Raw genomic sequence first — 288,358 nt, forward strand, 5'->3', positions numbered from 1 at the left:
CCAGCTCGTTTACTTTGCCCGCTTTTCTGTGTGCGTGTAACTGTAAGCCACGGGCTATTATGTGGTGCTTTTCATTCTGTTTCTCTTCTTCCGGCATGCTTGAAACTGGCTGTTCCAGTTTGGTGCAAGCTTTTGCACACTTTGCGTAGCTCAGACTTTCTTAGTGTTCATAGCGTTGAACCAAGGTAACCAACGACAGCCATTCACTAACTGTGGTGCAGATGCCTCCAATTTGCTCGCATTAGGCAACGAAGCACTGCGTTGATTTGAACAAGCGCCGAAGATGGCAAGCAAGCAAGAAATCGAGCGAACCTGTCACTTTCCGAATACGCGCAAAGAATACGCGTTCGGCTCAGGGGTGATTTTTACGAAGCGATTCGTAAGCTGGTCTGGTTTGTAGAAGCAGACAGCCGGCCAATGACGATAACGAGCATGTTTTTAGTTAGAACAGCAACCCAACCCGAAACAAGTTTTACGAATCCAAATCCTCGTGAATTAGGTCACTAATATTTTGTGGCCAAGTGGTGCAACCATACCGCCTTCCAGATGCGTGTGTTTTGCGAACGCTAAAATGATCAAGAACATCGTCGACGGCAACCTGCGCTGGCTGTTGAGCTTTTTTGAAAGCCTCGTTTTGCTCTGCTGGTGTGGCGTCATCGCGAACACTTTGGCAGCAGACAAGAAACCGTCAAAGAAGTGTGGAAGGGGGCTGAGAGTCGGTTACAGAACGCGGCGTGCCAACAGTAGGTGCACCCTTGCTTCTCCAGCAAACGGGATGCAGCGTCCAACAATCCCGAGAGCACAAAAGCAACAGCCTTCGTGGTGAGAGTGCCTATCAGCTGTCCTCGGCGTGCTTGGCGCATATGCGGTTGAGCAGGATCTCGCTGTAGATGGCGTTGATGTCGCCTTCTACGTGGAACGAAGGCGACGGCGGAGGTTTTCCCGGCGGCCGGTTCTTGGGCGCTTGCACTGGGACCACCTGCGAAGCAAGCAGAATGTTTTGTTTACAGATAGACATATCGGTCACACGGCTGCTCGTATTGCCCGTTCAACTCAAGTTTAGGTAATTTTTCTTGCACCGTTTGATTTTGTAAAAAAGAAAGAAAAGAAAAGACGCAAATGTCATGTAGCTGCCCTTCTCCCAATTTTAGTATCTCGAACTGCGTTTTTAACTCCCTTGATGCCAACATTCTTACGTTTGTTGCTTATCACATAGCTCGATCAACTAAGTTGCTTCCAACGCCGCAGAAGAAACTACCAGTGCCAGTTCTCGCTAAAGCTGAATCTCAAGAGCGAGGGAAGCGAACGTCTTCGTATGGCGTTCTTCAGAAAGAGAAAAGGAGCATTGGAGCTGCTAATACTTTTTGTCTTGCTAACCCTCCTACCAGCGTCGATTGTGCATTTCGCGAGACCACTTTTCCCGTAGTTACAAGTGCGTCCATGCATTCTGCCCTTGAAAAGTAAAAATTTTTCAAGTGGCTTTGCGAAGAGTCTTTTCTTGCAGGCCGCGGGTACCAATGCGACCGTGAGGCACTACACCGTTTAATGTTGACGGCCGTATGTAAAAAAGCGGCCACCTAAGGCACTGAAAATACGTACGTCGTGCTTCCGCGGTCCTTCCCACTTCACGTTTTTTAAAGCACTATTAAGGGAAACCATGACCAGCAGGAGGTGTAGGCACGACTGTCTGCTGTTCAATCTCAACATTGCGCGTCATGCTCGGTTGGCTTCCATGCTAAAACATGCACAGCTTTCCTTTTATGAACTTGTGAAAGTACACCGCGGGAGAGTGCCAGATTGTGCTAGTTTCTAATCTACTTTTTTATAGATGGTTAGAGCGTGAAGCAGATAACAGGATTTATTGGCCGCAAGATCGACCAGAGTTGCATGGCGGACAGTGGTTGATTCACGGATAGCGTGGATGATGCCTCGCGTCATGTGATAGCCACTGCGTGTTCGCATGTACGCGTACGGCGTGCATATCCTCTAAAGACAGTTTGTTCCGTGGTATTGACCTAGTCGTAAATGCGTCTATGCATTTTTGACGATGACCAGGATCATTTGGCCTTGGAGTGCAGTCATTGCTCTGTAGCAAGATGAGTGACTGCACGTGTCTAGATAGAGCGCGATGTGCGATATTCGTACCCTCCATTCACCACAACCATTTCAACTTCGTTGCCACTTTGTGTTCCACGGTCATCACAAAAATAATTCGGAGTCCATTTAAACCCATAAAATGGTCACAGCGTGACGTGAGCCCACAGCGTTCATGCTTTAGGCTTCTGTGTATCGCTCGTAAGCTGCACTCAAGCGCCAGATATGTTGAAGCTTTTGCGTACAGGCAACATAAACTATTTAAAATTGATTATATTTGCATATATAGCGCAACATGAAGTATATGCTTTTGTTCAGACGGTCTCTGGGTCGTCCAACTATCTGTAAATTGAAAGTACACCATTGGTGGCTAGATTGGTGAAGGTTCTCCACTATTCATGCATTATGCGCATTACATAGTAGTAGTAGAAAATTAGCATAAATAAATTATTATATACAGAGAAAAAAACAACAAAAAATATATAAAGGAAGAAGCGCCTCACAGCGTTTCATACCTTGTGGAAATGGCAAGCGCATTTTCCTTGCAGGAAGTCTTTGTAGCGTGCCACCGTAATGTTGAAGGTGTCGATGACGTCAATGTTGTAGTGGCGCGCAAACTCAGCTAACCACAGGTTCTGCATCATCAGCTTCTTTTGTTCCTTCTGCAGGTGAAGAGAAAAGTGAAAAATTTTTTATGAGCTCTCTTTCATTTTTAATTTTTTAACAACCAGTAGAATGCAATACGCTGTCGCATTCAAGATGCAAATTTAGATGTTCTATTGAGCATAATGGGCATAACAAGCCGTCGCAATATTCGTAGCACCAACTCAAAGTTTTTCCAGCCTTGAGGCAGCACGTGTTCCTGGCCTCGGTTTACTTGCAAGATAGTGGGAATAGTATAGGAAATTTTAGTGCTGACTTTCTCATGGCTTTGTAGAAAGATGTAAGCGAGAATTCTTGTATGCTCTGAAGTTAAAAGATAGCAGATCCAAAGCACTTGTTGGAATCTAGGTTATGTGAAGCTTTGTTCAAACATTTCAATTAAATGCTATACAAAAAGACAAGTCTTCCATGCAACCTTATTTTATTTCTAACTACGTGGAGTGAAAGGAAAGTTTCGTTTAAAAATTTATTTCATTATCGAAGCACGGAGTGGCTACTACACAAGTACGAAAATCTTGGAATGGCAATATACATTAATTGCCCCAATGCTCACCATGCTCAGGCAGTGTATCCCTTCAACCGGCTGGTGAAATCCGGCTCCAAGAGTCTTGATAATAAGCTTGATTCCTTGAAGGTGGTCCCTGAACAACATAAATGAGTAAACAGCGAGGGGAGGCAAATGTGAGGATCAAAGCAAATAAAAGGCAAGCAGGCCCACGAAGCGGCCGCCAGGTATTCCCTGTCGGTCCCTACGTGGGAGACGCCCACTACGCCTTAAGCGCGTCCTGTAGGACCCAAATAAAGTTTGTCCAGTCCAGTCCAAGGCTAGCCCAGTGAAATTGATCGGTCACTTACAATCGAATGCCCTCAAGCAAGTAGCTAGCATACGTGCCTATTAGAAAAAAAAATTGACGAGCAACTAGCAGAAGCAAATCCACAACGTCCTATGCCTCATTTCCAAGCTAATAAGTTCGCTTCACCTTAGGGCTCTCCTCTGTGCTATTAGATAAGCCAGTTTATTTTTGACTCGCCGCGGTGGCTATGGTGCTTCGCTCCTATGCACGAGGTCGCGGGATCAAATCCCGGCCGCACCGGCCGCATTTCCATGGGGCGAAATTCAAAAACGCCCGTGTCCCGCAAAAGGGGGGCACGTTAAAAATCCCCTGGTGGTCAAAATTACTCCAGAGTCCCCGGCCTCGTAATAAAATTGTGGTTTTGGCACGTAAAAACCAAAAGTTCAATTCAATTCAGTTTATTTTTGAAACGATTAATATTGCCACGGGGATATGAGTAGCAAAAGGCATAGGAAAATTATATTTACACGATATATACAAAGAGAGACGGCTGCAGGCAAGATGGCAGAACAACAACACGAGCGCTGCCCAGATCGTCGTCTTCACCGTCTTTTTGGCGCATTCTTCCATGCTCGGCATAGCGCGTAACATAGAACCCCCGCCGTCGAGAGCGCCGTCTCGGCGCTTAAGGAGCAGTAGGATCTTGTCCGGCAACATAAGGCTTAAGGCGGGAGACGTGCACGATATCAGTGGCGGAGGCGGCAGATGAGCGACTGTCCAATGGAGTGATCTCGTACGTGACGTCTGTGAGTTGGCGTAGGACCTTGTAAGGCCCGGAGTATCGGGAAAGAAGCTTTGACGACAAGCCAACGTGGCGGCAAGGCGTCCAGAGGAGGACCAAAGAGCCCGGAGAGTAAATAACGACTCTGTGATGGCTATCGTAGCGGGCCTTCTGGGACAGCTGGGAGGCATGAAGACGATCCCTGATAATCTGGCGAGCCGTTGCAGCCCGAGAAGCTGCATCGCGAGCGTAGTCGGTAACAGGGTGCACAGGTGGTGGTAAAAGAGTCTCGAAGGGCAATGTGGGATGGCGGCCAAACAAGAGATAAAAGGGGGAAAAGCCAGCGGTGTCATGGCGTGACGAGTTGTAGGCGAATGTCACATAAGGCAAGGTGCTGTCCCAATCACGGTGGTCTGAGGAAACGTACATGGAGAGCATTGTGGTCAGCGTGCGGTTGAGGCGCTCGGTAAGCCCATTGGTTTGCGGATGGTAGGCAGTGGTTAGCTTGTGACGGATGGAACACGAACGAAGAATGTCGTCGACGACTTTGGACAGAAAGGAGCGACCACGGTCGGTCAGCAGCTGTCGAGGAGCGCCGTGGTGAAGAATAACGTCGTAAAGTAGGAATTCCGCAACGTCAGTGGCACAGCTTGTCGGTAGTGCCCGCGTGATAGCGTATCGTGTCGCGTAGTCCGTAGCGACGGCAATCCACTTGTTCCCAGTCAGAGATGTTGGGAATGGCCCGATGAGATCAAGGCCGACGCGGTAGAACGGGACACCGGGAATGTCGATGGGCTGAAGAGGACCGGCTGGCGACAAGGATGGATGCTTGTGGCGCTGGCAAGACTCGCAAGAAGCAACGTATCGGCGCACAGAGCGGTGGAGGCCTGGCCAGAAGAACCGACGCCGAACGCGATCGTACGTGCGAGTTGCTCCGAGATGTCCAGCTGTTGGGGCATCATGAAGCTGTTCGAGGACAGTGGAACGGAGTGTTTCGGGTACAACTAGTAGAAGCTCTGGGCCATCGGAGCTGGTGTTGCGTCTGTATAAGATGCCGTCACGAAGCACGAATAATTGTAGTGACGGGGCACGGTCATGAGAGCGTAGACGGCGGATAATTGACCGCAAATTGGCATCGCTGAGCTGTTCGCTGCGTATGTCGGATAAATCGGATATCGCGAAGACACAGGCGTCCGAATCGTGAGCTGACAAGTCGGGAGGGTCCACTGGATGACGGGATAGGCAGTCCGCATCCTGGTGCAGTCTGCCAGACTTGTAAGCGACGTCAAAGCTGTATTCTTGCAGTTTCAGTGCCCAGCGACCAAGTCGTCCAGTCGGATCTTTGAGGGAAGACAACCAGCAAAGCGCATGGTGGTCTGTGATGACCGAAAAGGTGCGGCCAAACAAGTATGGTCGAAACTTTCCGACAGCCCAAACCAGTGCGAGGCACTCGCGCTCAGTGATCGAAAATTTGCACTCCGAAGAGGAAAGAAGGCGACTGGCATAGGCGATGACGCGATCGCGTCCTTGTTGCTGCTGGGCGAGAACAGCGCCGATGCCATGTCCACTGGCGTCGGTGCGAAGTTCAGTAGGGGACTGACGGGTCAAAATGGGCCAAGATGGGTGGTGACGTAAGTAACGTCGTGAGCGTGTGAAACGCAGTGGCCTGTTCAGGACCCCAAGAAAATGGCATTTCCTTCTTCAAGAGTTCCGTGAGTGGACGGGCAACGTCGGCGAAGTTCCTGACAAAACGTCGAAAATAGGAGCACAAGCCGACAAAGCTCCGGACGTCTTTAGTGGAACGTGGTATAGGGAAGTCTTTGACAACACGAATTTTTTCTGGGTCAGGTTGCACGCCTTCAGCACTCACAAGGTGGCCAAGCACAGTGATTTCACGGCGGCCAAAACGGCATTTGGAAGAGTTCAGCTGAAGGCCTGCTCGCCTGAAAACTTCAAGAACTGCCGACAATCGGCTAAGGTGACTGTCAAATGTCGGTGCGAACACGATGACATCGTCAAGGTAACATAGGCAAGTTGACCATTTGTATCCACGGAGGAGGGAGTCCATCATCCTTTCAAATGTGGCTGGGGCATTACACAGTCCAAAGGGCATTACCTTAAACTGGTAAAGTCCATCGGGCGTAACAAATGCGGTCTTTTCACGGTCTTGATCATCGACGGAGATCTGCCAGTAGCCTGACCTCAGGTCGATAGAAGAGAAGTATGCAGAGCCGTGTAGACAGTCGAGAGCGTCGTCGATCCGCGGCAAAGGGTAGACGTCCTTGCGCGTTACCTTGTTTAAGTGGCGGTAGTCGACGCAGAAGCGCCAGCTGCCATCTTTCTTCTTCACCAGGACGACCGGTGATGCCCATGGACTGCATGAAGGTTCAATGACGTCCTTGGTGAGCATCTTGTCGACTTCACGCTGTATCACTTCTCGCTCGGCATGGGACACGCGATAGGGACGGCGTCTGATTGGGCTGGCGTCCCCAGTATTGATCTTATGAGTGACCACAGAAGTCTGTCCCAAAGGACGGTCATTGAAGTCGAAGATGTCGCGGTAGGACTTCAATATGCGCCGCATATCGGCTGTCTGTGCAGGAAGGAGGTCAGACGCAATCATCTTGTCAATATCACCGTCGACGAGAATATGTGAGAAAGAGGAAGGGGCAGAGGATAAAGAAGCGTCGGTGACGAATGCAGAAACGGCACACTCGTCGATAGAAGCAATGTGGCCTAGAGTCATGCCGCTTGGGATGAGTTGCGTGCACCAGCTAAAGTTCAGTATGGGTAGCGACGTGTGATTATCTGCAACTCTAATAAGCGTGTGAGGAAGAGCGACGTTTTTGGCGAATACGACGTCAACGATCGGGGTCAAGATGTAATCGCCATCGGGAATGGGCGAACAAGACCGCAAGTTCACATACATAACGGCTTGAGGAGGTAGCCTAACGTAATCCACTGAGCACAAGCGCGGTTGGCGTGTAGTAGGAGCGTCATGGTAGCACGGTAGGTCTAGCTGAAGCAAGCCGGTTCCACAGTCAATAAGGGCAGAATGGGCAGACAGAAAATCCATACCGAGAATGAGGTCATGGGAGCATTTCTCGAGCACGGCAAGGAGTACGCTTGTGGATCGGTCAGCAACACTTATTCGGGCGGAGCACATCCCTAGTACGGGAAACGTTCCGCCATCGGCGACACGAATGAGCGGTACTGTGGGTGGTGTTAGAACCTTCTTAAGGCGGCGACGAAGCTCCGAATTCATCACTGATATCTGAGCCCCAGTGTCCACTAGAGCGACAACATGTGCGTCATCCAGTTTAACGTCTATCAGGTTTCGTCTGGTCTGCAGTGTGGTCAGAGGATTTGGCAGGCGGGTCGTCGATGCAGCATCACCTCTGGGAGCTGCATCGTCTAGTTTTCCCGAGGGAGTCGTTCAATCGGCGACGTAGGGCGGCGAAATTGGGGCGAGCGAGATGATTGGCGACGCGACAACGGCGAACGGGACTGGTGACCACGTGGGGACGGCGAACGACGATACGGCATGGGGGGAGCGTCTTCAGCGGTGGTTTGGGGATGCTCGTGGTAGGGCTGAAATCGGCCATGATCCATGTCGGGGTGACGGTTGTTACGGTTGTTTCCATAGGGAGCCTGATACCAATACCACCGGCTGTTACAATGGCGGGCCACGTGTCCAATACGACGGCAGTTAAAGCAAATTGGACGGTCATCAGCAGTCCTCCATTCGGCTGGGTTGCGAGTACGGAAAGGCGGCCTTTGACCTTGGGCGTACGAAAGTGAGGGACGGCGGTCGATCGGCTGCGAAGGAGCTGCGGCGCACACAGAGTCCAGGCCAGCATTGGAGAGCTCCCGATGAACGATAGCTTGGACTAGTGGCACCATCTGGGAACTATGATCACAAGTACGGCCGCACATAGAAGCAGGAGACGCAGCATCAAGTTCACGTCGAATGATCTTCTTCACGTGTTCCACGGTGAGCGGCGCCGACGGCTCAGGTACGTCTTCGCAGGACCACGTTGCTGCCGTGTTCGGAAGTCGAGCGAAGTTATTGGCAATGCGTCGACTTTTTGCGGCCTCAAAGCGCTTGCACTCTTGGATGATGGCATCGATGGTGTCGCAGTCCTTGCAGATTAGCAGGTTGAAGGCATCATCTGCTATGCCTTTTAACACGTGGCCTACTTTCTCAGACTCCGTCATGCTGTCGTCTGCTTTGCGGCAAAGGGCAAGCACGTCCTGTATATAAGTCAGGTATGACTCTGTCGCTGTCTGCGCACGAGATGCCAGCTCCTTCTTTGCTGCTGCCTTTCTCCCTGTGGACTTGCCGAACAGGGAACGCATCTTTTCCTTGCATGCATCCCAGCTCCCAATTTCCAGTTCATTATTCTGAAACCATACCTTCGCGGTTCCCTCGAGATAAAATAGTATGTTGGCCAACATGATCGTCTCATCCCAGCGATTATTCTTACTTGCACGCTCGTACAGGGATAGCCAGTCCTCGATGTCGACGTTGTCAGTCCCGCAGAATGTGCCTGGGTTCTTTAGCTGAGCCAGGACGACCGTTGTCGTTTGTGCCGCCTCGGTGGGCGCAGACACCTCTTCCGCCATCGTGGATAAAGCCAAGCGTCGGCCGCTGCGGAGCTCCGTTGTACCGTGTGGGTACCCCGCACCTCCCACCAAAATGCCACGGGGATATGAGTAGCAAAAGGGATAGGAAAATTATATTTACACGATATATACAAAGAGAGACGGCTGCAGGCAAGATGGCAGAACAACAACACGAGCGCTGCCCAGATCGTCGTCTTCACCGTCTTTTTGGCGCATTCTTCCATGCTCGGCATAGCGCGTAACAATATTAGCTGTACGCAGGTGTCTTGTCGGGTACACCATAAATATGGTGTCATACATGTCATTATACGGTTATCATGCGTGCAGTAGTGCCATATGGAGAACGCTGTTTTACTCAAACATTTCATAGCTATTGTTAAATAATAATGTAGACAATTCGTAAGTTCTGTAGGATAATGATGGCGCGATAAAGCATATAAACTTGTCTGGACAAACATTGTGCATGTATCTTTGACGTAAGAATAGTATTATTAAATTCCTCCAAGCTATAGGTACTGTCTGCAACTGCTTTACAAAAAAAACTGAAATTGTGGTAAGTGCCGACGTAGCCGGCCGGGAAGCCGCAGCTTCGGCCGAAGAATATGTGTAATTATTTTCCATTTTTCCATCACTTCTATGTTAAAACCCAAATGAAGACAGCAAATAAAAGAGATTGCTTCATGTGTGCTACTTCCGATTCATGTCATAAGCTATACCTACACGCTATCGCTTACAAGAAAGTCGAGAACTAAAAGCCAGTACTGATGTATCTACACATGTATTTTTTCCCCGTACCGAGCATCGCTAACTTGTAAAACTACATGCCTGGTCTGGCAAATCCTCAGCGCGCATGCGCACCTTGTGCGCATGTCGAAGGATGCAGCTCTCACTTACCCACGTAGTGCCTTGACCAGCATGTAAAGGTGCTGAGTCGCGAGCCAGTGGACGCCGCCCACGATGAGGACAGTGTTCGAATTGTTCTGGAGTGGCTTCGACCTAAAACAACGTGCAGGAATAAGACACACAAAAAAGTGAAATGTTAAAGAGGCGCTAAAATTTCGAAAGAGGAGTAGCCGCCACCACTTTAAAAGCTAAACAGTGCGTAAAGTGTGATTCACGAATACAAGGAATACCTTAATATTTCTGCTTAGTGGCCCTGGGCCGCGATATCGCAGCGGTGCTGTTTCCCGGTGTCAATGCCTTTCGGCACCTTTCGCGTTCGTGAGTGGCCAAGTGACGCTCAACTCTGGGCGGAGCTTTGAACTCCCGAATGTGAAAATCGCGCCGAAAGGCATTAACATCGGGAAGCAGCCTCGCGACAAAATACCAGTCCTGGTTTGGTTAAGATCTTCGCGCAGATACGGGGTTATCACTGAAGTCCAAATTGACAGCAATGACTCTTTCATTCCTAAGAAGCAGAAGTATAAACGAGAGCGGCGCGCACACAGCCATTTTACGGCGAGTATAATTAGAACCGGGACATTGGACAGAAAATTGTGTCGGGCTAGTAAAAATTAGATAAACGAAAATAAAGGTTTAAGCCCTGCCAGCTGCGGGCATTGGACAAGTCTTCCAAAAGTATTTAAGCCCGAAGAGCGTTATCAGGAAAGACAACAAACCCATTTCACGAAGAGTTTCACTATACCGCCGGTGCCGCAAAGCATCCCTGTAGTAGTTCTCCTTTGCAGGCTGAAGAACAGCTATGGTAAGAGGCGTGTTGCACTTTTGCCATGACTAACCCGCTTACCCATCGAGATCGAAAGGCAAGAAGGTGCGAATAAAATAATTCTACATGAGAATGCGGGGTTAAGACGACTCGCCCCCAACTTCCCCCTAATATTTCTGAAAGATTACCTGAAAATATTCACTGAAAAAGATCTAGCAACGACACTGCCCTTTCTCAATGTTGCCCTAAACATAAGTTTAGTGCCCGAAACATAAGTTTAGCGGAAAAGCGGTGATAACTTTGTCGTCATAGTACCAGCGTAGGGCCACTGCGCATGTGCTCCGAGCATGACGCAATCGGTTTATTGTGCGACAGCGTGTACGGTAAAAGCCGCAGTTTTAACGGGAGCACGTGGCCTTCGATGCCGTGCACTCCGCTGACAGTACAATAGAAACAATACCGCGATTCATAGACATTGTTAGTGGCAATGCTGCGAAGTGTTTCGTACCTCTCGATAAGCTGGTAGAGCGCCTTGTCGAAGACGGGCCTCTGACTCGTGGGCAGCCAGAACTGCGGGTAGTAGGCGAACGCCACCGCAGTCTCACCGCGGTTCAGGTTGGCGTAGACGCGCAGGTCGTGCGTCTTGTCCCAGTGCTGCAGGGAGCCGTTGAGGCGCTCCATCACGTAGTGCATCATGCCCCGGTTCGTCGAGTCCCCGATGAACAGCAACTGCGTGAGCCGGGTTACGAGCCGTCGCGAAGAAAATATCAGCGTCTAATTAGCAATCGCATGCCTTTTTGAATACAAAAAGACAAAATGTTTTAGCCCTCCTTGCCATGTCAGAGTACTCAGAAAAAAAAAAGAATTTTCATGAAGAACTTCTTTCGAACGCTATAGGATATAGGCACCTTGCACTGGCCAGAGTGCGCTACGACGCTCTCACTTATCACCCCAGTGTCGCCGACGCCGACCTACAAGTGACGCAAAGAAAATGAGACATTTCAAATGGTTGAAGCTCGAAGCAGTCTTTCACGTACTGTCAAATTAATCTCTATCTGAGTCATAGGTAGCGACCACCCCGAAGCAAAGGTTCTGCTAGTGTGCAGTACACTCTAGTTCTGCTTACAGATGTTCGTCATTGAACCAGGCCTACACTACCTTTTTTCCCGCCATGCACCGCGCAAGTGTCCGCTGCGGTAGGTTCACGTATCGGCACTGATAGGGCTGCCAGCGGGCCTCCTTCCAGAAGCAGGACTCCTTGGCGGCGCACTTCTCGCAGGGCACCATCCATCGTCCTGAAAGAAGTCATATCAAGCGCAGCTTACTCCTTCGTTTCTCTTTGAGAATTTCTTTTTCTTTATTCAATACTGAAGGCCGCCTTTTGGTATCCAAGGCAGGAGTGGGTACATGACGTTTACAAGTTCTTGGTCCATCACGAAAAAACAACAATAACAACAACCGCAAAAGAAAAACACAGAGGGTGAGGCTAAGACTCTAAGGCGCGAAGCGCCTGAGTAGTTATAGCCCCCTCGAAGACAAGTCAATAGCAAGTTATGCAGTGTTCGCAAAAGTACATTCACGTCAAAATATAGGTGTGAATAATATAGATACGTCAGTTTCAAGTTAGTTTCTGCTCTAAACATTTATACATAACATTTTGTGACCATGACATGTAAAAATATTTTTAACGTAAACAAAATGTTCTTTCTCGGCATCCTACAAGGACGAGTATTAAATGCACAAGGAAAATTTGAACACCAATGTAAGGCATGTACAGGAAGACCAGCGCATTTATTATATATATATATATATATATATATATATATATATATAGCACTAATAATTGAAACCAAAACCTTCCGTGTGCAAAATGTTTTCACCCTGTTCTTAAAGTGATTTCCTAGTTGTATTTATGTTATGTGCACTAGTTATTTCCCATTGTTCAGCACTTCTGTAGATTGGTATTGAAGTAGTAAAGATAATTTTTGCTTAATAGCCTAGAGCGAGAATGAATCCATTTATAAGAGGAAGCTAAGCCTGTGCTAAACCGCGATTTCTTTCATGATTCTCGCATTAGCATAAGGACACAATGTCAAGGGCACAGAAATCAAACCAGGCTGAACGAGTGAAGGGCTTATTCTTTTATTTATTATTTATTCAATACTGTTAATCTCCAGCGTCAAAACAGGTGGGGGTAAAAAGCTTTGCAGAATACAGATATCCAGTAAAAAATGGTATTACATGGCATTAATACATACAGTAAGAGGAAAGTATAACACCAATTTATTAGCGTTAACAATGGCAGGTAATAAAATAAATGGAACATAGTTAGGTGGAACAACTTAAACAACAGGACTGAGTAAGGGTGAATTGTGTGGGAAGGAATTCCAATCAGCTATAATCCGTAGAAAAAAATTGAAATTTGTACATGTTTGCCCGTGCAAATACAGGTTTAACGCTCAGACCATGTCTATATGACGGGATATTGTAGTTTGCTCCCTAAATATAACATCCTCCGGATGAATAGCCAATTTTGAAAAATAACAGGAATGAAAGAATTTTAATCCGGTAGCATTGCTATGCGCCGGCCAACATTCAAGATTTGCCAATGCCAGCCTAGAGACTGGGGATTCTCAACGTTTAAAAGGGTTATAAATAAACCGACCCGCCAGTCCTTGCACTTATTCAATTTCATCGACATCGGCTGCTGTGCGCGGGTCTTATACAATACTGGCGGATTCAGGAGAAGGTCTAACTATAGATTCGTCGGCCTTTAAACGTAATGTGATGAACTAACTGCGTAACTTGTGTTTTAAGTAGCCCAGTTTATTTGTAGCATTTGAGCAGACATTACTTACAAGCTTTGACCACATTAGTCGTGAGGTTATTGTGACACCTAAATACTTATGCTTGTCGGCTTGTTTGAGAAACGTTCCATCAATTTCATAGCTATGCGTCAGTTAATTTTATTCGTGATGCACTAGTAAACAGTCTTCCCGAAGATTATTACCATATCCCATGTTTTACAGCAATTTACCAGGAGCTGGAGGATATTGTTTTACGTAATCTGGTCCTATGTGGAATTAACCTCATGAAAAATCACGCAGTCAACAACGCATGGCAGGACTAAAAGTGACACTATACTAGAAGAAGTCGTAAACAAGATGCCACGTGACTTTCAGTCTGGTATCTTCGCATTCGAATCCCTGTCCTTGCGTCCTTACGCCAGCGCAGGATTCATGGAACATTACCAAAATGCCCACTTCCAAGAACTGCGGATATGACTTGTTATACTTATGCAAGTGAAACGCAGAAATGCTCGCTTTAGGAAACTACTCAATCGATATGAATTATCAATAAGTCTGCTTTTGAATGAATGGTTAGGCTTGTGTGATTTCGTGTCCACTGAGCCCACGCGCTGAGCAGCAGCAAAGAGATCGCCACCAAGAAAAAAAAAACTAAAGTAGATTGCTAAAGTAGAATGCAAGACTGGCTAAAGTATAGACTACTAAATACAATGTTAAAGTACAATGCTAAAGTAGATTGTAGGACAGGCTAAAGTAGAATGCTAAAGAGGATGCAAAAGTAGGATGTTAAAGTATAGTGCTAAGGTAGAATGCAGGACTAGCTAATGTAGAATGCTAAACTAGAATTGTGAAGTAGAATGAAGGACTGGCTTAAGTAGAATGCTAAACTAGAATTCTCACGTAGAATACATGACTGACTAATGTAGAATGCTTAAGTAAAATGCAGGACTGGACGGTACCAATTAGCTGACATTCTCATACGAGACTCCTCCCACAAGTTATAGTGATATTTGTGAGAGACTTTTTTTAATGTATTCAAGCTATTTTTCCCAATAATGATAAACGTCAGTAAATATACGAATCATCTAATTCACAAGTCGGTAATGCTGCACCAAGAACACATTTCACAATTCCGTAAAGGGCATCTAATAAAGTAAACCTAGTGTATCGCTCTACAGTTTATATGAAGTCATTCTTATGCTTGCGCTAATATTAAAAAATACGTATTCGTAAATTTTCGGCAAAATGTACCCTGTTCAATTCTCCTAATAAATTCCGTTTTACATAAGTGTGGTATCATTTAGTGCGCAGTCAAGGATTTAGAAAGAACGTCCCATTTCCTGCTTCGAACTTGATAATGTTTTACACTTCTGGTGATATTTCTGTCAATTCTTGAGAGAAAACTGAGAGGTTACTAAGTTAACATCTAAAACATCTGCTGGGATAAGACCTTTTCATTTAACCACCACAGATTTAATTATTGTCAGTTCAACATTTGCCACATAAAGGAGTTTTTTTTTTATCGTTTTTCTTTTTTTTTTTACGTACATTTGATCAGTGAAGCTGCGAGTTAAAGCGTCTATCCAGTCGCCGTCCTAGTTTTTCTATTTGACGTTCTTTCAACACCCAAATAATTGCAAAGGCGATAGAACCGACTTTATAACCATCATATAGTTTTTCAGCGTAGTGCTTGAACTCAGCACTTATATTGTTGCTTGATAAGAGGTGCACTCATCAGGGGCCAAATTCCGCAAAATGTTTCCACTGTAAGCGCTGTTTGCCATTTGACTATAACTGCCCGTAAGAGAAGATGCAAGCCAATCGCGATCTTGAACATATTATTAGCAAAGGCTACCCGCCAACGTCAAACAGTTCTTAGGAACAGTTCTTAGGCTTGTTAATTTCGACCTTTATTTTTAGTGCGTTTTCTTTGTAAGCATGCTATTAATTGCTATCAGTCAGTGAGCAGAATGACGAAAGGGTCCGTATAATTTTGCTGTATCATTCCTTCTCCACGACACGATTTCGACTAAGTAAGGGAATGGTTTCTGATAGTACCTTGGGAGCTGCCGTCCTTGCAGACAGGTAATCTGGCCGTCTTTTCAAGGTAACTCGGCCAGTCTACAGAGGTCTCGCTGTACAGACCACACGGCTCCCCGGGTGCGACTTGCATTTCACACTCCTTGAAAGATGAACCAATACGCGTCAGCGTAAAACGAATACACGCACTCAAAAAAGAAAAAAAAAGAAGAAACATTGTTACAATTGTAGTTATTTTCTTTCAACTTAATAATCACACTGGCAAATCAGTTCTGCGGAACTTCGAAAGGTGAAGGAAGATGCATGAAAGAGAAAAAAGATCATGCACTTGACAGCATCATAAAGCGAACAATAAAAACTCATACTAGTTTCTCATGAAGAAAGCTTCTCAGTTGAAGAAGCATTCATCCTGATTAGGGGAACGAACCCGGGACCGATGTCTTTCCGTGGTGGTCACTCGACCATCTGAGCTAACCAGGAGGATAACATACCGCAAAGCGAGTAATTATCAAAGAAATGTAAGAGCGCAAGACAGTAACTACAACTGATTATTATGGTTCGAAATACGTTTTTGCGTTTGAGAAGTGAACGTAAATGCAAATTGCTATCAGCTGCATGGCATGCAAATAAGCGATAAGTGAATGTCCACGATAGAATGTGTGCATGGCTATGACCACTGATGTATTGAGCATGTATACGTTGGAAATAGGAGCTACGACTGATTAATTCAGCGATATCCAGTTTAACTGCTTACTTTGTCACATTCCCACTACTAGCATTCCTCTCGCCGTATCTCACTGCATTACTTTCATTCTTCGAAAGAAAGAAAGAAAGAAAGAAAGAAAGAAAGAAAGAAAGAAAGAAAGAAAGAAAGAAAGAAAGAACACCACGCCGCCCCAAACCGGGTGTCATAATATATTCACCGCTAAAGGCCTCTAATCAAACACACATACAAACTCACAGAATACGTGCGCACGAGTAAAATAAAACAAAATAAAAGCATTATTAGATCAGCGGGAAGATTACCTCAGAGTCAACGAGCAGTAAAATAACTGAGACAAGTTATAACGGCCAATACCTGTATTGCGTTTTTCCTTCACTTCTTTCTCAACAGATGTAAGACAGACGATGTAACACACTGCATTAACACAAACCTATTCTTGCTCCGCAGGCGTAAAGAATATCTTAAACAGACACAACAGGTAAACGGAAGCGTCCTCTGAAAGCAGTTTTGTGAAACTGTTTAGAGAAGCATTTTGCAGGATAACAGTCTCCGCCTACCTGTTTCAGGCTGCACACTTGGTGCTGAGCTGCAGGGCTGAATACCACGGCATCGTCGGCAAGGGGCATGCGCCGGATGAGCAGCGTGTAGGCGTTGACCACCCAGGGGTCCGGCTGGCCGCCATCCATCACGTACAGCACGACCTTGTTCTCACCCACGCCCAGAGTATAGTTCGCCGGCCTGCGACGCACACGCATCATCAGCTTCAGCCTGCCGAAGCACTCAACCGGTAGATTACCTGTTAAAAATATTGAAGGACGCTTAAGCTTCGCCTTTAAGAGCGGAACGCGATAGCGTCCGAATGATACTCGACTGCTTCTCAAGTTTCCCGGCAACTGCAGCTTACGTAACCATAATATTTACAGGGAAACGCTGGCGGCGAACGCTATGCACGAAGGGGAGCGTTCTGGTAGAAACGCAGCCTTTTGCGTAGGCCGATCGCGGAGGTAGAGCACATCTGTGCGAAAAAAAATATTGCATCGTTTTCCGGTTTCTCTTATTGTTTCGCACTTTTTATATTTCACTCTGAGAAAAATTAACATAACAGGCATGCGCTGTGTTTCTTTTTTTTTTTTGTTCCATGACATTTGTTTTTGGGCTGTCATTCTCAAAATTCCGAGGAATAACTTTGTCAAGAATGTAAGACAAGGTATGAGCAACTTTATTGATTGAATGGTGTGGCAACATAATTCGCATATACCGCATGTCATATAGCAAGGCGTGGCACATACATCTACCTAAACATACACTGATTGATTTTCTCTAACGGACAACGCCGCCCACGCCGGACGCCGGCGCCGACAGCGAGATTTTCTGCAACACGGGGCCTTAATCGCGAGCCAGTCCTCGACGTCGTCGCGCGGGAGACCAGAGAATATAGTGGGGTCACGCTGCAGGGCGGTAACGGTCCATGCGGAGGCGGCTGGTTGGGGGGCAGAGGAGGTGATGACGGAGGCTCCGGGTAGCGGTACTTGGGTCATGGCAGTGGACAGGCGGAGCAAACGGCGACCCGAACAAAGCTCCAGTGGAACTCGACATCGTAGAGGTCTAGGGGATCGAAAGCAGCCTCCACCACTTCGTAAGGCATGCAGCACAGCTGTTGTCTCGACGCCTTTATTCGGCTGAGCCACGCGCCGAACGAAGACGACGCGCACAGTGATGATGATTATGTCACAGGTGTAAGAAGATGAAGGATGAATATTGTGCTCACAATATCAATAAGCGTCACATGGACACGCGCAAAACATTATTTTTACACGCACTGATGATCACGAGCATGCGCTCGCAGGCACACGAAAATAGTTCTCCTGCAAGGTGCAGTGAGATTACATCCACATCCGGATGCGAAGCGCCTGTTCGCAGCTTCAAGCAGAAAGAACGTACAGTGAATCGTCAACTTCGGAAGAAGAAGGAAGGAAGAAAAGGGACAGAGCATGCGCAATTACGTTTAGCGAACGCTTGAGTTCTGCTTTTCAAAGAACTTAACAGCCAAACCACTGCAATTGAAGCCATCAGTCGTCACCACTTGAATGCCATTTCACGCGCTTCAACGACCCTCTGCGATGGAACATTGTGCCGCGCAATGACAAAGGAAGTCGCAAAGGTCCGTTCCCGTGTCGCAGCTTAGCTCCCACTACTCCGGCAGCCGCATCCTCGGAATAATCTGCGATTATGGAAGCAGTACCAAATCCATTTCAACGATTGGGGCACACGCATAATCCATAGCTTCCCGCAGGACAAGTTGTAGCGTTGTCCGCGGGGCACGGCGAGAAAGCTTACGTCTAAGGCTTAAGGAAGGGACGAATTACTCGTGAGGGGCACAGGAAAACGCCTTCGAGTTTGAGCTCGGGTGCACCGCTGACAACGATCACGCGGGTCACGTGTTTGAACCATCCATGATTTTGAAAGCGTAAGTTTGAAAGAATGTACCCGAAATTAGGACGAAGCTACAGAGTGTTACACACGTGGGTTCTATTTAAATGGATAAGGTTTTAAAAGAGAGACAGAGAGAGAAACGCGCACGCATCCGAACTTGAGGAAAATCTTACCGGTGCCGAGAATACGGCAACAAAGAACGCGATTCCTACACTACTCTACACTTTGATCCCAGGGAAAAAGACGACGAGAAGAGTGCCTACGATCCATGATTCCACAGTAATAAACTCGTAGAGATCAGCACGAGAACATCCGGTCTACGCGTGGTGCCACATCCGGAAGCCACGTCATCGCGAGTTTGGCACGAGTTTCGGACTCCACCGCCTCCTTACCTGGCTGGGCCGTACTTGTCGTCGACTCGCACTTGGCTGCCGCAGTGCTGGGCCAGCCCCCACACCTTGACCAACACCAGGTCGTACGAGACGTTGGCAAAGTACTCGGTCCGCTGCGGCTTGAAAGCCGGCTGCAGGCGCACCAACGGTTCTGTCACGATTTGCGCCAGGTACGGCATCGTCGAAGGGTCTGCGATGCAGTTGCAGCGAGATCAACGATAAGCGGACGCAAGGCGAGTCACATTGAAACGTTATCTATAACGGTCTTTCAGTATTATCTGAGAAAAATTTTACGCCTCGGTTGCGAGCAGAAATTGCAATCCCCCCCCCCCCCCCCCCCCCCCGAAAGGTGAGGGACAATTGCAGTAAGTGCTGCCAAGAAAAACGAAACTGGTGAGAGGAAAACGGAGAGAGAGAGAGAGAGACAGATAAGATGCCTGAGGAGGAGGTCAAGACTGAAAAAACGTAACACTATAAATCGTACTCTGCACATAATAATGCGCACCGGTTAAGCTAAAAACTGTGCCGAAGCCCGCTTTATTAAACCGTGCGCCAGATTCCTTTAATACTTTTAGTAACAGGGCTACCGCTGAGCCCTGTTTCTAATTCTTTTCATTAGCAAGCTGCGAGAAAGCATGACACAGTAAGGATTCCTGGAAAATATATACAACGGAATCCCCTTTTTAGCATAGTAAATCACACAGCAGATGTCCCCTTGTTGTGCAAGCTTTGCAGGCTACTATGAATATGCTTAAATCGAATTTCCATCCAGTTTACCTGGCGTAATCAAAATGTTTCCCCTAAATTTTCTTCGTAAATTTAACGTCAAACGCACACTTCGGCTGGGAGAAACTACGGGAAGCTTTTTAAATCATGAAAGAAGGAATTCGTTTAGTATATGGCAGCCATTGCTTCGAAGAAAGTGAGGCTATTGAAGGAGTAGCAAGATGAAAAGTAGAATCTCAGCATCTAGCTCTGGGCGGGGTAAAAGCACTGCGATTAAATCACTTGTAAGCAGATGAAGGTAGTTTGACAGGGGTGTCCAATATTTAAAAGTGATCTCAATTAAGAAGTCGATGCGAAGGAAAATCGCGAGACAGTTTAATTTCCGGCTATTGATAGCGAATTTACAGCAAAGGCACTCTTCTTGCTTTCAGCTACCTGTCTGCCCCCCAAAAAAAGGAAAGAAAACAAGAACAAATTGCAAGTAATTATATCTTTACTTGTTCAGCTTCGATGCTCATAAATACTGCGAAACTAATTTTCGAGTAGCATGTGCATCTCTTAACTCCCACTTCGCGCAGCTCTTTATGGCACGTGTTGTTGAAGGATGGTAACGCTTAAAAAGACTCGGCTACACCAAGTTTCGTCCCCATTACACTATTCTTCGCCTGCGCCCCAAACACGGCTAACGGTCCTGCGGACATAACTTATATCAAAGCGTCCTGAAACGTCTTGCACAGGTTCGCGAGGCTGAACAAATGGCGATGCGAGCAATAAAATTTAAAAAAAAAGTGTAGCAATCGAGGCTCCCTACAAAATAAAAAGCAACCAACAAAAAGCGAGCGCGCCTTTTTTTGTTTCTTTTTCTTCACAAAAAGAAACTATTCAAAGCCATTTTACGCTTGAGCGAACAAGGTAAACACGTTTTCACCGTAACGTTTCCCAAATTTCAAGATTAGGGTATACGCGTAACTTTGTCTTTACTTCGCTTCGTAATAACTTTTAGTTTTCTCAAAAACATTACGAATCAGGTGCTTCGGTTGGGGACGGGACCGGCTTCTGCACGTGTCGTACGGAGATGCGCACCGAATTTCCATCTCGGGCACCTTGTGCTCGCTCAAAGAGTGCACCGTCGCGCGTAAGAACATCGGGTCGTACATCCTCGGAGAATATAGGCGCGTCTCCGTTAACAGGAGAATAAATAACGGTATTCTCGCTGGTGCTTACCTTTGCTGCAAGTGACGTTCGCCGAGGTTGCTGAAACGGCAGATGCAAAGAAAGAGAGAGAGGGAGAAAACAAAGTGCAAGCACGTCACTTTGCGAAGCGTGCCCAGGTTATTTCGCGAGGCAAGGCACGCGCGCGGTAATGAATGTTCAGCTGTTCGCTTCACGCTGGAAACTGTGTATACGTTCAACAAGTTATACGTCGCAGATGCTGCGCGCCTCTTTTTTTTAATTTTTGTGCGCGCGGATACAGCCAAATTTTCTACCAATAACACGTTAGAAAGAGGATCGCGTATTCCCTTTCGTTCTAGAGGGAATTTCGGGAAGCTGGCTGACAAGATGTGGCGAACACGTGGACCAGCATGAAAGAAAGCAAGAACGCTAACCCTGGGTGAAGATATAGGATGCGGGGTAAATGAAGATATTACACTCTGCCGTTTTATTTTTTTCTTAGTGGAAACAGACTCATTAAAGATCCTGTACGGCAGATAATGAAATTATGTCGCATCAGCTGGACTGCATGAAGAGGCGGCCATTACTTGGCTCAAGTTCTCAAAGATACGCCCTCAAATTGTGTAGTATAATGCATTCCAGCAATAATTTTAAAGTGTTAACTTGAATAATAATGGCATGTCACCACATCATTTGAGGATGCATTTCTCACAGTTTGTGGCAAGCACAGTACGCAGCACGAAGCAGCTAATGAAACCTAAACGGGTTTCTCGGAAAGAAAGCTTCCAACTCGACAAGAATTTTTTTAAAAATCGTTGTACCCGGCAAACTGCTCAGACTGCCCAGAATTTTATTGCTCACTATCGCACATACTATGGCAATGCACCGCGTTACCAAAGGGCCCTCTCTCCAGTGAGCCCGAATGGGAAGAAGCCCTCAAAAGTCCGGACCTCAAACTCCAACTCAAGGCCGTCCGGAGGGCCCAAGAACTGGCGGGAGCGTCACCACGTTCCCGTCCCGACTTGGGCGTCACCTACGGTTTCGGCCAGAGGAGCTCCCCGCGTGGAATCTCGAACGGCTTAAAACTCCTGAGGACCTCAATAAAGTTATTGACTGACTGAGTGGTCCGGAAAATCATTCTTTAACTGCGAAGCTTTTCTTTCTGAGAAACCCGCACTGGTTTCTTTTGTATGAGATCGTGCTATTGTCGGGTGGATGGCAATTTACCTAATGTCACACTAGTATTCGTCAAGCCAGTAATATCCGCTTCTTTAAGTAATCCAGCTAATGTGATAGAGAGAGAGAGATAAAAGGAAGGCAGGAATGTTAACTAGTCAACATCGGCTAGCCACGCTGGGGGAAGGGAAAAAGAATGTGACAGAATTGCGATATCTGCCTTAGGTGATATTCTATGGGTTGTGCTCCATTAAGCAAAGATAACCTGGTATATGATTAACGCGCCAGACAAGTATACCAAAAAAGAGCATTTGCAGAAGTTCGGGAGATGAACCAGGCTCAGTTCGGGTAGGATACCTCACACAAGGGGAGAGCGTAAATGGAATAGAAAGAGGGAGGGAGAGGAGAAGGATCACATACTCGTAGAACGTAAAGCACGTACACAATTCAGGGGTAGCACGCACCTTTATCGAAGTCTATCATGTAGGCCCTTATAGGCATGAGTAACCGTATAGAGGCTTAATACAGAGGCTCCACACTACAGAGCGTAGGAGGACGCAGAGAAGGCAAGTACAACTGACAAGATAAATATGCGGGAAATAAGAATAGACGGAAACTGGAGGTTCACTGTCCGGAAACAAACGCAGGTTGACTACAAGGTGGCATTCAGTAACATAGATCAAGGAACTTCGGTGTCCTTGTTAGCGCACTAGCTCGCGTACACGGAATCGCGCGGATTGAGTATTAGACCAAAAGGCGCGCTTGGCAGCCGGGACTAACTGTGGGCATTTGTTACACGACGTTATGAACAAATCAGCAACAGTCTCTCAGGAATTTAAACGCGGAACTGTGCGTATAAGCACTGCCTGAGTTAGTCGCGAAAGAATTATACTATTGTGATTTTATAATTCTCGGCATCTGCATGAAGAGTATCTGTTCGGTTATGCAGAGCATATTGTTTTAGTAACGCTGTTTGAGTACTCACGTTGACTCGAGGCGTAGAAATCCTGATTTCCGCTGAGGAAGTCGTCCTCCTGTTTCTCATTGAGCTGCACCGAAGAACTGTTGGTCCCTTTCCTGCGACCAATGCGTCGTTGTTGGATCGACACACAACATTCACCAGCATATATATCTCAACGACGCACTGTGAGTAACATCAATTAAAGAGAAGTAAAAAGAAAACTCCAACCAGAAGTTATTTTTTAAAATACGAAGTTTCGGAGCCTGGCCAGCTACTTCACGGGTCAAATGGCGTGAGGCGTAGCAGTGCTTATATGCGTTTTTGGCGTATTGACAGGCGCTTTTGGCAGGCACGCAGATCGTTTGCGTGAGCCTTGAGAGTAAACGGCGGGAAGTGTTCCTTACGAACGACTGACGCTACCCGGCGTCTTCTGGATGTGCCAGGATTCCGAAAGGAGCCGCCGCTGGTGGTTGTTTTCTCTCTTCTCAAGAAGGAGCAGGTCGAGCTTCAAAAATTCGGGTTCTTTTAAAATAAATTTGGGTTGGAGTTTTTTTTTTTCCTTCTCTTTAATTCAGTTGTCCCCAACCAGGCACATATCCGCCGAATGTTTACCTTTGATGAGAAACATCGTGCGAACTTACGGCTTTTCCACTCATGTGCGTAGCTCATTGTAACATTTCCTCATCGTTCCTCATTATTCTATTCATTTCTCCGTCAAACCCTTTCCGCTATCCGCAAGTGTTCAGTAGAAGCTATGAACTCCCCCCCCCCCTCACCCATCACTTCCCTTTCAATAAACGAACATTCTCTTTTACTACGGCACTTCTTTGTTTTAACAAATGATTGCTGGCAACTCGATTTGCCGCAAGCTACTAACCGGTGCTAATATATGGGGCAGAAACTTGGAGGTTAACAAAGAAGCTCGAGAACAAGTTAAGGACCGCAGAAAGAGCGATGGAACGAAAAATCTTAGGACTAACGTTAAGAGACAGGAAGAGAGCGGTGTGGATCAGAGAACAAATGGGTATAGCCGATATTCTAGTTGACACTAGGCGGAAGAAATGGAGCTGGGCAGGCCATGTAATGCGTAGGATGGATAACTGGTGGTCCATTAGGGTTACAGAATAGATACCAAGAAAAGGGAAGCGCAGTCGAGGTCGGCAGAAAACCAGATGGTATGATGAAGTTAGGAAACTTGCAGGCGCAAGTTGGAATACGCTAGCGCAAGACAGGGGTAATTGGAGATCGCAGGGAGAGTCCTTTGTCCTGCAGTGGACACAAAATATAGGCTGATGATGATGATGACTGTTAAACCCAACAAAAGCGGTTTAAAATATTCCCAGCCGCGCAGCAACACAGGTGAAGAGTTGAGTATCATTCCACATAAGAGAAAGCACGCCCAAGAACGCGCACAGAGACACGGCCTGGCTGATACGCAGGTATTGCAGTAATGCACTGATAGACCTGATTTCACTAAGCCGCAACAAAGTACCCAGACTCACAGGATGAATGTGAAACTATCAGAAGTCACCATGATGAACAAGAAGCAGCACTTGTCAAATACAGGCCCACAGCTAGAATCACAAGTACCCGATTTAGATTCGATGCAGCATACTTGAAATAAGGTCTTATAACGATAATAACAAAATTTGGTCGGGGGCCTCATGCAGATTTAAAATAAACGCTCAGTCGTTATACGTTTTCAATGGCAAGGTAGCTTATCAACACAGCGATGTCAATATGTTTTCTTTTACCTGTAAGCGCGCGCGCGCGCGCGCGTGTGTGTGTGTGTGTGTGTGTGGTGTGTGTGTGTGTGCGTGTGCGTGTGAGTGTGTGTGTGTGTGCGTGTGCGTGTGAGTGTGCGTGTGAGTGTGCGTGTGCGTGTGAGTGTGCGTGTGAGTGTGCGTGTGCGTGTGAGTGTGCGTGTGAGTGTGCGTGTGCGTGTGAGTGTGCGTGTGAGTGTGCGTCTGCGTGTGAGTGTGCGTGCGTGCGTGCGCGTGCGTGCGTGCGCGTGCGTGCGTACGTGCGCGTGCGTGCGTGCGCGTGCGTGCGTGCGTGCGCGTGCGTGCGTGCGCGCGGCGTGCGTGCGTGCGCGTGCGTGCGTGCGCGTGCGTGCGTACGTGTGTGTGCGTACGTGTGTGTGCGTACGTGTGTGTTGTGTGTGTGTGTGTGTGTGTGTGTGTGTGTGTGTGTGTGTGTGTGTGTGTGTGTGTGTGTGTGTGTGTGTGTGTGTGTGTGTGTGTGTGTGTGTGTGTGGTGTGTGTGTGTTGTGTGTGTGTGTGTGTGTGTGTGTGTGTGTGTGTGTGTGTGTGTGTGTGTGTGTGTGTGTGTGTGTGTGTGTGTGTGGTGTGTGTGTGTGTGTGTGTGTGTGTGTGTGTGTGTGTGTGTGTGGGTGTGTGTGTGTGTGTGTGTGTGTGTGTGTGTGTGTGTGTGTGTGTGTGTGTGTGTGTGTGTGTGTGTGTGTGTGTGTGTGTGTGTGTGTGTGTGTGTGTGTGTGTGTGTGTGTGTGGTGTGTGTGTGTGTGTGTGTGTGTGTGTGGTGTGTGTGTGTGTGTGTGTGTGTGTGTGTGTGTGTGTGTGTGTGTGTGTGTGTGTGTGTGTGTGTGTGTGTGTGTGTGTGTGTGTGTGTGTGTGTGTGTGTGCGCGCGTGCGTGCGCGCGCGTGCGTGCGCGCGCGTGCGTGCGTGCGCGTGCGTGTGTGTGTGTGTGTGTGTGTGTGTGTGTGTGTGTGTGTGTGTGGTCGTGTGTGTTTGTGTGTGGTCGTGTGTGTTTGTGTGTGGTCGTGTGTGCGTGCGTGCGTGTGTGTGCGTGTGTTTGTGCTACCCCCTTGCTTGTTTCGTGTCTATGTCCATGTATGTATGTTTTCCAAACAAATAATTCGTGTACTGGTTCCCACTTTCACGTGTACGATATAAGCAAACTCGAACAAATAGAGCATCCGGCTTAAACTCCCATCCGGAAGTAGAAACTATACGTGCAACACGGACAGGGATAGTCGTCGAACTCAAGAAAAAGCGAAGCAGGACATTTCTTTTTTTCTAGAAAATCGAAAGTAAGGCCATGCAGTGAAAGCAACGGGAGAGAACTCGAGTCGAGCCCGGCCAAAATGCTGGCGTTCTATCTTGCCGGAGTTGTCTACACAGGAACGAGCAAACGAACGAACGAACAGATATAGGGCCGCGCGCATGAATTATGCATGGCAGCGAACCTGAGCCTTCAAGAGGCAAACTACGAAAAGCAAGTATGAGCACCGGTCGGAGGGCCTCCACTTTCTCTGCGTAATGATTTCTTCGTCCGGCATTTTACGAATCTCATATAAATAGTTGATGAGCCGAAATGGGAGATCGATGCAGGACCGCGTATATGTGCTCCTGGTCGAACCAGGTATGCAACACTAGAGCTGCGCCCCTGCGCCCCGGACCTTACATTTGTCGTTTTTTTTATCGTTTTTTTTTTCTGAACATCTCGCACTGCTGCCTGCTCTGTTGATGCGCCTGCTCTCATCTGGCAACATCCAGGGCTACCAGAGGCGCGTGTGAGGACTACAAGGATACGATTGCGAAGGCGGTCAAACTGGCCCGCAGCGATAGACCCGCAGAGTGATTAGGGTAAGTATTCCCCTCGCACAATCACGATCGGGCTGTCTTTGGTGAACAGAACGTTGATAAAGAATTCGTTCGTTTTCTGGCGACGAAAGGCGGCAACATCCCAAAGTTACGACCTTGAAGCCTACGTCACAAAACAACGACTATATCTGTTTGAACGCCTCCTAGACCTAATTGCTGCGCATCATCACGTGTGTGGGCGTGACTAGTTCTCTTTCTCTCCCCTTTTTTATTTCTCGTTTGGTCCCTTTGTCGCCTTCCCTCGGTGCAGGATAGCAAACCGCACGCGCTCCTGGTTAACTTCTCTGGCGATTCACTTTAGAGTAGTAAGGTATGCAACCGGGCTAGTTGGTGTTGAATCATGACGTATAACAGCGCGAACTTGTACAATGAATGGCGAAAAAGACAGGCGTAGACAAGCGCTTGTCTACGTCTGTCTATTTCGCCGTCAATAGTCCAAGTTCGCGCTGTTATACGTCAATTTAGAGCACTTAAACGGCCCTAGCACCTACCAACGTAGCAAAGGGATTCTGAGACGAGGGAAGCAGTCTTGTGAAAATCATGACGCCGGTCGACGCCGGTCGACGCCGGTCGGCACCGGTTGAGCTGCCTCTGGTAAGCAATGGAATATGTGTGGTCGTAGGCGTTGGCTGGGAGGCCACGACTGATTCTTGCGGATGAAAGGTACTTTCTTGTTGCATTGTTGCCAATGGCCGCTCTGAACGAGTGTCGAAAAGCGTGCTTCGCAGTTGTAACGCATGACTGACTTTGGGCTGGGAAGATTCTCTCTGAGCTAGGAAGATTTAAATAGTTTCCGAAGAGTTAAATAATTTCCAGGAAGTTATATTTGTCCAGGATTTCGATTACTACAAAGCATGCCTAAAGAAAAACGAGAAGCGTGCCTAAAGAGGTGAGAAGAGCGCTTTCAGTATCTACGAGTATACGTTGTGTTGTATCGTCTTTTGCTAGAGATGCGGTGTGCCTTTAAGAATCGTCATGGTGCACATCGTTTGGATGGAGAGTGTACTGATATCCTTCTGTGTCGATAACAATTCGTGAGTGGGCAACACTTGACGGGTTAACTTATGCAACTTGGTTCTACTAAAGGACAGCCATTGAAGCTATCAATTCAATTCAATTCAATTCAAATTTATTTCCAAAACAAATTTGGTGGTTGACAGGGCTAAAAGCTGCGGTCTGCAGCTTGACAGAGGCCCGGACACCATATTCAAGGCAGGGCTTGACCTCGACGTGCATGTCGAGCCGTTAAACAAAAACATACAAAACAGAAAATACTAGTTCATCAGAATAAGAATACACTATAGGAGTAAGAAGACACAATACTAGATATATGACTATAAAATAAAAAAAATTATTTATATACGAAGAAAAAATATATAAAAGGTCGAATATAATGAAAGGGGAAAATAACACATACATATATATATACACACACATATATACATACACATATACGTGCGATTTCACATATGCATACACACATACACATATAATACATCAGGAAAAGATATTGCAATCTAAAACACCACAGCGTCAAATACAAGCAGACACAGGATGATTTAGCTTCTGTTAAAAAAAAAAGAATTACTAATGTATGTAGCTTCAGGACAATAGTGGTAGGTATGATCTAAGAAAATAGCTGATGTAGTAATGCTAGTGTGGGCTTCGCTATATGTTCGTATTTATTGAGGATTACCGGAAGATTATATTTCAAAGACTGAAGCTTGTAAAAAGTACGGAAACGTGGTATAAGCCAAAAGTCAGGACAACGTGTACGAACATTGGTATATTGCTGAAGCAGTGCTATTGTGGTAATAAAATTTTTAAAAGTAGGTGAAGACAGATAGAATGAACGCAGAACACGAAATTCATACATATGTTGTATTTTCATAATGTTGTACAACTTAAAATAATATTCTGTGGAAGCTAAATAATCGATATTTGCGATATTGCGAACAACTTTCTTTTGTAATAAACAAATCCTTGTAATATTTCTTTGTGTAGTGGTCAACCATACGAGACTACAGTAGTTAATATGAGAAGCGAACAGCGCATAATAAATCTGTTTTTTTGCTTCCACTGGGAGAATTGCACGGCAACGAGATAGAGCTCCTGTGGTCATTGAAAGTTTTTTGCATAAGTTGTCAACATGCGAATCCCATGAGAGATTTGAGCTAAATGTTACTCCGAGAATTTTATATTCATTAACGATTTCTATCCTGTGCCCGTCGCAGTATATATTCTGTTGTAAATTAATTACTTTATTTTTTGCACGGAAGAAAAGTACCTTGGTTTTAGCTGGGTTAATTTTGAGGCAGTTCGAATGTGACCAAAATACGAGTTTCTCAAGAACGTGATTACATCTTGATGCTAGGTCGGCTTCATCAGTTCCGGAGAGTAGAATAGTGCTATCATCGGCATATATGATAAATTTTGAGCTTGCGTCAATACCTACAATATCGTTTATATATACATTAAACAAAAGAGGACCTAAAATACTGCCTTGGGGCACACCACATTTTATATGGAGGGGAGATGAATGGTAATTGCCAATGTACACACACTGAGTCCTGTTGGCCAAGTACGAACGGAGTAGTTCGAGCTGCTTACCACGAACCCCGTAGTCCGAGAGTTTTAGTATCAGTATGTTATGGTTAAGTGAATCAAATGCTTTACTGTAATCAACGAAAAGACCAAGAGTTATATGTTTATTTTCGATGTTTTGTAGCACACTTTCTTTAAGAGTTAATAAAGCTGTTTCAGTAGAGCGTCCTTTCCTAAAGCCAAACTGCGCGTCGGAAAGAAGATTTATTTTGTCAAAGAAGTTAGTCAGTCGAGAAAACAATATCTTTTCTAAGCCTTTAGAAAAAATTGGTACAACAGATATTGGCCTATAATTTGTTGTCTCATTTTTATTGCCCCCTTTGTAAATGACTGTTACCTTGGATCGTTTCAGTGCGTCAGGAATTTGACCTGATTGGATAGCGAGATTGAATATGTGAGTGAGCGCAGGCGCAATGCATTCGATAACATATTTTATGGGCTTTATTTGTAGGTTATCTATATCTAAAGCCTTGCTGTTCCGTAGACCTAGAAATGTTCGATAAACCTCAGCTTCACTTATTTCATGCAGAGCAAAGCTCTCAGCAGGGCAATTGTTGGACGGTCTGATAACCTGTAGGTTACTATCTGGAAGAGCGTGTTTTAGAAACGCTTGGTTAAAATGATCAACAAGCGCCTGACCAACTATTTCACGGTTATTGTGCGTTAACTTCGAGGGCGTTTCCGTTTTACTTTCGCGACCGAGAACCCTATTTAGCACTTTCCATGCGGCGTCAGGTTGCTGTTTCTTTATATCAGAAAACAACCGCTGATAATATCCCAACTTTGCCGACCTAAGCTCGGCGTTCAGTTTATTTCTGAAAGTTTTAAAGTCTTTCAAGTCAGATGGTGCTCTTGTACGTAAAAAGGTGTGAAATAATCGATTTTTCTTATTAATAGCTTTCCTGTGGGAAGGAGTGACCCAAGGTTTTCTTATTCGTTTTGATGGTTTGAAAGTTGTAAAAGGAAAATGTATAGCGTATATTCGCTGAAAATTTTCAATGAACTTAGAATATGCTTCATTCACGTTTTTTATTCCGAATATAAAAGACCAATCCTGAACACTGATGTCACGCTTAAATAAAAGTAAAGCATCGTCTGATACATACTGCACTGTAATTGCGTTCCTTAGACTATTTGTATGAACTTTGGGGGGGAAGAAAATCATAAAGATTGGGCAGTGGTCACTTATGTCAGAGGCTATGGTTCCCGCATCAGTGACTCTAGTTTCCGCGTTGGTAACAAACAAATCCAGTATTGACGAAGTTAGTACAGTGATGCGTGTCGGAGTAGTGATTATATTCACAAAGCCCGAGGACGAAATGGTGTTGTTAAAATCTTGAACGCAGGTGCTGGCTTCAAGGGTATTTATATTAAAGTCTCCACCACAAACGAGTTTCAGACTATTTGTGGAAACAAATTGCAAGAAGTTTTCAAAAAAATTCATAAAGTGCCCAAAATTCCCATTTGGTGGGCGATAAACGACAGTAATGACGTCAGCGTTTCGTTTCAGTGTTAGTACCTCGTAATCGTTTGTAATGCATGTATAATCTGATATTACCTCATATTCTTTAGAAGCCTTAACATAAATAGCGACGCCACCGCCCCTACGACTACTGCGATTGATAAAAAAGTTTTTGTATCCATTAAGATGGAGCATTGCACACCCGTCGTAATACCATGTTTCGGTAAGCATTAAAATACTATACTGAAAAGAGAATTCGCCTAGGAAATAGGCAATCTGGTCATGCTTAGCGAGGGCAGAGCGTGTGTTAATATGCAAAACAGAATCGTACATAGAAGAACATGGAAGAATTTCATGGGGCAATGCAAAATCGTGGTAACGCATTTTGAAAGCTTAAACTGTACGCACAAAGAGGGGGGCTAATTACACCGATGTTATCTTATTGAGGTCGTCTTCACAAGTTATGGATATGGCGCTAGAACTGTCTGACTGCCTTGCAAAAATCCTTCCATTGTGGGTCCAAACGGATCTCCACTGGCAGTCCTTCTTACGCCTAATAGCCATACTGAGAAGTCTCTTTAGTGTAGGACAAAGATGCTCATTTACATAGATAGGACTTGGACTGCCAAGTCCTAGGCTGTTATTAGTAAGCCGGGCTTTTCTCGCTTTCTTTAAAGTCATGTCGCGCTTCGACCGGGACTTGAATTGCACGATAATGTTAGTTTTATCCGGATTACGCGTGGGGACGCGATGACAAGTCTCGATATCACACTCACTGATTGGTTCTTCAATAGCATCTCCGATAGTGGACAGTATGGCAACGACACTTTCATTTTCTGTCTTAACGACTCCTTGGATTTCAAGATTGGCATTCCTAGAATATTGTTCAAGATGAACTATCTGGTTCTCCAGCTCGCCGTTCTTTCTTTCCAAGGAAACGTACTTTGCATTGATTGCCTGGTTCTCTTTCAAAAGCTGAGTGTTTTTTGCCACTTCAGCTTCAAATCTCTTCTTTAAGTCGTCTATTTCTCTATGCGCGAATTCGATGCTCTGTGTCATGTTTCGCTGCTCATTTTTCAGATCACGAATTTCATTGCGCAGGTCTCTCTCGTACGCCTCGCGCGACGATTTCAATTCTATCTTGAGTTCATCTTTTAGTTTCTGAAGGATTTCGTCTTTCGCTTTCGCAAACTCCTTTGACATCGTCACACAAGCAAGGCGAGGCACACACTTGGCAGCAGCGACGAAAAAAAAAGAAGAAAACGAAACAAAAAAGAGAAAACTTAACTAACCTGCACCAAAGGAAATAGCAGGCGTAAGGCGATGCACACCTAGGTCGTCGCCACTGCCAAGTGAATGCAGTAAGCGCAAGAAGGCTCCTTTTGTAGCTCTGGAATGGGTGACGTCAGGCCTTTCTTGCAGATATCAGCGCCGCCGAAGAGTGCCGTGCCGCGCCTCCTGTTGTCGATCCGTGCCGAGAAGCGTGTTAGGTCACGTGGTCTCGGCCGATGCTGACGTGGCGCACAAGTGCGGCTGCGCAGAGACAATCTGCACCAAAGGAAATAGCAGGCGTAAGGCGATGCACACCTAGGTCGTCGCCACTGCCAAGTGAATGCAGTAAGCGCAAGAAGGCTCCTTTTGTAGCTCTGGAATGGGTGACGTCAGGCCTTTCTTGCAGATATCAGCGCCGCCGAAGAGTGCCGTGCCGCGCCTCCTGTTGTCGATCCGTGCCGAGAAGCGTGTTAGGTCACGTGGTCTCGGCCGATGCTGACGTGGCGCACAAGTGCGGCTGCGCAGAGACAATCTGCACCAAAGGAAATAGCAGGCGTAAGGCGATGCACACCTAGGTCGTCGCCACTGCCAAGTGGTGCAGGTCATGCACATGATGCATGACCTGACACCACAAGTTCATTGGCACGAATCATTATCGAACGAATGAATCGTTCGGTAGAAATAAATCAATGATGAAGAGCCTTAATGCTCGGAACTTCTGGGAGTTTTCCTATGACCTCCAGTGTTGCTTTGTGTAACACCCACCGATAATGTGACGTACAATGGTAATGCGCCGTTTCGCAAGTAGAACACAAGCAGAACGAACAGGTGGCGGCCAGCATCGTGTTCTTATTGGCTAAAGCAGCTTTTTCTCAATCGTAGGCTGACAACAGGCGTAGGCACAATGATGCCACTGACGTAGTGAGAGACTCCGGAATAGATTTGACCACCTGGAGTTATTCAACGTGCACGGAATGCACGGTGCAAGGGCGTTCTTAAATTTCCCCCCCATCCAAATGCGGCCGCCGCGGCCGAGATTTGAACTCGCGCCCTCGGGCTTACATAGAAACGCACACCAAAGCCACCACACCACCACGGCGGGTGAGTCTGTACATGAGATAATCCTTTTATTGCGATAGCAATTATATGGACACTCCAAAGCAGATTTCTGCCGTCGGCGTCGCCGTCGCCGTCGCCGTGAGGTTCCGTATGACGTCAATGGAGATGAAATAGTCGCCGCGCGCCGCCGAACGCTGTATGTGCGAGTGAAAGGGGGCGAGGGACGCGCGCTTTCACGGGGAGTGAACGAACGGCAGAGAACAAACGCGCGTTCTGTGCCGTGCTCCCTTAAGGTATGAGGCCAAGTGCTGGGGAAAAACGTTTAAAAAAGGATAAACAATACAAATTATTAGACTACATCATAAAGCACACTTTTTTAGGCCCATGTGAGCGTTATAAAGTTTGCATTATTTTTTCCATATTTTTATTATTTGAAAAATTTCAGTAAATGTGGGTCTCACGCCAACAGTCATAACTCTAATTTAACTCGATAAAAAAACACAATTTTTGGCGGTGATATAGGAGAGGCTTTGATCTGTGCAATGAACTAAAATTATTGAGATCAGATCAATTATCGAAGCATAGTGATGAAATAACCAAAAACATGTGTGCTTCCAATGGGTGCGCCTTGGTGTAAACGGCCTCCATATCAAAACTTGGGGCACGATTTTACTTGCTGAGGTTCATTGCACACCCAATAACGTGAGAAAGAATTGTGCCAAGTTTCACAAAAAATCTTTATTAGGAAAAAAGTTATGAATGTTTGCGTTTGAAGAAATCGTAAAAAGATGAGTTCTGAGAAAATCAACAAAAAGATTTCAAAGCATAGCGCTTACATAAGATGATCAGGAGAGCTAAAATCCCCTATATTTGTAGCCAGTTTTGTCTTGGGTCTTGCCCTTGTCTGATTTTGCTCGTGTTGCACCTCGCCTGCCTTTTTTTTTCTAGCCTGCTATTCAGTATTACAGGTATTTACTGTACGTCTCCAGGTCCGTCGCCTTGTACTGATTGCCAACAAACTTTAATTTTGTGCGTCTTTGCGCTCTAAACTTCCCCATTCTGTGGCTGCCAGTAAGAAAAAGTAAGCGACAGAGAGTAAACACATCCATCACACGATCCGGTTGTCCTTTAGCACGCGTGCAGCCTCCATAACGTAAACAACACGTGCAAAAGATTGCACGTCCACCTGGTGAAGTGTTTATTATTTTAATTGATAAATAAAATGTTGAAAATGCTATTATGGCATTGCTACACTTTTTACGTGATGCGATTCTTAAATAACCAGCAAATAACTGCAAACCAGGGCATTTTTTTTCTGTTCCACAGAAAACTGGCACTTTCAGTTTCGGTTTCGTAGACGCCGGGTGGGTTTACATTTTTTTATGTATCTTTTGAAAGAAACTGCGTAGGAAGATACTTTTTTCCGCAAAATGATGTAGAATAAATTCCTCATCTAACAAAGCAGAAAACAAAAAATTGACATTTTGAAAAAAAATTACAATTTTCACTTGGCCTCACACCTTAAGGGCTGCAGAAGTAGGCGTCTCTTTCCTCCTTTACAATCACCATATATGTAGAGCAAACGCGCCTTCTTCTGACGCACGAAAGGCCGTAGGGGGGAGGGAGAGGGAAGGGAGGCGACGTGTAGCTGCGGCACCAGGTGCCTATTATTGCGATAGCAATTATATGGACACTCCAAAGCAGATTTCTGCCGTCGGCGTCGCCGTCGCCGTCGCCGTGAGGTTCCGTATGACGTCAATGGAGATGAAATAGTCGCCGCGCGGGGGTAAGTGGTTCTTGAGGGAAAGGGAAAGGTTGGCGCTATCTTCTGCAGCCCTTGAGGGAGCACGGCTCAGCGCCAAATTCGCCGCGCGCCGCCGAACGCTGTATGTGCGAGTGAAAGGGGGCGAGGGACGCGCGCTTTCACGGGGAGTGAACGAACGGCAGAGAACAAACGCGCGTTCTGTGCCGTGCTCCCTTAAGGGCTGCAGAAGTAGGCGTCTCTTTCCTCCTTTACAATCACCATATATGTAGAGCAAACGCGCCTTCTTCTGACGCACGAAAGGCCGTAGGGGGGAGGGAGAGGGAAGGGAGGCGACGTGTAGCTGCGGCACCAGGTGCCTATTTATATCAGAGGCTCCGGCAACAGTCATCAACGCCGCACGCATTTTGAGCGAACGCGGGCAAAACGCCGACGGCGTCGACAACAGTTCTGCGTGTTGCCGGTGCTGCTGCATGTCCAAATTTATACAGCTGATAAAGCTACTATCATTACTCCGTATAGCTCTCTACAAATTTGCTATCGCAATTGATGTTTCGCCTTTCAGGTGAAACTGCGACAATTTTTATAGTTCCTTCCTGTCACCTAAATAAGCATTTGCAAGCATTTGTAAATACGGGTGAAGAATTTTTCTCAGGCTGCGAAAAATCGCATGGTGCTTTGTGGCTGCTCCACAGTAGTCAAGTGAACATGACCGCGCTAGTCGGCCGCAGTTTATGGTCTGAAATTGCGGAGGTTGAAAGAATTTTCCTGTTTTTTTTTTCTTTTCTTCTTTTTTGTGTGTTTTTGCTTACAAGAGACTGCGGTGGCAGCGTTGATTCGGACAACTAAAAAATGTTTCCCTGATGTTCTTGAACTCCCACGTTTACTTTCAAATCGTTCGTACGATTATTGGGTGTCCGTCCTGCGCAGCTTAATTGTTTTAAAACCAAGCTTTGCGGACGGGCGAGACGTTAGCGAAGCGTTCATTATTCCTACCTGCGCATTTTCATCACAGTTCTTTTTTTTTTTTGCCTACTTCAGGAACCGGTCGCCAGAGCAAGAAAGACAGAGAGATCTAGAGCCCATTGTGCAAAATTCAGGCATGAGAACATGCTACAAAAACGAAGTTCTCTCAATGAAGCTGCATGTTGATTGTATAAAAAAATGTGATCGCCCTACCATAAGCCGAAGTTGAAAGAACTTTTAGTACTCCGCGTCCACAGTGTATATTCGCGCAGCTGCGCCATAAGCTTCGACGGAGGTGAGGAAGGAGGGAAAGGTAATTGTAGCGAGAGGTACATAGGCCGTATTCTCGCCGTTTCGCTGTGGTCGGTGGCCGCACCGCGAGCTGAGCCGTTGCCTAGCAACCACTGCAGCTGGAAGCGCTGCTCGCCGCGCCATCTGGCATGACGTCAGAGCAGGAGCCGGTGAAACCGCGAGCTGAGCCGTTGCCTAGCAACCGCCGGCGTTGCATCGGCGTTGCCGGCGTTGTATCGCCCTAGGAGCCGGCGTTGCATTGTATATATAGAAGGGGCGGCTTGGTGGGATTCGTCGGCAGATATGGAAAATGAGTCGGGGAGACTGAAAGAAGCCAGGCTTCGTCGTCGGAACGAATCCAAGAGGAGGCAGCGAGCCGAGGAGACGGAGGAAGAACGAGCCGCACGCCTCGAGAAGCGTCGTAAGTACGAAGCGGCCAGGCGAGTGCTTTCAGATGAAGATGGTTCTTCGTGTAGCTCGGCATGTCATGCCAGGGCCGCGGATCAACAACGGAATGAAACACCAAGCTAAACAATAACATTAACCGTACCTCTCGCTACGTACACCCAGGCATAACTGAGCTAAGCCACAGCCAATTTTTTTTCACAGATAAAGGATTATTAAACCTAAACACTGTAATACTCAATCAACATGTTGTAAAACTCCGTTCCAACGAAGTTGACAAGGAAGCCATAATTATTTAGTTATATCCAGCTTCGTTATAACGAGCGGTGTTCTCTGACTGCGGCAATAAATGGTCGTTAAATATAAAATTACAATAACGACCTGCTGATCGCCACCTGTTGTACTCAGGTGAAATCATACCGCCTAGACATTCTGTCTAGAAGAAGCCACATGGCCATTAGGATATTATTCAACGTAGCCCAGCACGCTCTTTCATGCAGTACAGCGCAATGTATGCGGCATTGAATGTGATGGCCACAAATGACATCTAACTATGGGTTGCCTGTGATTATTGCGACATCATGAAGGGACAACATACGATCGACGCCACAGGTGCACCCAACCATATAGCTAAGTTCGCGCATATTCTGTTCACGAGGATTTCATTTCGCGGAAATATGCCCAATGTTTACGCAACTAAAAAAATTAACCGACGATTACTATACTCCAAATTTGAGCGCAGCTCTGTATGCGTTTTCATTCCGCGATATATCGGCTGGCGCGGACAATCTGTATCGTGCGGCACGTTGCAAACGGAGCGAAGTGTGGCACGACTGCCTCGCAAATAGGGAGATCGCGAGTGACAGCGTGTCAGTGACGCGTGGGCGCGATTTACAGCAGCCGCCGCAAACAGACTTACGCTCATCCAGCGCTTTGTTTCCACATATGGTACCGGTGGACGCGGTCGCCACGTGATAACGGTGAACAGACGACGGCACGTTACTGTGGCGCCATCTCCTAGCGGTCGTCGCCGCAGAGCCCATCTTGCACGGCACTACGCTTTTCTTCTCCCGCTTTCGCCATACCCTCCTCCTCCTCCAGATTCTTCCTCATGGTTCCGCTGCCCCAACTTCATCCGCTTTCCGTCTTATGATTCCGCTGCACCCTCCTTTTCCGCTTTCCTCTTCGCTATCGCCGTCATTCATCCCCTGCTTCGCTCCATGTTCGCTTTTTCATCCTTCGGTGAGCTCGTTAACTCAGTTACGCCAAGGGACGACGCCGAAGGACGCCGATGCGAAACGCAGGAACGGGCGCCTAAGAGCTACCCTCTAAAACCAGCACAATATAATTCCAAAAACTGTGCCCAGGCTGCGTCTCAATATGACGTCTCTAAAACTTACTGAGTTATAGTTTTTTTTTATTTCTCTATGCCCGCGATACCGAGCCCAAGGGGTTATAAAAAAATGAAAATGCCTTCGCCGCGTCGTGCCGGCGCTCTTCGTATTGCCATTTCTTTTCCCTTTACCACCCCTCGGATTCACGCTGCTCCCCGGGAGTCCTGGCTATACGTTGCCTACCCATAGCGGTGCTACAACAACAATGAAATCAATTTCTAGGCTGGTTCTTTTATATAGGAAACGCTAGTGACGTTCCTCCCGAAATCGCGATGGCAGCTTGCGCAGCAGTAATCTTTACCGGAAACGTATGCGGGGAATGCTACGTGCTTCGTATTATTAACAGGAGCGCCTGATCATCAATTACGTGGCTTGGATACTTGTTTTGTGCTTGCTCTTTATTGAAACAAACTTATTTTGCCCAATTTTAAAATTGAGCTGACCCACGTTCAAAACCGACCTGGCCCACTCGCAAAATTGACTTAACCTACCCCAAAAATTGACTTTGCCCGAATCGAAAATTGAGTTTACCCACGTTCAAAACCAACCTGGCCCACTCGCAAAATTGACTTGACCTACCCCAAAAAATTGACTTTGCCCGAATCGAAAATTGAGTTTACCCACGTTCAAAACTGACCTGGCCCACTGCCAAAATTAACTTAGCCCACAAGAAAAAATTAGTTGGCCCACACTCAAAATTAACTTGGCCCAATTCGAGCACATCACCAAGTGAAAGGTATCACGTGGAAAACTTGAAATGCTTTAGCATTCAATGCACCAAAGGAGACTTAAGTGCATTTGTAACGTTACGCGCCGCGGTGGCTCAGTTAGCTAAGGCGTTGCGCTGCTTAGCACGAGGTTGCGGGATCGAATCCTGGCCGCGCGGGCCGCATTTCGATGGAGGCGAAATGCAAAAACGCTCGTGTGCTTGCGTTGTAGTACACGTTAAAGAACCCCAGGTGGTCAAAATTAATCCGGAGCCCTCCACTACAGCGTGCCTGATAATCATAACTGGTTTTGGCACGATAAAACTCCAGAAAGAAGAAGAAATCTGTAACCTTCTTTTTCCGTGAGGACAATGCCACGCAAAATCCCGTCCAAATAGAGGTTGACAGCTTTCCTGTAAAATACGAAACGATGTCTACCAAGGCGCAAATACTGAGCCAAGCGGGCGAGAGGCGCGGCAAACGCGTGGCAAGCGTACGTGTTAACAACACAACTGCGCTTCTTGCCATTCCGTTTATGCCGAGCTTTCCTTTCGTTTACGCTTTAACACAACGCTGATACTAAATGCATCGCCACGGCATTTGCACTTCACTCAAAGCAGGAACATTGCGGCTAAGAACGTGCTCACTGAGCAATGTAACTGGTGCTGTATCTGTCGGCTAAGCCCTTAATAAGCCTAGTAGCGCTATGCCATTTCAGTGGATCATAGTAGTATCTTTGACTATCTATATTTCTCTGGCTATCTCTATGGTGTTTCGCTAAAAATATAATCAAGGTTTTTAGTGACCGCATTGCAAAGCCCAAAATGCTAATTAATTGCAGTGTGTACCTTTTAAATTTATAGACTTGTACATAACAAAAAATAAGACAACGTTCAACTAGGTGTTTAACGCTAAATAAGACAAGGCCGACGTCCAGCAGAGCCTCGTCGCGGTCGTGCACGGTATCGTTCGCGAAGTTAAGGCTAAACTACGCGTATGCTTTCCAGCGTGCAAGAGCTCGCGAACGCGCGCCTGCGCATGCGCAGATTGTGCAGGACAGATCATAAGCCTGGAAGTGCGGCGCGAACACAGATATCTTCTCCATACGAATATCTGTGCTCTAGCTGCCTCACAAGAATATACGAAACGATGTCTACCAAGGTGAAAATAGTAAGCCAAGTGGGCGCGCGCTGGCGCGCGTCTCGTAGATTCAAAACACCATTCCACGCGAGGCGAGGCAAACGCAAGGCGCGTGGACGCGAGCTTTAGTGCATACGTGTAATTTGGCTTTTAGAAACTAAGTGCTTCTCAAAGCATTTGTCCGCATCGGTGTAGGGGAGTGCGCGCTTCGCGGTAATGCGCATGTAAGTGTTCGTGATCTGCACTGCGTTTCTAAGCATAGCGAATGCATACCTGCCCCGGCAAGACGCGGATACCCACCTCCCCTTCGACGCGACTCACGTGGCCCAAGCCACACCCACCATTAAGCGAAATTTGCATACCCACCCTTAATCGAAATGCGGTCGACGTGGAGGGGAATCAAGTTACAATTAGTCCGCACTATCTCGTACTAAGCAGCATAGCACCGTATACCCTCTGAGCAACTGCGGCGCGTAAACTACGCTGTCGCAGATGAGCCGCCGGTTATAGAAATTCAGAAACAACAACAATGAAACTGAAATGTTGGGCTTGTCCGTGATTCATAATTATGCGCACATAGCGGTGATGCTACACGAGCGGGAGCGCTGGTCACGTCCCTCATGTTCGTCTTGCGACCGGGCGCTGCGCGAATTCCTAAATAAAGGCATGCACATAAATAAAACAAATCTGAGCTGAACAATGACAATGGCAACGACGACTGACAACAACCGTTCACAACGAGTCTGTGGACAGTTTCATACTTGCCCTTCCAGTTACGGCCTCGCGAAGTGTACATTTCCAGATCATGCCCAAAGAAACGACGTGGAAAATAGGTGGATCAATTGAGCAAGTATAGGTTTAATTTCCAGGTTCATCGATGAGCTTCATGTTAGCCACTATTATTGATGAATACCGCCTTCTCTTCGCTCACGCGACTTGGTGTACGTCAAGCACTTTGGAGGGAAGGAACGCCAGAGCATGCTGACCTCTTATGGAACATTCGAGTAGTGTTTTTCGAAAGTTCCTGGAGAGCTTTGAAGGTCGTTTAAGAAGGAAGCCAAGCTTTGCCATGGCAGTACGCACGCTTTTATAAATTCACAAAAGTGGGACAGCGCTACTAAAGTCACCTGCCTGTAATACAGCTTGATATTTTTTATACGAACATCAGAGTGCCGCAAGAGTGTTCTTAGTGGAGTACGTCATTATAATAGCAAAAGTGACAAGTGATTTGAATGCGAGAGCATGAGGACTTGTATAAATTATCCCCTTAAATTAAAACTTCACCTCGATCCCCCTTAACCAGCTTGCTCTAATTTGTACCAACCTTAATCCACCCTGATCCAACTTAATCTACCTTAATTCACTTTAATCCAGCTTAATCCAATTTTGGGAGTGGGCCAGGTCCAATGCCGTGGCTGCTCACCGTGGGATTTCGCTGTGCGAGCCGCATGCATGTCCAGCGCCGGGAACGCGACGTCGTCACTTGGTCAGGCGGGTTTCGGTACCATCTGGTGATGGTACCAACGGACACCGGATTTTCAGCTTCGTGGGGCACATGATGCTTTCGCATTAATAAAGAGTGACTCTCGGAGTTTAAAGTGATTGCGTATTGGTACATGCGAGTGCTATTACGTATTAAAGGTCCGGTGGCATAACGACTCACCAAACGTCGCTAGGCTCCGGCTCCAGGTCGGAGTAGTTGTCGTCGGCCACGTGTCGGTTGAAGTGCCTCTGCAGCGCCACCACAATTGGGTGCACATCGGCAGTACCGTGCTGGCTACCACTCCTGCACAAAATGTAGAGCGGGTTGAGCCGAAAGACAATGTTATGCACTGACGGGTGAGGGTAATTACATCGCATAGGTCGACCGATAGAAGATCACCTTCTCAACATTTGGGTAACGCTGCCGAAATCAGCGATCTTTAACGCATAGAAAACAACGACGTGTGAAGGAGTACACGACGGCAAATCTCTAACGACATTTATCAAAAACTTGACTGAGTTTGCATCGGTTTCTTCTGTGGCCTGAAATTGAGCATCCGTGTTTCAGCTAGAATTGAGAGCTTTGGAATATTGTTGGGCCTCTCGATCGAACAGCTGAGTTAATTAAGCAAGTACCCTATGAATTAATTAATGTTCTTGGCATCGCTGATACAGAGATACATGACTGTCAAATAACAGGTATGGTTTAGTTATTATTACGCAATTGTGTCACTGCATTACGAGAAATATACAACAAGGGTAACCTTTCGTCTGGGGTATTACAATTCACAGCACAGCATATGACCTCATTGGTGTGCACGCTTGTCGTTGATGTACTTTTTTTCTTAAGCTGCGGCAGGCTGATAGTGTTACAGCAACTACATACACACGAAATGCAAATGCAGAATGGTTTGCAAGACATAACATGGCTTTGAATGTGTCATTTTGAAATCGATCGAATCAGTCACGTGGCTTTTTAACAGAATTTATTGAATGGTTCGAAACCAGTTCTGTCGAGCGTGTTTAATGCCAGAGGGGATACCCTGGGTTCTTGCATCCCCCCATTACACTCTCGAGACATGCCGGCACTTTAGGGATCACTATAATAGTGGGCGAGCAACAAGCCCCCCCCCCCCCCCCCCCATATCTTTTCTTTTTTTCCCACTACCCTGAATCCGCTTCTGGTTTAATATGTTGTAAAAACAGGCATTACAGAACAGAAGATAAGCTCGTCAGCGCGTGCGCCTACCTTTGTATGTCTTCGGTTGCTCCCCCTCCTTCAAGAGTTCCCATGTGCAGCTGTTCTAGCTCGTCGATGAAGGTTTTGTACTGTCCGCTCTTGTACGTTGGGTACAGCTGGAACAGTCAAAGCAAGACAAGGAAGTTGCTTTTCGTCTTCATATAAGATAAACTGAGTCCTAAAGAGTGAAAATGCGATATTATCTTTTATATCAATGAGAATTAACCTTTTTTATGTTGTACAAAACAGGTGCATCTACTTCGAACGTATTAATCAAAGAGTCCCAATTTTGCATGTTGCAAAAAGAAAAAAAAGAAATAGTGCATACGATAACGTAAGGGGATATGTGAGCTTTCCTATACAATAAAGCAATTTGGATAATAGCGCGTGGACAGTAAAGTGACATAGACAAATAAAAAATGAAATCGCAGTTCTGGCATTTCTGCGATTGGACGCCAATCAGTAAGGCACCATACATAGAAGTTCAAGAATCAGGCTGTCTTTCACGTGGTTGCTCTGACGGTGCGTTCTTTTAACGCGACAGCGTTAAGGGCCCCGTGTAGCAAAAAATCCGGCGTAGGCGTCGGTGTCGGCGTTAAGCATCGGCGTCTGGCGGAAATAATCATGCCGACCCACATCATCTCGAACCACCCGGACCACACAGGCCCTCCGAGTGGCGCAAGGCGTTAGTGAACAAAAATTGAATTTCTCAAAGTAAAATCCGCTAGAAAAATCGTAAAGTACGACTTAACCCCAACCTACAGGCACGATAGCGTCGGCTTGTAATTTTAATATACGAGAAAAAAGCCTGATAAGCAGCCAGGGATCTTTGAATGCTATCGCGTTCCACTCTTAAAGGCGAATATTAAGCGTCCTCCAATTCTGATGGTGTTTGGCTGTACTTTGGTTCTAGGTAACATTGAGGGGAATGTTGAAAACCGAGCCTTTCTACATTTTTGACACGCGCGCGCCTCGGGGCAACAGCAAACAATTAATAAAATAAGAGAAAAATGTCCTAGGGCCTTCCCATTTACATATAAGACGGCTTAAATTGCTCCTGGAAAAATGTCTTCCCAGCAATGCATTTGTGTTTACAGGTGAAGCCAACTTTAAGGGGATCAGGGTAAGCTTGGTCGTTGTAAGCAGGCTTGAAACGTACTGATAAAGAAAAATGTGATACGAACGGAGCCCGATAACGCTATCGCGTTCCACTCTTAAAGGCGAAGCTTAAGCGTCCAACAATTTTTTCTCATGTATTGCTGCTTATAAGTGCGCGTTGACCAATTTGCACTAGCATGGAGCAGATCGGCGTGGGTACTGCACTTCTTGGCGAAGCCTTTGTCTCTCCTGCGGCGCGGTATTGTGGCGCCATCTACCACGGACATGTAAATGCCGGTTGTTGTCTCTGATACTTGGGTGACTACCTTTGCGCACTTTCAGCGTTTTCTTTCTAATTTCTTGCATGATTGTACCTGAAATCGTAAAGGCTGTAGGTAGGATGACACGAACGGGTGCGGACAATAAGTAAAATCTCTACGGCGAATACATTTGCTTGATTACACACCTTGGAGGCGCATATGACACAAAAGAGGCTTCAGACAAAAAAACCTAAGACCAGCGCGTACAGTTCCTTAAAGCCAACGCCTCTCGTTGTCTTACGGAAGCTTCCCCCAAGAGGCGATAACAGCTGTGCTATTCATCGGTACAATAACGTGGAACGTCATTATCATCGCCACAATCGAAGCAGGAACAAACAATGGATGAGTAACCGCGATTCCCCCATTATTTTCACCGAAAGGTTAAAAGCTGCGCTTTTCACCTTTCGGGTCAAGTGGTCAAGCGCATGAGCATTTGCTGCCGTCTTCAAGTCAGGCAGCCCAGCCCATTTCCACTTTATGCAATCACACGGAAAAGTGCCCATCATTTCGCGCACAGCGGATAGTGTTTCGTTCGAGTTATGTAAGCAGCGTTGTGGGTGCGCGATCACGTTCTAATGAGCCTGCTGTTAAGCGCGGTATATCGCCTGGCCATTAAGCGGGGGCACATACTGCGCCCTTTTCAATTCTCTTCGGATTTCAGTATTGCCTTAATGCTCTCGGCCGTAATTAACGCTGGCTCTCAACAACTTATATATATATATATATATATATATATATATATATATATATATATATATATATATACGCTCTTACACGTGGATTTGCCGAAGCACAAATAAAGGAAACGTTGATGAAACGCAACGTGCCTACCCGATTCTTTCTCTCTTCCTTAAGGAAATAAACTAAGCACAACGAAGGAGGTTCACCTGCTGGTGAAGCAGCTTAAATGCTAAAATGTGAGGGGGGGGGGGGCTTTTAGTCCAGATTCGGAACTATAGAGCGGCCGCTCACCCTTAGCTCCGGTGTTCTGTTTCGAGGTTTGGGTGCTGGTAAGAGTACGGCACACCGTAATCTGCGCCATACGTATGCACGATGTGCCAGCTTGTTGCTACGAAAATTTTCGTACAGTATCGAGCCGTAACGCTACATTTGCACACTTGCGCATAAGACAATGTCCCCCCCCCCCCTCCCCTCCCCAAAACCGAATTTTCTGTTCTGTTTGAGTGCGCTTTCTCTCCTCTCTCCTCACTTTTCGTCCTTTATCCCCTTCCTCCAATGCAGGATAACAAACTGAACGTGCGTATGATTAACCTCCCTGCCTTTCCTCTCTCCTGTTTCTCTTTCTCTCTCCTGTTTCTCTCTCTCTTGCTTAACGTCCGTGCTTTTCTCATTTCTTTCCCCCCTCTCTCTCTCTTTCTCGTTTGCACGACACTTTTGTGTCAGGATGTCGGCCGGAACACGGCTCTTCGGCAATGCGCTCAAAAGTGCCTGCATTCAGAGCACCTGAAAGTTTTACTGAACATTTCCTACAGCTAGCCGTGCCGTAAACACACACACATCCATTCTCGACAGCTTTTCACAATTCTCTCCCTCGCACAATCTCTCCGCACCAATCTTGCGCCGTCCCTAGAGGCTGGCTCGGCGACAATAAGAAGGAAACAAAAGCGAGCGCAAAGCACCTAAACGACCACTTTATATCCTATAGCGCGTCGTCTCTAGAGCACAACGAGGCTCTTCTATCTGCCTTGCGCATTAGCTAGATTGCTAAGCAGCTAAGCGTGAAGCAAAAAAAAAAAAAAAAAACAGCCGCACTCAGACACGCAGACTCGTAAGCGTACACGAAGCTTCCCCCTCCTCCCCCCCACTTTTTTTTTTTCGTTGTTGTTCCTTTTTTTTTTTTTTTTTTGTCCTCAGCCCTTTTGCTTACTCGTTCCGCAGCCTGAGAGTGGGGCACCAGAAAAGGCGGCGCCGTTCTTTCCTTTTGCCGTACGGGCAGCTGTGCGCCCCAGTGCACGACTCGCAGTCCCCAGGCAGCGCAATGCCATCGATACGCGGAGAAAACGCTGAAAAAACGAGAGCACCCTTCTGAAGAAACACTGCGCCCGGAGAGGCTGGGAGGCAGGTTACGTGTACCGCATACTCTTCTGTCCGAGTGGGCCAGTCTCGTCTCTTCCTCTCTGTCTTGGGGTTAAAGGCAACGGAGCCCGAGCAGGGAACGCGAGTGCTGCGCCTGCACGCGAGCATATGCGTCTTGCGAGAGCTCAGAGTGCGAAGGAATGGCTTTCCTGCGCTTTTCCCTTTCTTTCTTTCGCTCTCTCTCTACTTTCCTGTCACTTTACGTCCCCTCCCCTCTCTCCCAAGCGTAGGGTAGCAAACCGGACCTTCCCCTCTGGTTAACTTCCCTGTCTTTCCTTTTTCTTCTTTCTCTCTATCTCTCTCTCTTCTCGCGACTTTATCGCGATTTATATTCTGCCCTTCTGTGCCAAGTTGGGTTGGTTGGTTGTTTCTCGGTGAAATGACAAACCCACACTGAGGGATCGACCATGAATAGGGCGATACGGTGGTTCGAGAAATTAAAATTCTGAGGAAAAATAAACTGAAACAAATTTAGTAAATTAATATTTTCAAAATTACAACTTATCTGATACATACCGGAAGTGAATAGTACCTAAATATTAGAGTCAAGAGAATACAAAAAATAAGCTTGCAATAATTGTAGTATCACGCAGAATTACAAAGTATACATCATGAACGTTACTCTCGCTAAAACTAAGTTCAACAGCTTCGAATGAAAGTATCACGGGAAGAGCCAAGTTCAAGCTAAGCTTTCGGGAGGGTTCTTAAAAACTTGTTTTGCTTCGAACGCTACAACGGCGACACACTATGATGAAATGTTCTAGAGATTCCTTCACTTTCATTCCACAAATGACGTAAAGGTCATAGGGCCAGAGCAAACCTGTGCAGGTAGAGGTTAACTGGAAGGATTTGGCCACCCAGCGTCATAAGCGAGACTTCATACAATGTCTATACTGTCTAGAAAGACAAGCATCATCTATTGTTCCAAGGAAAATGTAGAAGTCAAGTTTGTGAGGGGCTCGCCCTCTTTTCTTTTCTGCTACTTTTCCAGCTCATTCCTCGTTAATTCTCGAGTCATCTTTCTTCACACGTTGCCGTTCCTGACGTTTACTTAAACACTGCTTGGTAATTATAATTCGTAATCTAAGAGGGCAGGTGGCATACAAAAAATATATCTTTCATTCCGACTCCTCCGAAATGTCTTACGGCCTCACAAGTGCAGCTTGCCCAAATTTGTAAAGCTGAAGATACCTGTTCAGCTGATGTGCTTTGTGACGTAGAAGGTGTCGATGTAGTTCACAACACGGCGTGGCCCCACTAAAAACGCCGGTATTTTATTGCGATACATTGTAATGCAGGTACTGCTGAAGATGCACTCCCGCGTTCCTCTCACCATTGCGCGGTGCGTTTTATGTAGTACAGCACTGAGATTGCGCTTAATGACTAAAACGACAGCTAGCTGTCAGGCATGCACAACAAGGAAATGTAATTTAATATATATATATATAATAAAGTAAAATGGTACATATATACAGCTTTTATAAACTACTACTTTGTAGACCAGCGTAACATACCACCGAATAAGTCGAAGATAAGAAATAAAAAGAGATTATTCAATAATTAGCCACAGAAAAACGCGGAATAGGAATTGAGCTGTTTCAGGCGTATTGCTGGGATTGGGACGGGCATGATGCTTACCAAATTAGTTACCGCACCCTCACGCTTACTATATTATGGCCGCGCACCATTTCCAACCATTTACGCGCTGAGGTGCTCGAGTAACGTTTCACGACATTACGGAACCGCAATTCGCAGTAAAACACATAAGTTCTCACTGACGCGATGAAGGGTACACACATCTGCTAACACTTTCCGTCAAGGACATGGGTATTATATTAGCCCACGGAACGCGTTTAGAGTCATAAAACTAATGGACAGGTAATTATACGAACGCTTCGTGAGGCAGGAGATTCATCGTCATGCAATTAATCTAGAAATTTTGTTCGCTCGCCCACGGTCGTACCGAGGCCTTCTAAAAATGCAGGAATATATAGCGTAGCATACCGACCGCCTCCAATATAACTTTGAAGCCTCAATTTGCCAGACGACGATGTCACGAAATTGCACCGAAGTTCTGGGGGAAAAAATACAATTTACGAGAAGACCTAATATGAGGAGTGAAAAACAAGCTAGCGGGAAAACCAGTACTCCCGTGCACAGTACAGCCTACGAATCGATCGTCGCCTCCCCCTTTTTTTCTTAAGGCGGCTCGAAAATCGACCAATTTCTGCGGTCCTCGGATAAATACCACAGGAGAAGGGGGGGAGTGGGACGTCTTTTCGACTCAGAGGGGAGTCGTTAATAGATTTATTATTTTCTTTCATAAGGCCACGGAAACCGCCGCTGGCATTGAACGAACGTTGAAGGAGTCTTCTGGGTAAAGCGGTGCAGAAAAGTAAACGCTTTGCCATGCTTCCAAGTTCGGTCGTCGATAAGGGAAAACTTTCCTTAGTTGCGATTGGTGCAAAAAAAAGAAGAAAAAAAATGGGTTCGCTGTTGGAGCACTAGGTGCTTGCGGTAAAGGTTTAAAAGTGGATATAAAACTTTTTTTTTCTGTTTTATTTCGGTTCTATTTCTTGAAGTGCTCTGTCTGGAACAAAAAAAAAAGAAAAAGAAATCGCAAACATCCAACGGCAATTGCTTTGCATGTTCGCGTCCAATTTCGCTCGTAATCGTCGATGTACTGCGCCTGCAAGATGTCCGCTGCTCGCGGCCTCCTTTTTATTTTATTTTATCTTATTTGTGCATGCTGCAACCCTATGCGGAAATAGTTGTTTCAGGGCTATTGCAGAAAAAAAAAGCCTCTAAAATAACGAAATCGTTCATATTTTAGCTATGTCCCATTGGATAGAGAAAATTTTCAAAACTGCTTCGCAATACATCCTTGTGTGTTTTAACCGAGATGTTCAAGTTATGCTCTTATCGTAAGTAATTTACTTGGTAAGCGAGGAAGATGACATAGGAAAACATCATACTGGCGTCAGTTTCCGTCAGAAGAAATAAAGACTACAGTGGTGATCGCTAGCTAACTTCATCTTTATAAGCTCTGCTCACGCTTCCTGTTTCCGTATGGACACATCCTAATGTTCTTATTTTAATTTTGGCAGAGAGCATGTGCTCAAAGGCAATCGCTGACTGTTTACGCTGTTCTACCTTGTCAGTCACTAATACCGCATCTGACTCAATTCATGCACCATCACTTTTTTTTTGTAGCAAACATACTACACTCCTAAATGTTCGTGAGAGTTGACTACCACAAGAAGTGACACTTAAATTGAAAAATCAATAAGGATTGTAACACATTTTCCCACTCAACGGACGGAAAGTGCATACGACACCACTTTTGGTCCCACTGTCAGAATAGCTGTCGCCATTTGTTCAGTGGCATATTGCGGAGAAGTGATCTCTGAAGCTTTGAAAAGAGTACATCACTTTACTTCCCGATGTTTACGGGAGAGTGAAAAAAAAACGAAAGAGTGAAAAAAAAAAGAAAGCTCAGTAAGCGAAAGGCAAGACTGTTATAAACAGATCAGATTCCAATTGGCCACCTTGAAGAAGCAACGTGGCATTTCGGATATAGTTACGGAAACCCACGTCGAGGACATTCTCAAGAAGAAATTCTTGCCTACTGCTTAAATGTTCTTTTCTAATCATGACTTTGCTATACCGTTGCTTTTTACCCCTTCCCCCGGAGCCTTGCGCGCGACGGAACGCGGTGTGCTCCCTCCCTTGCGCGCGCGAGATTGGGCCGCCATCGCCCGCTCACCCTCGCACCGTATAGCATACGGCTCGTGGCGACGATGTTATCGCCCTTGGACATTATAAGGGCGATAACACACAGCGACGGCGACACCAACGGCAACGGCAGAAATGCGCCTGGAGTGTCCACATATTTACTATCGCAATAAAAGAAACCCCCAAATGATAATGTAGAAAATTATGCCGTTTAACGTCCAGAGACCAGTGAGCTGTTAACGTCCAGTGAGCTGTAGGCGCATATAAAGGAAAGCTCCGGACTATTTTTAGCTGCCTACGTGCGCCCAAAGCATGATGGACGAGCGTTTCTGCATTCCACCATATCGGACCGCGGCCGCCGTATCAGTCAGGCGAACCCGCGTCCTCATTCTCAGCCGCACGACGCAATAGTCATTGAACCACTGCTGCGGGCTAATCGTCGATTTTATCACGCCAACCTAACTTTGGGCCAGCTAAACTAACAAGGGAACCTCAAGATAGCGATTGCAAGAAGACGTTCGCAGAACGACGGATCGAATGCGACGGTATTGCCTCACTACCACAGCCTCGTAAACCAGGCTGTAATTTATACGACAGTTTGGATAGTTATCTATCCCGACGATTATGCTATAAGAGACTGCGGACATCAGGATGCATCTCCGTACTGATAAATTGTCCGCGAATTACGCGGGAAGATACGAGGCAATACAATGGCGCGTCCGCGGCACTGTGAGAGAAATTAAACGAGCATAATTCTCCATCGTCGTTGTCCACATTTGTGGTTATACACCTGTGCTTTCTCACCTGCTGAAATCCTCCCGTCTGCATAGACTCCCGCCGCGTATCCATGAGAAAGACCAGGTCTTCGCGGCTAAGGCACAGGTCGTGGGAGATCTGGCAGCTGAGACCCTGCGATGAACAAAAGAGGCGCTTCGGTGTAGCACTAAGCATGATGAAATAACGCGCTTTCTTAGCACGGCTATGCCAGTTATGTCTTACACAACAAGTGCTAGGATGAGTTTGGTGGTTAAGGTAGAAAAAAATGTCACAGTTTCGCCCTAAGGGCGAAGCAATGAATGCGATAGCAACACAGCAATGTCATACGAAGTAAGGTGAGCGGCTTTGGTAGCAATATGAATTGTAGTAAACATGAGCTGACTAAGTAAGCAGGTGTGCTGCGGCGTAAGTAGACCGACATGAAGAGACACTCGATGACCACGAGAAGGCGCTTGCGAAACGGTGGTGTTGATGAGAAGCGCTTCCTGTGGGCAGCGCGTGCGAAGGGACACACCTGTAGCGCTGCACTGCCGATCCGGGCAGCATTGCATGTGTAGCATGCGTTGGAAAATGTGGCCCGACTATTACTAACTGAATGAACAAGCCTGGTGTGAGTGCGCACAAACAAACATGAACAGATCACACTGAATGACTGCAGACAACGACCGTCAAAACTCTGGCAGCAAGCTCATAATGACGCCGCAGCGGCGAAGGTACGTGCGTTCTATCGCTTCAACGGAAACTGAGCGGCGAAAGCACATCGCATAAAGGTCATAGCCGTGTGGAGATAAGAGACGGTGCGAGCGAGCGACGAGCGCGGTTGTTGGCAGAGTGGAAGTGCGCCCCCCCCCCCTCCCCCCGCTCCCTCCGGCGCTGGCTTCCCGCTTCCTTGCTTGCGCGTGGGAGATTGAGTGCGTTCGCTCTCCGTGATAGCGCGCGTCCTCGCACGCTTCCGCTCGGGCATACGGCACGCAGCGAAGATTTTATCTATAGGGAACCTCACGGCGACGGCGACAGCGACGGCGACAGCGACGGCGACGGCGACGACGACAGCGACGACGACGACGACGGCGACGCCGACGGCAGAAATCCGGTTGAAGTGTCCATATAATTGCTATCGCAATAATAATGTGCGTCTGTCTGCTAGCCTCGTATGTTGGGTTAGCTCTTGCAGACTTGGGCTGGTTGTTTACGCACACAGACGTTGTAATCGCCAACTAATAAAAAAGAAATCCCGCGTGACCAAGAAAACGACGTTAACAGCTAAAGAGCGCAAACGCTGGTCTTCATCTGAGTTTGATTTCGAAGTAAGAAACACTGTGCGCAGGCGCGAACATTTCAGTTAGGGAAGGTTGAAAATGTTCGTGAATTATCAATGCACAGCAGATAGCATCTACGAAGATGTATTTTAATAAAAACGACCATTAAAATTAGAAGACACAAAAGTTTCATTGAAAAACGTTTTTTTTTTTTTTTTACATGTTGCACCATTAAGGAGCGAGAGCCTTCCAGCTTTTCTGGAAGCAAAAATGGCATATTTTAGGCATATGGAAACTCCATGTATTTACGACAGTGTCACCGACTTTGCATTTCAGCTATCTTGAAGCTCCTTGGCATGCACGCTCTTAGTTCTTCTCTGCCTTGAAGTAGGCAACTGCTATCCCCCCCAGGAGTTCCTCGAATGAAATCCATCAGCACGAGGCAACTTACTTCGAGTTTGCACGTGGCATCCAACAAAGAGTCTACGTGAATTTGTGACAGCGGCTTTCAGCCAATTGACGTTAATTTGTCTCCTTATGAACTTAGAGTCAACTCTTTAACAGCGGAGGTGTTTAAGGCCGAGGTTGAACCCTGCCGAGCGTTGATCAGTTTTGCGAAGCGTGCGCCAGCCACAGGTGGTCGGAGAGTGGCGAGGATGAGAGAGGGAGAGCGCGCACCGAGCAACAGGTGGGTGGAGCCAAGGAGAGAGAGAGACGGCGTCGTAGCGGCGGCGCGATGCTTTCCGGGGAGAGAATGGGGGGGGGGGGGGGGGATCTACCGAGCAGCATGAAAGCGTGCACTGTCGGCGCAGAGCATTCCGACGTTCGGCGACGAGTATGGCGAGGACGAAGAAGCAACTGGCTCCGGAAGAAGGAGCGGCGCGGCAGGAAAGGCGACGGGAAGTTACTCGAGCATGTACCCAACGACGACATGCCGACCCAAAGTTCCAAGCAAGGGAAGCCGAGTATAAGCGACGGCGAAGATCCGAAGACCCCGAGTTTCGAGTGAGGGAGGCGGCGTCGCGGCAACGGTACGAGCAGACTCATCGGGAAGTAAAAGCAAAGTGGAAGCCACCAGCTCCGCTGTTTCATCAGTCTTCACGGTGTTAAGTCAGTGAAGTTGCGCTGACTTTTTTTTCTTTAGTAACTCTTACAACATCATATGTTCGTGCACTTGCTTCACTTTTTTTTTGGGGGGGAGGGGGGGGGGGAGAAACAATAATACTGTTTCGTTTATCGTGATCCACCTAATGACATTATGTACGAAATCGGTTATTCTTTCGGGTGTATCTTTGCGTCTGCAGTCTAAAAATTATGGAAGCGAAGCAAGAAAAAGGGCTATGTTCACTCTTGCTCGACTGCTCTGCGACGTTGGGCCCAAATGTTGACCGTAACTGCGATGTTGGCCCCCCGTATGGCTGCACGGTAAGAAGCCACTGTCCCGTGACATCGACTTCCAGGCTGCTAATATTCTAGACAAGAAATCCTGTAGCTAAACTTTGTTTACCTCGCTTCTCACATCTTACCTCGCATCTGGTTAAGTACCCACACCATTTCTTTGTATGTTCTTTTTTCACAGTCTTGATATTGCTACATAGACGACAGGCGTGAATGGAAATCCAACTCCATGCGCCCATGTTTTAGCATGTAACCCAGCAGTGAATACGTCTAAGTTACGCCTTTCTGTGCCAAGCTACGGTCACATTATACGTTTTCCAGTTCGACACATACTGCCTAAAAAGATTTCGGCATAATGTTTACAGACTTTAACGAAAACGCTTCCATGGTTACACGGTTCCTTGCACCACTGTTGCTGCTGTCAGTCACCTACCATGATTCCGAGGTTCTCGAAGACCTCGTCGACAGCTTCGGCCAGTTGGTCGGCCACGGGCCGGGCGCCGAACAAGAGATTCAGGGCGTCGGCCAGCACTCGCTGCTTAAGCCCGTTGGTTGGCTCGTCCTCGGCCCTGGGGCTGCGGTAGAAGCTGGGCTGCCCGTTCATTTCGGTCACCACCGGTTGGAAGGATGTGTTCAGGGTCAGGTCCACGCCAAGCAGCTGGAAGCACTTGGGAAGCCTGCACGCAGTAAGGAAAGCGTAACGTTTATTTTCATTGCGAATTTGCCGGCGTACGTGGTCGCAAGGTGTTTCCTGTAGTAGCAGCAATGCTATTCAGGTTGGCTTCAAATTTATACTCCGTCATTTACTTGCTCGATTGGTCTTCGCTCGCTCGCACGCACGCACTCACGCACACACACACAGTCACAGACAAACACGCACACATATGAGCACGTACTATCGGCCAAAAAAGTTTACGGACCAAGGGATCTTACAAAAAGCTGAATATCTCCGCAGCCTCAAAACGCAGCCTGGTATTCTCATTTCCAGCCTCTACTGGTATATGCAAACACCGTTGTGATGTACGGTTTTACTGGCTACTTTTAAAGGCTGCTCGGATATTTAGCATTTTCTGATATCCCGTGGTTCGTAAGCTTTTTTGGCCGAGAGTACATACATAATACACGCACGCATAGCCACACACGCAAACGCACATGCACATAGGCACACACAAACACAGTCGCACACGCATCCACACGCACACGCATCCACACGCACACGCATCCACACGCACACGCATCCACACGCGCACGCACGCACGCACGCACGCACGCACACACACACACACACACACACACACACACACACAGACACACACACACACACACACACACACACACACACACACACACACACACACACACACACACACACACACACACACACACACACACACACACACACACACACACACACACACACACACACACACACACATGCACACACGCACTTTAATGGAAGCACTCTGACACAAAAAAAGCTCCGTCATGCGCTCACTACCTCGTTCGCCACTTCAAAATTCGCGAGAAAACTTGCTTTGCAGTGCCTGCGATATATTATTGCTTAAATTTAAACAACCATTTGCACGGGTTACAAAAAAATAACAATCAGTGTTCAGGCTGTTGTCGAAATGAATACTAGCATTAAGTTTAAGTTTCTTCGACCGTGCTAACGACCGCGCGATTGGAGATTTGAAAGACAAATCTGAAGGTAAGACCAAGACATACACCCTGCGCATTCTGAGTAAATTACCGCCCGACAGATGTGAATCAAATGTCCGTACGAATATTTAATGTCCCGCAATGAAATCGCGAATCCTCGACGTAATTTACTACGAAGCTAAAACGGGATCCTCCTCGCTTAATACCACCGTAATTAAGAGTCGAGAAGCGTTCTAGCAAGGCCTGGAAAAACAAAAGAACATTTTGCCGATAACCACTGCCAGAGACTCAGGGAAAAGTCACGAAGAGGCACGTGCCCAGAGGAAACGAATTTCCCTGGTGCCAATTTGCTCTGCCAGTTCTTATAACGAACCACTCGCACTTCCAGAAAACGTGACTCTGACTGAGGCTGTCCGCCGCACGGCCCTGTATGTTGCGTGCAGCGGTCCTATTGAGAAAAAAAAAAACCTAAGTAAAAGAAGAGGAAAGTGGCAAGGAAAAAAAATTAAGGTGCCGGCTTTGACACGTGGCCGCTCAGACACAGTCGTGCGAAGATGAAAATAAAGTGCAGCAGACCAGCCCGACCTGCATGGGAACGAGAGAGAGCGAGTGGGAGGCGCCAATTAACAACGCCGAACTTTTTTTTTCTTTTTTTCTTTCTTTCTTTTACTGGAGAAGTTTGAGTAAGTGGCTCTTTTAGCGCCGCCGAGACCGGTCGAGTTGGCAAGTCCTGAGTGAGGAAATGCAGCCAGAAAATGTAATTTAAAAATACATCCAAAGTGGATAACGTGGCTTGCAGGACAAGCTGATGTTATCAATTAAGTATACCGGGTCTCGCGAATGAACGAACTTATCACCGGTTCTTACGCGATGTTTGTGTTCTTTAGTACCCACATATACGTGCGTATATTTTTGAAAGCGTGAGTTATGGTCAACTGCGATATCAAAGTATTCGGAACACAAACTTTTTCGATTTATTGGCTACTTCGCAGCTCGGAATAAAGCAATGTTATCGGCTCCAGTAGGTAAACACGTCATATAAGCCAGAACATGGCGTCTGTGGCGTCTTTCCAGCTCTGCAATTGCCTCCGGCGCAATCAGCCAGCAAATGCATAGACACCGAGATTGGTTTTTGTTACTCGGAAAGAGTCATCGCTGGGGCGTGAGTTTGGACACCACCTATACAACTTCTCTTTTGTCAGGACTCGCGCGAGTGCTGCCTGCTGTGCCTTTAAATAATTTAAGTTTAAGTTTCAGCCAAGGCAGCTGAAAGCTCGGGAGACAAAAAAAAAAGCAAGAAAATAAAATTTAAAAAATATGGAGCTTTAACGCGCTAAAACCAGGATCTGATTGTGAGGCACGCAGCAGTGGGAGACTGCGAAATAATTTTGACCACCTGGCGTTCATAAACGTCCACCTAAATCTAACTACATGCATGAGGGCTTTTTGTATTTCGCACGTATCGAACCCACGACTTCGAGCTCGGCAGCACAACGCGATAGCCAGTAAGCTGCCACAGCGGCGGGTGAGACAATAAGGCAATCCAAACAGATGGAGAAAGAGCATGGTGATAAAATAAGGACGACAACAATGATTACGGCATGCTCATATTCAAGTACTTAGCGGAAGTATCTAACTGCGCGACGCATATTTATTGACCATTAAAGGCCAAGTATTGCTGTTGCAGTGCGAGGATATCAAACATACGCTGCAATCGGGTAGAAAAATATGGCCCCAGCGTGGGCTTGCACAACTGGACGCGTTCATTCTGCCTTCTACACAAGCTCATGAGAAGCGGACGACGCGTAGAGCTACATCTTGCACTGCCTGCGTGTGCTTCCATGCAACGATTGAAAAGTGCTTCTGGCTTGCCAAGTTGAACAAAGCACAGGGCAACGTGCCTACGAATCCTTACTGTCTTCGCCTTTTTGCGCTGTTTAGTTTGCAGTAGGAAGAGATGGTCTACCGAAGTGAAGAGGAAGAGGACTTCGTCATGCGTGCTTGCAGGGCCTAGTGTTCACAAAATGCGAGCGCGTAGTGTGAAATAATCTGTTGCGTGTTCTCGCGTTCTTGCTTGACTGTGCACAAACATACCTGCTGCAGCGCGCTTTGTGCCTTGTACAGCGGCCCTCAGGCAAAGTAATTGCAGACACTGACCGCTAGGCTGTAACACCGCCTGTAGCAGCAACACAACCACCAGCACCACCAACACCACCAAAGAGAAAGAGTGAGGTTCCGAACCTGGACCTGCGCATTCCCTGCGCAGCCGGTGATGACTGGAGCACGGCCTCAGCGACGAGCAGCGTCCGCACCAGCACGTCGGAGAGGCTCTCCAGCGCTGTCTGCAGGGACTGGCGGCCGTAATTGCGTTCCACGAATCGCCAGAAGCGAGACAAAGGCTGCACCCGCATGCCAGGCTGCGTAGTAAGAATGAATAACGCAGAAGCGAGGCTTAGTTTGACAAGCGCGGGGTTTGAGAAGCGAAAGACACGTACGTACATGTGCGTAGGACACAGTAAGCCCTTGAAAAAGTTCAATTTGATTTATTGATAACGCTTGACGTCCCCAGGAAACAAGGCCTGGCCTGCGCAGAAGGCCGTAGCGGTATGCTCCAGGTAAATCTTGCCCATTCTCGTTCTTTAATGCAGGCGGAAGTATCAATACATCTAGCTTGTCTTAGCAGTCGACGCCCATCGTAAGTGCGTCTTTCGTGACGGAGATGGAGGGTGGCCTCGTGATAGTCTGCAAACCACTAGACGTGGGCTAGAGCATTGTTTGAAACAGCATCCCTTCAGAAGCATCTGAACAGTGCGCATTCGTTCAAAGCGTACAATGACCGGCCCCAGGGCTCGTCACACTCGCTTACACAAAAGCGCAATCAATAATCTTATGCAAGGGCCACTTGCATTTTGTTTGTTTGTTTATGACCTTCGTGCCAACCTATGGAAAGCAGCCAACTGCTGGGCCATTTGGTTAAAATTTCACTCGCATGGCAAAAAGTGTGATGCCAGAATGCCCGGACCTGAAAAACATCGTCAGGGAACACAAGAAGAAAAGCGAATCATCACCGCACCTGAAGCGAACCAAACGGAGCGAACAAAAGAGACGAAAATAAAAAAGAAATAAAGAATGTCGAGGCATAAAGCTTTGGGTACGAGCAGTACGCCGTTCAGCAACTCTCCTTCTCGTGACCCATTGCAGAATGAGATCCCGGGATGGGAGTTCCGGAGCCAGTAGTTCCGTCGTCGCCCGTTTCTGGCAGCTACTGCGCTTTTCACGTAATCCACGCCGCTGGGAGGCATGAATAAGTTGTCCGTCGTCGTCAGCACACTTCGCGAGCACTGACGCCAGATACAGGAAACGTATATATTTCTCCTCTTTGAAAGCGTCAAGGCTTCCGCGTCCGCCGCTAGCGCTGCGGGAGGCCTTCTTTCCTTCGGAAGTATGAAGCCAGCAAGCCGGCCGGCGCACATCCCTCTCCCGCATTTCTGCGGGAGCGACTGTCTTAAGGGCGCAGGGTGCTAGCCCGCGAGTCACTTCGCCACCTAAAATGTGCCGTTTCGCAGTTCGCCCCTCATGAAAGTCAAGTGCGGTCACGGGGCAGCGACTTTGCTGGGTGGGGAATAGACAAGACGGGCTGCCCGCTGAGCGGGAGTGAAGCGGCGCGAGGCGCACGAGAAAGGGTTGAGGGAGAGACGGGTGCGATGGTTTCTCCGGCGTGTTGCGAGAAACTGGGCACGGCGGTTACCATGCGTCGGAAGGCCGCGGCGACGGAAATGAGCGAGTCACTCGGTGCACCATTTCTATACGGAGCGGCGCTTTGCCCGCTCCTATAAAGTAGCCAGGAAAGGTGCGCGGCCGAAACTCGATCTGGTCTTCTTCGGACCCTAGCGTGTCTTCAGCCAGGCGAAATGGCCGTTTTCAGTCATGCGTTCGTTGCCCGGAAGTTGGCTATTTTGCGTTTTCAGTGTGTATTTGTGGTTGATGTCTTGGATCCAAATGGAAATGCGAATGAGAAAAAAGAAATTTTGCAGTTCTCTCGGCCATCCACCTTACATCGCAACCCCCTGCCCGCATATACTATCGCGTTAGCCATGAACTTCAAGTGTCAGGCCTACGTGCCAGCATCATTACATCTTCATCTTAATTTTTTTTCCCGCGCGCAGCATCAGAATGGAACGACAGCCATTACCCCCAAATTGTAGCAATCACTTGACCATCAACTTTCTTGACTAATGTAACCGCTTTTCTTTTTGAGTGACGTCATGTGGCCATATTGTAAACCCACCCCTTATATAATACCGCCTCCACTAGAGGGGGCTCTAAGGAAATAAAGTGATGTGATGCGTGTTAAACGATCTCGCATCGCCATGGCCAGCTGAGCAAGCGTCAGTGGATACTTCCCACAAATGCTCAGATAAAAGAAGCACATTGCGCTTTAATGTTGAGAAATTTTGTGGCATGCGTCGTGTCAAAAGATGCTATCCGTGTTATGGCATGTGACGTAAAGTCAAGCGAATGGCGTTGCACATGTCATCCCGTAGTATGACTCACGCTCCTGCGTAATTCTCCATTATTCAGGTCTAATGACTGCAGTGTGCATGCTGCGTCCTGGAACGCTAGAGTGCAATGCAAGTATGATATTCGTTGCAACATGTGAGGCGACAATTGTTACGCAATGACATGTTATAACACCTACTGACGTGTTGCTCATTGCTTGTTATGCAGCGCTGTGCTAAGATACGTTTTTGATGATGTTGCTCTAAGAAACGAAAGAGATTTGACAGGAACGCGAGCTGTCAGTCTTCCACCAGACGATTCGGTGTCACAGTTGCCCCAAATGTTTCAATTCATGTGATGCTCCAGGCAATACATGAATTCCCTTGACCACGCGGGAAAAAAAATTAACATAGCATTTCCCTCTATATGAGATGCCGCGTTTGATTATTTTCTGCTCCAGGCATCTCGCCTTCGTCTTCTACATTGACACTTTATACCTGGTCACCCTCTAGCGCAGGCGGTGGCCTTCATTCCTGGTTATTCTTTCGTGCATCACTAGTGATTTTGTCACCAGTCCTTGTTTTAGTGAGATGTTTTCCACAAACATTAAGAAAGGGGAAAAAATACGCTTTATCATCTAGCACGGACTCTGCGACTGCGAAGTGATGAATGCAATAGAAGTTGAATGGGAGGAATAAACCGCACGTAACATAAGTCTTTCTCGTGCCAATAGTAACAATTTCACAGCGTCTAGTTGCAGAATGCTGTGTCAAAGAACAACCAACGTTAGGTACTTACTTTCTTTAAGGTTGGAAAATACGGGTATCTGGAAAACCAATAAGCATGGTTCTCCCTTCTACCCCCCACCCCCTTTTCGCTTCGTTCTTTCTGTCGGTTACCTGCGAAAACCAGAGTATCGCACCCCGACGCTGATGAAAGGGTATTACATCGTCGAACATACTGCCACTCCGCTTATCGTTTGAGAACCCGAAATTCGTCAAGGGACCGTAAGGCCCATAAGCGAGGGCTCAAACAGGGGCGCGACGCTCGCTCCTCTCTCGACTTCCGGCCGTCAGTTTAACCGGCCGCGAAGAGACGTTTGCGAGCTATTAACACCCGCGAAAGAATATGTTGATCCCAAGATTGAACGTCGCATGAACACTCAGTATATGGGAAAGCCCGAGGCACAGAAATGCCAAGCCAGAATGGATGAACCGGACAGCGGTGCGAGAAGGAGCCCATCAGGCCGCGCAGAAAGGGAGGGCAGCTCTCGAGAATGGAGAGCGCTTCCTGATTTCCGATGCACTTGCCAAGTCGCGAATCAGGGAGGCTTTGTGGCTTCTAAAAGAAACAGAAAAATGTCACACGACGGTGGACGCCGAGGCAGAGGGAACGAAAGAAACTCGGATCTTACATCTTGGAATGAACTCCAGCCAGTGCATGTGAGTAGCCTGTTCAGAAATGCAGTTATACTCCACAGCTACTGCTCTCGGGCGCCAGCGCAAGCTACTTTGGTGTTACTGCAACCCCTGCTCGCCGTGAAGTTCCTTAACGCTATGCAGGAAGTGCGACTTTGCATACGAATGCAAAGCAAGGAGACCGTTTCTTACAAGAGTTGCTGGCGCCGCTGTTGTGAGCTTTCCGATGGAACCGCTTCAGTATAAAACTGGGACCCGTCATTTAGTATTCGGATAGCACCGCTTGGTAACAGCATGGGCAGGATCTATTCTACGGTACCGTCGCCCAAAAGTATTTCGTTGCCAGTACGCCAGATTTGGGACAGGTACTCCCAAGTTCTTTTACCATATTCTAGGCGCTGCCCTTCTGCGGTACAGTTAACTCCCGACCGCAGTTGTCGCAGTATGTGATCACAAAGAAAAGAAAAAAAAAAACAGTGACGAGGGCCGCCTTCATAGTGTGGCCCTTCGCAGATGACTTAACGCCTCAAAACAACTCCGCCGCTATGAGACAGGAACCGGCCAAAAACATGGTGGCGCTGATGTAGCCGGTCCCGTGTGCCACTAGCAGTATACAGCAAAAGCATATCTTTCGAGATTGGTTGCCATTGATTGGGTATCTGACGATTCAGCACCCGTCGCAATAAATGTCTCAGTCGTTATATTGATAGACGCGAGTGCTATAGGACTAGGAGCAGCAACCGTGCTCAAGTTCCTATATTAGGAAACTCCAAGATCTACTACCTTCTCGTGAACGCAGTTTTGTGCTAGGAACAACCAACCACTTCGCGGCTAGCTGCGTGTTTGCATGGCGGAGGAGGTATCGAATAGGGCCAGGCCTCTATACTGACCCCCAGATGGAAGTCGAATCCCCTCCTGAAAGATTCAACGTTGATGCGCAGGATGACCGAAGGTTTCTTTCTAGCTTACTCGTGCATCGAATACGTATCTCCATCTTCATCCAAGAATAACAGGATCGTTCGCCACGAGCCGATTGTCTGCCCAACTCGCTTGCTCGATTGCTTGGCGTAGTACTTGTTTTTTTTTAATTTTTTCTGTTGTATATAGCATACAGTGTTCCCTTCATCTGCGCATAAGGGATGGTCTTCTGTTTCCAAACGTTTCGGAAACAGTATTGAGAAAGAAAACCCACCCTGCTTCCGTCTTTTCGGTTCAAACCACACGAAAATGTAAGCCAAGAAGGTGGCAGAGCTGGTTACCAGATTTTTTTTTTCAGGGAATGGAAGGCACACTGCAACACCTCAGCCAGCATACCTTTACCCTTTGTGCACGAGATGGGGAGAGACAGAGAACGACGAAGAAAAGCACACGAAAGAAACAGCGCGGTGCATAGAACAATGCACTGCAATGCCAAGGCAAAAAGAGAAAGCAACTTCCCCAGGCTTTCATCGTCGTCGACGGAGGAAATAGGATTGCGTCCTCCCAGCTTGTATAGGATGCCAAGAAAACACAAGAGTAAAAGCGACTGAATAAAATGAAAGGCTAAAAAAGGAGGAGAGGGGTGAGGGAGGCTAATTCGGGAAGCGCGCACTGCAAGCCTCGTTCACGGCGCAACAAAGTCCTCGGCGAACGTGGTAAAAAAAAGACGAGCGATACAAAAAAGATAATCGAAGTATGCGGAGACGACAAAGGAAGCCGGCGAAAAAAGAACAAGGCGCGACGGGAGGGCCCCGAACACGAGTGCTACGCGCGAAGCAGAAACGACACTCGCGGGAACAAGGCGCGCAGCAAGAAGTTTGGGGAAGAGTAAACGCAACAACACGAAGAAGCGCGGCCCCGAAACAGCAAGCAGAACCGATTGCTCGAACTTATTTGCGCTGTCAAGTCAGGAAATCGCGTTGAGGCCGAATGCGGGGCCACTTTCCGGCGTTTCCTTCGCAGGGCCTGCCCAGCCAACTTCGGCGCTACACCGAAGGAGGGCGCGCTGCGCGCTTTCGCTGGGGAGCCTACATTGCATGTAGGCTCCTTAGCTTTCGCCTTCGCCCCGAGCCTTCTTCGCACGTCCCGAGCAGCTTTTTCCTAACCGTGTCCTTTTTTTTTTTTTCTGTCCCAGCCCATTTCTTTCCCGAAACGCTTCTCAGTGAGCTTCGCTGCGTCGCGAACTCTCGCCTACGTCGCCTTTCGGCCCAAATCATCGTCGTCTGGCATGCGTGTCCCTCTTTGTAAACTGTCCCAACATTTTTTTATTTCCTTTTAAAAGCATGCTGAGGTCTTTATCCCGTATACTATGATTTCGCCAGTTCCGTTCAGTGCACCGAAGGCTAAGGCTCGACTCGGCCGATCGGTAACGATGGCCGATTGTGCTTTTCGAGAAGGAAGGAGTGCTCGGCCATCGTAGGCTGCTAATCCTTCCGACAAGCTGCTTCTGCCAATCAATTGGCGTCGCGCGGAGTGGTGATTACAGGCGGACGATATTGGAAGACCCTTTCGTCTGGTTATTGGTCGGCTTACGCAACCCCTATCCTTGGCTGCACTGCACGCAACTGACGTGGCGGAATGTAGGCTTCTGGCACGTTTTTCCCTCACATCGCGTTTTTTTTTTTTTTTCCCCACATTTCCTTACCGTCCCGTTCTTCCAGCGCGTCGCAGTACTCTTCGCACGTCCGCTTAGAGCGCTGAGCGGCCTGCTCTCCAATTTTTAACGCACAGAATTTAGTGGAAATATAAAAAAGAAACAACAACGATGGGAAGAAATTTGAGACCTGGATTTATAAACAAAAATAACGACGCTTGGTGGCTGCCGGAGCGTCTATCCAGCGTCGAGGCGCTCTTGTATCGTCACCCGCTTGCGCACACAAAGAAAAAAAATTAACGAACGGAAAGGCAAGAGACGCGAGCAGAGTGCAAGAACGTGTACGGAGGAAGAGCGGGAGCGTTTGCTTGGTGTTTCTGCTGCGCTCGGCGGTGTAGGCGCTTGGCCGCCGCTTAAAGAGGCGTGACATACATCGCTATTGGCGTCCGAGTCTCCTGCCACGGTTGTGTGTTTTTAGAGTTGAAGCGGATGCCTTTTTATTCCGTCTTTACAAAAAAAAAAAAAAAAACTTGCACATCTTGCACATCGGTTTGAGGAGAGAACGAAATGAAAGAATTATCGCGTTTTAGAAATCGACGCTTGAAAGGAACAAAAAAATATGTAACACAAGCTAGAGAGAAATCAAAAAAGAAGCATTAGCTGGTGAGCTTCGTGAGGAGCATACAGGTGTGTCTGCACTTCGTGGCAGGTTCTGGGCTTTACCACCGTTATTTTATTTTCGTGTTGTAAACTAAGTTGCTAAATAAAATTCTCCTGAACCTAGTTCTCTTTTCAAACATCTCCAACTTTCTGTTTCTTGGTGTATCTGTGTTTTCTTGCTTGTGCATTTTTTTTCTCAAACTTTATCTTCGCGTGAGAGTACTTTCAGCGTTGCTTAACTTTGAGCGTGTGGCCCAGTCTGAGTACTGCCGGCGTACAGCGAACTTTCATGGCTGGTGTGTTATTCTGGTTTCTCGGAGTGATGTCCTCGCAGCGAGCGGTCGTGCTGCGGCTGCGATTCGTGGCTTCGTGGCCTACACGCGTACAGCAAGTGGACACTTGAGCAACCATCACTTAGCGCATTGGATTGGCTCGCGTGTTCTCCACATGAGGCAAAAAAGATGGGGTATGGTTTATGTTTCTCTTTCTAGTTTTCGTTCTTTTTTGAGGCAGGTCTAACCTAAGCGGTTGCATTTAGTTGATTCTGTTTTCTTTCTTTGGACCACAGAAACCCGCTCCAGCAACAAGTTCGAAGCTCTCTGAAAACACAATACATAGAAGCTTTGATTTCTGATATTTCGCCATCACGGGTAAACGCATCACCGCTTTAAGGTATCGGTTGGGAATGGTGGAGATTGAAGTCACGAATCCAAGAGAACTAAACGATCAGCCACCGTGAGCACTTTCGCTTTGCTCAAAAGAAACAGGCAACAGTAGTAAGCGAGATCAAAAATAAGAAAATAAACAAAGGAAGACCTAAAAGCGACGACGTCGGTTACTGTTACTTCAGACTTGAAGCCTTGAGCTATCCGTAATAATTTATTATATTTTGATATAATAAAAGGCAGGGTGGGCTGCAGATACGCCTTCTTGTTTTTGTGAAGTATGAAAACTGTTGTATGTAGTAAAAAAAAGGCCCTCATATTCTTAGTTGAAATTACTTTTCCGTAGCGCGGTTCGAAGTTTAAGAGCAACTCGATGTCACTGAGCACCAGCGCTATGAAATTGCTCGAAAATCATAGTTATTCTTACGACCATTCTTGTTAGAGGGAGGCGGCCGTGGATTCTCTTCGACAAGAAGTTGACTACAGTTTTTGTACTGCTACCGTTTCGTATGATTAGCACATTTATGAAATCCATTGAGACATAAGCAAAGTGACACAAGTAAGCGATAATAGAGCAGAAACCTTCTGCCTTATGAAAATGTAAAGAAACACACGTCATTACTTTCCATGTTTATCCTTGCTGTGATCTTAAACATAGCTTCTAAACATCAAGGTTGCATTTGTCCAGCTAATGTGACACCAGGGGTAGTGACGTGCCTACGTGAGCCATGCTTATATATCATGTGATCTCTACACGCAGGTTGGGCAAAATAGCTGGCACGCATTCGCAAGTGTCGCTGATGGGCATCGTTTAAAAACGCCCACCACTGCTGGTTCAAAATTTCGACGAACTACCCTGTACGACCCAACAGAAAAAATGGCACGGGAGACAGATAGAAACACAGGAAAGGCAGGGAAGTTAACCAGACACACATACGTTTTGCTACCCTGCATTGGGGGAGAGGGAGAAAGGGGTGAAAAGAGAGAAAGAAGGGAAGAGAGAGAGCACTAGTTGTGCGGCCCACGGGAAGATGAGCATCAAGTGTATACAAACGGACGCAGAGACCGGTAGACTTGAAGCAGGATTAGCAGTGCCCTCGTTATTTCCTGCGCACACGCTAGTCCTTATTTATTGATTGACTCATTCGTGTACGTCGCAGGTTCCAAGTTGGAACACTGCACGAGGGGGTTACAGTAATATTCAAACTTTGTTCTTGAACACCAATGACAAGAAGCACCTGGAAAACAGGCTAGAAGATCATTACACAGTACTTATAGCGACAAAAATAGTAAGTACAAGTCAAGCTGGTAGAACAGTTTGCACAACAGTGACAAATGATCACGCATTATATTTTGTAATAGGTAACATATCATTTGGTGTCCGATTATCATGCGATATGCGTAATTTAAGCAGCCAGACATGTTCATATGTAAAAACGTTATGTAAAGGAACTAAACATATTTCACGGTATATTATTACTTGTGAGAACACGGTAAGCAGCTAGTACAACGACCTTTTAGGCATCATTGGTGTGCAGTAGATTCCCTTAACAGCTACGAAAAAAAAAAAGAACACTAGTTCATGATGTTCCGAAGGTTCCCGGGTCGCGAACGGTGCCGACGTTTTCTTAGAGGTTATTTCACCAGTATGTGAAAACACCAGGTCATATTTTCGCTCTTCCGTGCCTTCCTTCATCTATGCTCAATGCTTCGGGTCAACCGGAACCGCTTTAAGGGCCCCGTTAAGCAGTGAGCACGACGTCGGCGGCGTTGACCGTGAGTTGACCCTGGGCGAAACGTGTCTACCAATGACAGCGCGGCGCGCGCCGAGTTACTACCATCCGCGGCAGCGGCGGCGCCGGTATGGCGGGGGAAAGAAAAAAAAATAAGAACCAGGCAGCTCGTCTTCGTGCACAGCGTTCACCGCATGCGTTTCCCGGTAAAGATTACGGTTGCATAAGCTGCAGTTGGCGGAAAGCGTGAGCAGCAGTCAAGGATCTTTGAATGCTCTCGCGTTGTACCCTTATAGGCGAAGCTTAAGCGTCCTCCAAGTACTTTTTTTTTTTTTTGCACGCCTATGGTGAACTAACCTTCGCAGAGGTGGGACCCGTGCGGTAGCTCCTCAGGCGCACCATTCCCTCGGTGTGCACGTAGGCCCGCAGTGGAGAGAGCGACGTGATGAGCACGAACACGCGCAGGCTCACCGGCTGCCCGTGCACCAGCAAGGGAGCTGAGAGGGCTTGCTGGACCACGGCACGCCGCGTCGAAGCTCTGCGTCGACGGGGAGAGAGAGGACAGAATATGCGTTAACAAGGAAACGCCCCGAAAGGCAAAGTCAACCGCATACCACAGGTTCATAGTAAAAATAATCTACGCCATTAAATGTAAATCAGGGTTTAAATATGCTTCTAACTCACACCCTTACATCCTTATTGGGTCTGAGGGTATGCGTTACAGACCGATTTACACTTCGCATTTAATTTGTGAATTATTTTTACGAGTGTTGCTGCATCGAGGGGCAGCATGCGCGGGTACAGAAATAATAAGATTTATGCGGTTATGATTCACGCACGCATACGACGGCGTGTGTGCGTGACGTGCGTGTAATTACTCGTATAGCTCCTACATACGCGGACTCTCTTTCAAATGCAATTTCTCACGAACAGTTTCCACGCTTGTGCCTTGAAATATTTTTTCTTGCAATATTAAAATTTTATTATGGGGTTTTACGTGCCAAAAGCCCGATCTGATTATGAGGCACGCTGTAGGGGGGAACTCCGGAATAGTTTGGACCACCTGGAGTTCTTTAACGTGCACCTAAATCTAAGTACATGGGTGTTTTCGCACTTCGCCCCCATCGAAATGCGGCCGCCGTAGCCGGCATTCGATCCCGCAATTTCCTGCTTAGCTGCCAAACACCGGATTCACTAAGCAACCACGGCGGGTCTGCATTATTGCAGTCCTCACTAGTACGCTCTTTCTATACTTTTATTCAAAACTTCGATCTTATATTGTTTGTAACAGTCAATTGGAAAGGAGTAGACGTCGCCAGCGAACGGCGACGTAGTTTCTCCTATTTTTTCATCAATAAAGTTAACTTTTCTTGTTTTTTTTTTTTTTGCAAACTGCTTCTAAGTCGTTTTTTTTTTTTAATAATGGAATAACCACCATTCTCCTAAGGATTCAGCAATGCATAGGCTTGTTGAATTGCTTAAACGTTGCACGAAATGCAGCATTGCGCCTAATCACTTCACCCGAAAAAAATAGTAAGTGAAGTTCACCTATAGATCTCTAAAGATGCAACCTGTCACAACGTGAATTATTGGCATATTTGAATACTGGTTTTCAAGCTTTTACAAAACGCCATTCAGATGCGCTCAAGTACAGCTATAGCAGGTCAAAAGACCAGCGTGTTCATCGAGATGAACGTCAGCATTCCACACCAGAATTAACAGCGTGTTATCTTGCCTTCTCGTGTGTTGGTGCTAAATTTAGGAATACTTGGCCACATAACATCGCCGTTCAAAAGCTTATCACGTACAAAATATCACACACATCTATTTGCGTACTACGTCGGTGCGGGAACAAACATTTCCCTTGCATTTTCAAAGCATTTTCCTTGTAGTCAGTTCCTTGATTGATTGATTCGCACTCTAGCGTCCCAAAGCGACGTCGGGGCTGAGTGGAGGACTCCAGATTACTTTCAACCCTTCGGGCTTGTTTAACGTCCAGCTAATGCACGGTACATGAGCGGCTTTCCATTTCACCTCTGTCAATATGCGGGATGCACTGGTTTCGTTCACGGCTGTGAACCAAAACAGTCAATTCGTAAACTTTGCAACATGTAACATGTGTGATTACTGTAACATAAAACAACACTGTAACATGCGTGATGAATTCCTAAGCCTTTCAACGTGTGTAAAAAGTCCGAGATGCCCTGCCACGTGTATAACAACAAAACACGTAGTTGATGCGTTATCCAGAGGGTCCCAAAGAGTCCCAGAAAACAATAAACGAGAGAATGAATATCAGAAAAAAAGACAAAAAAAATCGCGGATAAACCGGCAGAGTGCAGCACTGGCGGTCTTTCTTTTACGCGCAGCGTTTTACGATCTCGACTCGTCCCTTCACGGGTCACGCTACACTGTATACACCGGCCGAGTTGTTACTTTGCCTCAGTGATTCGGGGCATTCGGTGACAGTTGCGTAATGGCAAGTGCGAAATACTGCTCTGCGCTAACGCCTTTACGCGCGAGGAAAGAACCCGATGTATGCCCGCGGACGGTGCCTCAAGCTCTGCTGAGAGTGCTTGGGAAAGAGCTGCGCTACGGCGAGAAATTGATGCTCTTTTTGGGTCGAAGTAAATCGAATATTAATAAATAAAAAGGAAAGAGGCGTAATCACCAAGTTTTCCTTTAAAGAAACAAAATGTAAACAACGCTTAGATTCTCTTGAAGCCCAGTTACGAACCACTTTCAAACAGTGTCTTCTAAAAGTTATTTGAATCTTCGAGGAGAAGATTCATCAAAAGGCATATCGCCGCACTGCACTGATAAAACGAAAGGTCATCTATTTTTTACATTATTAACTAGCTTAACAAGTAGTAAAAATGCATTTAAGATTAGCGATTGCCAAAACCCGTCGTGATTAAATAACATTCGTAGTATATACGCATATAGAATTTTCAAGACACTGCGCTTAATTGAAACTACAGGCCCGTGCATTATGTTCTACATTTGAAGGTTTGTCGCTATTAGAAGCAGCATTGCGTGTAGACGACTTGTCGGAATGACGCTGGTTTGTCTCAGGTTAAACAGCCGTTGACAGTGAGTAAAACAGAAATATGCTAGACTGGTCAGCTCGTAAGGTAGATCGGTGTCAGGAGCCTTAGAGGTAAACAGAAAAAAAAAAGAACACAGGAATTTTCCTGCGCATATTTGCGGCCTTTATTTTTAACGTTGGAATAGATAGCTAACGCTGGCTAACAAGCGATAGCTAACAGGCGATGTAATGTACTTATTTGGTTAAGGAAATTAAAAAAACGAAAAGAACAGAACATCTATTCGGAATTCAAAGTGAACTGTCCGTCCCTGGCATACTTGACCCCCTTTTCATCAAGGCCTCCATTACTAGTCACGCGTATATGTCCTGTTTTTGCAAACTCATTTCCGAGGAATTCTATAAAAAAACAACATCTTCAAAGCATGCTACAGTATTATTCAAGGAAACCCTAATGAAAAACACTAAACATGTGCGGACTGAAGAAAACACTCTTTCGAAACTCAATTTTTCGCCAATTTAGCGATAATATGTTGATTGCTATGACATTAAATCAAGGTCAAGCGTACATTTCTTTTTTTTTTCTTGTTTTTTTTTTCGCTTCGAAACCTCAACGCCGCTTCCTCAGATTGATCTCGTGAACGTCAAAGTATTTTCTCGTATTTGCACAGTTTGTGGCACAGTAAAAAGCTTTGAGCTTTCAAAACTTTGTAACTTCCTTCATTGGCTCTTTTGGGATGCAATGCAGTACATGCCTACCAAAGAGAGAGAGAGAGAGAGAGAGAAGATTAACCAGGCCCGAGGAGACACCGTCAAAATCTGTGACATCACAGTGAGGTGATGCGGGAACTTCAAGGTGGTGCCGCCACCCGTGTCTCGTTTTTGCATCTTCTCCGACTCAGAGAAATTCCACTCACAGAATTAGGAACGTATTTGTGTGTGTGTGTTTTTTTTTTGGTATAGCAAAATGGTCCTTGACTTATACAACTAACTGACTATACTTTACTTATACAACTAACTGAGCCACCGGGGACCCGCCGCGGTGGCTGAGTTAGCTAAAGCGTTGCGCTGCTGAACACGAGGTTGCGGGATCGAATCCCGGCCGCGGCGGCCGCACTTCGATGGAGGCGAAATGCAAAAATGCCCGTGTGCTTGCGTTGTAGTGCACGTTAAAGAACCCCAGGTGGTCAAAATTAATCCGGAGCCCCTCCACTACGGCGTGCCTCATAATCAGAACTGGTTTTGGCACGTAAAACCCCAGAAAGAAGAAGAAGTACTTATACAACTCAAATATTATTTATGTTCCGGGTCCCTTTAACAGATCTTCCGCCCTGAAACGCAGCAGACGTGCACTAGCTATCACTGACACGCCATATTTGTGCCATCTAGCTGTGATTGTGACCCAGACATCAAATTCTTGCAAGTGTTGAACTTGCCACTGTACGGACTTGGGGGATTATCGGTGATGCGTAATCGTCATGCAGCGTGTGTGGAAGCGAGGAGATAAACAGAGACAAACACAGCGATGAACAACACCGCGAAGAGTGTGTTTATGATTTGGAGGCTCTGTAACGGGTTGGAGGTTTATACTTACTGCTGGATGCGAGCTCTTCCCAGTGGAGTAAAGATGTCCAGCGCCTCGGGCGTGCTCTCCTTGGCCCCAGGGGCGAGCGGGGTGAGCAGCCAGTGCGCCGAGTAACCCAGGGCATCGGCCACGTTGACGAACTGCTGGTACTGGCTCGGCAGTACGAAGCACAGGGGAACGAGCGAAGCCTTCATCACGCCTGCACCCATTCAAAACGGAAGGAAAAGGTCAAGCAGGAGAGGGCAAGCACAAACGGGGTAAGCGATGGACAAGGAACAACAAGAAGCATTGTGAGAATCGCCTTTATAGACGAACTTTCACTTTGAGAGAGCAGCCGCTTACTCGTAGTAAAGAATGGGACCAGAAAAGTGCAAGTGAACACATTATACGAAGGAGAGGCGTAGTTTTGCGTTTAAGCGTTTCGTTCGCATTTACTTTGTGTTGTTTAGGCATCGATATACTTGCAGAAGGTATTGTGCAAATCGCAAGCCTGATGCAATATCACCTCCTCAAGCGCTGTTCCAGGCCATAAATTACAGTGAATTCACACTGCGACTAACTGTTGTCGCAACGAATGGAGCTTCTTGAATGAGCTCGAATAGATATAGAGTGAGAGAGAATCGCCAAAGCTTGGAAAATATACGTGCAAGCATGAGAGAGAATATTGATGTCGCCAAAGCTTGCATCACGAAAATAAATTGACGTGCAAGGGCGCATGAGGCAGAACAATTAAGACCTATATGAAATAAAGGTGGTTTTAGTTTTCTCTCGATAGATAGATGACGACGAGATAGATAGATAGATAGATAGATAGATAGATAGATAGATAGATAGATAGATAGATAGATAGATAGATAGATAGATAGATAGATAGATAGATAGATAGATAGATAGATAGATAGATAGATAGATAGATAGATAGATAGATAGATAGATAGATAGATAGATAGATAGATAGATAGATAGATAGATAGATAGATAGATAGATAGATAGATAGATAGATAGATAGATAGATAGATAGATAGATAGATAGATAGATAGATAGATAGATAGATAGATAGATAGATAGATAGATAGATAGATAGATAGATAGATAGATAGATAGATGTGCTCAAATTGGCTGAAGTAAGCAAAGAATGCTATTTGCGTTAATAATAGTAATCACATTGGGCCGAGTCACATGTCCCGACGTACACACGTAGCTTTTTATAGCGTTCCTCAATTTACAAGTTCTTCGAGAGCCCATCCTGTGATATATGACAGCTGTTGTTGCTTTTCCGATTTTGTTAACGACCTTGATATTTGTAATTAGTGAATGTAATGCGATACGTTTAATTATGTTGGAAGCTTCAGCGCTCAACGAGAACAAGAGAACAACAGAAGGACCGACGCAAGACAGTCGAAGATCTTAATGGCCCTGACGTCTTCTCTTCTGCCCTCTCTTCCTAAAAATAAAAAAACAGTTATATGCGATGTACTTTCTTCTTTGGCTTTATGGCAAAATTAATTTCGCATTTCACGTGGCAGTACGCTGGCAGTCCTGTTTTGCTTGCAGAGTTGTATGAGTTATATGCCGAAGCAGTTTGCAGTTTATAACAATACAAAAATGGAACGTTAGCTTCTACGTAAAGAAAACAATCTAGATTCAACTTCAGCGGTGTCGAAAGCAAATTATCACAGGTAATAGGCATGCGCGTCCTTTACGGCCACCATGTCCTATTAGTATCGACGCAAGCTAGACTACTCCAGGCTGCTGTTCCCACGAGCGCTCAAATGGGAAGAGCACGCGGCGCTACTCGACATCGGATCTTAATTCGTGACGTAACTATCTTGTGTAACGGTGATGCAATCGGTTGATTGCCAGTTCCCGGAGTCCAGAGGGTCAATGTTCGACCCCAGCTGGTGTGCCCATATTTATTTTTTTACTTGTCTTCTTTTCTTTTTTTTTTTTTCAAAGCTTACCACTTCCATAGAAACGTCGGCGGTAAACACACACACACACACACGCACACGCACACGCACACGCACACGCACACGCACACGCACACACACACACACACACGCACACGCACACGCACACACACACACACACACACACTTACACCGATCCCCTTAAAGTCCGCTTCACTTTTAAACACAAATGCATTGCTGGGAAAAAAATTTTCTAGGGGCAATATAAGCCGTTTTGGATCAAAATTGTTGCATGAGCGTTGCTTGCTTGAGCGGCGCACCATAAGAATTCGAAGACGCTTCAGCTTTTCCTTTAAGAGTGGATCGTGATAGAATTCAAAGATCCCTGGCTGCTTATCAAGCTTTTTGCTCGTATATTCAAATTACAATCCTACGCTATCATGTCTGTAGGTTGTAAACGATTTTTCTGACGAATTTTGCTTTGAGAAATTCAATTTTTGTTCACTAACCCCTTGCGCCGCGCGGAGGGCCTGTGTGGTCGGGGTGGTTCGGGACGAATTTCTCCGCCACGGATGCCATGGACGCCGATGCGTACGCCGTGGCCGACACCAACGCCGACACCGGATTTTCTGCGACACGAGGCCCTTAACGCTGTTGCGTTAAAACTGGATGCCAGTGACGGTGACCCACGCTCTTAGCGTCACCGGCGCGTCCCGTTTTTTGAGAAGAAAGAGGCCGGAAACGCTCTCTCCTGACGGATACCGCCGCCGTGACGGTGATGGGACGATACAAATGACGGTTGTGTGAATCAAACAATATGCAGCGCTGGACATACATCGCGTCATAGGCTTACACTGCTGAATACAGAAGCAAAAGACGAATCTGCCCTGGAAGTCTGCAGGCATAATGTACAACCTAAATCTACAATGACTACATTTAAGGCACTCCACTTCATCAGCGAAAGACAAGTTGTGCCGGCATAACGTAGCGATTCCTTTCTCTCAATCTACTCATTTCGCCTGTAGTGGACAGTGTGCTACGCGCCCGAAGAAGAAGAAAAGCTCGACATCATGGCCGCTATTATTATAAATGGCATTATTATAAATTATGCAGTTCAGGAAAGTTAATCTGTCTGTTCTAATTACTAAATTGCACATTAACTGTAGTTTCAGAATCCATATCTAGAAGTTCAGGTGCTCAATTCTTGGCCAATCCCCCGAAGTGGGTACGAGCCATGTGCTGAGGACATCATCATCATCATCATGGCCGCAACATCAGCTATTTGTTGGTACCACGCCCGATACGGCACTCGTGCACATCAACTAGTGCGGTCCTCCGTGTAACGTTTCGGGAAACAGTCGGGCCAGTCACTGATGACGGCAACTGCTACCGGCCCTACGTCAAGCCGTATTTTCTATCTCACCGACCACGTAACGAAAGTTCACTACATTGTAGACACTGGCGCAGAAATTCGCGTGCTTCCGCGTTCCTTGATGACCGAAGTCGACATCGCCACGACACGTCCTTTCTCACTGCGGTCAACGGTTCTAGTATTAGAACGTATGGCCAGAAATCAGTGACTCTTCATCTCCGACTGCAGCATCCCTTTCGATGGCTATTCACCGTCGCTGATGTCCGCGGCCCCATCATCGGTGCCGATTTTTTGTGAAGTTCAGCTTAGTTGTCGACTTACGCCTATTGCGCCTGCTGGACTCCACGACAAACCTGTCGGTACAAGGCATCACCACAACTGCACCGCCCTTGCGTCTCCTACAAGCACACACCCAGGTATCGACACCTTGGTCCATCATTCTACAAGAATTTCCAGAGTTATTTCAACCCGCCTCGCCTGATCGCCCAATCCTGCACAAGGTCACGCACCACATTGTCACGAAAGGACCACCAGTATATGCCCGACCCCACCGCTTAGCACCTGACCGTCTGAAAATTGCAAAAACAGAATTTGATCACATACTCGAGTTGGGTTTCGTTCGGCCTTCTCCTAGCCCTTGGGCGTCCGCTTTACACATGGTTCCAAAGAAGACAGGTGATTGGAGGCCATGCGGAGATTACCGCGCATTAAACAAAGTAACGATTCCCGACCGGTATCCTATTCCTCACATTCACGACTTCACCACTTCGCTTCACGGTTGCTACATATTCAGCAAAGTGGATCTAGTTAAAGCTTACCATCAGATTCCTGTGGAGCCTTCCGACATTCCTAAAACCGCAATCATCACACGATTCGGCATGTTTGAATACGTCCGCATGCCCTTCGGTCTCCGAAATGCTGCGAAAATCGCAATCATCACACGATTCGGCATGTTTGAATACGTCCGCATGCCCTTCGGTCTCCGAAATGCTGCTAAAACATTTCAGTGGTTCGTTGACCAAGTGCTACGTGGGCTGACTTGTTTCGTCTATTTAGGCGACATTCTCGTTTTCAGCCAATCTGCTGCGGAACATGAATCGGACCTGCGTAAGGTCTTCGAACGTCTCCGTCAATACGGCCTGGTTATCAACGTCTCGAAGAGTGAGTTCGCGGACCACCGTCCGCGAACCAACGTTAAATACTCGCTTATATCGACAGATTTACTCGCTGGCCGGAAGCAACGCCGCTAAGCAACATCGCTGCAGAATCTGTTGCACAGGCTCTTGTCCATACCTGGATCGCTCGTTATGGCGTGCCACACACCATAACGACAGACCGAGGGAGACAATTCGAATCGTCCCTCTTTCAGGCTCTCTCCCGCCTACTAGGCGTAACACACGTACGAACTACGGCTTACCACCCCAGTTCCAACGGCATGATGGAACGCTTCCACCGTCAACTGAAGGCATAACTGCGTGCGCAGGACTCAACAATTCCATGGACAGAGCGCCTGCCTCTGGTTCTACTAGGTCTTCGCGCCGCGGTGAAAGAAGACACACAGTGTTCATCCGCAGAGCTGGTTTTCGGCACGACACTTCGCGTACCCGGCGAGTTCTTTGCCTCAGAACCGACATCAGCTGAGCTACACTCTTACGTCAACCGCCTGCGAACTACTATGGCTACTGTCGTACCACCGCCGCTTCGTCAGGATTGCAAGACCGTTTATCTGAGCCCATCATTACTTCATACCAGCAATGTCGTCATCCGTTAGGTTGCCACTCGCACTCCACTCCAAGCACCTTACGACGGCCCTTTTAAAGTCCTCAAGCGCGATCCTAAGTACTTCACTCCCCTTGTTAACGGATGCGAAGAGACCATATCTATAGACCGTTTGAAGCCAGCTCACATGAACGCTGGCAACGCCATCTCAAGCAGATAAACCACTCAATGGCAATGCCTTGATCGCTAGGGGGGGGGGGGGGGGGGGAGCCCTGTAGTGGACAGTGTGCTTCGCGTCCGCAAAAGAAGAAAAGCTCGACATCATGGTCTCAACATCAGCTTAGTTGCCCGACGAATAAAATGTTTGCTTGGTCCGAGTCTTCTGTTCTCACACACCTATCCCGACCGGTTGATCGGGCTGATATATAATGCAGGAGGAGCGCAGCCCGGACCATCAACGAAGCGCGAAAAGAAGAAAGCATTGGAATATAATTGTTGCATTACACCGGCGCACGCTGGCGCTTGTCCTTTGTAGTTGCTGACCGCCATTCCTCGCAAGGCGCGGCATGCGCATTTGACGCGTAGGAGCGAGCTGGCGCGCACGCGAGCGCGCGATGGAATGCGTACGTGTAGTTAGGGTTTAACACTTATCTCACGGTCTGCCATCCGACTCGTTCCCAGAAAAGTCAGCAGCATTAATGAAAGGCAGTGCAGTGGCTGATACTATCTATCATATTTATTGATTGGGTACGTTAGCTGAGGTACGCTTCGCCAGCACGCCGGCTACATTATGCTGTCTGAACCATGTTAGAGTCGAATAGTTAATCTACATCAACTACGCGTCCTACAGACGACGTAGTAAACATACTGAATATTCTATTAGGACCCCCTACATTCGTGAATAAAGCGATGTTTCATTTTTATTTATATAGTTTTCACTTAAGCAGTATTTTCAAAGAAGACGACAAGAAGCGGGCCAAGAAAGACCACCGAATGTTCTATTTGAAAGAATCCGCATAATGGTCAGCCGGTCGTTTTTCATTATTCTAAGTGTCTGAGTGATCTGAAGCGACGTCTGCAAAAGCCGAGCAAGAGTGGCAAGAGTGCACTTCCTATCTGCTAGCAGACTTATTTCTAGTTTCTAGGCACTCAGACTTATAAAGGGCCAGCAGGACACATTCATACAACACAGAAGCCCAACGCACAAATTACGCCACTAGTGCATTCTTTATTTCCCCGCTCGTCGACCGTACGTTTTTATCGTAAGATATATCGGGACCGCATTCGATCAAAAAGGTACCACGCGCTTCTCTAACATTGCCACAAGAGAGAGAAAGAGAAACAGTTCGAAACGGCGAACAATTGGCACAGCAGCGTCGAAAGGATGGTGGAGAAAAGAAAGCGTGGGCATACGCCCAGCACGCTCGTAAAAAAAAAAAAAAAGAAGCTTCAACTGTGACACTTATCTCTCTACGAAGCGAGAAGCGCGCGCTCGTGCGCGCGCGGCTTCAAAAGAAACCACCCACAACTTGCTCAGTGCATTAGCTTATTGAAGGAGGCGCACACAAAAGCGGGCCGTGTTCTCGGAGAGAGGGCAATATCGGCAAATCGACTCGGCGCGGGCACCCCATCGAAAGCGCGGCCGTGTCTCCCACGAGGAGATTGTTACCGCGCGACATTTGCGCGCCATCCTTCCAATGGGACAGAAGGAGGTTCAGCTTTTTGCTGCTCTATCGTCCGCGTGTTGTTGGCGAGCGTCCTTGTTCCCCTCGCAGTCTTATCGCACTCGACGCATCTCTTCCACAGTTTACTCCGCGAAAAAGCATCAGGGTAATTGTCCCCAAGATTTTTTTTTATCTCTCTGCAGCGATCTGACCTGCCACTAAATATCAAACTCGCATCTCTCTGTAAGGCGCGCTAAACGAAGTAAATGAAAGCTGAATGCAATCACTGAATGCTGTGGTAGAGATTGCGACCCGTTCATGTCTGGTACATATATCTGTTTTTGCCTTTTCTTTATTGGTGGATGTGAAACAAGTAGGGGCATAACAATGCGATGAATCGACGCATAAAGCCTAACAGCTGCAGCGGCGAGTTGGTTGCGGTAAAAAATGCTTCCCTTTTAGTGACAACCATTAAATGTGCTCTTGTCTCGAATGAACGAGGCTTTTTGTCCGACGCTATAGGTCACAAAAAATAGTGAAATTGGTAGCTTTTTTAGGTGCGCAAAAAGTAATCCATAACTTATTGATGCTATCTATCCCGCTCCTATTCAGCGCACCTCTCGCGCGAGCACACCGTTTCCAGTATTTGATCAGAAAACATAATTATCGTGCTGAACGACCTGACCTGCCAGTAAATGGTGAAGTAGCCAAATTTTCTGTATCTCTGCAAAGCGCATTTAGCAAAGCATAAAAACTGAGCGCAATCGCGATTGCTGAGGTGCCGAGTGTGAACTATTCATCTTTGGCCCAGATATGCAGAGTGTCCCCACTAAAACGCACCAAGATTGAAATATATGCAAATGCTACGTAGCTGGACAGAACCAAGGCAATGTATTTTGCTGTCGCTTGGAGATACTAAGATTATTTTTTGCATACACGCAAAATTGAGCGCGACTGGCCAGTCGATGCACTTTGTGTGTATTTGCGAGTAAGACCTTCAGCTCGGATATTCTGTCGGAGCACTGACCTAAAGCTTTTAGTTCCGTTAGTGGACGATTGTCCAATTGGTCTAACACTCTGCACAATACTTGTCTTTCGGCGTTATAGCTCGGGCAGACACAGATAATGCGTGCAAGCGTCTCATTCCTGTTGCACACGTCGCACGTGGGGCTGTTGGCCATTCCAATAAGGAAGGCATATGAGTTTGTAAATGCAACGCCTAGCCACGTACGGTACAGCATGGTCTGTTCACGTCATGGTAATCCACGCGGTAGATGCATCCGTATATCCGGAGACAACGAATGCAAACGGACGGCACATGGTGAAAGTGTTTGAGTCCCACAGGGGCAAAGCGTGCACATTCACGGGAACCTCCCGCCCAAGTACATATTTGATCTGAATTAATTATTCAATCATTGATTCAATAATTAATACTTTCATGTAGCAAGTATTGAGCAGTAGCGAGCTGTATCGGGAGTTTTTCATGTTGTTCTACAATTTTCTCATTGACAATTTTAATCTAACTATAATATTTGAGAAGTTGATTGAATAATTAATTAAGACTACTGCAAAAACTTATCGGAGTATCTGCAAGCGACGGAAAACATTACCTTGGTTCTGTTCAGCTACGTGGCATTTGCATATTTTTAAATCTTGGAATTTTAAATCTTGGTATGATAGTTCTGACACCCTGCATATCTTTGTTGGTTCTTCTATATCGGTGGATCGGAAATATACAGAAGCATAACAAAGCGATGAAGCGACATGTATACACTGATGACTTGATTACGGTGAAATGCGAAATATCTTGAAATGTTCTTCCTTTTTTCTATATGAATGTACGAGGTCCTTTTAAATGGTCGAGGGCACAATAAAATACTAAAGGGAGTATTTCAAGTAGGTTCGCGAACAATAAATCATTTATCGACACTATATCGCACTCCTATAAAAGAACCTCGTTGCACAAACGTACCATTCTTACTATTCGATCAGAAAAGTTAATTTCAGTGCCGTACTATGCCAGCCTTGCACCACCTCGTTGGGGTCTTTATGTCGTCCAAACCTTCATGCCCTTAGCGGACCGAAACAAATTTTATTGAGACGAACCAAGATCGCACACATATGGACGAATGAAACTACTATTCCGGTGTGAAATGTTACGACTCGGCGTTCAAACTTTTTAAGTATTCATTATGCTGACATTCTGACTAAAATGACTTTACATACGTAATCCAGCATGTTCGACGTTCGAGAACATAGATTTTAAATAAAACTGGTCAATTACCTCTGATAAGATGCAATCATTTTAGTCTATAGAGAGATAGGTCACAAGGGAACGTGAGCCTATGCATGTTGCATTCATATACCTGGGATCTTTCTGGCGTCATTCATGGTGTTGCAGAACGCATCTTTCTTGAGGAGCACGTTCTTTAGGCCGGGTATCTTGTTCACCTGCGATGAAGAAGTTATGGTAGCGAAGCTGTGCACTCAAGCGCATTTAATATCGTGCAACACTTCCCGCGTTTAGAGACAGCAACATGACAGTTCACACACAGCTTCTTGCAGAGCACACCATCGTCAGCAGTCTTATTCAATCCATAGAATCCCTTCAGAATCGATCAGCCCGTTTTTTTATGTCGAACTATTCACGTACCGCTATGTCTGGCAGATGAAATCGTCCCTTAACCTTCCTAACCTTCAAACTCGGCGCAACATCTCGCGCCTTTGTTTATTCCACAAAGTGTTCCATCAACCTTCATTAAATCAGCATCGCATTTCACAGTCAGTCTACGCATACTCCCGTATAGATCACAGCGATAAGGTAGCTGTTCCTCATTGTCACACTGACATGTTCCTGTATTCTTTTATACCAAGACCCTGCTCTGAGTTGAACCACCTTCCCTCTTCTGTCGTCACCTTAGCCGATGCATCATCATTCAAGACCGTTGTAACAGATCATCTTCTTCTTCTTTCTGGGATTTTACGTCCCAAAACCAGTTCTGATTATGAGGCATGCCGTAGGGGAGGGCTCCAGATTAATTTTGACCACCTGGGGTTCTTTAACGTGCACTACAACGCAAGCACACGGGCGTTTTTGTATTTCGCCTCCATCGAAATTGTAACAGATCATCTTTTGAAATGACTTCAATTTCGCTGGGTTTTTTTTATTTTGATTTTGCTGTTGTTGCTGCCTGTTTCTTTTATTCTTGTCCTTATAGGCTTGGATGTTTTTTTTTGTTTTTTTACTGTAAACCATGTACCCACCCCCTTTGTAATGGTCATTGGGCCCTGAGGGTATGATAATAAATAACTGCTGACCGTTACTGGACGAACCGACTGTAAATGCGCAACGCACAAAGATGACGCTTCTCAGAAATACCGCATATGATGAAGTGGCAGCGCCAATCACAAATTAGCTGCTGTCAAATTGAATCTTATAGAGTTCCTCAACCTGTTCGTGCATTTAACGACTATACGCCGGCCTCACACTTCGAGTGCTTGTGCATTATTATTGTTTCAAGTGAAAAATTTAGTCAGGAAAGAGTCAAAGACAGGCTGCCCACTGGCTTCGGAAGGAGCGCAACGTCCACCGGATAAAAAAAGCTGAAAACAAAGATGACACAACGAATAAGATGAGAAAAGCGGGAAGAGAGGAGGACGGAAATGACTAAACCAGGGGGCACAGCAAGATCACTGAAAGTGCCAGCGCACTCCACAGCGTATGCAACAGTCAGCAGGAAACGCAACGCAAAGCTGCACAAAGAACTAACTTAAATTGTGACTCTGAGCGCGGAAAATAAAAATAAGCATCAGTATAAGTTCTGGTACAAATCGTCAGCGACAGCTCAGTACAACTCTGAATAGGAACGCGTTACGGACAACAGAAAACCGCAGAGCCTTGTCCGTTTACCTCTACGAGCGCACTGCACTCCAGAAGGTTGTCGACGAGATGTTTGCAACATGCGAGACAACCGTGAACGTTATGGGACTTTTAAGCTTTTCTTTTTCATTTTCTCTTCTTTGCTTTTTTACAGCAAACGGCCATTCTTGGAAGCGAAATAACATTCAGCGCAGCGCTGAGTTCGCTTAGCAAAGCAGGCAAACCCAAACAAGCTCGAGGCTAAATGGGCTCCACAAAGCCACCAACTAGAAGACTAGTCGACAAGCGAACGATCGTTTGTTCTCGCAAACGCATCGCTTTTCTCTTTCGCGCAGCGTATATAAAGCGCTTGAGACGAGAACGACCCTAACGCTCACTCGGAAGGCTCCACGAAAACACTTGAAGACGGATGGTCGCTCGCGCAGCCTGCTCAAGAGGCAAAAGCTCCTTCGTCGCTCCCCCACGCTGCAGAACAAAGGGAAAGCCGGAGGGAAAGATTTGCAATCTCTGGCAACAAAGGACTGCGCGGACTTTTGTAACAAACTAAAGGAGGCAAGCACATCCGGAAGCCCAGCAACGGGCGTTGTGAATGAGATATTTTTGACCCCAGCCGGGAAGAGTCCATTAGCCCGAAGGAGGACAACGAAGAGAGAACACGCTCCAGCAACAGGAATGTGCAGCCGACGTTTGTCGTTGTACAGTGTCTTTGTATTCCGGGCTCCCCCTAACGAGATCTTGGGCCGGGGTTATCTAACTCAGCCTAGAGGGATCGCATCCGGTCTCTTCAAGGAGCTTTTGCTGGCACTCACCTTGATCTTGATAGTAAGTTTTTGTTTGCTGCGCCATATCTGCCTAGTGCTTGTATTTTTCATAAGAACAGTCAAATATATACATGGCCAAATATCAGGTTGAGCTTTGTGGTGTCATTTTGACACCAGGCTATCAGAATTATTGTACCTACTCAAAAATGCAAAAGTACCAAGTGAAATAAGAATAGGAAGTTGGGCCCGGCAATCAGCACAGAAAAAAAGGTTTAAGAAGTTTAATGCAGATTGTCGCAGTAACGACTCCGCGGTTTTTTTCCCGATATGATTCCCTCAAGCTGAATGTTTGTCAGTTTCACACCACTTACTTCCACAGTCCGGCGTCTCTCAAGCAACTGCTGCGTAAAAGAGCCATGTTCAGTTTTTCAAGAAACATGCGTGCCATTTCTAAGAAGAACGCGTGTGAGGACATCACGCTGGATAAACACTGGGCCAAGCCAGCGTTGAACATGCTAGGGGAAATCTGCGAGTCGCCGGTCCAACAAAAACTCGGTTAACTGGACGGCACGCATGGGCGGTCGCCTGCACCTGTACTTGCCCCGGCATCCTGTGCGCTTTTAATCCAGTGTCGCATACACCACATAAAATAATCACTGAAACACATGTGAAACCCGATCCCGACAGACGTCCACCCGACAGGTTTTAAAAATGCTGCTGATGAACTGTGGTCGAACCAGGAATGACTCATCCCACAGTCAGCGTTTCAACGTGGGGACGTTGTCCAAACGATGTCTCCTGGCTGAGGCTTTCCTTGCTCGAAGACTGCCAGAAAGACATAACGCCGTTAAGCGCTTCAACCCTGCGCAAGGATAGTTATGTAAGGACGGCGTGACGGCGGCTGACTTGGCGTGCCATCGTCGTCACGGTTATTTAAGGCGAGCGAAATGACGGCTGCGGCGTCAAGGCCGGCTGGCAGCGCAAGCACGTTCTACTTCGCTTGAGGAGCAAGCCTCACGCAGGTGCTCGACGCTAATGACGATGCCGCGTGATGAGAACTCGCGGTGATAAAGATGTCGCTACAGTTAATTCTTTCGATAAAGCTTTCAACCGGGATGGTTGGTAATGATACAGTATGAGTACGGTGGCGCAACACTCGACGAAGAGAAGGAAGGGCATGGCCTGTTTCCTGGCTTGTCTTCGTCTTGTCTTGCGCTATCGCACTTATAATGAGATATTCCTTTGTCATCTACGTTTCCCTTGTTTTACAGCGTAAGCTGTTAGGGGCTCATTCCAATAGCCGTTTCGGTTCGCGATGGTGTCCGCCGCCGCCGCCGTTGTCCGGTGACCGTAACCGCTATAGCCGGAAATGCTAAAAAATGTTCCCGGTTCCCGCCGGGAGAGAACCCGGGCCCGCTGCGCGGGAGTCAGATACTCTACCACTGAGCCACGCAAGCGCTTGCTATCAGGTAGCGGAAAAATTCCCTATAAACGCGCCCTAGGCAGGCGCGCCGGCGCAGACGACGAGATGCGATTCTCACGAGGCGCGCAATCAACGCAATCCCGAGCCTCCGCCAGTATGGTGGCGCCATCTAGTTAAGGCGCCTGCAAACGCAGCGTGCCCGACATGTAAGCTGCATATAGCAGTTGTATGCTGCATGTAACTGGATCTGGTCAACTGAAGCAGGCTAGGTTACTATTTGTCACCAATCCGTTTTGCAGATTCCAATAAAACAATCATCATCATTATCAACAACAACAACGTACCGTGCCACGGGTCACAGGATGTGAGCTGTGCGCCACGTATTCTGCATACCTCTTCGGTACACGTTATGGCGCCTCCTTGCAAGGTACGAAACCGCTGCTGAAAAAGCGATTCGTAGAGCTACGTGCGCGGCTACACTCAGGCATCATCGGGCTCAGCAGTCTGCTGTGCAGATAGCTTCACAAACCGCAGCTCGCCGTCGACGCCGGGTGGACGGTTCAGATCGTTCTCGTCAAAACGAGGCGAAAAGACTTTGCCGCGAACACCCTGTTGTGCGTGGTGCCGAAATTAAAGCTACTCTTGAGCCGGTGCACCAGCTTACGCTGTAACTGTGCTGCATATGCCGCGCAGGCCTGTGACTTTCCTTTTTTATGTTCTGCACATTTTTCTCTTCATCCACACGATCCCCAATATAGCTATTGCTCTGATTAGCCTCTCTGCCTACGACTCTTGTATATTTTGTAGAGAACGCTTACGAACGCACGGCAACCTGAAATGGCGAAGGTTCAGAGAGCAATGCAGCATACCTATTATGCTCTTTCTTTTTCTACATATTCGAGCAGGCCAGCTCACCGCTTGGTATTGCGACAGCTCGGCAGTCTCCACGCAGGCTCCGTTGTCTCCATCGCTGAAGCTCAGGCACAAAAGCAACACCCACTCGGATGACTGCTGCAGCGTGTTTCCTGCAAGTGAGGAATACAAAATAAGAACTAAATTTCGCAAACCCCGTCTGTATTCAAGATAAGAATGGGACACTAGAAATGTGAATTTATTATTATTATTACAGTACTATTATATGTCACTGAGGAAAAAAAAGTATTTCTTGAGCTAAAGCTTTTTCGACATCCGTGCAAAGATCGGCTGCAGAGGTTTTAACTAGATATAAAGAGCCGAAGAACATTCTCAGCGCTTTTCACCGTGGTGCTGCTAGAAAAATGAAGTGTAGGTCTCGGAGGCTTGTTCTCAGCTTGTGGCTTTTCAAGCATATATCTACAAATATATGTCCTATGTTTCCCCAGCTCAAGTTAAAACAGTAGAAGTTAGCTGGTGCTCGCAAAGTTATCCCAAAGCTCTCGCATTTTCCTACTTTACTATAATTTTTTTCTTCTCCGGCCATTGCGTTAGACACTGAGAACGAAAAAAAGAAAAAAGCTGTCAAACTATATTTGTAAGTGAATTGTCTGATATGACAAAGTGGTTATAATAGTGAGGCATGCTATAAGTTGGAGAGCGGAGTTATTTATTTATTTATTTATTTATTTATTTATTTATTTATTTATTTATTTATTTATTTATTTATTTATTTATTTATTTATTTATTTATTTATTTATTTATCTATGACTGTCTCACAGTTAATGCAGGGTGGACAAAAATAAACTTAAAAGAACAACAAACGATACATGTGAACAAAAGAAACATCAAGAGGGCACCTACATTTGTCATTGAGTGATATGCTGTGTCGATTGACACAAGCAACTCCAACCAGCAACGGTGCATGGGTTAAAAAAAGTTGTGTCCCAAAGTTTTCTCGCGTCCGTATTCTAAATAAATAACAACATTTTCTTTTGCCATCGCCTTTGATTCGAGCACCCCAATCTCAGCAAATATATTAAGGAAATGTCAGGGGTGAAAAAGATCCATTGGCCACGTCCATATATACCGCCTATACTAGGGCCGGTTCTTTTTTCACCGGCGGCTATTGGTGCCTCAGCTGCACCCTCACGGGGGCACGTACAACCCATTACTGTGACTTAGGCACCAATGCACCACGCGGAGGCTACTCTAAAAATCTTTCTAGCTACTATTAATTTTCTTTTTTTTTCTTTTTTGCATCATGAACAACCTTAAGGCCCCGTAGATACATCGAAGAACTTTCGAAGACCAAGTGAACATCCATACTGAAGAAGACAGAAAACGGGGAAAGTTGGTATTGGTTCAAAGTTAATAACAACAGCCCACTGTGAATATGCTGTGCACTAACTGTGAATATGCCTGCAGGGCACCGGAAGACTATGGCAAGGTATCGTGGTAACATCAGTTAACACAAGATTAGTAAGAAGAGAAAAGGGGAAGGAGTTGCAAAACAACGAATGCAGTGTGGCACTTGATTATCACCGATGTGCGTAATCTGCGCACTAGTCCGCGGGCGTGTGGAATAAGGGGCCGCGGCAAAAAGATGGCTGCCTTGTAAGGTACGCTTATAAGTTTGTCACCTGCGCCGCTGCCATATTCTACAGCATCCCCTTCACGGCCGGCCGAGTGTACGTGAGACAGTCACGGTGGTGTCTAAACGTGCCTCTTAGGGGGCAGCAAAACGCGCTAAAAGGCTCAATATGTTCCTCACGTTTGGAAATGCATTTCCTTAACTCTGGGTGGACTGAAGAATTCGTGCGGACCCAAATTCTGTTTCGCGGGACTGCGTGAAATTGACGCGAGAAATTTGTGAGGATTATAACATACATCGAAGCCCTTGCTCGTGTACCTGGCGTTACATTTGTTGATGCAGCTCAATATTCCCACGGCACACGATTTGTGGCCGTCGCCACACGCGATAGAGTCCTACACCACGCCTCCAGCGTCACTACCCCCACTGCCGAAAGGGCTGAAAGTGGCCATCGCCCTGACCACTCTAGATCCCACCTGTCACACCATCGTGTGTGACTCTCGCTCAGCCGTCACTAACTTCAGCAAAGGCCGCATTTCTCCTCAAGCTCTTCGTATCCTCCGCCAGGCACCACACTCTAAAGAAAGCATGATCTCCCTGACATGGATCCCGGCACACGCGGGCACTGTACACCCACACCTCCCCAACCTCAACGAGGTCACCCACTCCATTGCGCGAGGACTAGTCAACCGCGCCGGAGACACTGGAGACGAGTTGGACACCAGGGACAATCTGACTACTTATAACGATCTCGTTAAGGCATTTTACCTTAGTCGCCGAACCTTCCCCCCACCTCACCCCAAGTTGAGCCGGGCGCAGGCTACCACCCTGCGTCTGCTACAAACAAATACGTACCCTTAACCCGCCCGCCTCCACCTTATATTCCCTGAAGTTTACAATACGCCCAACTGCCGGTGCTGTGGCACTCCCCCGGCTACGCTTCCACATATGCTGTGGGAGTGCCCAGCACAGTACACACACATTAACACCACGACCCTCTCGTCGAGGTTGCGCGAGTCTCTGCGGAGCTCCGCCCTCGACGACCAAATCTGGGCGACGGCGAGGCAAGCCCTCGACGTCCCCTCATGGGAGGCTTAGGCCCGGCCATCTTAAAGCGCTGGTTCCACAATAAAAGTTTATTCCTCCTCCTCCTATAACATACATAAAGTAGGGCCTAGTTGTGTGAGTCATCCCTCAATAGCCCTTCAGGAAAAATAAATTTATATTTTAGATTACACAAACCGAGAGCCACACTGCTTTCGTAGGGTTTGTGACTCCTGTCTTTTGTTCTTGTTATTTATGTCGTGTTAACTGCTCTAATCACGATTCCTTGTCAGTGGTCTTTCGGCGCCTTGCACGTACATGTACGGTTGAAGTATATATTAACTCGTTTCCTCAATACATTTGCCACATGATAGACAGCGTTTGTGTTGTGTCTACGCCTTCCTTCGTCTTTTTTTTATGCGCTGTTGTCATTAGCTACGAACATTCATACATGTCTATTCGGATAGTGCTATGAATGAAAGTGCGATACGTAAGAATATTGCTATGAAGTACAATTTTTACTTCGGTTGAAATCTCCAAAGCCGAGCACAATGCGTAATGCAGTCCTGTAGACCAGGAGTTCCCAAACTTTCTGGCCCTTTGGGAGCTCCGCCTGCCTTCCCAGATTGCCGCAGCTGTGCCCAGCTGAACCCCTGCTTTAGATGAACATCGTCAACAAGAAAAGAGGAACACTCCTAGAGAAGGAAGAAATTCGTGAGGGCTTGATCGGCTAGCGGAAACTGCCTTAGCAACAATGCACACTGGCTAATTGTCTGCGTTCGCCAAGCTAGCTGCGGAGTTTCTACTTGCCAAATTCATGATTTGGCTATGAGGAACCCTGTGGTGAAGGGGTACGGAATAACTTTCGTGATTTATTTTTCAACTTCTGTTATTGGCTCGCGCGAAGCGTCGCCCTCACTATCGCCGATATTGGCCACTCGGTGGGACGTATGATAACAAGTGAATAAATAGAAAGAAAACAATTGTCATGAATTAGGGGCCGCTAGAGTTCTTTAGTGTGCAATTTAAACTCGGAACAACAGAAGCATCTTAGCACTCCGTTCTCATCCTAATCATTATCAGCCTATAATACATCCACCGCAAGACAAAGGCCTCTCCAAGAGATCCCCAATTACCCCTGCCTTGCGTCAGCTGACCCCATTCTATGCCTGCAAGTTTCCTCATTTTATCTCACCACCTAATTTCCTGCCGTAATTGACTGCGATTTCCTTCCCTTGGCACTCATTCAGTTTCTTTGATAGACTACCGGTTATCTGCCCTACACATTACATGGCCTGCCCAGCTTCATTTCTTCCTGCTCTCAACCTCAACTCGAATATCCAACACCCATGTTTGCACTCTTATCCCCACCGCTGTCTTCCTGTATCTTTGCGTTCCGCCTATCAATTTTCGTTCCATCCTAATACAGGGACGGAAACCATGGCCTCGTTCTTGCAAGTAGGACGGCGCCATAGCCACTTAGCTGAAAGTAAAGGAACCGCCAAGGCGTGCCAGAAGTGTGGCGGAAGTTTTTCTGAAGAGATGCAGGGAAACCGACTTACCTCCGTCGCCGCCGACCGTAGTGTTGTTAAGCCTAGCCAGTGACGAAGCAGCAGCGGCTGCGGATGCAAGTCCGGAGACGGAATTCACCGCAGCCCCGCCGCCGCCAGTGCTTGGCCCCAACGGAGACGCCGGAGGGCGGCGGAACCACGGCGGCGCCCTGAGCTGCCACCCGTGTTCGGCCAGCACGGAGCTGATGAGCGGCAGATCCCGGCTGATGGCCGCCTTGTGACCCCGAACCACGACGACCCGGGTGGACTCGCGCAGAGGACGAAGATGTTCCTCTTCCAGCTGAGTCGAATAGGAGAAGGCAAAACTAAGAAGATGGCAAAATTGAGAGTGTGGCTCCGCAGTTAACGTCTTTTAGTAGCCGAAAGTTCGACGGAATACCATCTGGCGAGGGGAATACATGCTAAAGCATGAGAAACCGAGCACTCGTCGAAGTAAGAAAAAACAAATCAAAAGAAAATATTGGCATTTCAAAGCCGCTGCAGGGGCCCCTTCTCAATGCTGTTTTCTACAGCAGATTTCAGAGCCCCTTCTTAAGAATGACAGCGAAGGTGCCGTGTCCATGCTTATGTTTCGTTATAAAAGCAAGAACTGCGCTTCCTCATTGGTATTTGGGAACAATGAGCCCGCAGAGGTTGGACTTACTCAGTCCAACCTCTGTGGAAAGAGAATAACAGTGTATACGGAAAACTGGTTTGACGAGAGCCAGAAAAAGTATAGGCCACTAATAAAACAGCCCTAAACGGAAACAAGACAAAATATAGATTAGGCGTAGCTGTATCAGTAAATTAGGCTTTTGCAATACCAAAATAGCCACTCGTACAGAGAGTGGAGGTTTTGGTAGGGAGAGACGTGCGGCAACGCAACCCAGGACTTCCCGTGACCGTTCGCATTGATATGATGCGTTTGACACCATTTTTGTCTACGGATCTGTAGTTAATGTTTATCGGTAATAATAGACTACGGTAAACTCTAAAGGAACCAACGAATTAACCTGTACAGTTCCGAGAAGTTTTGTTGCACCAAAACTGTCCGAGCACGAGAAAATAGGTAGCCGTCCAATAACAAGGAAAATGAGAAGAAAGCCACCCTCCTCTAATCAAAAAAATGTCCTTGCGCAAGAATTACGCGTTCGCAATTGTGGGTGTGAGCCAATCATAACATTGGACATCACATTAGTGAATGCGGCCAGGAGCACTTACAAACGATAAGATTTGTGAATTCGGCCCCGGGTTCGCTTGTCAGGTGCCACGTATTCGCTTGCCGGCGTACTAGCTGGCACAATCAAGAGCATTTCATCACGAAAAGCAAGCCGCAGGTTTCTATGTTGAATTCCATTAACAGTCTTAGAGAACTTAACACATTCTCCGGGGTCCGTCCGTCTGTCCATCCATCCGTACATCTGTCTGTCTCTAGCCGTTTTCCCTCCAAGCTGGGTCCCTGGGTAGTCCATGGTCCAATGGGTACCTCATCGGGCTGCTGAACTAAGGGAATGTTTCGGACCAACTTGGGTCAAACCGAGTATGTGACACAGGGCACGTGGCACACTTTGATAAAGCTATGTGACACGGACTTGGGTCACTTTGTATGTGCCACTCGTTCTGTGCCCCTCTTCAGTGAAAATCTTCGACAGCAACACAGGTCCCTGAGTATATGCCACTTGGTTTGGGCCGCTCTTCAACGAACCTCTTTGACGCCAACTTGGGGTTCTGCCAGAATGCTTTATTTTTAGGTGTAAACGCACCAAACCAAGACACTATGCATATACCACACACGCCGTCAAACCGAAGGGCACATGTCGTGCACGAATCGAACGCCTCCTTTCGTTTATTTATTGGTAACGATTGCTGATGCAAACGTCTTAGTACGTCGGGAGTGCATTTCGTTCGCAAAGACTGCTTTGTGACCTGTAATTAAAGATACTTCGAATATGCTCCGCATTCGGCAGTTGGGCACCTCGGCACCTCGTACATACGAACGTGCTCGACAGAGCGCCTCACGGCATATATGGCAGGCGAGCACACTACCGTCGTTGTAGCTTATGGGTTCACGTTTGTTTCCTGATGCTTGTATCATCAAGACACGTAATAATTACTTTCTATTCGGTTAAAGACATAGTCCCGCAAAGTGATTCAAGAGTTCCGCGCACAGCTTCATCGTTCAATAGCTGCACAACGGTGCACACATAAGACAAAACTACTAACTATATATAGGTCGCTTACAAAGTGTTGCTGAACAAAAGTGAAAGCAAAGTGCCGCTGAAAATATGAAGGATGCGCGAAAAAAAATGGCACAGAAAAAAATGCATCTAATTTACAGTGTGACCGACACTCGCGTTCAAAGCTTTGCGCACGACTAATTCCAGATTCACATTAAAAGCGAGTAAGTTAAAAACACAGGCAACGCCGAAATGCCGGTTTCGAATAGAGACGTATATCCAGGATTCCGGAAGCTTTTACAGCGTAACATGCCGCTTCCTTGTTAGGCTAATTAGGGCTTCCGCTATAGGTCCACCTGTATGCACTCTGAAAGTGTCTGCATCCACTGGAGGGGGGGCGCTCGCGTAATGAGCCTTTTCGACGGATCCACAGACGCCATTCTGTTTGAACCGGAGCTTAAGCGTTTTTCGAAGTGCGCGGAAGCTCTTCAACGGAGAGCTGTTCTAAGCCGTCTGCTCGCATTGCTCTGAACCTACTGGTAGAGTGGCCCATAGGTCACGTAGTAAACAGGTCTCATTTGCGAAGGCAGGTCCCATTTGAAACTTGCTCCATTCATATAACGCTGTTTTCGCATCACGGTTCGCGAAGCGTTTGGCGGCGAAAGACGAGCGTGCTTAGAAATAGCGAAGTTTTCAGTGATGGCAACGCTCAAACTAAAAATGGAAGTGCTGATCACCGCCATTTTACTGCAAGGCAGACGGTTCATTTATTACGGAATTCATCGTAGCAATATCACACCGCCCACGCTCAAGAAGAAATAACAAGGCAGAGCAGGGAAATACAGTGATTTACACACCCTGATGCCATCGATCTCGCTTTTTAATTGATTGGTAGGCAGCTAAATTCAACGTTCAAGATGAAGCTCGCAGAGGTGCAGCTATTTCCCTTCGGGATACTTATATGAACTCAGTTCTCCGTCTTTCTTTAATACAAATAATAAAGAGGATAATCAAAAGCAGCCCGATAAATGAATTTAGCAAACGAGGGCGTAAATTTATGCTCGACATATGAGCGCGACATGCGCTATTAGTAACAATATTGAATTTTCGGCTTTAAAAGAACAAAGTCTGCGGGATAGATAAACATAATCGAACAATTAAAGCCAGAATGTCGATCGCAGTGGTTCAGAATAATGGTGCACAACGACATCTCGCCAAGTCGAGACATTTTGAACAATGACACACCGGTATACGAACTATTTCACTTTCTTTCCTGCCGCTTCCCCCCGCAAAAAGACGTAATAACGAAAGCGCAGCGCGCCACAGTCAACAACTGGGCAAAGTTTCAGCTTTTACCCGTGCTCAAATCGACAAAATGCTGGCGTAGGACTGCCGCACTATAAGTGAAGCAAAGGCAGCATTACCACAAAGCGCGAGCAAGCGGTCCTTCCCCTCCTCTCCCCTCCACAACTCCTCCAATCTTCCTATTCTTCCGTTAATTGCGTTTGGTAAGCCTGATCGAACGAACGGCTGCCCGCCATCTCTCACACAATGCGGATGTTCACGAGGGAACACAGCAAGGCAGTGGAGTTGCGCCGCATGAGAAAACTATAGCAAAACATAACGGTCAACCAGTTTCTCTCATGCGGCTGCCCCCCCCCCCCCTTCCCCTCTGCGTACCTTCTCTCCTTTTTTCTTCTTTGCTCTACGTCACCGTGCCTGGCTGTGGCTACAGGACCCGTTTTCCTGAGCTCCCTCCACGATTTCCTTCTCCTGTACGCCTTCACTCTACAACGACCAAACACGGCTGAGTATTTCGCAGGCAGCATCCTGCAGGCAGAAAGGCAGCAGAATCGACGAACAACGACAGGCGGGGACATACCTTGGACTTTGGCTCCGTCCTCCTATTATCGCGTACAAAAATTGCTTGCGCGAGAGCCAATGAAGTCCCGAAGCTCACCTCCGCGATTACGTCTCTTCTACCGAACTATATATATTTTTTTTCCTTTTGTGCGCTGTCTTTCGCGAGCATTTCGGTATAACGCTGAACGTATACCTGTAATATTTTTTTTCGGCACCTCTCTCGGTCTCTTATTCCGACGTCCTTCAACGCGGTGCGCCCGCGAACATGCTCTTGCTTCAACCACCCTCATCCTCTCCAGCGTGCCCGGGAGTCTCAATCAGATTGCAGACTCATTTCAATTTGCCGCCGGATCCCCTGAGGGTCAGAGCTCCATCTAATGGAATATCTGCGTCGAGTCGTCACCGTCCCCGAGTCTCTTTTCCCTGCAGATTTCGCTTGTCGCGCGCGCGCCCAACGAGCACGTTCACTCCCTCGCCCGTTCACCGTTATACGTAGTACCTGCTTCCGCGGGAGCTGACAAAACACTCTCGCCCCCACTCGACATTGCGATGTAGAACTGTGTTATTTTTGTTCTCTATCTCGTCTTTTCTTTTCTTTCGTCATTTGAATCGTGGTAATCTGCGCAAGAGTTTATTTTGCACCCCGACAGGGCGAAAGGGAGAAGGAAAAGGGTGGGGGGAGGGGAGAGGCAACGGTTGTTTTCTTTTCATTTGCCTGCCCTCGCGAGCATGCGCAATGCATTCACTTGAACGCAGCAGGAGTTGTGTTTCCTGACTTTTCCTCGAATTGCTGTTGCTTCTGCTGCTTTTCGCGCTGGGCTGACAGCGTACTGGAAACAAAAATCTCACCCATTATCTGTTTGTTTTTTATCAGTCAACCGAGTGCGAGTTGTGCGGATCAGGTAGAGTCACACGTAATCTTGTTACGGTGTTATTTGCCGGCAGAATGAATAAAATAAATAAATAAAGAGACTAGATCTATCCTGAACACGAAAACCAGACAAATAGAACCTATGGAGCTAGAGCGGAGAGGACGCACGAGGCATCGCAAAACTCGCCGCGAAAATGAGATTTAGGCGGATACGTTGACATTTACACAAGCGTCAGCAACACCCACGTATACTTACTTGCGCTGCGCGCGTATTTTGGCGGCGTTTCTTTTTTGCGCCGGCTTATAAGCGGGATCGAAGAGCGTCAGTCAAAGCTTACGCAGCAACTCTGTGCAGTTGCTTCCGATGCAGCTCGCGTGTGGGATGGGTTCGAAGGAAAACTAAAAATTGAGCCTCGGAACGCTGCCTCCCGCCGTTTACTCGAAACCCTAGCTGCGGCCGGCTTGTCGGAGTCGTCAAATGCCGCGCGATGCAACTGCGTCGGTGATTCGCGTAACGAAGCTAGGCGTCAGCAAGAGCGCGCGAGATCGAGTTGCAGGCTCACGACTGACTTTCCGTCGCTGGCGCGCCGCTTATTTGCACGAGGCGACGCTGTTCCGGCATTGTCTCAGCCCTTTCTCGCCCGCGTAGAGATGAGCGGAGAATCCAATAACAGGAGAGAAACCCGGCTTAAGCTCAACGCGAGGAGTTTGCAATTGCTCCGGATGAAAGGATCAAAAGCAACATAAACAGCGCGAGCACTGTTTGCAGAATGTGTAGCAATATAGGTTTAGGAAGAGAGTGTATGTATTGACTTTCGCACGCCCGCGGGCAACAGAGCAAATAGGAAAGGCAGCGTAGGAGCTGCCGCAATATTGGTACAGGAAAAAATCTGCGCGCAAATGTCACGGCGCGCGTGGAAATTGGATCAGCAAATGTTAACATGCGACGTCAGCAAACAAACAGCCCTCACAATGCATAGCAGATACATTGAATGTCAGATCATTTCTGTATATATAAAGTTATCATGGCGTTCGAAAGTGGATCACTGAGATTCCAGCGGAAAGTGAATGTTTATCAGAACTTGTATTTAAAAAAAAAATTTTTTTCTAGTAACAATCATATGAAACCAACAGAATATGAACCCCCTAAAAACACAGATCTTTTTTTGAAATCTAGAAATTATAAGACAAAGGAAAATGGAATGGGAAGAAAGGATGACTGGCAACACGTGGGAGCTGAGTCTACAATCTCTGCAGGACTCATGCGATGCTCCGCCAACAAAGTTACGGCAGAAGGCCGTTATTTTCGCCCACTTTCTTGTTTATCTCTGCACTGTGTGTATACTAAGCCCTGAGATATGAGTTAAATAGCACGATAGTTTAGCGAGCGAAATATCATTGAATATTAGAATATGCTACATATAAAAAAATTAAGATTGACATGGTGCCCGCTTAAACGGTATATGACCCCGCCCATGAATAGATGGGTTGCAAAATTTGTCTGAGAGCAATGATAGGCAAAGGGGCACAACAGATCTCCTTGCGCTGTCAAACTTCGCCGAATGATCCGCGACCTTCAGTGGAGGTCATGACTCACCACCTGGAAAAGACTGTCTTAGGCCCTAACTCACTTCCTCGCCACGTCATAATCGAGCATGTTTTCTTGTTTAGCAGCGCAACTGCCGACTGTTCGGACAACGCAGCCAAACCACTTCGGCTTTTACTGTAGAACTTCCATGTCCCCTTCCCCTCAGCCCTGACATAAGGCTGCAATAGCATGATCAATCTACATACATTTGTTTTTGGCAGACATTTTATCTGTGTTCCAACGCGCTAGACATAAGCAGTTCTTGCACACCCACGTATGCATAATGGACAAATGTATCAGGTAGTTGGTCGATCAGCGCTGTTCTACAAAGGCAACTTTAACAAGGTCAAACCGAACGTCGGAACCGAAGGAAGTCCAGATAATCTTTCAGGAGCTTCTCCTTTGTTATTCCTTCTTATTTGGTTTTGACTGAGGCACCTCGCTAGACCGTCAGCCGAAATTAGCCACATCGACAACGCATTGCTGCGGCATCGGGTATCAAGAGGAAAGCCGTCCAACTAGAGATTCCTCCCCTTGTATAGCAAAACGGACCGCGGTCTGCCTCTTGTGTCGAGGCAGAATCATCCCAGCGCTCTCCACACGCCGCCCTAACTGCTGCGTTCGAGGAAGCGGTGTCAAAAGCAGTCAGACAGCGAGACACACAGCACGAGAGAGGTTTCGGGCTTTGTCCTCATAGAAAGAAGCGGGGCGAAGCTCCAAGAAAGAAGAGCAGCTATAGCTCGGTCCTTCGCTTGCCCGAGCAAGGTCAAAAGCAAGGCACCACGCGAAGCGTGCTTCAATGGCGACGGGCGGGTGGGCGCGAAGATTGCGTGCCAGGGCCGGTGGTGTCAGCGTAAGCGCCCCATCTAATCCTATCGCCGACAGCCTACAGTGGCGTCCTTAAGACGCACTTCTATCTCCCGTGTTCACCCCCTTATACCCTTTTTTTTTCCCTTGTGATCTGGCTAACCTCGTCCTTCGCACGCACTCCACCTCAGCTGTTAAGAGACATCGATCGCCTGGCCTCTGTTCGACGTCACGCATCTCCTCTGTCTGTTCGCGTGCACTTACTCCGCCTCCGATGTCCTTAATCCGGTTGTATTTGTGTTAACGTTGTCTCCGGCTTTCCGCAGTCGGTCTGATCCTGTTAATGCTTTTTGTTCTATCAAGAAGACCTTGTAACCTTAACGATCGCAGTTTCTGAGCTCTCGGTGATCGACGCTTCCCGGCCAAACGAAAGCGTACCTGCTTTTTATTATATTATTGTTTGCCTTTTCCGGCCGGTAATTTGCCTATGATAAATTGAAATTCGTTCCAGATTCGCCGAGTTCAATGTGGCAAAGCTAATGCTATAGCTAACTAATAATAGTTTATTTCGGGTTTGTAGGTTCATTGCAGCAAAGAAATGATGTGAATAGGAACGAAAAAAAAGTCTCTTCGTCGTTCGTGTTACAACTTTCTTTTTGCTTCTTGGCTGCACGCCGTTTATTTTTCTATGTGGTTAAGCTATGAGAAATGTTATATAGCAGAACCTCGGGGAACGTAAATCGTTCAAAAGCAATTGCCGCTTGATGGGAACAACAGTTTCTAAATTGGTTGGTTTTGTAATTGGGGGATGCAAATGAACTTACGGGAATCGGAACCAAAATTTTCGGGGCTCTCTAAACACGGAACTACGCAAGCAGGCTCTATAGGATTCTTGTTTTTAGAAAGAGGCAGGACCTGACGTATATTTTCCTTGCGACGCGACGGCTGATGGGGGAACTTCACCACCCTTTCTGGCTTAGCGAGCCTCGAAACTCTCATGGCAATAGTGGCTTTTTATTAGGCATTATAAAAGGGTAACTTGCTAGTGCAGCTAATCAAATTTTTCCTTATCTTACTTTTAATGAAGAATTTGTCGGCTGATTTTTATTTCAAATTGAAGCTGCTATGAGCACTCGAATTCGTACGGGGCACTTAAGAAGTGGGCGACACGGTCAACATAAATCTCCGCACTTTTGTATAAGAATAAGTCGGAGCAATGCTAGTGGACCATGAATGGAAAGCAAAAGCATGGTTTTGTATTATTTAGTGGATGGATGGGTGGATGGATGCTATGAGCGTCCCCCTTGAAACGGGGTGTTGGGTTGCGCCACCAAGCTCTTGTTATAATTTTGCCTAATGTCCTTACCTTTATTTTTGAGGAAACACACAAATACAACGAATTCCAAGCATCAAACTTTTTGAACCATTACAGGGAACTCTGTTTATGTACGTCTCCGTTGTTTGTCTATCTACTTTTCTGCCACCACACCTCCAAGCACCTTTTACCTCTATAGTGGACATGTTTACTTTCACCATGCTATCCCTGAACCCACGAGCTTCAAGGAGGTCAGAGGAGCCTAGACTGGCAGCTGGATAGATTTCTTCACATTCCAGTAAAATATGTTCCACCGTTTCTCTAGCTTGACCGCAGCAAGCAGATGCGTCGTCATCCTTGGCATACCTCGCTTTGTAACTACGCGTTCTAAGGCATCCGATCTCGCTTCGAAAAGTAAGGAGCTTCCCTTTGAGTCATCATAAATTGTTTCTTTCCTGATTTCATTTTTTTCCTTGAGGTAGTGAGTCATAGCAGGTTTCTTTTCTATTGTCGCCGCCCATGACATTGCCTCAGCCTCTCTCACTTTGCGTTTGACGTTCTTTGTTGCATTGTTGCTGACCATACTGGTCGCATACTTGCTGGTAAGCTTCCTAGTTCGTTTCCTCCACTGTGAGTCAATGTTTTTCCTGTACAAATACCCGAACACCCTCTTGCACCCTATCTACTTTCTTCCAAATTCCTCAGTCGTTCCTCAAAATCAATTTTACTCTGAGCCTCCCTTACTTCAAAATTTGCCCCGCCCATATCACCCTGCAGCAGCTTCATTAGTAGTCTTCACGTGAGCACCCAATGCGAGGCGTTCCACCAACCTTTGGTTGCCATCTAGTCCTGATTGTACCCCTGACATCAAGCAAACAACCGCATTTCCAAATGTTAGCCCTGGAACCATTCCACCTTTCCACATACCCCGGAGCACCTCGTACCTATTGCATCCTCATAGCTCAGTTTGCTTCTTTATGGCCGCATTTGGCTTCCCTTTTGCTAGTATTGTTTTTTCCTGTATCTCCTGATATCGATCGCCTTCGATCGTTTATCCATACACCCAGGTATTTGTATTCTTTTACCCAAGGCATTTCCTGGCCCTGTATCGACACTGTTTATTCACTGTTTTGATTGAATACCATAAAACCTGATTTTTTAACGCGAAATTTTAATCCTAACTTCTGAACTTCTCCAGCGATATCAGCCAGACGTTGCATATCACTTTGCTTGTTAGCAAGCAACACAATGTCGTCCGCATAAAATAAACCTGGAAGCTGCTGTTTAACTATTGTGCCGGCTTGTTTGTACGAGTGGTTAAATCCGATATTGATTCCTTCTAGCGCTTTTTCCGTCCTTACCGTGTACATCATAAACAGCAGCGGGGATAAAGGGCAACCCTGACTCAGTCCTTTGCTGATTTCAGCTTTATCCTCGATCCTCATCCCTTTCCCATTCAACGCAAACGGTATTTTCTCTGTAAGTCTCCCTCAATAGCTGTACACAGGCGTTGCCTATACCATCCCCCTCCGGAATATCCCACAGTACGCGGAATGAAATACGCCACCTGGTGACAGACAGTACCGCAGTAGTCAAATCAGTACAAGAACAGTGGTAAATGCGAAATCAGTGACAGTACTTTTTCAAGAATATGAGTGCTACCGGACTCTGAAGGAATGAATTCGCGGGTTTTTACTTGCCAAAACCAAGATATAATTATGAGGCACACAGTAGTGGGGAACTCCGGATTAATTTGGGCCACAAAGGGATCTTTAACGTGCCCCCAATGCACGGGACCCAGACGGTTTTTTTTTTTTTTTTTTTGCATTTCGCCCCCATCGAAATTCGGCCGCCGTGGCCGGGATTTCATCCGGAGACGTCGTGCTTAGCAACGCAACACCGTATCCGCTAAGGCTCCGTGTCTACCGGACTCTGGAGTCCACGATTTCTACTTAACGTAATTGAACAAAGCCGTTTCATTTCCACGGTACCGACAAAAGAAGAGCGCACTCTAAATTTAAGCCGCCGAATAATGCTGCGAAAGAAAGCACTGCTTTTAAATAAAGTTACTTAGTTATAAAGGCGAGAGACTTCTACGAAGTGAATTACGTATACATCAAAGGCCGCTGCATTACCTTTGCTGTTTGACGTAATTGGGCAACGCAAAAAAGAAAGCTCGGAGCCAAAAGGACATTGGAGCACGCTATCTTATTACTACGTTAAAAAAAGAAGAAAAAATCAACATGCAGAGCGTCGTTATGCCTCTTCGTTCACTTTGAAGTAAAGTTGCCATATTTTTGGAAATTATGAATACAAGCACAGACAAATCCGCTCCTTCTGAGAATTATTATTTTGATGTATTCAATCTTTTGTCAAACGGTCTCCCATTATATTCAAGTTTTGATTTTATTCCGCTAGCTTTCCTGCGCCAAAAAAAAAAGAAAAATAAGACTGTGGATTGTCCTCGAAAACTGTTTACTACTGCACCAAGGAGCATTTCGTGCATTTTTCTTCCTTTGCTGTTTCTAGGGTTCAAGGTAGAGTCCACTAAGTTTCGAGGCAAGAGCATTAGGACGCTAGGACAATATATTACAACCAGACAAAGAAATTTGTTTTCCTACCCCCCACCACAGGACGGGTTTGGGAGAAGAGAAGCCTAAGAAAATATAAATGTATAGAGAGAGAGACGCAGAGCACAGGCATATGACCAGTGCTTGTGTTGTGTAGTGCGCTGTTGTTACTAGCCGTGAACAAGTACCAACTCAGCGAGTTTTCTATCCTCCTCACAGCACAAGATATTGCACAGCGCTAAGAACCGCAACTACGGCTAATGCCGTGCGCGTAGGTTTGTCGTCTATACGCTCTCTGTTGTGATTGTCGGCATTCCAAAACGGTTTGTTCTGACAATGGTCAATGACAAACGTGAGCTGGCTCAGTTGCGAGCAGTCAAGTCTACACACTGCTAATCGAAGACAGCCACACAGGGCACGTTCAAAGGTCTCCTCGAGACCACGGTCATCACACGTAGCGTTGCCGGCCCTCATTAAGTGAAACGCGAACGACATCGTAAAGGTCCCTCTTATAGCCATAGCGGACAAGGCAGGTTATTGTCGCATCGGCAGAGTACAGAATGGATGCGAAGTTTTCAAAACAACCGACTGCACCACCGGGGCTCTTCACTTAAACAAACACAAAAGAAAAAGAACAGGCGAATGTTTACGCTTCAGCTGTGGTGCTGGCCAGGCGTTTTCGCTCCCAATCTTGATGTCATGCCTAATCAGTCTTAAAGTCCTGCTTCCTCCATGACAATTCTGTACGTGTAATGGATGTTTTATAGCCTTCTGGATTGAACTACTTTGCTGCTCTCCGATACTCTTGTGCTCGCCGGGTTTCTAAAGATTCATTGCCGTAGCAGGGCGCGCACCGGCGCCTCGAGCAAGCTACCGCCACAGGCACTCTCGTAAACACCATCTGGTTACCGCGACTTGGAGGCTCGTGCCGTCCCTGACTCACGAAGGGAAAGTCGAGACGTGACTGCGCCGCGGCAAAACTTCCATTTGTTACACGATAATAAGGGCACCATCGGTGGGTTCCGCCGCCCGTGATGCGCGGAGGGCAACTTCATCTGCTGGTGTTGCAAGGAGCCGAGCTTTGCGTCATGTGACGGAACAACGTTGGAAATTGTTGAAACACAAACGAGCAGACGTGAGCACATGAACATATTTCAGAGAAAAAAAGGTGATGTACCGGTGTATTAAATCTGCGCGCGTATGCTTACAGTTTCTTTGTCGAGTGATCAAAAGTAGCTTCCGGTGAAAAGGCACGCATAGTAACGCACCCTAAAATAGATTTTTCCGGATAAACTAGGGCTGTGTTGTTTCATCCTCAACAATTTTCCCCTAGAACGGACTCAAGTCACATGACTGTTAGATACGGCCTTGCTACACCTGTCCTCTCCAGCTGAGCGCCTACCAGGCGAGGATGAAACGCCGGACGAAGGCGGCCATCAGAGAATAGAGCTCGTGGAGTATCCCCATTGGCCGAAAATGACGCCACTCGCGCGGGCCCGATGATTGTATGAAAATGACGTGACCCCGACAGACTGAAGGGGTTATGAGCGAGAGACAGATGCAGAAGACAGACGTTCTTGTTGCCGCGGGCCGCAGCGTCCGATTTGCTGCCGGCCGTAACGATGACTCTCTTACTGTTATTTTGCTTATTCGACTCCTGTACATAAGTTAAACGAACCTTCATTTCTCTAGGTCCTCCTCAACGTCGCCCAACTCCCGCACGCAACGGCAAGATATAATGTGACGAAACATGCTTCCAAACGTACGATACAAATGACGGCGTGTATAGAGCAACCACTTCTCCGCACGCACGTACACACAGCTCTCATTGCCATATTGTAGGAGAAAGCACACTTTAGCTCATCCTTTTCTCATTCGGTGTCCCACTGATTGCTCGGAATGGATTAACCAAGGCCTTCCGCCCCACCCCTTTTGCAGCAGGAAACACCCAACTTCATAGGTTTCATTCATGATAAGCTTTCGTTGCACCTACTTATATATTTCCCCGCAACGCAGCCAGTCAACTCATAAGGGGGCCTCTATCCCTATTCTGTAAAGACGCATTCTCGTACGAGCTGAGAATGGCAAAGCGAAGAAAGTGGGGGAGAGAACCCGCGGAGAAGGCGAATCTGGGCGTTGATTTTGTTTACACTATTTTTTACAGGGAAATCTTCGTCTCGTGGCCAAGAAAGATAAACACCAAGACAGAAAGGGCAGTGCGAGACAGCCTAAACAAAGACGGCCAGCAAGACTAAGCTTGCGGAGAGAATATAGAGGCACTGCTCGAAGCCTATCGGTGGCTCCGGGGGAATACATCTGGACGGCAACGGGGCCACGCGCTATCTTTGTTCCTATCTCCTCTGTTTCCGGATACGTGACCGGGCTGCCCGCTGAGGGGGCATCCGTCAGCCCGCCCTTTGCGCGAAAGCCACGTCTCGGCCTTGGTACCCAAGTGCTACCGAAGCCTCCGGGAAGTTCCCGAAATGAAGAGGGAATGGTCGGCAATTGATGGGCGCGCTCTAGACGATAACCCCGGCGCCCCGCTTGGCTGCTGGTCTGTCTCTTTTATTCACGCCTCGGTGGTGCAGTGTCGTTGCGACAACATGGTTACTGTCAGTATATTGCCGGGGCCTGCTGCTGAGTGGAGCAGGAATAATTACTGCTTTTCTGTGGCCGCCGAAATTGGTACGCAAAGTGAAGCGTAAGGATCGTCATTAGTTGTTCAAGATGCGTGTAAGAAGTAGTAGCATTCACATTAAATTAGATTTATTTCGCCGATCAGAGAATGGAGGTTGGAAACGTACTTCCCGCTACTCCACTTGATATCTATATCAGCTATAGTGCTATGAGCAGAAAGGTTTGTTATCACTGGTGAGTTGTAGGAGTTGAATAAATGAACAACCGTTACATTATCATTGGGAGTATCGTTTTATTTACGCACAAGTTTGGAAAGGGGCACAAATATCTCTATAGGCTGTCCCATGAAAAAAATAAAACAAAAAAACTGCTTTCTCTTGAAGGGCACATAGGGCACTCAGTGCACAGAATCAACTCGCGCAGCAGCTAAACGAGAATGGTTGGAGTGATAAGGTGGCATACAATAAAAAAATATTCCTGAGCCCAATACACGTACGACGGCGATTCGACACGCGGATGACGTCTTCACTTCTGACCTGCGATTGCACACGTTCTAAATCAAACTACGACAGATGTCAAAGGTTAGAGAAACAATGTAGAAAGAGGATGACAGGCAGAAAAGAAAAAAAGAAAAAAAAGTATATAAAACGAAACGTAAGGCTGTAGCTGACAGGGCATCTTGGACGTTCTTCAAGGAGAAGCCAGCGAACGTGCCGTGCCGGCGCATGGCGTGACTGGGGCATCGCGCCTTGCGCAGTGCCGGCTGCTGCTGACTGTGCTGCCGCATGCCGTGAGTGAGCTCTTGCGAAGAGGATCGCGAGCTATAACTGCTGACTCCAGAAAAGGCACGACGGGGAACGATAGCGGAACACGCTTCTTCAGACTTCACTCCCTACCTCGCATTTTTTCTAATCTCTAGATGTTCTTCACTGCGAACGAGTGTGCGTGTGCGTCGGCCACGCTTCATACCAGAGCCTGCCTCACCGCCACCTGGCGATTGTCTACCTCTCCACCTCTCGGCTTCTCTATAGTGCTGAAACCCTGGATTCCTTTCTCCACCTACCCTCTTTTCTATCGTCATGTATCAGCAATTCCTTGCAAAACATCTGCGCCATTCAAGCCGCGTCGTGGGCCGACAGGCAGGGCGATCGCTGTAATGCATGATGCACCCCTTCATTCGTCCTTCACTTTTCATGCGCTATAAGCCTCACGTTCCCTTATCGCCAAGAGGAAAAGCTCCGCTCGACAAGCCGACCGCCTTCCCTTTAGGCCTTCCCTATTTCCCCGTTATCGGTGCAGAACCTGATATCCAGGACTGCACCACGCCATACTCAGGAGATGCGGTCTGTGCACCGCTGTAGAAATGCATGGATGGGCAAGCGCTCCGCGCGCGGGGTCTGGCATACGGAGACTCATGGAGAACGCTTGTGCGCGCTCGTATTTCAAAGAGAGGAGATATAAGGCTGCTACAGTCCCTTGTTTTCTCAGCGAGAACGAACGTTTATTTTCACGAGCAGTTTTGCTGGGACATAAGTTGGAGCGAAGTGCAGCAATTTTTAGAAAGGTAGCATATGTATGAGATTAACCGCGGAGCTTTTATCTACCGCTGTAAAGAAAACGAAAATGACGCCTGTACCATTTTAGGCAATCGTGTAAAGAAAACTGCAGCAACCCATGACGACGTACTTAAAGGGAAAGAAAGGTACAGACAACAGCCTGCAGGGTAAGCCTGTAATTTCCTGGTAAATGATATAAATGCACATCTGTACACCTGTGGCAGGTCCGTGGAAAACAAGCCATGTTTACCACCGATTCGCGTAGAATGATTTGCTCCGTCTAAGCACGTCTATTCACATTTACGTACCTTTATACTTTGTTAAGTACAAATGTACAGTGGTCCTAAACTTGTGCTTTTCGTTTGCATTTGTTCCGGGCCAGCTTTCGAAACAATCAAAATTAACTGAGAAGACAGTCGTTAAACAATTGAAAGCTCAAATCACAGCCAGAAAGGCTCACCGCACTGACCTGTACGAGCATCTTGCGCAGTCTATTGTTGAGCGTGGTCGATCTGGCCGGCTGAACATCTCTCGGGTTGCGCTGATTTCCGCCATGGTCCGCTGAGTTCCTTTGCAGAGGATCACTGAGCCCTGCAAACGAAAAAAAAAACAAAAATTGTTAGTGAAAAAAGTATGTGTTCACGCTGGATGCCGTGGTTATGGGAAGCGCAGCAAAGAATAGAAACATATTAAATAAGAGAGGCCACATTATAGAGAGAGAGAGAGGGGGGGGGGGGGACATTGACTTTCTTTGGAGAAATAGCGGAGGGGTGGGCCGGGTTCATTGTTCCCTAACCTGGTACCTGGCTCCGAGGGCAAGGGAAAAGAAGAAAAAAAGGGTGATATGAGAGGTGACGACGGACACTGTAGGATGTGGCTGTTATGTACGTTCGTGTCCCGGAGGGCAGGCTCACAAACTCAAATCTAAGCCTTTGCTGACGAAAAACAGAGTTCCGATGGCTCGCTTCGTTTATATTAGATCCGGTCAAAGGCCCACAAACACTTTTTCACTCGCGGACAATTTGTTGATTGGCGCTAACAAAGTGGCCACCACCTGCCGTTCACATTCGTAATGGCGCAAGCGATAAGCACGTGCTCCACTGCCGCGGATCAGTCCAGCGATTCCGCGCGTTGGAGGCGATATAAATATTGCCACGTGAAAGGAGGCTCGCGTGGCCACGTTAGATGTCACACGACATGCATAACTTTCTACGGGGATGGATTCTAGCAAATCCGTTCGGGGCGATTTTTTCAGTATGCCCAATGTCTTCCTATCGCTTTCCGCATAGTCGCAGTGGCAGTCTGTTTGAAAGAGGATGCACCGGCTACCGTCGTTGGCAGGTCATTTTATTGCGATAGGAACTATACGAACGCATGAGTCATATTCATGCTGTCACGCTTACGGCGCATGCGCGTAGAGGTTTAGAGGGTCTCCAGAGACGCGGAGTGCAGTTGGGCTACAAAAACGAGGAAGCGAAGCGGGCGCTCCATCAAGGCAACACTCAATCGCCTTGGGCCCGCAGCAAGGGAAGCGTATGCCCTCCGCTTCTGCCATGAATGTTTTGCGCAGGCGCACTACGAGCACATTAGCATTCCTGCTGACCAGTGAACGTCAAGCTGACGTCATATAATATTGCACTGGACGCCGACTAAGGCCGATGTTTTCCCATCGGTGTCATCTTGTGGGCCATTGAGGTGGGACGCCTGCAACACTACAGGCGGCGCTCAAGCATCGTAAGACGCCTGCTAGTTGCCACAGCTCTGTTCCTTCTACCCAGCAGTTGTTGTCTTGAGTGCTGCGTCGCGCCAACATCTCGCGCTCACGTATTGTTAGAACAATGTCCAAGGAGCTCACGGTTTAAGCGCAACAACAAACAATCCGATCACTGTCAATGATTGGTCATACGGGCGAAACTGCCATACTGTTACGTCAAGCGATGACCAGACCGTAATTACAGATGGCCGTTGGGCATCCTAACATGTCGGCAACTGCATGGAAAATTCTTTGGTTGGGGTAAGGAACCGCGCGGTCATCCCGCCGAAGCAAAGGAACGCGCCGGTGCCAAGAGACCTACACCCCGCAGGTAAATAACCTCCGCCGCTGCAGCTTTTTTATTCCGCGTCACTCATGCCAAGTAGCGTTAGCGCTGCATATTCTAGCGACATTTCCCGCTATGTTTCAACAAAAGCACGTTCACGAGTAGCAAATAACGCTGAACAATTCATTTTACTATAAAAAACTGCGTTCGCTTAGGCATATGCATCACAGCTGCATAGAAGGCTGGAGCGTATCATCAATCTTTTCGGTGTCGCCAATTCCTTTGCTTATACATACAGTTGTTGCCTGACACTACAGTCGCAGCTTCTCACCGTGCTGCCACCATGTTCGTGGCCACCCGAACATGATGGCCACGATGACGTCACTGCAGCGTATCATCACGCGTACATTGTTTTGCTTCTCGATGGTGACCACTTTGCACCAAATTATCGCTGTCATCGATTTATCATTCGGCGCAAGACGCGCCTGTCGTACTGTCCCGCTGTCATGTGTCTTGTTTGCGTAGCTTCTCGAGGTGCAAGCCTCCCCCCCCCACGATGACGGCCACGATGAGGTCAATGCAAACCGCCTATACTTCTTTTCTTTTGAGCAGGCCTGTACCTGATGATGACGATGATGACGATGATTATGATGATGGATGTGGTAGTTGGGTGTAGGTGATGCTGATGACAATGATGAAAGTGATTCTTAATCATGGCGCATACTTGCGCCTTCTTCTTTCGCAAACTAGTATGGAGCTGTGCGCCTACGCGACGAAGAAAGCCTTCACATTTCTAAAGCGACCCCAGCTCTGTAGGAAGCAAAGTGTGCGCACACCCCGTCTACCAAGCGAAAGTTGCGCGTTAGCGGAGGCAGTTAATTTGAACACTGGTCTAATTAACCGTCCACCTGGTTACGCACACAAGGTTCGCACCTGTTAGTCCTGCAAGAACAGAGCGAGGAGAGGAGCGGGAGAATGGCACGGGGCTTGTAATTGGGCCACGTGCGGTAGCCTTGTTTGCACCCGGGCGCCTTGTTTGCGAGCCTCGTTGCCGCAGCTCGCTGTTTCTCTGGAGTGGACGACGGTAAGCTGGGCTTGTTTGCAGCTTTTCTTTTTCCATTACCACTTCGTTAGTTCTCGATTCCACGGCCATCATCGTCACCTCTTGCCTCAGATAAGCTTAGCTGTAGTTTTTTTTTTTTTATCTCTCTCTTTCGTCTGTTGTGGGTGTACGAAATCTGTATCCATCGTTGCCTGAGTGACCAGAAAATGCGGAATGTACGAGCCACGATTGCGAGTCCGAAGACATTTCCCTCGCCGTTCAGCGAAAGGCTCGTGTGTTGCTTTTGTTATCTGTAACATGTTAGACTGATTAGAGTAAGGAAGAAGATGTACCGATTTATGTTGACACGTGTACTTATTTATCTTTCTCCGGTGACCGCTTCTCACCGGCTAACACATGTTAAACGTTAACGCTCAGCGCAAGACGCGTCTTCCTCTACCTGAAATTTCAGGAATGATATTGCCGGTTCTATCCGTTGTCTATTGTCACCGAACCTTATGTAATCTGATTGTATGCGGGACGCGAATTGTGTAGTATTTTCTAGAAGGCACGCAAGGGCACCACCGATCACGCTGGACGTTTCGACGAGCCATGTATAAAAGCCGATACGCGTGACCCGCAGCTCAGATTCCGACGATCGCCGACTGTGCTCGCCGCTATCATTGTCACTTGCTTTTGTGGGCACAGGTTGGCTCCATAAAAAGTTAGTTTCGTGATTCGCATTTCTGCTACCGTTTTCTTTACCGTCACTACAACGTGACATTATATTTATTAAGCCTGTTTGTCATGGTGGAATTTCGCTTGCGAGTTTGTACTTGCGAATTCGCAGGTGCCGCAACGGCGCCGTCGGCCTCTTCTCGCGTGAGAATTTTTGATGTTCGATGAGCAAACATCAAAATATACCCAATATATCATGCCTGAAGGACAATTAAACGAACCTTTACGGCTGGTAACTTGTAAAGCAAAATAATATATAATCGCAGCAAATTAGCGCTAATATATTCGAAGCAAATTAGCGCTAATATTTGCAACCCCACTTGATATAGGTAATTATATTATTTTTCCTCCCGATTCAAAGGAAACAATGTCGTCGCCGTCTCGGGTTAATTACTCAATAAACATTTTACTGCTTCATGACAGAGGGTATCAGAAATAGACCGCCACGCTGTTGAAAACGGACACATAGGAAAACTTCAGTGGCTGCCGGGTCATTGCGGCATCATAGGCAACGAAAGAGCCGACAGAGCAGCGCGTTCCGCAAACCAACGAGTTCAGCGTGTGCCCATGCCATCGTCAAGATCTGATGCACCGCAGCAACTTCGCATACTTGCTCGTCCGCAATTCATTAGGAGATCGGAATTCACCGGAATGAGCAAACTCGCTACTGCATTCCCTTAACCTTTCATTACGCCTTCGACTACTGCCTGGTCAATTTAGATGCGACGTAACTTTACTGAACGTAACTTTACTGTCGCTTGTGGTCGGGCGTAGCTTTTACGAACGCCTACTGTTTCCATATCAACGTGATGGTATCGTGCAGCGTTTGTGATTTCGACGAGATAATAGAACATATCACGATCTCCTGTACATTTTTGACCATGAAATAGATACATTGCGTGCCGCTTTAAGCCGACTTGACGACAGAGCGTTTACATAAGGAAATATTGGGACCATGGCCTCGACCGTTAACGACCCGCGCTGTGGGCCACAAGAGCACTGCTGCACTTTCTAAAGACAACTGAGCTCTGCGACCACCTGTGATTGCACGGAGAACACTGTTATGTGTGTACGCGCGCATCACTTCACCTTCCTTTACTTCTCATTTTGCCTTTTAGTGCGATAGCAACTATATGGGCACTCCAAGCACATTTTTACCGTCGGCGTCGCCGTGATGATCCGTATAAAGTCCAAAGGCGATAACACCGTCGCTACGAACCGTATGCTGTATGTGCAAGTGAAAGCGTACTAGGAGAACCGACAGACGCGGCTCAATCTCGCGCGCGCAAGGGAGGAAGGCGGGAAGGAAGCGCGCCGTCTTCCGTCGAGCACTAGGTTCCGGGGGGGGGGGGGGGGGGGGGAGGGAGGGAGGGAGAGAAGGGGGGCGGCGTTGTCTGTCGCAGCAAGTGCGCATTCTACAGCCGCGGGTGCTATATCTTGAAAGAGATCAGCGTTGAGGGCAGAGTCTAGGCGCTACGACGGCTCATACCTCTGTGCGTTACTGCGTTCTCGCCGCTCAGTTTGCGTTGAAGCGATAGACAGCACGAAGGAAACTGCGCTCGCTGCTGCTGCCGCGCTTCCTCACGCCACCGTTTTGAAAGCGAGTGTTCGCGCTCATCGAGTGGGATGTGTTCATGTTTGCCTGTGCGCGCTGACACCATGCTTGTTTATTTAGTTCGTAAACGAATATTTACATCTTTATACGGCCGATAAAACTACTATTCGTACTTCGTATAGCTGTCTGTTAATTTGTTATCACAATCGATGCTTAGCCTTTCAAGCGAAACTGCGACTTTTTTTTTTTTTGCTTTACTGCCCTCTTGCCCCTCGCCCAGTGTAGTGTTCAAACTATCTACAACCTGCTTAACCTCCCGGCCACTCCTTATTTTTCTCTCTGTCTCTGTGACAGGGAATAACAGTAGAGTCAGACGCTGCAATTACTGCAGAAACAGAGACACACACACAAAAAAAAGAGCTGATTACAGTTTTCTTTCTCTGTTCGTTCGCTCTTTATTTCGTCTTTTTTTTTTTCTTTTTCCAGGCGCATCCGCAACCAGCAAAAGATCTTCCAAAAGCCACTGCGAGTCAATTTCTTGCCTGAATGCGATTTTTTCAAACTCACCGGAACCAAAGTGCCACAAGCAACACAGAAGCCATGCCTACACGCCATGCATTCAACCTTCCACGTCTGGCTCACGGGCACACAACTCGACAATCGCCACCAGTATGGGCCTTCTGTGTTTCCCCGACGCATTCCTCTTCATCAGTCCCGGCACTCCATTTCACGAAGGTATGCCACCGCGAGAGACACACAGGGCCCTTTGAACGACGCAGGATATCGCGAACTTATACAAGGAGCATAATAAACATAATCATTGAAGTCCCCCGACGGGGAGCCGCGAGGAGAGATGCGCGGGGCGGAAAACGACCATCCATAACTTGGATTCAGTGCGTCGCGCGACAGTTAGTATTGCCCGGCTGGCCCTAAAAGGAACGCATAACCTCTAGCGTGGCTGCCGTCTTGCCCCGGGGCGTGCTGTGATTGCAGTGACGTCCTATATGGAGACGCCGGAGGCCACGTCCCCCCCCCCCCCACCTCTGTATTTCTCTCTCTCTCTCTCTCTGTCATGACATGCGTGTGACATGTGACCTAAAATGACAATGACCAAGCGAAAAAAACATTAACACTCAAAACCCACTGAAATGTGTTCTGACGTAGGTACTAAGTGAAAGAAACACTAAATGATGGTGGTAGAAGCCATAGTCATGAGCAAGACCCAGCAAAAATGACAACTCAGCAAAAAAAAGACGAACGCTCAAAAACCGCTGAACAGAGTTCTGATGTTGGTACTAAGTGAAGGAAACACTAAAGGATGATGGTAGAAGTCGTATTCATGAGCATGACTCAGCAAAAACGACATTGACTCAGCAAAAAAGAACACTCAAAAACCACTGAAATGGGTTCGGACGTGGGTACTAAGTGAAGGAAACATTAAAGGATGCTCTTCTTTCTGGGGTTTTATGTGCCAAAACTAGTTTTGTTTATAATGCACGTCGTTGTGGAGGGCTCCGGATTAATTTTGACCACCTGGGGTTCTTTAACGTGCACTACAACGCAAGCACCCGGGCGTTTTTGCATTTCGCCTCCATATAAATGCGGCCCCCGCGGCCGGGATTCGATTCCGCGACCTCGTGCTCAGCAGCGCAACGCCTTAGCTTTTTGGGCCACCGCGACGGGTGTTGAAGGATGGTGGTAGAAGCCATAGTCATGAGCATGACCCAGCAAAAATGACAACTCAGCAAAAAAAGACGAACGCTCAAAAACCGCTGAACAGAGTTCTGATGTTGGTACTAAGTGAAGGAAACACTAAAGGATGATGGTAGAAGTCGTATTCATGAGCATGACTCAGCAAAAACGACATTGACTCAGGAAAAAAATTTACACTCAAAAACCACTACCCTTGCCGAGCTCATTGAAGCACAACAACGCTCTCAGCTTGAACGGCTCACCCTTACTGAAACGGGTACGCTTTATTCTATCTACGCTTGGCTTTACTTACCATCAGCAACAGGGCCCCAAACAATCGATCCCGACTGACATCCTTAGCTGGATCCACACAGACCCTATTCCTAGAAATATGCACCCTGAATATAACAGGGCCCGGCGCCAAGCTCGGGCTGGAGCAATCATAAAAGCCTTTGCTCGTGTACCTGGCGTTACATTTGTTGATGCAGCCCAATATTCCCATGGCACACGATTTGTGGCCGTCGCCACACGCGATGGAGTCCTAAACCACGCCTCCAGTGTCACTACCCCCACTGCCGAAACGGCTGAAGAAGTGGCCATCGCCCTGGCCACTCTAGATCCTACCTTTCACACCATCGTGTGTGACTCTCGCTCAGCCGTCACTTACTTCAGCAAAGGCCGTATTGCTCCTCAAGCTCTTCGTATCCTCCGCCAGGCACCACACTCTAAAGAAAGCATGATCCCCCTGACATGGATCCCGGCCCACGCGGGCACTGTCCACCCACACCTCCCCAACCTCAACGAGGTCACCAACTCCATTGCACGAGGACTAGTCAACCACGCCGGAGACACTGGAGACGAGTTGGACACCAGGGACAATCTGACTACTTATAACGATCTCGTTAAGGCATTTTACCTTAGTCGCCGAACCTTCCCCCGACCTCACCCCAAGTTCAGCCGGGCGCAGGCTACCACCCTGCGTCTGCTACAAACAAATACGTACCCTTCGCCCGCCCGCCTCCACCTTATATTCCCTGAAGTTTACAATACCCCCAACTGCCGGTGCTGTGGCACTCACTCGGATACGCTTCCGCATATGCTGTGGGAGTGCCCAGCACAGTACACACACATTAACACCACGACCCGCTCGTCGAGGTTGCGTGAGGCTCTGCGGAGCTCCGCCCTCGACGACCAAACCTGAGCGACCCAGCATGCCCGTGAGGCGGCGGTGAGGGAAGCCCTCGACGTTGTTGTGCCATGCACCTGCCATCATCGCCTCCCGTCCCTCTGAGTCCTGTCGACGAGTCGCCAAGCGGACGCGACGACACAATACGACAGGGGTGCGTCAGCAGCCGCCCCGCCTGGGCCCTCCCGACGAGTCGCCAAGGGGACGCGACGACACAATGCGGCGCGGGCGACGTCAGCAACCGTCCCGTCTTCCTCCTGTCGACGAGGAGCCGCCGCCAAGGGGATTTAAGGAAGAACCGGCCCATTGTTAAGCCAGAGAGTCGCCACCGGCCGCCCCGTCGGTCTGGTGCGCTCTTATCAGCTCTTACTGCTTTTACTAGCTATCACCAGCTAAGGGCAGCTATTACCAGCTATTACCTCCTATTCCTGCTATATCTGTGCATATTTGTACATATTGTATAAAGCTTTCGTCTCATCTTCGCCTGCTTCAAGACTCCGTCTCTCGTCCTCGACCCCGAGTCGCAATAGTGGTGGCAGCGGTGGGATTCGAACCCACGCCTCCGAAGAGACTGGTGCCTATTGCGACTCGGGGTCGAGGACGAGAGACGGAGTCTTGAAGCAGGCGAAGATGAGACGAAAGCTTTATACAATATGTACAAATATGTACAGATATAGCAGGAATAGGAGGTAATAGCTGGTAATAGCTGCCCTTAGCTGGTGATAGCTAGTAAAAGCAGTAAGAGCGCACCAGACCGACGGGGCGGCCGGTGGCGACTCTCTGGCTTAACAATGGGCCGGTTCTTCCTTAAATCCCCTTGGCGGCGGCTCCTCGTCGACAGGAGGAAGACGGGACGGTTGCTGACGTCGCCCGCGCCGCATTGTGTCGTCGCGTCCCCTTGGCGACTCGTCGGGAGGGCCCAGGCGGGGCGGCTGCTGACGCACCCCTGTCGTATTGTGTCGTCGCGTCCGCTTGGCGACTCGTCGACAGGACCCAGAGGGACGGGAGGCGATGATGGCAGGTGCTATGGCACAACAACATCCCCTCATGGGAGGCATAGGCCCGGCCATCTTAAAGTGCTGGTTCCGCAATAAATGTTTATTCCTCCTCCTCAAAAACCACTGAACTGAGTTCTGATGTTGGTACTAAGTGAAGGAAACATTAAAGGATGGTGGTAGAAGTCATAATCATGAGCATAACTCAGCAAGAATTACAATGAGTCAGCGATAAAATAGTAACGCTCCGAACCCACCGAAATAGGTTCTGACGTGGGTACTAAGTGAAAGAAAAGGTTGACGGTCGAAATCATAGTCATGAACACGACTAAGGCTTTCGCCTTAAGGTCTCTTAGGCCTACGTAAGGGACTCCTGAGTAACTCATGATATGAATGTCATGACATGTGTGTCATGTAGCTCATAAAACTGCCGCCTACGTCTTGGTGCTCTTGTGGTCGTTTCGTTAACTTGGTAGGCTCCCCGCACAATGCTTCGCATAACATCGATTTCCACAGGGCATGGGATCTGCGGGCTTTTTTTAATAATCGTATTATAAGAAGCCAACAAACAATGACACCAAGGAAAGCATAGGGGAAATGGGAGATGTATAGGGTAACTTTTTGTTGGCGTCTAATGAAATGAGTAATTAAAAGCTTGTGCCTCGGATTCTTTTCTTCTCGTTTATATATATATATATATATATATATATATATATATATATATATATATATATATATATATATATATATAAATCGCTATGCCTACTCTGCCTCCTTATCTATCTATCTATCTATCGCTCTCTCTACCTTTCTCTCGAAAAGTGAGGTTGACTCCCACACAGCCGCATTTCTCAGCGGTGACATTCGGCGCTGATAGGAATTATCGTACTGCCATTTCACCAAGTGTTTCATTCTACCTTCCCGACGCTGTGTGACTCGCGATTTATTTCCGCGTTTCTCGCGTCAAAGGGAGTAGCCGGCACCATCTCTCGGTGCCAACATCTCCTTATTTATCCGTGTCAATAATCAAAAAAGAAAAGCCCTCACGCTGCACCCGGCCACGGTTCCATATTTTTTTCCCCTCGCCTTTCCCATATGCACCTTCGCTTGCTGCGAGACAAACCGCGCTTCGGCCATTCTTTTCACGCTTGCTCGCGCGCCGTCGGAAGTCGTAAATCTGGAGGACGTACCGCGGCGCGCGCCGGACATGGGGGCCGTTTACCGTTGCTCTCATGTGGCGCGCTGCCTCCCCCCCCCCCCCCGCCCCCTTCGTCCATGGACTGTTTAAACCACTCTGGTACACCCTTCCCTCTACCACCACCCACATCCTTCCACCTGCGTAACGGCACCCACGAGAGGCGGTGCAACCACGCCGTTTTGCTCACGTTCCACATCTTCTGTATACCTGTTCGTTTTTTTTTCTCTCTCTCCCTCTGTCTCTGCCGTTATGTGCCCGCGTGCTTTAGAATTTAGCGTTGCTTCGCAACGCCGATCCCATTCTTTCTTCTCCCCGTTTCTCTTTTCTCCTTTTCTTTTTTTTTTCTTTGTTTTTGCTCTATGTTCTCCTCTCCGCGATCTGGTTTTGGTGCGAGACGCTTTGTAATGTATTCCCACTTCGTCGTGTCGACCGCTTAGTCCGGGCGCCGCTGTGCTTGGCCGTTTCGAAGCGCGCGAGAATGGAACTAATGTTTTATGCGCGCACTAATGCGCACGTGGGACAGAACGTATCTGCCCGATTTAAAATTGCGCCTCCGGGAAAAAAAAAGCCACAAATGACTAGCAAAGCTTCTCGATCACAACTTGAAAGCACAAGAGGAAAACAACGACTAAATAAATATATATATGAGAAGAAAGGAACATACTGCATACAATGGAAAACAAGGAGCTAAATGTAAGGCCCGCATCTCTCCTTCGTAAGTTAGTCATTAGCTTACATTTTGTTTCTGCCATCACTTTTCTTGTTTAAAGAATGGCCTTCATCTCATGAAGAGGGACAGCTTCATTTGTTTATAAAGGTTTGCGAGGGCTGCTTTTAAAGGAACATTCGAAGCACGCATTTTGAAAGTATTCATGTCTTGGAAATGCTTATATTTTTGTCGGTCTTTCTCGTCTTCTTCGACAAGAAATGAAGATGTTCCTAAAATTTTATTTTAGCTTACGATATTGCATTCCAGCAAAAGTGTCTTGCGAAGAAAATGCTTTAATTACGGGCACTTTCAGACATACCGCATACTAATACATATAATATGTTGCATTGGCATGTTTATCGGACGCTGGCTTTTTCAAGTTCCAGTATTGCGTGTAAAGAATGCAAGTAAATGAGCAATAAATATAACGACCACGCGAAAGCACACCGGTTAGCAAAATTACGAACATTTTCCCGTGTACAGCACGCGTACAGTATTTTTGTTCGCGTCTGATTCACAACACGCAACTTTACCTTGACAAGCATATATTTTGTGTTGCTGTACTCATAATTGTTATTATTCTCAATTAGTCGAGTTTGGGCATTCAATGCCAGCCGCATTCCGATGGGGGCAGAATGCAAAAAAAAAATCAGTAGCCCCTCCCCTGTCGAGGAAATGGGGACAAGCGAAGATTGTGTGTTTTTTCGGTGTTCCTCGGAACGAATTTTACTGACGAGTACCACGTTGTGCTCGAACCACAACCGGCCACACGCACTGCAGCTGGCTCCAAAGTTCCCGTGAAGTTCATGGTAGCGTTGCCGAGGCATGCACCATTGGTATCGGGTTCGTGGAGTGGAAGACGACGCTGGCGTTTCGTCTCAACATCGCGCTCCCGCAACTCGGGGTCCGTGGCTCTTTGCTGACGTTTCGTCTGGGCTTCGGAAGCCCTCACGCTAGAATAGGTACGTCGACGACGAGCCCTTTCCCGAGCGCGTTCGCGGCGCCGTTGCTCAAACGCAGGCTGCTCCTCGGCGGAACGCACCACGCGCGGCCTTGCCATCCGGCCGCCGAAACTGATCTGAGGCGAGGGAAGCCCGGCGGCGTGGACGCCAACCCCCTTTCCCTCCTCGCGACAGACCAAACGAACCTGATTGGTCGCGCGTGTTACCTGATACGGCTCCGGCGCAGCTTTCCCCGCACCTGTCATTTCTTTGTGCATTCCTTCTTTCTTTGTTTCCTTTCTTTCTTTCTTGTTTCCTTCCTTCCTTCCTTCTTCCTTCTTTCTTTCGTGTCCCCTGGCACATACCTGCATATCCATGGCTCATACCCGCATATGCAATGCGGGTATATGCAGGTATGCGCCACACGTGAGTTTTTGCGTGACTACAACGCCAGCCGAAACTTGTGAGCCAATAGAAGCTTAGCTTTAAAACTGCTCGTGTATCGTGAATTGGGTGCCCGTTAAAGAACCCTAGGTGGTAAAAATTTATTTGGAGTCCTCCACTACGGTGTTCCCCATAATCATATTTGGCACGTATACCCAAGAATCTAATTTTAAATTGGTATCTTTTTATTGTTGTTAATCTTGCTATTCTCGTTTTCGTTCTTATTGTCCTAAATCACGCCATCGTTGATTGCCGTCGTATTTCGTATTCGAGAGAAATAATCAGTTATTTGGTCAGTGCACGTCTAATATCTATATGCCGCAGTATCTCACTGCTATCCTTGAAACTCTAGCGGTAGCTGTGACGCATCAGTAATATAAGGAACAGTGCTCGTGGTACAGGTAAAGCCAAGCCGAGGAATGTGTCAAAAAGGCGAATCAATGGAGTTTGGATAATATAATGGATCGGAACATTTACTGGTCTGAAACCAACGTCGTTCGGGCTTTTAAACGGGACTTCGAGAGCTGTGATCATAAGCAATGCCACCAAAACAATGGCTGCTGTTGTACCAAAGTTGTCATCCAGACAAAGTTCGTTCATAGTTTGACAAACATATGTTGTATTAGACAACATGTCTTGCAACTGACCAATATGTGATAGCAGTCAAATAATACTCTCGTGTCACACCTATGGTACTCGCTGCAAGACGGCACCAACGCTTGCACGAAGGCTTGCACGAAGGTCCGTGATGACAGTATAAATCCAAATATAGGATCAACACTAGTCGCTACACCTGCCTGTAAGGTTGCCGTTCTCAAGCAGCTACACATTTGGAGAGTGATACATATACCTGCAAAATAAAAGTGTCGGTAAAGCATCGCCGGCAGAACATTTCCCGCAACTGAGCAAGAATTGTTTCATGACTATGACGCATGCTTGCGCGAAATGTTCACCAAGAAACATTTCGGTCAAGATAAACAAACGGTACAGTGTCTGCGATAAACATTGAACGGTACGAAGTCCACAACTGCCTTGTATATTTAGTACAACCTGACGGCTTCCCCTGAGGAAGTTGTAAGTACGGCTGCGCAAACATCCTCGCAGCAACTTAAAAAAAAAGAAAAAAAATGAAACGCATTGAAGAAAATTTGCCGACGCCTCCGAAGAAGGCCACAGCTACCTCCACAGACGTTGGCACTTTAACGCACGTCATGCATACTCCCACGTTCCTCACGCCGCACGCGCGGAAACATGCGTACAACCCATACACATAACTCTGAAAACGGCCCCGCAGCCAAGTCTAATAAAACAGTTGCGGCGTCGCAGAAACTAACCCTCCCTCCACTCCCTACCTTTCCGGGACCCTCAGAGTGTGAAAGCAACTACTCATTCGGTGTCAGTGCATAGCGCAAACGGGGCCCACGAGGAAAGCGGCGAACGTTTCGGAGGCGCGAGTTACATCTCTCCCACCTGGCGAAGGCCGTATAGCGAGGAAGGAGCACACGGTTGAGGCCCACGGTTGGGGCCCAGCACCGCAAGCCGGGGGAAAAAAAAAAAGCCGAGCGTCGCGCCACGCGAGCGCCGCGGTTAATTAGGTTTATGAAGGAGCGCGAAACGGCGGGCCCCGGCACGCCGCCATGCTAATGCCGGTACTCGTATGCGTTTACGTTCGCTGCGAGCACCGCGTGGCTGTTTTCCTTGCGGCCTCGTGCCGAGCCAGCCCCGGACTGAACGGGGCGTTGAGGACGTAGGGGCTCTGTTTGATTAGGAAGAACGAGCTAATTTGCGCCTGTGTGCTCGCGCGCGCGCGCGTACCCGTCTACACGCGCCGGCGACAAGGCGTTTGTAACGCGTGAAAAGCGGACGCGCGGTTCTCGCCGCTTGGCAGGCTATCGCGGGCCCTGCGAGAGAGGTAAAAAGTTTCTGAGCGTAAATTCGCCAGTGTACAGGGCCCATACGTTTAGCACCTGTACTCGCACCTGCTTGTGAGTGAGTGAGTGAGTGAGTGAGTGCAAATATATATTTGCACTTCGCCCAGCGAAGAGGCATACGTCTGATTTCAATCTTAAATCCGGGACCTCAACGAGGTCCCAGACCTAAAGCTAACGCATTTCTCTTCACACTTACCGCAATATTGCCACTGAGTTTTATTTAAATATACTCGGTGTAATTGCCGCACGGCCCATGTAAAAAAAAAAAAAAAAAAAAAAAAAAAAAAAAAAAAAAAAAAACCATTCAGCAACAGGCATCAACTAAATGCGCGCAGCCCTGTTTGATGCACTGCAGGCACGGCAGTTATGAATTCGCACACTTGCTATCCGTTATTCAATGGGTAATGTTCTCCTGGACATTCGGCTTTAGTGTGACCACACTAATAAGTATATTTTGCCTAATGTCCTTATACCTTTAATCGGCTTATCGGATGGTATACAACACGCATCACACACATTCGAAACACAGCGAGTGTTTCGAAACACAGCGAAGCACCGCGAAGCGCTAACATCTGAATCGCTTTCTTTCCTCTTTTCCTTCAATATGCCAACGTCCTCGGCGAAGTGGGTAGCAAGGACTTCCTTTAATCCCGCTTTCATGCCTACGCCGAACCAAGCCTCCCGTATATAAGTAAGCGGCGTTCAAGCATCGGAGAGGCTTTAGCAAAAAAGCATCGTTTCGCATTACAAAGGTCAGCCCAAGAAGCTTAAGCTAGCCGTGAGTACTCGCTTTTCCCTAAAGCTTAACCGAATATGGCGATGGCATTATAAAACGCGTCAGAAGCTTTAAAAAAATGCGACGAAGCTAGTAAGCTGTTATCCCCATATATCGCCTTTCGTTTTTTAGCAATTGATACATTTTCACCTGAACGCGACATTAAGGCGACAGATCATGTTTGCACCGGATATGTAAGAGCTTACGAAGCAGCCAAGAGATGCGTCATGGAACTGTTAAAGGCGTCCTTGCGTAAACGGGATGAAAGCGGACCGTAGTGGCTCTTGATGCCGATTATGTCTGGTGCCTTGACAATTTAAACGTGCCTTACGACGCGCATCCTAAGCTGGTGGAAACGCTAACACACCGCCCAGATAAATGCTCGCACCGGCTTCTGTATAGAAGGCGTAATAAATGCATTCGCGCCGTTTGTAAAAGACGACTATCAATGTTTTATCAACGTCTCTAGTCCAAGAATGTGGCTGGAAACCACGGGGCTTTAAGCCTTACGTTGAGTTATCGCGTCGTATTTTTTTTCTTTGTTTTAGCAAAGCCACTAAGAAAGACCTTGAAAAAAAAAAAGAAGACGTCGTCCTAAGGAGAAGCCTCCGAAATTCCTAGTTTCGTTTGTAGACCACGGATTCGTCTATGGCTATCTATCACTGCTTTGTTCACTTTCGCAGCAGCTGTCAGGGTGCTAACTTTGCGTCTAAACTGCCCTACGCCGTTAGCTTCTAGACAGAACCTGCCGATGGAACCCAAACAGTAGTCTAAAGAAGAAATTAAAAAAAATTAAAAAAAACTTTAACAAGGGGCCGCATTTCTGAAACCGTCGCCTAGAAAACGCCAAGTTGTCGCGCTGGTTCTGGCCATTGTATACGGCACCGGAGACAGGATGCAGGTAACTTATTTTCCGCCTGGTCTGAGACTCGCGATAAATTCGAAAAGAAAAGTTGAAGCTAAGTTTCTTCGGATATATAAAAAGAGTTAGGAGGAAAAAAGGTACACGGCACGGATAGACATAGGTTTAAGAGTATCCTTGTTTACCTTCGAAACTTTTTTTTTTCTTGGGCGAGCGAAAGTAAAGAAATAGCCGGCTATTTGTAACTGTTTGCGGCTTGTTCCAACTTAGGATCACTAGAGAGAATTCGGATAGGCGGGGTGTTTTGTAACGAGAGTAATGGAGGACGCTGTGAGTGTCACCGAGGAGGCCGTAAATTGTGAAAGCTGTCAAACTGCGATCGATATCTCCGATCGGGAACGCGCGGTGTTTTTCGCGAAAGCAGGGACAAGTGGCGTTTTACTTCCTTCTTACTTACAGGCCCCCTTGCCTACTTTCTCTCATTTTTTAACGAATTGTCGCCTTTTGTGTCCTTTTCCGTTCCATCGTTCTTTTTTTTCTCTCTCTCTCTCTGTTCAGAACGAATTTCTTGTTTCCAGTACGGTGAAAGGGTTGGTCCTAGGCAAGGGACAGGACACACAGCCCATCCCACAAGGACATATATATAGATCTATATATATATATATACGATTGGTGGTAGGTATATATTAGGTTATTATATATTTATGTTTATGTATTATATTGTATTATTGTACGCGAACAGTGTCGCTCTCTCTCTCTGTTGTGTGTTGTGGTGTTGTGTGTGTGGGGTGTGTGTGTGTTGGTGTGTGGGTGTGTGTGTGTGTTGTGGTGTGTGTGTGTGTGGTTGTGTGTGTGTGTGTGTGTGTGTGGGTGTGTGTGTGTGTGTGTGTGTGTGTGTGTGTGGGGTGGGGTGTGTGGTGTGTGTGTGTGTGGTGTGTGTGTGTGTGTGTTGTGTGTGTGTGTGTGTGGTGTGTGGTGTGTGTGTGTGGTGTGTGTGTTGGTGTGTGTGTGTGTGTGTGTGTGTGTGGGTGTGTGTGTGTGTGTGTGTGTGTGTGTGTGTGTGTGTTGTGTTGTGTGGTGTGATGTGTGTTGGGGTGTGTGTGTGTGTGTGTGTGTGTGTGTGTGTGTTGGGTGTGTGTGTGTGTGTGTGTGGTGGGCACACATGTGTGTGTGTGTGTGGGTGTGGCACACATTGTGGGTTTGTGTGTGTGTGTGTGTGGTGTGTGTGTGTGTGTGTGTGTGTGGTGTGTGTGTGTGTGTGTGTGTGTGTGTGTGTGTGTGTGTGTGTGTGTGTGTGTGTGTGTGTGTTTTGTACCTAAACACAACGAACTCACTTACGTGCACATTTATGTACTGTTTTTACTTCGTCCTGTTCTGGTAGGACAATCAATTAAGCGCAGCAGCATGCACGCAAAGAAGAAAGGAAAGAAAGAAAGAAAGAAAGAAAGAAAGAAAGAAAGTTCTGGCACATTTCGCTATAATTCCATACTCCGACACAGTTTCCAAAAGGCTGTGCAGTTCCTATCCCCACATTTTCTCACGTATGCGTAAAGTAACAGAAACACTGATCTACTTCGAATCGTTTAGACCAGGATGAAAAGTTTACAGAAGAAAAGCAGGTCATGAGTGTTCATTTTCGCACGTCCTCCTTGTCAGATCTCTTTGGAACCACAGACACTACCTCCACGTGAGACTCGTGATACGCGACTTCTTTAAGCCTAATGTTTAACCGTATAATGCTGCCCTGTTTTTTGGCTATTTTATTTTCTAGCCAACACTACGTCAGGTGACGTTCGAACATGCGTGACCTCAGAGACATCACTTATTACGATTGCCAATCAGCGCATTTGTTACCAATCTGTGCTGACAACATGGACAAGCAAAGAGAACGCTTGTTCGCACGTCCTGTGCTCTATATGTACTCGTCCTTGTCGTAAGTGGTACTGTTGCAGTATGGATACTGAGACATCGACCCCTGTTCTCTGAGCGTGGTTTCGTTTTGGCAGCAAACGCCTGCGTAAGTTGACTTGCTTAGCCTTCTTTCGTTCTCCATGATTACTTTAAGAGTAATGATTTAACTGGCTTCTAACAGTCACTGCTACACACTCTGATGTCCCATAAGCTGCTTCGAGGTTTTTGGTGGTTTGGCCATACATAGTTTAATTTTCCTTCTTCTTCTCACATGGCTCTGTCAGTATTCAAAAGGCTTATCCCCCATTCAAGGGAAGGGGTCTAATGAACAAGATAGAGTTTGTAACTTTCTGTAGCTTGAGAAGTGAACTGTTGGACCAGTTGCTTTCACTATTATGTTTAGAGGAACAAAAAAAAATACGAGCACAAAATTACATCTACACTAAATAAACAAGCAGACAGGGCACCCCGTTCCCTGCAAATGTACTGTCCCTGTCTTCTTTCTTGTGGTTAACTCTTACTTTCGTTTTCTTTTTTTTTTTCAATTGCCCACTCTCTCAAATATTGCCGCAACAACGCATAACCTCACGCCCCCCCTTCATTTATTTTCACACCCCGTAACTTTACTATTCGACACCAAACTTTCACTGGTTCGTTCCGCGCTCGTTTCATTATAAGCAGCGCTTCGCCGGCTCGCGAGTCTGACTCGCAGCGCTAAGACACCGCGACAGCGATGGGTTTTAAACCCTGCACGGCACACGCCTTCTCGCGCACTAAGGGGCAAGCAACCTCGGTTTCCCGATCCAACCTTTCTCGTTTCACTTCCTCTTTTTGCTTCTTCTTCGCTGCTCTTTCTCGAATCTGAGACAGGAAATCTTGAAAGCGTTCCTTTGTAACGCAATTACGACCCCGTCTGGAGCCCGAGAACTCCCGGAGGCTCATTCATTAGGGAGAGAAAAGCAGAAAAAAAATCCTCGGCCGGGGCGGGCAATTTGCTACCTGCTCCCCGAGTGAACCGACCCAACATCCGGTTCCGGCCACCTTGGCACTGCGAGCCTAGGGAAAACAGGTAAAAGTGGGCGTACGGACGGAGCTGAAGTGCAGTCGGTTTTACATACCCGCCCCGTAGTTGGCGCGTTGCCGGCAGGATTTGAGGTACGACCTACAAGCGGTGATGTTGCGATTAGGAGGAAGAAAACACGTTACGTTTAGATTTTACTGGGGCTTTCTTAAATACAGGCTGTGCCATGTGACTATCACTTCGATATTTTTTTTTCTTTTTGAGGTGCCGAACGAATAAAGCGCCCTCTCACATGTTTAAATTCTGTCATAACCTGAAATCAGCACTTCAAAAGTTGTGTAATTTATTGCGCGTTTTTACTGAAGTGTGCGTGCAACGTAAGATGTTCCGAATATTACAATACGGTTGTAAATAATATTAATATTCCCACATTTACATTGCCTGTGCCAGACCACAAAGACAATTAGGCAGCGCCGAGGGCAACGACATTAAAACGACATCGTGTTTTCTCCAAAAAAAAATATGAAGAACGCTATCCCGCACCCCCATCAGTCATGATCAGACGCACTGCTTCGTAGTTTAATCTTTGTTTAGCTAATATTCAAGGCAAAAATATTCGGATATAACATCATTGCGAACTATCAGAAACCATAGCGAACAATGAGAAGCCACAGCGAACTATGAGAAACCGAAGTTTTCGCTTTCGTTCTTATGAACGACAGCCCTGCGAATTTTACTTACCCTCAGCTCTCCCTGGCAGCTCCATTGAGACATCAACCGCAACCGTGCGCTGAATGGCAAAATACGTGGTCGTTAAGGAATATCAATTCGCGGGTGTGGCCAAAAAAAAGCGAAGTTGTTCAGTATGCACCATTTAACTTCAGCGATCCCTCGGCATGTCTCTGTTATTATCGAACGAAAAAGAAAAAAAATGATCACGCCGTTTTCGAGCGCCTCCACTCCGACGGCTCCGCCAGCGCGCGCGCAAGCTCTAGATCGCCGGCTGCGATCCCCATGGGGACCAACTTCCGCGGGACTTCGGGAAGCGCGCTTCCCCAAAGGTGAGCGCGCCGACTATCTCCCTCCCTCCGCCTCTGCTTAGCTCGTTTAAGTTCAGCCCACTGCGCTGCAACTGCACTCTGCATCATCCATCACTGTCCAATGTTTGCCAAGTTCAACTAGTGTCCCTCTTATTGCCGCTTCTTCCTGAATCAGCATCCCTTCTTTTTTCCTGCTTGCGTAGACGCTTCCCACCGTAGAGTTTCCCCGCATTCTGAGCTGTATATGCTCCCCTGAGAAAATGGGGATAGCGTGGGAAAGAAGGAAAAAAAAGGAGGCTGCAAGAATACCCGTGCGTTTTTGCGAAGGATAAAAAGACGCTTACGGGACACCTTTACGGAGTGCATTCAATATAATTAGCGCGTTGAGATTCAGGCGTGCCGGCGCCCGGCTCATAATGAGAAGGCGGGGCCTTTCTTATTTAAATGTGACTGTGATGGATGTCGCCGAAAACGGGTAGAGACGGGTTCTGCAGGTTTCCACCAAGAACATCGGAAGCGCGAGCGCTGAATAATGCACGACGATGAGGTAGCGGAAAGGTAGGTTGTCGGAATAAAACATGACGTCAGAGGTGACGGACAGTGTTCCCAACAACTTTTGGCGGAGTGCGCGCTGCTCAGTGAAAGCGATGTACGGAATAGATTTAAGTCCCAGATATTATACGACGAATGGTGAGGAAGATGTCAAGCTACGTTTCTGTTAAACTTGATGGTTCTTCGCAAGTTTGTTGGCGAAAAACGTTCGATGCTTCTCGGTCAAGCAGCCCACGTCAGTGAACTTGGAGCGGGCGTTCAAGTGATTGCCGAGAGGAGAATCAAAGAAAGGCTGCGTATGCAACTGCCACGATCCCAAAGTTATATAGAGCGAAGTTCATTTCTCCTTCTTTCTCTTCAATCCTTTCTTTTCTTCATCTGAGTAACGGTCCCCATGTAATGAAGTGTACAGAAATTCGTGCCTTAGTCCGTAAGAGACAAGCCAGACACTTCACTTGAGCATCCTGCGAGGCAAAGTAATCTACATTCGAAGTTCTGCTAAGACTGTTTCCATTTTAAGGCCGTACAGGCTCACTGAATACGTTGAAAGACCAATCCGCATCACTCAAGAGGAACGGAAAACTGAGTCTTATATCGTAACCTTGTTAGCAAAAGCGAAAGAAGTTTGTTTTTCCTTTGTTGTAAAACAACTCCGTTTAATAAAAGTGCACCTTTTGACAGCCAACTTCATTAGTCAGCGAAAGAAAGATTTTGCAAGTGACCGTTAGGGATTGGAACGCTTACTCTGGCATCACAACCTCCATGCTACGACGTTTATGCTACGGGTCTATATAGCCTCGTACAGCCCGGCACCCCGACGCAGCTGCGTTGCAGCGCGAAAATGAGATTTGCGCTGAAAGTAGTGTTCAGCCATAACTAAACACCTCTCGAAGGGCTTTGCCAAAACTATAACCGCGCCTTTCCACGCAGCACCAGGGACGGGGCTGTCAACATCAACTCGCGGTCGCTGCCAGTGCGTCCACCACACGTCTGGCACGGCGTGTGATGAGCGCGAGATACCACAGCGCGCTCCCTCAAGAAACTGCAGCGCTCTTCCCGATGCGCGCTCTTCAGTGCTCGCTCAGCCACTTAATGAACCGTCCCTGCCGCAGATACCCTGAGGTCACGAACGCCTGGCTATTCCACCACCGTTAGGTGGCGTGGCGCAGCGCCTCTGACGCTGTCACGGCTCATTTATCGGCTCACTCGCGACGATGCCGCCACGAGCTCGTGTGAGTGACAAATTTAATAACTCCTCGATGCGGTCCCAAACCCCGCCACGAGAGGCGAGCGTCGAGATCATATATTGCGTGGAGACGCCGAGACCATCACGGTCAGTCCGGTGATTAAAGCACTGGCCTGGATTTAATTAACGCCCTCGGCTAGCGCGCACACCCGAGCACCCCCTTACTCCGACGATGATCTTGGCCGAAGGCGTCACACCATCGATGGAAGTTTAGGGAAACGGGATTTCCTTAACTGCGTATACACACGTGTGCGGCGGTTGATAAGCCTAATACGAGCCCGTGCGTTCATCATCCCTTGGGGACATACTCGTGGCGAGTTTGATAGGTTATGAGGCTCCTCGTCACTAGATAACGAGTTCTCGAAGTTAGCCTTTGGATGTTTTACGTCTATTTGTTTCACCCTCAAATGATGAACCGATCTTCTTAGGATGCTTTATACCCACGAATCACCATCTAGTGACGAATCACCATCTAGTGACGAATTGTTTAGTACGCTTTCGTCACATCGCAGTTGACGCTTTGGGTTCTGGTAAGGTCTGAGAGAACTGTAAAGATATACTCGAAGTAATATATCAGGCTAGCTTTATAAAGCCGACACATTCTAATTATATCAGCTCAAGTCAACCGTCGATCATGGCGATTTGAAGTAAATCCCGAAACGCCACTTGACTTTCGAATGTATCAAAACATATGTGATAAATTGCTTGAGTCTTGAAGAGAACATGCGTTTTGGCAAACTTTCTAAATTTTAAAAACGACGACGTCTGCAATCTAACATTTTATTTCTCATGGTTAACGCTAATAGTAACTCACGCACCAGAAAATTTCTTGCTTTGCTTTCACAAAGGTTTTGGAGGTGTACATTCATACCTCTTGCGACAGCGCATGTTGTACATGTTGAAGCGAAGTAAGGTGTCTTGAATAGTGGGGATATGAAAAAATGTTTCAAAGCCTATCTATTACTGGAATTACTGTAACACAAGCTGTCCGACGTGACGTCCACGAAACCCGGACACTTTTGGCATACTGATAACACACCTATATTATCGCTTTCTAACTCCTCCGAAATTTGCTGGCGTGCCGTTTTCTGTCGTGCAGGAAATCCCGCGGGCTGCGACTCTTATTTTACGTAAAGGTACAAGAAGTTCTACGGAACAGATTCGATAAAGGGACTCAAAGAAAGCAAAGAAAATGGAGAAAGAGAGAGAGAGAGATTAAGATCCCGGCTGATGAGTCGGCCTCTATCACCCTACTCTGACCAGCTGCTGGGCATCACGTGTAAGGAGAAGGAAGAGCAAGCGACGAGAACAAGAATAATGGCGATGAAGACGTAGAATAATTAAAACTGTTGGGCAAAACGACGAAGGGACAAGAGTTAAGCGAGAAAACAAAACACGACACCCGAGCGCAACATGTTTTGTTTTGTTTTCTTTGCGCAACAGTTTTATTTACGACTAACCAACTAGCCCACTGCGGAATTTTTCTTAAAAACTAAGCAGTTGGCGCACTCTGCGAGTGGAGGTTTCTACGGACGCTACTCTCTCTGCTGGCTAGCTAACCGCACCTCATTATTTTTGTAACAAATAAAATCACTCAATCAACGGACGCTAATGTAGACCGCTGCGAGTTTTGTTCCATAACCCGTTTAAAAGCACAGGAAAGTGTGTGCATCACGGAACGTCGGTGGCACACGCCTATGCGCATGCGGTAACATTTGAGAACGCGAGGAACGAACTGTAGGCGCGGTTCACTGGGACTCTCGGAAAAGGCCTATACGCGCGCTTCCCCGCCAAGTGCGGAGCAGCGCAGGCGCTCGACGGCGCGTGGGAGCGATGTTTCGAGGCGTGCACGTTGTTATCGCATCTGAAGAACAAAAGAAGGATCGTCGCATTGCTCACTCACCCGACGCGGTGTCCTGCGGGTTGGGCTGCAGGTGCAGGCTGGTGAGCCGGTAGCTCATGTACACGGACAGCATGGCGAACGAGCAGAGCAGCAGCAGCAGGTCCCGCACCGACAGGCAGCGCCAGCACCAGCGGGAATGCTGCACCGCCGAGCACGGGTGCTGCTGCACCCCCTGCGACCACAAAGCAATAATTCATTCATTCATTCATTCATTCATTCATTCATTACCTTGATGTTCACTTTGATCTCTCAACACTGCACTTGAACCATGAAAGACGCTGCCGTGATCTGGGTTAATGCAGAATATGTGACGCTCTTTATTGCGCACCAAGGTATCAGGACGGGAGTGGTTTTCTTCTTTCTATCTTTTTTGACTTGGCTAATCAACTGGCTTAAAGTTGTGCTCGCCACACTGCTCACCCGCACGATGTCGCAAACTATGAGATGACATGATAGAGGAGAACGACGCCTCACGAACTGTCGCGGAATTACGAATAATTCGCTTCCTCAAAAGACTGCTGTTTTACTCTTTGCTGTTTGCAGCATCGGCGGAGTGCCGTAAACGAAATAAATTGACATTTTAAACGTCGCAGAATATAGGTGGTTTGCACTAGAAGGCGTTCTTGAACTTCTACAAGTAAGAACCACTGGAGAATTTGTTTTGTTTTTTTTTTGCAGAACTTGCAGCATAGCTGTCACTGAAGTTAAAGTTCCCTCATCTGCTATCAACTAAAAAGGTAGCCTTCACTGCGAGTGTAGCCCCAATATGAAAGGGCATGGCATTCACGACACAGAAGTTAAAGATTCACGTTGCGTCGGAGTTTCTTGCCGAACTCAAACTTTGCACCAATGTGACTACACTGCAGTCGTACGTTGGAAATATTGTAGTTCTTCTAGGGGGTCCAGGAGCACCACTTGGTCAGAGATGGTCCTGCTATTTGCGAGTTCTCGCGAATTCTAATGGTTCGCTAGACTAATTTGAGGATGTTTCGGTTCAGTAGTTGAAGAAATGTCAATCCGACCTTCCTTGCAACGACGTAAACTTCGTGCGCTCCAACGACACCTTGGGTACCGACCCTGTGCTTTGCTGTGCAGCAGCCATACGAAACACTTGTATATATATATATATATATAACATGCCCTAGAAAGTGCCAAATCTGTTCTGCGGAGGGCCGCAAGGTAGAGAAAAATTCATGAAGAGAAAAAATTGTCGTCTGCCCGGCTGTAGCACGAAGCTGGAAAAGAAACCTACTCGGGTTTCACGGAAATAAAGCTCCGTTAGTTGAATAAAAGTTGGTCCGGTTCCGGGACGAGTTGAACCCGTTGGAAACCCCCTACAAACGCAACCCGTTGAGTTTTCTTTGTGGCTTTGTGCTAAAGGCTGTTGGGTGACAATTTTTTCCTTTCATACCTAGGACAAATTTTTGTGCTAACCGTTCATCAACGAATCGCCGATGTGGGGCCACGTTTGCATATGATTTCGAAACGAATCCGTCAGATGGCTTTTTCAAGCGAAGAATTTTTTAGCGAACCCACCCGAACTTTGCGCACCGCAGTTATTGCTGCTTTCTTGCCGATTAGCTCGCGCACAAGACAGCGCTCATAACAAAGCGGCTTATATATAGCACTATCTCTAATACCCCAGCAGTTGTGCCGTTTTTCGGGTGTGTTATTTGCGTAAGTGTGCAGTGAAACAGCAAGGGGTACCTAAATATCCCCGCTGTAAAATTAATCGCCTTCAAGCGCATACTTCCTTTATTGAAACGAAGCATCTTACGGCAGTTAGCTGGGTAGCTCAGTACAACTGCATCTTTAGTTACAGCTCGAACGAAACAAGAGGGAAGAAGAAGAAAGACGTAACACGAAGCTTTTTACGCCTTTATTCCGGGGGTTTAGTGCGTTTGCTTGGTTGGTTTCCCGCCAAGTAAGGGGGGGCCGATCTTGTCCATCGTGCAATAGTGAAGTCGGGCGACCCGGGTGACAATGTTGCGGCAAAAATTGGTTTGACCCCGGAGGCATTGTAAGCCGTGGTTGCGTGGGTCACGTGGTGGGTTTCTCCATGTATTGCCGTCTTTACAGGCAGGCATGTAATTGCCGTGCGGCAGAACGCTATGCCTAATATGATCAGTCGCGTAGTATTTAACTACCTACTGCACGAACGCTTTACACAGATTCCAATATGTTAGACGCATATTTTTTTTTTCTTTGTCTACCATGTTCTGCCATCTCTGCAGATATTTCCGAAACTGGCGGTGGAGTATTTTATGAAGACACTTATTACAGAAAAGTGCGTGGAAGCTGTAGCCGTAAAACCACAGCCTCTGCTTTAAAAATGTATAACGGAGAGAAATGATAGTGCCAGGCCCAAAACCACGAAGCAGCAAGAGAATTCAGATTCCTGTAGTTGGCCTCTCCCTACTTCGGCCATTTCTTCTTCTGTCTTCCTCTTTCCCAGTAGGTAATTAAATCCATTACGCAGATTACAGCCCAGCGCTTCTTCGTTCTGGTACGTGCTAATGTGCGACGGCGCGGTTTCTAAATTATACGTGACTCATAAAGCGTTTTTGCCCCGCTCCGCTGGCTCATTTTCCAAGTACGCTCTGCCTAAGTGAAAACGCGTATGGCCATCATTAAAGCTGAGAGTCATCAACAATGCTCTAGTGGTCAAGATTAGTGAGCTGCTCGTGATAGCCTCTTGCTGCCCCCTCCCTACCATTATTTTTCTTTCGCATAGAAAATCTCTCTTTTTTTTTTCGAGGAAGTAATTTGACATACCTTGCGTATATGCGTATGAAGCAGACTGCAGTAGACGGCTTCACAAATGAATAGCTCGAGTTATTAATTTTTCTTTTCCGATTCAGTCGTAATTATTTCTGTAAAATTTTATTCTATCCAAGGTTTTGTGCTGCCCAATGCAAAATACTACATTTGAGTCCAATTAGAACCTATTGGGGTTTATGCATAAAACTGAGTCCAGAATTTCTGTTGTCTAGGTGTGACACGTCGCCTTAGAAAATGAAGACGCTGGTTACACATGGAAGCACGAGGCTTCTTCGATTATCCGTCTCTGACAGTCCCGGACTGTCCGAAAGACTGCGTACGCAATGCTCATTGGCTGAAAGCACCGTCTCGGGCAGTCCGGGTCTGTCGGGAACGGATAATCGAAGAGGCCCGCAGATTTTTTCACTCACTATGTCATTTAAATACAGATGACCGTCCACAACATCGTGAAGGCCACTTTGGTGCAGCACCTTGAAGTCAAGTTGTGTGCTGCTAAATGCTATACAGCCGAGTTTGTATTGCGCTAGCATGATCCGCGTTATTCTGTTGTCAACTATTTAAGAACCATATTGTCATTCACATTTTTCCAATTTAAGACACACGGCACTGAGCCTGTCTCCGACTTCCAATACACAACGGCAAGCTCGGCACCTTTGTTTCAGTTTTTTTTACTTGTATTTTATTTTTTTATTTTTCAGACATCCTCAACTTTTCTTCGGCCTGTTTAATTTTCGTTCATGCTGGTGCGTTCCTTTTTTTTCGATTCACCTAGATAATTCTGCCGAGACCAAGAAACACATGAAAGCATAATTATTGCGCATCCCACAAACAAACAGAACATGTCATACGTAGGTACGCAACTTCGACAGGCGCCAAATAGCCCAGGCGGCGTGTATTCCGAAACCCACACACGTAGGTATCGTCTCGCCTTCGCTTAACTTTCACTCTCAGTTGGCCTTTTCCCTCTCGCTCTCTTCTTCATTTATCATGATTTTATTATTATTTATCTGGCCCTCCACCGAACCGTTTTCGCTTTGGGAGGCACGTACTCACAATAGACAACGAGGGCACTAAATCCGAAAATGTGCTGCCCGAAATGGAAAGAAGGAAAGATCCCCCCCTCTCCCCCTTGCCCCACCACGCCCAAGCGCTAAAAATTCCCCGGGTACCCGGACGGCAGACGAGCCGGGGTCGAAACCACTGCCGCTCGTTGGGTTACCAACGGCAACCGCAGCCCTTGGCCACGAACACCGTCATGCCGGCGAGAGCGGTGTTAGCTCTCCGAAAGGCTCGGAGAAGCGGCAGCGGGACGAAGCTCGGAAGAAGGGCGACGAAGCGGTTTCAGGGGTCAGACGCAGCTAATATGACGGGTAAAGTAAGCACATTGTAAGCTAGCTTGTGTTAAAAATAAAATTAGGGGGGTTTTACGCGCCAAACCCACGATCTGGTTATGAGGCATGCCGTAGTAGGGTACTCCGGAATAATTTGGACCACGTGGGGTTCTTTAACGGGCACCTAAATCAAAGAACTCGGGTGTTTTCGCATTTAGCCCCCATTGAAATGCGGCCGCCGTGGCCGGGATTTGATCCCGCTACTTCGTACTTAGCAGCCCAACACCATAGCCACTAAGCACGGCGGGTAGCTAGCTTGTGTCTAGCGGCCAATGAGGAGGAAGGAGATAGAGGTTGGAAAGTTAATCGCACGTGCGTTTGGCTCACTATAGCGTTCGCAGGAAAAATTCGGCTAAGGAGTGAGGAGAAAGAAAGAAAGAAAGAAAGAAAGAAAGAAGCAAGGAAGGAAGGAAGGAAAAGAAGCAAAAGCAAAGGGAGGGAGGCAATATCAGAGCGCGTACGTGCGGCCGCCCATTCAATCGGTCACTGAGTCCAGTCGACTTTATGAACAGCTGATGCCCGCATCGCTTTGTAAGTGAACAGGGAGAGTAAAGTTCCTGGCTGCAAAAGGAACGACCAGAGCTTGTGATCTTGTGAGCACGGTATTTATTGTCATATCCGTTGAGGACACTGCACCAAAATTTTGTGGCATCTAACACGGGCGTCTTCGTAATTATCACCATGCTTCCTCGGCAGAAGTCCGAAGATTGATCGCCAGACCGCGACCCACCAGCTGTCTTTCTGTCGTCGACGTGCATGCCATCGTCATCATGTCAACATAGTCTGTCAGGCCGTCGTCACCAAACAAAACAGCTGTCGTTTTCTTTTGGCGGATCCTAGCGCTCTGCTATAGGAGTGACGCTCTTACTATTTTTTACCAATAATTAGTTAATTAACCTATACACCACGTCTTCTCGATTCGATTTTTTTATATCTATAGTGTAGCCGAGACCCGCCGCTGATGCTAATGATGGGAATGCGTGTGACCTTGAGGTAACTGGAGAAAGGAAGCACTGAGTGTGTCTCAGACATAGGCGAAAGTACGAGGATGCTGAGAACAATCAAAGAGAATGGTTGAGGCGGGGTGTTCACTTCCGATATCCTCTTGCATCGTCCACACCTCGGTGCGGAATGTACCGAGCATATCCTATATTTCAAATTAAGTGTGTGTGTTCTCCATGCAGCATGTTCATGTGGCCACGACAAAGAGTACGTGTACCGGTTACTCCTCGACCGTCCGAAAGCACATTACACTGCCACCTCGAACAATAGCTCCCTTCACTTTACCTTCATCAGCCTCTTTTCCTTAACAAGGTGCTAGGTCCATAGCCATCAAATGCAGCGTATCGCAAGACAGTGGATGCATTTCAACGCCTCTCTGAGGACGCATGATATAAGTGAATAATTTGGAGTTCAAAGCACTGTATTTGTATAGAGTGTCCCAACTATAATGCACCAAGATTTAAAAGTCTGGAAATGTCACGTAGCTGGACAGAACTAAGGTAATGCTGTTTGCCGTCACTTGGAGATGCTGAGATTATTTTCTGCATTCCACCTAATTGCATAATTACCCTTAATCAATTATACAGCTTCTCAAATATTAGAATTAGATGAAAACTGAAAGCAACGCGCAGAACTGTTGTCGACGCCGTCGGCGTTTTGCCCGCGTTCGCACAAAATGCGTGCGGCGTTGGTGACTGTTGCCGGAGCCTCTGATATAAATAGGCACTTGGTGCCGCCGCTAAACGTCGCCTCCCTTCCCTCCCCCTACCCCCCCCCCCCCTCTACGGCCTTTCGCGCGTCGGAAGAAGGCACGTTTGCTCTACATATATGGTGATTGTAAAGGAGGAAAGAGACGCCTACTTCTGCAGCCCTTAAGGGAGCAAGGCGCACAACGCGCGTTTGTTCTCCGCCGTGGGTTCACTCCCCGTGAAAGCGCGCGTCCCTCGCGCCCTTTCACGCGCACATATAGCGTTCGGCGCGCGGCGACGATTTCATCTCCATTGACGTCATACGGAACCTCACGGCGACGGCGACGGCGACGGCTACGGCGACGGCGACGCCGACGGCAGAAATCTGCTTTTGAGTGTCCATATAATTGCTATCGCAATAAAAGCAAGCGTATACCCTTTCGAATCGAAAACGAAAACTCTACGCGATTACTCATACAAACGCTTTTGGGAGGAGTAAAACAGAAGTGACCACGCCACTCGAGAGAAGCCAGACAGCAGGCCGCGAATATCACGAAACATTCAAACGCACCACACAAACACCGCAACGTTGGCCCATCTCTTCAGTGGCATCGCAAATTGAAGCCGCGCCAATTTGCGCATGCAGTGGGCACCAACGTTAGCAACGTTACTTCGAAAACGTTACTGCTGACCGCCGGACCTATACGCACAAGCGGTGTGCCCCGACGAGACACGAGCGGTTTTCCAGTCGAGCGCGCGGTCCAGCCGTGACCACACCAGCGCCGGCGCTGGTCAGTGCCTCTGGGGCATCGCTGTCTCGCCTTTTCCCTCCCTCTCCCGCTCCCACTATCGCGGTCGTTTTATGTTTCATTCTTTCGCCTGTATGTCACCTCTTTCTCTTGTGTTTGGCTCCATATAGTAAAAGGGAGAGGAGGCTGCCATCGATCCTTCCGGTACGCCGGTCGCGTCGAGGGACCCACGGTGCGTGGCGGTGAGCCGGCAGTGTAACCACGCGTCCGTATACCTGCGCCCGAGGCAGTGGCCAGCGTGCCTGTCTCGTATCGGTCCGTGCACCCTATCAGTGTCTAACCCCTGTCTCTCTTCACGTATACGTGGGTCTTGTCGGACTACACTGCAGGTATCGATACATTCTCCCTGACAGGGTCTTCTATTTCCCCTTCTCACCGCCGAGGGCCTCAGCATGAAGGGAAAGAAAGAAAGAAAGAACAACGAGGATTTGTGTAGAGAAATGAAATGCGGTGACTTAATTCACTTTGTCAGTGATTATGCAGTGTAACACACCACGCCGTTCTTTACAGCAACGCAATGTAGAAAGTTGGGCATCGTGTTCGCCTTGCGTGCCTCATAATCAGAACTGGTTTTGGCACGTAAAACCCCATAATTTAATTTTAATCTTACCGCGTCTACAACGTCGTGTCCTTGGTGCGCCCAAACACACTTCTTTATTTTGAGTACTGGTGAAGGCTAAGAAAAATTTAACGCAGTCAGGATCGCGCAGAAAATCGTATGAACCATCTCGCATCAACTCAGTTTATCACATAAGCTGGAATTCGCGGGTCGCGCGGCGGTGGCGCCATCTCACTGCACCTTCGTACAACGCAAAAAGATTTCATCGATGGGTTTGTAATACTGGAGCACGACGTGCCATCGGTCAGTATTTTCTTGTGTTCTCGACAAAGGCTAGCTCCACCACGCCCACGCACATACGCACCATAACTGATACCCATTATGCGTGCAAACCCAATAGTTACGCCCAAATCGTTTCGCGTTTGCCGATTCCAATCGATCGGTCCCACACAGGTCAGCGGAAAGGGCCGTTGACTAGCTTGGTCTGTATGAAAGTCCGCGGTTGAGCTGCTTATTCATGTCTTTGTCCGTGACAATGAACGTGTTTGGTATTAAGGTGGCTGGGCGGTGACAAGTATTTTCTTAAAACAAAAGGTAAATTTTGTCGACCCTTGTTTCCAAGCAGCCGCATCTATACGGTCCGTGATTGCTTGAACGCAAGTTTACAGCCATTATGGGCTCACTCCTCTGGTAGTTTTGATGTCCGCTGGTGTCGTCCCTGGAATCCTAAAATCCTTTGCGAGAAAATTACGAAGGAATAAATAAAGATTCTCATTGTGTCGCGATGATTCCAAGTTACGAACAACAGATTAACGGCCAGAATTCTACCTCTCAGCTACTCTTCCGATGCTACCGTAGTCGAGAATACTCATCCGGGAATATGCGATTGCGCCAGAAGCTGCAATGATTGGCTAATACCTGCTCAAAATATGTGCACTGGATAGAGCTCGCGTCCGCGCCTTCGTATTCCAGCACATCGCCTTCCCAGTTGCAGAGGCGGTCCTAAATTAAGCTATCTTCTTCTACATGTAATGCCAATGATGAAGCAGGTGCGCTCAATCACGTAATGCCAATGATTGAGCGCGTCTGCTTCTTCTCGCTTAGTCTTCTCCCAGAGCTCGGCTTTTTCACGTGTTTACTGGATAGCGCTGACGTCATCTTGTTTTTCATCTGAAAGATTGGCCGAGAAAGGCCGTGTCTGGGGTGGCCCAAATGAAAGGACATGAACATGAAATAAATGAGAAGACACGCATGCGCATGTCATGCCATGTCATTCTTGTCGTGTCATGACGTGCTTGTTATGAATTACATGGTGATGGCATTGTGGTCATTTCTTTAACTGGATATGTATCAGCTCATAAGTGGCGAGACATGCGTGCATGGCATGACAAGAATGACATGGTATGAGATGTCCATGGACGTGTTCTCATTTATTTCACGTCCTGATCGACGTACATGTCATGTCATGAAATTCATGGCATTCATATCATGACAAGCACGTCTTTCATGTGGTGACATTTATGTCGTATCATTCATGTCAGGTCATGCACACATGTCATGTTGTTCATATTTAGATATCATCATCAGCAGCAGTCTATTTTTATGTCCACTGCAGGACGAAGACCTCGCTCTGCGATCACCAATTACCCCTGCCCTGCGCTAGCTGATTCCTACTTGCGCCTCCAAATTTCCTAACTTCATCACCCCATCTAGTTTTCTGTCGTCCTCGACTGCGCTTATCTTCTTTTGGTATCCATTCTGTAACTCTAATGGTCCACCGGTTATGCATTCTACGCATTGCATGGCCTACCAAGCTCCATTTTTTCCTCTTAATAGCCGCGTTTACATGAATGCGATAGTAGCCCATCGCATTGCCAAACGCATTTGGGGAATGCGATGCGACGCCGTTTACATGTAGTGCATTAACTCTCCCGAGAACATAGCGCCACATGCGTGAGTCGACTCACACGCGTAAATCTAACATCGTCTCGCGCATTAACGCGATGCGCCTTCCTATAGCATTACCACTGTTTACATGAATGCGATGCGCTAGAAAGGCGATGCGATGCGGTACTGTCACATTCATGTAAACGCGGCTAATGTCAACTAGAATATCGGATATCCCCGTTTACTCTCTGATCCACACCGCTCTCTTCCTGTCTCTTAACGTTAGGCCTAACATTTTTAATTCCATCGCTCTTTGTGCAGCCATTAACTTGTTATCGAGCTTCTTAGTTAACCTCCAAATTTCTATCATATATGTTAGCACCGGTAGAATGCAATGATTGTACACTTTCCTTTTCAACGACAGTGGTAAGCTCCCAGTCAGAATTTGACAGTGCCTGCTTATATTTAGATATAGATCGAGACCACGACGGCATCAAGCCATTCATATCATTTATGTCATGATATACATGCCATGACAAGCATGTGGTGTCAGTGATGTCTTGACAAACATGACTTGTCAGAAAATCTGTGTCATGGCATTTATGTTACGTCATTTGTGTCAGGTCATGTATGCATGTCATTCATATCCTTATATTTATATATATATATATACTTAATGAAATGACCCCGACGGAATCATGTCATTCATACCATATATGTCATGACACGCATGCAATGACAAATGTCATTTCATTATTGCCACCACATGTCATTTATGACACATATGCATGCATGTCAAACCCCCCTGCCTGTTTTGACATATACCCAGTATATTTTAACGCGATAGCGTTAAGAGGCCCGTGTCGCAGAAAATCCGGCGTTGGTGTCGGCGTGGATGTCGGCGTGCGTGGCGGAGAAAATAATCCCGAACCACCCCGACAGCGCAGGCCCTCCGCGTGGTGCAAGGTGTTAGTGAACAAAAATTGAATTTCTCACTGTGAAATCAGTCAGAAAAATGGTAATGTGACTTAACCACCACCTACTGGCGTCGGACCTGGCGTCGGACTGTTATTTTGAATGTACGAGAAAACATGTCTCTTACGAGAAAACTCAAACAGAAACGCCTTTTGCCAGCATTTCTAACATACCAAAAGCGGCGGTCTCGGGTAGGCTACTTGAGAAAATTTTATCCAGATGGCGCTCGCATTCTCGGCAGGTCAAATTGGGACTTGGCCTGCCTAGTGCGTTTTGGACACGCGCACGCATCGGAGCAATAGCAAACAATTAATAAAATAGTAAAAAAAAGGTTCTAGGGCCCTCACATTTTAATATAGGACGACTTATATTGCCCCTGGAAAAACGTCTTCCCAGCAATGCATTTCTGTTTAAAAGTGAAGCCGATTTTAAGGGGATCGGTGTAAGCTTCGTCTTTGTAAGTTGGCTTTTCCACGTTCTGTGTAGCAGTGAAGCCTACTGAAAGAAAAATGCGATGCGAACGGGTCCCCATAACGCTATCGCGTTCCACTCTTAAAGGCAAAGCTTAAGCGTCCTCCAATTTTTGATATACCGGACGGCATCATGACGTAGGAGGCTAGATAGATAGATAGATAGATAGATAGATAGATAGATAGATAGATAGATAGATAGATAGATAGATAGATAGATAGATAGATAGATAGATAGATAGATAGATAGATAGATAGATAGATAGATAGATAGATAGATAGATAGATAGATAGATAGATAGATAGATAGATAGATAGATAGATAGATAGATAGATAGATAGATAGATAGATAGATAGATAGATTCAAAGTACCTGAAGTTCGCAAAGAATGCTTCGCATTAATAGCTGAGTCCTTGCACTTTATCACCGGGAGACGCAACTTGCACCAACGAAAACGACTTAGATTTTTTTTTTCATTTCTCGGGAGTATATTGTCCGCGCTGACATGAAAAATGGGTGCCCTAACTAACACCGAACAAAGCAGTCCCTTACTGCGCATTATGCTTCGCCAACTATCGTGTTACTGCTTCGCGTTGCGCGCCAAACAGTAATTTCTCTCAGTCTTTTTCTTTTGTGCGGCAATCAAATTTTGCTCATACCAATGTATTCACTTATCCTCTACACGTAACCTACTTAGCCTCTTGAAATTGTTATTCCACTAGTCAGTGAAACCTTGCCTGAAACAGCCATTAAATAAATAAAAAGGCCCAGGAGTAAAAGTAAAAGCACGTGGTTTACTTCTCCTACGTTATTCCTTTCTTTTCTTAAGTTCAGTGAGTTACAGAGCTGGTCATTGTTTTTCATAGGCATTACCGTTTTTAACTTCATCACGCAAAGCAACACATTTTTTTTTTTTTTCTGTCCGCAGCTCTCCTTGTGCGGAAGTCGATGGGTAGTGGACGCTGTAAGAGCACCTCAAATAAAGCTAACGAATTAATAAATGAAAACTAGTGGTGTGACCAAAGCAAGGCAACATCCATGTTTGTTAATTAAGTGATTCCAATTGCATATATTCGCGTAAGTAAGCCTCCCTCGATTTCACTCAACGTAGTATACAATGGAGGTCAACAAGAAGCGTACCTACCGCATAAGTTCAGCTACAGTTTGGCATTTGTCTACATATCTATCGATATATATATATATATATATATATATATATATATATATATATATATATATTCATTCGCTACAGGTGTAGCGATTTTCGTCGCGCGCTGATCAATTCGTAAAGTTACACCTCATTACTATAAACGAAATGAAATCCATCGGCATTTGCCACACATGTAAATGAACTGTACGTACCATTACAAGTTACCGACGTCTTACGAGTTAATTGCTTCAGAGGTCAGATTGTGTTCATGTCAGCGGAAATAGTGCCGAATGTCCAGTCCCTCACGCCGGAGCATTTTTCTAACGTACCTTCTCCTTGCTTCAGAACTACTCATACAGGAATTCAGACACTATATATATAAGCGCCATGTAAAATCCGGTCGAGCAATGGCTCATCAACGCAACAGGACTATAGAATTTCCGGTAGATGTCTATTTTATAAATATGTGTTACTAGGTATGTTAGATCTGAAGGTAACTATTCCTACAAAGCAAAATAATTCCGCATAAGGATATCTTTGCTGTGACACGTAAGAGACCTGAACCTAGCAGAGATTAAGCGCGAAGATTTGAGGCTGATCTGACGGTACGTATAACGTATAAGTAACCGTATAACGGTAACGTTAGTGTGACACGTAAAATACCTTATCATAGAAGAGCTTAGGCGCGAATGCTTGAGGCTGATCTCACAAGAGACAGGCGCTGCATTCAAGATGTTCAGAACCTGAAGTTTTAAAAGAAAGTAAGCAGTCCTCACCTAGTTAATTGACACCCACGTGCGTCAGTACTCTTTTTTTTTTTTTTGCCGTAACACATCTTATATAAGTTAGGTCACTGTCCCTCCCTGTATTCTGCCTTTCCCGCCATTTCTATCTGTCCACTGGCTGATTAAAGGAAGAGTTAAATAACGCTGAGTTGCATTAGTCGTGCAGCTACCCATCGTTATGGCCCGACATCACCCATGACATTCACAATGTCCCCGAGCTTCGAAGCATCAACGCACAGAAAAAAAAAAATAAAAAAAAAAGCTCAAGATGTTCTTATTACATCAGCGACAACCACCCTCCTCCGCTTCTCTATCCTTCCGAAACCCCTTACTCAGGAAACACACCACGTGTCGTTCTCAAAGCACCATCAGCATAGGGAAGATAAATATGCGCTCCACATTTTTTTTCTCCCAGGCAAGAAAGATGAGCGCAATCGACGCCCGCTAACCGAGTCACAGTCGCCGTCCGAACATCAAAGCGTATACACGAACCAAGCAAGCAGCGCGAGAAATCCCACGACGCCGCGCTGCGTTTCCCGTCGTGTCAGCTCTCCCACGCGAGTCTATAGGGCATAGGCTGGTTGATGCAAGGCAAGGAAGCCGCACCGTAATGCGTTCTCGAGGAGGCAGCGGTGCTGCTGGCACGGAGGTAAGAAAGAGAGAGAGAGAGAGAGAGAGAGGTGGGGTTGCCCGTAAGCAATGATCTTTTACACGAGCCACGACACCCCTCCGGAACACCCTATATGCACGGCTGCTGCGCGGCCAGGCGCGCAGCAGCGGATTGAAGGAATCGCGGAGTCCGCGCGTTTATGCCTGCGCGCTGGAATCACCGGGCGCGAGGCGCTCCAATACGGCGCCGCGCATTAGCCGCCGAGAGAGCGTGTATTATAGCGGCGCCTGTTTTAACGACTCAGCGCGCCGAGTTGCCCGCATGCTGTCTCTCGGTACCTCACTCTCCGTGCGGGTTTGCTTTTGTCGTTTCATCCGACCGTGTATATACGTACGCGTTCGCGTGTGTTTCTTTCCGAAAGCCTCGTGTGTGTGCGCGCAGAGGGTGAAACTGTGGAGCCAAGCGTCCGCCGTGTGCCCCGCAGGAAGTGCAGAGCCTCCTCCCGCAATCCCCGTGATTGCATATTCATACACGCACTATATAAGCCTGCAGGGCCAGGAAGTAAGAGAAAGATCTCGCGCCACCAGTGCACTCACTCTATGCTTGCCTCCGTTTTCCGCGGGGCACTAACAACTCCCGCGATTTTTTTTTTTTTTTTTCGCGCGGAGCATCTTTTCGGGGCTGCGACGAGCGCAAATGAGAACGGTGACGTGAATATTTTAGCGCGACTGACACTTCTCGCTTTCCCCGTGCGCTTCGGACATCGCGTGTGAGCTTTCTCTGTGCGCCTGGGATTACCTTATGTTGTTTTCTTTCTTTCTTTTTTGCGCAATGCTGGTAACTGTACCTCACCTTTCTCGGCAACCGCCTTTGTGCTAGTGACATCGTGAGAGTATGCATGTATGCAGAGACGGCGGCTGTTTCTGGTGCGAGCTGCACTCTGTCCATCCTGTTCCGATTTCGGCGAGAGTCTGTGACAGACAACACTGGCGGTGTGTGTCAGACTTTAGAACCATGCGTGTGATGAGTTCGAACTGTTGCGCGCGCACCATGCTGCTCAAGGGGTTCTGCTCCAATATTAGCTACCCTCCTGAGAGGGAGAGAGAGAGAGAAAGAAAGACAATTGTGCAGGTCCAGCGTCCACGTTGAAATCAACGTGAAGCAAAGCTTTAGTGAAGCGGTTTATTAAATGCTATATGCAACTACCGACCAATGCATTCAATTGTGTTTATCTTCATACTTTGTGTGACAATGATACGCGATCTAGAGGAATGGCCCAGCATGGGCACACACGTACACCCAGTGGCACATACAAATGGCCAAATCAAATAATATTACGTAAACCAAAACATTCGTTGAATATATCGCGGTTTTCCAATAAGAGGTCATTGTGCTTTAGCCGATATATGTGTTGTAGTTTTACGAGAGAATTCATTTCTTTATTACACAGAACAGAGGTGTGCTCACAGGCACTACATTGTCGGTCAGCATGCGGGATTTATATAATCGCGTTTGCTTGTACTTGCATTCGGCGCCCACATAACTGCCATATATGTACACAAGTATATCCTCCTACAGGTACCGAGCGATACAGCCGCAGAAAGCCACAGCTACGACAAACCCTATAGTGGGCAGGCAAATAAAGGTTCGCTTTGAAACAACACACGAAATGTAAAGAGACTAACGACAGAGTTACTGCCGACTTAGCTAATCTGCACTAGGGGAAAGGGAAGCAGAGTTACAAAGCATAGGCATGTCGGATTACAATGTACTCAGTCAGAGGCCATAGTGTTTTGATTAACTCGTCTCTGGCCCACTGCTGTTCCACCCGACGCCGGCGTCGAGGAAAGGCAACAGTGCACGTGAACATGGCGTCCGGTAATATCTTTACTAGCTGCGAATCAACGACTTCCCCAATCCGTGCTTTTTATAGACTCAGGCAAGCAGCTTTGGTTAAATAAACCTACCGCGGGTATGCAGGTCGACCCATCCAGTGTTAACATTCGTTCTGGTTAATCATCTGTAGACTTTGTCGTTCTTGCTTAGAAAGTTAGGTCGTTGGAGTTTTGCGTGCGTGTAAACACGCTGTGTGCGAAAAGCAGTGTGTTTTAAATGTAACTAGGTGCGCGCACGTTTTTAGACCGGCACCACAGTAACCCCAGCCTTGCGCCAATGATCTAACCACTCTTCCACAGCACGTGTGTTGTTATCCATGACCACGTCACCAAGGCCAAGAAAACTATCAGGAAAAACGGCAGTCGGATAAGAACCACCGAGTATTCAATAAGGGAACATTAAATTACGCAGTAATGTGTCTTTCGTTTCTCCACGTAGCTTTAATATGTACACAGTGAAACCTGACTAAATGACCAGCAAACACATGCACCAACTTCGTAACTCGCGACGTGATAAGTACCTTGTATCTATTTGTACCTGGCTATCACCAGCGCTATCTCACACAGCTTACAACGACTACACGGAATAAGAACTCATGCAGCATCCGTTGCCTCCACTCAAGCGTTCGTCATTTTTCAAACATCGAACCAGCTTGGCATCAAGAATTAGAACCAGCTTGGCTTCATGCTACGGGACCATTTTAGCGTGAAGCTCTGATTAAAAAGGATGTCTTGTAAATGAACGTGCCTACCATTCTTGACGAGACAGAGGAAATCTGCCAGTGCCAATGTAGACTGTATAGTTGTGTAAGCTTCGTTGGTCGCCTACAGGTTCGCTAAACTCAAAATTGTAGACGTCCGACAAATACAAGAACACCATCTCTCCTTCCCCCCAACTCCTCTTCAGCCATGAAGTTTGCTTAAGACAAAGGCTCTGCTGGTCGAGTAGAGAGCAAGCTCGTGCAAAAGCCACGACCCTCAATCGACGCCTTACCAGCTTACCAGCAGCGTCGCAAACGGCAGCACGGCGAGGTGAGCGGAGCCCTAGTACGCGACCCGCCAGGGTCGGCTGTTGATTAATTATTGATGATGCGAATCACGCCCCCTTCTACGAGCAACCCTTCTCCCCGTCTAACCTTTTCCCTCTCTCCCGGGCCGGGTCGTCCACCGTGGTCAGACTCCCTCCGTTGGCGCCTCACCATTAGGTATTCCCGCACAGTCTCGTCCCCGGCGGCGCATATTCGCGGCGCTCGAGATATTAATGCGGCCGAATTAATGCACCTCCCTCTCTCGACGTCCTTTTGTTCCCTTTGGGCCTTTGAAGGCACAAAGGCTGTGGCGAAGACAACGCCGACTCCCCTTCCCTTCCCTCCCTCACTCTACCTTCAAGGTGCTCACCGTCGACACGGGAAGTCGCTTGAGCGCGCGCGTATTACACACGCCCAAGATCGCGCTGAACAAACGGCTAATGCGCGTCTCTTTTCCCAATTAATAATGAACGCGACCGAGTTAGAGCCTGACCTTTAATACTCCGCTACGTTTCCTCGCTGAATACGCGTAAGAGTTGAAGGCGGCAGGCCGGCCAACGAAAGTAATACAGTGACAATACGCCCCCCCCCCCCCCCCCCTTTTGAGCTTACTTAGAATGTAAAGCTCACGCCAGTGAAGATTACTGCTGGTTTAACTGGACGATAGATACTCTGCTGAAGGTTGAGTGCAGGCGCTGGTTCTTGGTTTGCAGTTATAGTGACACTTGGTTAACAGCTTTGACCTGCCGACCTACAGCAATAACTCGGTCAATGGCCACGAATTATTGCGCTTTCCTTCGCCTATTTTGTTCCTTCTAGCCATCTTCCTACTCTGGCTATTGTCCTGAGTACCACCCAACTGAACAGTTGCTCTTGTTCATCCCTCTGTCTTTATCTACGATTTTATCTATCTTTCTCTCAAGCTCTCACTGGTACCGCGAGTATTTCGTATAACGCAGCGGCAAGGCCATGTTTTCGCGATGACAGCGTTAAAGAGGGAGAGAGAGAGAGAGATAAACAAGCGTTAATGATGTGCTGCAGATGTTGGCCTGGCTGATCGCATGACGTGCTGAGTGATGATTATGACATACACTGTGATAAACACTTGAACAGCAGATACAATCACACACACACATGTATATACACTATAGAGATGTTTACAAAGTTTCGTTAAGGCTTGTAGCCCTCAAGCACAACAGTAGCACTTCCATGGTTCTAATATTGAGTCTCGTTGCAGGTGTAGTGCTTTTTTCCAAGACTGTCTCTCTAACAAGTAGCGGCAGCGACAAGCACCGGCGCACAGAAGATGTTGCAGGTCTTCAAGCGTCAAAGAGACGACTGGGCGCGCCAATTAAAAATAAACGTGATCTCACTGCATGAAAACTTAATGCGTGGTTCAGTTATCAATTGAATAATGTGGGGGCCCTTAATTTCAGGCTTCCTCTTCGCTCTGTGCGAGTGTCACTGCACTATATATTCGTCTACCAGGCATGGAAAAGCTGATGGCATGCGATTAGCTCCCTTGAAGAGTTTTGATTACTCGCACGATTGCGACGCACTTTCGAATTATCTGTTGTTTCAAAATTCACGCGAATAGTACAAAACAGGTGGCTAGGAATAGCGACACCTGTACAATGCTTAGCTTCGTTGTAAATCGTTGAGAGTATACCGTATAGGTTCCCTTCATACGTGCTATTTTGTCAGAACATGCCAGCCAGAACACGCTAGCTCAGGCCGACTTCTCTGCCTTTCTAATAAATTATCTCTCCTCCTCTCCTCTCTCTCATCTCTATGGCCGGCGCCCGCATTTACGACCCAGTCCTTACGTTGAAACCACTTCCTAAGAACAGGGGCCTGCCAATCGCGATAGCGAACATATTACGTATTAGTGGAGGCGACCGACCATTGGCAAAATCTTCTTAAAAAATAAAATATCGCAGTACTCATCTCATCATGACTGTCGATGGTAGTGCAATTAGCATTCGAGAAATGTAGCGACGCATCGTATTTCAGAAGTCACGTTTATTTAAGATCCGTAGCGGTCATTGTGATACTTCCGTTTCATCGGCTATAGTATGTGACATACTTCGGTATTGTCCAACTTTGCTATGGCACTCGCTTTCCAAGGTCAACAATGAGCATGGTGGCATGATGACAACTGTCTGACGCTGACGCAGTGACGACTATTGAATCACAAGGAAGGACTGATATTGAAGGAACGAAAAAAGCCGTATGACGACGACGGGATGACGAAAAGTCTGATGACGAAGTCAGAATGACGACGATGTAACGACCACGACGGCATCCCAGGAGCGGTATGACAAAGAATGAATGACGACGAATGTTTGGCAGTGATACCATGATGACCATGGCATGACAAAGTTACGTGGACAATGGAATAACGACGAGTCTGCGACAAGAATGGCGGCACGAAGATTGTATCACGAAGCCTGTAGGACGACAATGGCGTGACGACGCCGGCATCACGAGAGTCGGAGGACGAAGTTGAAGGGACGGCCGTGGAACGGCCACGACGGCATCACGGTGGTGGTTTGACAGCGAATGCATGACGACTGTATCACGACGGCCTTGTGAAGAAAACGGCATGACGAGGGTCGGATGACAAAGCTGGAATGAAGACGATACAACGACCACGACGGCATCTCGACTACGTGAACGAACCTACGTGTACCTAGTGACCGAAGCTATTAAACACTTGGGCTAATGTGTCGGCATAGATAGATAGATAGATAGATAGATAGATAGATAGATAGATAGATAGATAGATAGATAGATAGATAGATAGATAGATAGATAGATAGATAGATAGATAGATAGATAGATAGATAGATAGATAGATAGATAGATAGATAGATAGATAGATAGATAGATAGATAGATAGATAGATAGATAGATAGATAGATAGATAGATAGATAGATAGATAGATAGATAGATAGATAGATAGATAGATAGATAGATAGATAGATAGATAGATAGATAGATAGATAGATAGATAGGCTCAAAACGCCTGTAGTAGGCGAAGAATGCTAATTGCATTAAAGAAAGCCGCAGTTTCGCCCGATGCAATAGCAAATTAGTAGACAGCTATACGAAGTAAGGATAGTAGTTTTATCGGCCGTATCAAGTTGTAAATATTCACTTACTAACTAAATAAACAAGCACGGTGTCACGCGCGCAAAGGTAAACATGAACACATCTCCCTCGATGACCGCGGAAACTCGTGAAAACGCTGGAGTGAGAAAGCGCACCAGCGGCAGCGATCAAATTGACCTTCGCGCTGGCCCTCCCTTCAACGTGAACTAAACGTCGAAAGCGCACCACATACGAAGTTACCGACACTCAGCGAATGGGCTTGTTCCATCGAAGATCGCTTTGAAGATGAGGCCCCTGCGGGCGCACGCGTCGGCCGCATCGCAGATCGCTTCCAAGACAGGCGCCCCTGAGAGGCAGCTCCCTGAGAAGCAGCCGCAAAAATAGAACGCACCCCCCCCCCCCCCACCATCTCCGTCGCCTCCTCCCAGTGCCTCGCGCGCGAACCAAGACCGCGCGCGCTTCCGGCTGCCTTCCTCTCTCGCGTCCGCGAGAATAGGCTGCGTTTGCCGGCTCACTCTCGCACGCTGTCACTCACACACACAGCGCACGGCGCATGGCGCGCGGCGACGATTTCATCGCTGTTGGACTTTATACGGAACCTCACGGCGACGACAACGGCGATGGCAAAAATACGCTTGTAGTGTCCTTATAATTGCTATCGCAATAAAAAATGTCACAGTTTCGCCCTAAGGGCGAAGCAATGAATGCGATAGCAACACAGTAATGTCATACGAAGTAAGGTGAGCGGCTTTGGTAGCAATATGAATTGTAGTAAACATGAGCTGATTAAGTAAGCAGTTGTGCTGCGGCGTAAGTAGACCGACATGAAGAGAGACTCGATGACCAGGAGAAGGCGCGTGTGAAACGGTGGTGTTGATGAGAAGCGCTTCCCGTGGGCAGCGCGCGTGCGAAGGGACACACCTGTAGCGCTGCACTGCCGATCCGGGCAGCATTACATGGGTAGCGTGCGTTGGAACATGTGGCCTGACTATTACTAACTGAATGAACAAGCGTGATGTGAGCGCGCACAAACAAACATGAATAGATCACACTGAATGACTGCAGACAACGACTGTCAAAACGCTGGCAGCAAGCCCATACGCTGCAGCGGGCTTGCCATACGTGCGGTCTATCGCTTCAACAGAAACTGAGCGGCGAATGCACAGTGCATAAAGGTCAGAGCCGTGTGGAGATAAGAGACGGTGCGGCGAGCGACGAGCGCGGTTGTTGGCAGAGTAGAAATGCCCCCCCCCCCCCCGCTCCCTCCGGCGCTGGCTTCCCGCTTCCTTGCTTGCGCGTGGGAGAGATAAGAGACGGTGCGGTCGAGCGACGAGCGCGGTTGTTGGCAGAGTAGAAGTGCCCCCCCCCCCCCCCCCGCGCCCTCCGGCGCTGGCTTCCCGCTTCGTTGGTTGCGCGTGGGAGATTGAGTGCGTTCGCTCTCCGTGACAGCGCGCGTCCCCGCACGCTTCCGCTCGGGCATACGGCGCGCGGTGAAGATTTTATCTATACGGAACCTCACGGCGACGGCGACGCCGACGCCGACGGCAGAAATCCGGTTGAAGTGTCCATATAATTGCTATCGCAATAAAAGAACTATGAAGAACCAGCCCCGGTTGCTATCCAAGAATGCGATTAGCATGCTTGGGGAGGTGGTTATTGTGGCACAATATTGCGCTACGTTTCATGAGTGGCGCTCCCCTTACCACCGTGCCTTACTCGTACGCGGCAGCCAACCGGTACTTCCTGCGCCACTTCCTCAAGGAGCAGTTGGGAACTCCGTGCAGCGTCTGCGACTAGGGGCGCAGCACCTTAACGACAGCGTCTCAAAACGCTAGCTGTCCCGAAGCAAGAATGAGAAAACGTTCCCCTCACCAACAGCACAACCATACAGTGGTACCGTACTACCCGGCAGTTTTTACCACTGCGTAGACTGCACTTTCTTCGGGATCGACCCATGCAAACGGTTAGACAGTCACAAGAAAATCTTAGTTAGTTCCGAGAGAAAGCTAAACGCTTTTGGCATTTCGCTCGAAGGGCGGAGCACAGAAGTAATACAGAGTTTTAGCGAGGCCTGTATTCGGGCAAACGCGGGTGGTTTGGGTGGATTGCTGGGAAAGTGGCGGCGTAAAATACGTAAACGTGAGCGGGCCAAGTGGTGGCACCTGGTGGCGCTGAGCTCCACCACCCAAACACGAAGCTAATATTGCACTAACCAAGTGTAAAACATTTTTTGCCTTGTTCATAATTATGCCGCTCCCGAAAACTTACACCAGAAACGAAGTAGGATGAACTTAATATCTGCAATAATAGCTCTGCGTTTGTCTGGTAAAGCTCTGCGCCACCAGGTGGCTGCACCGTGCCAGTCACTCACATTTCCACCGCCGCCCATCCGGTAAAACGCCCAGCCCGCCTGCGTTTACCGAAATGCCGGAAACGCTAAAACTCTCTGTTCAGCGGTGCGGTCGAGTGTTGAGCTCCAGTGACGGTGCTCTGAAAATACGCATTGCTGGGCCGCATAAATGGCGCCCTGGCACCTACTAGGCGTCTGGCAACCCTGTCGTAGGAAGCCTTCACACACACTCCAAGGCACAACGCTTGAGCGTGCGCGTATGAATGCCGCCAACGCTGGTGTAGCACCCCTGTGGGAAGCATATACTAGGACACTACGCTGGCAAGGCGAGCTGCGGTGCGTGCATCTCGCCTCTAAAGCCTGCATACGTATACACACACTCAAGCGGCGTAAATGTGCATATGGATGTTCCCTAAATATATATGCCCCTCGACGGTGCTCGAGACGAGAACGACGGAAAACAAGCGGCATTAGTCATCGACCAATGAAAGGATTAGGTAGCTTTAGCTTGACGTTTGCTGTCCGTTGCGCTAAGGCCATTGTATGCACTGCAGTGTGGCATGCACGCTGCAAATCACAAGGCAAGCCATACGTGAGCGCGCAAGACGCATGCCAGCGCTTGAGACAGGGCTTGAGCACGGCGTATGCAGGCCGCGCATGCGCCGTTGACGCCATGGCAGCAAGGCAGCAACAATCGCGATGGCAACGGTACGACGAAAATGCGCTTCGAGTGTGCGTATAAATGCGATCGCAATAACAGCCTTGTGAATTCGGCCCCGGCTCCTTCTATGAGCCGTTTTCTCACATTCGAGGAATACACACCGTGCATAAGCATAATAAGTTTAATGCAAAAGGCAAAGGACGAGAAGCTAACTAAAATGAAGGCAGCCTTGTAGAATAGAGCAGCTTCGAGGCGGCTCGTTTGATATGCACGATATTGTTGGTATAAAATTATAAGGTCATTCGGGTTTCTTCAGCTGCCTACCCATGTCACTGCTTCTGCGCGGCGGCGTCGACTGCACAAAGCGATCGTGGCGTCCGATATCTGCCTCGTTAAAAACTGTCTGAAAGGAAGACGCGTCGTTCGTTATACTACGTTCCGCGCAGTTGTCACGTTCGTTCATTATCTTTCGTATATGAGCAGCGATACACAGGCAAACCGAACGAGGCGCCCTACCGGATCTGCTCTATACTCTCTCAGAGATAAAGTGACAAGCAGGAAAAAGCCGCATCGGTGGTCTGGGCAACGACGGCGTGCACCGCGTAACAAGCACTCCAGACAATATCCCGACGTTCCCGCTGTCACCTTTGCTTGGGTGTTACAACGCTAGGAACGTCCGTCCACTCCTGACGCCGCAGCCAATAACACGGGCGTGGCGCGCTTTAATAGGAAACAGCTCGCCGCCGTACGTGTCACGTCAGAAGCTCGAAAAGAAGAAGAGCATCGCGTCGAGCTCGGGGCTTATAGTATAGCTTTCGAAACCGGGACGACGAAACTTGGCTGCCGCGTGCTTCTATGTCCCGCTTCCTCTCGCTCCTTTCCTGGCCTTTCTGCCTCTCCCAAATCCTTCTCTCATGCACACACTGCGTTTATTTTTTTTCCTCCTTTCCCGTATAGCTCCGGTTAGATAGAGAAGCAACGCCCGCGGTGTGCAACGCTGACTCGGTAGAGCCCGCTTCGCTGGCTTCCAAGACGTGCTCGTCGCTGCCGCAGTGCCTCCGTTAGTCCCAGTTCCCGCCGGTCTGAATAATTCATGCGTCGGGACGCCCCGCCACAGTCGGACGCACCACGTAGCGAAAGAGTCAGTTCGCCGCCGCCGCCACGCACGTGCAGACACGCGTAAACATACACATGCATGGACAGAAGCGGGAAGAGGCACACATTCACTAACACACGCGCATAAACACGTCCGTAAGAGAGAGAAATGAAACAAAACAGAACAAAAACGACACGCGAGCGCAAGCTCTTTTTTCCGTGGTTCTTGGTGGTAGAAAGGTGTGTGACGTTCGGGTGGCGTGTTGTCTGGGTTTATATGGGCACAGGATTATCCCTGGTGGTTTTAGACTGCAGACGTCACCTCAAACGTGAGCGGTATATATATATATATATATATATATATATATATATATATATATATATATATATATATATATATATATATATATATATATATCCGAGGCTGTCTTCCAAAATAACGACTTAGCGTGCAGAAAATGAAGACGCCGCGATGCGATAGTGGTGGTTATGTCATATGAGGAAGATAACCTCCACAATGTAAAAGCTCACAATATATACACATATATGAGTATATGTGTGTGCATGTGTGCACGTGAGTGTGTGGTGTGCGTGTGAGAGAGTATAGTGTATGCGCGTGTATGGCGCACACGAGTGTGTGTTTGCTGGCAATGGAGGAGCTTATCGAGCTCCCGCTTTGCATGTGAGGAAGGCGGCAGCACAGGTAGAGCGAGCGGAGAGCTCACGCAACGCCAAACCGCGGCTTGAGGCTCGGGACGCAAATCGGCTCGCAAGGGCAGGTATACTTCGCGCATGCGAGGCGCAAAGCCAATCGGGAAACAACCCTGTACTCACGGCTGAAGATCCACTTAGACGAGGCGCCAACCTATGCATTTCCTTTATGAGCTCAGAAGCAGAGAGAGAGAACGAATAAGTACACGGGAAAGGCGAGGAGGAGAGGTAGAGAAGGGAGCACACGTTGTACGCAGCACTTCTAGTTGTGCTGGCCAAGCGAGCACTCTGGATCGCTCGTTAGGAATTCTGCGTTATCCTGAACACGCAGTCCTTTTCTTTTTTCCTCCATCCTATCTCTCCCTGCATTCTTTCTCCACTGCTTGTTCGCATTGCTTGCTTGGCGCGTACAAACCACCTCCGGCGTAGTTGGGAAAATAGACACTGCGGCTTTGTTGGCACCCGCGTAATGCTCTCTGAGAAATTGCATGTCGGGAAAAAGCCTCCCACCTGACTTCATTATTTCGTTTCTCCGAGGCTCGCAGCGTCAAGTGAATATATGCCCTTCCTCACCGAACCGAAGATAGGCCTATTTACAGATGTATACCCGACTCTGCCACCTTTTGCGCGAGCCTCTCTTTCGATATTCATCCGCAACTCGTGTCGGTGCGTTCGTGCGCGCGTACGTGGTGAAGAACGCGTAGTCATTCCTCTTCGGATTCTTCGAGATCGAAAGCATATTATGCAACTTTAGGCTCGTTTTCTTTAATTCGCCTCGAGTTCTATAATGGGGACTGCAAGAAAACTAGATATTGGAGAGTTTTAGATGGTCTGTCCTCTTATCATCATTTCCGGATTAACCGGGTTACCGGAATCGTGGGCGGCGGTATCAAAGCAGGTAACGACATCTGGTGAGTCTTCGTGCAACTACAAGGCGTTCGAAATGTTTTGCTGTCGCGCGAGCGCGCTCGTCGAACAAAAATCGTAGAAGGACTACATGCTAAGGACTACGTCACAACTGACGCTCTACAAAAAGCAGTTTAGTAGAGCACGCCAGGTCACATGCAGTATCAGCTTTGTGTGCTCTATTCTAAACGCTACGTCCCGAGATGCCGCTAAAAGCGTTATTGCTGTAGTACACCTATTCGATAGCCCGGCATTTTGCAAGCGGTAATACGTTTACAGGCAAGCTAAAACTCTCTATTATCGGAAATTAGTAACGTGAAATGGTTTAAGAAATGCGGAAAGAGAATGGCCGGCAGCGTTGAAGACGAAACCTTGCGGAAACTGTCGCCGAACGAAAACAACTGCTATTTCATTCCCTTGCCCGCGTCATAGCAGTGCACTTTGTTACTAGAATAAAGTAAGGGGAGGGAGTTGAAGGGAGAGGGAATGGGGGAGTGGGTTTAGGGCGCAGAAATCGCGTTCCACGCTCCGGTGAACACGGGCGTGTTCTTCAGAGTTACTGAGCGAGGGAGCCCCGCGATTTTCCGAATCTCTGCTGCTGTTTCCCCGCAGGGATCGTGATCATTAATGCAAGATGAACCAGCGAGCCCCGGCTGACGTTCTGCGGCGCAGACAGATGTTCGGCGATCCGCCTGAAACGCTATATAGTGGAGTCCGCCACGCCCCGCCTGGAAAATTCATGCCGCTCGCCTGACATCCCGTCGTGTCCCGTCCGGGAGGAAACAAGGACATCCGCTGCGTCGTCGAGCGGTGTCAGTGTTTCGGCGGCTAATTCGTCCCGCCTATTTTTACTGCGGCGCAGAAAACACGGCGCAGATACAGCCACACCTTTGACTACATAGTGCGCTCGAGTGACGTGGTGTGGTGTGGCACCTGCACAACTACCGCAGTGTTTTCTTAATTAGTGTGTTTTTGCAAATTATCGGGCTTAAGTATGTTAACGTATAACTTTTGTCAACAAAAATAATACAAAAAATGAATCCACTTTCCGCATTACCGCACCTCGATCTGTAACGCCTGACCCACCTGCTGTTATACTCACACACCTGGAAATCTATGGGAATGATGATACCGTATTTATTACAGTCTATAAGCCGAACTCGATTCTAGGCCGACCTCCTAACTTTGTAAGGTGAAAAAATATAAGAGAAACATTCCTCGTGTGTAAGCCGAATGAAAATCAGCGTTTGACTGCGAAAAGAATATGCAACATCGTTGAGATGTTGCACTTTGGGAATGCTTGCAATTACCAGAAAGCAGATCGGCCGAAATTTCATCCCATGCCAGCGCGACTCAGTTCACTATAACTGACTACACAAATTATAGACTATCGAAGGCATGTCAAAGTAGACAGGCGTCTGAATTTATTCCTAGCAACACCTCGAACGTTCGCGACCTATATTTCGCCTTCGCCTAAATGATTTCCGTCCTTACAGACATTCCCGCGTCCCTTTATGTCCTAATAAAATTAGCAGCATCTTTTTTCACCTTGTGGCATCGACCTTCCTGCAGTCGGCAGGGTCTGGCGATTGCGGACAAACCACATCCTTGAATGTAAGCAGACCCTCGATCTTCGTAAGTTAATTTCCTATAATAAATGTTTCGGCCAAATTCAAGTAAGTACAATATCGAAAAATAAAAAAAAGTAAAAGAAAAGTTGACTCGCCATCTCGGCCCTGTAGAAGTGAATGCCCAGTGAAACTGTGGAAAGCCCCCACTAGCTACATCTGCTGAGGAGGGTATGCAATGCTTTTTTTGCTTTAGAGCAATGGCAGCAATGGTAACTTAGAGTAATGGTACGCGTAGTAATGGGAGTAATGGTAATTTTGGCAGCACGCCGCCGCTGGGCGCATTGATGTTTATTTTTTCTCTTTGCCACTCCTCGTATTCACGCTGCTCCTAAGGAGTCCCAACTATGGGTTGCGTACCCATAGTGGTGCGACAACATCAGTGAAATCAGTTGCTAGGCTGGTTCTTTTATATACGAACGGCTAGAGACGTCACTCCGCACGTCGAAAGCTGCCGTCGCCGCGGCAGCTTGCGCAACAGTAATCTTTACCGGGAAACGTTTGCGGGGAACGCTACGTGCTTCGCATTATCATCAGGAGCGCCTTATATCATCAATTATGTGGTTCGTATGCTTGTTTTGAGCTTGTTCGTTATTGAAACGAATGCTGTTCTGTATGTTGTATGCGTGATTGGAAAAAATGTATGCACTTTTCGCTTAACTTTGTTGAGTGCTTGAAGCCCCTGCCTTTGCCTTACGGGTACGAGCCACTGCTGCTGCCCTGCACTGGCGCCGGGATCGGCCCACATTTTTGCTAACGGATGCGGACACGAAAAATGCCGACCACAGAGAGGCTAAATAAAAAGACTTGCACATATACTGTTACGGTGTTAAATGTTTACCAGACGATAACGACGGTGGCATGCCATTTGACATGATAATGCTTCTGGGTCTACATGGTTGTTGGAAATCGCTCGTACTCATGAGGGAACCGTAACTGCACTGGCTTCCTCGGTTAGAGAAGCTGATGTGCATGGGATAGTTTTGATTGCTTTTCTCTTGGTAGCCTATGCTGGGCTGTGTCTGTACACATCATCTATGTCTGAAATGGACTAAAGTAAATAAAAACAATCCTATCATCCCCCACCTCCTTCTCCTGCCAAAGTTTCAATTGGGCAGGACATCACCACTGCCTGACTGTCCTCGAATATAAATGCGAGTGACGAACACACGTTTAAGTGCGTTCCACAAGGATTCTCCCGCCGCTTTCACAAGTTTCCACGTACATCCGGCCTTCCAACGCTAGCTTTGAGATCCCTGCTTGAAGATTTTATTTTCGAAATTTCTATACGTGTTGCAGACAATGCCATCAAATATTAAGCAGTAAGGATTGTACAGGCGCAGGCAGAATACTAGACACGAACACCTCTGTCGTAGACGTCACCCACGCAAACCATCAGCCAGAACAAAGTCTGTCCACGTTTTCGCCTTCCATTTATATGCGGCTCGGCTAAGCGGAAACACACGTCGCCACATCAAACAGGACTGAGCTTGTCTCGAGGAGACACGTTTCCGAAGTAAGGATAACGCGCATGTCCTCTCCGGCAACCCCTTGAAACATCGACAAAGCCCTAGAAAAAGAGAGAGAGAGACAGAGAGAAAGAGAACGGAGGCCCACACTCGACGAGTGTTGAGTGGTGACAACTTAAGACGTATCCGTTCTGTAGTCCGTCACTGCGAGACGGAGAGATAGAAAACACAAAAACCACTGCGCTCCGTTTCAAGCTGTCACTTTCACCCATACTCCTCTCGCCTCTTGTTCTTTCCTCTTTCGTCCCTTATCTCAGTCTCAGCGTTCACGTCCGTCAGAGCTGAGTCTCGCGTGGATTCCGTAACACATCCCGCCCACCTCGATTACGCACGAAGTCTTCTTACAAAGCTGAACCGCGTAAGACCGCTTTTTTGTTGTTGTTGTTTTTGTCGCCGAGTCCAAGTTTTCTCTCCAATAGAAACGGTGTGCACCAAGCACGGCCAACGCCTACGCTCCGCCGACTTAAAGCGCGCAAAGACGCACTAGTGAACGCTCGCAATCATGCGTCAGGAACAAGCAAGAATCCCCTAAATTATAGGTACCAAACGAGTGCGTCGCGCTCTGTACACGACATCCACAGAACGGTAAACAGGTTCGCTTCGACGCTCGAAGAGCACCGGCAACAAACGGACCTACTATCCCGCTGGCTTTTCGAAACGCTCTTCGCCTCTCATCGCCGGCTGCGCGCCACTTTCAATGCTCGCATACAATTCTCCCACGTCCGGTTTTCGGTTGAATGCGCGACATACGCTTCTACTTGCGTTACGCAGAAAAAAAAAGAGTTATTCTTTACGGGTTTCTTTCGTTCGTTCGAAGGCACTTCAAGGTCCGCGCGTGGATAAGCAGGATGAATACAGATGACATTTTTCTCGCCTGCGTACGCGGGTAAACATCTTGTCACGTCTTGTACGGCTCGCTGCCCGCCATTCACGTTATCGGCGTTTGGCCGTGCCTTCTCTAGCCCAAACACTTGTATGACATACACGTGGCCGGGACCCACTGATGTCGCCGAGTGCTTCCACAGGCGCGTTTTTCGCAAAGACATCGCGGGCGAGCGCTCTTGTATGTAAGGTGGGTCGTTGTGTGCGCGGAGACCCTAAACCTAGCTGGGACAAATCTGCGCGTCCCGGGCTTTTTTTTTTTTTGGCATAAAAGGGCGGAACATGCGTTTGCACTCGGCACCGATTTTCGCGGCTCCGGGTACGACGTGAAAAAGAAAGAAAGAAAGAAAACCAAAGGGTTGGGCTGCACAGCTACTAAGGAAAGTGTGATCGTTGTTAGAGCAACAGCTGGAGTGGAAGTACTTCTTTTTCATCGTGATACAGAATAAAATTCTGAACGAGAAGGTAACGATACTTCGCCACGAATTCTTCGATTTTCTCCCAATGATATTATGACAACATAAAAGAATAAAGAAGAAGAGTAAGCTGTAATCAAAAGGATGGTTCAGTTATAGATCCCCCTGGGGGTCAAAATAATCCGAAGTCCCCCTCCACGGCGCGCCTTATAACCATATCATGGTTTTGGCACGTAAAATCCCGGAAAGCATTCGCTTGAGTGTCCTAAACAGGGGTGAGGGTCAGCGATTGGGATTACAAAATACAATGAGCAAAGAGGCAAAAAACAAAACGAAAAATTATACGCATACTCCCTCAGGCCTCTGTCCCGCGAACTATTAACTCTCGATAAGAGTACCTGCACGGGGCCAGCTTCACTGGCAGGCTATGATAATGTAAAAGAGCCTTATACGCTTTCCAGCTTACAAGAAAAAAAAAGCGTTTTCTTCTACACAGTTATTCTCCTGATTATGCAGAGTGTACTTGCCGTTTTAGTGTTTACATCTGAGTTTTAGTGTTTACATCTGTTTTAGTGTTTACAGGGAGGCGAGCCCACATTTGAAGCCCTTAGGCTTAACGGTTAGGCTTAATGGTTAGGCTTAGCAGCGAACGTCGGAACGCTGGTGACTATGCAGCGCAGTCGCCGAAGGTTATGGTGGGCGCGGCTCAACGCCACATATCACTACACCAAATGAGCGATATCGAATTTCAGCCGCTTCGAGTTGCATCACAACGACGTCGCCTGGTGAGATCAGTTATGCGCGACGCTGCCAGTTTTTGAGCATTCCTGGGCATCACTTGTACCTATTATAAGATAGTGGAAAAGGCCGTTCCATCATGTGACACTAGCCCATGACTAAGACTATGGACGCGTTACCGAGAATATTATCCAGACAAATGCGCGCGAGCTTAAGAATAATAACACCACGTTAAAACTGCGATGTGCTAAAGTCATGAGCAGTCTGAACAAAGCCCGTGACTCCAGTGGCACTAACGTAGCCACAGCACACTCCGTTATACATCACGCGTCTATCAGCAATGCACGTGTCAGGAACATTGCCAACCTGCTGCAGAGCCCCTTTCAACGACTGCTGAGTAAAAAAATGAATAAATAAAGAAAGCATTCATATTTAATGTTTTTAATATCTACATTAAACATATGGGCTCATCTTTCGATCACGTTAAAGTGAAGCCCCTTTTTTTTTTTTTTTTTTTTTTGCTTTGACGCCGAATGGCGCGTTTTTCCAATCGCCTTGCCGGAGAAGCTTTGTTTTTTTCGATCGAGCACGGAAAACATCTCAATTTTATTTGAGCATTTCCTTTGTATAAAAACAGAAGAATGCTAGGACAAGCACAAAAAGCTGCTAAGCTGCTAAGACTGGGTGCTTGCCTCATTACTTGGCAGAAACAAGAGACAAAAAAAATACATTTGAGTGAAAAAAATATATATTTACAGATTTCAAATGGTCAAGTAAAAAAGCAAAAAAAGGGGAAAAAACACAAAGCACATCATATAAAATACTCAAAAATCTGCAGCCACTGCTCTGTTATAGTATGCCACTGTATAATATAACATGAACAGCAAAATTCGCCGTCCTCCCATCAAACAAAGCAATTTTCGGTCCGCGTGTCCCCTTTCTCTTCGGCTTCAGTATAGACGCACACTTTTAGTCCAAAGAGCATCAAGGTTGGGGAAGCTGTCCTGCAGGATGCATGCTAAAATGACATGTGCTAGAATGTTGACACTTTGGTCATAACAAAATAATAATAATAATAATAGGATCCAGGTAAAGCTATTCATATTGTAAATATATAAAAAAACATAGAAATAATCTGCTGAACTCCGTATTTCCGCTATCGAATCAACTGTCGACACACTGTAGACATAAGCTTTTTAAAATCGTGAGGAGGTCCCAAAGTCTTCAGTTTCAGTCATGCCCTGATTGCCTGTGACGAAGTCTGGATAACGCACATGCAAAAATATTGCATCGTACTTTGGGACGCAGGCTTGGCAGTAAAGATGGCTGTCCAATACAACAAAACATTTAAATATTGGCCTTTTATTATAACAAGCATTTGTGTTATATCTGTAGACATCTAAGACGTGATGAGCAGTGGTCGAACCAAGGATGTCGCTGGAGCCAATGTCCCGGCAAGGGAACTCTTCTTCTTCAGGACGACTACAAATACCAGTGTGGTAGCGTTCGCTCCAGGTAAATTCCTGATTCGAGCACCATCGGCCACTTCTGTCTCCATCTTCCTCTGATTACCTATTTTGTTTGCCTTTCACAGCAAAGAAAGCATTTCGTTGCAATAGCTTTCGCGCCCTAATAATGAAGACTGCGTTCTTGTTTGCCTCCAAACGCACGAACTGTGAATAATATACAATAAAATCTAAATTACGGCACGGTCGTAAAGGCAATATGATTAGTTGCACCATTTAAAGGTTCCCGCGAGACGGAACGTGCTATATATGGCATCCGTCCACTGGCAAATAATGTCTTCACGAGAGATGGAAGCGCGCATAGATGTTTCCTAAATTATGTGAGGGAACACGAAGGTAGCAAAAATAAAAACTTATCTTCTACGGATGAAAGGCGATCTGAAAGGGAATGCACGTCTAACTCCATGCACTGGGACTCACTTTCAAAGCTATGTCTCTGCTAAAATAAAGTTATAATACAGCCGACCTGGACTAGGGTGTTGCGTTAAATAAATTTGTTCCCTCTCGCTCTCTCTCTCTGATTATTACTGCATAAAAAAGTTTAAAATTTCCTGTTTTATTATAACATATAATGAAAAGTTAAACAACGGACAGCCTTATTCTCGCAAAACAGAAGTTACTATCTTTAGAATATCCATGATGGTGCGAGGGGTCTCGAGGGCTTACTTAGCAGCCCAGAGCGGCTTCCTACACCGCATGATACAATGCAAAACTTCCTTTCCTTTTTTTCAGGGTGTCCGCGCCCGCCTATTACGCGCCGTCTATAGGGAGCCAAAGTGGCCACCATTTCTCATGGCCGAAGTGACCTCACCCTTCCCTTCCGACGGCACGCCCCGGAATTCGAGCCGCCGTCCTCCTGGATAGCGTGCTTCACGGCAGTAACACTCAATATGCGGCAGAGCCAGCCCTATGGAATAGACGGACGGCGGGATTAAGGCAAGTGGCCGACGACAAAACTTACGTTTCTACCTCGTGTGGGTGAGAATCTCTTGCCAGAACTTTCGATAATCCTTCGATGCCATTCATTAGCCGACGTGGAAGACGTGTCGGCGTGAAAGACACAAACAAATTGTACATAAGTGCGAAAATGCGCTTCCCAAACGGCGTCACATGGATTTGCGGCGGAGAAGCATATGGGGTAGAGCGAAGAGGATAGTCATCCGCCTACTTAGCACGGCGGGATGCGACTGCAGTTTTGTTGCTCGCTGAATTCAAAATTTTGATTTTACTCTAAACAGTATCGCGGACATGTTTCATAAACAGCGTTTTATGACAAGCACCGATATCTACCCAGTACAAAGCACTCCCAGCCTACGCGAGTCTTTAGGATTTTCCAGAGTAAACGGACGGCTCTGCCTTGGTGTTTCGTTGTGAGAGCAAGTATTACTAAAACTTTATCTTGAAAGAAGCTGCCTGCCACCGCACTCTCGCCAAATCTGTTATCTCCGCACAGACGTCGGAAATAACAGATTATGTCTAGTGTGTAGCTCCTCACTCATTTCACTTGTGCAATAGTTCTAATTAATATCACACACCGTGCCATGTGTACAGTGATTTATTATACACACGTCAAGCACTGCAGCCACTAGCACCGAAAAGTGGCGCCAATTAACTACAGGCGCCGAGAGTTTACGAGATGTGGCAATCCGTCAAGCATCCAATTTTCCGCGCAGCCTTTGCAAATATACTTCAGTATGTTACGAAGGCTGTTTAGTGGTCACTGCATTCAGGTTCTTTGCTGAGTTAGCGTATACAAACAGTATCTATAGCAAACAGATTGGCGATCTCGCGTCTTACACACCTTTGCTGCTTGTATTAGTATACGACGCAGTTTTGTATTTCCCTGACAGCTCTGACGTTGACTACGCCATCAAAATGCTGCATCGTCGGCTAGCCATTCCGGTCACTCGTCGCGCAAATAACGCTCATTGAAAAGATTTTGTTAATTGTGTCCTGAAGAAAAAAAAAGACAACAACGAGAACGAGAATTAATAAAGTTGTAGAGGCTCACCATTCTGAAAAACCCGCGCCTCATGCCGTCCAGTTGCTCAGCCGCCGATACTGGTGGTTAAGGGCGGCACTAGAGGGCACCGGCAGCGCTGACGCTTCCTCATGTCGATCTTTTTTCCCGGTGAACTCCAGGCAACAACTGCACAAAAAGCGGTTGCTCGTCAGCGCCAAAACCACTTGCGTTACACAATTTAAACAAAAATAAGTACAAATGTACGGTTTTTGTACATAAAACGCAAAATGTTTTGCTGAATACTCTGCTTCTCTACAGCGCATACCCTGGAAGAGCAGACTAAGTACTTTAAGTAGAATTAAAATAAATTCCGGAGATTTAGGTGCCGGAAACACGATCTGATTGGGAGGCAAAGCGTACTGGGGAACCCCGGAATAATTTTGACTACATGGGCTTCTTTAACGTACGTCTAAATCTATTCCTCATTCCTTCCTTCCTAAATATGTAAGTACATTTCTTACATTTACAATTACAATGATGCCATTATAGTACAATGGCATAATTATTTTGAACGTCATTTTTCGGCTCAATACAGCCACATTATACTAAACATACCTAATAATTCGTTTTTCACCAATCACCGTTTTACCTTGCTTAATACAAGCATTCACGCCGTAAGTTTTCTTTCTATAACATGGTGGCAGTATAGGTGTCGAAATATGGACCAATGGGGATGTAAAACTTTTTAGCCGATTTGATACACGTGCTGTGCTCTCATAGCGTTTTCTTCAATGACGCAGAAAGCTGTTTGCCGTGTAAACAAATGTATAATTTAACTACATTTTATACAGTTTTCATACTCTCTGATGGATTCCATTTGCTCTTCTTCACAGTGAAAGTGCTCCATTCGTTGGCAGTATATTTGTCGAAAATGCAGGTAAATATGAAACGAGAGGTTGCTCTCCTAGTTTGCAAGGATGTTCTTGCAGTGCATATCGACATCGTAAAATTTGTTTCCAAGGGTTTCAAGAAAAGTCGTCTGGTCAGATGACATGGTGATGAAGTTGCGATTCGAGGTGGAAGAAAAAAAACAAGAACACGTTTTGGAGCCCGTCATCATCGTAGACTTTCGTTGCGATGTAGCGTTTTACGATTACCTCATGATGCGCAGGCGCCATCACGGCCTCGAAGAGGCAATCAAATCTCAGCCAACCTTAAAAAAAAAAAGAAAATTGGCATACACGCGAAAGTGGCATGTGACTACAAGGGTTTTGTGCTGCTGCCGGCTGCTGATTGACAATTTTTCCATTTAATTTATTTTCCTTCGGCTTACGTTATTCCAGCAAAATAATTTGCCACATTCAGTGCTCCTGTGCTTTGAGTTGTCGATTATTTCGGCTTTGTTCTGCGGCCTCGTACTCCTAGTTATTTCAAATGGAATAGCGACCACCCGAGAATTTAATTGGTTCGCCGTTTATATTCTGGGACCAAGAGGAATATTTCTTCAACTTCAAACTTTTATTAAGAAAAATTCGTACTTGTTTCCTGTGTAGCTTTGCACTAGTACTATCGGGTGAGTGGCAGTTTCTTTGTTTAATACATTTCCGTCTACCGTGCAGATTTCCGCTGAACTGATTTTCCACAACGTACGTTACATAATTTTCATATAGAAACATCAATAGTTAACATTAACAGTCGCATTAGAAGTTCACATGTGTCCAGATATTTCTTTAGCGAGAAGCTGGCAATGATATTTGCACGTTGTATAAAATGATTTTTAAGAAAGTAGCTCAGCTACGCATACCTTTCTTAAATTAAGGTTGCGTCGTAACTCCATCGTTAGAGTTTATGAAAGACATTTACACCACAGTCATGTTCTCGACCAAGAACGTCACAAGGCACTCACAATCGCTCATTGAAAGCTGATGTGACCTGGTAACCGACAAGCACGACTGGTTTAACATTTTACGAAAATTAACACAAAGATTTTCTGTTTCAGAGCTCCAATGGTTTATTCACGGACATTTCTTTCACCTACAGTAAAATATCCCAATGCTTACGCACTCAGACCGTAAACAGGTAGAGCGAAACTCCTCCTATTCAGAGCGACCGAAAATCTCGCCACTGTTCATAAAACCAAGGATAGCATAAGGCTCACTTTAGCAATTTCACCCATTGTAAAAACAATGTCGATTACTAACAATCTAGACCGCCTGCAAATCATACCGCTGACAAGCACGACACTTCGAATCACATCAAGCAAACGCGCGGGAAGATCCAAGCGTCGAAACCGAGGCAACAAAATCTGGCGGTTGGAAAAGGCGCGGGAAATGCGGGGAAGAGGGAGCTCCGTATAGCGACTGACGTGTAACAGCAATGACCTCCTTGTTAGCGCGCGTACGTCATTACGCAGCCCTGCGCGCCGAGCGAGCGACTCGTAAGAAGTGGCGCTCTCGAGTTTGAGACGAGGACGACAACCTCCGGCGGCCTCAAGACTTCGGGAATAGCAACGCGCGCGGCGGCCCGTCGTTTGTTTTTGCGATCGACAATGAGCAAGCGGCCGAGGTCCTCGGCGTGACAAGGGCCTTCGACGATGACGCGACCGGCAGCAGAGAAGAAGCGACGAGAGGGACAAAAAAGGAAAGAACGAGAGCTCCAAGACGGGAGCAGAGGGTTAGACGATCGCCTTCCGTATGACCTTACCCCCCCCCCCCCCCGCCCCCACCCCTACTCCCCCTCTCAGCGCCCGCACCCCGGCACGTCGGCCCGGTCTTTTGCCCTTGACTCGCTGTGGCCCTCCCCGTCCGAACCCTCCTTGTCGAGAGGGCCGTGGCATGAAATAAATTGGATGTCTTCCGGAACTCGAGGAGAACAAAAGAGCGGAGAGGGGGGGGGGGGGGGGGTTCTCGGCGTCTGGCGGTAGTGCGACGCACTGATGGATGAAGAGTACACGCCTGCGGGCTTTTGTCGTCTCCCCCTATAGCGACACACATATAATACATAACTTTTTTTTTTTTTTTTTTTGCTGCCTCCGGGGTGATCATGCTAAAGTGGCGCGCCACTTCCTCTGCGTTCGGAGTGCGCGTCGCAAGTCGTGTATAAATAGGCACTTCGACGCGAATTTAGAGAGACCTAAATGCAGCGTGGATAACGTGGGAAGCTTGTTCCAAGAGTAATACTCGTCGCTTGCTGGGGTGAAGGAAGGAATCAAGGAAGGAATCCGCCTCGTCCTCTCGGCAATGTGGGGCACTTTGAAATGTAGGTCGGCCATCATAATGGCGGAGGCTACGAGCTTGGTGATGATTTGGCTGAGCTGAAGTTGTCCTATAGGAAATGACAAAACTGCCTTTTTTCTTTTCTTTTTTGAAGAGAACAAAACATAAAAAGAGAGACAGTTTCGTTGATTTCATCTCAGGCACAGTGTTAACTACGAACCTTGAGACAGCTCAGCAATAAAAATAAATATTCATTCCACAGTAGCCATCTGTTTCAATAAAATGATTCAATCAGCAAGTTTATTGGACACGATCACGCTTTTAGCTAGGACACACTAATCGAGCAGTCAAAGGCCCTCGTTAGCGTATAGTTTCTAGATTTCTAAACATTTTGTGTAACCCCGGAGGCTCTGTACTGAACAAAACACGTTAATGCAAAACTGCAAGACAGTATTAGTACAACTATTCTAATGAGGTTATTTCTTTATCTGACAGGGAAACATATGGCACATTAAATCATCTGTCACCACATGTACATGTTGAAATTAACAAAGCCTACACTACGCTGGTGTCCCCTCAGTAAAATACAGTTAGCAATCAACGCCCGTTCTCTTGAGTGTACTTTCTTCTTTCTCCTTTTTTTTTTCTTTTCGCACTTTTCCAATACCCGCCTACCACGTATACCCACCAAATAGTATGTGCACATTATATAACTCTCTTGCGGACATCGTTCACTAAGCGTTGCTCTTGCATCGGTATACTAAACCATCAAGTCTCCTACGCTCACCGTTCAAATAAGCCACACCGCATACAATTACGCTCTACGAAATTCAAGTACAGTGCTCCGCCATTGAAATGTGACACTCGGAGCTTATGGCTGCCGGTGTTTCTTGCCTCACTGGCGAGCACTGGGCGGTCGCCTGTGGAGCCAAATACAGTCATAATGCGGCACAAAGTCTATATCGCTTGCATCGCATACCACAATGCACCGGCTCGGTGTCTCCATCCCCTAACGGTGGCGTAAAAAGCGACAGAAAGCCACGAGCTCCGAGTATGGCGTTTCAATCGCTGAGCACTGTCATTTGCTTCATAATGAAGCCTCGCATCATCTAGTTGGCTTTCACAGAAGATTGCGTGTTGCTTCAGCAGCGTTGACTATAGAGCCGGTAATATTTGCGTCTTTACGCTACATTCCTCGGGCCTTGTCGACGGCTGATGCCCGCTACACGGTCGCGCATGTCTCGCCGATGCCCGGACCAGGTTTCGAAAGAACTCGCAAGGCCTTCCCTACTCAGCGACATCGTCCGAGGTGCAACATACGCCTGCACCGAGCGGACGACACGACATGCAGCGAGCTGGCGAGATGATTGCCTCCGCTGTGAGGCGATCAATAGGCGACTCGCCTCGAGATGAGCGCGTACGCTTCGATTGTCGCCAAAGAGAGTGCGCTACAGTGTCAGTGCTACGTGGTTTCAGTTCCGCCACGCTGTTTGTTCGTTAGTCTAAGACGCGGCCGCGGCTAGTGTACATCGGAGTGGAATGGAAGGTAGGTTTTGAGAGAGGAAAAGGTGCCGCCCAAACGGCGCTTGGATGGCCCCGCTATACTATGCTTAGCAGTCGATCGACCACAACGATATACCGTGCCTTGCGGACATGCAAGACACCATCAGCTCTGATGGTGCACCATTTGCCTTGCAATTGAAGTACTTGCAGAGTTGAACGGCATTCTGAGAACATTAACAACACTCTAGGTGCCCTCGTAATTTTTTTTTCGCTATTCGTTCACTGGCAACGTCTTTCTGAGGCAATTCTGCTTGCAATTCTGCTCTTGCTCACGAAAGAAAAGTCGATCTTATTGAGACATTTCGCTACTATCCGGACCAGTACCTACAACAGCGAAATGCTGTATTAGATAGTGTGTTGTTCCTTCAATGATTAACATCCAGAACAGTAGAGATGATTGAGATCACAGCGTCAGAGTGACTGAAGGACGAAGGAGAGCATGCATTGAGTGATCGCGTTAAATACGATGAGGAAGGCGAGAAATCATTGAGAGTTGAGCTCTTACAGAACAAATTACCGCTTCGGAATGGCGTTCTCGAGACAGCAGATCAATTTTTTGCATCCAAGAGCCAAAACAGAATCTCTATTGGGGCTCGATGGAAAAAAAAAAGAGGAAACTCAAGTAATTTATTTTTAAGCGGCCGCCTGCTAACTTCAATCTAGCACGGGAGTACCATGTCTTGGCAACGGGTCATTTTGATTCCTACCCCTGACGACCAAACGATCTTAGAGCGGATGAAAAACGAAAGCACGCTTGTCGTTTGCCGAAAAGTGCAAAGCGCCACGTTTGTACCATGGCCCGTGCATGCAGTAGTCTAAAATAAGGATTTCAGTTGACATCGGGTCCAAACAACGTCTCTCCCGTCTAATCATATTACCATCTGCGCGCCCCACCGCAATTCTCGCCGTCTGGCACAAAGTTATACGGCACAATCTTCCTCCGCCATCGAATCACGCGCCCGCGAGAGCATCTTCGTTCGCCCCGCGTTACAATGAGTTCCTACCTTCCTATTTTATCTTATATTTTTTTCGCGTTCTTACTTATTCGGTTCCTTCCCATCGATTGGCCGCGGCCCGTGTACTGTAAATAGCAACCGACGCGGTTCTCGCGTGAGAACGCACTGAAAAACAGAAAATCCAAACACGGGAAGAACAGCTCGATAGCCGAGTCTTGAAACAAACGTATAGGCGGCGGTGCCGACGGTGGGGCCAGGCAACGGCGGTATATGTGCTGGCCGCCCCCTGCAAACATACCGCGCCCGTGCCGTACTCTCGAAAAGCTTTCTTTTGCGCCGAGAAGAATCGATACTTGCAGGTAACGGCATGGATTCGCGAAGCGCGTGGCCGCGGCTGACCATTGCTGCTCGTGTTTGGCTGCACCTACTATACAACATCCGTAATACTTAACGCGAACACTCACTAAGCGTCTTTCACTGCCCCCCCCCCCCCTTTTTTTTGTTTTTGTTTTTGATGACAAGAGGCGGACTCTTGCCTGCTGCTCGAAGCAGACAGGACGACAGAGCGACCGCAGAAGAAATAATATTGGGACCCATGGACTTGACCGTCATTAGCGTAGAGAGACACTAAAGCCGCTCCTGCACTTTATAAAAACGACTGGGCTGCAAGACCGCCTTTAATTGCAGGGTTAACGATATTGATGTGTGTGTGTGCTAGCGCATAACCTGTCCATTTCCGTTTTTTTTTTCGTGTTTTTTCGGGCTTCTCTCTCTCCCAGTGTAGGGTAGAAAACCATGTGCAAATTGGTTATTCTCCCTGCATTCTCCTTTCTTAAATTCTCTCTCCTGCCGACGGAGATGGAGATCTCTGGTTGGAGTGCCTTAGATGGTGTTTAACTTACAGCACTTTCCTTTCAAAACGTTCCAGCTTTGCTCCTTAAATTTAGCATTCTTAATGTTAGGCCGCTAGATATGGATCTTTATTGTTCGGGTTAGTTGTGTCGGTGGATGTACGGAGCCATTTAATATACACAAGCAGATTCTTTAAAAACAATTCAATGTATTGTAAAGGGAAATGTGTCGACAGTACGCTTCGAATGAGTTGAAAGCAGCATTATCTGAAAGCTGCGGACATTACCAGCACACCTGAACAGAGGTGCGTCCATAAATGCGAATTTATTCGTACTGTTCATGGAGAGCCGGCGCACACAATGCAACTAAACGCGTTTCACCTGCATGTACATGGCTGCGCGTGGCTTGCGCACAAAAATTAATTATTAATCCGCGGGGCCTAATGCACAAAAGTACTGAAACGTAAGCAAGATGGCAATGCACAAAACGCTGCTCTCAATCGCCGCATAGTTGCGGAAAACATCGAAACACAGCGTACCGTCATTTATTTCTCAATCCTAGCGGAGTATCTCGGATTTTATGCGTGACCATCACGGATAGCTGTCTTGCACGTGTGGTACATCTTGCATCGTGAAATTTCTGACTATTTCTCTGGAATTGTGCTGACAACGTTTGTACAGCACATTTGCTTTATCAAAAAGCGCGTTGCATCGACATGATCAACGGTGAGCCGTCACATGAGAGCGCGAGTTGCTTAATGAGTAATTCTTCTCGTGCTCCCTGAGGCGCTAAAACGTTTAGTGCGGGCGAAAAAAAAACGAAATAAGGCGCAAGTCAAACATTTCAAACGAAAGCGGCCAGAGCACGGCAAAACGTAACAATGTGACTACGAAAGCCTGCACCGTCGCATTATTCATATCGAAGCAAGAATTGGTCTATATTGCGGGGTTTTTTCAATCCCGAATGCCGCAGTGGGTTATGATGGACGCCTTAGAAAAGGAGCTCCGAATTCATTTTTCCCCACCCAGAATTTGTTAATGCGCGTCCAAAGCACGGTACACGAGTGTCTATGCATTCCACGCCATTCAAAATGTGACCGGCACAGAAGGATGAATAGATGAATGCTGTGAGCGTCCCCTTCGAAACGGGGTGGTGGGTTGCGTCACCAAGCTCTTATTATTTTTCCTAATGTCCTACCTATCCTTTTTGAAAAAAATAAAAAAAAAAACACGCAGAGAATTCCCAGCATCAAACTTTCTGAACCACTACTGGAAGCTTTGTTCTTGTAGCCGTCTGTTTTTTGCGTTTCTTCCACCAAGCCTCCAATCACCTTTTACTAATCTCTATTGCCGACATGTTTACATTCCCCACTGCTATTCCTGAACCAGACGGCTTCCATCTAGTTTCTATCAGCAGTGCGTCATAGCCACGTTGCCACTTCATGGCTCACAGAATTGCTACCACGTGACAAAGTTACTGCATTTTGTTTGCTAAGCACATTTATGAAAGGAGTGCTGTCCATAAGCGCATTGACATCGAGCTCTACACAAAAAAGAGAGAGACAGAAGAAAGGACAATGGCAGGGAGGTTAACCAGAGGGGAAGGTCCGGTTTGCTACCCTACGCTCGGGAGAGAGGGGAGGGGGAGGTAAAGTGACAGGAAAGTAGAGCTAGAGATAGAAAGGGAGCACAGATACACAATCACAGTCGATCACTGTCACCGCATACTATATCACCGCACAGCACAGTAGCACTTGTAGCACTGTGAACATCAGTTCAGGCTACAGCCGCTTGTCCAATTCTGTGGTATTTAAAAACTGCAGCAGAGGTCTCGTCGCCCTCCGCTGTGATGTCTTGTGACGTTGGCATTCTAAAACAGTTTCTTCTGTTAACGATCTTTGGTCCAAGCGTGCTCTTGCGCTTGCGAGCAATTGTCTCTGTAAATTGTAGCGAGGACAGTCACAGAGAAGGTGTTGAAGAGTCTGCTCGCTACCACAGTCATCACACGAGGCGTCGTCGGCCCAATCGATTGTGAAAGCAAAAGACTTCGTACAGGCTACCATAAAGGTTAGCCATATTCCATAAAGCAGGGTAGCTTCGCGTCGACAGAGACCGGCTGGGATGTGGAGGCGAAGAGAAGAGTCTAGGTGGAGCAGTCGGTTGCTTTGAAAACTTCGTGTGTTCCTCATGGAGAACGTCATGTCGCGGGTGAGCATTCAAATTTTTCTAGCTAAGAGACCAACGTAGATTAAGTACGGAGGGGAGCTAGGTATTAAAAGCGCTGAAGCAATGGCGACTTCAGAGTGCATACCAGCTCAGGCCGATCTCTCCGCTTTATCTGTAATATAATCTCTCTCCCCCAGTATGTGAATCTTGCATCACAGAGTACCCAAAAATGATTAAAACTGATAAAGGGCATGCTTTCTTTATCAATGAACTAGGAAGAAGTGAGAAGTATCCTGGATTTTTTAGATTTGCATACATAAAATGATCATAGAGAGAAGATTCCCGAAGAAGATAACCAAAAGAAGACAGTGTGAAACGTGTAGACACAAAACGTGACAGCAAGGACGATGGCATAGTAGGCATCAGGAAGTACAGGTGGAACAAAAATGCCGGAGCAATAGACACGATATAGCACTCCTGATTTAAGGTATCAGGCACAGTTCAATTTCAATTTTGGGGAACGGTACAGCATTTAAAGAGTTAAATTTGAGGGTAACTAGTGTCTTAAGGAGTTTACTCCGCAGTAACTCTTACTGCGATATTCGTGGAAAGTCATTTCACCACACTTCACAATTGCCTGCCGACAAACAACCATAGTGTTCCGAAAATTCTTCTAACTTATCTCAATCTTCGCACCAAGCGGCGGGAGTCGTTCGTCCTGCATTAAACCGTTCGCTCGGCAGCGGTCAAATTGAGAAGCTAACTTGTTTAGGCACTGCTACAGTATAAGAGACGTGGCTATCAACAATGCTGGGAATGTAACGCCCCCTTAATACTTCACTCCCCCCCCCCCCCCCCATGCATTTTTCTACGCCCAATATCTCACACTCGCCATAAGAGCATAAGTTCTCAAGTGAAACAGCGGGGGCTCCCGTTTACTGGATAAGTGCGGTGTTCATTCATTCTACTTAACGACCCAATGCATCTCCGCAAAGGCAGTGACGTATAGAGACAACTTAAACTTTGACCCAAAGACTTTAAAAAAATGGAGGCTGCAGGCTCTTCCTTTTCGCATGATTAAAGAGCGCAAAAAAAATACAGACAGGCACGAAATAAAAGGGTAGGCACGGAACAAGCGCTGCAGGTTCTTCTTTCACCTTCACATCGTACATATAAGTGGACACCCGTGGGGAAACAAAAATAGGTAACACATTCTGGCAAGTAATGCACGATCCAGAAGCCGTCGATGAGTCATTCATCCTACTTCCACAAAGAAAAAAAAAAAGAAAAACAGAAAACGTTTGACGCGTGCCTTCCAGTTAAGCCCGCCTTCCCGACCTAAGTGTTATAACGGAGCGTGACCGCCATTTCCTCTGCTAACCATCATTCTACGAAAAAGTTTGACTTCTCTTGTGAGCTCATGTATCAGGACAGTATTTCTTGGCCGGCTAAGCTCTATCTATCTATTTTTTTCTCGCATTCTTTCACCCGCAATGTGAAGTCATTTGCATGCAGTTCAAATTGAGATTGATGGTTTGGAAACCATATAAAACCGTGCATAGGAGATTCGCGTATAGAAAAGGCCCTGTTGGTTTTATTTCCTTTCTGTCCTTTTCATTTATTTTTTTTCCTTTTCTCTTACTGCGGGTTCTCCGTGCCACTAAAGCTGCTCGAGTCGGCCTCATGAAGGTCGTCGACTTTTAAAGCGTGTGACAGGCGGCACATCGAGTGCTTATTTTGTTATTGGCATACATTGAAGCACACTTGAGTCGAATAGATGGATGAGTGAACCCACGAAATATCTCGTTTGAGGCCAAGCACGCATCTTCGACGAGGGGAATTGGAACGATGTTTTGAAGGGAAGAAGCATGGATGACGACTTCGTGACGGCATTGTGCACGTCTACCCTTCGTCCATGTTTGCCGACTTTTGTTTACATTTAGCTCTAGTGGGCAGAGAGACGTGAGTAAAGATATCTTGTCGCCTCGTCATACATCAGAAATATATGAAAGAATGAGGCATCCGTGGTGACGTTGTTATCAATTCACTTGCGTTACTGACTTCTATAAGCTACTAAAGCAGAACTGAAGGCCATTTCCACCTTACGCTGCAATTCAGGCATCACTGCTTTATCTTATCAGCGTCGCTGCATTCTTTCTGTGGAACAACTTGTTTTAGCAAACGCCCAACCCAGCAGTGTGACCGTGACTCCGAAAACCTCCCGGTGGCGCGTTTTTCTCACCCAGGTTTGGCATAAAAAGAAGCTTTTCCTGTAGTCGACTATAAGTTATTCATGTGTTCAAATATAATAAGCACGCCTCGCGCGACAAGCTCGTGTATACAGCTTTCTTGTGCATTTCGGAGACACAATGCATAAACGCACGTGCACCGTACATTGGGTGCCCGACGAAGAACCCCAGGTGGTCTAAATAATCCGCAGGCGCCCTCTACGGCGTGCCTCATATTATACCTTGGTTTTGAAGGTAGAAGTGTGAACCCTATTCACTTTTTCAGGCAATTCATTGTATTGGCTACAAGCCAAGACTAAAGGACGAGGGAGTCTCCCGTCTAGGTCTTGATCTCGCAGGGCAAAACAGCAACAGTGACTCTCAAGGCACACGAAATGACCACATTTTCCTATGCATACCAGGAATTTGTAAAAGTGAGATGAACACACACACCCGTCGCGGTGGCTCAGTTAGCTAAGGCGTTGCGTTGCGGAGCACGAGGTCGCGGGATTGAATCCCGGCCGCGGCGGCTGCATTTCGATGCAGGCGAAAATGCAAAAAACGCCCGTGTGCTTGCGTTGTAGTGCACGTTAAAGAGCCCCGGGTGGTCAAAATTAATCCGGAGCCCTCCACGACGGCGTGCTTCATAATCAGAACTCGTTTTGGCACGTAAAACCCGACAAAGAAGAAAGAGCACACGCACACACGCACGCGCATACGCACACACACTGGGAGTTGGAGAGTTTTTCATTTTGCTCTACAAGTTTCCCACTGACACTTTTCATCTAAATATATATTTGAGAAGCTGATTAAATAATTATGCCTAATTATGTAATTAGGCCAGTTCTGATGGTCGGCTTCGAACCCGGTACCCCGGCAGAGAAGCCCGCTACTCTATTAGGCCACAATGCATGCCTGAAAAAGGCTGAATAGAACAACCTTAACAATTTCCCACGTGCAAGCCAGCGCTTTGAGTTTCTTGGCGCGTTCTGATTTTGAGGCACTCTGTAGTGGAGGACTTCTAATTCATTTTGATCCCTTGTGGGTCTTTAACGTGCACCCAATGCTCGGATCATTTGTTTGTTTTTGATAATATTACGCCTTGTTATCCTCCTTTGCTAATTGGACAATCTATTGTTTGTGGAGAAGTCAGAGACACAACAGTTGTCAACACTTCCAATGTCCTCAGAATACGAGTGCACGGGACTGGCGCTTACTTCAACTGAGGTTCATTGAAGAAACGCGATAGTTAAGTACAGCAAGAGATAAGTAGATGGTATCACATTCATGATTCATTGTCAACCTACCTTCACATATTTAAAGCAACTTCCGTGTTGTGCTATCTCAATTGTCGGCTATCACCTCTGATATACTGGGTCGCACGGTTCTGCCATGGTTCATGGCTATGGTGTGGTTGTTTTTGGGGGTCCTGGTGACTCTTTAATATTTTGTTGCATTAGCCTGAATGTCATACCCTCTGCTTGCCTCGTGGTGCTGTTAAATATCACGTTTATTCAATAAACCTCAGCTGAAAGTAAGTGCCAGTCCTGTGTACTCGTCACGTCTTTGTTTTGTTTTTGCCTTTTTCGCGCTATTGTTTTTTTTTTCTGAGTTGTGACTCAACACGTTTTAATGCTGAATAAAAGTTCCGCTTTCCCTGCAAGGTCCACCGTGGTGGCTGAGGTATGCGTTCGTCACTGAAATCTGCAGAGCGTCTATTGTAATAATGCGTCATTTTACCTTGCTATCCCTAGGAAGCTTAGCGTACACTGATGCCTACAGACCATGGAATCTGCATACTTTTTCGTACTCGCATATTATCGATCCATGGCCAGGAATAAAGGTGAAGTTAGTGTAATGTTGCTTTATTTCGAACTGTGTTTGGGTATTGCAGGGTTTTCTCTTTATGGCAAGGCATTTGGTATTGCGGGATATCAGGAAACGACTGGCAATGAGTCTTCTAGTTTCACAAACATAAAAAGTAGGGCGTTTACTAAACACTGCTTTGGCAAGCAACGCCGGTAGCTGGTTGTGGAGCATAGAGTGGTTGATTAGGGTCACAAATTCACATAATCCCCCCCCCCCCCACCTCCTTCCCGATTACCACAGCAAACCATCATTTTCAACGATTTTCACCAAAACAGGTCCATCCTGAAACGTAAAGTAACGTTCTATCTAAGTGCAGTCACCGCTGTTCTTTCTTGATACATTGGTTCCTTTATATTAAATGTTTGATTCATTACTCCACCGTAGAATTCTGACATATTCTTGTGGCAACGCTCAGCCTCAAGAAACCGCGAAATTGTATCGATCGTCGAACGCCGAAGCACCAACTACACGTTCGCAACCTCTTCGCATTCGCGACCGTCTAACGCTCATGGTCGCAACAAGAGCTTCGCTCCGAAAGCGGCGCATTTGATATGACAGAGTGTTGGTAAAGACCGCAAACTTGTTTGTCAGCTGGGCGTAACGACAAAAGAAACGGAATACGCGTTTGCATGCGAACGCAAAAATGAGAGACGACCCTAATCCTTGACTTAGGTGTCTACTAGTGGCCCTCGCACCTTGGCGTTGGTGTAGCCTGGTGTATTGTTTGGGTTAAGTTCTTGTTTTCCTTGTGTTAATGTTATGTTATTAAAGTGAAGTACAACACAGACACAGATGATGCTGGTGAATTCTTGATGTAAACTACACTACAGCACAATACACTTGGCCCGGCGTCCTCGTCGTCTGCTTCCATGGCGAACGGAACGGGCGGGAAACCACCACGCACATGGAGCCAAACCTGTACTGATGCGGTGGGTATCTAAAGTGTACGATTGTGTGCTTTGGCGTATGGCAATTAGACTTTCCTATATTGTTTATAATTATTCCTTACCCTCATTTAGCTCTTTATTGTACAAAGCCTGTGCTCTCATGTCATATCTATCCTCAACAATCAGTAAAACCATCGATATCTACCTGTTTTTTTTCTATGATTTATTTTTTAATTTTTTCCCACCTCTGTGACAAACCGGAAATCGGTCCCTAACCGGAAGTTGCTGCGCAATAAACAAAGAGTGTCACTCGGTGCTCGTCCCACTAAAAGTGATATACCAACCGAATGGTTGGTATAGCACTCAGCCTGCAACAAATTTATCCGCTTTCAGCATTCGTAACAATCCTTTCACGATCTCTAAACTCGCAGAATTTTAATAGGATAACTGAAAATCTATGTTTATATTCGAACATAGTCTCATTACTGTTGCGAACGCTGGATCAATTCATCATCATCAGCCTATTTATTCCCACTGCCAGGACAAAGCCCTCTCCCAGAAATTTCCATTTACCTCTGTCCAGCGCCCATCTTATGACCATAAATATCCTAATTTCATTCCACAACCTAGTTTTCTGACATCGTCGACTAGGCTTCCTTTCCTTAAGCGCTCATTCTGTTTGTTTTATAGAACATCGGTTATCTGCCCTACTGCATTACGTGGCCTGCCCAACTCCATTTTTCTCCTCTTAATCTCAACTGAAATATCGGCTACCCCCGTTTGCCATCTAATCGCCAACGTTGTCTCCGTCTCCTTACGTTACGCTGAATCAACTATCAAACCTCAAAAATCAACAACAGCCTAGTTCGATATGAGGTCTGCGGTATTCGCAGAACGACAGCTTCACCCATAGCCTAGTGAATTCACTTGTTTCGAGGTGCCAAGATCCTAAATTTTGAGGACGGCGAGCTCTTAGCGAGCGCGAGGATTTTCGAGGCACCATTTACTCCGCTGTTTGCTCAGACGCGAAGCTCTGCGCGCGGTCTTTCATATATCGGCGACGACACCAATCTCCGCGCAAAGATCCTTTCCGCGACACCACAAATATTGACGCGGCGTCGGAGTGTCGAGAAGAATGCCGGAGATATAAAATCGAGACTTGAGAGAAGTGCGGACTACAGACGAGGTGTGGTGTCAACTCCTCCGCGAGACGGCAGAGTTCTTCGCCTCGATGACCCGGGGAGTCGCATGCGAAAACCGAGGATATAGGGTGAATGTTACGAGTGTGGTCGCGAAGAAGCCACAGTGTTTTGCCCCTGAGGCGTTTTTGATCTGTCTCGGTCTGAGTAGCTTCCAAGCGCTATAAGAGGAGAGTAAAATCGAACAAGCTAAAGACGATATGTTGAAGATTGGAGAAATTCTCGCAAAAATGGAAAGAGTACATCGTTGCTGGCACAAATAGGGCCTGAGTTATTTTTTATTATTTTCTCGTGTTGCGAAAAACGTAGCTCGATGTCTGTAATAGTTTTTAATGATATTGTAAGTGGTGTAGACGAAATATGATAATGTCAAACAACACTGTAGTGCTCTACGAACGCGCTCATCAGAAAATACCAGCTCCCGCAAGACATAGTCACTGATTCTCAACTGAACAACGCAGCGAATAATGCGGCCTTACATTTTATTTCTTTTTTTTACGTTTCGTTAGAAGAAGAACAACAATAGCCTGATTTAGGCCCGTTGGAAAATGTTATCAGAAAATATTTGCAGTAAGTTTAGTTGAGCCTTCCTTCTTTCAAGCTTCTTAGCTACGATACGTGTTTCAAAAATATGTTTATGGCTCACACGCACACGCAATGATTTCAACGATCAAACCAACGCTAACCCAGAAAAAAAAAGCATTCTGCGTGAATGCTAGGAAACACCGAGCCACGGCCTGTTTTCTTCACTCAGCGATTCTATAACGACGCGCATTCGTTCTCTTTTGATGGCAAAACATCACGTTTGCATTACTTCAGAATGAGCTCCTGATGTCAGCTTTATTCGTGAGCTCGCCAAGCAGTCTCTCACCAAACGCACGGATGCTCATTCGAAAACAAAGAAAACATAGCGTGTATTGAGGTGTAGCGTTTCCAGACCCGCAAGTCTGATATAAACGAGACGCATGAGCGCGCATTCACGCTCGAACGAAACATAACACACTTCCCCAAGGCAATGACGACGGCGAAGATCTTCTCGCACAACGAGACGACCGGTAAGCGAGCCAGCGACACAGGCATTCCAGACAATGAATTCGGCTGCACCCTACCTCTCCCAGCGCCGCGTCTGTCTCCCGTCATTCTCGTCGGCTCACACACCGTTAGTAGCAAGCTCCGACAGGCCCTTAGGGTCTGAGGAGGGGCGAAAATAATAAAAAAAAGAACTCGGGTCTTTCATAGCGATGAAGATGATGCGGTTTCGGGCTGTCACGGTTACAAGCACGGGAGGAACCCCGGCATTTGCTTTCCGCTCGATTTCCGCCCGCAGGCATTAAAGGAAGCCGAAGGTGGGTTCAGTGTGCGCCAGGGGAGGGGACGCGCACGCGGTGTGCATGGCTCTTGGAACGTATATTGCAATGCGACGAATTTGTGGACGCAGAATAACCGTGTGGCTAGGGAGGAAGGGAGGTGGAGGGGAGATTGGGTGCTGTGATGGCGACAGGCCCCCAAACCGAAGAGAACAGTGGACTACACTCTTCTTCATCTCGCCTTCTCCAAATGCGGTGGACGCTAAGCCCGAGTCGCACTTGCGCAAGGTTATAAAAACGGAAATGAAGAAGAGAGACATTGCTAGCTGAAAGAAATAACGAATCGACCCCCCACGGTACACAGGGGGGTACAGCCAGCGAAGACGAAAAACGAAAAAGGAAGTTGTAAGTGTAAGAGAGGGGGTGACAAATGCCCGAAGCTATATAGGGCGATATCGGAGGAGAGAGAGAGAGAGAGTGAAGCAAACGAGAACGCATGAGGGATAGAAGGTAAACGAAAGAGGAAGCAAAACACACAGCTTCTAAGGTTTGTTTTCCTCCAAGCCATTGCCGAGGCTCCCAACACTGGTTCGAAGAATCAAACACGCGCCCTAAGCAAACATTTGTTCAGTAATCGAACCTCGGGCGTGGACGAGGCATAGTGGCGATGGTTGGAAAGGAAACAAGACACGAAGAAAAGCTTTGCACTTTCGGAGGAAGAAAGTTTAGCGCTCTTTTGTGTACAGAGGATGTAAATCTTACGACAAAAAAAAAGGGCGAGGAGATAGCTTGAACAGACTTAAACATTAAAATGTGTAAGTCAGTGTTTTACGCAAGTTCAGAGAGATCAATTCTTTCTCTTCCTTCTTTTTTTGGCCCCTTGGCCGTTTATTCCGATTCTCTGCCGCACTGTATCAAGTTCGCAGTGCTAGTGTACTTTTTACAAGAAACGGGGCTGATCAAAATACTTACTGCGTGCGCGAGCTGATGCGCTCTTTTTTTATCTTCTCTTGTTTTCTCATCTTTTCTGCCCTTACCCCACACCCCTGTACAGAGTAGCCAACTGGACACTTGGCCTGGTTAACCTCTCTTCCTTTCACCTCTTGTTTTCTTTCTCTCGTAATGCCGCACCAATTTAAAAAAAAAAAAAGAAATCATGTGGGTATCCGCAAAGACGTTTGCAGTGTTTCAGATGCTATGACATGCTGTGATCGACCGAGTTCAGACAGTCCACAGCAATTCACTACAGTGAACAATTAAAAGAAATAGCTAAGATATAGACTTTTTAAAAATTTTTGCCTTTAAGCAGTAAATCTACATTGCTCATCCACAAGGACAATGCTATAAAAAAAGGAAAACACGTTCTTGAGAAGTCTACGAACAAGCTACAGGTTGTGTATGTTAACTTTACAAGTAAATTGTGTGCCCATAAGAAGGGTCAGCGCGGTTTGTAGCAATGAGGCTTCACAAATCTGTTTGCTATGAACAGCGTGACCTACGTTAATACTCCATGATTCCCATCAGCTTAGCCCGCGATGTGGATAGCACCACGCATCCGCTACAGCTTCCAGGCAAGACGCTTCTTTGAAAAGTCCGACGCTGATTCGCATGGAATTGTTCAGCACTTCGCGCAAGATCATTTAGCTGGTCTGGGTAATTGGTACAGTCTTATAGAAAAATAAATGCGTATTTTGCTATTGGTGACAAGCCCTGTGAAGCAGAAGCAATAATTATTTATTATCTAAGCACCACCGCGAAAAAGTATGTGTTGCGCGTGCGCTTCGTCAAATAATGATGCAAGAGCAGTAACGTCTTTAGGAACAGACCAGCTTTGACGGAAACCATTCATTCTTAGTTCCTTTGTGACTAATAAATGTTATTTCTCTCTGTCTCTCTCTCTCTTCCCCGAGAACTTTCACGTTTGATTTCCAGATGTAATCCTATCATTATGTTGCTTAGATGTTGCTTTTTGTTGCTTTATGTTGCTTAGCTGGGAAGGCACATCTAAAAAGGCTTGCTTCATTCCCCCGGTACCAGGGGAGCCAACAGGGTCGCGAGATAATGAACCATCGGTATTTCCCTTGCATAGTTCCTACCTCTTCCAGAGTCTTCGAGAGGCACCTTTGCGACATGACCGTTCTAAGCTCTGCTGTGCGACATCTCCGCAGACACACACTCCAGTAGCGGACGCAAGTATTCCGTATACTCGTGATCCTATACGGTAGAGAGAGGAAATATCAGCGCCAGCGCCAGGTGGCCATAGCGAAAATGTTTAAAGTACATACGAATACAATCTCTCCTGTCAGTAATTACTACCTAGAGAGGAACATAAGGAGAACGAGGTTAGAGAAAGAAGTGACACGCTTTGCTCTGCCTCTTTGTTGCGCTCAAGCCTTGTCGGTTGCCTTGTCGTCCCGGTTACCCGTCGCCACATGCCGATAGAGGCTTGCAACAGCGGCAGATGGCGACAGATAAACGAGACAAACAAAGCAAGCAACAAAGCCAGAACGCAGAGAGGGCATTGAAAAAGCTCAGTAAGCGATAGCAAAGAAGCCCTAGACGTTTTCCCGAGGGTCACCGCGCGAGTGCCGCTCAAGCCTGTTCACAAGACTGTTTTCTCGGCACCGAGGCGGAAGCAGCATCAAGGCGACGCCATCTTGTTCGCTGCCCAGGTGCGCTCGGGAGGAATGGCCTCGGGAACAATCGGAAACCTGGCTGGGCAATAGAGCAGGCGCAGGAGAGAAGTAGAGGGCGTCGTAGTGCTTGGGGCTGCGACGACGCAGTGCCGAGCGATGCCGACAGCGGTGGACATAAAAACACCGCCCCCCCCCCCCTCCCACCCTAGCCTAGGCTACGGCCGCCAACATCTCCCATGAGCACTCTGCAAATGCGCGTTCGTCCAATGTTGTTCCCGTTTACTTCTCGGTGTGTATTTCTACATTTTTTTCTTCTGCTGAATGATTTCTTATCCTTTTTCTGCTTCCTTCGTCTGCGCGCCTTGCCCATGGCAGTGTTTTTCACCTTGCTTTCCGGCCCTGAAACAAAGTTTTCGCGTCCTAGCCGGCTTAGTTGCCGCCGATATAGAGGAGCGGCCGTTTTATTACGGACAAAACTGGGGCCCTCGAAACGTGCCTCCTCGGAGGGCTCTTTTCCTCCGAGTCCAGAGTTCCCGGATGCGTCTATCTAATGTTGGTCTTCTCTTCGTTTTCCTTTCCTTATCTCTTTCCTCTCAGCGGTCCTCTTTTACGCGATAACTACACGTACCGACGCCTCCGAATCGACGCACGTCTGGCACCACTCGTACGAGGATTATTAGACGCTTCCGACGACCTTCGAACGCCCGAAACGCCCGCGGGTGGCGCCCTGCTGGAAACGTTATTTTCTCGATATCGCAATTACTCGCTTCGTGGGCCGTATACCAGCGCACCGTGGGTCAGTTTTCTGCGTGCGCGTCAAGTTTCGTATGACCCCGTTCTACCATTTCGTTAAGTGCTTAAGACTTGGGCCACTCTTCCTCACAACTTTCCCCACAACTAAGCCTACCGAAGGACAAAGATAAAAAAAAGGCGATCAATGCTGCAACCCACCAGTTGCACCCTGTAAGCATAGTAAACTGCAATCCGCCGAGGTGGCTTCGTTGCTACGGCGTCGTGCTGCTGAGAGCTAGATCGAGGGTTCAATTAGCATAGAGGCGGAATGCAAGAACTTCAGGAGGTCAGAATTATTCCGGAGCCCTCCATTATAGCGTCCCCCAAACTTACTGTACTGTTTCAGGATGTTAAACACTACGATGTAATTTATAAACGACAGCTTCATACGACGCAAACCAACTCTCCCAATTGAGCAAGCATAGCGTCACCAACACCAAATCACGACGTGTCCATGGCGCCCATTCACTGCTGAGAAGCAATTTCACAGTAGGTGGAAGTATTGATTAAGCGATTATAGATCACTTATGTGAATCCGCTTTTGTGGACCGCCTAAGAGTGCAATGCAGTGTATGCGACATTGTGCTCATGACGTGTGCGCGAAAAAAGGTCTGGGTCACGCAACTTATGGAGAAGAAGGAAAGAAAACATTATGGACTATTTTTTTAAGCTTCGAACCAGCTTGCTCTGTAACCCATAAAGGGTTTCTCCGAACACATGTGGTCACGTCACAGTCACACACTTTCGCCCAACTTAAAGGTCTTTTTTATCATCAGCCACAAATTGATGGTAGTTTGATGTACATGGACGTATGCGTTCGTAATCCTAACTGAAGTCAAATATCTCTTTGCAAAATGATATAATTTTTCCCCTGGCTACGAAAGAGCGGCACAGAGCTAAAGGTGAAATTAAGGCGCAATCTTTCATTATACCTAAATGGGTACGATGAAAACTGAAAAGGTATATACAGTGTGCGTCACAAACACAAAAGAGGTGCGTCACAAGATGCAACACACGAGCAATATAATACATTCAAATTCAGTGGCCTGAAGTCATCACTTAAACGGTGCAGGAGCGTCTCCAAGAGAGGAAGTATTCTGCATTCATAAAAGGTGGACAAATAAACTGAGAAGATTATAGAAAACGCTGAAGCAACTTGTTAAAATACGCGTACTAGATCGTGCACCCACGACACGGCGGAGAAAGAGACTCAGTCCTCGGTCGACTAGTCCTGACTTGCGTAGTCGATGCAGAACTCGGCAATGAAACTGCAGAAAAAACCGCAAGGAAACAAAATAGCAACGTGCACTGAAATCACACGACGGCGTTTTGCTAGAATCATTTCCTGCACGTCTCACGTCCCTTGTGCTCTCTCACAAACGCTAACCACATTGTTTAACTTGCTGCCCCTTACCAACTTTCCGACTTGCTTCTTTTATACACCACCCTCGACTAATGAACCAAGAAAATAAACCCAGAATAGAGATCAGCAAACTAATCCTTCACTTTCTCAGCCTAACAAAATTTTAAAGAAAATATCAACTCCTGATGGCCTGATATAAATCTGCACATATCAAAACTGACCGCCAGTAGCTTGGATATATTCTTTTCTTAAAAACGGAGCACGTTGGTTAAACTCCAGTGGTGATCTAGAAAGTAAAGGAAAGGGCCAACAGCGAAGTGCAAAGGGAAAAAGAGGAAGAGTGCTCCCGGAAGTCACCGAAAAACAGGCGTAGACAGGAGCTATAACGAAGCCAAAAGCAAATGCGGCGAGCGCTGCAGGCGGCCGATGCACTCGGGCTAACGAAGGCTGCGTGCGCTGCCTTCGATCGGAGGATGCGCTATCATGACTGGACGACCACTTCGATCGCCATCGGATATCGATGCAAGCAGAGAAAACTCTGCTCAGACACCGAGTCGCCCAGCTCTACCTGCGCACCTGGCGGCTGGCCGCAAAGGCGGCGTTGAAAAAATCGAAAAAAAAAACAGCCCCCGATTTGTCCGGATTGCCCTAAGAAAGACGGTGGAAGAACGAAGTCAGGATTCGTTTGCGTGTTCTTTAAAACGAAGTTGAATAAGCAGCTGTTAACTTAAACTAGGGTTCGTACGCTCTACGACGCGTTCGATTCTTTTTATTAGGAATTTGTTTCGAAGGCGTCTTACTAGACGGACGTTTTAACTGGAAACTTCACATCGACGAACTCTTCAAGAAACTTAGTAAAGATTGCTTTCTTTTATACAAATGCCGCGATATGTACGAGCTACAAACATTGCGTATTATTTATTTTGACGTATTACACAATCATTTAGCTTACTTTATAGTTACTTGGAGTCACACATACCGCACTTATTTAGAACCAGTTATAACCCTAAAAAACAGCTATGCGCTCAATGGGCTTTTCAACTTACACTGCTCATACGCTACTACTCTTGCAAAGTCTAAACATCATGCCGTTCAACACTCTACGTCACTACAAACTGAAATAATGGTCCACGCCAGCTATCCACACTAACTATTCAGTGTATCCATAAGTTTTTTTTCCCATATTCTGGCTGTAAAAGCCGCAACAAAGTTACAGGTAACTACCTCAATCAATGCAAAACAAATGCCTATTCAAAGGAAAGATTACAATTAATGGAGTCGTAGTGTGGAATAGCCTTCCACCAGAAATAAAACACAGTAATAATTTCCCTTTGGCCTTAAGCAGACATTTCTTAAATAATATTTAGCCTGTTTGTCTTTGAAAACCTCGCAACTAGAAAAAGAAGTGCTTTTCCAATACATATATCTATGTTGTACTGACCTCATTGTATATTTTCATCTTACGTCGTTGCTAAGTTCACTTGTGTGGAAATCTTCTTCTGTTGTCATTTTCAATTGCAATATGTTTTCTTTTGTTTTCAATATATCATGCACTGTTCATAAGAATGTGTTGCTTGTATAAGTGTAACATAAGTGTTATGTCGTGGCTTGGTTTGTCATAGTTCGTTGAAAAAATTGTATAGACACATCATTTTAGTATGTGATATGCTCTTTTCTCTATATATAGTTGAAAGAATTCTAACTAGCCTCAAGCTATGAATTCCGATGGATTTATATAATGAATTTTTTAAGAGGTTATAGTGAATAAAAAATCTGAGAAAAAGACCTGGGAACTGTCCCAGAGTGGCGTCATTTATTTCTTGTATTTGATCAAGTAAAGCGAATATCCACAAGATATATATATATATATATATATATATATATATATACATTAAAAAGTTACGCATACACCGCAGCGCACGAAATAATCTTCTAAAGGCTTCGGAAAGCACATCGTACCTTTTACGAGCAGATAATAACTGCTAAGTCTACCATACGAACAAAACGTTGCTCACGCAGCCTTAGTTGGCGTAAATCGGGATTGATTAACACACGAGTGACTGCTGAGAGTTCGACACGAAACTATAAAAGAAGAAAACAAAAGCTGCATTGCGCACAACGCCACGCAGCGCTGCACCTAACATGCGCGTCAGTCCAACAATGTTCTTGCATACCAGCTGGTCAGGTAAAACGTTGCTGAAAATTTTAATTTCATCACTGACTATACAACGACCAAACGTTTTTTTATGTTTTGGTCCCTGTGCAAACACGTTGGTTACTTTGTCGTTATCGCGGGAATTTAATTATAAACCTTATTTTATACGGAGATATTCCTCATGATGCGCAACCTTTAAAGCAAGCTTCTTCTAACAAAGCCTCTTAAGCAGGCAAAGCACGCTTTACAGGCAAAAGTATTTATGTAGGGTTGTTTGTTGGAGGATAATCGGACGACGCGGGGCAGCCTACTTATAGAAGAAAATAGTGGGCTACATTTTCAGGGCTATGACACAAAAATAGAAAAACTAACGTGAGCTATACTTAGTCCTGCAGTGGTCACAAAACTAGGCTGATGATGATGATTATGATGATGCGTACCTAATACTTATCAGAACAGTGGCGAACACCCTCAAGCTGTCCCACGCTCTCATGCAAGACACATTGAATCAGCAGGCTATGCGATAACACATAACCGCCTTTATCACCTCACAGATCAGCAGACGTCGTATGATTAAGTATAGGAACTGCTGATTAACACCGCCAACGAGTCATGCGGCACTCCAATAATGTTTTCAAGTCGCGGTTGCGTAGGTTGTCGCTGTAGTCAGCCAGTATACGCTCCGTTTAGCTATACCAACGGTAACACTGAGCGCAATCGCTCCTGAGTAGATTACGCTACACGAGCTGACTAATATCGATTTTTCCGAAAGATCGTGGAGCATTGGTATAATCATGTTGAACTCACAATCTTCCTAGGTCAGAAATGATCGCTCGCAGGGATGTTTTTGTAAAGTCCAACACTTCCCTTTCGCGCCTAAAAGAACTTCTTTTTTTTCAGATTCAAGGATCAAGGGTCAAGATTCATTTATTTCTCCAAGAGAAAAAGGCCCGGGACAAAAAGCTGCCTTGAAGCAACTTGTCGGGTTCCGGGGCCTATTTACAAAATGGCAGCAGGGAGGGTAAAAAAAAAAGTTTGTACAAGTTCACTTACATCATGAATCAAGGAACCGTACACAATGCAGAATTGCAATAAAATTAAATGTGAAGCGAAAGTAAAATTAAAATATATAATGCACTGAAAAGTAAAAACAATTGTGTAGCAGAAAAAGAAGGCTTAAACCTTAATGCAATTCAACACTACGATATGGTAAATAAAGTTTAAAGAAAATACGAAGCATTCTTTGTTCCTTTTATACCGTGGCAAAAAAAAAACCTAATTTGGGTTTAAGCACACCATATTCTCAAAATATTGCTGAACAATCGTTTTTTTTTTCTTTTTTGCTTTGGATCACATTTTCTGTGTACCATTTGTTAGTGTTTACGGTGTTAGGAACCAGGAAATGTAACATTTGGGAGCCATGCGTTGTGCGAAGTCGGGGTAGATGCTATTTCTCTTTGCGTCTGATGCTTCTATGAGTGTGCGTTAGTGTCACCGATGAGAGTTGGATTATGAACTTAGCCCGAGGTAAGGTAATGTTATTCATAGTGCGTAGTATATGGTAAAGGTCTCTAGATGATGGAGGGGAGATATTTATGTTTAATAAACAATGGTCTAGTATGAGCTAGGTAATCTGAGCCAGAAACTATGCGGATAGTTTTTTCTTCTTCTTTTTTTTTTTTTGCAGTAGTAGTAGTTGGTTTAGATGCACGCAAGCCGCAGTTCCGCACACAATATGACAGTAGCTTACTTGAGAATGAAATAATGAATGATACATTCATTCTTTTAACTTTCACGGGAAGCAAGGCTTGACCTCGTAAAAAAGCTGCTAGACATTTTTACAAGTTTAGAGAAAGATAACGGAAGTGATCAGCCCATTTAAGATGTTCGTCGAATATTACGCCAAGAGACTTATATTTACTTAGGATTTCGATGGCGTAGTCTCCAATGAACAGTGGGATCGAATCGATATCGTAACATTACGATTTATTGAACGAAATATAGCCGTTTTTGTTTTAGTATAATTAATCTTCAAGCTGTTTACATGTGACCACTTATGGTGGCTTTCTAATATGACATTCGCTTCAAGCAGGAGTTCATCGGATAAGTTTCCAGATAAAAATAAACTAGTGTCATCGGCATATGTTATAAATTTTGCTTTCTTGGAGATACGGACAAGATCGTTTATAAACACGTTGAAAAGAAACAGACCTAAGATGCTGCGCTGGGGTATTCGGCATCTCATGTATTCAAAACTGGAGCTACAACCACCGACACATACAGATTGCTGCCGTTTTTCAAGGTATGACCTTATCTGCTTAAGCATATTGCCTCTTATACCGTATACATAAAGTTTATCTTAAAAAAATGTCATGATTATTACAGTCAAATGCTTTGCTAAAATCAACAAAAATGCCCCGTGTTAGAAGTTTATTTCCAAACCAATTTCCAAAACTGCGAGAGCTTCACTGCAGCCAGGTTTCACAGGTTAGAAGAAGTATAACTACATTCACACTGGTGCTTGTAACATGGCCGTCACCTTTAGGTCCTGGCTGCAAACTACTGAGATGGTCAGTGTATAATGTACGTAAAGAAGTACGTGCTTCGTTAACCCGTACTCTAGAGCAACACCAAGCACTAGAACCCAGCTATGCATTATGACTCAGTATTCAGTATTTCTGACGAATAAATTGGGCATACAGAGAACACGCTAGCACTGTTGCCAAAGCAATTAATAGAGTGATCTCTATGAGTCTAATTTTCATGTTTGAGGGCTCGGTGACCACGCCGGCTCAACTAAAATTCTTTTTTTGTCGTTTTCAAACGACGGTGCGTCTATAGGCTGATCAGGCTCCTTCAATAATGTACGTTTTATTTTTTATTATTATTATTATTATTATTCGTATCACTTTCTCCCAGAGTTTTTTTTTTTTCATTTGGTGCACATTACCCAAAGGACTTGCGAGAATATTATAAAGCTAAAAGACAAGAAAAGAAAAGGAATTGTTGACGTTTATGTTGACGTCTTAATACGGGGAACGTAAATGTAACATTACAGTATTCAAGCGTGAAACGACAAGAAATCAAGCAAACAAACTGAAAATGTAAACGCCTCGCTCTCAAACGGAACCCTATAGAAGACCATCAGCAGCAGCAAAAGAAACAAAAATAAGAAGAAAAAAAAAAGAAATGGAAACGTACTCCAATTATTTCCTCTGGCTAAAAGGATCGATTAGTTCGTGACGAGACGCACTTTATCTTCGGATTCCATCTGGCCGTCTACGGAAATAGAAGCCCAAATACCGCCACCTGCTCGGGCCTCCCGCGTCACATTTTCGAACACTCACATACACACAGAGCACACAACGCACCACTCTCGAAAGAGGAAGGAAGTGCTCGCGGAAGTGTGCGCAAGCGCGGCCCACCATGAATGCGGCCCCGGAACAAGCTACGCACACTCTCTCCCCACCCTTCGCAGTCCAATCTTTCTTTCCACATTTATGTTATCTTCCGTGTCTCACCGTATTGCCAATTGCCTGCCTTTGTATATCTACGCATGCCTCCTCTCTCGCTCTTCCTTATCTGCGCTGCCGTTGCTCCTTACTCAACCATTTTACATGTCATCTCGGCAGTCGCTCCATTTCTTCGAGAAACGTTTCCTCGCGCGCGCGCGCTTGCCGCTCTCAGGGTTTTCCATCGTTCGCACTCACTCTATGTTGCGTCTCACTGATCCCACTTTGCTTTATTTTCTTTCTTACTGACTCTATTTCATTTTCATTGACTATATGCGTTGTGTTTGTCTCTTCGTATACGGCGCCGCTGCTCGGGAAAGCCGAGAAGCTCGGAAAAGTGGATCGAACGATGCATTTCCGACCGAAACAACCTTCCGCCCCCGCGGAGAAGAGAAACGCAGAATTCTTTCTTCTTTTTTTTTGTGCGCACAGTGCGTGTGTGCGCGTATTTTTTCCGTTCGCTTACATCTGCGAGTGCATATTTGATAAAGGTCTCCCTGCCGCGACAGGACCCGTCACAATTTGATTACGAACAGGAGCCCATTCCGGGGCTTTCTACTCCGGATCGCGGCTCTCGGCTTTGCGTGCAGACGGCTTTCCTCCACTTTTCTTGGAGGCCCGGTTCTTTTACTCGAAATGCGGTGTTCCATTCCTCCCAGCTTTTTCGTGATCTCTCTATCCAAATCCTTTTCGCCTCTCTCTCGGATTTTACGAGATATATATATATATATATTAGTCTACGGAAGTGAGTAGCAGCAGCAGTGCATTGGAAGTGTGACCTTTGTCCCACTTTTTAGCAACTAGCTGGTATGGTTTACTTTTCATCGCTTAATTCTGTTCCCCGCGTGTTCTTGATCCCTCTCAATCTTTCTAAACTTCCTTCTTTATTTTCCTTTTTTTTTCTTTCTTTCTTTCTTTCTTTCTTTCTCGAACGCTCTCTAGTGCCGTTCTTATAACATGCACTTATGTGTTCACATTGATAGCGTCTTCCAATCTCGAGCCTTGGCCTTTCTCCCTTCCCGGCTGCGTTCCTTCGGTGGATTTGCTGCACACTTGAGCGTAACTTGAGTCTCAGGTACTGCATTTTCTATGAGCCGCTGCCGGTGCTTCCATCACATTGCTGAGCGTATGCACTTTGTCAGGGCTCGAACTGCATTCAAGCGACGCCGAATATACGCGCGAAGAAAAGAAAAAAAGAAGGTAGAGGCGAAGAAAAAGTTTCGCAAATCGTTGAGACGGTTCTGATGGAAAGCCGACGTGTGCGAAAGGAGCGCAGTTATTATCAAGAAAGGCTGCAGCTATCTCCCGAGACGTCGAAGCTATCGAAAGTTGTGTACCCCCCCGGGCTAGTCTTCGAAAAACTAATCCAAAAAGGCGTGACGAAGACCGGTATCCGTAATGCACGCTTGCATAAGTAAAAACCCATCGGCTTCCTCCCAGACCTTGTTAAGGCGGTAGTACAGGGCCGGTACAGGAACGCGGGCCTGGGAAATACAGTATTTCTCTGGAGTACGCTTTGACGCTCTGTCATACCAACTCGTCTAATAAGACCTTGCTCAGGGAGAGAAAAAAGAAAGTGACGTTGATGGACATGTATATTTTCCTCACAGGTACTACTACAGAATGTCTGACAAGGCACACTCGGTCCTTTTACGTGGTAAGAAGATCCAAGACGCAGACAACACCAGTTCAAGCATATATGGAAACGATACTTTCTTTTTGGCTGCCATAGTACGGTTCCATCATAATACAGAAAGTTATGGAGACCTCCCTTTCATGGAATACCAGCAGACAATGTGTCTGCTGGTCACTTCTGGCCTACTCAGTGCCTTGCACTGAGTAGGCCCGAAGTGGCACTAATAATATTTGATGTCGTGTATCGGTGCAGTTTTGACATGCATGCCCAAGCACTACTGGCCAAGCTTTTTAGGGATCTCCTGAAGAAATCGCCTAATGATGTGCCAATACCTAATTCCCGTATGTAGCGAGATGCTGTAGTTACTATTTCACGTACAGGTTGCTGCATGAAGAAAAAAAAACTGCTTCAGCTTCACCGCATAATCCCATTAGAAAAATGTGTAGGCAGGTGGGTTTGCTGGTTTGTTTTTCCATAACACGGTGTACACTGTTGAGTGAAGCAAAGTCGCAAATTACGGTTTTAAGTCTAACGCGATCAAGTAGCCAGCAGCCCGTTACCACTTCGCTTCACTCTAAAGTTACTGCAGCGCAAACTGGCTTCTGTACAGTCTCGGCTCTGACGTTCGAGCACCCTTTCTTTATTCAGAAATGCACGCTACACTTGGATCCGATAGACGGAATCATTCATCAGCGTTTGGTGAAGCTCGCTATTAACACTTGCGGAAAAGAAACTGCAGTAGCCAGAGGAGTCACCCATTAGCGCTTTTTAAAGTTAAGCAGGTTTTTAAAACTCTATCTACCAACGAACGGACAGAAAACGTTTATTTTATGTTTAATTCGGTAATTGTGACCTTGCTCGACCAGTGCCAAAAGTGGAACAATCGGCGTTTTTATGAAGCTCTGTGACGCCTGTCGTAGTTCCCGTGTGTCTCTTATTACGTTCAATTCGTTTGCAAAATATTTTCTAGGCATGCCGCAAGCTTGTCCGCGGAAATGTGTCTGGTCACAAAACCTGCCCGCCAAGGCTCTCTATGATGTTACGTGCTCAACGTTGCTGTATTCAGCAGTATCACATACCTCAAGCGGATTCACGGTATTCAACTGCACTGCGTACATCAAGCGCTGAATTCTGTATACCGAAAACCCCCGAATCGAGGTCCGTAGAATGAACAAGCCGTGCGCCCTTTGATGAAGCGGTAGCCAGCAGCTCACCGCGGTTGCGTTTCCCAAATCCATCTCAATGGGTGAGGCAACCCGCCGTGCGCGAGACCGGCGCAATCATTTCTCTTGTCGCGCAGCCCGTTCTCTCGTGTCTCGTCTCGTATGCGCGATCTCTCTATATCCGACAGACTGCAAGAACTGCCCCACCCAACCCACGCAATCGAGTGCGCAGAACACTCCATCAACTCTCCAGCATTCGGTACACTCTGGAGCGAAAGCGTTCGCTCACCGAGTGTACAACCGCGCGTAACGAATTCGAATAGAGCTGTCCTGCACGGCTCTCTCCGTCTCTCTTCTTCACCCCCGTAATTCTATTCCTCCTTTTCTTTGCGCTTCGAGGCGCTTAGGGTGCATTTTTCTTCGCAGCATCTCGTGTGTCGGGCAATCGCGCGTATAAATCTTCGGTAACGCAGCGTTGCAACGTCTCGGTGAACTGCGTCGAACAAGACAAGACACGAGTAAGTGCTCGTGGGAGAAAAATATTGGCTCCGGGTCAATGTATCACCGCTACTGTCAAGTTCGGGAAGCAAGGAGCGCCGGCCAAATTTTTGACGCCGGAAATGACGTTTTCCGAAGAAGTCCAAGAGGACGCGCTATTTCAGAGCAAAGTAAGTAAAATATATGAAAAGGCGCTGGTACAACTAACGATATTGTCATTTTCTTTCCTTTCTTTTTTTTGCCAGTCTGTCTACAAGTCTGTTCGGCGTCTTGTACAATTTTATTCTGAAGCTTCGCTATCTGACCCACATGAACGGTACAACAATTCAAGTGTAATCAGGTAATGAGAGAACTATTCGTAAAACTCAATACTAAGAAATATATGTTTAGTGCTGAAGAAAAAGCCACTGTTCTTTTTCAAATTGAAAATGTGACATTTTGCTGTACATAACCTTCAACAAGTGAAAGTGTTCTATTAGTAAATCAGGGCAATTATAGTAATGCCACAATTCTGCCTTCCTCACCCTCCCTCTTTAACCCTCAAACAACAGTTTGTATAACATCCCTGTGCCTGTAGTCCCCTCAGAAAGCACAGTCAAGTTTTTACAGCTGTAAAAATTTGACTGTGCTTAGGTTCTCACGGATCTGACGGATCGCGTCCGCGGACAAAACGACGCTTAGAACAATTAGAAAACGAGTGGGCCGATCCTGGTGATGGTGCAGAAAGGGTCTAAGCTCAATGGCACATACCCTTGTGGGCTCGGGGACCTGTAACGCGCCCTTGAAGTACCCTTGTCCAACGCGAGACCTAAAGAGACAAAAACAATGCGCCGGAGCGATGAACGCTGTTGCCCAAACGCTAGTCTATGACGATGCGTGCCGAAACGTCAGTGATAAAACGTAATAGTCTACCAACCAATGGCTGTGTCTCATTCTCTCTCAACATATATCCATTTCCCTATAGCGACGTGGTCAGTTGCCCCTTGGACTCGGTATGGACCCGTGTCACTCGCTCCGAAGAGGAAGAGCGCGCCATCAAGGAGTGCCAGCGCGCTCAACAGCGCGAATGGATGCAAAAGCGACGAGAAGCCGAACACGCAGCGGCCCAACGTGCTGCGGCCGATGGTGCAAGGTTGTGTGAATCTAGTAACCTAAACTCGCTTTCACTCGCACATACAGCATACGGCGCGCGGCGACGCAATGAAATTATGTGTTGTGTCTTTTCAACCATTTAACCTAACCACCAAATTTAAAAAAAAAATTAAATATCATTAAACGAAACCAACAGATTCGCTGGTCTTCCATCTTCACATAGTGGAAGGGCTCTGAATTTTTTAGGACACTCGCAAAATAGTGAACAAGAAGCATAACGCTAATAAAGCAAATATTCTTAGCGCTGTTTATTTCGTTAAGTGAGTATGCACGAGATAGCCTAAATTAGCATTGTTTTACGTATATAGTGCATAACTCTAGTAACATATCGGCAATGCGGTGCAACGCTAATATTGACATGAGTAACGCTACAAAGATAAATGACTAAGCAAGAGTGAGAAGTCGGTGTCAGTAACGAAGAACAGAAAGGTATATGCATTGGTTGGAGAAATGTTCAAAACGCTTTTTTCAGTTTTTTTTTTTTTTTTTCATCAACTACATTCTTCAAGTGGCATAGCGGCACCGCTAAAGCTCTGCTTTGTGCCGCGACTGACGCTGCCACGTCAAGACGTGATCGCCGAAACTCCAATCTCATGCAAATTAGATCGAGTTCCACGGAGCGCTTGGCAGTCGAGTGGCGTGCGACTGCTGTGATTGTGGTGTACGGATAACAAGCCGCGCACGTTGGCTCATGCTCAGACAATACAGTGTTTGCGAAAAAAAAAAACAGCGTCGTCATTCTTTTCTTCTGGATGTGCCTGTTTTCGCTAGTACAATGCACAGTCTCAACCACATGACTTCAATACAGGTGAAAGAAAAACTCGACGGCATACACGTGGTCGGCGTTCCCTGTGAACCCCTTGGTATCATGCAAACCCCGCTTACACGTGTTTGATTGGAATGGCTGATAGCGCCGAGTGTAATGCCTGCGGTGTCAATGAGACTGTAGAACACCTACTATGCTACTGCCCATCTTTTCAAAACGAAAGACATGACCTCTGCAACGTTCTCAATAGGCTAGATAGAAGACCGTTCACCTTGAGCAAGATCTTGGGACCATGGCCTCGAACATCACAGCTGCAAAAGGCCACAAAAGCGCTGCTGCGATTTTTGAAAACTACAGGACTGAGTGACCGTCTATGATCCGGACTGATTGATCGTCAGTGATAGAGCAGAGATCTGTTGCTACGTCAGCGATATCCGCAGCGGACTTTCTATTCTTCTCTTAATCTCTCTCTCCCCTTTTCCCTTCCCCCAGTGTAGGGTAGCGAACCGGGCTCAGTCCTGGTTAACCTCCCTGCCTTTCATTAAATCATTTTCTCGCTCCCCACTCCTACACAAGTGTTGTATGTGCATTAACAGCTTCACTTGTTATACTACGCGAACTAGGTGCATAAGTGTACAAAGCTGTATGTGTAACTATACCACCGGTTCACGAGAAGCAGTAGGCTTGCCAACGCTATATCTGTGCGCCAGCGCCTTCTGTCACTGCAGCTCTACCAGACACTTTTTGTTGGATACCTCCGCTACAGCGCACCTGTACTTTCTCGGATTAGTTCATCTGCCCTCCGCACACTTGAAGGAGCTCAGGCTCGCGCACTACGAATTTGCCTAGGATTACCACGATGCACTTCCACATGGGGCACTATTGCGGAGGCACGCGCATGCCCAGCTCGGGTGTATCTGCAACATGAGCCAATGCGAGTGCATCTAAGGCTACTGACTAGGCATAGGAATCATCCACTGACAAATGTCACAAGTATACGGCCTGACGCCGCCTACTCAGAAGCCGTATTGTCGCAACGGGATCTACTGCCGTCGGACTTCGCACCGCATGGCATACCGGAAGCTCCACTTTGGACGATGGCAAAGCCGACGGTGAAAATCTCAATCCCCGATATAACGAAAAAAGTCGAAAATGCCGCTTGCGGGTCTCAAACATTTCGCGTTATCCTACATTGCTTACAAGTACGGATATACCGAACATGTTTTTGCAGATGGTTCTGTTACACAGACCTCTTCCGCGGCAGCTTACACGGTACCTGCAATGGGGATTACGCAGCGGTTCAAGATAGGACACAAAACATCGTCTACAGCACCTGAGTTGACCGGCATTCGAGAAGCAGTCCGCTGCAAACCTCGCTAACTGGACAATGTCCTGCGACTCAAAACCGGCGCTACAACTCATAAGCAATTATATGAACCCCAGAAGCGCATATAGCCCTCTAATCTACGACATCATGGCTCTGCTTACTGAGGCGTCTCAATCCGGACATACCATTGCGCTGCAGTGGATTCCCAGCCACTGTGGAATAGCCGGAAATGAGCAGGTTGACGCGGAAGCAAAAGTGGCGCACACTGACGGGAAGATTATAAAACTTCCCTTTTGCCGTTATGACATCAAGGCATTGCTACACAACTCCATCAAAACGTCTATGGAGCGACAATGGGACAACCCCGAACATCGGCAAGAGCGCCTCTATAGACTTGACGCCGGTTTGCGATTCCGACTTCCACTTCGGATGCGGAGAGGCCAGGAAACACTAATCCATCGATTACGGCTTGGTGTGGCGTACACTCGCAAATACCTTCAAAAGACTAGACGAGAACGGGACCCTGATTGTAGCGTCTGTCACACTCCCGAGACAATAGAACACATACCTTGCGTGTGCCCTCAATATGCGGCCGAGCGAAGGAAACTAAAGCGTAGTGTTGACTGTTTGGACTCCCGCCCCTTTTCGGAAGCCAAGGTTTTAGGCGCATGGAGAAGCGTTCATCATGCCCAGCGCACCATAAGATCACTTTTGAACTATGTGTCAGACGGGCTTAGACGATCTTCTCTAGGACCTGTGCAGTGTGCAGTGCGCGAAATGTGTTTGTGCGATGACGTTTTGTGTGGACAACACTACTCCTGCGTGTAGTGTGTGAAAAGTGCACAACCGCGTATTAGTCAACAACGTGTGTAAATAGTAGCTCATTGTACGATATCATAATCACCTGCCACCTACCTCTCCCTGTATCTCCCACTTCCCCTTACCCCAGTGAGGAGTAGCAGGCTAGAGACACGCTCTCCAGGCCGACCTCTCCTCCCTTCTCTTCATTAAAATCTACTTTCTCTCATACTGTCACGACAAAAAAAAAAAACACACTGTCACCAGTGAACGTCGGCTGGGGTATTTGCATCTAAGTTAATTTCCCGATAAAAAAAAGCCTTTTTTCTGTTCTTTGGAGGCATATAAAACTTTTAAAGTTATGCGCCTTTACATTGTAAATGAAAAGTTTAGCAGCCACAACTCCACTGGAAATTTACGTAATGCGAAGCATTGTTGTTTGGTAGTAGAATGGAATGCACGAACCATGGTAACTTTTTGAAGCGACACGTACACCGTATGGTTGTGAAGATGAACTTTTTATGACATTGCATTCTCAGAGACGACGATTAACATTGTTAGAGTATGTACAATTATAAATATGTAACATGTACATGCATCGCTTGGCCTAATTACTCGATGTTCATTGGTTCACTGATTGTGGTTTCGACCATGTCTTGACCGGTGAAATCACTGGTGGTTTCACAGGTTGTTTCACCGGTCAGGACAAATCAAGCCCAACGCGCATCATTGCTGACGTCGATGCGCACTTGTGGAAGAACCGAGGTGCACTATGCCTAGAATCCGAGAGCGGACGTGTCAAGCAGCGATTGTACATTGTTTTTATTGGCACTGTAACAGGTCTGGAAGTGACATTTAACGCTCTTTGGGTGTTTTATAACAGTTATGAGCTCCAAATGCAGTATTAGGTCACTGTTGGAGACGTTGTGTTAGACTGCACTGCCTTCGGGATCAGCCCATGAAAACAATCAGATACCCGATAAGACAAACCGGTCTAAATTCGGCAAGAATGCGTCGCATTAAAAAGAAAGGTACAATGAGATGTTAAACATTAATTACTTTTCTGCCTAAATGCAACCATGAAGTCATATTTCTTGTGCAACAGATATCCTTATAGAGCAAAGTCCACAGAATATTTTGCTCGTAAAAGCTCGTTGCCATCTTCCAGCCGCCTTCGCTAACGATACGTCAAATCTTACGATTGGCTTGGGCCTGCTCTTATAAAGTATTGCTTAACAGTATTTTTTAAGTACTGTCCCTGGTCTCTAATAATCACAGTTGTAGCATTTTCCAATTCGGAACATCGATTGTCGGGCAGGAGCGTTAACGTCCTTTCAGCATACCGGAATCAATGTCTGATTAATGGCAGTGCTCCCTTACAAAGCGATCCCAGAACGTTGTTCTTATTGTAAAAACCTTGGCGAGTGCGAGTGACGCCTTTTAACACTGAGTCTGAAATGATATGTTAGGACATTACTTTTCTTTCCTAATAGGCTGTGTTTATTGCTTCCTGCAACAACAGTTCACGCTTCATGTAAGAAATATTCCGTGTGCGACCCATGAAACACGAAGTGTACGAAGCGAAGACCCTTTACGCTGTCATACTAAAGGATCTTGTATTTTTGTTCAGATCACAGTTTCATAGCACCTAAACCAAGCGCTATGTTGTGCTACCACCACAACGCCGTTTTACCTCAGCGTGATTTCCACAGTCCCTTGGTTTGACACGGTAAGGTAAAAAGCACGCACTACACTCTTTGGAACTGGCCGGCATTTGCAGAAATTTGAAAGAACGTTGGCAGCAATTAATTTCCAAACGACGTGCCTCCGGTTAGACATGAGGACAGGATGCTTTACCCTTAATAGGATGCCATGACATGTTTCAGCTTTGTACAACGTTCATCTTTTTGCATACCGCGGTACAGGCAGCATCCTTTAGAACAGCCGGTGGCGGAGAGATGGACAGGCGTATCACCTACCTCGACAGGTGTGAAAGCATACAAGGTCTGTTGAAAAAGTATCCGACCTTATTTTCTTTCTTGCGAACACCTGATGGGTATGAAACAAGCGCGCTTCCATCAGCCGACCTTGAACCTTCGTGCGCATGCGGGAATTTTTTCCGGCCTACCAATAGCGTCAGTCGCTGGGACGCAGCGTTTGAGTGAGGTAGTGCGCAGTGCTCTCGTCGGTTTTTTTTTTTTATTGCAAGGAAAATGGCGGAGCGACTGGAGCAGCACTACTGCATCAAATTTTGCCAGAAACTGCATGGGCGACATCAAAGTGGAAACCATTCGGAAGATTCAAACGGCTTTCGGTGACGATGCTATGAGCAGCACACAGATTAAGGAGTGGTACAACCGGTTTAAAGACGGCCGCACATCAGTGGAGAGCGAGCCACGCTCCGGTCGGCCGTCAACATGCCTAAATGACCAGGTCATTGCCGAAGTAAACGCTGTGGTGATGCGAGACCGTCGTGTGACTATCCGAGAAATTGCAGAATGTGTGGGCATCAGCACTTTTTCTGCGCATTCCATTATGACCGAAGATCTGGCCATGAAGAGAGTTGCGGCGAAATTCGTGCCGAGAGTGCTCACGGTGGAGCAGAAGCAACTTCGTGTTGAAGTTTCACAGGACATGCTGGATTCCACAAACCGTGACCCCGACTTCATGAAGACCATAATCACTGGTGACGAGTCTTGGGTGTACGGGTACGACCCGGAAACCAAATCGCAGTCGTCACAGTGGAAGCATTCCACGTCAGCAAGACCAAAGAAGGCCCGCCAAGTGCGCAGCAACGTCAAAGTGATGCTGACTGCTTTCTTTTTGACTCCCGCGGTGTGGTGCACCACGAGTACGTGCACCACAGGGCCAAACAATAACCAAATAGTACTACAGGGATGTCCTCCGTTCACTACGTGGTGCTGTGTGGCGCAAGAGACCGGAGTTGTGGTCAACAGGAAATTGGCGAATCCATCATGACAATGCTCCTGCACATTCCTCGCACTTGATTAAGGCTTTTTTTTTGGCGAATAACAAGACTCCTGTAGTTCAACAGGCTCCTTACTCTCCTGATATGGCCCCCTGCGACCTCTGGCTGTTTCCCAATGTCAAGAGGTCCTTGAAAGGAGCGCTATTTCAGACAAGAGATGACAGTTATGGCTGCAACAACAGCTGAGCTAAACTCCATTCCGAAAGAGGTCTTCTAGAAATGCGTCCAACAATGGCAGCACCACTGGGAGAAGTGTGTGGAGTCCCAAGGAGACTACGTTGAGGGTGATTAGGTTTACAACGCTCCAGTTATGCCAGTTCTTTTTCTTCGGCCAAAGGTCGGATACTTTTCTAACAGACCTCGTAGGTCACTGATGTGCGCCGAAATATTACGATTGTTGCAATCAGAAAGGAATGTGCTAGGTACTAGCCCGGTGATCCAGTGGTTGTGGCGTTGCGCTGCTGAACACAAGGTCGCGGGTTCAATTCCACGACGCGGCTGCTGCATTTCCATTGGTCGGAAACGCACAAATGGTCGTGTACCATGCTTTGGGTGCACGTTGAGGAACCTTAGGTGGTCGAAATTGATCCGGAGCGCCAAACTACGCGTGCTTCCTAACCGACTGCGCAGATTCGGCACGTTAACGCCATCAGCTCCAATTTGATGTATTGAGCCCGGTTGAACAAGGTGAATTGTACAGCTGCGGAATGCCGGCCGCAGTGCTTATGTACTGCATCGTGTGCTCATACGTAATTCGGGTGGCAATTTTTATCAGTAGTACACTACGCATTCCAGGAAATGTAGAGTGTCTCAAAAGACAGATGATGGTTTGCCATTGGCTGCTGCGAGCTGCAGCGTCACCACCAAACCCAGCTCTTCGAGATAGCTTCACCGCTTGTTACCTGCTCCAAAGAATGTTGGGAAGATGTCCGCCCCACACTTTAGAATAGAGTATGAGAAGAAGTGGCCTCCGACACTGAAACTGCTCTGATGGCCGACACACCGACCCGAGTATAGGCCCCGGTGTTTCAGCTTAGGCGATACATGGCTTCTTTCCCAGGTCGGAACGTCCGCCAGCCTTCGTGAAAGCAAACGCACCTCAAGCGCGAGAAACTACACGGGGCCGGCCGCACGGCCAGTAGCCGGACCGCCAATATTGACACTATATACTGCGCGGACTGCCGTAAGATTCCTCTGCCCGCTTCCTGATAGGACGACCATATAGAGGACGACCAAAAGACAAATCGATACCGAAGGCGCGGCCAGGGTCTTTCAGGGACTCCCTTCACCTCCGTCCCGCGGTTTAGGGAGGCGAAAACAAAGCGGGAAAGAATGCGTAAGGGAAGAAGACCAAACAAACAACGAAAGAAGGCGGGGAGAGGGAAGGACAAAGCGAGAGGACAGAAAGACGGGATATGCGAAAGAAGACCACAGTCAAGAGCAGGTCCCTTTCCACACTCTCCCAACTTGGCACACTCTCTCTCTCTCTCTCTCTCTCTCTATATATATATATATATATATATATATATATATATATATATATATATATATATATATATATATATATATATATATACCACCTTGCTTCGCTTCTCGTGGAATCGCTGCCGATTGCACCTGGCCGGACCCTCCGGGAGCTTAGCGACGTCTGCTTCGCTCGGCCGCACTATTCTTCATGCCCGGCGACCCGCGCAGCCCGCAACACAATGAGGTTTCCTTCGCGGACTCCCCCCCACTCTCTCAACTATGCCTTTCGCTGCGTCTCCTCTGCGTTGCCCCTAGGCGCGACGTGCTCTCGAACTCGCCTCGCGAGGGACACGCATTCCTTTGCCGCGCTCATCTGATTCGCGATTGAATTTGCACCTCGGGCGTCGTATTTGCCTTTGAATCGCGGCCCGCCTATTATAGAGGCGGAGCGTGAAATTCTTTCCTTTCGAGCGCCGAGAAAAGTGACTCAGTTACACAGTGCTTCCGTGTGGAATGTAGGGTGTCTGATATAACCGTACGGTTATATGTATAGCCGTAGTGGTCGTTCTATCATCGTCACTTTGTCGCAGCAACTGCGCAGTCATCATTCCATTGCCGTCATGCCATCGTCGTTGTACTATTTTACTAATTTCAGCGTCATCATCCCATCGTCGTCCTGTCGTCGTCATGATTCCAGCTCTTTCATTCACTTCGTCCCGCCATCATCGCCATCATACCATCAGCCTCATTCCAGCATTATCTTCACGTTTTCGTCCCCCCCCCCCCCCCCCGCGTCATCGCATGGTCATCGTGCCGTATTCCTAACGTCGTCATCGTCGTCGTCATTTCGTTGTCATGATGCCATTGTCATCATTTCATCATCGTCTTGCCGTCAAGATCTTTCATTGTCGTCATTTTGTAGTAGTGATTCCAGTGCCATCATGTCATTGTCGTAATGCCATCGTCACCAATCCATCACAGAAAAAAACTTGCAGAAGATCCTTGCAAGTCATTCCATCGCCGAGTGTTGTGGAGGTCCAAAGGCATAATCAGATTAAATAGAAAACCATACTCATTTTTAATTGGCGAAAATGTTGCAGCAAATGCACGCAGTGGTGGGTTTTTCTAGGAGTACGTTTTAAAATGTCTCAACAGAAAAGTGTTTCCCAACAGCCCAAAAATACGGTACGTGCTCGATAGTTTCTGGCTTCTGACAAATTAAACAGTGAGTCCCCCAAGGTACTAAACATTCCTTTTCTTCCAGATATATATTTAAGTATTCTACTGTCGGATATGCACTTGTTTCTATTACTGAGATCCGAAATGAGGCGGGACAGGAACCTATCTCACTACCAACATAGCTACCCATCTACCGTAAAGCGCCTGAAATAAAGCAACGAACGCCTCGCATTAAAACGGTCGTGTAAACTTATGCGCACGTTAACGAACTCCAGGCAGTCGAAATCATTCCGAAGCCCCCCTCCCCCCTCCCCCTTCCTAACATCGTACCTCATAACCCACTGTGCAGTTACGGACGCTAAAGTCTAAACATCATTTAATTTCTCACGAATAGGATTTTCATCTTTCTGGATAGGATAGAAAGTCTAGAGTCTAGAAGCTCGCATCTCTCTTAATGAGTTCCTTTCGCTCTGCTTAGCGGGCGCGAAATGAAACAGCATATTAATTACAAATTACCAGTTGAATCAATTATACAGTCCCTCCATGGCCACCAATGCTGAGACTTGAGCGTTAAAAGGGCAGTTCTGCAGGTTCTTTCATCGTGTAAGGGTAATGACAATTTTATGTTCCTCAGATCCTCCTGTCATGCATCTGATAGTCTCTCCGCAATATCGAAAGTAATTTGCCGTCATTAAAAAATTTGCAAAAACGAAACCTGGCCAAAAAGTTGAGCGAACCCCTTCGTGTGACGTCCATTGTGGCACGCCAGCGGGACAGAACCGGAAGCCATTCCGATTCCCCCAGAGTCGGGACAGTCGGGACAAAAGCGACGCAAAGCAGACGCTGAGCTGTCCGTGACCACGCGAGACCATTGGCGCAATGTCTTCAGGTGCACCAGCAGCTCTTCGGAGCTGTCAAACAGTAGAAGCTGCGATTGCCAGGATTCAATAGTCACGAATCGCAGTTCGCATTCGACCCGCCACCACGAGTGCCAGAGCCTAGCGCAGCACATCGCGCTACAACATGAAGACCAAGGTGGCCCCTAACCACGGATTTGATACGTGCTGCTCGATATTTTGACGCGTTTTACTCCTTCTCAAGCAAGCCGTTTTGCATACTCACTATAAAAACTTGGAGGACGCTTAAGATTCGCATTTAAGAGCGGAACGCATTCAAACATCCCTGACTGTTTCTCACGCTCCCCGGCAACTGCAGCTTATGTAACCATAATTTTTACCGGGGCACGCTGACGGCGAACGCTGCGCACGAAGGCGAGCTTTCTGGTAGAAACGCGGCCTCTTGCGTCGGCCGATCCCGGAGGTCGTCCACAGCCACACCAAAAAGAATTACATAATTTTCATGTTTCTGTTATTGTTTCACACTTTTAATATTTCAGTCTGACAATATTTTGCATAAAAGGTATGCGCTGTCGATGTTTTGTTTCGTGACATTGGTTTGTGGCTGTCATTTTCAAAATTCCGAAGATTAACTTTGTCAAGAGTGTAAGACAAGGTATGAGCAACTTTAGTGATATATAGAATGGTATGGCAATATAACCGGCATATACCGCATGTCATATAGCAAGGCGTGACATATGCATATACCTATATATATATATATACATACATATACAGGGTGTCCCAGCTATCACGCAGCACGATTGAAAAAAAGAGGAACGGCGTTATGCGAAGCAAACCTAGTGCGTATTGTTTCCAGTACAGTGGAGTAGCCGCCAGTATTTTTTTAGTTACTGAGATTTAATTAATTGATTGTAATTATCTAACTCGAGAAGTACTGTCTGAATTATCAAAGTGTCAATGAGAAAGTTGTCGAGCAACATGAAAAACTCCCGATACAGCTTTCCGTTGCTCAATACGTGCTACATAAATGTGTTTTTCCGAGTGTGAAAGAAGCCCGCGAATACACACAGAATTGCCACACGACTGGCCGCTCGAGGCACTTTGCGTGTATTCGCGGGCATCTTTCATGCTCGGAAAAACACTTTTATGTAGCACGTATTGAGCAACAGAAAGCTGTATCTGGAGTTTTTCATGTTGCTTTACAACTTTCTCATTGACACTTTGATAATTAGGACAGTACTTCTCGAGTTAGATAATTAATTACAATGAATGAATTAAACCTCAGTAACGAAAATATACTGGTGGCTACTTCACTGTACAGGAAACAATGGGCATTAGGTTTGCTTTGCGTAATGCCGTTCCTCCTTTTTTAAATCGTGCTGCGTGATAGCAGGGACACCCTGTATATGTATATATATATATATATATATATATATATATATATATATATATATATATGCGCATTTTCCGCATATCGTCGTCGTCATCTGTACATCATCATCTTTTGTCTCGCGCGGTGCTTCGTCTCTGACTCGGGCGACTGCTCGGAAATAAAGGCATCGCATCGGTCAACATCTCACAATATATATATATATATATATATATATATATATATATATATATATATATATATATATACGGAAAATTACGTTTATTAATTTATGGGGTTCTACGTAGTGGGAGACTCCGGATTAATTTGGACTACCTGGGGTTCTTTAACGTACGCCTAAATCTAAGTGCACGGGTATTTTCTCCATTTCGTCCTCATCAAAATGCGACCGCCGTGGCCGGGATTCGATCCCGCGACCTTGTGCTCAGCAGCTCAACACCATAACCACTGAGCAACCACGGTGGGTTAAGAATTTCTGTTCACGGACAACGACGCCGACACCTGATTTTCTGCGACACGGAGCCCTTAACGCTCTCGCGTTAACATGTCTTGTAGCACTGCTTTCTCCATCTGCATGTCGATTTATAGAGAGCATAATTTATTCGAAAGAACGCCGCTGACAGTCCAAAGCACCGACCGACTCATTTAGATCGGCAGGTGCAGCGACCGCTCGTCGTTCGCTTGAAATATTATGCAATCCGCATCTCGGTGACATCAGATATTGTCGGAACATAGCAAAACACACAGACTTTGAGCATGTAAGAACCGTCGCATCCCGCGGAGTCGCGCTGCGTATAAGTGACCGGAACGAAAACAGCTATCGAGCGGGAGACTGATAGTACGCGCTAGTTGTTATACCGTCTACTTATTCTTCGTACTTCACGCACAAAATTCATGTGTTCCATAAAGTAGGTATAAACTAAGACGTTGCGCGTACGATCGCTCAATAAGTGAACGGGTATAGTTCTCTCGAGAAAAAAATTAGGGGCAGCTTCACACTAGTGGTGCGAAGACTGGGCAAACAGCGAAGCTGGCGACCCCACCTATCTTTATCTCGGTTCGGCCAAGTTTTGCGAGGTTATGCTTCGAGACTCGGCGACGTTTTGCGCAAGATCACCCCGGAATCATCGACAGCCCAAGGAGCAACGAACGCTCGGTCATTAAAGTATCTGGACACTCAAGAGAGAGAGAAAACATTTATGTAGCATGTAGTGCAGCTCAAAGGAGGGCGCCACAGGACCATCGAGGTCGTTGCTTTTGAGGTCGAGTGGGTGGTGTCCTCATTCCAGGACTCCACTGGCCATGGCTGCTCGACGTACTTGCAGGACGAGAGATTCGTGTCCCGCCAGGGTATCGCTAGTCAACTGTATACCTCTCACCATTCAAATGACGTGCTAGGCGTCTTCAAGTGTTGAGGTTTGCCCCCGCAACCCCACGAGATGCGAAAGAGTGTAGGGCGTGTGTAGCCGCACCAGGGGCAGATGCCACGATATCTTTGTGGTACGCTCAAACGCTTTTGATCGGTTTCGTAGGCTCGTAACTCCGGATCATCTGCGAATCGCCGACGTTTCACCGCCGCTTCGGCGGCTCGGTACTCGGGATCGGACCAAAGTCGTCTCACTCGCTCTCGAGTAGCGGCGCGGCGGCTTTCGCGCCGCGCTTCCTCTCCTTCGGGAGTGACGCTCTTCTTCGGCCGCCCATCTTCACGGCGATGTGCTCCGCGCAGAGACGGCGGGGCTTTTGTGTCGCCACGGCGGCGACGCGGAGCTTTATAGCGCGTGGGTCGGCGCAGTGACGTCACAGCTTAGCTCCGCCTTTTCGCAGCCGCGGCAACCACTCCACACGGCGCGGTGACGTCATGGCTCGGCAAAGCTAAGGCGAAGCAATGCGGCGCGCGCGATGAAGAGGCTCGGCGCAGCTGGGGCGAAGCGTTGCTAGGCGACGCATGCTAAACGTTGCTAGGCGACCCCCGTAGCTGTGGTTTACCCGGAGGTAGTGCATCGCCAGGCGGAGGTTTTGTGGCGCACACTCGACGGACCATCCTCGAGCTTAAACAGCTTCGCTAGTTCACAGGGGTATGTGTCATTGCACTTGGACCCTTTCTGCACTACCTCCAGGATCGGACCACATTTCGGGCGTACACCATCCGGACTACCTCCAGCTTAAACAACTTCGTTGTTAAAAAGCCCGTGCCAGCGTTGAAATCGTGGGCAGCTGAACGAGGAGGTTATTTGCGTTGCTGTATCGAGTGCCTAACTGCATACATAGGTCAGTTTTGACCACGCGGATTTGAAATTAACCATTCTTCATTTCGTACACTGCACACACAGAAGAGAAGACACGGCGCACTATCAACATCGCTACGTTGCCGTTCTCGAAGGTTGCCAGCCGCATTAGCCGGCGCTTCCCTAAATTAATTGCGACTGCGTACGTGGGTGTAATTGTACGTATTGCTAGGCTGATAGACAGAGAGAGGAGTCATAAGAGAAAGGCAGGGAGGTGAACCAGGCTGATCCCGCTAGGCTAACCTACACTGAGGAAGGGCGATTGAAAGAGGACAAGGAAGAGAGAAGTTCACACTTTGCACAGTTACACAGTCAAGCGTTCATCGCTGAGTTAGTCAGAGGCGGTTATACAGGCTGGTGCATTTAAAAAAAAACGAGCTGCGCCTTTGTAGCGTTGCACATAGACGCACGAGGCCACGGGCCCAAGATATTCTACTCTGTAAAAGGCCTGTGGTCTAAGTGTCCCAAATCTGTGCGAAGGGCACTCCTCTCATTTTCGTATCTGGGGCAGTCACATCAGAGGTGTTCGGTGGTTTCCTCAGCACCACATGCGCTGCAATTGGCACTGTCCGCAATTCCAAAGAGGCTGACTCATTATTTAACTTCCGAGATGAACTATTATCTTCTTATCCGAACTGACGGTGGTCTCCTACGGACCACCGTCAGTTGCGCTATGTACACGTGTGAAGTCAGCTTCTGAACAACACTTTGCAATGTGGGTAAAGCGGCTTAAATCATGGAACCGAGACCTCAAAGAGGTGTGACGTAATGCTAACGCGTCTCTCTCGCAACTACCGCTAAATCACCACTGAACGTTTTCACTTATTGCCTCTTTCCACAGACCTATTTCTTCAAGTTATCGCCCCCATTTTCACGAGTGACGGAACGCCAATTTCACTGAAAGACATGAAGAAGGGTGCCTGAAGCGCCGTGCTTGAGGATTCCGGGTTTCATTCTAGCACGCAGGTCTCCGAACAGTGCTGCTTCCTCATTTCACGCATTCATTCTAGGATCGCATGCAAATGCACTGGGATCCATGATCCCAGAGATGAAATTATTCTAACAGGTAAGGGCATGTTCTGCATACAAAAATGATCAAGTTTTATAAACTGTAATCGAATTCCCACGAAGTAAAAAAAAACTGCATTGAGATACAGTTCTCGTTGAGCGCAGTCAATATGACGTAAAAGTACATCGTGTTCGATGCAAAGAATCAACTTCTAAATGACTGTCATGGAATTCGAAGGGAGCTGCTGTTTAGAACATTCTACCTTCAAAAAATTATACATTTACTACAGAAAATTTATTCGAATGTTCATAGACTCATAGTTCATAGATTACTTCCGTTAGAAAAAAATTTCTGTTTGCGGTGAAAGTTTTTTTTTTTTAAGAGGATTAGTTCCTATATAGTTAAGTGACAATTTTGTCACGAATACTATGAGCGAAATAGGTTTTATTGTTTCTTTATTATTCTTAACTACCATTTGTGTGCGGCTGCTTGACCTACTCAAGTCTAGACACAACAATTATATTTAAGGCGAATGCCTTAAGTGGCTCATACCTCCGATGGCGTTGAAAAAAGCGCGTCGTCCGGTCCAGTGGTACAAAAATTGTCGTCATCAGCAATGACTCATACCCCACTAAGCAAGCAAAAATGCAATGGCTCATCCCTCTCGTATAGAGGCTACAAGCACTCAGCAAATGGAAGCGAACAGTGCATACTGTAAGGAAGACGAAGAATACATCATTGGAATCATTGGAATGACGCATACAACGTACAGAAACGCGGCATCTAGTCGACTGGTACAAAAAAAATATGACCTTCTCAGTGGCTCTTAGCCCCGTAAGCAATGGCTCATACCCCATAAACAAGCAAAAATGCACGTAAGGTTGAGGCTACAAGTGCTCAGCAAATTGAAGCGAACAGTGGATACTTTCATTGAAATCACCCACACAACACACAGAACAACATACGTTTCAATCCCCTGCTGAGAGGATGCAACTTAAAGTCGAAGAGAAACGTCGTCGGCGCTATTCTGACATCAATTCGCACACTCTATAGTCCCGTTTTAGGGGCGAAGCTCCTTAGGGTGTGGGTCGTTCCCTCCTCTGTAGTAGTAGTAGTAGTAGTAGTAGTAGTAGTAGTAGTAGTAGTAGTATGTAGCCACCTGTAGTTTTATGAAGTGTTCACTAGATGGCGTTCCGGTTCCGCTTCCACTTCCGCTTCCACTTCCGGTTCCGCTTCCACTTCAGGTTCCACTTCCAGTTCCGGTTCCACTTTGCGCGCGTTCGGTGCGAACGCGGGCAAAATGCCGACGGCGTCGACAACAGTTCTGCGCGTTGCTGGTGCTGCTGCATGTCCAAGTTTATACAGCTGATAAAACTACCTTGAGTCGACCCCATGGCTGCTTCGCATACTACTCAGGGTTCCCCTACGGGAACATGGTGTAATTTTCTCTCTCGTTCCCGACGCGCGCTCTGTTTATCTCTCGTCCGTAGCTGTGGTTTACCCGAATGATCCCCCGGTGCTTCGCCCACTCATCATCATTCACTTCGTGGATATGATGTGATTTTTTTTTTCAAAACGCCCACTAGTGCTTGTAAAGCAGTTCGTGCCGACGTCGGTTGGGACCAGGTTCCAAGAATTGTGGCTTCCGTAAGGGGACGGTTGTCAATCTTGTCGAGCGTGGAAGTGATGACTTTTATTTGTGCATTGAAACGACGACAATCCCACAGAAGGTGCGCTATCGTATCTTTGCACCCAAACTTCACATTCTGGACTTATGGTCATTTCGGTGAGTACTCATTAGTAAATGCTACTCCAAGCCGTAGGTGACAAATGAGTTACCTCCCATTGTGGTAAGCCATTCGGAAGGCGGAGCTTCTGATGAGGATCCAGGGAACTAAGGCGCTGGTTTTTAAAGTGTGTCGAATTCCCTGCGCCAACGTAGGCTAGCGAGCAAGCGCACGGAACTTTCCTGCTGCGTCTGTTCTTGACATCGGGACAACGACGCAATTGCCACTGTCACGGAACGATCGAGTGGCTGCATCTGCTTGCTCGTTTCCAAGGATACCACATTGACTCGGCTACCATTTAAATATGATGTCATGTCCTTTCTCAACTGCCCGATTGTAAATTTCTCGTGTCCGCCACGATGGTGTCAGCCACAAGTCGTCCGTGGGGTCCACGGCGTAATACAGAGAGCAAACTATGGAGGGCGACCTTGGAATCGCAGAAAATGGTTAACTACTGGGGTGTTTCCTGATTGATCAATTGAATTGTTACATGCAGAGCTGCAAGTTCGATAGCTGTCGTTGATGTGAAGTGCGATGTCCTGAATTTTATCACTGTAATTTTTTCTGAGACAAGTACTGCAGCTACTCAATAAGAGTGCATGACCGATCCATCGGTGTACACATGTAAGCGGTCACTGTGGACTTCAACAATAATGCTGCTGAGGGAATTTGTGCCTTCTTCTTAATTCCTGGGATGGCAATTACATACTCCAGTTGAATGCAGAGACCATAGTGGCAACAAAGGCCATGCTGCTGGTACATAATTCGATGGTAGCGATGCTCCGTGAAAGACGGCCAAATCTCGTACGTCGCCTAGTTCTGGGTAGGTAAGCAATATGGTGAAAGGGTGTCCTTGCGACATGTCGAATGTGCACTTTTAGAGCGTCGACTGCAACGTGCGTTGCTGTAGAGTGGTCACGAGCTATGGCGATTGTGGCTACTGTGGATGCACACTTGGAGAGGACAAGGCACGTCCGTAGAGCTTGAGCGTGTATACTCTGGAGTGTGCGACGGTTCGTTTTACTGGTGCTACTCAGCACGGGCAGGCTGTCTTAGGAAGCCTATAAATAATGTATAGTACAGCTGTAGCATCGATTGCACAGATGCACTCGAAGACTTTCGACCGACAAATTTGTATACACGGGCTATCGTAGTCAGCCTCTTGTTAATGACAAAGAAAAATCACTTCTTCATGACAAAGACTTCTAAGACAAATCACGGTCGATGACGACTCCAAGGAAATTGTGCTTTGTTTCATAAGCAATTACTTGTCCATTTATGCGTAAAACATATGGAGTCCTAGTGTTGCGTGTAAATGAGACTAATCCGCACTTTCCTGAAGACATTTCTAGACCTTTCTTGTTCAGTTAAGAAGGCATTTGTGTCGCCGCCTTCCGCAGACTCGCTCGTATCTGCGAACGTGTCACGTCAGATGCCCAGATGCCGATATCACCTGCATAGATGTATATCTCAACCGTCTTTGGCCATGATCCAACAAGACCTAACAGTGCTACGTTGAAGAGCGTGGTGCTTAAAAACTCCGCCTTGCGTCACACTTTTGCTGGTTAGATAGTGGGATGTCATTCCATCGTTTGTAAGCACGAAGAAGGATCTATCCTCCAAATAGCTACGAATACAGCTCAATGAACGGCCACCAATGTCCACATCGGTCAAAGCATCGATGGTTGCTTGGTGTTCTACATTATCATATGCACCTTTGACACCACAAAACGTTGCCACCGTTAATAGTTTCATGCTCTTTTAATGTTGAATAGATGGTACTAAATCAAGCACGTTATCGAGGGATGACCGACCGCACCGGAAGCCCGCCACTGCATGCGGGTATACTTCATTATGTTTTAAGTACCATTCAAGGCGCATCAACGCTATGTTTTACATTAGTTTCCCAACGCAACTAACTGGCAAGAGCGATATGATGGTACGATGTCAAGTCTAATGAAGATTTAGACGTCTTAAGCAAAGGTACTAGGTGGCTGACCTTCCACTCATAAGGAATCAATAATTCGCGCCAGGATTCGTCGTATCTCTCCAAGCGTACACTGCGGGATTTTTGTGTGACTTTCCTTGTATGTGACTCCGTCGAGCTCAAGCGATGACGACTTTTACAAGTCGATAGCGCAGCTTCTACCTATTCCATAAAAAAAAAAACGAGATTCATGCGAGAGTCCTGTAATGTCATAAGGGCACGTGATGATGATACAACCAGTGAGGGAAAACCAGAAATTATTCGCAGAAGTCCTCAGCAACGCCGATCTCACGTCATCCTTGAGGCAGGGCAAGAGACTTAAAAGGGCGGCGCTGTTGCGGAGACGATTGTAGGCCACACAGAGTTTTCCATACATGGGACAGAGGCTTAGGAGGATCCGAGGACTCGCTAAATGATTTCCGCTTTTGAAACTGTAACGTAATGATGCGGCACTGGATCTTAGTTTGGATCCGCGTCGACTCTCTCGGACTGTGCATACATTTGGTGCGCCTGTATCTTCTTTCAGCTCGTCGGCAAATCGCTCGAAGCCTTTCGAATTCACCTCCGTTTTCTGTATACCTTGGATAAAGCCTTGAAGTAATCATAGCCTCTTGCAGTGCATTTCGAATCTGATTCTCCAAGGATGGCCGTCTTGGGACATAAAGCGGTTACACGTACATGTCTATGAACAGTGAGCTTCAATGACTCCGTAGAACAGACGCAGCTTATGATTACGGCGCATGATCGGTAACCGCAATTTGGAACATTTGTGTCGTCATAATAGCAAGAAATATCTAGGCAATATTTTAATGCGAAGCATTCCTCTTCTTGTCAAGAGAGAGAGAGAGAAACGGGGTGGGAAATGTAGGGACGTTAAACTGAAAAGATTCTGGTTTGCTACTCTGCACTGGGGAAAGGAGAAGGGCAAATGAAAGACGGAAAGAGTAGCAGAGAGAAACGCTGTTAATGCGACTAAACGCGCTCAAAAACGCTATCATGCCATAATAAATTGCTGTTACGCACAAACTGAAAGACGAAGGACTAGGGATTTGACAAACACAAGCGAACGTTGCACTTGCGTTCATGAACTCCCTAGTCCTTCGTCTTTCAGTTTGTGCGCAACAACAATTTATTTATGAATTGCTACCAAGTCGCCTAAACCAGTAACCTTTCTTTGCTATATGCCAGTTTTCACAAGTTTCTGGAAAAGAAAATGTATTGTTCACGAAGTGTCTATTTCAGGAAATGCTAGGGAATTTCGAAGTGTGCCTGTGTGTCAAAACAGGCTTCGATAAGAACAGCTAAATCCTCGTTTTTGGCCCATTCAAAGGCGTTATGAAAAATGCTTAAAACCCCCTTTGCTGGGAGCACCAAAAAAGGGCAGGGATTTCATATTCGCAAGAAATGGGAGCCACTCTATGAGTGACGTTACCGAAAGTTTAAAGTATGCACCTTAATTATGTGCTTCCAAAATAATTACTGAATACTTGTTCTAATCCAATGTGTGTGTTATACGATGCAGGCAGATGGAGACTTTCCCTAGGCTTCTCAGTGAGCTATTTCCTCTCTCTCTCTTCTCATCCCTATACCCCTTTTCCCCAGTGCAGGGTAGCAAACCGGACGTGCGTCTTGTTAACCTCCCTGCCTTTCCTCTCTTCTATCTCTCTTTCTCTCTCTCTCTCAGTGAGCTATAAGAGGCACATTGTTTATAATTTGTTGAAATATATTACGGCAGAACTCATCTCACGATAACAGTAGACGGTAATGCGAATAGACATCGAGCAATGTATAGTGACAGACCATATTACTGAGGTCCCGTTTTTTTCACTCACTTAACACGTGTAGTGGTAATTCTGATACTTTCGTGGATTCGACTATATGCCGCATAGTCCGATAGGCCACACTGTATGACAACGATGGCTTGACGACGACGATGTGGCGAGAGTCGGATGACGTAGTTGAGTGACGATGAGCGCACGGCTACGACGACATCACGACGACGGTCCGACAATCAAGACGTGATAGCGACTGACGATGGCGGCCTCACAAGGGCGCCATAATCACGATTTGATGACGACAGTATGATTACAATGCAATGACGAAAAAAAAGTTGGCGTTGATTGAACGACGACGGCGGTATCGCCACGATGGGATGGCGTTACTGAAGCGATGGCAATGACAAAACAACAACGTGACGACGACTGTTGGATGACGATAGATAGATAGATAGATAGATAGATAGATAGATAGATAGATAGATAGATAGATAGATAGATAGATAGATAGATAGATAGATAGATAGATAGATAGATAGATAGATAGATAGATAGATAGATAGATAGATAGATAGATAGATAGATAGATAGATAGATAGATAGATAGATAGATAGATAGATAGATAGATAGATAGATAGATAGATAGATAGATAGATAGATAGATAGATAGATAGATAGATAGATAGATAGATAGATAGATAGATAGATAGATAGATAGATAGATAGATAGATAGATAGATAGATAGATAGATAGATAGATAGATAGATAGATAGATAGATAGATAGATAGATAGATAGATAGATAGGGGGCAGCGCTGTACACAACTTTCCCGGTCACATTTCGCGAATGGGTGAAAATACCGCTCAATTTGAGGGACTATATTTTGTAATCATTTTGTTTTCTTTCGCCATCAAATAGAAAGCTGCCACACCGCTGCTTTCAACGTAATCAACTATTCCACGCGATGAGTTATGCGAGAATTGAAGTGGTCGACAAGAGCTGTAATTAAATACTGCCCCAGAGCACATTTCGCAGGCGTTGGGAGAGAATTGAAAGCGGCGACAATGGCATACTGTGTTATGGCGCATTATACCGAATGCGAAACAGCTCCGTGATGTAGCAGGCAATGTTCCGCTACGACCGCTTCGCCAACTGTAACCAACGCAATACACTGTTGATGACCCAACCACAAAGCTCAAATAATTATCTACCCGAATTCCTGGAATACACCGGAGTTCAGCAACTGGTGCCTGTATGTCATGGACCGACATATGAGATTACAACTTTTACCCCGTTTTAACCGACGGGAAGAAATGTTACTGTGCCGCCTGCGAATAGGAGTGAAAGGATGCTTTCTATGCATCCTTTGTCTTTCTCACAAACGTCTACTCATTCCGAAATGGAATGGCGGACAGTGCCAATTGCAGCACATGTGGTGTTCAAGCAACGACCAAACATCGCCTGTCTGACTTCTCCACATACGAAGATGAGAGGAGTGCCCTTCGGACAGATGATCTTGGGCCCGTGCATGGCCTCGTGCGTCTGCTATGTGCAAGACCACATAGGCGCTGCTGCGTTTCTTGAAACGCAGCAGCCTGTATGAACGCCTGTGACTCACTCAGCCAGCAATGAACGCTTGTGTGTGTAAGAGTGCATAGTGTGAACTTCTCTCTTCCTTCTCTTCTCTCAATCTGTTTTCCCCCTGCCCCAGTGCAGGGTAGCCTACTGGGCTGAGCCTGGTTAACCTCCCTGCCTTTCCCTTATGACTTTTCTCTCTCTCTCTCTCTCTCTCTTTACCTGAAACTTAGACATATCGTATTACAATGCCTGCGTGCTCTAAGCCTATATAACCAAGCGGGTGGTAGTTAGCACCCTCTTAGTAGATCGCTAAAGTGCGTTCCCACTGTGAAGTACACATCACAGCTTACTACAGTGGCATAGTGTTCGTTCATCTTCTCTATATTTATCCATAGCTTTTGTCGCAAATTGAGCGGAGATTATGTCAATGACAGTGTTCTGGTTTGCACAGATGTAGCGTGCGGTTATGAACATTGCGTGCGATATTGTGGCGTGTCTATACTAGAGTGCACGAATCACGGTCTTCTTCGTGATCTTATTAACCACCATGACGATAGACCTGCGTAATGGGCTCCGAGTAGCACACCAGACTACGCTGAAGAACATGTTCGCCGTACCGTTTCTTTTCGCAGAAGAGAAACAACCCCTTGACTCAACGACTGGGATAGCTAACCTTATTCTGTGTGGTATGCAATAATGTGCGATCGGCATATTTACGATCTCATTCTCGTATTGAAACAAACAACGTCTTAATGGGTCTTTAGTGTTTGCGCTAAGAGGTTTCCTAGGTAAATAGATCACAGAGTACTTATGGCTGGTTATCAGAGGAAGAGTAGCATTAGACTTTGGACTCGGCAAACAGAATGTTGACGGCTGTGATTGAGTTTTTCCATCAGCTGTAACCTTTTCCCGCTCATAAATGCGACGCACCTGACCTCACTTCTGACCACTGCTTCGCCAATATCTTCGACCATTTATTCCGCAATATCTTTTCATCTGCTTCATTTGTTAGGCACTCAGCAGCCTTTGTGTTCCGAATACCTTCAAATATACACCACCTAAAGACATGTTTACCTGGTACAGTTCCGTTGTCAAAGCTAACCCTGTGACATTGAGTCTATGATAGCGTTCTACTGGTATGCTCATTAAAAAAAATGTAGAATCATGCAGCCCTTTAATATAAGGGACAAGCTGTTTTACGAAAGTCAGTTCACTTTCATCATGGACATTTTTAAACCCACTCATATCTGCCGAAAAATTCATTAGCCAAATGCGCTGCGTTGAAGTTGCGTTCCAGACATACCGCGGAGGAGGCACTTCACTGTCTTCCTAATTACGTGTCACTTTACCCCGCAGTATTTCCGACACATACACCCTCCCCAACTTATTACTGCCATCAAGGTAAGCGACCGTCGTGAGATACTAAACACGTTCCAAAAACAAACGTGAGACATTAAAAACTACTTCAGCAATGCCGTATGAGAGCATTGCTCAGCGTGGTCGAGGTGCCAGGATGAGGAAGCTCGCAGGGCACGCAGTAGGCATTACCAGATGTATAATGAAGGCACTAAACAACTCACATGTGTAGGCAACAGATACGCCAAGACGTCGTCGTCACGTGTCGGCGGAGTCAACACTTTTAAGAAGGTGGTGAAGTGCCCTGGAAGCGCGCACTTGCCGATGCGCTCAGTCCCTGCTAATGGCAGAGCAACAACGTCATTCCAGTCAATATCAACACTGACGAGACATCGAAGCACAGCCGCGTCAGAGTCGGAGAGTGACGCAGCTTTTCTTTTCAGGGCGGCGTCAGTACTCGGACGCCAGGAGCCGCGCGCACCAAAAGATTGCAAAACGGATGACGTGGCTCCGCGTCGAATGACGTGACTCAGCGTCGAATGACGCGTCTCCCTTCTAATCCTGAACCACTGCCAAAGAAAGGAGGGCGAAGACCAAGTGGAACACACAAAAACACCACAAATAACCAACAGTGCGGCGAGCACGAGGTGCCCGGAGAGACGCAAGCGCACGCTCTAATGCCTCCCGCCGCCGCAAGAGAGTCCGACGCCGGCTGAGCGCGGCGCAGTGCGATCCGCGTTTCGCGCCGGCAGTGTGACGCGTCCCGGGGCCCGTTCGGGAAGGAGCCCGGGCCCGGACCCTGCCTTCCCCCATACACACTTCCCAAACTTCCCTTTCCTTCCCGCCGCCCCGTTTCTCCCCCTCTCGTTGCCCCCTCTTCTCTCGTCCCTCGGCACAGAAATAGAGGACGTCAGAGGGAGAGAGAGAAAGTTGGGAGGAGCCACGGCACCCGAAACGACCGGCCTGCCTGCCGACCGACCGACCGGCGTCGGCGACCGGGAATCAGAAGCTAGACAACAAAAACAAAACAAAACAGGTAGGAAGGAAAGGCGGGCGGCCACTTTTTGCGTATCCCCTCACGTATCCGCCGAGCCCGCGCCGTGCGTGCACCGACAGAAGGCTGGAGGGCGAGTGGAGGGGCGTCGCGATCGATACCCAGAGGAGTGGAGGTATGCGGCGCCATCTCGAGGCGGAGACTGGAGCGACGTTCGCGAGCGCCCTTGTGTGTCCGTGCGCGACAGCGGGTGGTAGTAGTGTATAGTGGCAGGACGACGACGTCCGTTTCCGATCAATCGCGCCCGCCTCGTGGGTTCTGTTTTCGGGACAACGGCACGCCGCGTGCCTGATTGACTCGCCGGGCACATGCTAGTCGGAGTTGAAGGGTCGACAGTTACGCGCTCGGTTATTATGCGGCGGAAGGTGCTGTCGAGATGCTGAAGGGTCACAGTTGTCCCCTATCGCTATGTCGATTAGGCATGTCCCTGGGTACGGACCATATTCGCGAATGTATACAGCTATGTGTGTATCCGCGTTACGAGCGAGAGATTCAGAGTGGGAATCGTAACCCGGGAAGGGTTGTACAGGAAAAAGCCATCTGTTGGAAGCAAAGAGATCATGGCAATAGAAGAAACTGTAGAGGGTAAACAAAGTTCATGTGAGAGAGAGAGAAGCAAGGGAAGGCATGGATGTTACCTAAACGCTATCGTTTTGGTTACTGTGCATGTGAGCAGGGGGTTGGGAAATCGAAAGAGTAAAATAAAAGAAGATCAGATCCATCAGGTGCCCCAGGCAACGTCCAGTGTATCTACAGCCAGGAACTCGAGTCTTTCGCCTTCAAGTGCTGTAGCAGAGCGCGCGTGGCTTTCTGCGTGGACGAAGCTGTAAAGCCATGCTCTCGAGACACAAGTATCCAGTCTGCTCAAAAGACGCCAGACAGTCTGACGCAGTGGCGTAGCCACAGGATGGCACACGGGATAGGTGCCCCCAGTATGCAGCATCAGAGTATGCTATTTGCTAAAAAGCATTCCCAATCTTTTATAGTTAATCAGTCTAAGGCACGTGTTTCAATTGTGGAATTTAAGCCAGTCGGTTTTGAATGGTTGTACATTCACAATGAATTCGAAATCCTCAGCACCTTGTTGCGAGGTGTCGGTCCTCAAACTGTGGCCTTAGCCTTTTACATATTGTTCGCGAAGGCCTTTCTGAACCACCGACTCACAAACTTGAACTTTGGTCGTCGTATAGCTGTAACGAGTTAATCATTTTGAAACGCGCGCCATATACAGCAGCGGCGGGCGGCTTACAGTTTTTCGATTATGGTGCTGTATAGTATCCACTTACACTCTGAGTGACAGACGAAATTCAGGCCACTGAAACTACACATGTTATTCACCGACAGAGATGCATCGTATTTCTGAAGTATTTACATATATCAAGCGCAACGCGAGGATATCTATAGCATTGCGTTTTCACCTCGGAATGTAGATTACAGTCATGTCATACAAGACGCAAAGACACGTATCCTTAGCCCCCTTTTACTTGCAATGAGGCAACATCCTCAAACTCCGTCCTCAAACTGCGGCTAAACGCCTTAGCCTTTCACATATTGTTCGCAAAGTCCCTTTCTGAACCACCGACTCACAAACTTGAACTTTGGTCGTCGTATAGCGGTAACGAGTTAATCATTTTGAAACGCGCGCCATATACAGCAGCGGCGGGCGGCTTACAGTTTTTCGATTATGGTGCTGTATAGTATCCACTTACACTCTGAGTGACAGACGAAATTCAGGCCACTGAAACTACACATGTTATTCACCGACAGAGATGCATCGTATTTCTGAAGTATTTACATATATCAAGCGCAACGCGAGGATATCTATAGCATTGCGTTTTCACCTCGGAATGTAGATTACAGTCATGTCATACAAGACGCAAAGACACGTATCCTTAGCCCCCTTTTCCTTGCAATGAGGCAACATCCTCAAACTCCGTCCTCAAACTGCGGCTAAACGCCTTAGCCTTTCACATATTGTTCGCGAAGTCCCTTTCTGAACCACCGACTCACAAACTTGAACTTTGGTCGTCGTATAGCTGCAACGAGTTAATCATTTTGAAACGCGCGCCATATACAGCAGCGGCGGGCGGCTTACAGTTTTTCGATTATGGTGCTGTATAGTATCCACTTACACTCTGAGTGACAGACGAAATTCAGGCCACTGAAACTACACATGTTATTCACCGACAGAGATGCATCGTATTTCTGAAGTATTTACATATATCAAGCGCAACGCGAGGATATCTATAGCATTGCGTTTTCACCTCGGAATGTAGATTACAGTCATGTCATACAAGACGCAAAGACACGTATCCTTAGCCCCCCTTTACTTGCAATGAGGCAACATCCTCAAACTCCGTCCTCAAACTGCGGCTAAACGCCTTAGCCTTTCACATATTGTTCGCGAAGTCCCTTTCTGAACCACCGACTCACAAACTTGAACTTTGGTCCTCGTATAGCTGTAACGAGTTAAGCATTTTGAAACGCGCGCCATATACAGCAGCGGCGGGCGGCTTACAGTTTTTCGATTATGGTGCTGTATAGTATCCACTTACACTTTGAGTGACAGACGAAATTCAGGCCACTGAAACTACACATGTTATTCACCGACAGAGATGCATCGTATTTCTGAAGTATTTACATATACCAAGCGCAACGCGAGGATATATATAGCATTGCGTTTTCAGCTCGGAATGTAGATTACAGTCATGTCATATACAAGACGCGAAGACACGTATCTTTAGCCCCCCTTAACTTGCAATGAGGCAACATGATATCCGAAATGATCTGGCATAAAACGGATTTCTAAGCATGTCTATAGAAACCCGCAATTTTCTTCCACCGGTCCATGCGATATTTGTACGCGCTCGCGCAGGAAACTATCACATTTCAAGTTGAAATGATTGTTGTAAGCCTGGAACATCTGGATACTTATGGCGACATCGTTTAAATGGGCAAATGGTGGGACCTGGTAAGCGAGAGGAAAGAAGCGTATGTAAGTCTGTACCACCGAACTAGAGTTGCGAGCGGATTTGGCTTACCACGCTGCTTTTGTGATATAAAGCACAAATAACGAGAAATACATGCGCGATTCTAGAACTCTCATGCAACTCACTTTCATGCGCAACTCCATCTTACTTTGATGTGGCTGTCTTTTTCTTTTTTTTTTACTTAAACGGGAATTGTTTCGTCATGTTTTTATTCAGGCGTGGTCTGAGGTGACGTATATCAGGTATCTGACCTATAGTATCATACCAACAATCATGCACCTACAAGTCCAGCGTTCCAACCCCGACGTTGTGGTCACTTAGCGTAAATGAGCTTGTTGGACTCGGGCGGCCGACAAACACCAAGGCCGGTATTTTGTAGCGATGCCTTTAAAGTAATAATGCCTTTTCGCGCTTATCGCGCTTTGTCAGTGGTCGGAGCGACGGTCCGCTCGCGTTATCAACGGGATCCGCCGGCCGTGAGCGGTGGATGATAAGACTAGAGTAGAATAAGTCATAATGCCTCGCTACAAAATCGCGGCCCAAGTGTGAAAATAAAACATTGCATTAACATGCAATGTTAATTTTTACGCGCCACGTGGTTCAACAACTTTATTCTCGTTCAATGTTTTTGCTTATGCACTACAGCTTTCAAAAGCTATGTCGAAATGCAAACACCAGTTTAGGCGTGTCCATTCTGCGAGACATTGACTTTGCGATGTCACGAGGGTGAAGAGCGTGGTCGATACTTGCCCAAGGAATATTGAGGAAAGGTGTACGCATAGAGAAAAACGACACATGTCTGAATACATTTAAGGCTTTTAAAGCCCTTCTGTCACAATGGCACATAACCCATTCTGAGATACTGACCAGGAGATAGAGGGAGAAAGGATGCATAAAAAGGCAGAGACGTTAACCAGAGGTAATTCCGGTTGGCTACCCTCCACGGGGAAGGGGGGTGGGAGGAGTAGGAGATAAAAAGAGAAAGAGAGCGGAAGGAGAGAGAGAGAGAAAGAAGACTGGCCAAGAATGTGCACACATGCACTGGCCCAATAACGGAGTACGCCAAATGTAAGAATTTTATGAAGACCAACGAACCCTTGAATAACATGTGCTGTTTCATTAGAAAATGACATGACAAGAACTTTATTTGAGTCCTGAGGAACTGAGATCCCCCAGATTAAGTCGGTGGCTCCGCCCACGATGGGACCGGGAGACCAAGTCCCGTCGCGATGTCGTAAGCCTGGAGTTGAATTTGAAGATTGCTGCTCTTGAGGGATTCCTCCCATTGCTCTTTCGTGATATATGTGGAGAAGCGTTAAGGGCTGGACACAACCAGAGCATGCGATCAAAAGAGCATGAGTCATGACCACATTTGGAGCACGACTGTGAGTGGTCAGGGTCTATCCTATTAAGCGACCGGGGAGTGGGATACGAACGGGTTTGCAGAAGTCTGAGTGTGCTAGCCTGAGGTTTGTTCAATTTGGGGTGGAGGGGTGGAAATGTCCTCCTGCCGAGACGATAATGAGAAACAATTTCGTGGAAAGTACATCTTTGTGGATGTTGACCTCGTTCCGAGCCTTACCGCTCGTTAGGATTACACCCGAGCGGGTTAACTGAGGCATCTATATGGGCTGGGAAACACGAGATGTGGTATCCTCCTTCACTGCTCTCCCGAGTTCTTTGAAGTGCTTTGTTCACAATATTGTTCGCCTGTTCAGACACGAGTGCGGCCGAGAAGGATCTAACTGCTGTGCGTGAGTCCGAGAAGATGATAGGGGGAACGTTTGCGCTGTGAAAAGCCAGAGCGATCGCCGCTTCCTCCGCCACATGTGCAAACTTAGTATAGACAGAAGCTGCATTAAGCAGGTTGCCCTCCGCGTCTACAACCGAGACAGCGAACTTATCCCCACTGTCATATCTGGCAGCATCGACAAAGAGGGCCCCTAGTTTGTGCTGATTGATCTTTTTAAGGATCATTAAGTTTCATTAAGAGGTCTGTTTTTTTATTAACCCACGAGCCTACGTTATATGTACATGTTTTATGCAGTGATTGATTGTTCGATGACCGCAGAAAATATATATTGTATTGTATTGCACTGTTCACCAATCCTCCGTGTGCTGCTCAGTGTTATGGTGGCCAGGTTTCCTCAATATGTCCTAAACAGTTTTTTTTTTTTTTTTTTTTGCTGTTCATCCGCAGTACTGCCTTTGTTGGTGTTTGCTACAAACAAATTCAATGTCACTTCAAACTCAAACAGAGGTGCACTCACTAGCACTACTTTGTCGGTCAATATTAAACCATGCCACTCGGCCAAACGTACAAAAATACTATAACAGCGCTTATATAAAGAAGATACCTCCCTAAAATAAAACAATAAATCAAGCTACAGCACCAACAGTACTGCGATAACACAGCAGTGCAGAATGTCTCCAGCATCACGAGTTCCGGCCACCTTCGACAACCCCAGAAGCTAATGACAGTTCATAACCCTAACGAGTCGTCTGACGAGTTGCCGGACGAGTTCGCTCTCAACGCCGCGAGTATCTCGTGCGCGCGGTAGACCAGCCTCGTAGGTCGCTCCTGGTGCATGTCGCATAGGCCCAGCGACGCGTCCACGTCTATCGCGTACACGGCCAAGCAGGTCGATATCCCGGAGAACAGCAGCGACTGCAGCACGGTTTGGAGAGGTGCCACGGCTGCAGCGACTGCAGCCTTGGCACACAGGTGCACCGCGAACTCGTAGCTGAAGAAGGAACCGTCCGCACGGCTACCGTACCGCCACGGCCTCGACATCGTCTCGCACGCTGGGCAACCTGCAGACGGACGCGACTTTGGCCAGCGACCAGTGGGAGCACGGGGCACCAGGCACCGGCTACTCGTTGGCGAGCACGTGTAACACGATCGCGCCAGCCAGTAGGGACACGCAGCACGCAAGGGCTTTCGGGTCGGCGTAGCACAACGCCGACTGCGCCAGGAATGCGGGGGCGCCGACGAACGTCAGCCGCCCGACGTTGATCTCGTTCGCCACCACCCGCGTAGTAGGAGCGCTGATGATCCATCGAGAATCCCGCCGTGCAGACGCCACCGGGTGGAGGCAAGCGGGTATCCAGCACGAACAGGCTCAGAGTGACCAGCTGGTTCAGCAGCCAGGCGGGCACCAGCCGCGGTGCCCTGGCATCTGCGAGCTGCTCGAAGGACGCGTCCAGCGCGAGGAACATGCCTGGGTTCGCCCAGGCCACAGCCGCCAGCGTCTCGGACAGCGCGGGCACGCGATCCGCCGACATGCGGACGTTGAGGAACGCCAGGCCGACCATGCGTATCGACCGCAGAGTCCGGTTCAGTGAGCACGCCTGTCGCGTCGTTAGCGCCAGGTCGTCCCTCCACGCGTGCGAAGGCAGCAGTCGGGTGGCCGAGTACCGCGCCCTGTGCCTAGGAAGTGTTCCCAGCTGGCCCACGAGCCAGGGTCCCTGGGCGCCAGTCTAGTTCCGTTCGGGGCGTTCTCTTCGTAGCCGACGTGCGTATAGATGATCCAGTTGCAGATGCCATCGAGAGGGTAGGCCCTGAATTCGGAAGACTCGTTGCCGCCGATGGTGCAGACTCCGGACTGTTGCCCGACTCGGAGGTCCGCTCGCGCCAGGGGCGGTGCTGCTGCTGCCGCCGTGATTGTAAGACGTGTTTAATGGCGGCTCGGTGACATCGGCCGCGTCGACGAAGATGACCACTAGAACGATTGTCAGGCACGTGATGGCGGTGAATAATATCAGCGCCTGCACGCAAGGCCGGTCGTCGTGTTGTTCGCAGTACGCCGCGGCGCCGCCGAAACCGTCGTTTTCGTCGCCAGAACTGCGACTGGAGTAGTAGCGCTCTTCAAGATCTTCGAAGGCGTCGTCACTGGAAAAAAGCCCAGCTTCCGGATCGAACAGACGATGATGATGATGATGATGATGATGATGATGATGATGATGATGCACCTCTGTTATGGCTCGCACCCACTAAGGGGGATAGGCCAAGAATCAGGCGGCAGTGGGAATGCTAAAGAAAATTCATATTTTAAAACAAGAAAACAAGAAACGCCAAGTAAAAGACAAAAAATACAGATGTAGCACTAACCAGATTAGCACGCGAGCGAGCAGCCAGACTAACTGAAAAAGGTGAAAGTGAAGAGTTGTTACAATCAGGGGGAGGTAATATTAACAAAACAATTTGGAGAAATCAATTTAGGTGATATGAATGCATCTAATGTGTAGAATACAAATACAATAATTAGCAGGGTAATCGTTTTGCTTCAGACGATGCCTCATCAGTTGCATCTTCTCCTACTACTTCTCAGTTCAGGCGCCACGCGCAGCGAATTACATGTTTCTTCGACACCTATATCTACGATGCCGCCTTTCACGGGAGAGAAAGAGGAAGCAGCTTTTATTAGAAGGCATATGTACTTGCCGGCGTGCATACGACCGCTGAATGCTACGGAGGGGGAAGGTGATAAAAATATTCCAAATTAGAGTGGAAAAAGGAAAACAAAATAAAAATGTTCGGCCCTTACACCCTGTGGAGAAGATTGACCAGCGAAGCTGAAAAGGGGCGGCCACGGTGTTTATATTAAGGTCTATCAAGCGGGTATATTAAAGTGTTCCTGAAGTGTGTTGCGCAATAATGTGTCACTTTTCGCGACTCTTCATGCTGAACAATGAAAACACGGACACGTTTGGCGTTGGCGCCCCGGCGGCGGCGGGCGGACTCCCGGCGCTGTCCGCGGCGGCGTTCTTCGTACGACACGTGGCTGTACCATTGCGCTGTCGTGACGCGCGCGCGTACCGCTGCGAGAGAGGAATGACGTCACCAACCGCGCCGCCAATTGCGCGCCAAACATTCCCTCTCCCCTTGCTCCCTCACACTTGGCGCGTACGCACTCCCTGCGGGCTGTGCTACGTCACACCCACGCTGCGAAAGAACCAGATGTTCCCTTTCCTCTTGCTCCCTCAAACTTGGCGCGTGTACACTCCACGCTGACGCTGCGAGGGTGTATGTACGTCACCAACACGTGTTACTCCAAGGGGAAAGACCCAGACATTCCCTCTCCTCTTGCTCCTAACTCCTCTCCAACTCGATTCTCTCTTTTTCTTTTTTTTTTTTTTTGTGCATGCGCACCGATTCCTGCGGAATTTTGAATTTTGAACAAAGGTACGAACATGCTTATTGTCCTGATCGGTGGTCATCGTAACGATATGTACGCGCACACATTCGCGTATCACCACTGTTATTAAATCTGTCCGTCACGTAAGGCAACGAATGGCTCATACCCCCGTGAACGCGGCCTCCCCATTACGACGACACAAGAGAAGTGAAAATCAACGCTGGAATGATGAGCGGCAACGGAGCCAGCTGTGGAAGAAAACGACGACGAACGCGTGAGCAGTGGCACGAGCGCATTCGCGCGGTTGTGCCGAGGGAGCACGGACGGACGTTTCGCCTAGGATGCATATGCAGCTTCGCTATATAAAAAAAACGCGGTATATGGTGTTCTATAACAAGCAGCATATACCAAGTTGAAACAAATATCTAAAGTAGTGAAATTAAATCCGCAGGAAATTGCACAAGTCACTGAAGTGTCAAAATCGAGAAGCATCTTCAAATGAACGCTCGTAAAAAACTGCGTTGTTTAATGACCAGTGCTGCCGTTCGGCCTTGTTGATGTGACATAGTAACGATGTAAAGCACTGCAGCCGACGTTAATATGCTTGCTTACCTTAACCCAGTCTCTACTACGACGTCTCACTGCAGCTAAAGCTGCTTGGGGACGACACCGCCCTCTTGCTGACACGTTCCATCAAAATCAATGTGACAAGGCATACTCAGTGGACATACTGGGCCGTGTATAAGCTACTAAACTGGAACCAGCACGCTTTTCGATAGTCTGTAGGTCTGTGTTTTAATTGTCACGTAAGCATACAGACGTGTCGGATTGCATGAGCTAGAAAGTAAGAATGCTCTTTTCGTAGACAATGTCGGAGTGTAATAAGTAACGTGGCTCCCACAGCGGGGGCCACATGGTTGCTCCAAGAACACAAAACTTTCAGGAATGGAGTTCCGTCCTACTGCCAATTTTGCCCTTCTGCCAATTTCTTCCGTCTGCCAATTTCGTCCGTCTGCCAATTTCGTCCGTCTGCCAATTTCGTCCGTCTGCCAATTTCGTCCGTCTGCCAATTTCGTCCTTCTGCCAATTTCGTCCTTCTGCCAATTTCGTCCTTCTGCCAATTTCGTCCTTCTGCCCATTTCGTCCTTCTGCCAATTTCGTCCTTCTGCCAATTTCGTCCTTCTGCCAATTTCGTCCTTCTGCCAATTTCGTCCTTCGACCAACTTCGTCCTTCGACCAACTTCGTCCTTCGACCAACTTCGTCCTTCGACCAACCTCGTCCTTCGACCAACTTCGTCCTTCGACTAACTTCGTCCATCTGCCAATTCCTTCCTTCTGCCAATTCCGTCCTTCTACTCCGCAACAGCGTGACATGTGTTCCTATCGAGGCATTTTTATCACACATCATGTACTTTTGCCAATTTGTACTAATGCAACAAGACGGAGGCGACAGTCTCTTGAGCGTTTCCTTCAGAGCGTCGCCCCAAATGCAGTGTGCAAGTTAAATACAAAAAAAGAACACTTGCATCTCTTGAAAGTCATAGCGTTCCAATTGCCAACAAGGAGCGTCAATTGACTTTATAGTATACGCGAAAGCCCAAGGAAAGTGGTACGCAAAGTCGTCTCTATCCGTGGCAGGTTCCGGCAAAAGCACATCTGAAGCAGGTGCTGATCACTTTTGGCATCTCTAATCGGCGCCACTTCAGCGGAAGCGGTGGCGTCCATCAGTGTTTAGAGGTCGAAAAACACAAATGACCTACATGACACGCATCTCATGACATTCATGTCACGACCTATTATTTATTTTCGTCATACGCTCTTGTCACACGATGGCAATTTTGGTACATAAGTTAACGAAACGACCATGAGAGCCCCAAGACGTAGGCGGCTAGATATATAGATACTCTCAAGTGGCAAATGTTCTTTTTGGGGTTTTACGTGACCAAACCAGTTCTGATTATAAGGCACGCCGTAGTGGAGGACTCCGAATTAATTTTGACCACCTGGGGTTCTTTAACGTGCACTACAACGCAAGCACACGGGCGTTTTTGCATTTCGCCGCCATAGAAATGCGGCCGCCACGGCCGGGATTCGATCCCGCGATCTCGTGCTCAGCAGCGCAACGCCTTAGCTGACTGAGCCACCGTGGCGGGTATAACTTGCATACTGGCAAATTTTCTCCAAGAAATGCTTCGCATTTAAAAACAGAATAGAGGCCAACAAGGATAGATAGATAGATAGATAGATAGATAGATAGATAGATAGATAGATAGATAGATAGATAGATAGATAGATAGATAGATAGATAGATAGATAGATAGATAGATAGATAGATAGATAGATAGATAGATAGATAGATAGATAGATAGATAGATAGATAGATAGATAGATAGATAGATAGATAGATAGATAGATAGATAGATAGATAGATAGATAGATAGATAGATAGATAGATAGATAGATAGATAGATAGATAGATAGATAGATAGATAGATAGATAGATAGATAGATAGATAGATAGATAGATAGATAGATAGATAGATAGATAGATAGATAGATAGATAGATAGATAGATAGATAGATAGATAGATAGATATGTAAAGGGGCTCGAATAGACAAAGAAATTGCAGCTACGTTAAGCAGGGCGTGTACAAATAGGCCGGTCTGCGGTGCACTATCTGAACGTGCCAAGATATATGTTTTTACCTCTCTCTCAACCAGTAACCGCCGTACAGTGAGGGCAATGGGTGACCAACTAGTATACCAAGCTGGAGGAACGAAAGCAACAGCAATATGGAAGTACAGTGAGAAACGACCGGAAACGCCATAGATGGGAATCCTCTCCCAACGTGACGGCAGCGAGGGAGCGTAGAGTGCGCCTTATCCTTCGCACGTACGCCCTTTCCTTTTAGCCGTATGTAAGCACCCCACCCGGGATACGTGTATATAACGACTAAAAACACACGAGACGCAGTAAGGGCAGAAGCCAGAGTCGAAAGTGGAACATCGCGGGAGTCGGCATTGCGTATACTTAGAAGGGACAAAATGGGAAAGGCAGGAAATGGCGTGCTCCTAAAGCGTCATTGAAGTAAGAGGGGGAAAAAAGCAAGCACAGAGTTGTGCGACAGTGCAAGAAAGACAAGCAAGAAAAATTAAAGTTGAAAAGAAATATGGAGTGGTAAGGAAAGGAAAATGGGGAGCAAAGGGAAACACGAAATGAAAGAAATCGGGGCACAAAGGGCTGATGGAGACGAGAAAGCTTGGGAGCAAAGGCAAGCGAGCGTCCGGGAAAGCAGGATGAATACAGGAAAGAATCTGCCAGAACAAACGGGAAGAATGAAACGCATGTGGAGTAAAAACAGGACTGATGGAACTGTGCTAGAAGAGGGAAAATTCTACGGGAGACGACAGAGCTGGCGCTATAAGCCACGTCAAAAGGAATAAGGACAAAATTAACGCTTAAAGACTGCCGGAACTGGAATCGCATCAAAAGAAAGACCACGGGCATTTCATCCTGTATTAACAGGCGGCAGTAACAGGCCGAAAGTGGAGGCGCGGGCGCGGAATAAAAAGCAACGAGAGAAACGGTGCAAATAAAAGAATTAGAAGAACCCAAGCAGCGAGGACAGTGCAGGGGAAAGGACGGTGGGGATGGAGGGGAAAACAAAAGGGAAGCGGAGTCCAGTGAACGAGAGTAAAAAAGCATTGCGAGCGAAAAAGCAAGTAGAAGACGAGCGCGGAAAAAGGACATGGAAAGTGGGGAAACATAGAGGGAAAGGCCGCAATGTCCGGACCCGCTCTGTTAGTGGGGGAGCAGGAAAGGGCTGCGGGAGCAACAAACGGCAAAGAACAAGTGCAAAGGCAAAGCGGCAAGCGTTCCCATCCAACCAGAGCGAAAGAGGGAAAGAGGGTGGGGGAGGGGGCGCCGTTTGCCGGGCGGCCTGGCGCCGTGTTCCGAGCGAGTGGAGCATGAAACCCCAATTGTTTCCACGCACGATACGGCAGAGGAGAGTCGTCGTGTGCCGTGCCCGAGCACCCGCTGCTTCAGCGATGCCCGCGGTTTGTTTGTCGTTGTTGGCGCCGTTTCTGCCCGTTGGTCTCCGGAACGACGTGCGTGCGGGTCTGTGTATAAGTCGGTGCGTTCTGTGGCGTTCACGTATATACATACATATATAAGCGCAGTGCGTGCCGTGAACGCTTGGAGGCGCGGGTATAGTCGATGAGTGCCGGATCACAACTACCGTCTCCCGTTCCGCTCACCTTGCTTGCTGTTTTACGAAGCGCGAGATTCTTGTTTTCTTTCTCCCGTGGTTTGACCCGCAGAAGAAGAGATGGTTTTGCGGCACGCTATAAGAAACGAGTGGCCTATACTCTTGGGGCTATAGGCATTGTTAGCAAGAAGGTGGGATCCCAGCTTCAGTTTTCTGTGAGTCCTTCGATGGGCGATGTTTACTTAGAGTGCAGCTCAACGCATACACGGTCATCGGCCCTAAGTTCAATGAACTACAGAGGAAGACGTTTACAAAGAGTGTAGAAAGGTAAATAATTTTTCGAGAGAAGCGAATCGCGAATGACTCACATCGGCCCCCTGGGCATCAATTCGGCCTCTATCCGCGAACAAGGATACCACGCGTGGGCACAAGAATTGGTTACACACCTTCGTTCGACGGAAACCCAAACTCAACTCTCGGAGGCAACGCCGGAGGTAGACAACGACCTTCTGCACCTCTGGGAGGCGCGGCACAGCCTCGTCCGCTGATGGAGCCGCCAAAAACATAATAGAAAGCTCAAAATTTGCATTGGCGAGCTCACCCAGCGAGCGGCAGAGTACGCGGCCCAGCTCACCGACTCGAACAGGGTGGACCGCTGTAACACGGCGGCCAGACAAATGTCTAGCCGGAGCACGTGGCGCCTCTTCCGCGCCCTAATTTACCCGACTCAAGCACGCGCCGAGACACAAAAACATTTCCAATGAGCTATTCATAGCTTCGATGGAGATACCTCAAAATTAGCGTACAAACTACGCGACCAGTAACTTTGCACTCAACAGGACCCCCGAGGACACGCGTACTCGAATGCAGGTTCAGAGAACGCGGAGCCGGATCAGCCGTTCCAGCTGCATGACCTGAAGGCGGCCCCTATAGCTAAAATGAAACGAGGAACGGCACCGGGACGGGACAAGATAACCGTGAAACTGCTTGCCAATCTTCCCAACCCCACCTACGATACCCTACTTGCTTTCATCAACTCGATTTGGCTTGGTGAGGCACCCCATCCCAATCGAATGGAAGACCTCTCTGGTAACTTTCATTCCAAAAGCCGGCAAAGCCATAAACACAGACAACCTCCGCCCCATCTCTCTCACGTCTTGTGCGGGAAAGCTGATGGAGACCATGGTGCGGGACAGGCTGTCTGGGTTTCTGGAAACCCAAAATGCATTCGCAGACACCATGTTTGGTTTCCGCCCACACCGGTCCGCGCAGGATGTTCTGATTCAACTCGACCGAAAAATTCTCAACCCTGTCGAATACCCCCTCAACGATAAGGCAATACTCGCCCTAGACTTGAAGGGGGCTTTCGACAATGTCACACACGAAATTATTCTGCAACATCTCTCCCACACCAACTGTGGATATAACACATTCCAGTATGTCAAGCAATTACTCTCGGATCGACAATCTTTCATCCGAATACAAGACGAAGAACATGGCCCCTATCAACTGGGAACGAGAGGTTCCCCACAGGACGTGGTCCTCTCGCCGTTACTTTTCAATCTGGCCATGATGAAGCTTCCGGCTCAGCTGGCGAAGGTCGAAGGCGTCCAGCACGCGCTGTACGCCGACGACATAACCATCTGGGCCAAACACGGATCGGTTGGAGACATTGAGGCCAACATGCAGCAAGCGGCGGAGATCGTGGACGCCTACGCCCGCCGCTGCGGCCTTCAGTGCTCCCCATTCAAATCCGAATTTGTGCACATTCGCCCGTCGCCTAAGTGCACCATCAAAATGGATCTATTCCTGGCCCGCGGCCCGATACCCGAACACGATGAGATTCGAGTGCTTGGTCTCTTTATCCACAAACACAAACGAGTTGATAGGACAACAGCCAAATTAGCGTAAAGTGGGGGACCAGGTGGGCCGGATGGTCCGCCGGGTTTCCAACAAACGCGGGGGATTACGGTGCAAAGACGCCTTTCCGGCTGGCGCATGCATTCGTGACCAGTCGAATCCTCTACTCGACTCATTACCTCCACCTGCGCAAGTATGACGAGAACGCCCTCGAGGTGATTCTCAAGAAGATGTACAAGCATGCCCTCGATCTCCCGAAACCCACGTCCAACCACCGCGTCATGGGCCTGGGGGTGGCAAACACTTTCGCGGAGCTCCGGGAGGCACACTTGACCAATCAATATACAAGACTTTCAAAGACGCCGTCGGGACGCCGCCTATTAGCCCGACTACACATCCAGCACCCAACACTGACGGAAGAGCGCGTACGCATCCCCGAAGTCTGGAGATACGCCCTGCACGTGCGGCCTCTTCCGGCCAACATGACACGTGACGACCGCAGTGGCAGGCGCCTTGCGCGGGCGGAGGCACTGGCCCGCCACTATGGGAATAAACACGGAATCTTCTACGTGGACGCCTCCGGCCCTCACCATGGGGCGTGGTACACGGCCGAGTCGCCCATAAAAACGTCGCGGTGAATGGCCTGACATTCAGACCTGCCGCAGACCAGGACTCGCACGTCATCATTACCGACTCGAGAGGGGCCTGCAGAAATATTGAACAGGGGTACATTCCTCTCATTGCGTCTCGCATCCTTCAAAATAGTGACTACCTCGGGGCCCCCGCGTCTCGAACGATCGTAAGGGTTCCTGCTCATATGGACCTCGAAGGCAACGAAACAGCAGACGCCGCTGCCCGCGCGCACACTCTCCGGGCAACGCCTTCAGACCTTTCCGAAATGGATCCCGAACCCAATCTGGCCCTAACTTTTCGAGAAATTACTCAACTATACCAATTCGGCCACGCAATTTATCCTAAGCACAGTAAGGGCCTTACAAAGGCAGAGGAACGTACACTCCTCCGCCTTTACACCAAAACACTGCTGTGCCCGGCAGTTTTAAAACACTTTGATCCTGCCTGTACAGGAAAATGCCCGCACTGTGCGGAGAAGTCTTCGGACATCTTCCACATGACGTGGGCATGCCAATCAACCCCGAACCTCACCCCAAAACCAAACCCCACCCGGGAGGACTGGGAGGCAGCCCTGCTCGGCTGCTCCGACCTGGCGAGTCAGAAGGCCCTGGACGACCGAGCACAAGCCGCGGCGGCCTCCAATGGGCTCCTGTAATGAGGAGCGAACCTAGTCAGTGTGAGAGGTGGCCCCTCCGGGCCACCTAAAGCTTCCTCCGTGTACATTCAATAAAGTTTTTTCAGACAGACAGACAGCCCCCTGGGTCGACCAATATCTATTCAGTCTACGTAACTTCCCCTTCATTGCCGTTCATCATCACCGCGCGTCATGATCCCAGTTGCTGACCTCTGATAGCTGGGGTCGCAAGCAACGGGACACCAAAACATGCTTTCGACACCTAACAGAATTCCAAGTACAATTCCCCATTCTCCAAAGGCAGTTTTTGAGGTGGTAATTGTAAGACAAGCAAGTAGAACCCTATTAACAAAGCAATAAAGCAATTCTCACTTACGCATTCACCGCATAAACTCGTGCATGTGATATAGCAAGTTTTGTTTTTTTCTTCTTTCCTCTTAAGGCGAACAAACGTGCCGTCCTGCCAAGTCGTAAAACCTCTGTTTAATCCCCCCATCTATGTAATGTTAGCCACGTGTCTAGCCAGTGTAATCCTATAGTCACCGTGAGGCTAATAAGACACTGCAAAACTAAAACGAACACCCCGAACAAGAAGGCAGTGAGAGGAGGCGAGACAGAGAGGAGCTTTTACCGTCAAGGGAAAGGGAACAGGACAGTCGGGAAGAAAAAAAGGGAAAAGCCGGAAAGGAGTGAGCGCACGCACAGAGTGACGCCGGGATTTCTGTGGAAGCGTTCGGGGACGCCGCCGCGGCTGCGACGGGAACAATTTATCTGGCCGGATGAAGGAAAATCTCATTTAGCGCGCCACTGCTGCCGACAGAAAAGCGTGTCTTTATCCCCCTTCGTCGCGTCGTTTACCGCAACGCCAACGTGACGCCGAGCGGCGCTTCGCGACGACAAGCCGCAAGCAACGCGTCGCCTCCGGGCTCTGCGCCGTGCTGAGGCCGCTGTCAAGTCTTTCAACCCTTGGCCAAGGCGCAGTATCTCAAAGGAAAGAAAGCTACACAAAAGCCTGCGGCTCACTTCCTGTTGTTTCTGTTGTTATCCTTCGGTTTTTTTGCCTTATTGGCCTTATATTGGCGGTCGGTCGTAAACGCAATTGATTCGGAGCCTCCAAGTACAATTCTAGATCCACGAAGCCTGTTGTGGAAAGTACCAGCGCGAAAAATGTTGTGTCAGCTGGCCGCGCGCGCAAGAAAGAAATGAAAGAGAGCGAAAGACTTCGCTTTTTAATTCTTGAGTTGTTGTGCGTGAAAACGACGTCGTCTTTCAAAACTTTGAACGATGCGCTTGTGGTGTTTTAAGTGCCTCACTGTTCGCTGTCGTTGCCTTTGCGAGGATTTACGGTGCAGGTGGTCGATCAAGCTAGTGCTAACAAAACCAGGAAGGCATAAACGAAAATCCACAGAAGCCACAAATGTGAAACGGTTCACATTGCCACATACTCAGTTATCCAAGTTGGTCCGACGGTTAGCTTTGAGCCCTGTTCCCTCAGCCACGGCCGCTGCCTCAGCACAACAGCCCGATGCGCTACCCATTCGACCACGGACTACCCAGTGACCCAGATAGGCGGCAAAATGGTTAGATTAGATTAACAGAACAGAACACAACAGATAGATAGATAGATAGATAGATAGATAGATAGATAGATAGATAGATAGATAGATAGATAGATAGATAGATAGATAGATAGATAGATAGATAGATAGATAGATAGATAGATAGATAGATAGATAGATAGATAGATAGATAGATAGATAGATAGATAGATAGATAGATAGATAGATAGATAGATAGATAGATAGATAGATAGATAGATAGATAGATAGATAGATAGATAGATAGATAGATAGATAGATAGATAGATAGATAGATAGATAGATATGATGACAAAGAGTGAAGGCTCACGTGTACACAATGACGTGATCAACGGGTCAGACTCCACACATGCTGTTCAGTGAACGAAATGAGGCCCAAAGTGGCTCATAAGATTTAAACTGTTTCAGACGGTTACGACAAAAATTGTAGTAACAACTCATTCCTGTTTTGCTAGTACAGGTGCTCCTTGCTCGCGGCCGCAGCTCAGCTTAGCGCGTGAATAATTCAGGTAGAAAGCAAAAAAAATGCAAAGGGAAATTACTCGCTTAAGCAAGTATTTTCTATTCTTATTTCTGTTGATGGTGGTCTGCGTTAAAGCGCAGATGCGTTCAGGTGGCCAAATTTTGGCGCTCCTGTAAGAGAGCCACTCTCGCCCTTGAGTTATTGGATAGTTATCTCTTAGGTAAAAGCTATACTTTTTATAGTAAAGGAAACAAAACAAAACGTAAAGATAGAGTTTTTCGCCACTCCTGAGTTCAAGCAGAAGAAAAAGTTAGATTCATTGTAATGTCATCATGCTTCGAAGAGGAGGTTAAATGAATGTTTTCAAGTGCCGTGTAAAACGTAGCAGTGATTTTGTTTTGTTTTTGTTTTTTTTTTAGCTTCAACTCATCGCAAATCTCCGCTTCTTACTGGCTACTCTAATCCTCGATGACTACCTTGTACACCTACACTAAACATATCATGCTGGAGTTTTTTGGCCATCTCACTTTCTGTACAACGATGGTGCCTGCAGCTTTTCTAAAAATAAAAGGTCCAGTGAAAGCATATATCAACCGGGCCCCCCATGCGCCCAAGCCTGCAATCTTTTATCGCTCAGCATAAGAACAGGCACGCGAGATATCAAAGTACAGTGCAAAAATTTTCTCAATGCTCTGAGAGATATTAAAAAAAATGTAATTCACAAAAATAAAAGTTCCCAACCATGAATGCCACACTGTGGTCATCTCCTGCGACGGAGATAGATGTTCAAAACATATTTTTCATGAGGCCCATCAAAAAGCAGTTTGCGGTGCATCGCTAGTCCTGGCTGAAAGCCGTGTTACAATGTGAAAGAAATTTTACAAACGCGGTGCATAGGTGACCGTAATATGAGACTTTCGGCCATACTCGTACGACGCACGACGCTTGCGAAACGTAGAAGGGCTAGAAATCGATATGTGGCTGAAGTTCGAGACTCAAGCAAGGTCAGCCGAAGTACGCCGAAATCAGAAACACTGCTAAAGAGCCAGCGGGGGTGCCAAGTCACAACGAATTAGGTCTGAGGCAGAAATACAACTTTAACAAAGGTTCTCTTTTGTTATCACAGTTATAGCTATCATGCATGGCATATAGCATATTTGTAGATATCACGTTATCTCCTTTATGAAGGTTCTCCTTCCTTGTTTCTGAACACAACAAATCGTAGCTTCTTTAACGGCACTTTTTTTAATTTTTTTTTTCCTCTCAATGGGCAATCTAGACAAAAGTCGTTATTTAAGCGCGATGATAATGTAATCGGTAATCTTTCTTTTTTTCCGTATCTTTTATCTAGAGGCGGGGTAGCGCGACAAGATTTGTATCGCTTATAGCGTATGGTAAAATGATTCATGCTAACCATGCCCTTCAGCGTTCACAAGTAACGTGATCACTGTCAGTCAACAGGGATAAATCATCATGAGGGCGCGAATGGAATTCCGAACAGTGAACTGCATCACTGGCACATAATTATCAACGCTTGTAAGAGAAGTTGGTGTGAAAAACATGGACTAAATAAAAGGCTCAGAAACCTCACGGTGCTTTAGCTGAGATTACATAGTCCAAGACTGTCCCCCTGCAGAAACAGCGTACTGCTCGCGTATATCGGGGGCACCATCATAAGCAAACCACGTTAGCGAACCCCAGGTGGTTAAAATTAATCTGCAATCTCCCACTACCGCGTGCCTTGTAACCAGATTGTGGTTTTGGCTTGTAAAACCCCATAATTATTTTTTTGTTTACTTTATCTATATGCTGATAACTTCAAATCACACTTGAGACGAACGCCTACTCTCTTCTTTCCTTGCGTCCACCTCCCGCCTTTTCGACGCGCGAAAATGAAATAGCCGTTACGATAGTTTCATCAGAATGAAATACCAGGTATTCACCGACAATTGTAGGAAGCGGACGGCACCGCAGCCGCTAGTACCTTTATGCATTTCTCGGGTAGAGGGCAACAGAAGCTGACTGCTACAATCCTTAAAGACCACAAACCTGCACAAACGTATATCGCGTTAATTGGTGTTTATTGAGCTGCACGTGACCTTGTGTGATGACCGCGTACGTGCGGTGATAGCGACCGGCCGTGATCGCGTGACATGCGCTCTGTGTCTCTTTCTCTCTCTGTGTTCCTCCTTTTTTGCTTTATTTCTCTCTTTCTTCTCTCTCTCTCTCTCTGGAGTAAAAGCTCATGTCACGTGCTAGATTTTTCTACGCCATGGTGAAAAACAAGGACGGGCAATGGTCTCAAACGCATATAAGATGCTCTCTTTCACTGAACTACACCCTGTACTCTATCTTAATCTGCATTGGGAGAACAGTAAGGATAAACGAAGACGGAAAGAACACCGGAGAAAGAAAAATAAGTAAACGTGTAAAAAAGAAAAATTAAGACGGGGGAGTGGTACACCCCGTATTATCAAAGTCTCTATTGACCTTTTTCGCGGCGATCCCGTGGGCGCTGCCATGTTTGATCACGTGGTGACGTGTCCATTGCTTGCCTCAACTGCCTCCGTTGCCTCCTTGTTTACAATGGAAGTGTATGACGCCGGCGCGGCTTAGAAAACCTCTGTTTTCGGAGATATCGTAGACGGTGACTAGGTGGACGACACGAAGCTTTGATCACAGCTTCAGAGAACATGCAAAAGCGCTTTCGGAGCTGATTAAGCTGTCCAAACGGCGCAAGCAGCGTATATGGTGCTTGTTCTAAAAGCGGCACTAAATATGTACGTATTACAAGCTATCCAAGCTTTCCGATTATGAATTGAGTCGGGATTAGTGTGTTTGGTCTTTCTTCTTTATTCGGCAAATATTTTGAAGCAGTGGCTTGTTAGTTTCTGACGCAGTGAAGTTCCTCGGTGCGGCCACTATCTGATTATTTTCTGCCTAATCGCTCGCAGGTGGGCTCAGTTCCGATAGATTTGTTCTTGCTTCGCACAAGGCTTGTGGCGTAGCTGTTTTGTACATTGGGTACCTTGTAGCAAATATATATTACAGCTAGTAACTCGCTCACTCTTGTGGACTGTCACGAAACATGCAGCTTCGACCATTGGTGCGCCATAGGTGTAGTCCGTCATTTATTTTGCGTATACAGTGCGCATATATTCAAGTGTGCGACCATTCACTTATTCTTGATACGTCGGCGATAGAGTGGGCGTAAGTTTTTCTGTAATTTGGGACAGATGTGTATAGATAACGTGCGCGAAACTTACTATGTCAGGAAGCGGCGCTACTCCCTTTGTCATTGTTTAACGAGTGGTACTCACTCTTTCCAACGTTCTCGGGATGAAGCCCTTTCTTTGAAGGTTAGCGATACAAGGCTGGGGGATGAGCAAATTTCTGTATCCTCGAGGAAAGCCGTACATCACGAAGTGCCGGTAACACGTTCGGACAGTTGCAGCAGCGGTCCGCGAACTTGGCCACACAGATTCATTCTATTCCTTAACATGCCAGTCACTATTTTTGTAGCCAACTACTGCACACGTCTTCAATCCACATGATTAAATCTAGCATGATTGGAGCACAGCGTGTGAGCGAAAACTCAGTTGCATTTCCGACAGCTGATCGCACAGTAGCAAGGTAAAAGCGGTAATGGTTTCGTATTCGTGCGCGGTCGCTGAGGAGAGGTGTGGGGCTTTAGTGGCGCGCCGCCGTGAGCGCCATCTCGTTTCTCTAAAACAAACTGCTCCGCGAAAAGGGTCAATAATAGGCCACTCGGACGCAGCAACTTCAATAGCGCCTTGACCGACACCTTGCGTGTCGGCGCGGTATCAGCCAGCACTCTGAGCAGAAGAAAATGAAGCAGAGGTAAGGGTTGTTGCCGACGTACAAATCAGCACCTTATGTAGAACCTACGACGCCAAGCGTAGATACCCTCTCTGGCTCTTTCCCGAGTTCTTTTATTCGACAATCACCCACCATACACTGCCCCTCTATCACAACGAACTGGTCGTCCCCTTAAGGTAGCACAACACGAATACGTTTTCATCCTCGTTTCTCTAACGTAAAATTAACGGGTGGGAATGTCCTTCCTGCCAAGTCCCTGCTATTACTAGCTCAACACAGTTTTTTTCAGGCTGCAACAACATTCTTTCGAAACTTGAAAACTCGGGTCACACCTTTTCGAATATGTTGTATACCCATACCTGATGCAATTCTCCTGCACGGGGTCTTTCAGGAAATACAGTGAAGTGATGAGGTGACGAGGAGAACGCGCTGTCTACCGAAGCAGTGCCGTCGGCTTAACCGCCACATAAACGGCCTCCTCCGCAGGACGCGTCCAACCGAGGTCACTCCTGAACTCGTTAGCAGCAAGCGCGGAGACGGCTGGAAGACGGTGCGAGCGACTACCAGGCGCACTTCTTTCCAATCAGAGTCTGCACCCCGGTCCACGGCGTGGTGCGTCTCGGGCAAAGTAAGTGTCCGCTATAATGAGGCCCCCAGCGGAGCACGGGAACGGGCGCGGCGACTGCGCCATCAATCGAGGATGGCCGACATCGACCGATTTCGGCCAGGGGCACTCTCACAGTGTGCAGGGCCAAACCTGCCGGCGGACGCTACTCTCTCCAAGCAATTAGGAGCCACTGCATCCTAATTTACTGGTCTGACTCTGAAGTGTCGCCACTCAATAGAAAAAAACAAGAGAACAAGATAGCGATCCTCTCGCGGGAGCATCTTGATTCGTACGGTTCAGAGATAAGAAAGTGTAGTGAGCCAGATTAGATCACACGTGTTTGTGTCTCTAGCCAATCGTGCTGCTTTGCTGCGTATGTTACGTCGTCGAAAACCCAGCCCAACCCAACTTAGTTCACAACGTCAGCTTATTTGTTCATCGCCTGCGCGGTTGGTGCAGTCGGTGTAAGGTGTACCTTGAAGGGACCAAGTTTCAGAAGTGTCGCGCGGTGAGCCCGGAACCACCTGACGAAGAAACACGCCGAGTCACAACACACTACGACACCTATTTGTTTCCGGCGAAAGCAAGCTTGAAAGATCGATAAGGGTGCAGTGGATCGGTAGCATTTCACCTCTGCTATTTATAATCGGCGCTTGAAACGTCTAGATGTTGCGTTAAACTGCTCCTCCTTCGTGAATGTAGCGACGCTCGCAAAATCGCAAGGCTCCACAGCGCGGCAAATCATTTTAGGCAACGGAGACGAAACAGGCCTATTAAGTCCGCGCGACAAACACCACATGCGCAACAACACCGAAGAGAACACTGCTCGCTGAAGAACGCCCTTCTCGACAAAGACAGGGCCGGTCATGTGACGCCACTCTAAACGGCCCAACGCTCGCGCTGGTTTCAACGTGGGATGATACCAAGGGCAATACAGTTCACGGCGCGGCGGTGACCGCTACCACTCACAAATCCTCTCTCCGCTGTAGTCGGCCCAAGACGCGCAACATCGGGAACTTCGTCATGGTGCCGGAATCGGGCGTTTCCTCAGGACACATTCCGGTGTGTTCATCGATTCCAGTCCCGGGTCGCCGAGTTCTTATGACCAGGACCATGAGCCGCAGTGTCCGAGGCGACGCCCACGCAAAGCTTGGCCAGTCTCTATATGAGGAATGCTTGCTCGGCGCTTCTTAATCCCCAATCCCTGCTCATATGCCCATGCTTAGGGCGCGTCGCGCGAGCAGCCCACAAGGCATGCGCAGCCCAGCGCTCGGGAGCAGGCGTACTCGCCTTCACGGCGCCCATCCTTACGCATACCTGAGCGAGAGTGCGATTAGGAGACGAAGAGGCGCGATTTTTCGTACAGCCCTCTGAAGAGAACGGCTCAGCGCCTTCTACACGTGCACTGCGATGAATCAAGCACACTCGCGACGCGGGAGCTAGCGCATGCGCAAATAGCAAGTATGGGCTGTGGGACACCCAAGTTTTGTAACAACAAAATATAGCACGACACACAAGACGCCCGAAGAAAGATACACGACAGACGCGCAGATTATTTTATCGAGTACTAACTCACCCAGCAATCCACACTTAAAAATTCCGTTCAGTTTAGTCATCCTTTCTCGCCTGTATTATGGCCTGTACTGTCGCGCAAATTAAGGGCGGAATTTCCTGTTCGCCAATCGTTATGCAAACGTACTCTGCAGCCGTGGATGATTAAGGAACTGCTGAATTGCCACTTTGGCCTTTCTGCGAAGCGACAGAAGCCCCTAAACCACCGAGATGACGAAATTTAGTTGTGGTGTTGCAGTTGTTGACGAGTCTACAACGAACACGTAGCCGCGAGAATTTTTCGAAATCGTGCCGTAATAGCGGAGTTACACGCGTTCACGGTTATTCTTACACCGTGCACGCGTTTCATGATCGAAAAACGGCCCTCGCTCGTTTCGCTCTTTCTTTCGCTGCTCTCCTCGTCGGCTGGTCTCCCCTCCTCGCCGAGTGCTGCTCCAAATGTCACGTGACAAACGTCATCGCCAACGCGCTTCGCAAAACACCTCCCACTTCCGGGAGGCGTTTCACGTCCACGCTAGCGGCTGCGAACCGGCCTCCCGTGCCCTATAACGTCTGCGGAGCGAGAGGTGTCCAAAGTAGACGGTAGTTCGGCCGGCGCACCGCCCGCAGCACGATCAACGGGCCAATAGACGACTGCGAAGCTGCGCGCCTCTGCCACTGGCGACGAAAACATCGGCTGCAGCTTCTGTTCCATAATAAATAATTGTCCTTAGATAAAGTGATGCATAAATTGTACATTTTATCAAGAACGATATCCGCTGTCAAACGTTAAACATGAACTCGAGAGCTCCGATACTTGTCGAGCTCAGCTGCCGTGCACGGCTATACCGATGGGAGACGAAGGGCTCGGCTGTGCTCGCATCGCAGCCAACGGCGCCGCTTATATAAGCGTGTTTTCTTCTTCGTCTACAATCATTGCGAAGAGCGATAACAACGGTAATAAAATATTGCGGCTTGTGAGCGTCGGTAATTCATTCCAATGCGCCGTCCGCTTTAGCTTGAAGTCAGCCGGAAAAGGCCTAGCGACGATATCGGCGCCGTCGAGCGATCGGCGGCGGTGGCGGTAAGGATACCGCACAAATGGGTCCTGGTCTCATCCTCTCTACCAGGCGCGTAGCCAGGGGGGGGGGGGGGGGGGGGGGGGGCTGATGGGGCTTCAGCCCCCCCCCCCCCCCCCGAAATTTTTTTGTGCCGGCATGCACCGCCGACCAAAACTACCACCGACGCTGGGAATATTAATAATAATAATAACAATAATAATAATAATAATAATAATAATAATAATAATAATAATAATAATAATTCATCACTTCACTGCGAACTAACAAACACTGGCATGGCGCTCTTTGGCCATACCTGGCCCTTGCGCCACTAAACCACACACATTCATTCATTCATCTTGCGGGTGTCGCCCACCTCTGGTTCCGCAACCATGAAGCAACCATTGCGACATGGAATGACTTTAAGACTGCACTCGCGGAAGTATTTGGTGGTCCTGCCGTGCGAAAGCTTCGCGCCGAACAGCGCGTTCGCCACTGAGCGCAACAGTCGGGCGAGACTTTCACTAGTTACATCGAGGACGTCATCGATCTCTGCAACCGCGTGAGCCGAACGATGACTGAGGAAGATAAGAATAAAGAAATCCTCAAGGGCATTGATGATGACACTTTTCAGATGCTCATGGCCAAGAATCCTACCACCGTTGCAGCCGTAGTCACATATTGCCAAAGCTTCGACGAATTACGCCGGCAACGAGCGCTCACCCGCCAAACTGTTCCTCAAGTGGCCTCCCTTTCCAGTTTGGTGACTGCTCACGGACAGGCTGATGACGGGTATCTGCTGCCTCAGATCAAAGCCTTCATATTAGTGAAGAGGTGGCCCACCTGCTCTCGCTGCTCCCTCTCACCCAGGAGCCTGTCCAACCTTTGTCCTCGGCCGTGCAGCAGGCCATCCGCGAGCAGGTTGCAGAGGTCCTTCCAGCAGTCCAACAGATTGCTGCACCTTTGACCTACGCTGAAGTCGTGTCGCGGCCTAGACCAACGACACTCCCATACTCGGCGACGCCACCGCGCCCAGCTCCCTGTCCCTCAAATGTCCCCTTAGTACTTCCGGCCGCAAGATCCATGGCGCACGCGGGACAATCGGCCGATATGCTTCTAGTGCGGTATCGCGGGACATGTGGCGCGCTTTTGTCGCCGTCACCTGCCGCGTCAGGACGTCCTCGCTGAGCCACAAGTACCTGCATCCCACCAGCATGCTGATTCGAACCCATCGCCGAACTTCTGGACCGGTCGTCAGAACTTCAGCCCCCGTCGTTCACCATCACCGCGTCGCCGTTCGATATCGCCGATGCGTCGTCGCCCGCCTTCCAACGAGGGAAACTAAATGCTGCAGCTTCGGAGGCAAGAGCTGCACGCTTGTCGAAATGCCCAAGACCTCCGCTATCGCCGCAAAACATTATAGAAATACAGGTTGAAGGAGCCGCTACATTCGCACTCATCGACACGGGCGCTGCGGTTTCCGTCATACGTGAGACTCTTTGCCGTAAGATTAGGAAGGTCACCACATCACTTTCTGGCCTTGTACTTCGTACTGCCACCACGGAGCCCATCGAACCTTCAGCCGCATGCACCGCTAGGATCGTTATTCAGGACGTAGTTTACACAATTGAGTTCCTTGTTCTGCCTTCCTGCTCCCATGATGTCATCCTGGGATGGGACTTTCTGTCGCGCCACCGTGCCGTCATTTACTGTGCCCGTGCCGAAGTTGCTCTGTCTGTCGTTAACACCACTCTGCCTGCCGCCTCTCCCGCCCCCTTAAAGATTATTGTCGCCGCCGATACTGATCTGCCACCAAGCACTTCAACACCAGTCGCTTTGTTGTGTCCATCGGCGCCCGACGCCTCGGTACTGTTCACGCCTTCATCTGTTTTTCTTCACCGCAAATCTCTACCACTTCCATTCGCCGTTCTTGACGTAGCCGCTGGTACAACAATTATGCTTGTGGACGACCCGTTCCAATACCCGCTGACTCTGCTTCGCGACGAGTGCCTCGGCTGTGTCGAACCTATTGACATGTCGGAGTGTTTGGACGTGCCTGGCTCCTCTTCTGGCCTTTCGCTCGACACCACGACACCATTTCCGAAAAGCTCCCGATTGGCTACCGAAGTCTTTGATTCATGCGTTGACGCCAACCTTTCCCTCGAGCACCGCGAGCAACTCCTGTCTCTCCTAGATACTTTCCGTTCTTCGTTCGACTGTACGGAACACGCCTTGGGTCGTACGAACAGTGTTTCCCACCACATCGACACCGGGTCCCACTCTCCCCTCAGACAACGCCCCTATCGCGTTTCAGCGGCGGAGCGTCGTATAATCAGCGACCAAGTGAATGACATGCTCGAGCGTGGCGTCGTTCAACCATCCCAGAGTCCGTGGTCTTCTCCAGTTGTGCTAGTGCGAAAAAAAGATGGTTCTATTCGTTTCTGTGTCGATTACCGCCGCCTCAACAAAGTCACACGGAAGGACGTCTACCCTTTACCCCGCATTGACGATGCACTCGATTGTTTACAAGGCGCTGAGTACTTCTCGTCATTGGACCTACGATCTGGCTACTGGCAGGTTCCCATGGCCGAATGCGATCGACCGAAGACAGCGTTTGTCACCCCTGATGGGCTATATGAATTTACCGTCATGCCATTCGGGCTCTGTAATGAGCCCGCAACTTTCGAGCGCATGATGGACAACATACTTCGTGGTCTCAAATGGAACATTTGCCTATGCTACCTGGATGACATCGTCGTGTTTTCTTCAGACTTCTCGACGCACCTCTCACGTCTCCACCAAGTTTTGACATGTCTTAAGAACGCTGGTCTTCAGCTGAATATCAAAAAGTGTCGCTTTGCAGCTCGCACCTTGACTATCTTGGGCCACGTTGTGTCCAAAGACGGCGTCCTCCCTGATCCTGCGAAACTTCGAGCTGTCGCCGACATCCCTAAGCCGACGTCACTGAAGACCCTCCGGAGCTTCATCGGCCTTTGTTCTTATTTTCGTCGCTTTGTGCGCAATTTCGCGACCGTTATCGCACCTTTGACGCGACTTCTCACCGTTGGCACCGACATGTCTCACTGGTCTCGTGAATGTGATGACGCATTTCAGACGCTACGCCAGCTGCTCACAGCTCCTCCGATTCTCCGGCACTACGATCCCCGGGCGCCTACGGAGGTACACACTGATGCAAGCGGCGTGGGCCTTGGTGCGGTGCTCGCGCAACGGAAGCCTGGCTATCACGAGTATGTTGTCGCCTACGCGAGCCGAACCCTCACAAAGGCCGAGGCCAACTATTCAACCACTGAGAAAGAGTGCCTGGCTATAGTCTGGGCTCTTGCCAAGTTCCGACCCTACCTTTATGGCCACCCGTTTTATGTCGTCACGGACCACCACGCTCTTTGCTGGTTGTCGACTTTGAAAGATCCCTCGGGCCGCCTCGGTCGGTGGGCCCTGCGGCTTCAAGAGTATGATATCCAAGTGGTCTACAGGTCTGGCCGCAAGCATTCTGACGCGGACGCCCTTTCTCGCTTTCCTCTACCCCCCGATACAGCGTCTCTCTCGGCACAGTACACCGCTATCTCAGCGCTCAACGTCGAGTCCATGCATTCGGAGCAACGGAAGGATCCGTGGATTGTTGCCCTTCTCGACCTTCTGTCGGATTCCACCGCCAATCAGCCCTCCCGCGCGCTCCGCCGTCAAGCCTCTCATTTTACCGTGCGAGACAACCTGCTCTACCGCCGCAACTATATACCGGGTGGTCGCAAGTGGCTTCTCGTAATACCTCGTCACATGCGCTCTGACATCTGCGCTGCTTTTCATGCCGACCCACAGAGTGCTCACGCAGGCGTGCTGAAAACTTACGCAAGGTTGCGCCAACGCTTCTACTGGCGCGGTATGTACAGCTTTGTCCTAAAGTATATCCGTGCTTGCGAAGCATGCCAACAACGCAAGATTCCTCCGCAACGCTCGACCGGCGCTCTTCAGCCTTTACCTTGCCCTGCGCGGCCTTTCGATAGGGTCGGCATCGACCTTTACGGCCCACTCCCATGCTCTACGTCTGGAAGCCGGTGGATAATCGTTGGTGTTGACCATCTCACCCGGTATGCTGAGACTGCCGCCCTTCTTGCCGCTACAGCACGTGAGGTTGCTTTCTTCATCCTGCGCAATTTCGTGCTTCGACATGGCGCTCCTCGAGAACTTCTCAGTGACAGAGGACGTGTCTTTCTTTCCCAAGTGGTCGAAGCTCTGCTTGCCGAGTGCCACGTCGTCCACCGTACATCAACCGCGTACCATCCGCAAACCAATGGATTAACTGAGCGCTTCAATCGCACTCTTGGCGACATGCTCACTGCATACGTCGCGTCGGACCACTCCAATTGGGACATGATTCTCCCTTTTGTCACCTACGCTTACAATACCGCGACTCAAGCAACCACAGGCTTTTCACCATTCTTTTTATTGTATGGACGAGAACCCTCGTGCACGCTCGATACAGTATTGCCATACCACCCTGACGCCTCTGAATATCGACCCATATCAGAAGTAGCCAGGTACGCTGAAGAATGCCGCCAACTTGCCCGTACCTTCACGACGGAAGGTCAAGCCCACCAGCGGAATCGACATGACACCGACCTGAGCCCTACCACTTTCCGTGTCGGCTCCCTCGTCTGGTTGTGGATTCCGCCTCACGTTCCCGGTCTTTCGTCTAAGCTGCTGGCTCAATACCACGGACCCTACCGGATCGTCGCCTGTACATATCCTGTAAACTATGTGGTCGAACCTCTCACGCTGTCTGACGATCTGCGGCGTCGTGGTCGCGAGACTGTGCACGTCAGCCGGCTTAAACCGTATTGCGATCCCTCTATCGTGTCGTCACCGTGAGTCGCCAGGATGGCTAGTCTTCTCTCGTGGGGCCATTGTAATGACGAAGTTAGCACAAGCGTCGCTGTGGTCGCATGGCTGCTGAAGTGCACCGCTATCTCAGGAAGAGAAGGACGAACGGATCGGTGTCGCTGGTTTTGCCTCGCGCTGGCGTTTGGCTGGAACTGCTCGGGTGCTCTTTGAGCTGGACCTAACGCCAATAAACCTCATATCATAATAATAATTTACTTCCCATGAAAAGAATGTGGGGTTCTGGATAAAAGTTGCACGCAGGCAACTTGACCAGCCGAAAAACCCATCAAAGGCAACAGAGGGCGTCGGGCGCTCACATGTGAGTAAGCAGATGGGAAGGTGTCAATTAAAAAAAAATGTGTATACGAGACAGGTAGTAATACACTTCAACAATTAGAAAAACAAGTAGTCGGCATTAACAAGGAAATATTGAATTTATACATGAGCATTATAGATTACATAAAAAAGTCTTATTATACGAAAACAGAAAAAAAATAGAAAAAAAACTTAACATAGCAGTATAATCAGTGAAGCATAAAAACTAAAGCAAATAAAGGGAGGAAAAGTCATACAGTATTGCATATGAACAAACTCATTAAACAACAAGGATTAGTTTGACTGAAAGTAGTTGTGCAGGCTGCATAAGCACAGAAGGTCTATTTCTCGTAAGGCGAGGTTATTGAGTAAAGCCGGAAGTGTATGTCGAAGAATTTGTTGACCATAATTCGTTCTTGAGTGCAGAATGTTCCATTGTTCAGGTGTCCTAGTGTCGTAGGCTGCGACATGTTCGTGTAGGCGAGCTATGTTCAATCATTCTGCATTCTGTCTACAATGTCTTTTTCACGCTCGAAAGACATTTCGGCACGAACATTGCGAACTCGGGCTGGATTTCATGGCACCTGTGGTGGATTTCGTGGCACCTGGGGTCACGTAACGCTAGGAGCCCCATCCGAGCACAAACTTTCAAGGGCTTTTTGATAGCGAGCGGGCGCGTTGCGGCATCTCGCAGCTGCCGCGGAATCTACGGAGCGCATGGATTTCAATTCCGAAACTTTACGGGTATAAAGTTCTCATAAACTTTTGACGCGAAAGGTGCACTGACATTTCCAAAGGCGTGCTTCAAGAGATTTTCAATTCTGGAACTTTATGGGGTTAATGCTGTTATAAACTTGGACCAACATGCGTGCACTGGAGCCCTCGTGTCCAAGCCGTTCCAGAAATGAAAGCACGCGCTCGCAATCTTCCACACACACAAAAATACTAAATATTACCGTGACTTTGAGCTAGCAGCTGATAATTTTCTCCAAACATTTTCAGGACGCGTGCCCAATGTGATCGATCAGCTGGACCAGGGCAGGCAAAGTAAAATTTGAGAAAACAGGAGAAAGGAAATGGCCTATTATTGAGGAAATTCTTTTTGCGGGCTACAAGGTCTGGCTCTCGTTGGCCTCAGGGACAGTGGCCCTATGGATTCAAGCATAGCCCCCCCCCCCCCCCCCCCCCGGAAAATGCAGGTATTTTAAGAGCGCTTCTTCGCATGCGAGCTGATTGGGGAGATACATATCTGAAGAACCATTTGGAAAGTTGCCCCAGTAATGCCTCGTATTTAAGCCCAGATGTACAAAACCAAATTATAGAAATTTGAGACGAAATTATCAAAGAAAGCCTAGTTGCAAAAGCAAGCTGCTTCTCCGTATTTGCTGACGAAACGACGGACATCGCCGGAATCGAACAGCCTAATGTTTGTGCAAAGTACCTAAGCAAGGATGCCAACGACATCGAGGGAGTGTTTTAGGTTTTAGCACCGGAATAGATGCCCATCTCTCATTGCGACTGCAGGTTCTATGTAAATGTGTACAAACTGTTCCAGATTCTAGTCACCCTTCCAGTGACCATGCACTGCCAGCGCATAGAGAATATTTTTAACAAGATTTTATTAAAAAAACTACTTGCGCTCTACAATGTCTGTGGAACGCATGGTTCGACTGGTGCTTCTATACACCCACAGAGACGTCGGCATCAACGTGTCCGAAGTCATTGACCGCTTCGCTCAACTTCCCCGCCGAGAGAAGTTTGTCCTTTAGATAGCGAAGCAGCAAAAATCAATGCAATTAAAAAGCTCTATTCCTTCAGGTCCATAAGCTCGCAATTCGTTAGCTTTTAAAACTGCAGAAATTTTAGCCGTTTATTCTAGCAGTTAGCATCATGATCAAAATTATCGATCATGCGCGAATACAAAAATTACGAGGACATCAATAACCAATTTTGACCGACCTTGCTCATTGAAAGCCCGGCCCACGATGCGTTTGCCAAAAACACACTCGGATATTGGGTAGTTCAACTTGCCGCATAATCTGTGGCTTTCGTTTGTCCTTTTCTTTCCTTTTTAGCTACCTGCTTTTATTTCTTTTTTGAAACGAAGCAACACCCTCCTTTAATTTTGGGTGCAGAATAATTGTTGCCGCTGTGCAGGCAGTTAAATTAAACATTTTCGTACAGATTTCTGCATTATTCCTCTATTATTCTACCTGTATGGTGCTGTCGCGACCGCTGCATGGCCCGAGTACATATCACGATGTCTGCGCGATCATGGTTTTGTTCTTGCCTAGATCATCTGTCTTTCTGTGCGCAAAGTTTACTATGTCTGACTCCGCAACGTGTTTGTTTGTCTTGTTTGACGCATAATATACAGTGATGTTTGCTTAAATACGTAGATTTATTGGAGACTTAGACGAACATTTAAATATCTTCTTGCGACGTGTTGTGTATACAAGCAGTGAACTTTGTTCCTAGCGACTCTTTTTTGCCCTTAGCGAGTTCTATCTTCGCATTTGTATATTCCATTCTATCTTCGCATTTCTAATATATATTTTGCAGAACTCCTACTTTTATGTGACTTCCACAGATACGAAGATGAGAGGATTGCCCTTCGGACGGCTTTGGGGCACTTAAACGACATGCCTTTTACGGAGGAAAAGATCTTGGGCGCGTGGCCTCGTGCGTCTGCTATGTGCAGGGCTACAAAGGCGCTGCTGTGTTTTTTGAAGTGCACAAGCCTGTATGACCGCCTGTGACGAAACTCAGCGATGAACGCTTAACTGTAAATGTGCAACGTGTGAACTGTGAAATTCTCTCTTCCTTATCTTTCAATCCCTTCTCCCCCTTCCCCCGTGCAGGGTAGCCTACCGGGCTCAGCATGGTTAACCTCCCTGCCTTTCCCTTATGACTTCTCTCTCTCTCTCCTACTTTTTATTTGTACTCACTGTTGCGAGTATCATCTCGGTGTAATTACAATACACGACCGGTAACAGCTGCTCCTGCACAATCTATTGCAACGAGGGACAGCGTCATTGAGGTTTTTTCCTGGCCGTTGCATATGTGCAAAAATGTAAATAAGGTTCTTGAATGACGAAGATTCATAAAAATATTTGTCCTCAACTTATTCATTAGATGGCCTTTACGTTCTTCATATCAGCTGTATACACTGCTTTGCTGGTTTCGAACTCACATAGTTCTAATGTCCGTGTGATGTTTTCTTTCCTTATTAAATAGAGAAAAAAAAACGCAGCCGCATTGATATCAGTTATTTCTGCCAGAATTTTTAGGACGTACGAATGTATTCTTTTCTGAAAAAATACATATTTTACTTGACAGTGCGTAGCGTTCAATAATTCGTTTGTAGCATCTAATATACAATGGCATTGGCAATACAGTTATTATTCATGTATTTGATCCCTCGACAAATTCTATAAGGAGGAGGCCGCGCTGCAACCTCAGCCCCCCCCCCCCCCCCGACCAAAATTTCTGGCTACGCCACTGCCTGAACCTATGCTTCTCCGCAGGACTTTGCACGCGGTACGCTCGGCTTCGATAGGTGCCGTGCGCAGCCAACGCCGCGGCAGCCAGCCGCCGTGCATTGACGTCCAGTTTGGCTCCGCAGACTGCGCTTTGTGCCATTTCTTTTGTGATTCCGTTTTTCTGTGAAAAGCGAGCGGCGAGAATGACGGCCTTGCGATATTTATCCGAAGACGACAGCTTCGAAAGCTATGCAAGGTTTCTTCGGCGTGCAAGTGAACTTCTTTACGGGACTGTGTACAAGCCTCCGCCGTTGACTCCAGTCTGGCATGTGATTGACAGGCATTATCCACTGGAACACTACAACGAAGTGGAGTTTCTAGCCCGGTATCGTTTTTCCAAGCGAGCTGTTGCAACCATACTGACAGAGCTGCAACTGCTTTGTAACACTGACAACAGAGGAGCGCCGCTACCTGCTCTGTTGAAGGTCCTCATCGCACTGTGTTTTTACGGAACGGGTGCCATGCAAAATGGTGTAGGGGACCTTGTGTGTGTATCCCAACCATCTATATGCCGATGCATTTGAGATAAGAAACAGCTGATATGCCTACGTCTGTATCCCAAGTACGTTCGGCTGCCAAACGCCAGTGAAGCGAGGTCAGTCATGACTAGGTTCTATGCCATTGGAGGATTCCCCGGGGTTACTGGGTGCATAGATTGTACTTATATACCCATTAAAAGCCCCGGTGTAGATGACGACGCAGAAGAGACGGAGGAAGAATGAGCCGCACGCCTCGAGAAGCGTCGTAAGTACGAAGTGGCCAGGCGAGTGGATTCAGATGAGGATAACACCCGAGACGTGTTCAATTCACTGGACGACAACCCCTTATCCTGCCGCCTCACCGACCATCGGGCCGTCTTTGTGGCAATTGAGAAACAACAAGATGAAGACTTTCACAATAAATACGTTACCATTTAATAATGTCTAGTCTTTAATATAACCATAACTTAACGAGAGGTAACAACCAAACCTAAACATTCAGACGTACGAAGCTAAATGAAAAAGACGTAACCGTAGAGAGAACCAAGCTAAACAATAAGATTAACCGTACCTCTAGCTACGCACACCTAGGCATAACTGAGTTAAGCCACAGCCAATTTTTCTTCCTCCGTGAAATTTTGCCCGGCATGGCAAATACACACACACACACGCACGAAACAAAACGCAGGCCAAAAAGAAAAACAAAGCGACGCCTGACCAACCGAACTGTCAGATGCTGCCAAAGTTGCTAGGCTGAGCTTACTTTCCTGCCATGTGCATCATTTTTTAGTTATTTTTACGTCATTGACGAAAGAAATGGTATTTATGCCCTGATATAGAAGTAGAAATGAAATTCTAACAGCGCCGGAAGTTTACTTTGGCAATTCATTAGAAATATTTTGCATATTTTCGTAAGTAATCTCAAAACCAGAAGCCTGTAACGTTCCACTTCCTTTGGTGAGGCGTAAAGTCCCTAGATCTTAAGCAAAAAAATATCTAGGGACTTTAGTGAGGCGCTCGATCTTCCGCAGGGAAGGTAAAAGGAAGCTTTTAGAATTCGCGATGGCCTTCTGAGGGCACCTAACGTTTAGGTAGCATGAAGGACTCCTTGCGTAAGGTAGGGAAACGGTCTAAGGTTAGGAGCATTTCTGAATCCGGGCCTAAGACGTCCTTAGTAAGGAAAGGAGCGTTTCAGAATCCGGGCCTAAGAACCACGGCCGAGTTAGTTCTCGCTAACTGCGACACAGGCGCCCTGTGCGGCCAGTGTGGCTCAAAAACCGAAATAAGTTACAATAATTCCCTAGGAAGCATCGGAAACATGTCCCAGCACGATTCATTAACTCAAATTAACTGCGCCAGGATGGCCGAGCTGTTTTTCGCTAACTACGTTTTAAGTCTCGGTCCCGTGCCGTAAGCCTAATTGCGTCGTAGACTGTGAAACAAGATTTCTCACCTTGCCGTAGTCCAATAGTGCAGTGGTGTCTTGTCCCAGTGGCGTGTCATTGACCTGTGGCTAGGTAAGGGAAGGAAAATAAGTCGCAAAGCTTAACTTCATTTATACGCAAAACGTTTTAGTTTTCGCGGCAAAGAATTTAAAAAATGAATCAATGCCTGTTAACTTAATTTCACTTTCTTTTTCTTTTTTTCGATGCTCGCGGCAGCTAACGTTCGGCATCAAAAGTATAGCGTGACGTATGGTGACGTGTTTCCTGTTGCCAGTTTTTGCCGAGTGTCCCCTCTTGTTGAATTTCTCTGTGGTTGCGCGCTCGTCTAGAAAGGCCAACACTGTCGCACTCCGTTCGCGCAGCTAATCAGACCGCTAAGTACGACTGTTGTTCGAAGGCGAGCGATTTGGCACTTGCGTTGCGAGCTGTAATTACCGATTCGCAAGCTCGCACAAACGAGCAACACGACAAGGAAGAGCAGAAAGCGCGCGTACCTGCTAGCAGACTAACCGGAAGTCGTAGGTTCTTCTTCGACCAATGGGCATCGTCCCCGACGCTGACATCACCAGATTCATCCTGCTGACATCCGCCGGGGATACCGGAAGGGTCAGGAAAGAAGGGCGGCATTTTTTTTTTTTTTTTTTTGGCGCGCCCGCGACGCGAAAAGCAACAGCATTTGGCATCGTTGATCGTGACGGCATTCTGAACTTGATGCGCGTGTTTACTTGTAATGTTGAAAAAATATCTGAGGTGGTTTAGGGGCCCTTTAATGCAAAGAGAACGAGAAAATATAGGCAAGATTTTAGTATAAGACCTACAAGGAGGCTTTCAATGCCTTTCAGGTTTCGAGCCTTTCAGGTTTCCGGCTTTTTCAGTAACTTAACCACCGCGCGCTGTGAAGCAAGGAATCACAAAGCGGACATTAAATTGTCCACCGGCATAATCCTTACCAGTGTTGTACACGTTCCTCTAAAACCGGAACGAAAGGTCGTTCCTCGTTCCTTCCCAATTTTGAAACGAGTTCCCGTTACAAGTTCCTTTAATGCGAAAGGAACACGTTCCAGTTACACTTCGAACATTGGAACGTTTCGTTACATTAACGTTACATTTCATCTTTCAATTAAAATATGGTGTCATAATCGTGAGGCGAAATAAAGTGAGCAATTTAAAACACATCGAACTACGTATATTATACGAACTTGAACATCGCCGGCAGCAGATTATCTGGAGATAAAAAGAATCCAAAGAAACGCTCACAGAAGAATTTTTTTCAGGGTGCACCGGACGTACTCCGGACATGTCTAACTGCAACTTTGGTGCTCGCCTATTACAAGTGCAACACAAGTACAACACACTTCGCTTTTCAAATGCGCAGTCAGGATACTGCGCTTCAGATGTGCAAATAGAAAGTTACTCACATGCACCAATATAATTAAATTTCTTGCACAAGAAACCACACTGAAAAAAAAAAAACACAGTACATAGGCGTTTAATGAATGCTGGTTCAATATTGCAGTATGAGTGGGGGAAAATGCCCAGAATGCATTTAGCAACTTACTAATGTCCTTTGTTTAAACTCAGCAAGAGTTGCATCTCGATGTTGGTGGCCGACAGACGAACCTGTTTTTTCGTCAGCACTTCGTTGGCAATGATGAAGAGCCGTTCCACCGAAGCGCTTGAGGGTACTTCCGTGTTGTACTTGAGGAAAAGTTGGTTCAGTTCTTCATCTGCGACAGAGGGTAGTCAACTGGTACCAGCAGGTACCGCGACAGATCATCGTGTTCCTCGGCTGGAAGGGTTTGGTACCCGAACGAGAAGAAATCTTCGGGCGCGGTCAAGTTGGATGAAGTGAAAACCAGGATTGGTCGATAGGGTCATGACGAATGCGAGTCACGTGAGGACTAGAAATTTTACATCCGCCGCGAAGACCCTCGAGTGGCGCTGCGATCCTGACGTCATCGTTCCTCTGCGGGCTGGCATGCCGGCATGGAGGAAAGAAAGTACAGGAAATAGCGTCACGTGACAATCTTGAAGCATACTCATAAAAAATATAACGGAGAACTCACGAAAAAAAATCACCAGCCCTTCCCCTGTCGAGAAAATGGGGTAAGTGAAGCTTGTCGTCTTTATATCTGACCTTCCTGGTGATCTTCCTTCTTTCTCTATCTCTTTCTTTCTCTTTCTTTCTTCCTTTCTCTCTCTCTCTTTCTTTCTTGCTTTCTCTCTCTTTCTCTCTTTTTGTCCCTGGTATGTACCATTCAGCTTGGACCCTTTCTGCACTACCACCAGGATCGGCCCACTTTTCAGCGTGACACCACCACCACCGCCGACACTTGTGAGCCAATAAAGCTTCGCTCAAAAAAATCACCGCCCAAGCACTCTGTATAAATGGTTAACCAACGAAGCTCAAACGTGCGGTCCCGCTGTTCATGACTGGGTTAATCCCGACGGTTCGTTAAAGTATTTCTCAATTATTGGTTACGTCTTTGTGTTTCTTAATGAGGTTACACACACGTTCGGCTGCGACAGAGAGGACGACGTCACTGACGGTATGCCCGCAGTCCGCCTTTGTCACTTGCGTTCGATGTCTCGAGTCTCGCCACTACTTAACAACACACTTAGCAATTGGTCGTGGGAGGCGTGCCTCTCCGAACTGGACTTGGGAAGCCAATTGGCGACCCTCGACCAGGCCCGGCGCGCCGCAATAGCCAGTGGTGCCCTGGAAGAGGGGCTCCACCCACAGCAACCAAGTACGATCTTTATTTTAATAAAGTTGTTTCTCTCTCTCCGTAACGGGGAAAGACAATGACTGGCTCATACCCTCTTTAATAATCGCTCATACCCCCGTAAACGCGGCCTCCCCATTACGACTACAGAAGAGAAGTGAAATTGCTGGAGAGAGAGAATAAAGCAATTATTCGTGAAAAATTAATAGTCGTTTTGTAGTCGGACCTCCTAGTCCGGAAGACCTTTGGCTTTTGCCGCCGTCCGGGCTCGGTTCACCAGAGCTTGTTGCTGTCTGGGTCCGAGCTGGACAAGGTCACCTCCCACTCGACTATGATGAGCGGCAACGCAGCCTGCTGTGGAAGAAAACGACGAACGAGGGAGCAGTGGCACGAGCGCGAGCTAAGCACTATGGAAACCAGAGGGGCGCCAACGAGCCAGCTGCGAAAGAAGACGACGCTCTAGCCAATGTTGACGATGATAGTTTTCTGTACACAGCCAACGTACAGAGGCTTAGTCATTCACCATAGTCACGTGAAAGGACAACGGGGAGTTTCTCGCGCCTCACACGGTCGCCCATCCGCCCTGCATGACGTGCTGCGTACATGCATGCGTGTGTCCAATGCCGTGGAACGTTTGCAGAAGGAACGCGTTCCCTCTGCCGTTCCTTCGTAAACGTAACGCGTTCCAGGAACGCCGTTCCGTACAACACTGATCCTTACGGAGAAAGAGTAAGAGGAGGAGAGAAAGGAAATTCAGGGTAAAAGGTCAATCATGCAGGCGTGTTTTCGGTTTGCTACCCTACGCACGGGGATGGGTATAAGGGATGAAGAAAGAAAGAAATAAGTAGGCAGGAAGGCACTACAATGCGAACCCATACCGCCTACAGTCATTGACTGAGACCATTAAGATTCCGATTCAAGTTTATTGCTTCATTAGTGGTACATATATGCAGTAGAAGTGTCACAAAAGAGCACGTAATCCAAGCGCCCGCCGCGTGTCACGCAAGCCAGCGAAAGAACACGCCGGCCCCGCGGCAACTTCAACAGAGAGGGAGAGCGCATACGCCTCAAACAGCAACGCGAACAACGGCGCCTAGACGTCTAGAAGAGCATCGACGAAGCGATGTTAACCATAGAGAGAGAGAGAGAGCACACGCGGGCTGCCGAGACACCTTCTCACCGGCGAGTCGAGAGATTGCTACAGCGTGAGCGTGCGCCAACGGGATGAGTCATCACCCCCCCCCCCCTCCTCGACAACGCTCCGACGGTGGCGGTAGAAATACGAGAAAAGCATAGAAGCTTCCCAGGCTTTGGCCATGCTACCGGATCCCGACTCCAAGAGGAATATTTGAGAACGCCTGTGACGGCTATATAACCGCCGTGCGAGAATCAGCAAGTGGAGTTCAGTCCGCACCGGTGAAGTGATGTAACGTGAAGACCGAGCGTCTGCGGAAGAAGGGGATTCCCCGGCAAGCTAGTCGACGAGTTCATCGAGCGTCTGCATTTCCGGAAGAAGTTCCTTCTTCGAGATTTGCCCCGAGCTACCCCGAGATCGTCTGAATCCAGGACCAGCACGGTGAATACGATTGGGCACTTAGTGTTCCTATTCATTTTGTAATTTACGTGTTCGACTCTTAGTGCTTGTCGTCAATTATTTTCCTGTGTTTTGTGAATACCCATCTGAATTGTATTGTGTTGTGTCTAGCCTAAGTGTGCAAGTGTGTGTGTAACTGCCTTGCGTGAAGAATATACTTTGTTGTGTTTTGACAACTATGGGCTCTGACTCAGTCTTTGGACAGCAACCGGCGTTCGCTGGCGCACCAGAGGGCCCATTCTTAATTGTCCTTGCTTTCGTGGGATTATTTTCGGAAGCTGATAAGTCGGCTTTGGAATTTGGTCCGGCGCTTGCGCCTCGTTCACGGGGTCTGCGACAAGAAGTTATACAGAAAGAGGTCCCACAGTTACAAACTGCAGCGGGGCCTCTTGTTCTTAGTTACATAATAATATATAAATAAAAAGGCGTCAATTGCGTTTATGAACAAAGAACGGATTACACAATTTCTACAGTGTTAAAGCAATAAAACCTATGGCAACACATCACAATATAAAAAATGTACATAGTAAGCAACATAAAAAATACATCACAGAAGAGATGCAGCTTACAAGGTATACATATAGTAACATAAGCAATATAAGCAAACTTGGAGCAATATAAGCTCTCACTGAATGTTGGTACGATGATAATGTAGGTGAGGATTTCACGTGAGCAGGTAAGTTAATACACATTTTCACACTAGCAAAACCAACAGTTAGTTTGCCATAGTTGCTGCGTGATTTTAGAAGTAATAGCTTATTTTGTAAAAGAGAACCTAGTAGTGTTAGGATTAGCAAGACTATTCCTGCTAATGATATAATGTAATTGTGGGCTTTTAAGTAGGCGGTAAATAATGATGCTGTGGTTGTACCAGATAATTTTATTTATTGTGAGGAGATTTAACTCAGTGAAGATGGGGGTAACATGAGCGTTACAAGGAGCCGAAGCGATGATACGGACAGCGTTATTTTGAATGTGCTGCATATGACAGCGATATGCGAGACCCCAAGAAATGATACAGGAATTTACATGGCTATAAATAAAGGCATAATGCACTGTCAGGACAGTGTGCTTTTGAAAGTAGTGTCTGGCCTTTAAAAGCACCCTGATACCATACGCGGCTTTTTTTATGAAGCTGACATACGAATTAAACTTAAGGAAGGAGTCTCATTGAACACATAAAAATAAGCACTCATTAGACGGTAATATTGGGTGAGAAGCTATGTACAATAGTGAAAGGTTAGGTCGAGGTTTATTGTGTGAACTAAAAACCATAAACTTTGTTTTCATAAACTTTGATTCCATGAACTGAAGTAACGCCCGCGTTTTCTTTGTAAGTCTGCAACGCATTTCCAAGAATATTTACCTCAGAAAATGGTCTAAGATCTAACCGGTTTAATACGGGTAGATCCGTCGCAAGCCCGTTTATCTCTGTTTCATCCTTGAATATTCTCGTATTCCCATTTTGCATATTTTCAATCATGTCAAGTTCTGCTTTTGGCGCTGCTCAAACATCAGTTGTCAGGAGACACTTACGGCGATACACTTACCCCTTTAACAGCAACACAAACATCAAATGTTATGAGACACTTAGGCTGATACATTTAACCCGTTCACAGCAAATCGAAGCGGCGCTTTACCTCTCCATCCAACCGGATCTCGTTCACTTTTCTAAAGAACCCATGCGCGCACCGATTAGGCTAAAGAAAGTGCGCTGCGTGCTACGACACGAATAAATTAAACGAGCATAAACGATGACTTTCTAAAATATGTACATGTATGACATAGTAAGCATGATGGACTTGGGTTTTATTATGGCTCTCACTTTCTCCTTTCCGTTTCCGAGGGGTCATTGCCGGAAGAGTTTTTTCACCGTCTATGGAATTATTTGTGGGAAGAATCTCAAATTTTCGTCCACTTTCGCCGCGCACTTCGAAGACCCCTTTCGGCCTTTGTTTCCTTGAGAAGGCCCATTACGCTTTCATTTATTCCGTTCAAAAACCCCCAACCTACCCCGCTTCGGCCACCTGGCAAGAAAAGACGGTCTCGCAGACGGTTATACAACATTGTAAATTGCTCTGCCCTCTTTTTCTTCTTGTTCTTCTTTTTTTGTGTGTGTGCTTAGGGCGCACCCTTCCCACTCAATGTCCTCTTTCTCGAATTTTCTGCTCCAGCGAGTTTCTTCTCTTTGTTCACGTTGTCTTTCAGCGCCGCTTGCCAACGCTTATTTCGCCAGCGCGAGCGCTGCTCGGGGTCGTTAAAACGGCCGCGTAAAACAACGGTTCCAGCTGGAATTGCAGACGAGACAGACACAGCGCAGACAATTTCTTTTGTTTTTTTTTTTCCTTTCCTAGCTTCTCTCCCGCTTGCGATCCCCAGGGATAGAATAAGTGCTCTCACTTGGAGAAGAATAATGGCGCTCGCAATGCGAAGAGCTATTAGTGATAAAACATTTCTCGCTGCAGTCCGTTCTCTTGTTCTCATTTGGTACCCTATACTCTTTTATTTCTTTTGTACTTCGGAGGAGTTTTTTTTTTTAAACCTTCGTTCTTAAGGTGTCTTTTTTTTAGCGTAGTCCCACAGGGCACCGCAGAAGCAGCGGGGAAAAAAAGCCGATGTTTTATATTCCATGCCGGTGCGTTCGTTTCTCGACGAGGAACGAATGTCGACGACGTCTCGAAACGAGAAGCTGGTGAGCTCAGGTGGCTCATCATTCGGTGCCAATTTTGTCGCCGATCGAAACGTCCTCACAAATTGCCATCAGCATAGTATTTAACATTTCTGTCTATCTTTCTCGCCTCTTTCAAAGCTAATGGCTGAAGAGGCCCTGGTGGTATCGTTTCTCTAAATGACAGCGCGCGAACTCGTTTGCGTAGGCTTATGTAGGAGAGTACGCCATAACCGAGACTGAGCTTCCTTCCGAGGAAGCTCTAGGGAGATCGGTAGCCAATGTTATCCTCATTCTCCACAACCTTCCACACACTGTACTGTGTTTACAGGGTCATACAGTATAAGAAACCAGCTGCAAGTTTCGGGGTTAGCTGCGGGATCACGCCCAGTGGTCACCGAATTTTCGCAGAGGCTGGTGGTAATCGTCGCCCACCTGCGCGCTGTCCAAGCGAACCAAAGGAATCACGGGAAGGTGTCACGGTAATCACAGGAATATCAGCATCGGTCTAGCAAATGAAGCCTCCGTCGGGAGCCAACGTTGTCATGAGACTTGTCAACGTGAGAGCAACAACTGTTTACCTTGGCAGCGTGTATACAGCTTACTCCCACTGCACTCTAGCGTCGAGGAGAATAAGCGAGTACGGGAGAGCATGACCTCCAAGATTGCTACGGCGCACCATAGTTGCGCCATAGCAATCTCGGAGGCTACGCTCTAGGCTATACGGCCTCGGGAGGCCACGAAGAAAATAAGGTAAGGAGTGGGCGAAACGTTGGCCGCAGGCTGAACTTTCTTTTTGTTGGGCCGCTGTTGGTCACTACACATTGCCAGTCACGTGCCATCTCATTATTCCACTCTCCCAGTCACGTGAGCTCTCCCTCGTACCATCTCACTCACCCACTGAGCCATACATATTCAAGCTCAGTAAGGAGGTCTGTGATACTATAGAGTTTCGTCCTAGAAGAGTATGCTGTTCTTGAAGTTGAAAACAAGCGAAACAGCTTGGGAGATCTACAAAATAAGAAAAAAAAGAAAGTGTAACGAGAAAATCAGCGAGTCAGAAGATGAGACGTCGACGAGGAGACCTATGTACACGGCGCGGCCATAATGAATATCGGCCGAGCCGTTCATTCAATCTTTCTCAATATCCGCTAACGTGAGAGAAAGGGAGTGAGTGAGAGATGGGGGAAAGCGTGCGAACGAAGTCGAGGCTCAGGCAAGGCAGTGTGGCCCTTATACTGCAGCGAAGGAGAGAGAACGGCGTTCGGGTCATTAGTCATCGCTTCGGCGGGCATAATGACGGAGCGCTGCCCTCCACCGAAGAACCACCGGCGGCTGCGGCCCTACAGCGGCGCGCCCAATGGCCCGCGCGACCTGCGCCGTGTGGGAGGCAACGGCGGCGGCGGCGATGCGGTAATTAAAGGACACGGCGTTAATTGCAAAGACGCACGCCGGCGAACCTCCCGCCGCGCTTTGTGCGCCGCGGCGGGCAGCTTCGGTCGCCGAGGCAACAGAAGCCATGCGTTCGCCGCAGCAGCAGCAGCTGTGCCTCCCATCATCGTCGCACAAAGGAACCCCTTCCCCCGCCCCCCGTTAGCAAGGGCTGGTTGAGCTGCGCGAGTAATCAGTACTACCTCTCTGTCGGCGGCGGAGTTGTATATCCGTTTCATATGCTCGCTATTCTTTCTTTCCATACCACTGCCGTTCGCGCTGCCCCGGACGCAAGCTGAGCGTTTCAGCAGACCTGTTCTTTTCTTTCTTTTCTGTCTGATGTTGTCGCTGTGCGCAGTCAGAAATGTCCAATCAACTCTCTTTTGTAATATGCTCGCAGTTTCCTGCGCTCACTGCGTTTCGTGGTGTTTCTTTTCTTTTTCTTTTTTTTTTCTCCCTCCTGTGTCGCTCTTCTGTTACTTCAGTCGTTCCCTTTCTGAGAACACTTCAGTGATCGGAAAGCCGTAGTTGTTTCCTGGGGCGTTTGGGTTAAAAAAAGAAAGAACACAAGCTGCTCGATAGATGGAAGCAAATATCGCGGCACTGTTCGTAATTGGACCCGCGGGAAAGTCTGCAAATAAATGTGGGAACCCTCGATAAATGCGGCTTTTGGCATTTCTGGTAATGAGTGCAAGCGCGCTTCTTCAAGCGGCGGTATGGCGCTTTTTTTTTTTTTTTTTTACGCAGGAAGGCGCGCCTTTCTCAAGTCAATTAGGCTGTGTTTGAGTGCTGCGTTTCGTGCTGTGTGCGTGCGCTTCCATTTGAGTGTTTGTGCGCGCGTGCATGCCCGTGTGTGTGAGAGAGAAAGTGTGTGTGTGTGGGTGGCTGTGCGCGCGCGCAAATTTTGTAACCAGCAAGCGACTGGTCGGTGTTCATTCTGCGCGAGACTACCGGAGCTACTATATATACAGTCCTTGCAAGGAACACAAACAGTTGAATATTCTCCAGCCCAACCCAGACTTCACGGCCTCATTTCCCGCATATATAAGTGTTTTTCATTGTCCCACCGAGCTCTATCAGTCTACACGGCTGTCGGTCCAAAACTCCTTGAGCCCGATTATCTTGAAACAGCGCGCATCATTAACAGAGAGCATGTTTCGAAGTGACTGTGCCCTTCCAGCAAGGCGGCTCGCATTATGCAAGTCACGTACTCTGAAAAGAAACGCCTCGAATGCGAATCTGGGTGCATACTTGATCGAAACACCCAAGGAGAAGAGTGCTGCACTCCAGCGAGTCGTTCGGAGTCGTGCATGTGGACAAGACCCTATCCGCCGAGACAGCCCCGCATCACTCAGTAGGCAGCGCGCCTACAAGCGCCGAGCGGTGCCCTCAGAGTTTCTCACCAGGAAGCACGCCCGCAGTGACCCGTCGGTGTGCAGCCCATCTCGGTCACACGCCTACAGCCGTGCCGGAGAATTCCCGCGTTTTCGGCGCACGGCAGGCAATGCAGATCGATAACCCGATTGGAACCAAGGAGCCCCTTCTTCCTGTACTCCCTATGTGCCAGTAATTCGGCGCAGTGTAGGAGGGCGTGCTGCTTTCGTTTGCTCAATCGTAAGACTGCGAACAACACACGTCAGAGCTGTCTCTCTTTGAGGTTTCTCGCGCTCTGTTCATTATATCGGTTGTCCACGTGCACTTGCTCTGCGAAATTCGTACTGTCTTGGTTTTGTTTCCTTGCCGAAGGCCACAAACTATAGCCGCAGACCAAAGGTCGAAGTGTTAACTTTCGTTTAGTGCCGCAGATGTCGTGGCCCAATGGAGCAGATACGCGTAATTGTGCGCGCACTCGCAGGATCTTGAGTGCTGCGCGGTACTAACGACAGCAGCTTTGTGGAGCGAATGTCTGCATGCACTACGTTGCGTGCCGATAGAGGGTGACCGGCTGAAGAACAACACTGGTGAGAAGGAGAAAATAGAGAGCGACGGAGAAAAGAAAAAAAAAAACATGTTGGAGTAAGAATAAATGCTTCGCACCGTGCTACGATACGCGTAACAAAGAGGAGAAAAGAGATTCAGACAAAAGGAGGCTAATGGGAAAAGTACCAAAGACCTTTGCTGAGACAGAAAGAGCGCGAGAACCGGTACACCTTTCTTGGCGGTCCCTTTTTTCCTCACCGGTAGAACAAGAAGTGCCGTCTTTCTGCGCATGTTCCGCTACATTGAAACCGACTGGATCGCCATGCACCTTTCCAAAGAAAAGATTATATTTAGATGGCTTCGTGCAACGTCCCTTAACTAACTTAAGTAAACACGGAGATCCGTGCATGTCAATTGTTAGTTAAGCATCGCTTTCTCCTTGTCCTCATGTGAGACTAGCGTGCGCAAATTGAAGTGTACCGGCGGCATTCAGATTGTCGAGCTGGCGGCGTTGCCCCACAAGCTGCTTTGCGCCGATAATCATTTCTCCTTCAAGCGTTGATCAAATTTCCGTAGCAATCTCTGTATTTCGAACGTTCTCCGGGTGTATGCTATAGGCTAGATACTCACAGACACTCAGCTTGGCTGCACATGCGCTCGCGCGCTCTTATTCTGTACGTCATCATCCCCATCATCATAATTCTCATCATCGTCATCATCCTCTTTTATGTCCGGTGCAGGACGAAAGCCTCTCCATGTCAACTCCGAGTGTCCCTGTCTTGTTACAGCTGTCTCTGTCCTATATCTGCAAATTGCCTCTAATACGCATGTCCCTACAGAAAAAAAAAACGTTCGTGGGCAATCTCTTAATTACGTGCGTTGCTACTAAGACATTTGTCGTGACGACGGTAACCCGCCGTGGTTGCTCAGAGGCTATGGTGTTGGGCTGTTGAGCACGAGGTCGCGGGATCGAATCCCGGCCACGGCGGCCGCATTTCGATGGGGACGAAATTCGAAAACACCCATGTACTTAGATTTAGGTGCACGTTAAAGAACCCCAGGTGGTCCAAATTTCTGGAGTCCCCCACTACGGCGTGCCTCATAATCAGATCGTGGTTTTCGCACGTAAAACCCCATAACTTAACTTAACGTGACGACGGTGCGGCATTAGGAAACCGAGTACACGCGTTAATTATACACGGCGTCTCCGAACGACAGATCTATAAAGTTTTGAAAGGCATCCACTTGACTTAATACAAGCGAACAAGAGATCGAAGTCTTGACGTTCCTTTCGTGGGGTTTGCCAAGGACCTAATATGCGCCTTAGTGTCAAAAAGCCCTGAGAAAGTGTTGCCATATTTTCCTTGTCCTGGCCCTTACTTCACTGCGCGCTCTCCAGCCTAGTAGAATTTGTTTGGCCGTTTTCACAGAGCTGTAGTTCTCGTCACAGGTAGAGCTCGAAATAACGACATATCATTACTTCGCTTCTTCTTCCTCCCCTTTGTTAAATGTAAATTATCGAAAGTTTGCCCGCCGAGATGGCTGGCTAACCCAATATCTATTCATTAGCACACGAATTTAACGATGAAGGCAACTACGAAGTGCGGCAGCATGTTACCTCCTGCCATGACAGCACTCAGCTCACTAGCTTGCTTGCATAATAATTTGGTGGCCGCTTAAATGTTACCTGGTGATAACTAGGCTAGTTAAAGTATAACTCTGATATGCAGGTTATAGACGGCAATGAGTTTTTCTTTTTCTTTTTTTTTAAGGGGACGTCTGTTTTTTTTTTCTTAATTGCCTAAAAGAAGCACAGATTTTCCTTCGCCATATCAAAACTTTAATTATTAGATCCCAGTGAAACTAATATTTATTTTTCTTCATTGCAGGCTTAAACAAAAAACACGCGTTGAATGTTTATCTTTGTCATCGAAGTAAATGTCATCCAGTTTCTCATTCCCCGAGATTACATCGTACGGTCCGTATCACGGCTCGCGCGAGCTGGGCTAAATTCATTATAGCCAACCTACGTAGATAGATTATAATCTATAGCCGTTTCGTAAACATAGCGAATTCATTTAGTTAGTACTTCTACATTCTGCCGTGGTCTACAGAACGTAGGGCGTGGCGTCACAGTCTTTCACCCAATTAAAATCTGAATGCATAGTCGGTCGACAATGACGCGGCCAGCTCTCAATGTGTCAGGCTTAGGAAGAAATCAAATCAGCGAGGCAAGCCGGAACACTACAGAAGTTTCACTAATCAATGTTATGAGCTTCTAGAATATTTTTCTTGCCTACTTCATCAAATTGATTTTTTTTCTCACCCTCTCCTCCCCTTTCAAGCCGCTTCCCACGTCGTCCTGTTTTCGATAATGAGATGACGCTTCTCCGCCGGAAGCTTCTGGGAGTGCTGTTCAAAAATTCAAAGTGCGAACTCAATTTTAGAGCCCGAATATCCTCTTTTATGCATGCATTACCAGCCCCGTAGGCGCCGCGCTGGACAGAGATTCGAATCATTTATCTCCGTAAGGCGGGCGCTAAAGATGAGCCATCTGATCGTAAAGCGTGCTTCGCCTTTATGCCTTTGTGCGGTGAGAAGAAGCACGCTTCCGTCTCCCGCCTTCTACGTCGCCCGCATTAACGCGCGGCGGCTTCAGCGACGCCCGAGAGTCGCGGGAAGGTCGCTTCTTAATCAAGATCGAAAATTGGAAAGATGATATATGGCTCCTAGGGGACGAAGGAGCAAGCGCTCTATCGAATGAGATGTATATCGCAGACTAAGAAGGAGAGCGCGGCACTTGAAGTCTAACGACGTACGCGAACGAGTGTCTGCCAAAAAAAGAAAAAAAAGAAAGTGGCATTTGGCATGTCCACTCTTTGTTGCCCTCATACGTTTTTACCGGGGACGGTTGCAAATCCTTTTGTTTTCTCAAACGCTGTGCACCTCGGAATACGAAATAACGGCATGCGCTGGCACCTATAGCTAGGTAAGCTAGAGCGAGAAAAGATAGATTTAACGAATCCATAAAAAAGTACCAACTATCGATTTTGTTACAGTGTGTCCTAATCTTAATACCAACCAAGTTCCAATAATAAGGAGGTGTGTATCCTAGCGAACATTTGGTAGTGAGCGCAGGATTGCCTGCTCACCACTGTTCACACACACACACACACACACCACACACACACACACACACACACACACGCACACGCACACGCACACGCACACGCACACGCACACGCACACGCACACGCACACGCACACGCACACGCACACACACACACACACACGCACACACACACACACACACACACACACACACACACACACATATGCGTGCGTCTGTGTGCGCGCGTGTGTGTGTGTGTGTGTGTGTGCGCGCGCATTGTTTCCTTTTTACAGCGAAGCTGTAATAGGCTATTTTCCAGGAGATCGCGTCCGGCAACGGAAGTAGAGTAAATAGACCGGAAGTAGATCAACATTTTGCAGCTCCATATGCGTGGCGGTTTCCCGCCATCTGTGAATTAGCACAGGAGTCAAACGGATGATGGATGACACATTGTTATACCCCTCACCACCGCCGATGCCGCTTTCACAAGAGTCGCGATACGCGGCGGCGGCACGTCCCACCAATCGTTGGGCCCCTTTTCCTTGTGACGTAGAGATCGTACTAGCGCTGTTATCAGCAGCTGCCCTATGGGGCGGACGCTCGTTTAACCACATCTTCCAGGATCCTGACGTCAGGATCCTTACGATGCCGTACAGTGTGTGTGTGCGCGGAATTTTTCAAGTTATGTGGTGACTCTTCTAAGTGCTACATCATCCTTCCGGTGCTGGTTCTAGTGGCGACACTAAGTTGTGTTCTTGCGACTCGTGTGTGGAGGTGGAAGGCAAAAAACGCCCGTGCGCCGTGCATTTGGTGCACATTAAAGAAACCCAGCAGATGGTTAAAAAAATTACCCTGAGTCCTCCACTATATTGTCTGGGCAGTTTCGGGAAGTTAAAACTCCACAGTTTAATTTGTGTTATTTAATAATAATAATAATAATAATAATAATAATATAATAATAATAATAATAATAATAATAATAATAATAATCAATTGTTTAATTAACGTGCCCAAGAACAACCCTAAGGTCTGAATGATGGCGCACGGTAAAAAAATGTAAAAATATAAATACAGGAAGAAATGCATAAAATCGAGAACTACAATTATGAAAAGGAACAGTTTATAATCAACAATAGCCAAAGTGAGTTCGCAACAGAGAGACGGAGGAATACACGAACGATACGTGACAGTCACTAAAAATAAATTAATTAATCCAGCCTGTAGATGATGTGCCCAGAAAACACCATGAGGTTTTAATGCTGGCGCACAGATAACCGAACAAAAAGATAATTTACTGCTTTAAAGAAAAGAAAGAAAAAAAAACGATACAAAGGCCAAAGGAAAAGGTGCATGTAACATAAAAGACATTTAGGCATAATATTCGTACCAAAAAAAATACATGGTAAGTTATTAAAACAAGTTCTTATCCAGTGGCGCACCGACGGGGGGGGGGGGGGGGGGGGTCAGGCCAACTTAACCCCCCTCCCCTTTTTTTTTGTTTAACCCCTTTTCTTTCCTTGCGCCTTTGAGTACTGCAACTAAGATGCAAGACGCCCAATCGTCTGCACACTCGCAAACTTGCGCAAAAAGTGCTTTTTTTTACAATTTCCCCGGGAAGAAATTGAAATTAGTGCTGTTTAGATGGTATTGGCAAACTAAAGCAAACTGTCAACCTCCCTCCCCCCCCCCCCCCCCCCTGGCAGAGATTCTGGGTGCGCTACTGTTCTTATCTACCGACAGAAGCAAGGTAAACCCAAAATGAGCAGAAGATTAGAAAGCAAGTACAGTTGGAAAAAGAACTGTACAGCTAAAGGTACAAACGTAAGGGAAAGTGAATAAAGAATGAGGGAACGATTCATGTAAAATACATGTAAATGCAATGCACCAAGAACATTACATGTACGAGAAGGAAAAGCCACTGACACACTAGAAATAATAATAGTCAATCAATCAATCAATCAATCAATTATTTATTTATCGTGCCCAGGAACAACTGTGAGGTCTAGGTGCTGGCGCACGTATACATAGAAAAAGAAATACAGCAGGGGAATATCAGTATAAAAAACAATGAATAAAAATAACAATTTTCAAAAGAAAAGTGTACATACGTGTAACCGTAGGCGCCAAATGCATACATAGGAAAAAGGAGGAGAAGGGAAGTTGAAGAATATGTGAAACTAAGACACAACAACGGAAAGCTCAGAGCAGAACAAAGACAGAGAGTTGTGAAAATTATCAAGGTCATGAAAGTGGGCGTTATAAAGACTCTGTATTCTCTGGACGGTTGAGTGTTGGTGGTGACAGGCAGCAACATGGAAAGCTCTGTGTTCTCTGGTGATCTTGCGCGGAATACGAAACATGATACAACTGAGGAGTTCGGTGCACATGAGGACACCGTGAGGGAGTTTGAAAAGGAAAAGTAGGTCAGCGCGATTACGTCGGCAGCGAAGTAAGGGCAATGGCAATAATCCAACAGTGCTAGAGCAGGGCCCAGAGTCCGCGTTAGCAAAGCGGTGATGATATATGTTAAAAACGGATCTAGAAATGCCGTTCCAGACGACCGACGCGTATTCGAGTTGAGGAAGACAGATTGTTGTGTACAACTTACGGAACGGTGTAGGAAAATTGAATTCTCTCGGCAGTCTGCAAACAGAGCCAAGAGTACGCATGCCCCGCATTGCAACGCGTTTAGTGTGAGCTGAAAAGTGTAAGGTTGTATCAAAAAACACTCCGAGATCATTGATCTCACTGACCTTACACAATGGTACAGAATCTACTGAATAAGAAAAAGAAAGGCTTGCTGTTTCTCGGGTTAAAGTCATGACCTTGGTCTTAGCAGCATTCAAGGTGAGGTTATTATCTGTGCACCATTTAGAAAAATAAAGCAGGTCAGACTGCTTTCTTTTGGACTTCTGCTCCACCAGAGTCGAGCAGGCGAAAACACTCTCCGTGATTACTAGTATGCTTGCGGATATACTTCCAAAATTCCGCCGGCCTGTCGGAGGCACTCTTTTCCAAGAATGCAATATATGAGTCATGATCCCGCTTATAGAGGCGTTTGCAGAGAGTTCGAAAAAATCGGAATTCTTCTCTCCACTCATTAGGCACAGGACTTCTGGATTTACGGCGCGCGCGATCGTTATGCTTTAGGGCAGTTATAAGTTCAGATGAGAACAAGTGGGGATACTTAGAGTGCCAAGGACTGTACTGAGGAATGTATATGCGCATACCGCTCAAAACAAGCACCGTAAACTGATCTATTCGGGCATCAACATTGGTTTTATCTGTGACCAGGGACCAATCTCTGGTGTACAAGAAATGATACAAGCCAACATAATCACCCCGCTTGAAAGCAAAGCGAGAAGATTCATTAATGCCAGTGGAGAAGCTCTGCTCAAGGCTGACACAGAGGCAGTTATCTTAAGTGAGGAGTGAAACTTATCGGGACGGACAAGGGAAATGTCAGAACGGGAGACAACTATAGCTTGAGCATTCAAGAGGCAAAGGTCTAAAACGTTGCCACAGGAATTGGCGATCAATTTGTGCTGCTGAAGAGAACAGAAGGACAGAAAGTCTAACAGGCTGCATTTGTTCTCTATGTAATGATTATAATGAGATTATGTAAGCGTGTTCCAGTCAATTCCTGGTGTGTTAAAATCACCAAGAAGGATTACTCTGTGCTTGTGATGGGAGGATAAGACACTTTCAATAGAAGAAATGACCTCATCAAACAAGACAGGAGAAATATTCGATGGAACGTAGAAGGTTCCGATTAACAATTTTTCACAGCGCGCTAGGCTGACTTCAAGCCAAATCGATTCCTGTACACTTTCGATGTCGCTGCGCTTTGCACTTGTCAGTGTGCTGTCAACAGCAATAAGTACGCCACCATCTTTTTGTTTAACTGCACTGAGGTAATAATAATAATAATAATAATAATAATAATAATAATAATAATAATAATAATAATAATAATAATAATAATAATAATAATAATAATAATAATAATAAACGGTGTGGCACATGATACTGTGATAGCTATCCTTCGCCCTGCTTAGATCTTTAGCGAGTAACGCCAACAATTTTTGTTACGTGGAGTTACACACTTCCTCATTCATTTCGCACATAGTTCCTAAAATCATTGAGTAGGCTTTGACACGTCAGCAACATCCAAGTACAATAAAACGTCAGAGCGCTCCGCCTAATAGGTAACGTATTGCTATGGTTTCCTAAAGTGTTGCTTCAATATACTTGCTAATTCAAGCCTTTAAGAACCCTAGAAAGCCTTATAGTACATCTACGACTCTCGTAGTAGGCAAACATAAGACGCTGGGCCAGCCATAAAGTATACTTCTCACAGTGGCATGGTCGTCAGCCACATGCATTCATTAATTATTTGTGCTGCCTACAATTGAAGTAAGCAATTTTGAGAGCAACCTCCAGCGATTACGGATAATGACCAGCTTCAGTCGGACGACCAGCCTCTGTCGCAAGAAAGAATTCTCAACACCGATGCGACTTAACATCGCATCAGAAGGCCGTGCCAGCGCTACTGCGCTTCTTGAGATCGACCGTCCTCTGTGAACGCCTGTGATTGGAACACCTTTTCTGTTACCTATTCCTGTTTTTTTTTCGCTTTCTCTCTCTCATTGCCCTATTTCCAGCCCCTATACCCTCCCCCCCCCCCTGCAGGGTAGAAAACCGGGAACTCGCCTCTAGTTAACCTCCCTGCCTTTCACCTCTCTCTCTTCACAAAATTTCATTCTGCAACATTTATTAGTCCGCTTATGGCAAGCGTGTTAAAGAACAAATTTAGAGGTCATGCTGCACCTTGCATTCTGTTGTCATTCCAACTAAAGCTATCAATTCCTTCGACTTTCAGAATGAAACAGGACTTTGAAGTGTTTCTTCTCTACTCATCTTTCTGTCTTCCTATACCAGTCATCTAAAAGCGCTCCCGCGCGCGCACGCACGCACACACACAGAGCTGACGCTACAAAAGTAGCCGTGGTTCAAATCACGCTTTCAGATGCCGCGTGCTTGAGCTCCCAAGGTATGGGTCATGGAACGGACCAAAAACGTGGGAGCTTAAGCACGTGGTCCTACTGCCAAACTGTCCGCGTAATTGCTGTCGCGATGAGCGAATTGAAGACTTCTTGTCCTATCGGTAATTCATGCTTGGTTATGGACTTTAAGGCGATTTTTTATTTCTTGCTTTAGAGCTCTCTGTGTGCCATTTGGGATAGGCGCATTTTAGTGGACTTCCCTGCGTCCTTTCGTCCCTGTTTTTCTTTCCGTTCTAAGCCACTTTTTTTTTCTTATGAATGCTAGAATATCAGACTAGTAGTCAAATATCCCGCATTGTCGCAGCCCATAAACGATAGAAAACTACGAAATGCCCGCCATACTGTACCTATAATATAATTATTTCATACGATACAGCAGAAATACCTTCTATACCACCGCTAAGACCTATAAATACATTTCTTTCACCTGGGTCTCTGGCGAAAGAAGCTGAAATTTATTAATTAGTCGCTAATTAACGAAAGCTCATATTTCTAAGCACGCCGTGTCTTCGGCCGTATGCATATTGCACCGTTTCAGCGACGCAAAAAAATTAAACTGTAATGTGGCTTTCAACAATGTTAAGATCGTTTAGGGGTTTTCTTGTGCGCCTGTGAATATAAATTCAAATTGAGGACTTTGGTCCAAACTTCGTTTTGCGAACTTTTCAGTTCAATCGCCAATTATTCTGAGTTTGTGCGTCTGAATCAAGAAGAAATGCAGTTCATTCGACAAGCCTGCGGCCCATATACTTTTACTCACGGGATTATATTATTATAATAGTTCGAGCAGCATGATTTCATCGAATGGCTCGTATAGTAAAACGTAGCGCCCTAACTACTGGAAACATTGGCCATTTTGCTTTGGTCATAGTAATATATGTTTAGCAAGAGAACAAACAACACTTTATTAGTGGATCGTTCATTTTACGAAGAAATAAAAGGAAATTAATGCACAGTGCCGAGCGACGGCTCCATGCATACACCGTTCATACTGCTCAACACGAAGCCGTTGGATATTTCATTGTGCCATAGTACGAAAGCCCCAACGTGTAGCTTCATTTAAAACGACGTCAGCATACGTAGGAACGCGCCCTCTGGTGAGATTTGAAAGCGCAAAGGTAACAACGTCGGCCACACGCGCCGGAGCTACGCGCATAGCCAACGGGAAATTCGCTATACAAAAGCACACAAAATTATGGCAGCAGAAACCTTCCCAGCTGGCAACACCGCGAGGATTTTGAACTAGAGCTAGATCACCGAGTCCCCGTCACGCCAAGTTGAGAAAGCGCGCGTTGGACGCTCACGCGGCGGAGACTTGACAAATACTAATTCTGTAGAGAGGGCCTTGTTGGCTATATATAGGCCGCTATTATACCAGACTCCGCAGATGACGCGCAGAAACAAAGTTTCTCGGGCTTCTGTTGTGTGCGCAAGGTTCGCTTTCCATTAATTTTTCCGGTGTTGCGGCTGCCACGAGCGGAACAATGCGTAGATAAACAGACCGCTTGCGCCGTTCGGTTTCGTAGAGGCCGATGAGACCGCTACACTGTTCTCCCGAAAACCGTGCAGCGCTGTCGAAGCTATATACGTTGCTTGCTGAGGCGGTACGGTAAAAAATAGTGCCAACTTCGGCAGTGTTTTATATAAGTACAATGCCCGCTTTTGTTGCTAACCGAACTCACGCACAAGTACAATATCTCGCAGTTCACGCGAGCGTTGACCGTAAGGAATGGCAGCGTGTTATAACAGCAAAACACGGCGAGATCAGCAATAGTGCACGCAAGCGCGCAAATCACGCTCCAGCGCGAGCGTTGTCTGCGACGAGTTTCACTACAGTAATGCACGCGTCCTGGCTTTGTTATCTGTGAGGCACCACCGTTCCTTAACGATACCTCGTGTGTGCTGACAAATTCCCTTCACATTTATTTTTTAGGGGCGAAGCACCTTATGGCCGAGCCTTGTCCCCCCCCCCCCCCCTCGTCGTCGTCGTCCGTAGCTCTGGTTTGCATGGAGTCCGCTAGGGGCGCTGCGGTGCACAAGGGCGTTCGTTCCCGACGCGCGCTCTCTTTCTCCTTTCAGCCATGGATGATAACGGTCGGTGCACAAGGGCGTTCGTTCCCGACGCGCGCTCTCTTTCTCTCTTCAGCCATGGATGATAACGGTCGCTTGTGATAACGGCGTACCCGCTATGGATGAAAAGGCGAGAGTGACGGCTCAACCAAGGTCGATTCACATAGGTCGCGAAGCTTCGGGCGAAAAGCGGTTCAGAACGAATTGTCACCGACATCAGCAAGGGTGGTTATGGGAGCAGCGATTGAACCGCGACTATGGTTGGAGGGAACAAACATTGGGAAAGAAAAAAAAGCGTTTTATAAATAAAGAGAGACACAGTTAGATTCATTCAACGAAAATAAAGTTCCTAATCAACTTTACATACGGATGGCGAGAAAAGACGAGACAATTCTGTTTACTTGATCATTATCAATAAATACCTTTTTTCAGCGCCCACCGTAAGAGCGCCCACCGATAGCGGCGGGCGTTGAAGCCGCTATCACTTGCAATGCAATGCAGCTCTTGAAGTGTGCAGAAAGGCGCGCTCGTAAAGTTAACCTGTTACACTACGCCCCCCTCACATGTTGTGCTATTTTGCTTGCCGACGTTTGTCTGAATTTGATGACGCGGGTAGTTTCATTGTTTCTTAACCTATATATATTCAGTCAAAAGCAGTGAGTTGCGACCGCCAAATAACTGTTTAATTTAGTTGTTTTCGTGCGACAGCGCTGGCCGGCGAGCTTGGCGTCCGACGAAAGGACGAGCACTCTACGCCCAAAGCGTTCGTCGGCCTCCAAAGAAAGTATGTTCTATGCAGGGATGCGATTTCGACACCCGTACGGCTGACCTTTTCCTGCATCGCTTTCCGCGCTGAAAGCTCGCAACGCCCATCAAGTCGTATGGCGGGGCATTTGAATATACAGCTGTAGTGGCAGGCCTCCGAAAACAAATTTCGCGCCTTTGAGAACAAAATGACGTCACTTCTGTTTTTAACGGATATGACGTCACATTATTTTTCTTCCACCGGAAGTGTTCCCTCATCACACAGATGGCGCTAAGCACCATGAACCGCCGATGAACCGCCATGTTTTGAACGAATGCGCTTCTATGGAAGCTTCGCTACCAGATATATCTACCTTGGCTCAACTGCAAGCGGAGTCGAGGGCTCGCAAAGCTGCTGCAGCACGGCGACGCAGACAACAAGAGGACCCGGAGTCTAGGGCGCGGGAAGCCCACTACAGCAAAACGGCAACGCCGGCAAGCGGACCCGGAACTGAGGGCTCGCAAAGCTGCAGCAGTACTGCAACGCCGGCAAGCGGACCCGGAGCTGAGGGCTCGCGAAGCTCGCGCTTGAACCGAGCCGGCGCTACCAACCTCAGGTAGAGAACGCTTCCGGCGTTTTGCCGCCGCTTCCCTCGCTCTCGCCGCCTCTGGGTCCGCTTGCCGGCGTCGCCGTGCTGCTGCATTGATCGCAAGGCAGTCTTAATTAAGGTAAAACGAAGTCCGCACCTCAATACCATATACGACCAATAAAACAACATTGTATATACTGTACACATGTGTTGTCACTCATTTGCATGTTCGAGTGGGCAATGTACGGGGGATTCACGGTTACCTGAATGATCCCCAGGTGCTTCGCCCACTCATCATCATTCACTTCGTGGATATGCGGTGATTTTTTTTTTCATCTTAATTTCATGACGCATGCGCGGGTTCAGTAATACGAAAGAAAAATTAAAAATACACGCAGAAACTCCTCTGGGAGTTGTCTAAGTATGCGTAAGCATTGTGCCACTTGCTCACTCCCCACAGCTCGGTGTCATTATCAATGTTATGAAACTTGATCCGATCAGTATAAACGACAGCGCTGCGGCGACACGAACTGCTGCGGACGGAGGCAGGCAGACAACATGGTGGCCATGAGATAGATAGATAGATAGATAGATAGATAGATAGAAGATAGATAGAAGATAGATAGAAGATAGATAGAAGATAGATAGATAGATAGATAGATAGATAGATAGATAGATAGATAGATAGATAGATAGATAGATAGATAGATAGATAGATAGATAGATAGATAGATAGATAGATAGATAGATAGATAGATAGATAGATAGATAGATAGATAGATAGATAGATAGATAGATAGATAGATAGATAGATAGATAGATAGATAGATAGATAGATAGATAGATAGATAGATAGATAGATAGATAGATAGATAGATAGATAGATAGATAGATAGATAGATAGATATTACTATCCCTAAGCAACACATTGTATGTATAAATCAATGAATGAATCGCACAAATTGTATTATCGCCGTAAACAATACAATCTGACCGCGAAAATAAGTGGCCAGAGACGGAATGCGTCCGCCGCATACAGTCGCACGTGACTCGAACTCTCGACCTGGCAGCAGAACGCCAGTCACAGTGGCGGGTAGTAGGTACAGCATGCAAACCACTGCACACTTTTACTGACGCAACATACAGTGCAGCCGTGCCCTCAGGAAGGGCCGAACGCGAGTATGGGGGGAGGGATAGGAAGGAGCCGCTGTTTGCGAGGACGGCACCGGCGGCGCGCCCAGGATCGGTCCTTCGCGACGTGCGACGCCTTGTTCTCCGTGCCGAGCAACAATGGCGCCCCCCGCTTTGTTTCCGCTCTAGGTAATTAATTATCAGCATCTGAGGGGACCGCGACGAGTTCATTAACTACACGCTGCCGCCGCCCGCCGCCCCCGAGATCAGAGCCGCACTACGCCGAACTATAACACTGGCCCCGAGGCGTGCCAGAACCCCGCGGGACCCGAACGCGGCGGCAGCAGCAAGAGCATCATCGAAGGAAGCAACAGCGAAAGTGGCGACAGAATCAACACTACCGGAATAAAACGGCTGCAAAAGCAAAGCGCTCGCTATATTTGAGTGCGTGCCCGGCTCGCCTGTATGTACACGCGTTGCTTATAGTACGTGCCGAGCACTATATATAAGAGTACTCGTAAAAGAACCTCGTGGTAGACCGCCTTCTGTTGCCACCCCCGCTGCTGCTGTAGCTGTTGTTGCTTGTTCTGTATACCCTCTCGAAGTTCTGACAGACCGCGCACATTATTGATTCGATTCTTGTTCCTTTCTTGCTCGGTTGCGCTCTCGCCCTCATTAGATGCGTGTTGGTCTGATAGCGTACTCGTGTGCGTACGTGCGTGCGTGCGTTGGTTCGTCAGCGCTTGCTTGCTTGCTGCATGAAGTTTAATGAACGCTTGTGCCGCAACACGTTCCTGTTCGCGAGAGAAACATCAGCGAAAAGGCCCCGAAGTTTTGAACCATGTTGTAACAAAAAAAAGAACAAAGACATATGGGGATAAAGAGGGACGTGCCAAATGCGCAATATTAACGATGAAACAAGCGCGCTGTGTTTACTCATTTTTCTTGGTCAATGACATTTCGCGCTTTGTCTTGTTTTCAGTCGTTTAAAAACCGCGAATACGACTTAAATATTGGGACGGGCAATAAACAGCACAAGATGGCCCATGGGAACATGTACGGGAACAGCCGCTTGTTATAAACAGGTGCGCGCATGTTGAAAAGCGAAAAAGCGCATGGTGCGACGTGCTAAGGCCGTGCGATGCTGTTTAGGGACGCAAGCCAGAACAGAGAAAACTAACCTCAGGGCAGGGGCGTGTGCAGGGGGTGGGGGGGGGGGGGGGGGGGAGGGCTGATGGGGCTTCAGAGCCTCTCTCTCTCTCCCCCCCCCCCCCTGAAATTTTTTCGTGCTGGCATGCACCGCCGACCAAAACTGCCACCGACGCCGGGAAGGAGGAGGAGGAATTAACTTTATTGAGTCCTGAGGAACCCCTCCTCACCCACTATTTGTTTAGAGGTCGGCAGGGAATCATTCTGGATTTTGTCTGCAATGTCTTTTTCACGCTCGAAAAGACATTTCGGCACGAACATTGCGAACTCGGGCTGGATTTCGTGGCAACGCCCTTGCACCTGGAGTCACGTAACGCAAGGAGCCCCATCCGAGCACAAACTTTCAAGGGCTTTTTCGATAGCGAGCGGGCGCGTTGCGGCATCTCGCAGCGGCCGCGGAATCTACGGAGCGCATGGATTCTAATTGCGAAACTTTATGGGGGTAAAGTTCTCATAAACTTTTGACACGAAAGGTGCACTGACATTTCCAAAGGCGCGCTTTAAAAGATTTTCAATTCTGGAACTTAATGGGGTTAATGTTCTAACAAACTTGGGCCAACATGCGCGCACTGGAGCCCTCGAGTCCAAGCCGTTCCAGAAATGGAAGCACGCGCTCGCAATCTTCCACACACACGAAAATACTAAATATCGCCGTGACTGTAAGCTAGCAGCTGATCATTTTCTCCAAACATTTTCAGGAAGCGTGCCCAATGTGATCGATCAGCTGGACCAGGGCAGGAAAAGTAAAATATGAGAAAACAGAAGAAAGTAAACGGCCTATTATTGAGGAATTTTTTTTTTTTTTTTTTTTGCGGGGCGACAAGGTCCTGGCTCTCCGCGGCCACAGGGACAGTGTCCCTATAGGATTTAAGCATAGCCCCCACTGAAAATACAGGTATTTTCAGAGCGCTTCTCCGCATGCGAGCTGATTGTGGTGATACATATCTGAAGAACCATTTGGAAAGTTGCCCCAGTAATGCCTCGTATTTAAGCCCAGATGCACAAAACCAAATTATAGAAATTTGTGGTGAAATTATCAAAGAAAGCCTAGATGCAAAAGCAGGCTGCTTCTCCATACTTCCTGACGAAACGACGGACATCGCTGGAATCGAACAGCCTATTGTTTGTGCAAGGTACTTAAACAAGTATGCCAACGACATCGAGCGAGTCTTTTAGGTTTTAGCACCGGAATAGATGCCCATCTCTCATTGCGACTGCAGGTTCTATGTAAATGTGTAAATACTGCTGCAGATTCTAGTCACCCTTCCAGTGACCACTGCCAGCGCAGAGAGAATATATATTTAACAAGAGTTTACTTAAAAAACTACTTGCGCTCTACAATGTCTGTGGAACGCATGGTTAGGCTGGCGCTTCTATACACCCACAGAGACGTCGGCATCAACGTGTCCGAAGTCATTGACCGCTTCGCTCAACTTCCCCGCCGAGAGAAGTTTGTCCTTTAGATAGCGGAGCAGCAAAAATCAATGCAAGTAAAAAGCTCTGTTCCTTCAGGTCCATAAGATCTTAATTATGAAATCGTATGACTGTTCATTAGCTTTTAAAACCGCAGAAATTTTCGCCGTTTATTCTAGCAGTTAGCATCATGATCAAAATTATCATGCGAGTACGAAAATTACGAGGACATCAAAACCAATTTTGACCGGCCTTGCTCATTGAAAGCCCGGCCCACGCGGTGATGGCAAAAAACACACTCGGATATGGGGTAGTTCAACTTGCCGCATCATCTGTGGCTTTCGTTTGTCCTTTTATTTACTTTTTAGCTACCTGCTTTTATTTCTTTTTTGAAACGAAGGAATACCCTCCTTTAATATTGGTTGCAGAATAATTGCTGGCGCTGTGCAGGCAGTTAAATTACACATTTTCGGACTGATTTCTGCAATATTCCTCTATTATGCCACCCATATGGCGCTGTCGCGACCGCCGCATGGCCCGAGTACATATCACGATTTCTGCGATCATAGTTTTGTTCTTGCCTGGATTATCTGTCTTTCTGTGCGCAAAGTTTACTATCTGTGAGTGCGCAACATGCTTTTTGTCTTGTTTGACGCATTATATACAGTGACGTTTGCTTAAATACGTAGATTTGTTGGAGACATATACGTATTTTTAAATATCTTGTTGCGAGGTTTTGTGTATACAAACAGTGAACTTTGTTTGCAGCGACTCTTTCTTGCCCTTTAGCGAGCTTGTATCTTCGCATTTGTATATTCCATTCTATCTTCGCATTTCTAATGTATATTTTGCAGAACTCTTACTTTTTATTTGTACTCACTGCTGCGACTATAATCTCGGTGTAATGACAATACACGACTGGTAACAGCTGCTCCTGCGCAATCTATTGCAACGAGGGACAGCGTCATTGACGTTTTTTCCTGGCCGTTGCATATGTACAAAAATGTCAACAAGGTTCTTGAATGACAAAGATTCATCAAAATATTTGTCCTCAACTTATTCATTTCATGGCCTTTACGTTTTTTTTTTCATATCAGCTGCATGCACTGCTTTGCTGGTTTCGAACTGATATAGTTCCAAAGTTCGTGTGATATTTTCTTTACTTACTAAATAGACAAAAAAAAAACGCGGAAGCAGTGATATCAGTTATTTCTGCCACAATGTTTGGGGCATACGAATATATTCTTTTATGAAAAAATACATAGTTTACTTGAGTGTGCATAGCGTTCAATAATTCGTTTGCAGCATCTAATATACAATGGCATGCAGTTATTATGCCTACATTTTATCCCTCGACATATTCTATAATGAGGAGGCCGCGCTGCAACCTGAGCCCCCCGAACAAAATTTCTGGCTACGCCACTGCCTCAGGGCAATGTGCATCGATGAAATCTCTGCAGAGTTTTCTTTCTTTTCAGACAACTACGCACGGTGTGAAGTTTGTCCATTTTCATTAGCAAAAGAAGTAATCGATTAAATTCTAGGGTTTTACGTGCCAAAACCACGATATGATTATGAGGCACGCCGTACTGGGGGACTCCGGATTAATTTTGACCACCTGGGCTTCTTTACCGTGCGCCCTATGCACGGTACACGGGTGTTCTTGCATTTCGTCCCCATCGAAATGCGGCCGCCGCGGTCCGGATTCGATCCCGCAACCTCGGGCTTAGCAGCGCAACAACAAAGCCACTACGCCACCACGGCGGGTACGTAATCGATGACTGCTGGTGTTTAGCATTCCCAGTCAAGGCAGGCACTACGCAGAGATGAGATGACCGCAGTTGATGGTTATAAAATCATTTTGAGCATCCCGGTTTTCTTTACCGAGCACCGAAATTTTAGTACACCCCATTGCAGTGTTCTTGTATTTCGTCTCCGTGGAACTGCGGCCACAGTAAGCCGCAGATGAAACTCGTGACTTCGTGCGACAGAACGCTCAACACTTGGCAGACCACCTCCAAAGCGAAAAATGTGTTTCTGCGCGCCATCGCACGGTGCAATGAATGATGTATGGTGGCACCGACATTTATTTCTCTCTTTCATTATTCTTTCTTCTTTACGATCGTACGAAGTTGTTGTGCGCGTCATCACTGCACATAATGTTCGCGAAGCGAAGCCCCATAACCACTATCGAATGCACTCCCTCAGCCGTACGTACACACACCGGCCTAAAGCGAGCGCTTCACTAAGTTCCTTCCGTTTCTGTACGCATGCGTAAAGCCTCAAAAACTATATTCTTCTACCGGCGGAAAGGTTACCACCTTTATTTGACAAGCCGGGGGAAACCAGTGCATTTGGTTGGCCTCCCAGGTTACACACCCGCCAAGAAAATATACAGCCATGCTACTATACTGATAGGAGCAGAAGCAGCCGCATACATACACTTGCTACTGTTTCGGCACTGTCGACAGTGCAGCGGAGTCTCCCATCGTCTCCAAGACTCGGCGAGCGCGATGTGTGTGTGTGTGTGTGTGTGTGTGTGTGTGTGAGTGCGCGCGCGCAGTCCTGGCGGAAGCCTAATGCAATGCGCGTTCGGCCCCCATGTCTTGGTCTTGCCGAGGGTGGGCCAATATTTGTCCAACGTGGCCCGCAGACCGGCCGAGCTGTTTCTCCTCGGTATATACTACAGGGACACACGGAGACAATCAATAAGATGACCGAGCAGAACACGGAGAGAGTCCAATGTTAGGTTTTTTTTTTTTTGCCTGTATACAAACGGCGCCCGCGGTTGTCCCTAGAGACACGGGTTTCGCTATGGGCCCGGACACCCAGGTAGAAGGGAGATGAAAAAAAAAAATTAAAGGAAACAAAACAGGCGCAACAAAACGCGAGAGATGGGGCTTCAATCAGAGGACAGCCGCAGAAACATCGTGTGAAAGGCTGAGCGCACGCACACGCACTCACGCACACACGTACATCGCTTCCTGGACAGCGGGTTTGCTTTCGTACATGCACCGTTCTAATCCGTTTCTTTCTGACGCCACCTGTCTTGCGACCCACCCTGTCTGTGTACATAGTCGGGCAAGATCCGGTCCATTGTCTCTGCAGGACGCTTCCTCGAGAAACGATCACCGCCCTCCTGAACAAATAAAGGGCAGAACGCCGAGCGCGCCGCACGGGTTTACGAAATGTGAAAGACGTACACGTGGGATCACCCGCGCAGCATATTGCCATGACGCGGTTGATGATGTACAGCCACACTCTATTGGTTGAACAGAGTATCGAGCACTGTGTTGCGAAAGAAGAAAGCAATCGGGCACCAGATTAATTGACTGCTTGCTTGATTGATTGAATGATTCATTGATTCGTCGAGTTTAACGTCCCAATGCAACACGGTGGCTATGAGAAACACTGTATAGTGTAGTGCTGTGGATTAATTTTGACCTCTTGGAATCCCTTTACGCACACATTATGCCAACCTGCGCAAGCGTTTTGCCTATCGCCCTCGTGTAAATGCTGCCGTTGCCACCGGGAATCAAACCCGCGACTTCTTGTGCTCAGCAGCAGAACGCCGCACACGCTGAGTCACTACGGCGGGTACGGACAGATTCACCACACCTTAATCTATCGGAATACGTTAGCAGTCGGGACAGAAAAATCACGCAAATTACGTCATTCTCAAGAAACAAATACACAAAACAGAGACCGAAGAGATCAGTTTGCGCAGCGTTCGAGGCCCCTTGTGCGCCTTGCCTCACAAACCGTGATCCTCTTTCTCCTTTTTTTTTTTTTTTTTTTTTTTTGTCATGGTCGCCAAAGCTAAGGTGCGCCTTGCTCGAGCACTTATTCGGACATATGCGCGTCTTGCGACACTTCGCCGTCGAGTGGCTGCTCCCAGACAAATGCGTGAGAGCTGAAGAGGGTACACAAGTTGAAGGGGGGGGGGGGGGGGGGGGACACGAAAAATGACACTGGCCGCTTGTAACCCTTGTTCATCTTACCTCACCGCTTCTCTCGAAAAAAAAAAAGCCATTGCTGCAGTGGAACAAAAGCTCTTGTACGGTACCACCACCCACGCAGTGATTGTGAAGCACACGCCAGCATAACGTTCTGCCTTCTAGCAACTTATATGTAAGTCTCTTGACTCAATGACTCATATTTGCGTCAAAGGAACCGAAACTGCAGTTGAGAAATGTTCCTACCTTCGAGACTACTCTATATGCGTGATTTGTAATACCTTGTTTTTAGAAATCGTAAAGGGAAGCCAAAAAGAAAAGAAGAATACATAAGCGCTCCAGATGTCGCAAGATGAAAAACCTCTGCCGCGCACGGAGCGGGGAATTTCGCGGAACGCGGCCATAGTGCTAACAAACGACCCGCATTTACTCTACACGTGTGAACCATCGACAGGATGGCGAGGAAGTGAGAGGGGGGGAGGGGGGGGGGGGGGGTACGGGTGAGCTCACTGCACACTCAGTACAGTCACCGCTGAAGTTCCTGCATACGTCGGCTGAAATGCCGACGTCTTATTTGTATTGATTTTATATGTGCCTTCTGTTGTTACCAATGTAAGGACAGGCGCTATGTCAAACTATATTTGCCAAGCAGACTTATATGTAACGAATTCCATGTAATTAAATACTTGTAATCAATGACGTTTTTGTAGTTTAGTAATTTAACGATTACTTTGTTTACTCAGTGACGTTCACTGTAATTCAATTACGTTTTTCTGCAACCAATTACATGTAACCAGTTACATTTTTAACGAGACAAGCTCTGACAGCGCTTCAGCTTTGAGCGCTTAAATTTTGCGGCAACTACAGAGCCAAAGGGATGGAAAAAAATGTACATGGGTTATCTCCTTCCTATAATCAGCGTCCTGCAGCAACGCCTGGATCCCTTGAAGATGGCCGGCTTGCAGATTTGCACACTTTCTCTTGAAAATCCGACCTCTGAACGTTTATCTTATAATAAATTTCTCTTCGTCCCCCCAAGAAGCGCTTACAGGCTGCCTTCATAGACACTAAGAGCTACTGTTCAATTCTTCGCTTAGTACAGTCTATGAATTCTTTGATGTAGACAGAACTTCTTGGACGTTAAAGTCATATGCTTCTGTCAGTTGGATATCACGTCACTCATATAAACTTATTTTTGTGATTGTAATATTACAATCACAAAAATAAGTGTATATGAGTGCGTTCCTGTATTTACAGGAACACTATTTCTAAGGCTCAATAATGTGCAGCGTCAATATTAAAACACAATACAGATTTAGCCACCTTTTAATGGAACGAGAACGTTTCGCTGCTGTCCGTTATAATTATTCCTTTAAGTCTAAGTGGCTAACGGGTGAAGGGCGCCGAAAAGAGGTACACCAGACGTTGGAGGACAAATTGAAACAGCGCTTCTATGGCTCGACAGCGATGGCCACTTCGGGTGTTAGTGCTAAGTTAACTTGAGTTAACCTAACGTGAGCCTTCCCCTAGCAACAACAAAGCACTGCGCTTCATAGATAACCTACACCCGAGCATCACCGCATTGCGTAACAACTTACTTTGGAGCAAGGTGTCCGTACGTTGCTATACACAACCATTCTCTCCAGCGCGCATAATGAGCTATATTCTTCAGTGTCGCTGCATACGTCCGCGCAAGAAAACGATGGAAGATTACAGAATAAAATTTTTTAAACAATTTTTAAGGAAGATAAACAACGTCTGAAAGTCTGAAAGGCTACAGGGGACGTATTGAAAGGGCCAGGCCGGCTCGTGCTCTTTACTGTATTTTTACAAGATTAATAAACGCTGAGAGGAAAACAACGTTAAAGTAATCGATTTCCTTTTAGTAATTCCTCTATTACTTTCGTGAGACATTAATTGGTAACCGTAATCAATTACATGCTTGAAAGAATAATTGTAATTGCAATCGATAACTTTTTTTAGCAGCGATAACGTAGCTTTTAGCAGCTGCCCCGCAGAGATATGTATGGAATAATAATAAGTACATAAATATCGTTAAACGTCCGCAAATGAGAAAATACGAAAATACAAACATTTAGCGTTCTTTTTTTTTCGTGTTTCTCTCAGGAAATCGATAATGGCTTCACAAACATTACTGTGGCTAAAAACCAGAGCGATACCAGGAAGCGATAGAACCGCAGTAAAAGTTCCGGCCATGCTTTCGAAAGTGGCACTCCAAGAGGATGTTTCGTTTAGCTAGAAAAGACAACTTGCGAGGAAATGATCTGAAGATTTATTCGCAGTGCACAAGTGATTTGCACTCATTACACAAACGGGAGGGATCCAGACCAGATGTATTTATTGTCAAATTCTCAGTGGGGGGGGGGACTCGACAACGCCGGTTTCGTGATCGCAACGTCACACTTTCCAGTAGGGCACCATGTACTGTTAAGAAGAATCAAGGTGCTGAATATCAGAGGAAAAGAATGAAGATGTGGTAGAGTTTATTACAGCAATCTTTTAACACCCCACCGCGATGACGCAAGCTGGCATTGTCAAAACAGGGATCACGGAATCATCATGTGAGGCCGCTGCGGGTGAATCATCAGATTCCTATGGAATTGGTAATCAAAAGTTTCGCCAGCATTTAATCACGCTCTCGACGAGCTGATTAGATCAGTAGCCTTTATTGGTTGTTTTTATGTGTCGTCAATGTTCATTACGTTGTTAAACATGAAACAGCCATGCGCATTGTACCTGGAATTTTCTTTGATTTCATATTAACTTTATTCTCTTATCTTTTTTAACAAGCATTTTCAGATAGCTCTTGTATACTGTATAGCGTTTTCAACTGAAATGTATGAATTTATGTCCATAAATTTGCCTGTATTCTTATATGCAGTTTGTTCTAAGTTTGTTGTTGTTTTGCACTCCCATTTTATCGTAATAGCCCCCTTACCCAATACCTCAATTGGAGGCCTGTAAGGTACTTTAAATAAATAAATAAATAAATAAATAAATAAATAAATAAATAAATAAATAAATAAATAAATAAATAAATAAATAAATAAATAAATAAATAATCTAACTAATAATTCAAGCATCTGTGGCCTGGCTACTGCACTAAAGAAACGCGGTGTAAATGTCCCGGATGCAAGGTCTAAAACGTTGCTAAACCTTGTAAACTCTTTTTAAAACATAGCTGAAAAGAAAGAGGAAGGTAACTTAAGTATAACCATAACAATTGCTAATAGTTCAACAAGTAAGATACGTGCGAAGTCAGGTAGGCGAATTGGAAAAGGCAAATTCAAAGACGGTGAAATTATGCTCACACCTGATTTCCCTTCACTGACTAAAGAATCAGTAGCATTCACAGTTTTTATATGAAGGAGTGTGGCGTGGTCTTCATAAGGACCACTTAAGTACTGAGAAGGCCGAAAAAATTATTCGGAGAGATATAATCAAGCTCAGTGTTAGTAAATGAAATACAGCTGCCTAATGAGATCACCTCGCGGCTATGGAGGTGCAAGGGGCCGAAGAGTTTCGCGCTAGAACGTTTGGTCAACGCAGCCAAAATTATCGATGGTTAAAAAAATACGGTCGGCCTCGAGAGTTAAATCGTACTGCGATTGTGATTATGACTTCTCCGACAGTGGATTTCTCCGGACTTCTCTGACAACTCAAGGCCGTCCAGAGGGCCCAAGAACTGGCGGAGCGTCACCACGTTCTCGTCCCGACTTGGGCGTCGCCTACAGTTTCGGCCGGAGGAGCTCCCCGCGTGGAATCTCCAACGGCTTAAAACTTATCAGGACCTGAATAAAGTTCTTGACTGACTGATGGGGCACGGAGAAGCGTCGATCTCCGTGGTGGGTGGAGCCTTCAGTCCAGGGCCCCAGCGGCGGTGGCAGCACTTTTGGCTCTGGCGATTAGCTTTCGCTGATCCTCCAGTGCCGAGCTGGTCAGCACCATCTCCGACTGCTCGTACGTTGCGTTTCGATTTGGGGAGTTAGTGGGTATATTTTGGAAGCTGTGGCTACTGTGCATCTATTTCGCAGGTCAGAACAAACATTGCTAGTAGCGGTCTAGGACTGCATTATGTGGCATCGCATATGAATTGTTCTTGACATGACGGCGTGCCATTCTCCGTTGTCATGATCGTGAGGCGAACGTGGCAGTGATAGTGACTAAACCTCAAACATGGCGCATACCCACGAAAGGATGCGCCCGAGAATAGGGTGATTGGTGAAAAACAACGTGGAAAGCATCGGCAACGCCAATGCCAACAGCGATGAAGCCGCGGCACCACCACATTGTTTACGCAGTATTTCATAGGATTCCCTACATATGGCAACACTCCAAATGTACAGAGAAAATGAAATCGCTCAAATCCCGTAGGTGGCTCTGCATGATTTCGCTCGTGACATCAGCTGCAGTAGATGTTTTGGCGTGAGAGTTGATTAATGCCCAGGCAGGAACCTTAAAACGAGTCATCGAGCCTAAACAGCATGCAGAATTTCGTACTGCAACTGCCTCTTCAATTAAGGCCTACATTCTGATTTACAAAAAAAAAAAGAAAGTCTCAATTTAGAAATTGTGTAAGGAGACCTAGTTTGAAGGTCGTTCCGAATGACATGCTGTAGTCACGTTGGGCAAGTATAGGTGCTTGGACTGAACAATGAAAATAAATAAATGTAACTGTTTTAAACAAAACAAACAAAAGCAAATACGATGCGCCAAGATTATTTGAATTAAATATATTGAAATAGTGAAATGTAGAACCGCCACAAAAAATATAGCATTAGTTTTTTACTAAATAGCTGCGCACATAAGGTTCCATAAAGCTATGTATTTAACTGATTAATATAGCTCCTTTGGACAGAGGACGTCTGAGAGTGGTAAGGTTCTTCAATGTGTATAATTTGAATTACTCAACATACATTACTATGTCATAGAAAAAGGAAGGAAGAACAGGTGGAAGAAAAAAGAAGAACAAGTGAGAACTTATCTAATCCACTCTATTTTTCTGTACCATCTTATTATTATGTGACTGTTTTAAATATTATAATACACATTTCTTTTTACAAATTCTCTTCATACCAACGCATTCCTTCCCCCTAGAAAGTGTGTTATAACCGTTGTGTCCTTGTCCAATTTCCCGCGGTGAGTGAACCCAGTTATATGACGAACAAAGAGGCAACGGAAAATAAGAATTGTGGTCTTCACTCAGGACGACTGATGATTTCTCGGTAAATGAGTTCATTGCCGAAGTTTGGTTTGGTTTGGTGCCTATAGATATAGCACAACCCACTATGGGGGATTGGCCATGAATCGGGCGGCAGTGGGAAGAAAAATGAAGGATACCTAAATGTGATTTTCTAACTTAAGAATGAGATAATAAATGAATTATAATCGTTAATATTAATTTTCATGCTATAGCATCTTAAAATTTGAAGCAAATATTTTTGATGTCTTGTGAAAAAAAAATTAGCATGGCCGTCTCCTTGTTTCCATTACAAAATTAAATATGGCATCACATACGTTCCTATTACAGTGTCCTAGTGCCGACGCCCCCAGAGATAGAATGATAGGTAACGTAATGGTCAATCCAAGTTGGCGAAGGGGACCTTCTGGAAGTCGTTTTCAATGCATGGTGAACCTACGACACTCTATAAAGAAATGATCCATAGTTTCGGGTTCATTGCAATAAAAGAATTGAGGGGAAGGCGCCAAACCAGATCTATGGGTATAGAAATTAAGCCTTGATATTCGGCAACGCATTCTAGTAAACGACACTTCAAATTGAAACGCTACGTCCGCAGTCTTTTTCTAACTAGCTCGATCGCGTGGATCCTGATATATAATGGCGCTTACCCACTACGCGGCCTCGGGCTGGCCCGGTATAGCTGCTGTAACATAACCCTTCGTTTTCTTCCCGATTGGTAGACCCAACAGAACCAATTGAATCACCATCGCCACTGCGCGAGGGAGCTTGCAGGGCGGGGCGTGCAGTGCGGTGAGCCGCGTGCCAGGGTTCTCCGAAGAAGCGCTTTGCACAGCGCAAGTAACGCCTTCCTCGCCCAGCCTGTATCCCACCCGACCGCGTCAGCGGCTTCATCCGGTGCCCAGCCGCTCCACTCTATTGCTAGGTGACCAGTCCCGATGCCCATCGCGCCGATGATGGCCCCGTAGAAGATTCCTGAAGCGTCTCCAAGAAGCATCCCAGAGGTCATCTTCTGAAGCGCATCCGCTGTCAGCTGCCGACGCATTTCTGCGCCCGGAAATCGACCGGTCCTTTCAACACGCACCCTGAACGAGCTTCAAGCATGTCCTCCAGCGCCTATTAGTTAGCCAGCCTCGCCTCCCGCGACCGCCTAGGGCGACGGAGAGATCGTCTCGTCGACGTCGCCACAGGCAACAGCAGTGAAATCCACCTCCCGTCTTCGAGGACATCTTCGAGGTTTGCCGCGGTACAGCCAGAGCCGGAACACCCCTTGCCAGCCATGGCCGTCAGCCCTACGGCGATGTCCAAGAAGGTGGTGGTGAAGGCCACCGACATACCCGAGCACATGCAGCAGGAGGCCATCAGTGTCGCCATGGCGGCCATCGAGAAGCACAAGATCCTGCGCGACGTGGCCGCGTTCATCAAGACCGAGTTCGACCGCAAGTTCGGCCCCACCTGGCACTGCGTTGTGGGCCGCTCGTTCGGCTCCTACGTCACCTACGAGACCAAGCGCTTCACGTACTTCTACGTGGGCCACATCGCCGTGCTGCTTTTCAAGGCCGGCTGAACCGAAGACACGGGCAGTGACTTCCCGCACCGCGACGCACAAGGAACTCGGATATGCCCGCCGGCATTGAACTGAATGAAGGTGATTCTTTTCAAAGCCGGCTTAAAGAGCGCTTGACTGTCTACTTCGCGACAGTGGTGAACATAAAAAAAATGTCTGCGCGCGGTGAATGAAGTACCTGCTTTTCGCCATCCTGCTTAGTTGAACCTTCCTTTTGTGTCCCACTTGCTTCTTCTCCTGTGCGCTCTCGTGTCTTTCAAATACATATACTTCAGTGTGTGTGCAGGGGTTGTCACGTCATTGCAAGATAACGTCAGTCAGTGTCACTTCGTTCAGATATCGGCAAGATTACTAAAAATACCATTATGTGTAATATGTATACG

General features: G+C 47.2%; 2 protein-coding genes and 1 long non-coding RNA gene across 3 annotated transcripts; 1 reads left to right on the forward strand and 2 right to left on the reverse strand.

Moving 5' to 3' along the window:
• Window positions 1-2,603: 2,603 nt before the first annotated feature.
• Window positions 2,604-112,538, reverse strand: LOC119462210 (cadherin-like and PC-esterase domain-containing protein 1). Its single transcript, XM_049672882.1, has 22 exons — window positions 112,466-112,538; window positions 104,672-104,793; window positions 88,831-89,119; window positions 84,633-84,742; window positions 80,020-80,104; window positions 70,996-71,185; window positions 66,713-66,893; window positions 57,049-57,224; window positions 53,582-53,825; window positions 50,519-50,623; window positions 42,474-42,580; window positions 41,406-41,528; window positions 23,081-23,172; window positions 20,971-21,000; window positions 19,021-19,210; window positions 16,753-16,933; window positions 15,490-15,613; window positions 11,783-11,919; window positions 11,133-11,353; window positions 9,853-9,954; window positions 3,311-3,398; window positions 2,604-2,756 (listed from the first exon to the last, which is right to left on the reverse strand). Exons 1-22 carry the CDS (start codon window positions 112,536-112,538, stop codon window positions 2,604-2,606), a joined length of 3,123 nt encoding a protein of 1,040 aa, XP_049528839.1.
• A 15,449-nt stretch (window positions 112,539-127,987) lies between these two features.
• LOC125947589 (uncharacterized) lies at window positions 127,988-215,936 on the reverse strand. Its single transcript, XR_007468415.1, has 3 exons — window positions 215,462-215,936; window positions 161,583-161,720; window positions 127,988-128,154 (listed from the first exon to the last, which is right to left on the reverse strand). It is a non-coding gene; the product is annotated as an uncharacterized LOC125947589 (long non-coding RNA).
• Window positions 215,937-287,183: 71,247 nt separating this feature from the next.
• On the forward strand, window positions 287,184-288,244 carry LOC119462708 (uncharacterized). Its single transcript, XM_037724004.2, has one exon. It carries the CDS (start codon window positions 287,688-287,690, stop codon window positions 287,973-287,975), a length of 288 nt encoding a protein of 95 aa, XP_037579932.1. The 5' UTR covers window positions 287,184-287,687; the 3' UTR covers window positions 287,976-288,244.
• The last annotated feature ends 114 nt before the right edge of the window (window positions 288,245-288,358 follow it).

The sequence above is a fragment of the Dermacentor silvarum genome, chromosome 8 (genome assembly GCF_013339745.2).
Source record: "Dermacentor silvarum isolate Dsil-2018 chromosome 8, BIME_Dsil_1.4, whole genome shotgun sequence".
NCBI classification, from domain to species: domain Eukaryota; kingdom Metazoa; phylum Arthropoda; class Arachnida; order Ixodida; family Ixodidae; genus Dermacentor; species Dermacentor silvarum.

Excerpts from the sequence above, each read along its gene's own strand:
- LOC119462210 (XM_049672882.1), bottom strand. The coding sequence starts at position 112,538 with ATGGCAGGTGCATGGCACAACAACGTCGAGGGCTTCCCTCACCGCCGC. Across the intron at positions 104,794-112,465 it reads GGGCATGCTGGGTCGCTCAG|GGCTCAGTGATCCTCTGCAA; the intron begins GTTTGGTCGTCG and ends TTTCGTTTGCAG. Across the intron at positions 19,211-20,970 it reads GAACGTCACTTGCAGCAAAG|ACCCTTCGACGATGCCGTAC; the intron begins GTAAGCACCAGC and ends ACTGCATCGCAG.
- LOC119462708 (XM_037724004.2), top strand. The coding sequence starts at position 287,688 with ATGGCCGTCAGCCCTACGGCGATGTCCAAGAAGGTGGTGGTGAAGGCC.